General features: G+C 34.8%; 2 protein-coding genes across 3 annotated transcripts; both read left to right on the top strand.

The window, feature by feature from the left end:
* Window positions 1-28566: 28566 nt before the first annotated feature.
* On the top strand, window positions 28567-213999 carry LOC120351515. 2 transcript variants are annotated; one of them, XM_039429246.1, is made up of 7 exons: window positions 28567-28662; window positions 53861-54263; window positions 186044-186258; window positions 193333-193468; window positions 195958-196091; window positions 207032-207293; window positions 213092-213999. In XM_039429246.1, the coding sequence occupies exons 2-7, from the start codon at window positions 54215-54217 to the stop codon at window positions 213283-213285; spliced, it is 990 nt and encodes a 329-aa protein (XP_039285180.1). In that variant the 5' UTR covers window positions 28567-28662; window positions 53861-54214; the 3' UTR covers window positions 213286-213999. The 2 variants fall into 2 exon arrangements, with proteins under 2 accessions (XP_039285180.1, XP_039285181.1); XM_039429247.1 differs by having other exon boundaries at window positions 53808-54263.
* LOC120351516 lies at window positions 168245-170029 on the top strand. Its single transcript, XM_039429248.1, has 2 exons — window positions 168245-168710; window positions 169580-170029. The coding sequence occupies exons 1-2, from the start codon at window positions 168606-168608 to the stop codon at window positions 169778-169780; spliced, it is 306 nt and encodes a 101-aa protein (XP_039285182.1). The 5' UTR covers window positions 168245-168605; the 3' UTR covers window positions 169781-170029.
* Window positions 214000-215635: the final 1636 nt, after the last annotated feature.

Genomic DNA, 215635 nt, shown 5'->3' with positions numbered 1-215635 from the left:
AAAATAAACATTTTGTTAATAATTTTGGTGTAAACGCAGATTAAGTAGCCTAGATTATAATTATTTCTATTACAATTTTATTCATGTCATTCCAATAATGTGTCAACTATTTTTCAATTGAAGATAATACTTTTTTAATACCATTATTAGATATAAGAGTGTATTTTTGTATGGAGTTAATTTCTATCTAGGAAGTAAGTATAAAAGGGAAAGATATGATCACTAAACTATTATTTATGGAAAGTGTTAAATGTTACCACTGTAGTAAGTATAAAGGGGAAATATATGATCACAAAACTATTATTTATGGAAAGTTTTAAATGTTACCACTACTCTGATGATTCTAATTATGTTGTGTATCTCATTAGTACAGAGGGATTGTTTTAATTGGTGATGAATTGATAAAGCCTCTAAGCTGAAATGAACAACATGTATCATTCCATTCATTGATGTCTGAAGATTAAGTAGTAGAGTGGACATCACTGTCCAAACTTCGCCACGTCATTAAATAAAAAAGTCATTCCATTCATTAAAAGCTCTTTTCTTTTTTTTTAAAAATTGTTTTGTTAAAACTTATAGCACATCTTATGAAAGCACAATAATATCCAATACTGAAGTGAACAACAACAAGACTTAACCTATTTCGGACTATGTGTAACCTTATCTAAATTTGGGAGAGGAATAGCACAAGGTTACCTTATTTTTTCACTCCCTATCATTTTGATGATCTACTTATTGTATTAATCAATATCCAAACTCTATCATAATTAATGTCTTACATAGTTCTTCATTCAAATAATTAAAACTCGTTCTTAATTTTGATCAAATAATAAATTAAATTCTTCAAATTTCATGATTATTGTGAAATTACAGCTCTTGAAAATGAGATAAGCATTTTGATACTTCAATTTTCTTCAGTTTTCAGATTCATGACATTCTTCAAATTTTAAATTAAATAAAAAGACTAAGAAATTGTCAAAAACCACAGATTTTATTGAAAGTTATAGAAAGGCCGGTTTTGGTTGTTAAAACATTGTCAATCTCTGATAAATTTTTCTTCAAATTTTATGATTATAATGAAATAACAGCTCTTAAAAATTGTATAGGTTTTACATCAAACTTTCACAGGTTTTCAGGTGACTTATATTGATATCCTTCCAAACAAATATTTCAAAAATCAAACATTTTTCATGATATTACGTAATTTTCTTTCTGATGTATTTCTAGTCATAATGTGAGTAAAGTAAGCAAAATTTTTTTCTCTCAGTGCTGAGATCCAGTCGTTCTCCTATTATAAATTATCTTTTCTTTGGAATAAAGTCAAAATTCCTGCTACAAGAAACTACTGAAATGCAATAGTTCCTGAACTCGATGTTATGTTGAAATTATCATTATTATTGATCAATCATAATCAATTATTTATTATAATTATTAAAAGATATAGATTTTGCTGTCTCAGCATTCACTATTCACTATACCATTCCATTAGGCTATTATTGTAAAAGTTACCAATACTTTATGATAGAAGTAGGCCGTATTATGCTTTCAGCCTGTTGTCAGTTAATGCTTTCATCCAATTACATGGTTTTTTAGGTTGTGAGTGTTGTTTTTATTGGAATTCAAACCTCCTACCCAATATTTTGATCATAGTTATGATTTATAACAGAACTATGGTTTATGGTTGACAGATTGAAACTGTATAATATGAAAATGCTTGAGATGTTGGGAAAATGCTTGGTAATGGTGTTCAATGTGTCACCTGGTCATATGGGACATACAGTATATATAAATCATATATTTATCTAATCACTTTTTGCTTTTTGAAAAAACGACTAGCAGTCAGATATTTTACAATAAATGAATAAATCACTCACTGGACAACGAGATCTTTCGGCAGTTCCGCCATCTTCTTGGTTGTACTCATAGGTACTCATAGGCTATCATAGGTACTCATAGAAGATATGAGTACAACCAAGAAGATGGCGGAACTGCCGAAAGATCCCGTTGTCCAGTGAGTGATTTATTCATTTATTGTAAAATATCTGACTGCTAGTCGTTTTTTCAAAAAGCAAAAAGTGATTTAATAATAAGCAGTTCGTGATGGAAAACAACATTGAAGAATTTATCTAATATTGATCAGGATTTTAGAGTTTTTAAATTAAAAGTTCAATGAACAGTATTCTGTCTTGGAACTATCATTTTGTCATCGACAGAAAGATTGTTTATTTTTTTTGTTGTCAATATTAACGTTAGCTTCTCTCTGTTTCTAATAAAAAAACGTGCCGTTTGTGCGACAGATAAAAATATGTACTTGAAATGGCTTTCATGTTCGGCATTGACTGAGTTTATATTAATACCCAAAATTTAGCTTTTGGGGCAGAGCTCATTCGTTAGGACTGTGAGTAAAGTCCGGCTGATCCAGTGGAAAAGGCTAGACTTCGTTTCGTTTTATATTACAGTTATTCTGTTGGATGAAAAAGACTAAGAAATTGTCAAGAAATTACAGTTATTTTGTCACATCGGGCAGTTTAAAAATACTTGTATTCTTAAGGGAGACGGGTTCTGAGCCTATTCATTAGTTCAGTTAATTTGTTTTTTTTTTAATGCTAACTGTAAAGTCACGATTAAACCAGTGAATGCCAAAGGGGGAAGCCATCTTCAAAGGTAGGTGATTACTGGGTAAGATCATTGTTCTCAATTTTCATAGCCACAAAGATTGAATTATCATTAGCAGCAGCGAGTAGTTTCCTCATTAATTTCATATCAATATTGTTTTTTATAATAAAATTAATTAATTTGTTTTGTTTAAATGTAAAATATGTTAAAGACTCATAATATTATATATAGTAGTTATTTTCCCACCATCACATATTTGGTGAAGGCATTAGCTTACATAGTTGTTGATTCGTCTCATCTTGCTTATACAAATGTATTAAAGATGATAATCTTCAATGAGTTTTACGCAGGAATATTATTTGATTACCGAAAACACATTTAACATTCCACTTATGATTATTTTAAGGGAAAAATCTTCTTCTTCTTCATGTACCGTCTCCATGGCGGAGGTTGGCTATCATGATGGCGATTTTAATTTTATTTACAGCTGCTCTGAATAGGTCATTGAATGTACACTGGAACCAATCCCTTAAGTTGCGCAACCAAGATATTCGTCTTCTGCCCACTGATCTCTTGCCTGTTATTTTTCCTTGCATAAAAATCATTAACTGGATATAATCCTACCCAAAATGCAATATTTTTAAGTCCTTGAAGGTTTTTTTAAATTAATTTTTATAAAAAAGAAATTTATGCCAGGTGTCACTAAGCCCGGTCAAGACATTTGAGCATGGTCGAGACGGGTACGATTTATAAGTGTGAATTATTATCAAGTCTATTTCTATTCGCAAGGGTCTATTTCAAAACTTGACAAACTGAAAACTTGACGTAGTGAAATCTTGAAGAATTGAAAATAGGCGTATAACCATCATCTGTTAATTAAGAATCTATATGCATAATTTCAAGTTAATCAGTTGAGTAGTTCAGACGTGATGATGCGTCAAACATAATTTTGCTATCCGCCCGTATGTGCATCACTACCTCCGTAAACAAAGCCGTTAAAAATTGACAAATTTCGTTACACAAAAATGATATATTATAGATCATTGAATACAATACTGTTTGCTTAAGAAAAATATTGTCTGAATTTATTAAATTCTTATTAATCCTAAATCGATTTTAAATTAATTCCTTTACTCTAATGAAAATCTTATGAAAATTAATGAATGATTGATTATTCAGTAAGTTCAGTAGCCTATCTCATAACGAGAAATATAATAGAAATACACCTCACACCAGAGAAAATGAATTATTCAGTAGCCTACTCGACAAAAATAACACTACACGATATCTGTACAGAATCCATTACTCACAAACATGACCATTAGCTTTTATTTAGCTAGCTCTCGATTGTCTCCAATGCTGGCGCGGAACAGAGTTTACAAACAGAAAACAACCAAGTCAAAAAAGGCGGCCACTTTTTCAATTTCCGGACGCCTCTTGGGTCTGCTATGTCTGTCTTTTTCCTATATATCTGTTTTCCTCTCTTTTTCCTCTATATCTGGGAATCTACCGATTGCGCTCAGCCGTCAGAATGTGTTTGGCCACTCACACATTGAACGTAACAAAGTGAACGTCCGTGACGTCATCACGAGTGACGTCTTTCGCTTTCACTAGCAGTAAGGAACTATAAAGACTTTTATCTATATATATAAAAGCAAATGGCACTCACTGATTGACTGACTGACTGACTCACATTATGGAGAGTATTGTTAGCGCCCTTTTATCGTGACATCGTATCTTGATTCCATTGTAGAAGAATAATTAATTCACTGTAATTCTGTCTTCTAATAAGTATTATTAATCATTTGAAATAGTTTATCTATATAAAAAGTATAAAAAGCGAAATGGCACTCACTCACTGACTGACTGACTGACAGACTCACTCACTCACTCACTCACTCGCATAACTAAAAATCTACCGGACCAAAAACGTTCAAATTTGGTAGGTATGTTCAGTTGGCTCTTTAGAGGCGCACTAAGAAATCTTTTGGCAATATTTTAACTCTAAGGGTTGTTTTTAAGGGTTTAAAGTTCGTCTTTTAGCATGTAAATTCTTCTTCTCCCAATCTCTTAATTATAATTGAAATTTCCATATCTTATGTTACTATAGAACTATAACTATAATCTAGATAGAGTACCTCTTCGAAACAGTTGTTAACTGGCAACTAAATTAATAATTTAGTCAGGTTGGCATTAAGTTGAGTTGACTTTGTTAGGTTGGCACCAAGTTGAAGATTTAAATGCATTTATCGCGGAAAAATTGATTGGGCACTGCTACTTCAATCCTGGGAATATTATATTACTAGCCGTCAGGCTCGCTTCGCTCGCCATTTCCGTTTAGCCAGACGTTTAGTCTGGACCCCCGACTGGATTGTCCTAACATGATAAAAATGCAGGCGAGCGAAGCGAGCCTGCTAATCTCATTCTTGGACGATCCAGTCGGGGGTCCAGGGGGCGGAGCCCCCTGGCTAGACGGATATGGCGAGCGAAGCGAGCCTGACGGCTAGTAGACTATAAAGGTATTTATAGTTCCCTAACTAGCAGCATAGCCACCTCTAATATAAGGCCCCGGCCTACGATATTGCAACGTCGCAGCTGAAAAGATCAGCTGGTATTTTTTTAATCTTTTTCACCAATCATGTATTACATTCTAGGCCTACACTGCGACATTGCAATATCGTAGGCCGGGGCCTTGTATTAGAGGTGGCTATGCTAGCAGCCGACATTACCAGAGACAAGAAATATAGGAGGAGCTTATGCTCCTTTATCTATGACATTACGTTCCCCAACTGAAGGAGCGAAATTCAAATTCACTCAAGTATCCTAAGGCACCTTCAAGCAAAACACTACTGTATTATGACAACATATTACCCAAGTTAATGAGATACAGATTTCTAGATATTTTTTCTCAGACTGAAAGAGTCAATATGTGCAAATTATCGAAACGTTTAGGGGCTGGTGTGGTTTTGACAAACCGGGTGATTTACCGGTTCAACATAATAAGTCAGAGCTAGAAATTTCATGTATTCATGATTTCAAAATTCGTCACAAGTCGAGATAATTCAAACACTTTTAGAGTATAGGAAGGAATGGCCGTTATAAAGCAGATGGCTATCGGAAAGTACATAAATGTAGAGATGAAAAAATATAAATATAAATACCGTTATCTCTTCGACAGAGAGCCGAACAGAATAATGTGACTAGCAGTGATGACGTCACTACGTAAACAGTGTACGAGTGTATGAGAGCCTTGTATCACTCCCATTTGACCACTGGGCGCAATCGGTGTATGTCCGTATATCTATGTGTGTGCTGTAGCAGTCTCAATTTCCTGAAGACGTTGGTGGGGGTAGGTGTGTAAGGGTTGTTAAGGGGAGGGGTGGATTCTTGCCGCAGTAGTTATTTAATAGTTGGCTCATACCTTTGGTGAACGGGAACGGTTACCTACTTGCTTGAATCTTCGATCTTCACTTCCTGGAACGGTTATTGGCATACAGAACGGATTCTGGCCTTGGGGTAGGTGGTGTATCCTTCATCCTTTTCCCCTTTCCTTATAAACTCTTCTATCCTCTTCTCTCTCTAATTCCTTCGTCGTTTTTCCTCTTATTCCCTCCTTTATCCATTCCTGTTTTGTATTCACACTTTTCACTGTTGTCACTCTACTTAACATTTATCACTTAGTGCCGGTTAAATTTAAATCGTTATTAATTTCACGAGAGCCAATCAGAGAAGCCGTCTTATGAAGATCTCTCTGATTGGTTCTCGTGAAATTAATCACGGTTAAAATTTAACCGGCTGTTCCTGACTCTTATTTTTTCCTCTCATCCCTTCTTTCATCCCTTCTTTTTTTCATTTACACTTTGACTCTCATCAGCTCTCCTTTACATTTATCATTTTTTCTTTATTCTTTAACATTCTTCCAATTTCCTTCTTCCGCTCCCTATAATACATGTCTCATTCTCCATTAAGCCTGGTTTTCACTAGTAGAGTTACTGGGGTCGAGTAACTGGCATACTAACTCTACCGAGCTTACTTTACTCCACTTACTTGGTCGAGTAACTGTTTTCATTACAATTGAGAATAGTAGGTAAAGTGTGTTGTCCAGAGAACAGAACTAACCTTAAAATGTCATGTACTCTACTCTACTCTAGAATGACTCCAATCTACTAGTTCGAGACTGTTTTCATTAGCATAGTAGTGGTCGAGTAGAGTGAGAAGCGGTGGTGGGGGAAGGCAAGTGGTAGAGTACTATCCCACGGTGCTATCCCACTCTACTCTACTGAAAACTAGTACTCTACCATGACTCTTATCATGAACAGTTTCATTGGGAGAGTTCACACGATAGTTAGTACTTGCCCAGGGAGCTCTACCACTAACTCTACTAATGAAAACCAGACTTTAATCCTATTCTCTCTCACTCTTTTTTCTCTTTCTAGTCGTGTGTTGATGAGAAGGATATTATTGTTTTACATCCTTTTCAGAGAGTCGAAAATTATTTGTTAAAACACCGCCGATCTACGTGGTAGGTCCAGAAAGTAAGTTCCGTTTGGTAATAAAATTAAATTGTGTACAGATACAGAAAAGTTATTTATTGCACAAAATTCTACAATTCTTAAACTACTTTTCCACATAACTACCGAAATTTTGCAGACATTTGTCATAGCGTTGCACAAGTTGTTGTATGCCTTCTTCATAGAAATTTGCCGCCTGTGTCTTCAACCAGTTGGGAACAGTTTCTTCCAGCTTGTCGAAATTTCAGTTTTCCGGTAACAATTTCATGCATTTGTGATCGTGAAATTTGGGGAAATTCCATAGCGAGAGCACTAATTGTAAACCTTCGGTTTTCATGGATCTTGTCATCAATCGCGTGAACCAGTTCTTCTGTAACCAAAGATGGACGCCCACTTCGTTCTTCATCAAGCACATCACTACGTCCGTCATTGAACTGATGGACCCATCTTCTCACCATTGAATCACTCATCGCACTTTGTCCATAAACATCGCAAATTTGCCGATAAATTTCACTGGGGTTCACTTTCCTTGCATCCAGAAAACGAATCACAGACCTGATTTCACAAGCGGCGGGATTTTCAATCAACACCGACATTGTAAACAAGCACAACTAAACGTACGTGGCTGACAGCGATCTCCAAATGGCGCACGTTTCTTCTCCTTGATACAGAGCGTCTACCGCACATGTGCGGAACTGCGATCGCAGCGCTGTAGCGGATATAAATTGAAACGGAACTTACTTTCTGGACGTGCTATCGTATGTAGTCACACTACAATATTATATATTATTGATATTCAAATTACATTCATTCTTCATCCTGATCAATAATTTTTCATACTTTGTAAAATTTGTTGGGTAATAAGCTATTAATTTATTGTAATTTAGTGTCTTAGCCAGACTCTATGGTAGCTTACATGAACTAAGAACTATAATCTAATCTCATTGTAGAACTTTGTGAACATATTTAAGGACTGAAAATTTTGTTAAGTGAACAACTACAAGACTTAAACTATTTCGGACTAAGTGTAACCCTATCTAAATTTGGAAGAGAAATAGCACAAGTTTAGCTTATATTTTCTCTCCCTATCATTTTGATGATGTACTTATTGTATGAATCAATAAAGAATAAAGAATAGAATAGAAATAAAAATCTCAGTACCCTCTTTGAATTATTTTATCAAAACATGTTTCAAAATTGATGCCATTTTCAAGTGATATAAAGTAGATAAATATTTATATTACAAGTAGCCCTATAAAGAAAAGAGATAAAGAATAAATAATGTTTAAACCCTTCCCCTCGCTCATCAACTTTCAGTCATACTTTTCCCGGTTTCTCAATATCACTTTCTCTATCACTTATCTTCTTCCCTATCAATCCCTCTTTTTTCTATTCCCTTCTTCAGCTTTTTTCTTCTCTCTCATTCCATCCTTGATCTGTTCCAGCTCTTTATCACACCTTTCAATATGTTATCCTCTTCCTTGTAATCCTTCCCTCCCCAAAATAACCTTTAATCACAATGGATTCTTTAATCACAATGGAACCTTTAATCACAATTGAACCTTCAATCCTAAGAAACCTTTTTTATCAAACCTTTCTAATTCCTTATCCTCTGTCCTTTCATTCCCTTCTTTATCATCCATTCTTCAGCTCTTATTTCATCGTCTCCCTTCTCATTTCCTTTTTATCCTCTCCTGTTCTTCATAGTTCTTTCTTCATCCATTATTCTCTTTCACATCACCCCTCCTCAACCTCTTATCGTCTCTCTTCTCATTCCATTTTCATCCTCTCTCCTCCTCAACATCATTACCTTATCGCTTTCTTCTCTTACCTCTTCGATTTCTCCCCATCATTCGATCAACAGGCTGCTCTCTCACTTTTCTCTTTCTCTAATCTTATCCAATCACACTCTCTCTCACACTCCATCTCTTCTTTTTTCCTCCTGACACGCACACACTCACTCTTTCACTTTCTCACAGCCTCTCTTTCCCTCTCCAACCAACACTTTTCTCCCTCTCTCTCTCTCGCCAGCTCATCTCCTTCCGCTTCCGTTGTGCGACCCTCTTGTAAAATACAGCCGCCTATTACAATGTTGCCTATATTCTGTAATATCGCAGCACCTTACCTGCGGCATATAATATACTCTCTCGGCTACAAGATTTATTATACTCAAAAACTGGATGCTTTCGTAGGCATGTGTTATTATAGAAAACGCATTTCGCGATAGCCTTTTACTTGAATTTATTGCAATAAATAACTGTACTCATGATCCGGGTGAAGTTGTTTTACTTTCTAAATTTCGAATACGTTCAAAAACTTAATCGATTCAATTAAAAATAGAAATGAAATATTATGTAACACTAGCAGGTAACCCGTGCTTCGCAAGGGTCTATTTTAAAACTTGACGTAATGAAATCCAGAAGAATTGAAAATAGGCCTATAAGAATCCTCGGTTGATTAAGAATTTATAAGCTGCATTTCAAGTAAATCAGTCCAGTAGTTCAGACGTGATGATGCGTCAAACATAATTTCCCTATCCTCTACACGTGTAGCCAGTATTTTCCTCTATTATAGTATAGATGATGATAGATAGATGGATATATCATCCATTTATCTATCATCTTTTATACTATAATAAAGGAAATGAATGAGAATAAATTTTGAAAGGTTTGAGATATCAATGTGCGGTTTTCACCATACCTTTTCTCTGGAAATCCTATCATATGACCACCTTTCAATTAAAAAAAGAAGTTGAATTCAAAGTGGTGGTTCCAAAATGGCGAAAAAAATTTGGGTGTGACGGAAAACCTGTTTTTATCATTCGAAAAGGATCCCTAATCTTACCTATCTTCTAATTACCCTTTTAAGAGAACTGTTCTGAACTGAAAACTCGATGCAATCAAATATTGAAGAATTTAAAATAGGTTAATCTATATATTCAAAATTTCAAGTTAATCAGTCCAGTAGTTCAGACGTGATGATGCGTCAAACATAATTTCCCTATACTACTTTACACCTGTGTACCTGTATAATAATATTTTTCAATTCCACCATATGATTTGGTGATTTTTTATAAAATTGTATGTATTATTAATGAATTTTGAACATTAATTATGAAAAATCTAGAAGGAAAATTAAAATTTGGGCTTCCAGGTGCACGAGATTGATATTTTTAGAATCTATGTTCAAAATTTGGAGATCTAAATCATTCCCGTTTTTCCAGTATGCAATCCACAAGTTGACATGTTTTGATGCGAACAAACGAACAAACGAACACACGAACAAACACAACCCTACTCTCTCTTATTATATAGATTTATGTAGACTTTGTTGAAGTCTAGACACTATATTCCCATATGAATATTGAAAATCATCTACTTTTCGATGAGAAGTGAGGAATGAATTTCTCTTTTTGTGTAGTTGAGAAGTTGATATTGTGGTAATTATTCATATTGAATGAAAACGACTAAGAAATTGTCGAAAACCACTGATTTATTGATAATAAAAAGGCCGGTTTCGGTTATTACACCATTGTCAATCTCTCATAACTGATATCTGATAAACTGATATTGATTGATTGACAATATCTGATAAACTGATCAGAGATTGACAATGTAATAACCGAAACCGGTCTTTCTAATTATCAATAAATCAGTGGTTTTTTGACAATTTCTTAGTCTTTTTCAGAATGAATTTCTCATCAGAAAGTAAGCGGAGGATTTAAGTAAAAAGAGGTCAATTTTCGATCTCTAGCTCCAGATTGGTAATTTATAGTCAGGACTCAATAGTAAATTTGTGATATATTAGCGAAAAATAGCGAAATTGAGTGCTTCCTGGGGAGAGAAGACATCGTCCGATTTATTAAAGCTGGCAGGATTAGATGGATGGGGCACTTGGTGAGAATGGGTGATGAAAGGATTGCCAAATGTATATGGAGGGAAAGAATATACAATAAAACAAGAAGAGGAAGGCCAAGGAACAGATGGACGGATGATGTACAGCATGATTTGAGAACGCTTGGAGTTCAAAACTGGAAAAGGCAGGCAGTCGACCGGGAGAGACGGAGAGGCTTTGTGAGGGAGGCCAAGGGTTGTAGTGACCTGTAGAGCTGAGGAGTAAGTAAGTTGTAATATGCATTTGATATGTATGCCTGAGGGAACTGGATTGCTCAATTTGGCACAATATATTTCATGAAATTTATAAGTAAATTTAGAGAAGTAGCCAGTATGAATGCAAAACAATGCATGCCTCCGAACATTAATATTTTTCGAATAATGGAATATTTCTCCCAGATATGAATTTGTATGAAGTTATATAGTCCCAGCATTTCACATGAATATCAACATGAATTTTTCTCAAATAATCGAATATTTCTTTCTGATATGAAATTATACAGTTTCAGATTTTCACATCAATATAAACATGATTTTTTCTCATTCTATCAAATATTTCTTTCTGATATGAAGTTACACAGTTTCTGAATTTCACATGAATTTTTCTCAAATAATCCAATATTTCTTTTCGATATAAAGTTATACAGTTTCTGGATTACACATGAATTTTTCCCAAATGATCGAATATTTCTTTCTGATATGAAGTTATACAGTTTCTGAATTTTACATGAATATCAACATGAATTTTTTCAAAAAATCGAATATTTCTTTTCGATATAAAGTTATATAGTGTCTGGATTTCACATGAATATCAACATGAATTTTTCCCAAATGATCGAATATTTCTTTTTGATATTAAGTTATACAGTTTCAGAATTTCACATCAATATTTCTTTCTGATATGAAGTTATACAGTTTCTGAATTTCACATGAATATCAACATGATTTTATCTCGAATATTTCTTTTTGATATTAAGTTATACAGTTTCTGAATTTAACATCAATATAAACATGATTTTTCCTCATACTATCAAATATTTCTTTCTGATATGAAGTTATACAGTTTCCGAATTTCACTTCAATATAAAAATGATTTTTTCTCATACTATCGAATATTTCTTTCTTATATGAAGTAATACAGTTTCTGAATTCCACATTAATATCAACATGATTTTTTCTCAAATTATCAAATATTTCTTCAACCTCATTTAACCTCATCCTGATTTCAGAATGAAGTTATACAGTCTCTGAATATTAAATGAATATCAACATTAATTATTTTTCTCAAACTATCAAATATTTCTTTCTGATATGAAGTTATACAGTTTCTGAATTTCACATGAATATCAACATGAATTTTTCCCAAATGATCGAATATTTCTTTCTGATATGAAGTTATACAGTTTCTGAATTTTACATGAATATCAACATTAATTTTCCCCAAATGATCAAATATTTCTTTCTGATATGAAGTTATACAGTTTCAGAATTTCACATCAATATAAACATGATTTTTTCTCAAACTATCAAATATTTCTATCTTATATGAAGTTATACAGTTTCTGGATTTCTCATGAATATCAACATGAATTTTTCTCAAATAATCGAATATTTCTTTTCGATATACGGTTATACAGTTTCTGAATTTTACATGAACTTTTCTTAAATAATCGAATATTTCTTTCTGATATGAAGCTATACAGTTTCAGAATTTCACATCAATATAAATATGATTTTTTTCTCAAACTATCAAATATTTCTTTCTGATATAAAGTTATACAGTTTCTGAATTTTACATGAATATCAACATTAATTTTTCTCAAACTATCAAATATTTCTTTCTTATATGAAGTTATACAGTTTCTGAATTCCACATTAATATAAACATTAATTTTCCTCAAATTATCAAATATTTCTCTAACCTCATTCTGATTTCAGAATGAAGTTATACAGTCTCTGAATATTGAATGAATATCAACACGAATTTTTCTCAAATGATGAAATATTTCTTTCTGATATGCAGTTATACAGTTTATGAATTTTACATGAATATCAACATGCATTTTTCTCAAATGACCGAATATTTCTTTCAGATATGAGACTTTTCATCCAATAATATTTTCATTGATGACGTGAGAGCAATTGTCTCAGCAGATTGATCAAATTATCCGGGTTTTGCAGCAGGTCAAACGGTAGAAACTGAAAAAGTAACTATACTGTCTGATTTCCCCAAGGATATGGATGCTTGATAACCACTGCCGTGTAGAGCCTACGCATTTTCAATCACGCGTTTTCCGAATCAAGCTATAGCTGGAAAAGCTGAGTTCACGACGACAAACATTGAAAAGCATTGTTCACACTATGAATTATTCAACTTCCATCAAGACCTACCCACTTTTCTTTATCTCATGCCGTGGAAAACGCTGTGAATAAAATTGTTTTTGGATATTCCTGATATCTCTAGGAATATATAAGTTATAAACACAAATTTGAAATTTTCAACCACTTTTTACAGTGGTAAAAATCTGGTGTGGTACACTCACACAACTTTCCTTGCTCATTGAACTGTAAGCCCCGTTCTTAAACGAGAATAATTTAGGGGAATAACATAATGATGATTGGCGGCAACATATTTGAAACTACGATCAGAATTCTGTATAGAAGAAGAAAAAAAAAAATGCTTTATTGAACAATATTTTCATACAATGCAATGAAATTTGTAACACACATTTACGGCTTGATACTTTTTGATCGTCAGCCGGAAAGTCGGTAAAATGTTGAAACTAGTGACAATAACAATGAAAATAAATCAATATCAAGCAATAGAGATGACTATAACTTGTAATAATCGAAAACACAACAAAAATCTGAGAAAAAAAGCATAAAATACCTCGAGAAATAAAACAATAAGAAAAATAATAAATTTCAAATAATGCTAGCACTGAACTTATTCTAACAAATAAAATCTAACTTTTTCTTTATTTTGTTAAACTAACTTCAACAGTTTGTTTGCTCTCAAATAAAACCTCTGGAAGGTAGAGGACTCATGAATTTGACCTATTGTAGATAAATATTTTTCCCCAGAGCATGACAAAAATACCCTACCAGTTGAAATCCTGGACTAGTTCTCGCCTATATCTCCAAGCGTCCCTACAATAAGAAGCTAATCTCTTCCAATCTAGGCCATTCATATAAGACATAAATACTTCTCTAGAGAGTACCGCCGCCCCTAACCATTTAATTCTCCATTCCTTCAAACATGGGCATCGCCCAACAAAGTGGAAAACGTTCTCAATTTCTTTTAAATTACACATTGAACAAGTATAGTTCCTATCTGACACCCATGGCTTATAGTTCAAATCGATCAGCTCGCCTCTCGCTTTAAACACCCATCTCATCACCCACAAATCACAATTATTCCTCTTTATGTAATTGTTCTCACCCAGTTGTAGGTTCAATGATCTATACAATGAATGGAAATGGCCTGCTTGTGCGTCCTGTAAGAATTTATCCCTGTGAATTATGCCCAAGCCTGAGAGAATTTTCTTAAATTTATTACTCCAATTAATATTGTCATTATAACTTATCCCTATATCATTACACAATTTTCTCCAATCTTTAAACCAGAAGACTCTCTTTTTTATTACTTCTTCCACTAGAAATCTTGGAAGTCGACCTTCTTTCATTTCCATAACTTTTGTAATATAGTTGTAATGCAACCTGAGACAGTACTCAAAAGAGGTGACAGTTCTGTCTCAATAAACAACATGTAGTTTGGGGTGTTTATAGGAAGCGAGAACACTTTCTTAATGAAAAATCTCTGAAATTTTTCTACAGTATCATACTGTCTATAGCCCCATACTTGAGCTCCGTAACACAGAACTGCCCTTGCGCAAGCTTTGAACCATTTACATTTAGCTGTGAAATATATATTATCACTATTTAAAAGACCTCTCCAAGCCAAATTCACCGCAAGTTTAGCCTTATCTGATTTTTCTTTCAAATGAGCTTCAAAATTCAATGTTGGTGTAAGAACTACCCCCAAATATTTGTATCTATTTACACATTCAATCTGCTCATTTTTAGATGTCCATTTCTCACACCCAGCTAGTTTTCCTCCATTCCTAAAGACCATTATTTTTGACTTATCTAGATTTACTTTTAAATTCCACATTTCACAGTACCTTCCTAAATTATTTATCATGTACTGAAGCCCTACTGGAGAGTCAGAAATCAAAGCTATGTCATCAGCGTACAATAGGACCCGAATCCTCTTACCATTTATCAATAGTCCTCCACCCAGTTCATCATTTAATTCATCATTTAGTTCATCATTTTGATTGGCGGCAACATATTTGAAACTACGATCAGACTTCTGAATAATATGTGTATATATAATTGTTTTCAGAGAACTTTTTCCTTTGTGTAAATTGTGAAATTCATGATTTTTTAAAAGTAGTCAAAACAGTTTTTCTACAGATGAAATATCTTGACTATGACTGTGTTCTTTTTATAAACTGTTTTACCTACCTACCTCATGCACGAGAAGGAGGTTACAAAGTCCATTTCTCAAGGATGGGGTGGACCCCCCATTAGTTTCCCAGGAAGAAGACTCATGCCAGTTGATGGAGCTGATAAATAACTATACAGGGTATGAATTTGAAAAAAATCGGTCGAGTCATTTTTGAGAAAATCGTGAAAAACATGGTTTTTTAGTAACTATCCGCCATTTTTCTCAAGAATATTACGGAGCTCCTGCAATTTTCCCAGAAATGAGACTCATGTCAGTTGATAGGGCTTTTGAATAGCTATCCATGGTATACATTTGAAGGAAATCTTTAGAGCCGTTTCCGAGAAAACCGTGAAAAACATGGTTTTTTAGTCATTATCTGCCATTTTTCTCAAGAATATTACGGAGCTCCTGAAATTTTCCCAGAAATAAGACTTATGCCAGTTGATAGGGCTTATAAATAGCTATCCATGGTATAAATTTGAAGAAAATCGTTAGAGCCGTTTTCGAGAAAAACGTGAAAAACATGGTTTTTTAGTAATTATCCGCCACTTTTTCCGCCATCTTGAATTGAATTTTATTGAATTTCTTATTGTCGGATCCTCATGGTATAAGGACCTTAAGTTTAAAATTTCAAGTCAATCGGTTAATTAGGAATGGAGTTATCGTGTTCACAGACATACACACATACACACACACACACACACACACACACACACACACACACACACACACACACACACACACACACACACACACACACACACACACACACACACACACACACACACACACACACACACACACACACACACGACCAACACCCAAAAATCATGTTTTTGAACTCGGGGGACCTTGAAACGTATAGAAAACTTGAAATCTGGGTACCTTAATTTTTTTTGGAAAGCAATACTTTCCTTACCTATGGTAATAGGGCAAGGAAAGTAAAAACTAGAAAATTGAACACAACATAAAATAAAGAGAAAATAGTGTAAAGTTTCAGCTATTTTGAATTATTTAGGAATTTTTAATTTCGTCATGGAAAAACGTATCCAATAATAGAAATGAGAAATTAAAAACTGCGACTACGCCCCGTTTTCGAAAGCCAATTTCTGACTCCAGCTGTTCGAAGTCTAGTACTTAGCTAAATACCGAGCTGGGAAACGGGCCCTAAGTTACATTATGGAGAGTATTGTTAGCGCCCTTTTATCGTGACATCGTATCTTGATTCCATTGTAGAAGAATAATTAATTCACTGTAATTCTGTCTTCTAATAAGTATTATTAATCATTTGAAATAGTTTATCTATATAAAAAGTATAAAAAGCGAAATGGCACTCACTCACTGACTGACTGACTGACAGACTCACTCACTCACTCACTCACTCGCAGAACTAAAAATCTGCCGGACCAAAAACGTTCAAATTTGGTAGGTATGTTCAGTTGGCCCTTTAGAGGCGCACTAAGAAATCTTTTGGCGATATTTTAACTCTAATGGTAATTTTTAAGGGTTTGAATTTCGTCTTTTAGCATGTATATTCTTCTTATTCCAAACTCCTTATTATAATTGAAATATCCATACCATATGATAATATAGAACTATAATCTAGAGAGAGTACCTCTTCGAAACAGTTGTTAACTGGTAACTAAATTAATATTAAGGGTTGGCATTAAGTTGAGTTGACTCTGTTAGGTTGGCACCAAGTTGAAGATTGAAATGCATTTATCGCGGAAAAATTGATTGGGCACTGCTACTTCAATCAGAGCTATTCCTTGGAATATTATATTACTAGCCGTCAGGCTCGCTTCGCTCGCCATATCCGTTTAGCCAAACGTTTAGTCTGGACCCCCGACTGGATCGTCCTAACATATGATAAAAATGCTCAAATGAGAAATGCAGGCGAGCGAAGCGAGCCTGCTGATCTCATTTTTGGACGATTCAGTCGGGGGTCCAGGGGGTGGAGCCCCCTGGCCAGACGGATACGGCGAGCGAAGCGAGCCTGACGGCTAGTAATACATAGTTATAGAGCCTATTAAATTTGGAGTGTACAACTACATACATCATTTGCAATATAGTTAACGTTACTGCGATGTGTCAGTTTTATAAATAGAATTCCACGGGAAGAAGTGATAGTGAATATACTATTTACTAACAATTATACTACTACTGTAATTACATATTTGAAGGAAGGGTTTGGCTAATTTCATAGCCATAAATCACCAGAAGTTGATTATTATTGATTGATCTTATATTCTAAATCTTATAAATCTTAAAAGAAATTTGTTGAATAAAAAGTAGTATAATATAATAAAAATAATATCTAATGATTTGTCACCTAGATGGCTCAAGACTGGTGTCAAAGATTTCAGGTCGCACATGATCAATTTCAGGGCCTCAGATATTATGACTCAACTACTGTTATCAGCAGCAGGGATCGACGGCATGAAAAACCAAAAAACCTCTGACAATAACCTGCTGTTTACTACACATTAGCTATCTTCTGCTTATAAATTTTAATTTAACAACTGATTTTACTAACACTTCTTTGTACAACTCAGCCCTCATCAAGAAAATCTGGTGTGACGCACTCACACAACTTTCCTTGCCGTTATGAAAATTGATCACCTGACGCTAGTGTTCACGCGCATCGCAATTCTACTATTCAAAGATCAAAGCCAGCTGGTGACAGGACAATAACGCTGGAGACACTCGAAGTCTGCTATCTCTTCATAGTGAAAGATTCAATAGAATCAACAGTTGCCAACAGTTTGCAATTGAAATAATAATACTTTCTCGAATTCCGAGCTTATTTTAAACTTTGGGTGAAAATGTTACTGAACATTAATTGTAGAGATTTTCATGCTCAAACTTTTCCACTTTGTTTTTGTGGATTATTGTATCTAAAACCTGATAATTGAGAATCTAAATTCAAACTTTGCATAGATGGGGCGGAGCTCCTGGAATTTTCACAGATATGGGACTCGTGGCAGTTGATAGAACTTGATGACTATTTCAGGTATAAATTCGATTAAAATCGTTGGAGGAGTTATCGATTTTCGAGAAAATCGTGAAAAACCCTGATTTGACAGCATTTTCGCCATTTCATTCGTCATCTTGAATTGCATTTGATCGAAATTGTTCGTGTCGGATCCTTATATTTTAAGGACCTTAAGTTCCAAATTTCAAGTCATTCCGTTAATTGGGAGATGAGATATCGTGTACACAGACGCACATACACTCATAAGGTGCGTACAGATTTACTCGCCGCGAACATGCGTATATCTGTACGCACCTACACACACACACACAACACACACACACACACACACACACCACACACACACACACACCACACACACCACACACACACACACACACAACACACACACACACACACACATACAGACCAATACCCAAGAACCACTATTTTGGACTCAGGGGACCTTGAGACCTTGAAACGTATAGAAATTTAGAAATTGGGGTAACTAAATTTTTTTCGGAAAGCAATACTTCCCTTACCTATGGTAATAGGGCAAGGGAAGTAATATTGCACTTGGGTAGAGTAGATCTATTGAATTTTATACATAGTAGTGGTAATGGTGAATACAACGAAATTGAATATTTATTCCTACTCTATTCAAGATTCATGACATAGAACTGGAAGACAGAGAAGAAAGACAGAAAATGCACGATAAAATTGGTCGGCAAGTAGTAAACCTAGATATATTGACAGTGAACTTGAAAGTTGAATCACGGAAGAATGAGGAACCACCCTTGAGTGAGTGGCCCAACCTCAAAGGTGAGCCTCGGAAGCACCAAAGCACCATACGTGCTTTGAGGTCAATGAAAAATTGATGCCTAGAGGTTCCCCAGAGTTGACATTCACGGGAATTCTGTCCACAGAATGTGCGAACATTGTCGAACCGGATACGATTCTGCAGGGATTTCAGAGTCATAGTCTCTTCTCAAGCTCTGGGCTACTCCATACCTCCCAGTCTAATCATCTATGCTGTTTTGATTTCTCTGTTAGATTGTCATCAGAAATATGCAAATATCCATACTATCAGGAATAGAAAATAGTCACAAGCATAGATAAAAGATAGCATAGGAAGATATCCCATGATGTAGGGCGTTTATTTTCCAAATTTTACTGTTAAATCAAGCAGATAGTCCAAGTAACCTTCTTCTCCTCCTCCTCCTCCTCCTCCTCCTCCTCCTTCTTCTTCTTCTTCTTCTTCTTCTTCTTTTTATTGCTCTCCTCCTCCTCCTCCTTCTTCTTCTTCTTCTTCTCCTCCTCCTCCTCCTTCTTCTTCTTCTTCTTCTTCTTCGTCTTCTTCTTTTTCTTCTTCTTCTTTTTCTTCTTCTTCCTCTTCTCTTAGTTTTCTTGAATGCTATTAACCTATTAGTAGTTCTTTTTAGTGAAGCTATGTGACGCTGGTTGTCTCTAATACTGTGCCGTTCTTACACTTCCACCCGGCCAAAACAGTAATAATAGACAACAGTCGACTGCGATCGGCTTGAGTTAACAAAATATCGACTTTGGAACATAAACTCAAACTCAAACTCAATTTACACAATCTGTAGAAATAGCATGTAACAATGTCAGTGTATCGCCATAACGTTATCATCACTCAAAAATGAAACAAGAATAAAGACTATCAGAAAAATACTTGTCTAAACTACAATGTTTTAACAACCTATACCATGGGTATCTTTTTATGCTATCTTTTCTCGTTTATGAGAAATAGCATACTATGACAAGGATTTTAATTTTCTTTCTACAATGAGAAGGAATTATTTATTCCTCACATGTTTATTTTAGGGTGGATATACTAATCAAATCAAATCAGTTTTATTTTGACATTCTATTATATTAAGCGAGCAATTTCTGTATTTATATATCTGGTTATTCATGTTTAAGGGATCTCGAAAACGCTCTAACGATTTTCACGAAATTTGGAACATAGAAGGTTTATGATATAAAGATTCGATTGCACCAGGTCTCATCCTTGGGAAAACTCGCTGAACGACATTAAAAGGATAATTCATCCTTGGCTGAAACAACTGTGGATAGTAAAAAAGTGAGTATGTGGAAAATCAAATTATCGAATCCCCGAAATTCATAAGATGACGTATAGCCAGCTGTGAAATAATATAAACAGGATCATTTTAGAGAATTGTGTTATGTTTAACAATAAATAAAAATAACAAGCGAAGCTCGGTGCCCCGATATTCATCTCAAATGACACTTCACATTATAAAATTTTTTTGTAGATAATAAACTTATCCAAATAGGATTTAAGATATATAGAATGAATTTTGTTACAATTATACAAAATAATTATAAATCACTAATTGTATACTAACTTGTAAAACGCTTATTTATTTCTCTACATCGTGAATGTTTTAATTATAGACGATTCATGTCGTTGATGAACCAGAGAATAATATGAAGGCTTTAACGAGAGTGGAACTTGAGGCTTGAGGTCAAAGCCTGGAGAATTTAGAATATTCCCATAACCATTCTTAGTGAAATCAGAACTTATATGCAAAATTTCAAGTTAATCAGTTGAATAGTTCATATGGCAGTGGCTATGCTGATGTAAGCCACGCCTCAAAGTCAACGAGCAGTCTCATTGGGCAATGATTCTCGTGCAGCTTGCTTCCTATTGGTTGTGAGCTGTGAAGGTGAAATGGCGACTGATCAACTCATTGCCCAATTGAATAGCTCCTTGGTATTGGAGAACTAATTTAAACTACTAAACCTGATGTGGTGCTAGATTCAAGTTGAAATATAACGTAATACGAGTATCTCTATATTATTGTTATTTGTAATATTATAAATGTTATTGTAGGCTGGCAGGTAACCCGTGCTTCGCAAGGGATTAGTAAAAATTGAAAAACTGAAGACTTGACCTACTGTAGTGACTGACCAAGTCTTGGAGAATTTAGAATATGCCTACAACCGTATATTTTTATTCTATCACTAGCAGGTAACCCGTCTCCATAAGGGTCTAGTTGAAAACTTGACAAACTGAAATCTTGTAGAATTTGAAATAGCCCTATAACCATCCTCGGTGAATTCAGAATCTATATGTAAAATTTCAAGTTTATCAGTTGAGTAGTTCAGACGTGATGATGAGTCATTCTTGAATTTCCTATCCCTACGGCTTTAAGCCGGAAAGGAAAGGCTCTTCCTCTATTATTATACTAGTAGTTCTTGAACAGTAGACCTTGTCACGTGGTAAATTAATACCACCAAATATTTTAAAATGAACCAATGAAATGTAATAGAACTATAAAATTGGAAAGAAGGTTAGACCTACCCAAAGGATAAATCAACTCAAATCAAGTATTATTAGCGATTAGGAGTAATAGCATTATCAACAATGATAAGAAAACATGTATAATTGTGATTTAATAATTATGAGAACCCATTGGTAAGATCAAAAAATTATAAAGCGGCTTACTTATTATTGGCGGATTATAAAAAATAAAATGCATGAACATTGAGGTTGGAGTTATTTGTTTACATTTTGAAAAGAATTAGTCGATCTTGGATAAATCGATAATTATTAGAATCAATACTGAGCGAACCAGCTGATTATTCAATCAACCCATATGACAGGTTGAATTATATAAAATTTACTCATAAAGGATATATTATGTATACTAAAGGAAGTCGATGTGTAGAATACGAACACCCATTATTTCTGTATAAATATTTATTATAATCTAAAAAAGCATGATAAATCAAGAGTATACAAAACTCATATAAAAGAAAAACTAAATGTACTAAAACCGCATGTTATGGTTTATTTATGAAATCAATTTAAGATAAACACTCCATACATTTGTATAAAAATTCTTTTTTATTTAATTTTTTCTATTATAAAGCCGAGGAAGCCCTGATGCCCAAGGCAGCCAATTGTATTGAGTCTATTAAATTGAAGGCCAATCAGAGAGTAGCTTACAGAATTATTCGTAGAAGAGACAAATTTTTCTAAAAACCTCCTTCTTCTGGCTTAAGATCTCGACCCGAGAGGATGCACATGAAGTTTAGGGTTCTTTCTTCCTCCTTTTAAAATCTTAAAATTATTAAGCCAAACCCTTTTTTAATGTAAAGTATTTGTATTAATTGTTCAATTATCTGTGAACTCAGTGCTGTCAAAGAGTTCGTAATTTGTAACTATTCCCCATAAATATATCTTTAATTTGGAAAGGAACTTATAAGAATCTGGATCACGCGTTAGCCCAGCAGTGACGAAAAGGAGCCTACCTAATTAATTATTGGAAATAATTAATTCAATCCACGAGACCATCAAGAACTTCAGTTCAGTGAGTGATAAGTCAAACGAGCTCGTTTTTTCTACGTTCAGTGGGGTAATTAATAAAAAAAGCGCTATTCCAATTAACTTGAATTAAATAAAAAGTCACCACGTGTTGAATAATATCACATAGTTCATAAGAACATTTATAAATTTATTTAATATATGTAGGAAGCTTACTTCCATGCACAGCCCGAATTCAGTAAATCCCTGAGATCTCATGTTTGAATAATAATTTATTAAATATTAATTTTGTTTATTGAACAAAGTATACCATATGAAACTTATAGACCGAACAGGTTTTTATTGGCAGAATTTTGTATTGACTGGAAGTCTAAATATCAGTATTAAATATAATATATTTATGAATTTGAAACACACTATTGTGAATATTAGCGAAACCTGTGATAATTACTCAGATTCTAGAAAACATTTATTTAAGTAAATTATAGATATATCGAATATTTTATGCACATCTTTTTTATGGGAATATATTTTGTGTTTTATGTCAGCATACAAACTCATAGAATTTTCTATTATATCCTAACTCATCTCGTGATATACAGTTTGAGCTGTTTTAATACCAACAAATCCTCAGCAGCACTTAAAATTGTTGAATCAAATAACATTAATCTTGTTCAGAGCACTCAATATTTATCATCCTTTGATGATATTCATTTTATCTGCCAGAACAAGTATATTCAAAAATTATATTAATAAGGTTCCAGTTATATCATATAAGGATCCAGAGAGCTTCAAGAACTGGCGTTGTAAGTTCTAAAGAAATTTGAAAGGGTATATTGGTGAATACTTGTATTCACGACGAGCGTTTTAAGAATCAACTAGAAACAACTATAGTTGGTCCCTATCATTCTCTAGTGGTACATGGTTACTGATAATCAGTCATCAAATATTCTTTTAATTTCCTCACTGGTATTCTTCAAGAACTTCACAGAAGCAGCGGTAAGAACTATTAATCACAGGTCATTGAACCTTATGGTGGTTACTTATATTTGTAAAATTCATGTATCTACCACTGAGCTAGAGCTGAGGTTTGAACCCAGTAATTTTGCGAGCCGGACGGCCTTAATTTTTTGTGAATTTATTCGCAAAAGAGGGAATTTAGCGATTGCTCTTATAAATATCAGAAACATCGTATCATCTGTGAAGGATTTACAATTAACAACTTCACAACCTCAAGCAGTTTTCTAATCCACAAGTATCTGATGTCACCTGTTTTAAATGTTAACAAACTCAGTTCACGTTTGAATTTGTATTTATATTATAATTGTTTCCATATGATAATTTATCCAGTTCTGTGATAATCTTTCCATCTGATGAAAATATTTCTCAAATATTTGAAAATTAATTTTTTCAGTCAAAAATATTATAATTTCTCCAGCATTATCTAGTTCATTTAACTATTTTCAATCACCTATTATTTTTTTTCTCAAATGTGACAATATTGATACTGATGGGTACGCATAATAATTATCATGACTGCAAAACAACATATTTAAACCATATAGAAATACACACGGTTACTCCAGACATCTGTGTAATGCATGCAATTAATAATCCACTTGTCAGCTGATCGATTATGAATAATTCTATAGTCTGATCAATTCTATCTTCAGAGTAGATGATATATATTGCGATATCGGAGTATGGAGGAATTCTTTTTTTTATTATTATCATCCATAAAATGCAAAATTTCAAAAAACCTTGTGTTTACATCGACGCGCAGTTGAAAAAGGAATATTCCTGCCAAATCTCATAGAACTCTATCAACGCGTTTGGCCGTAAATGCATTACATACATACAATACAGATATAAGAAAATCCGAGTTAGAACATAGACCTCACTACGTGCGGTCAATTATAGATTAACCGTCAAATTAGAGCAGGATTGAAAAATTATTAAAGCAGTACATGATTCATATCGCGCTATGTAATATATAAAGGTGCGTACAGATTTACGCGCCGCGAACATGAGCAATTCACTTTTAATCAGCTGATGCCAAGCTTTTTATATCTGTATCATACCGTTTCTGTAAAAATACAGATATAATCAGCTGATTAAAAGTGAATTGCTCATGTTCGCGGCGCGTATATCTGTACGCACCATTAAATATACATGAACTCTATGCTATATGATAAGCTCAACTGAAAGCACTGTCCTTCATGCTTCAGATAGAGTGACATGCTCAACAATATGCATAGTAACTGACACATTATCAGCTTGTGAATATGTAAATGGCAATATAGTATCAAAGTTTACCATCGTGAAAATGTCAAATATATTATGTTCCATAGCAATGGAGCATGTTTGGCCATGAACTTTGATAAGTTGGGGATTGCAACTGAGGTAAGAGATCATCATCGCAATGAATTTACCAACTCTAAACACTGAACAAGTAACATCAAACCATCCAAAATAATATTGAGTTTTGAATTAGAGCTTAGAAGAATATGGTATTTTTATGATTGGAGGTATTATTATTATCATCAGCGTATGACATATGTAGGCGCATACAAATACATAGGTAGTCAAAGAAAAATCTGGTCATGAGAACGTTGTCAGGTTAAGAAATACTGTTATAGTATCTTACGTCACAAGGACGGGAAGGGGACGTTTGCAGTCCAGAATGATGTTTCTAGTCGAGGCGTTAGCCGAGACTAGAATTATTTGTTTAGGTTAAAATTATTATTTGTCAGGTTAGGATATACTGTTATAGAATCTTATGTCGCAAGGACGGGAAGGGGCCGTTTGCAGTCGAGAATGATCTTTTTAGTCGAGACTAGAATTTCATTCGAGCACTGCAAAATACATTCACGTCCAAGTAGCGTACACTATTTTTTTGTCATAACAATCTAAAGAAGAATAATTGAAAAATGGAAAACATTACCTGCTTGTGCTGAAGTTACTACATGCGTTCTATAAACTTAACCTAGTTACAAATTCCGAATCAGGAATTTTGCAGAAGTTGACAAAACTTCCACGTGGAGCGCTGAAGGTGGTTTTTTCTAGCAGTTTTTCTGTTCCTATTTCTGAACTGGGCAACATACTCGACTGTAAAGAAAACCTATGGTTTCATTACAGTAGAGTATGCTGTAATGAGAGTCATATATGTCTATTTGTTTTGCAAACAACTGTTTACCGGCTTGATTTCATGCATGGAAAACAGCTGAGATTGAATGACTATGACAAAAATATATCAAATTTTGATGTCGAGGTTGTCAATGTAGTGTAGTGATTGTGGAGGAGCGGAGATAAAATCATTTAATTCGCCTTGGTAGGCAGGTATATTGCAATTTCTGATGATGTGCTTCATCGTCTGTTTAGCCTCTCCACCATCACAAGCAGGGGAGGGTAAACTGCTCCAGTCATTGTATTAGGAGGTATTATTGGAAAGATGCTAGTAGACGATTTTATGAGATTGATTATTCATAATTATAGTGTCTCATGAGAGTTGTGATAAAATAGGAAGGAAGAATCTCTAAAAGTGAAGGAAAATGTTGTTCCGAATCTATTGACGATGGCGTCGAATTTTCGACTCATGTTTTGGCCGCTACTTTACATCATAATTTGAATATCAATTTTATCAGATCGAAAAGAACATTTTCAACTGCATTAAACCCGTTATTAAAATGTGATATCCAGTAATCCTTGAGGTTCTAGATTATAGAACAACAATAATGACAACTTCTCTTAGGGTATCAAATAAGAGGTAACTCTTTTCTTCTGGAATGTTAGCATTCATAGTGATTTGTAATTGGATGTAATTACGTTTGACCAAAAATGCATCACATAAATTTGATAAATGGAAAAGTATGAACTGGAGATTTACAAGAGATGAAACTAGGGATGTCAATCCCGGGACTGATTTCCAATCTCGGTATTTCGGGATTATCCAATATCAATCCCGGGATCCCGGGACTGATCCCGGGATTGGCAAAAATCAGTTTCATACATTTTTAACCAATTGTTCCTCCTCAATTACATGTTCAGTAATAGTTGAGTTAACTGTTGAGATAAAAAAAGGCTCATTATAGAGGGAGAGGATATTATTGAAATGGAAAAATACTTGTGAAAAATATTAAAATTAGCAATCTATTTCTATAAATGTTTTCAAGATTAGGAGTAAATGTTGAGATAAAAAAGGGCTCATTATAGAGGGAGAGGATATTATTGAAATGGAAAAATACTAAAATTAGCAATCTATTTCTATAAATGTTTTCAAGATTAGGAGTAACTTTTTCAAAAGCTGAGCCACTACAAAATGAAATTTCGTAGAGCAAACTATATTTACTCCAACTAGATATTCTACTTATGATAGAGGAATACCTAATTAGACAGAGAGTGAATAGATGGTGCTTATTTATTTCTGATCTCTGAAGTCTTTTCAAAGTTCTGAGTGCATTTCAGGAGAATTGACATCAGCACTATTGCATATATTGTGCCATCTAGACCAGTGAGTATAGAATATTACATTCTATTCTCACTGGTCTAGACTGGTAATTGTGGTGCTGTGTAAACAGTATAGACATAACAACCGATTAACAACCATTCTGCGAGTGATGCGAACCGTTAATGCAGATTCTATTCAGCCAATACAAAGTACAGTATATTATGACTTGTATAATATGCAACTGTAGGCTGTGCCTGTAGAATAAATTAGTCAAACACTTAGAACAATAAATTAGTCATTCAAAAATCATATTCATCACCGTAAATGAATTCTATAATGAATTGTTTTTGGAAAAATTCTATTCACAATTTCAAGTTTTCTAACTCCAAAAATCCCGGGATTGACGCTGATAAATCCCGGAATTGTTGAGTATCAAAAATGGACCGGGATCCCGGGATTGACATCCCTAGATGAAACACAATTTAAAATAATATACGGTAGTATAAATTTTTTTTGTAACTAAATCAATAAGAGCAATCTGCACAGATAATGGCCAAGCCACACGAGGCGTGTTTCAGTCGGCACGACAGGACAGGAAGCTTTCCGATTGGCTGATTGGGTTGACGTCAGGGGGGCCCAGGGGGCCCAGGCCCCCCCCGAAATAATGGATATAAACGAAAAACCGGTACAGTAATTACAGAAAAAAGTACAGTAATCTGAATTTTTGACGGTAGCCTAAAGGTATTTTTGACGAGTAAAGTAAAAAGGGCGTTCAGCGTAAATTACCCTCTGAATATTAAGTATCATGGGATGTTTACCTTGAAATCACTTTTAACCTTGGCCTCCCTCCCAAAATATATTCTATATTCGCCACTCGTTGGAATATCGAGAGAGTTTGCTGTTCAGCCAATCGGATATCTTCCTGTCATTCCGACTGATGAAACGCCTCGTGTGGCTTGGCCCTAACTGTCCATTGTTGAGGAAGGATACTCGAAATATTCCTCTCATTAACAGCACATTATCAGTTGCAAGATTCACAAAATAAGATTCAATTAGTACTTTATTGAAATTCCCGTCAAATTATCAGAATCACTGTCTGCTCGGCTGCTCGATCTGAGATGAAGTTACTTTTGAGGAGACTGCCTCAATTCACTGCCTAGTGGAGAAGGCAGAGAGAGAAAAGAAAGAGAGTGTGAGAGAGTGTGAGTGAGAAAGAAGGAGATGCGCAGAGAGACATGCGCTTCACACCAATCGTCGCTGATCCACTGTATAGAAACGTCAGTTGGCTCATAGCGTCCATTCAGTTCGCGTAGCCGCATTTAAAGCCTCATGTTCTGACGCTTTCAAGTAACGCGCGAAGTTTTCAAAGTGCACTATAACAATTTATGACTAGGTAATCATAAGTATTCAAGTTTAATCTAAAGTTATCTATAGTGGTAATTGATATAAATGATATCTGATTTACATTCAATAGAATGAACTGTTAGCAGTCCCAAAGAATTACTATATTAGCATATGAGAAAAATTTCAATACACAATGTTTGAAATGGGAGAAAAATCTTCTGTTAATAGGAATTAGGTAAAAATTTATATAATTTTCGTAATTGTGGTTAGGTGGAACCTGTATTGTATATAAGAAATTTCAAAGCGCAATAATTAATTTGTGAAAAAGATATTCTGTTCATGGAAATTAGGTACGAACTTCTATAGTTTTCGTAATTGTGGGTAGGTGAAACCTGTATTTTATATGCGTTTGAGAGGAATTTCAATGCACAATGTTTGAAATGAGAGAATAATCTTCTGTTAATAGGAATTGGGTAAGAAAATCTCATAATTTTCGTAACTCTGAGTAGGTGAAACCTGTATTTTATTATGCGTTTGAGAGAAATTTCAATACACAATAATTGATTTGTGAAAAGATATTCTGTTCATAAAAATTGGGTATGAAAATCTTATAATTTTCGTAATTGTGGGTAGGAGAAACCTGTATTTTATATGCGTTTGAGAGAAATTTCAATGCGCGATGATTGATTTGTGAGAAAGATCTCCTGTTAATAGGAATTGAGTAAGAAAACTCTATAATTTTCGTAATTTTGGGTAGGTGATACCAGTATTTTATATTCATTCGAGGAAAATAATTTCAAAGTGCAAATCGATTTGTTAGAAAGATATTCTGTTCGTGAGAATTATGAATGAAAATCTTATAATTTTCGTAACTCTGAGTAGGAGAAACCTGTATTCTGTAGGCGTTTGAGAGAAATTTCAATGCACAATGTTTGAAATGAGAAAAAATCTTAGGAATTAGGTAAGAAAATTTTATAATTTTCTTAACTCTGAGTAGGCAAGACTATTTATTTTGTATGGGTGATGGGCGACTTTACAATAATATAACTCCGTAGTGTGTGGTTTATTCCTCAATTTATTCATTTATTTAAATAAAAATACATTCCTGGTAAATATTAACAGGCATTTGCCCAAAACTGCTTTAAACCTTAATATGGAATATTTATGAAATCGATAATAAATATGATCATAACCTACTATAGATAGCTCTAAGTAAGCAATGATATGATTGAGAAATTCCATTTTCAACTTATTTATTTTCGCTTGATCGATTGATAGAGACCTTCACATTGCAATTCTATTCCAATTTTCCCTGAGAACAAAATTTTCAATGGATGAAGATGAGATAATGAAAATCTTGACTATAATGTGGAGTTTACTGTCACTCTTCAACTCAATAATAATAAAAATACTGTAGGCTATTATCAAAGAGAAACAATAGCGTAAGTAGATATCCCATGGTATAGGGAATTTATGTCGCAACTTTTACTGTTATCTCAAGCCGATTACTGTCGATTATTGTCAATTTTTACTGTTTTGTTGGGGTGAGAGTGTATGAACGGCACAATTCGAGAGACTACCAGCGTCACACAGCTGCATGGGAAATAGATCTCCCATGGTATAGGGAATTTATGTCGCAACTTTTAATGTTATCTCAAGCCGATTACTGTCGATTATTGTCAATTTTTACTGTTTTTTTTTGGGGTGGGAGATGGTATGAACGGCACAATTCGAGAGACTACCAGCGTCACACAGCTGCATAGGAAAGAACTATGTGAACTATCGGCTTGGGATAACAGTATAAGTTGCGACATAAACGCCCTATACCATGGGATATCTACTTATGCTATCGTTTCTCTATGCTATTATTATCAATTCCATAACATAGTAATGATTGTCTTTTTTTCTTCAGGACTACTCTTGAATATAAATGAAAATTAGAAACCCAAGTACCCTTTTAAAATTGTTCAAAGTTCAATCACGACATGTTTCGTCTATATAATGCTATTATCAATCATAGCAATGATTTATTCATTGGAATATTGTAAAGTTTATGGAGGATTAGATTAGTGAGATTGATTCAAATTTGAAACGTTTATCGAGAATTTGAAACTTCCCCTTCCGAATGAAATTCAAATTATTACAGAATGATACTAATACATAAGATTTGCATAGAAATAGCATTGCATGTCGGTCCGTGCTAGTAAATGGATTCTATATTGTCAAACAATATTCAAAGGTTTCTATACTTTATAGATTGTGGAATACGGTAGGTGGTGAACTTTTGAAGCATATCTTCTAAAAACAGAATTGAAACCCAGTTATCCAGATGTACGCCAGTCATTGATTGTAAGGTTCTCCATTATAATCCAGGTCTGAAATAAGCTGATTATTCAGTCTACTGGATTTAATCTCATTCATAAAAACTCACATATGGCAACAACGAAATTTGGATGATATTTTACACGCTCATCACTCAATTAAGCCAATGGGTGTGAAAAGTCCTTGATAATTGAAGTTGATCTCTGTTCCCATTATTTTCTGACCTTTGATTCTGAAAATAGAGATTCCATCTCTGATTTAGTTTTTTTTCCGATTCATTTCTGTCATTGATGATTCAAAACGATGTTTGGCTTAGTTATTGTATTGGATTGTCATATATCCGACATTCTATTTCTATGAATCTATAGTCTATCGAAGAATAGACTAGTCTCTATATCCGAGTTTATTTTCAATTGTCATATTATCCGACATTCTATTTCTATGAATCTATAGTCTATCGAAGAATAGACTAGTCTCTATATCCGAGTTTATTTTCAATTGTCATATTATCCGACATTCTATTTCTATGAATCTATAGTCTATCGAAGAATAGACTAGTCTCTATATCCGAGTTTATTTTCAATTCCATTAAACAACTGAACTTTCAATTCGACTCTATTCTTTCACAGCATTCTTGTACCTGAAAGTACATCTGAATTTAACCGGTTTACAGTTCAAAATACAGTTTACTGAATTCTTCATACCTAAAATCTATATTCAACCACTGCAGATTGTGAATGTGTCACGATTGAGTTGGGAAGATGTCTGCGTGACAATTTAGCCAATTGGAGAATTGTGTCAGGAAGTGTGAAGTGGTGACAGAAAATAAAAGAGAAAATTGTGCGGTTATCGGTTGAGTTGACTGTGCAGATGTTACTTTTCTACGTATCAGGAGCCTAACAGGGTGAAAAGTCCAGTTGAGTGGAAAACTTCTAGACGACACCAAGACTAACACCGACGCTAACACCAAGACTAACAACGACACTAACACCAAGGCAAGACTGAACTGAAACACAACTGTTATATACTGAACGTGGCAACAAGGGTTAGTGGTCTTTTTTATGAGGCAGATAGAGGTCGTCACGTTATCGGAACTTTTTGGTTGAACGAGAATCGAAGTGTCTACTACATTGAAACGACTTTCGATACGATTTTCGAGATTTGAAAAATAAGATCGATATATTTGTATCGTACGAACTGAGATTTGGGACCAATATCGGGGACCGAGCTTCGCTCTGGAGTACAAAAGCATGAAAAAATTATTACGAAAGAAGGAATTATAATAACATTCATAACATTAATTCCCAGAGGAATGCAAAAATCTCCCTCACAAAGGCCCGGTTGCACAAAAGCCTTTTAATCCTGATTAATTTTAATCCTGATTAATTTTAATCCTGATTAATTTCACGTGAACCAAATCAGAGAAGACCATTTCAAAAAGATGGATCTACTGGAATTAATCAGGATTGAAAATAGCCCGGATTTTTTGCAACCGGCACTAAGTACCTAATTGAATGATTACAAAAGTTCAACAGCTGAGTCATAATTTTTGACACAGTCCCATACACATGAAATCGCTCACTCACTTCCATCACCAACAGACGACGAGATAATTATTATCAGATGTCTTTCCAAGGATGAATAATAATTATCCTTTTAATGTCCTTCAGCGAGTTTTCCCAGGGATGAGACCTAGTGCAATCGAATTTTTGTATTATAAACCTACTATGTTTTGAATTTCGTGAGAATTGTTAGAGCCGTTTTCGAGATCCGGTGAAATACAAACATCTAAATTTTTTTTTCTATTGGTCAATACTATAGCCATCTAGTCTAAAGACTAATGAACTAATTTTTTTATCCTAAATTACTACTTGAAAAATTGAACAGTGAATTTCTCATTAGGAACTCTTACTGCTATTGTTTAATTAATATGTACACTTATTGACTGCACTATAGAAGCTAGATCCACTCAATCACTGCTCTGCTCTTTCACTGGACACTACTTGAACAAGCACTACACTAGTTCCAACGGTTTCCTCCTTTTGAGCCTCCGCACCAACCCTCCATTGTCTAGCAGCTGGATCGCCTCGACGTTGTCATGTTGGTGCAGTCGCCCCTCGTGCCTCTCCGCATGCCTCTGGATCTCGGTGGACACCAGATCGACGTGCAGGTCTCTAAGAAGATCGCTGTTCCTGACATACCAAGGAGCATCCACAATGTTCCTTAGCACTTTCTTTTGAAAACGTTGTATGACATTGATGTTGCTGTCTTTGGTACACCCCCAAAGTTGTATACCATACGTCCATACTGGCTTTAATATCTGTTTGTACAGAAGTACTTTGTTTCGGATTGAAAGGATGGAGTTTCTTCCGATCAGCCAATACAGCTTCTTATATTTGATTCCAAGCTCTTCTCTCTTCTTCTTGACATGGGCCTTCCAGCGAAGCGTTGCGTCCAAGGTCATACCTAGATACTTGGCATCATTAGCATATAGTACAACTTCGTTGTTGATCGTTATTGGTATGGGCAGGTCCTTCTTATTGGTAAAATTGATGTGAATCGACTTTGTTTCATTCAATTTCATTCTCCACTTTCTAGTCCAATCTTGTATTTTGTTGATGGATCTCTGTAGTTTCTCTTAAACATCTAAATATAAACATAAATTGCTCATTTAATAGTATAGGATAAATGAATAAGTCAAATTTGAGAACTTGATTTTAAAAACGATACCAAAGTAGGATATGAATTTCATACATAGATATAATTACTGCAACTTAACCCAATTCATGTATTGTTACAGTAGTTCAACATAGTACAGTATGTCTGTTATGATGAGAATCGCCACTCGAGTTTTTCATGGAAATACATTATGAATGCTGCTTTTTGACCGCAACATAGAGTATTGTTATTGGCAATTACCTCAAACCAGTAGAGTACAAAAGCATTCATTTATTCATCCACTCATGAATAAATTGTACATGTGAGAAGGGAGTACGTTTCAAACAAACTGTAATAAAATACTACGCTATAAAAAGCATTTTATCATCAGCCCCACCCCTGTGCTATCTCGCACACACACACCCGAGATTCTGAAATTAATTGAGAGATTGCAGTTGGTTCTAAATCAATTCTAGCTCCGTAGTCAGGTTTAATTAAATTTCAATTGAGTTGCTTAATCAAATCTGTGCAGATCTGAGAATAGGGATGACAAATACGCTACTAATTTCCATTCGGTGATTCGTTCATCATATATTACACATTCTGTTTGTAGAATACATGTGCTTGGAGATTGCTCACTTTCGATTAGTTCCCAAATGTAACAATAGAGGTCGCGGTCATTACGGTTCAGATTTCACCTAGTTAACACATGAGTGGAAGTGCCAAGATTGTAATTCAAATCTAGATGAATGAGCCATCAAATACTTTTGGATAAATACTGAATATCTATACTATAATAAAGGAAAGAACTTGCTTATACACGAACGGGATACGACAATTATGTTTGACGCATCATCACGTCTGAACTACTGGACTGATTAACTTGATATTTTGCATATCTTAATTAACCGAGGATGTCAGTATATTAATTTTCTCATTTTTCCGGGAGAAATAGAATCGTTATCAACTCTGCCTTCTTATGCTCCTTGATGCAAGGATTTCAAATCTGCAAACGGATTAGGAAAATGGATAAATGAATTTATTTCCTCCTCAAAATACAAAATACATAAGTATAAATTAAATAGTATCTTGGAAATAATGCTGATCACGTATCCAGTAGTGGGATCAAATAATCGAAGTTTAAATTAACAAGATTAAAAATTCCCCCCCGTTCAGTAGATATGACCACTTAGGCCTATTTTCAATTCTCCAAGATTTCATTAAGTCTAGTTTTTAGTTTATCAAGTTTAAAAATAGATCCTTTCGGAGCACGGGTTACCTACCATTATTAAATAAATAATGGAGACACTATATGAAGGATAAATACACCAGTGAGCCCTTCGAGCTGAAGAGCTCGCTTAAAATTCCGCTGATATTTTTCTCAGCTGTGCTATTGAAATCTACAGTTGAAATCGGTCTACAATATTCCACATGACTGACTATCTACCCACCTTAATCCAATACGACTTCCATACAATTCTATGATCTTCCATTTGTGATTATTGATTCTATCTTCTATAGCATACATGATAAAATGACAGTAGTGATATCAAGCACATATCCTTCCAAGTGCCGGTTGCACAAAAGTCTGTTAAATTTCAACAGTGATTAATTCCACAAGAACCAATCAGAGAAAATATTTCATCTTAATTATGAAATAATTGAAAAACATGATTACTCGTTTAATGAAATATAATTGATTATTTTAAACGAGAATGAACAGTTAATATTACATCAATGAACCTGTATCAACTATCGTCTATAGAAGGCATTGACAAGACAGAGGATCAGCAACGTTGCTCTGCTATCTTTCTCCACTGCCATTATAACGTGGACCCCACTATTTGATTATATTTCTCCCAATCCAATCTATGAACACCCTATACTTCTCCCACTATTTTGTAGATGAATTAATGTATATCTATACTCCACTTCCCCCCTACAATTTTCTAATAGAATGACAGCATTACGCAATCCATACGCCATCAATATCTAGTCAACAGCGATCATCGAACGACTGTTGACTCAGAACTTTGCTATAATTAATAAATATGATGGGATTGTTGTGTGCCGGGCGTAGCGGGTGATGCTGATTAATTTTGTATCCACTGGAGGCGCACAGCTCAGCTCAGCAAATAAGTTTCGACGACGCAATCGATTCAGAGGTCGCTTCTCTGGAGAATTCGATTAATCGAAACACGACTGGAAATATCGCTTCTTCACCACTCAATAATGATATTACGCACGAGATGGATTCAATTCAAAATTTCACCATTTCTAATAAATGTGACAATACTTCTCACTCAAAATGATGCTGACAGTTTAGGGTTTCAATTCGAATTTTTAGCATTCCTTATATATATCTACACTCTAAGATACTAATAAATAATACAAAAACGAAATGAATTAGTTAACTGAGAATCTACAAATTATCTAAACTATTGAGTTTTAGATGTTGGTTTCTCGATCCATTCCGGTCTGCGATGTTGCGAGCAATTTCTGTATACATTTCAATTCAATTCAATTCAATTCAATTCAATTCAATTCAATTCAATTCCTTTTATTTGCCATCAATACAATTTACAATATATTATTCAAGAAATTCATAGAAATAAAGATAAAACATAGCTTACAATCAAAACAAAAATTATAAATTAAATATATTTAAATCAAAATCTATTCATTAAGGCAACAACCCAGCAAGGAAAATCCTGTCCGCTGGGCGTGAGCATCAGTTCAATATTATTATATCAAATATTATTCTATTAATATATAAAAATAAATATGGCAAAATTTTAGAATCACGTAAGTAAACAAAAAAAATAAGATTGAAAAAAAATGTATATTATAAAATATTATCGAGAGTAAAGAAAAATGTCTCAATTATCCATTTATTTATCTGTGCCCCATGTCTATCCTCAGTTAAAAATTGCATACCATTTGGGATTAAATTAATTAATTTTGTGCTTAAATAATTTAATTGTCGACGTAATAGTGTTAGGTTAGTGTGATTTATGTTGAATAAATTATGAAAATTTAACCTGAAATTATATGTGGCTAGATTATTCCTTATTGTAAATTTATCTTTATTTTTTCTTATGTAGTAGAGAATTTTTTTAATATATAGTTGGCGTATGGTCATTACCTTGAATTCATCAAATGTGTCCCTGCTTGGATGAATTCTTGGTCTATTCAGAATAGTCTTTATTATCATTTTTTGAATGACAAAAATCCTATTTATTATGTGATCATAAGTTCCCCCCCATACTCCTAACGCATATTGCAGAATTGACTGAACGTATCCATGATAAATTAGTTTTAACTCCTGTATATTTAATAATTTACGGATTTTGTAAAATATATAAGATATAAATTTTAGCCTTTTACAAATGAATTCTATATGCATGTCCCACTTGAGATGACTGTCTACCATAATCCCCAAATACTTGACCACTTTTTCCTGTTTTAGTTTCGGGCAAGCACATTCTCCCCACGTCTCCGATTCACAATTCGTGTGTATTTTAAGTACAATTTCCTCTGGTGGTTGTCCAATCACAGTGGGAGAAAAAGCAACATATTTAGTCTTAGTAGTATTCATACTCAATGTATTCAGATCAAGCCACTTTTTAATATTTGACATAACTTTTTCTGCTTTTAAAGACGTTTGGGTCCATGACTTATCTTTAATTATTAAGGCTGTGTCATCAGCAAAGGAAATTATTCTTGAATCTTCAATTTTTACTTTAAATATATCGTTCATATAGAGTGGGAATAGAATCGGTGATAAGACAGTACCTTGCGGCAATCCGAAATCATTCAGCTCTACAATATCTGATGTATAATGGTCATTCTCAGAAATCAGTTGTGATCGATCATTTAGGTAACTTTTGATTATTTTAAACGAGAATGAACAGTTAATATTACATCAATGAACCTGTATCAACTATCGTCTATAGAAGGCATTGACAAGACAGAGGATCGGCAACGTTGCTCTGCTATCTTTCTCCACTGCCATTATAACGTGGACCCCACTATTTGATTATATTTCTCCCAATCCAATCTATGAACACCCTATACTTCTCCCACTATTTTGTAGATGAATTAATGTATATCTATACTCCACTTCCCCCCTACAATTTTCTAATAGAATGACAGCATTACGCAATCCATACGCCATCAATATCTAGTCAACAGCGATCATCGAACGACTGTTGACTCAGAACTTTGCTATAATTAATAAATATGATGGGATTGTTGTGTGCCGGGCGTAGCGGGTGATGCTGATTAATTTTGTATCCACTGGAGGCGCACAGCTCAGCTCAGCAAATAAGTTTCGACGACGCAATCGATTCAGAGGTCGCTTCTCTGGAGAATTCGATTAATCGAAACACGACTGGAAATATCGCTTCTTCACCACTCAATAATGATATTACGCACGAGATGGATTCAATTCAAAATTTCACCATTTCTAATAAATGTGACAATACTTCTCACTCAAAATGATGCTAACAGTTTGGGGTTTCAATTCAAATCTTTAGCATTCCTTATATATATCTACACTCTAAGATACTAATAAATAATACAAAAACGAAATGAATTAGTTAACTGAGAATCTACAAATTATCTAAACTATTGAGTTTTAGATGTTGGTTTCTCGATCCATTCCGGTCTGCGATGTTGCGAGCAATTTCTGTATACATTTCAATTCAATTCAATTCAATTCAATTCAATTCAATTCAATTCAATTCCTTTTATTTGCCATCAATACAATTTACAATATATTATTCAAGAAATTCATAGAAATAAAGATAAAACATAGCTTACAATCAAAACAAAAATTATAAATTAAATATATTTAAATCAAAATCTATTCATTAAGGCAACAACCCAGCAAGGAAAATCCTGTCCGCTGGGCGTGAGCATCAGTTCAATATTATTATATCAAATATTATTCTATTAATATATAAAAATAAATATGGCAAAATTTTAGAATCACGTAAGTAAACAAAAAAAATAAGATTGAAAAAAAATGTATATTATAAAATATTATCGAGAGTAAAGAAAAATGTCTCAATTATCCATTTATTTATCTGTGCCCCATGTCTATCCTCAGTTAAAAATTGCATACCATTTGGGATTAAATTAATTAATTTTGTGCTTAAATAATTTAATTGTCGACGTAATAGTGTTAGGTTAGTGTGATTTATGTTGAATAAATTATGAAAATTTAACCTGAAATTATATGTGGCTAGATTATTCCTTATTGTAAATTTATCTTTATTTTTTCTTATGTAGTAGAGAATTTTTTTAATATATAGTTGGCGTATGGTCATTACCTTGAATTCATCAAATGTGTCCCTGCTTGGATGAATTCTTGGTCTATTCAGAATAGTCTTTATTATCATTTTTTGAATGACAAAAATCCTATTTATTATGTGATCATAAGTTCCCCCCCATACTCCTAACGCATATTGCAGAATTGACTGAACGTATCCATGATAAATTAGTTTTAACTCCTGTATATTTAATAATTTACGGATTTTGTAAAATATATAAGATATAAATTTTAGCCTTTTACAAATGAATTCTATATGCATGTCCCACTTGAGATGACTGTCTACCATAATCCCCAAATACTTGACCACTTTTTCCTGTTTTAGTTTCGGGCAAGCACATTCTCCCCACGTCTCCGATTCACAATTCGTGTGTATTTTAAGTACAATTTCCTCTGGTGGTTGTCCAATCACAGTGGGAGAAAAAGCAACATATTTAGTCTTAGTAGTATTCATACTCAATGTATTCAGATCAAGCCACTTTTTAATATTTGACATAACTTTTTCTGCTTTTAAAGACGTTTGGGTCCATGACTTATCTTTAATTATTAAGGCTGTGTCATCAGCAAAGGAAATTATTCTTGAATCTTCAATTTTTACTTTAAATATATCGTTCATATAGAGTGGGAATAGAATCGGTGATAAGACAGTACCTTGCGGCAATCCGAAATCATTCAGCTCTACAATATCTGATGTATAATGGTCATTCTCAGAAATCAGTTGTGATCGATCATTTAGGTAACTTTTGATTAATTCAAATGAGAGACCTCTAATCCATTATATGGTTACTCAATTTATATGGTTACTAGCCGTCAGGCTCGCTTCGCTCGCCGTATCCGTCTAGCCAGGGGGCTCCGCCCCCTGGACCCCCGACTGGATCGTCCAAGAATGAGATCAGCAGGCTCGCTTCGCTCGCCTGCATTTTTCGTTTGAGCATTTTTATCATATTAGGACGATCCAGTCGGGGGTCCAGACTAAACGTCTGGCTAAACGGATATGGCGAGCCAAGCGAGCCTGACGGCTAGTAATATAATATTCCCAGGAATAGCTCTGATTGAAGTAGCAGTGCCCAATCAATTTTTCCGTGATAAATGCATTTCAATATTCAACTTGGTGCCAACCTAACAAAGTCAACTCAACTTGATGCCAACCTGACAAAATTATTAATTTAGTTACCAGTTAACAACTGTTTCGAAGAGGTACGGTACTCTCTCTAGATTATAGTTCTATATGGGCATAGTTCTGGTATGGGCATTTTTCAATTATAATTAAGAGAATAAGAAGAATATACATGCTAAAAGACGAACTTTAAACCCTTAAAAACCACCCTTAGAGTTAGAATATTGCCAAAAGATTTCTTAGTGCGCCTCTAAAGGGCCAACTGAACATACCTACCAAATTTGAACGTTTTTGATCCGGTAGATTTTTAGTTCTGCGAGTGAGTGAGTGAGTGAGTCAGTCAGTTAGTGAGTGGGTGCCATTTCGCTTTTATATATATAGATTCACACTATAAGATACTAATAAATCATAAAAAAACGGAATGAATTAGTTAATTGTAAATCTACAAATTATCTAAACTATTGAGTTTTAGATAATGGTTTCTTGATCCATTCCGGTCTGCAATGTTGCGAGCAATTTCTCTTTATATTTATATGGTTATATCATAGAGAAACAATAGCATAAGTAGATATCCCATGGTATAGGGCGTTTATGTCGCAACTTTTACTGTTGCGACAATATCAAGCCCATAGACAACGTAGTTCTTTCCCGTGATGCTGGTAGTCTCTCATATTGTGCTGTTCATACACTCTCACCCCGCCAAAACATTAAAAATCGACAGTAATCGGCTTGAGATAACAGTAAAAGTTGTGACATAAACGCCCTAAACCATGGGATATCTACTTACGCTATTGTTTCTCTATGGTTATATTTATATTTATGTCAATGGATCTCGAAAACGGCTCTAACGATTATCACGAAATTTGGAGCATAGTAGGTTCATGATATAAAAATTCGATTGCACTAGGTCTCATCCCTGGGAAAACTCGCTGAAAGACATGAAAAGGATAATAGTTATTCATCCTTGGAAAAACAGATGATAATTTCGTCGTCTGTCGATAACAGAAGATGCGTGTGTGGGAGAGAAACAGAACTATTTTCAGCTGTTGAATTAATCAGATTATCTCACTAGAAATATTATTTAGAAATTTTAATCGACTTGATCAAAATAATCTGATTTGTTGACATGACATGGTATATCATTCTTTAATTAAAGTATATCATAATTCTAAAAGTTGATCATTATTTTACAGTTTTCAGTGATTAGTGAGTGTTATTTTGTTATTAAATTTGTTTAGTAAACAATCTAAATTTGATTTTTTTTTGTTTTGAAATGTTTGGAGTGAAAATTGGACCTGAATTCAAGAGTATGCAACATAACCTACTTTTTGGACTATTTATTTATTACATTTATTTATTCATTTTATTACATTGTGTACAAATACTTAACATGAGGAAAGGCACAACAGACTCAAGCCCAAAACTGTCCCATTTTCAATTAATACTACTGTATAGGGTATAAACCAAAATACGGGAGGAACCAGTTTTGGGATGTGCCTGTTACTCCTTTCCCATTCATTAAAGAATTGTATTCTTTTAACAAATAAATAACGAGCGAAGCTGTTACGGGTATACCGCTATTCTCGGGCTGACAAATAATTTTTGAATATTAGCGCTCATGGAATTTCCATCTAGCTGTTTACCCTGTTGTCAATATTTGCCGTAGCAGAAGTCTTCGGGGTGAATTACAGCATTTAAATTTGGATTCTCGTTTAATAATAATATAAATTCATAATTGACCGAGGGTAGTTATAGGCCTATTTTCGATTCTCCAAGATTTCACTACGTCCAGTTTTTAGTTTGTCAATATACCCTTGCGTAGCACCGGTTACCTGCAAGTTGAATAAGTTAAACTTTCAGCGTACCTTATGAATAAAACCAATTCTCCCCATTCCAAAGATGCTGACAGATAGCAGAGAACCACACTCTAGAACATTATTAGATTCAGTTATGAAGGCAGAGAAGCAGAGGCATTTCATTGACAGCCGCTACATTTCTTTGTGCCTTCATTTATCACACGGATCCAATCAAATTGAATCATTCTCTCTGGGGAAAAAATAATAAAGAATCGATTCTTTCAAGGTGGAGCACGAGGTACACGAGATATTGACAGAATGCAAAATGGTTGCGGTGATGAAATTCGGAAAGCATTGCTCCGATGAGCATCGCCCAAGGCTATAGTGCGGTCCACGTTATAATGGCAGTGGAGAAAGATAGGGGAACAGCGTTGCCAATTCTCTGCCTTCTATAGAGAATGGCTGATACCGGTATATCTAATGGAATATCAACTGTTTATTCTTGTTTCAAATTATCAATTATATATTTCTCAATAATTAAATAATACATCTCCATAATTATTGAGATTGAATATTCCCTAACTATAACTTTACATCGTTAGAAAACGATCTGGCATGTTGCAGATGTAGAAAAGGATAGCGCTACCTGTTTTGTCGAATGATAGACAAGGATAGCAACACCAATGTTAACAAATACTGCCACTATATCGTGGACCTCACTGAAGAGTAGCTTGTTCCCTTCATTACTGCGCCAGACCTGCTCTGCATTGTTATAGATTTCGGTAACAAGATTTTCGATGAAGTAATAATTGGAAGAATAGCTCAGCATCTACTCTGTGGCTGTATTATTTTCCCATTCCAATTTTCCGGAGAAGAGTTGTCGTTTATTCTGGTTCTGCGAAAACGGTTGCTGATACAGAATAGAAGAGATATTTCTGATGTAGTTTGAGTGAATAAAGAAATTGCAGGATGATTGTTTCAAATGTATCAGTATATCGCAGATTGCTGAGTAATTGAACAGAGATGAGATGGTTCAACGAACTTGTAATAATATAAACAAAACAATCAAATGCATTCCAAAAATCAAATACAATATTGTTTCCTGATTTCAATAATGATTGAATAGAATCATACCTCGGATAATATATTCTGCCTTATTGAATTTGTGTAGATAGACTCAAGATAATAAATGGATGAATAATAGATGGAGGTGGATCAACGAACTTGAAAATATGTGATGTGATAAATTCATACCACAAATACTGTATTCAGTTATTTTTTTTTTTCATTTTTCATTTTCATTTCATTTATTGTGTAAAGCACTATACCGTACTCATAATAATATATTATAGGATATATAATTTATTATGACATTGGAGGAAAAACTAGGCTGAGCCTGTACTATTTCTCTCCAAAAATTTTGATACAATGTTGTCTAAAAGTTAAGGTTATGTAATCACACACTGCTTCTCACTTGATTTGTGGTCCAGAAATAATTATTTGGAAATTTTGAATTTTGAAGGTTGGCGTAGTACTCAAGATAAATAAATCACAATAAATTGGAAACTTAAGAAATATTGCACTTATTTAAAAAATTTGAATACAAAATCACAAACCAACTCACTATTAATAATTCACATTGAAGATAATACTTACAATGGAGGTCTATTATTCGAACAAACTTGTAATATATGTGGTGGAATAAAATCATACTTCGAATAGTTTATTCAGACATATTTGTGGAAATATACTCAATAATATATTGATATACTCAAACCTTATTCAAGCTTTTTACAATATGACTTGAGATAGATCGATATAGGTCATAATAGTCCTAGCACAGCAAATAAGAATGGACAACGGACATTTAAGAATAGTAGAAGAAATAAAATAATATTGTCAAATTAAAAATAATCAATACTGTTGTAATATTACAATCATCAATTAATCATATATTAATAAGTAAATCATCAAAATGATAGGGAGAGAAAAAATAAGGTAACCTTGTGCTTTTCCTCTCCCAAATTTAGATAGGGTTACACATAGTCCGAAATAGGTTGAGTGTTGTAGTTGTTCACATCACAAATTTTTCAGTCCTTAAATATGTTCACAAAGTAGATTTTCAAATTTGGATGCTTCAAAACTAAAAATAGAACAGTAATTTTACATTATTATCACTCAAATATAAAATATTCACATATTAGAGAAATAATTTTGTAAAGGGAACAAGAAAAAAAACTTAATTGACAATTATTCAAAATGTGAAGAAATCCAAAATACAAAATGATGAATGAGTAATTAGACTAATATTACACAATCCAACCATCATCAATATTTTCTATTTATTTATAATTCTTACAAAGTAGCACTGATTGGGAGAGAAAAACTAAGGATACTCCTTGTACTATTTCTCTCCTAAATTTAGATAACATTTTAAAAGTCCAAAATAGGGTTATGGTTTCACTTTTTTGAAATTTAAAATTTAAAATATAAACTGAGACTGAGTTTAATCAACAATCATCATTGATATGAACTGATTCAATATTATATAATTGATAAATTATCGATTGAGCTGATTTAAATATACACATGATTTTTCGTAAAAATTAGAATCGGAAACCTTTAAAGGCTCAAGCCTGTAGTACTTTCCTGGAAGCTGTGAATGATTGAATCAATGAGCTTAATAAACGTGGTTCTGTTTAATTTATAAATGAATGTATCCTACCGCCATCTCAACATTGTGCGCTACACCTAACTATCAACACAAATAGTTTCGAAATTCTATCAACAATATTCGACCACTGCCAGCGTTTTTCACTCAGATTTGCCATCTCATTAGGCTATTGTTTCGGAGTGGATTGGACCGTTAGTAGGGCTCCAATCGTCTCAAATCGCAACTGTGTAATAGAGAGAGAGAGAGAGAGTGAGAGAGAGAGAGAGAGTGAGGGAGAGAGAGAGGGTGAGGGAGAGAGAGAGTGAGAAAGTGTGAGTGGGTGGCAAGGCGTGATTGCTTCCTCCACACTGAGGTGATCGAATTATATCAGTGGCCATGTCAAGTCAACTGGAACAATGGCCAAGTCTGTGCATACTCCGTAGGGTCTGGCTGTCCAGTTGCTGCAGTGTGGGGTGTCAATGGTGGTTGTTCACGGGTCATTTACTTGATTCATTGTGGCCTATTTTGAACACCTCCAAGCTGCCACTTCACGCGTTCATGTCAAGAAGCTCATTCGCTGTACATTGGAGTCATTTTCAAAGATTACTCGAGTCGTCTATTTGCAAAACCAGATACATTACGAAATGAAGATTCTTCAGGAAACGTGAAAAACAATTAAATAGTATATTTCGTACTAAAGCAGAAAATGAGATATTTCCGGCTCGAAATCGGTTTTCAAGTCCGAGGCCGTAGGCCGAGGACTAGAAAAGATTGAGAGCAGGAAAAACATTTTTGCCCGTGATGCAAACGATATTTTTCGCCACAGTACAGGTATTGCTGACAAAATAAATGAAGAATACAAAATAAAGAATACTTCTTAAGTTATCGTACCTATCTCTTGATTTCAGATTCAGGATTTCAGGATTTCAGATTCTTTTAAAATCTCACTTGGAATATCACGGGCTTCGTCATCTTCAAGCATTTTTGAAAATTCGGAATGGGCTAATCAACAATAAATAATTGGATAAAAATGGTTGCGAAGCGAATGCTGAATTAGTTTGATTCGAAATTCGAACTGAAATAATTGCAACTTCAGATGAAGAAAGTTGTCACTCGCCCGATCTAGCGGATGACTTATTAACTACGGACTTCCATGATAGCGGCTGGAAAGAGTACGTTTTCCGGCCTAGGCCGGAAAGGAACCCGTTTCTGACGTCAGACGAGAGTCGTCTGCAAACAAGGTCTTTCAGATCTACGTAGGGACTGGAAAACAGCTGCTTTCTGTGCAGTGTGGCGAAAAAACGCATTTCTGCGATATCATTAATTATTGAATCATTTCAATCTCTGCTATCATTAAATCTATTTTACCTATTACCTAATTTACTCTACCAACTAATTTTCCGAGTCATAACATTCAAATTGAAGAAGTTTTGGCCAATAGCTTATTTTTTCTTCTCCGACTAATGTATTGTTTACTCTATCCAATAAAAAACATAAATAAAATGTTGACACATTAATTTTCAATCATTAACCTTTTCATTTCTAGCTGATTAATCAAATGTCTGATACTCAACCAGTATTCTTAATGATCGAAAAACTCTCATGAATGATGGAAGATGCAGCTCCATATTCAACGACGCGACGTCGTGTGATTTCTTGATTCCAGTAGATTGCAGCAGTTCCTTTACAGGCTTCAATAAATCATAGTACAGTGAATCCAAATTCTATTAAAATTCATTTGAACCTGATCATTTTCTAGTACAAACCTGTTCATTCAGTAGGTTAATTTGATTTATAAAATATATGTCACTTACTTCTATGAATTATGTAAGACTTCGTACTCAGGGCAGATGAAACTCTGCTAAAATCTAGAACGCTTCAATGAATCATACATATTACAAAAATTTGGAATTCTATCCAAAAATTCATTGGAACCTGCTCATTTTCAAGTACTAACCTGTTCATTCACGAAGTAGATCTCATAAAATATCTGACACTTACTTGTATCAATGATGTAGATTCTTTATACTTAGCGTCTCCTCATTAGGCCAGATGGGATCCTGCCAGAAATCTCTATCCAATCTATTGGGAAACAGAAATATGAAATGTTAATCCAATCTATGAAAGATCTGACATTTACTTGTATCAATGATGTAATCCTTTATACTTAGCGTCTCCCCATTAGGCCAAATGAGATCCTGCCAGAAATCTCTCTCCAATCTATTGGGAAACAGAATTATAAAATATTAATCTAATTTATAAAAGATATGATACTTACTTATATCAATGATGTAAATTATTCATACTCAGCTTCTCCTCATTGGGCCAGATGAGATCCTGCCACAAATCTCCCTCCAATCTATTGGGAAATAGAATTATGAAATATTAATCTGATTTATAAAAGATATGACACTTATCAATGATGTAAATACTTCATACTCAGCGTCTCCTCATTAGGCCAAATGAGATCCTGCCAGAAATCTCGCTTCAATCTATTGGGAAATAGAATTACGAAATGTTAATCTAATCTATCAAAGATATAACACTTACTTATATCAATGATGTAAATTCTTCATACTCAGTCTCCTCATTAGGCCAAATGAGATCCTGCCAGAAATCTCCCTCCAATCTATTGGGAACCAGAATTATGAAATGTTAATCTGATTTATAAAAGATATGACACTTACTTGTATCAGTTATGTAAATAACTCAGCGTCTCCTCATTAGGCCAGATAAAACTCTGCTAGGAATCTAGAACGCTTCAATAAATCATACATATTGAAATAATATAGAATTCTATAAAAAAATACACCGGAACCTGATCATTTTCAAGTAGTACTAACCTGTTCTTTCACGAAGTAAATCTCATAAAATATCTGACACTCACTTGTATCAATAATGTAAATACTTCATACTCAGCGTCTCCTCATTAGGCCAGATGAGATCCTGCCAGAAATCTCCCTCCATCCATTGGGAAACAGAATTACGGAATAGCAATCACATAATCCTCATGAATTATTACGTTTAATACTAGTGTTGGATTGGCGGCCACTTATGCAGTGGAACTAGGTGCAGAATGATGCTGAATCTAGATCTTCCACCTTCCTGACCTCTGATGAAACTTTCATGACCCAAGAACGATCCTTTTTCCACCTTCTTGCCGTTCATATCCTTTTGCTTCGCCGTGAGTTATTAAACTTTGTGCGGTTTCCTTTCATTCAATATTCAAACAAAACCGAGTTCATTACTCACTGCGTCTGTTGCTTATGTTTGGCTGGATGCGTCTATTTTACGCCACCAACACAGCGCAGACTGAATAAGCAAACAGCGGCGCCCATCTTCCTCCGCATTCTTTCATTGCACTTTAATTAGCCAGCTTACGCATGAATTTTTGCTTTAATTATGCCGTAAAACACACCTCTCATGAAATCAGACTCGTGGGCGAAATACCGGGAGCGAAAAGTGGTAATATTTTGGAACATGTATCATTCCATTCAATTTATTTACACAAACCCAACGTGGAATGAATTATTGGGAGAGAATCAACAGGGAATACTGAATTATAAGCTAGTATTTGTTACTTCTGAAATGCGATACTGTATTTAAAAACTCGGAACAGAGAATGTTTTATGTCTTGCACTGCCGGCGCACATGTTGTTCTTTGCCGGTAGTGCCATTTTGTGAGTTAGAATATTTATTTTATCAATCTGTAACATCTTATGGCAAAATAAATGTATTTGAATTTGAGTTTGAATTATTCGAAATGATTATTCACAGGGGAACAGTGAATTGAACCAAATTTTCTCTCATGAAAGAAGTTGTAACGTGAATGTCGAGATGAAAGAATCTACATCTCTATCATTTTATGGCAAAATAAATGGATTTTAATTTGAGTTTGAATTATTCGAAAGGATTATGTTGTGATAGAGAAGGGGAATAGTGAATTGAACCAAATTTTCTCTCATGAAAGAAGTTGTAAAGTAAATGAAAGACATAGAAAAACTATGAGTGTGAGAGATGATTCTTCTTTGATGATTCATTCTTATGAATTGTGTATCATTGAATAATAATAAAAAATTGATGAATGAAGACACAATCACATTGACAAGTGATCAAATGGAATGTTTACACCCGGTTTCACAAAAATCGGTTAACGTTTAATCCCTAATATCGGGGACCGTGCTTCGCTCTGGAGTACAAAAGCATAAAAAATTATTACTAAAGAAGAAATTATGATAACATCCACACAGAAATGTTCTATCTAATTACAGTAAATTGAGATTAATTCCCAGAGGAATGCAAAAATTTCCCTCACAAAAGCCGGTTTAATTTTAATCCTGATTAACTTCACGTGAACCAAATCAGAGAAGACCATTTAAAAAAGATGGATCTATTGGAATTAATCAGGATTGATAATAGCCCGGCTTTTTTTGCAACCGGCACTAAGTACCTGATTGAATGATTATAAAAGTTCAACAGCTGAGTCATAATTTTGACACAGTCCCACACACATGAACTCGCTCACTCACTTCCATCACCAACAGACGACGAAATAATTATTATCAGCTGTTTTTCCAAGGACAAATAATAATTATCCTTTCAATGTCCTTCAGCGAGTTTTCCCAGGGATGAGACCTAGTGCAATCGAATATTTTATATTATAAACCTATTATATTCTGAATTTCGTGAGAATCGTTGGAGCCGTTTTCGAGTTTCGATGAATACAAACATATGAACATCTGAAAATCCAAACATCTAAACATATAAACAGAAGTTACTCGTTTAATAATATAGGATTAAATATGCCACGAGAACCAAGGAGAGAAGCCTTCATCTCAGAAAACCCTTCTCTGATTGGTTCTCATAGAATTTAATCATTAATGACAGGCTTTTGTGCAACCGGACCTCACAGTGGTAAACGCTAAGAATATGAAGGTCATTCAAGCTTGTTTGAAATGTTCAATGGTTTAGGGTAGGCGCACACTAGTTAGTCAAGAAAAGACAAGACATGATCAGTCACAATACTTCACATAGTTGCTTATGAAGAAATGTCTAATTGCAATGACTAATCAGTGTTAGTTGCGTCATAAGCCACAATGTGTGGTTCTTTTCCTCGTCTTCGCTATGATAAATTAATAATAATTTGTTGAAAAATTTTTTAAATACTTCACATAGTTGCTTATGAAGAAATAAGCAAGAATGTGTGGTTCTTATCCTTGTCTTCGTCATGATAAATTAATAATAATTTGTTGATTTTTTTTTAAATACTTCACATAGTTGCTTATGAAGACATGTCTAATTGCAATGACTAATCAGCGTGAGTTGCGTCATAAACAACAATATGAACTATTGTGACTAAACGTGTCTTGTCTTGTCTTGACTAACTGGTGTCTAGCTTTAGACTTTAGAATTTTTCGAGTAAGTTGAGAAAGCTGTCCAGTAATTGAAGATATGAAAAAACGGAAACAATGAAATTGGTAAGTGACTCGGCGTGAAGGGTGACAAAAGCAGATATGTTGGGTGCTGGTAGCCTAAGAGGAGAGGACATGATCGTCTGAATATTTCAGAGCGACCCTTGGGCTGTCACGTTCTTGACAGGCGAGTCACGCGCATGCGTGACGTCAAACACTGGCTTATTTACATGAATCACTTATGCCACTACTCAAAATTCCTGGCAGGCCCACTGTGTCACTTACAGAGAGGAAAATATCTTGTCGAAATAACAAGATGAAAGAATAGACAGGGGAGATCTCGTTATATACGAAGTAGGCAATTGAATTTTATGTCAAAGATCTCAAGATGTAGTGGGCCACAATAACATGGATGGAAGGAGCTTATTGTTTTGTGAGGATATTGTGTTTCAGTTGAAATAGCAGTTAAATTATTTGGAGAAATCGAGTGAAAAGAAAAACCATAATGCTGCATCACTCAGATATTTATTTATTTATTTATTAGAATAGTCACAAACACGATATTTGGAAAGAGAAACAGGCAATTGCCCAAAACTTCTTCAATTCTTTGATTTTGGCACATAAATAGTCCAAAGTGAGGTTAAGTTTAAAATTTCTGTTTTCACCAAAGATTAACACTCAGAGAATACGTATTCGAGATATGACTGATGAATTTTGAATTTCGAAGGGTTGATATTTGTAATAGATCCGTCAACAAAAGACCCTGATAAGGAGATCAAAAGAAAACATGGACATTTCCCTGATTCTTGGACTGTGTTGAAGACACCGGAAGTGATTAAGAGAATATCATATTATTATAGTTGGAAATAATAATGATGTGTATTATTAATAATTTCTTATCAATAATACTAAATAAAAGCATAGAGAAACAATAGCATAAGTAGATATCCTATGTTATAGGGCGATAATGTCGCAACTTTTACTGTTATCTCAAGCCGATAGTTCATGTACTTCTTTCCCGTGAAGCTGTGTGACACTGGTAGTATTTCATATTGTGCCGTTCATACACTCTCACCCCAACAAAACAGTAAAATTCGACAATAATCAACAGTAATCGGCTTGAGATAACAGTAAACGTTGCGACATAAACGCCCTATACTATGGTATATCTACTTACGCTATTGTTTCTCTATGATAAAAGTCACCAGTAAAGAAACATGATTCGTTTATTTTACATCTAACTTATCGCATGCTGAGAGACCTAATATAGGACACAGCGGCTGTTTCACTATAATAAATTGATTCGGAATTGATGTACTGACTTTGGTGCCAGTTCTGTTTTTCACATCACAGTCTAAGTTGGATCGAGAAGACCACATATTACATTAAGCCATTGAGTTCTTGAAGTTCAAGAAGTGGTAATGAATATGGAACTGGAATGATGTTTTCTATCTCGATAAAAAAATACTGTGATGAGAAACAGTGGGAACGAATCATGATCTATCGTTCAAGATCAAACGTTACGATAAAAGAAAAGCAAGCTTTTTTACGAAATAGCCATTTCAAATTGCAAGAGTTAAATACCGGAATCAATGTCATATCATATACATGAAGCAACTCAAACCAATCACTTGCAGAGCTTTAAGATAGTGGTGAAGCATAATTTTGATTCAATGAATTAAACTTTTCTCTCAAGTGAACCCCTTTCAGTAAGAAATATGAATGAACTGCATTTTGTTGGATGAGGAATTCTCATTTTTTCATTGTCATAAGTTTCTTGGAACAAGAAATATTTGACCCATATGATAAAAAACTTGAGATCACGAGTTCAATTTTATTCTCTCGTATGAGGAAATCTCATTTTTATTGACATGAGTATCCAGATCTTGGGACCAGTCATATCAAACTCTTAACATAGCACAAGCTTCTGAATTCGAAACTGATTGAGTACTTTATCTATGTAGACTACAATATATACTGGCCTATACACTTATATATAATAGCTTACAATACAGAAAATTATAAATGAATTCACATAATATAGACTGAGAAAATAATTATTGAACTGTATATGATATGAAAAAAGGAATTTGTAATAACTATAGATAAAATAATGACTATAGATAATATTGTTATGCATGTACATAAATTGGCGTAGCTTTGGACTTATCAAGGTCCATTCTTCGGAAAGAATATTAATATCCTTTCCACTATAAAAATATCCTTCCTACTAACTCTCTACCAAAATCCTCTCTACTGAGGCAAACTCAGTAATGAGTTGAGATCCACCAATCATATTATTCACTTGACGATTCTAAAATGATAATTATTTTAGATTCCAAGTATCATGTAAGAGATAATTGATTACTATGGACATCCTGTATTTGTTTTGAGGTCAAAATTCCAGTGTATCTAGGAGGATATTGAATAGTAGACATCCCGTTATTCGTATTTGTTAATAATGACAAAATCCCAGTTGAATTTTTATGTGAAATCTGCCCCCATGAAATATGAATGTAAGCATAGATTTGACAGCACCATGTTTCAATATAGTATGATCCCCATTGAATAGAGAATTGTGGGCATTGTTCGGAAGCCAGCTCGGTTGCACAGCATTTGCAAATGGTTTATGAGAAATTCAACGATGGGAATAATATAGGCAACAGTTCTGTTTGATGGACTCAGGAGAACTTGCCTTTGTACTTGCTCATTGACGATTCAAAGTTGAATAGGTAATTGGCGACTTTCAACGCGGCTGACTGCAAGTTTGTCCGATCATTGTAAGTGTCCCCCCCTCATCACAGTCAAGTTCCCCTCATTTCAACATTTCCCCCACTCCTAGAAGATACCAAATAATGCATACTCATCACAATTGTAGACAGTGATGGCGAAGTTTGTGTTCGGATATCTGAGCCGTTCTCATTGCACAAGTTCTGAAAGAACTTTTCAACGCGACAAATAAATGATGATCGTGGTAAGCGAAGAGCTAGAAAATGTGTTAATTAGTTGATGGCGGGAATACAATATTCAAAATTTGTGGTCGATATCTAATACTCTTTGAATCATTCAATTCATTCATTTATATTCTTCTGTTTTTGAGTATTCTAAAGGTGCGTACAGATATACGCGCTGATTAACTTGACTGAATCGTCAAAAATTTCTCTTAACAAAAGATAATAACTCGTGTTTTTGACAGAAAATTCCTTGTTATTAACAAGATCTTGATATCAATATAATTGACTTCCATATGAATTCATTTAATGAGAGTATTCATATGATATAACAGCCGGAATAGAAAGCAAAAAATTGCCTTCAAAATAATTTAGATTGAAACAGGTGTGATCATTAACATAATGATCTTCATCTGATCCAATGTAAACAAATTATAGTGCGTTTACACCAGAGTTGATAACAAAAGTTCTCAACATAATGTTAATAACATTTTCTTTTGGCTGCTAGCTCTGTTATCAACAAAAGTTAATAACTTTGTCACGTGTTTCGTCTGCAGCTGTAGTTATTAGGGAACAGCTGTAGTTGTAGGGTAGGGATGCTTGGCGAAGGGGTTGCGGGGAAGATAGGAACCTGTTATAAAAGAGGCTATTCTTATCAACATAGCACATTTCCTTTGATTTTTACCGACTCTCAATTTATGGATAGCATAAATCTTGTTGATAACAAGGAATTTTCTGTTAAAAACACGAGTTATTAACTTCTGTTAAGAGAAATTTTTGTCGATTCAGTCAAGTTGATAACTTTTGTTAATAACTCGTGTTATTAACTCCGGTGTAAATGCAGCTTTAGGATTTAAATTTCTGATTGAAATGAACCTATCACAAATCAATCTCACATTATGCATTGAAATTTCTCTACTCATGTTTCATTGTATCACATTATATTGCTAGTAAGATGTGAATATTAGAAATTCCCATACAAAATTGACCCAAACTACTTTCAGATTATATTGTTTAGTTGGATGTATATCGATGAATGTTAGAAACTCTCTTAACAAACTGTGTAGTCTCTATTGACTAGGACTGTTTGCCCAATGTAAAGAACCGGTGACCTGAATAATTTATTGTGAACTTTATTTTCTAGTGCTTTTAAAATAATCGAATAACTCAACACAAACAAAAAAAAAAACAATTTGGTCATGAGTATCGATCTATGTACATAGATGATCGACGTGTTTTATATCGAAACTTGTTGGAGTTTTAGCTATTTTGTGAGTGCAGTAAAGAGGAACGATGGAAGACATTATTGAGATGTCGGTTTTTGCGAGAAACTTCAAGTGAAGCCACCTGTCAATGTAATGGAGCTCCTTCGTTTTCTGACCTACTACTTCCTACTTTTGGTGGCAGGTAAGTCACTCCAACAGAATCAATTTTCGTGAAGCATGAATTTTTCATGATCAGTTACAGTTTTTTGTGTTACGCCAGTTACACACACATCAATTTTTGTCCGTAAGATATTTTTCGCCCCACCTGGATGTAATGACCTGGTTTTCGTGCGTCATATGGAGGCCGAAAATGATTGTTTTCTAACCAGGCCGGTAAAAGTTTTACGGCCCTAGGGCTGTAAAATAACCTTGAATTCAGCTGATTCTGATTTGACGTGAACGTGTTTACAAAATGGTTCATGAAACGGAATCAGTTTATGCTTTTAGAATTGAAAAAGTATTCTGCAATAAGATACTATCATTTTATTTGGATGAATAAAATGCTGATAAGATATATATTACAAACTATTCAAATTCGATTTTCAGAGTAGGATAGAACTTCTAACCTAAACTTCCGAAGTCAACGACAACAAGCATTGTTGACGTTGACATTCAGATTGGCCAAATTCCAAGTGTGCTAAAACAGCTGATCAAAAACTTTTCATTAATTGAGTTTATTATTCAAGAATCAAAACATTTATAATAATATCATCTTATTGTCATTTGGGAGAATAAAAAGTATAAACTCAACCTCTTACATAATTGAACATAATATGTAAGGTTATTTAGACAAATCAGAATAAAAAATAGAAATACTTGGACAATTTCCGGATATTCAGATTACCTCAGATTTGCTAGAGCTATGACCTTCCTGTTTTGCTTTCGGAAGTGCCTAATAAACAATTATTCTCATATATATATTGTTTATTTTTCTGTGTGGCAAAAATTACGTTCTCACCATGGGCAAAAATGTTTTTCCGGCTCTCAATCTTTTCTGGTCCTCGGCCTACGGCCTCGGACTTGAAAACCGATTTCGAGCCGGAAAAGTCTCATTTTCGGCCCTAGGTGCGACATGTACTATTTCCGTCCTTATCCTATTATATTAAGCGAGCAATTTCTGTATTTCTGTATTACAACCCCTGTAATGAATTAACATAAGAACGATTAAATATTTTGTTTATTGATTATTAATTCCACATTGTTGGAGGACGATCTGACAACAGAGCAAAGCGAGAAAGAGATAGCGCTATCCACGCTAAATGATAGACTAGGATAGCAATACCATTGCCAATCAAACATTGCCATTATAACGTGGACCTCACTATTGTATTTATTTATCATATGAGTAATTGATTATATCGATTCGAATCAGTTATGACGTTCAACGGAAACGAGGATTGATTGCAGGAAGTGAAAAGGCACGAATGAAAATAGACAAAGCTGTGTTCCGTTTAGTGACGCATTCTACCTGGCATAAGCATTTGACAGACAGACAATACAAGCGGAGCTATAGCAGGCACAAGACAGACAATCTCAGTCTGTGAAGGTTTGTTTTCTACCCTTGCTATACGATAAAACCTTAATCCCTTGACTGGAAAAAGACAGTTCACATAACCTTCCTAAATCATCCACACGTCTGTCTCACTGTGACTTTCTCGTTCTCTCTCCAACTCAGTCTGTAATTTATTCCCCTTTTCTGTCCTACACAATATGATTTCCCCTTCCCTTTTTTACACTCATGGTCTCCCTCTTTTTTTATCTCACTTTCCTCTCCTCCAATACTGTCCTACACTCTCTCCCTCTTTCTCCCTCTCTCTTTTGTCTTCAATTCTCTTTCAACTCAGTCTATATTTCTCCATTTCTCTCTTATACAATCTGACTTTTCCTTCCCTTTCTTACACCTGCGATCACCCCTCTCATTCTCTCTTACCCTCTCCCTTTCACTACTGTATATTTCTCTCTCTCTTACTCACTTTCTCTCTCTCTCTCTATCTTATATCCTCTTTCAACTAAGTTTATTTTTCTCCTTTTTTCCTCACACAATCTGACTTTTCCTTCACATTCTTACATCTATCTCCCTATTATTTTCTATGACTTTACTACTTTCCAATATTGTCTTACTCTCTTACTCTCTCATCCACTCTCCCTCTCTCTCTGTTTTCTATCTTCTTTCTACTCAGTCTGTATTTCTCCATCCCTCTCACACAATCTGACTTTTCATCCCCTTTCTTACAACCATGATCTCCCATTTAATATTTCTTATTTCTTACACTCCTCTCTTCATCTATTGTCTGACTCCCTCCCTCTCTCTCTTATAAAATCGATATTCAAATTGCATTATATATTTATTCTTATTGATTAATCATTTATACTTTGTGAAATTCGTTGAATAACTATAACTATTTCACTTATTCCCCGGTCGTGTGTTAATGGGAAGGATATTTTGTATCCATTTGGAGAATCGACAATTATTTGTTGAAACACCGCCGATTTATGAAGTTACATCACATTATTATATTATCGTTATTTCAATTGCATTCAATCTTTATTCTCATTGATTGATTATTTATACTTTGTAAAATTCTTTGAATAACTAGCATTATCGTCATTTAAGGGGACCCCGTAAGGCCTATGTTCGCAATGTTAAATTGATCTACTTCAGGAACACATAACTCATCAACTAATAGTAAATTAGTGTATAAGCCAGTAACTATTGTAACATACATAAATAAAGAAATCTCATATAATCTCTTAGAGGGCCGACTGTGCCCTAGCTTCGCTCTCCTAAGTTTTTAATAAAGGCAGCTAATCAATTAATCAATCTCCTTCTCTTTCTCACTCTCTTTGTCTTCTATACTCTTTCAACTTAGTCAGTCTTTCTCCTTCTCTCTCTCTCACAATCTGACTTTTCCTTCCCTTTCTTACTTACACCCATGATCTCCCTTTATTCACTCTCACTCTCCTATCTTTCACTACCATTTTACTCACACTCTCTCTCTATTCTATTCTCTTCCAACTCAGTCTGTCTTTCTCTTTTCTTCTCTCACACAATCTGACTTTCCCTCCCCTTTCTTACACCCATGATCTCCCTTTTATTTACTCTCACTCTCCTATCTTTCACTACTATTTTACTCTCACTCCCTCTCTTCCTCTTACTCTCTCTCACTCTTTATCTCTCTCTCTCTACCTCCAATTCTCTTCTAACTGAGTCAGTCTTTCTCTTTTCCTTTCTTACAAATCTGACTTCTCGTCCCCTTTCTTCCACCCACGATCTCCCTCCTCTCCAACTCTTCTCTCTTCCACTACTGTTTCTTCCCCTCTCTCTCACTCACTTCCTTCCTCTCATTCTCTCTCTCACTCTCCCCTCTCAGTCTGCTGTCTCTAGTAGGGAGCTGACACGCAACTCAATATGCAGTCGCTGCTCTTCAGGTCATTTACTTCATTTTTGTCTTCTGTCATCTTATCCGTTGGATCTGCACGATTTCCGAAAAGTATATTCGATGGAATTGAAGCTCCATCATATTCCGCGATGCCAGATAGGTTTTCGATATTGTTCTTCGTCCTGCAGCGAATGGACGGACAATAAACTTGAAATAAGATCGGGATCATTGTCGAGGGGACAAGATAGGGCGGAATTGTATGAGAAAATGTGATTTTTGATACAATACTATACTGTATTTCATATGGAGCTCCATGGAATAATCTTCATCCATCATGATTAATGAAAAGGAAGTATCTAAGTTCATCAGGAAAAAGAATTGAGATAATATTTTATTGCGTTTAAGTAACCTATTTTTTCCAAGTGAATTTATTCATTAAAATCAACAGAACAAAACACTAAATCAAAACAACACGATAAAAATACAAGTTAAAAAAATTCAAAAAATAGGCTTCATGGTGGTGTGCTGAGAACGAAGAGAGGAGGAAAATAGAAAACATAAACCAAAAATAGAACTGAAGAAATCTAATTTATAGATTGAGCAGAAATTTCAAGCCTCATAAGTCAATATGGAAGAAAACGTTACTCTAGGTCCAGTTTTTTACTTTCCTTTCCCTATTGCCATATATAAGGAAAGTATTGCTTTCCGAAAAAAATCAAGGAACCCCAATTTCTGAAATTCTATACGTTTCAAGGTCCAAAATAGTGGTTTTTAGGTATTAGTCTGTATGTGTGTGTGTGTGTGTGTGTGTGTGTGTGTGTGTGTGTGTGTATGAGTGTATGTGTGTACACGATATCTCATCTCCCAATTAACGGAGTGACTTGAAATTTGGAACTTAAGGTCCTTTCACTATAAGGATCCGACACGAACAATTTCGATCCGATGCAATTCAAAATGGCGGCTAAAATGCCGAAAATGTTGTCAAAAACAGGGTTTTTTGCAATTTTCTCGAAAACGGCTCCAACGATTTTGATCAAATTCATACCTAAAATAGTCATCGATAAGCTCTATCAACTGCCACAAGTCCCATATCTGTAAAAATTTCAGGAGCTTCGCCCCATCAATGCAGATAGATTCCCAATTATCAGGCTTCAGATACAATTGAAACGAAAAAAATCAAGTGGAGTTGATTGAGCATGAAAATCTCTACAATTAATGTTCAGTAACATTCCCACCTAAAATTGAAAATAAGCTTTAAATTCGAGAAAATGTGATTATTCAATTGCAAATTATTGTTGATTCTATTAAATCATTCACTATGAAGAGATAGCAGACCTCATGTGTGTCTCCAGCGTTATTGCCCTGTCACCAGCTGGCTCAAATCTTTGAATAGTAGACTTGAGATGTGCGGGAACACTAGCGTCAAGTGATCAATTTTCATAACGGCAAGGAAAATTGTGTGAGTGCGCCACTCCAGATTTTTCCAAGTTAATTTATTTAATTTTCATTTCAAAATGATCGCGAGACTGTCGAACGTACTACAGTGAGTGAGTAGAAGAATCTGATTATCTCAAAATCAAATTTATTTGCCATTTCAAATATAATACAAAACAATGATAAATGTCAAAACAAAGTTAAGCAAGATAGACAATCAAAGTATTCATATAAATAAAAACTTTGTTACACAAAATAACACAATAGGCGCTGCCTGCAAAACCAAGGTTTTGAGTGCTGGCAGCGAGTACCATCTACTTAAATATTTGACTGTATGTCGTGTGAAATACATTGTGACGTTATTTTTGGCGTCGCATGTGCCCTGCTGGCAGCAGTCGGTAGAGCAAAAGACTTTTGAATGTCACTATTATTTTTACGCCTCCTGAAAGAGAAATACAAATTTGTCAACAGCTCTTCAAGGTGCTCTAATAATTCTCTGCTTTCAATGGCTGCAAACGGTGGCTGCTTTAACAATTTACAGTCTGGTCGACTCCACAATAAATAGATGAGGAAGATGTAGATAGATATGAGGGTTCTCATTTTCGTACTAGACAATATCGTATCGATACCAATGCCACACTCGCCACCATCTGACAAAGGGGTCAGCAGTGTGAGATGATACCGAGCGGAATCAAAGGCGACACTCTAACAGAATACCTTATAAATTCTATTAATTTATAATGCTGCTGCAGCTTAATATTATGACCCTTGGTTTCTTCCAAAAATTATTGTTATAGCATAGGAAAAAGTGTAAAAATAAAACAATCAATAATTTCATCAAAATCAACAGAACAAACACAAAAGAAACCCAAATCAAAACAACACGATAAAAATACAAATTAAAAAAAAATACAAATTAAAAAAAAATACAAAAAATAGGCTTTATGGTGGTGTGCTGAGTACGAAGAGAGGAGGAAAATAGAAAACATGAACCAAAAATAGAACTGAAGAAATGTAATTCATAGATTGAGCAGAAATTTCGAGCCTCATAAGCCAATATGGAAGAAAACGTTACTCTAGGGGCAGTTTTTTCTATATCTGGATTGGCTTTTCTATCAATCTAGAGTCCGTGAGAAAGTGACCCGGAATAAGGTGTATTATTCTAGTACTTGTATAGATCAACTGTTTCCTTGAACATTCAATATTGTTGTGATATTCTTTATTCTTTATTGATTGATACAATGAGTACATCATCAAAATGATAGGGAGAGAAAAGAATGAGGTAACCTTGTGCTAAATTAAGATAGGGTTACACATAGTCCGAAATTGGTTAAGCCTTGTTGTTGTTCACTTCACAAAATTTCTAATCCAATATATGTATTTTCAGTGAGCCTTGAATGATATTTATTGAAAATTGAGTTAAAAGTGCCAGGGAAATGGGATTTATTCTTTATCTAGCATTATTTTACGGTTTTTATCTTTAAAATTTGTGTATTGTTATTATCTCGAAGTTCGAAAAATTATAACCATATTGTGCTCTTCAATGATGTGCTCTATTATTGTATAACAATATAGTTATTATTAAACGAAAATCACAATCAAATGCTTCATTTTGTATTACATATTCCATATTGTACTACATATATTGCTACATATTCCGTCTATATTGTTCTCTATATATACGTCTACAATGCAAATCAATCAAATCAAATGCATTCCAAAAAGCAAAAACAATATTTTTTCCTAATTTCTAATATGTGTTCCCTATAGGCTACCCTGTGTGGGGACACTTGAATATATATAATAAAATATTTATATACAAATTTAAATATTATATCATGAAGAACATAATAATTGAATATGGTATTATATTGGAATAAATCAATATGTAAATTTATAATCATTCTTGCACACATTCACACAATGATTTTCAGATTGTGGTAAACAGTGCCGTTCGCAGTAGGGGGGGGGGAGGAGTCCACTGGAGGCACGTATTCCCCACTCCAAAGAATTCTGTCACTGATAAAATACTGTTTGTTCATTAAGTATCACTTTTTTTTAGGTTGGGAGTCCTCAGGGAGAAACTTTAATTCCTGAGATCCTCAGGGTAATATTATTCTCTGGCAAGTCAGCAGTTTCACGGGGCATGCTATGCAACCCGCCTAACAGAGATGATTAACACTTAGGCTCAACTCACACCTACGCGACTCGGGTCGAGAAGAGACTGGACTCTAGTCGAGAGCATGTGTTTTCAAATGGTGACACTCAGACCAGTCGATTCTAGTCCCGCGAATGTCACCATTTGAAAACACATGCTCTCCAGATGTTAAATCTTCTCGCGTTCCCCGGTCGAACCACTGTTGCTCGCCGGTCGATCATCAATCGCTCTGCTGGAGTGACGTTCGGTTGCGGAGCAGAGCGACAGTCTGTACGCACCTTTAGAGATAGTGAGGTGTGTGTTATAATGGCAGTATTTGATTAAAATATTGATGTTGCTAACCTTGTCTATGATTCGACAAATCAAATGACGCTATCATTTGCTAGCTCCGTGACGTTGCCAGATCGTTTTTAACAATGTATAAATATGATTGATTAACAGAATATTTTAACTCAATTATGAAAATTTATTTTCATTATCATTGAAACCTTTTTTGCGATTAAAATGAAATTATTCTAAACAAGAATGAACAGTTAATCTATACTATGATAAAGAAAAGAACTAGTTTATAGACTTACGGGATAGGAGAATTATGTTTGACGCATCATAACTTCTTTCACTTTCTTATATTCACTGTTAAATCTATTCAACAATGTTTTTCGCATTCACAGTTCGATATTCAACAATTACTCATTCGAATATTTATTTTTTATGTTTTTTTAATGATATGGATGAGTATCATCATACCTAATACTTGTTATGCATGCTGGAGTGGACGAAGAAGACTTTGAACAAGCCGACACTGACAATGTTCACTCTGTGAGAGTCTGTAAGAAGTACTTAGAGATCTTATGGAGTTTGATTCAAATAAAATGTTAGATAATTTCTGTGAGTCATGAATTATGCTATCAAAATCTTATAACTTTTTGAGAAATCAGAAAGTGAGAGATTAATGAAGCTCCAGATTCTCATGAATAATTTAGAAATTAAAATTAAAACTTCTCAACATTATTTGATGATGATGTGCACATGAAAAATATTCAAGTATCACAATAATTGAGATTGGAAAATTCACATTTTTCTCCATTACTTGATGATAAAGTGCGCATGGGAGACATTTGAGTATCACAAAAGCTCCAACTTGAGGAAGGAATTATTCATTTCAATTATTGTTATCGACGTTAAGCATTCAACATAAATAGCACTCTAGCTTTTTATTCAGAAATGCGTGCTGTTCGCTGGTTTGGCGCTAGAATATTACCAAGTCAAAGGTGGCATAGTTGAACGGCGATACTCTGTTTTCAGACAGAGATAAAAATGCGGCGATACTCAGTTGGCAGACAGAGATAAAAATGCGGCCATGAATAAAATAGTAGCTGCTGCATATTGGTGTGGGATTCGAGCCCTATCGCCGGCATGAAAGATGTTTACCCGATGGTTCACACCGGGTACAAATAGTATAGAGAGGCTGCATGATGGTTTACGTAGAGAAGGGAGAGTATAGAGGTGCCCATAGTTTACGTAAAGTAGATAGAGTATAGAGAAACAAATGAATCACATTGAGAAGAAATAGTATAGAGAGACCAAGGGTTCACATCGAGTAGAGAGAGTATAGAGAGACTAGGGGTTTACGTAGAGAAGAGAGAGTATGTAGAGAGAACAATGAATCACATCGAGTAAAAATAGTATAGAGAGAACAAGGGTCAAGTAGAGTAGATAGAGTATCAAGAGACCAAGGGTTTATGTAGAGTATGGAGAGTATAGAGAGACCAATGAATCACATCGAGTAGAAATAGTATAGAGAGACCAAGGGTTTATGTAGAGTAGAAATAGTATAGAGAGAACAATGAATCACATTGAGTAGAAATAGTATAGAGGGACTAAGGGTTTACGTAGAGTAGGGAGAGTATAGAGATGCCGATGGTCCAAGCAGAGTTGGGAGAGTATATAGAAGGACCAATGAATCACATCAAGTAGAAATAGTATAGAGAGACCAAGGGTTCACATCGAGTAGAAATAGTATAGAGAGACCAAAGAATCACATCGAGTAGAAATAGTATAGAGAGACCAAGGGTTCACATCGAGTAGAAATAGTAATTTATAGAGAAACCAATAAATCACATGAAAATAGTATAGAGAGACCAAGGGTTTACGTAGATTAGAGAGAGTATAGATTAGATTAGATTTCTTCATTTATGTATGTTACAATATTTACTGGCTTATACACTAATTTACATTAAATGACGGTAATGCTAATAATTATTCAACGAATCTTACAAAGTATAAACAATTAATCAATGAGTAAAAGAATAAATGCAATTAGAATAACGATAATATAAGAATGTGATGTAACTTCATAAATCGGCGGTGTTTTAACAAATAATTGTCGATTCTTTAAGAATGATATGAAATATCCTCCCCATTAACACACGACCGGGTTGTGATGGATTAGAGCTGTTGGGAATTATAACTCGAAGTAATGTTCAAATAAGAAACTGTACTTGGTAATTTAAAAACTAGTTGATTTGAATCTTAGAATTATGGGATGAATGAATGAAATTAGAATGAGTAATAGTGAGTAATGAGCAGGCCTGGCCCCAGGGGTGGGCAGACCGGGCGGCCGCACAGGGCGGCAGGTTTTGGGGGCGGCAAATTTAAAGGAACGGAAAATTTTAAAATACAAATAAATAATAAATTCATAATTTCAAATGTGAATGGTAAAATTATATAAGAAATTTTTCAACCTCGAGCTAATGAAGACTTTTCTAAGATCAACAATGTCCCAGGAACGTCTGAGTGGTCTAGCGAACATAAAATAGTTCAGTCCCCAGATCTTGAAGAATTGGTGAAGGAATTGCAAAGGTCAGGCGAGTTCTACTTAATTAAACAGGTGTGTTAAACAAACTTGTAGAAATTGTAGTTCTAATTACTTAGCAAGTTAAGTAGGCCTAATACTATGTTGCAGTGTACGTCTTAAGGCTGTGCAAAGGCTAAAAATAAACTTTCTTGTACTGGTGATATTTTTCAAAGTTTTTCGATTTGTACCGGTATATATCAAAATGAAAAAGTTTTCTTAGGGAAACATTCTCTTCCAATCATTACTTTTTGAGATATGAACACCTAAAGTTTAACTTTTTGGGACAGGACATTTCAAATTCGGTAAGAGATAAATTCTTCATGGTATTGTTGATTGAATAAAACAAGAAAATTTTGAAACATTTTCTGAAAATATCAATTTTTGAAAAAGTTATTCAATTTACAAAAAAAACTCAACACTATTTTTGATCATTTTTAGTAAATTGAAAAACTTTCTCAAAAATTGATATTTTCAGAAAATTTTTGTTTTATTAAATCAAAAATACCATGAAGAATTTATCCTTTGAATTTTATGGATTCATCTCGTACCGAATTTGAAATGTTCTGTCCCAAAATTTTAAACTTTAGGCGCTCATGTCTCAGAAAGTAATGATTAGAAAAGAAAACTTTTTCATTTTGATAGCTTGATCCTTAAGCGATCCTTGATTGTGTCCTCGCGCGCCTCTCCACTAGGAAATACTGAAATGAAGTGCAACTAACGGTTGATTCTCATAGAACATGATCTCATGAGCTTATATCATTGTGCGAAATATCACTGTGAGGACAATATAGATGGTGATGATGGTTGAAGCTAAAAATGCCCAGAGGGATTTTGAATTTTACATCTAGATTGTAATCGGGATATATTGTTGATCAAATACTAAATATGATCAAAATTGATTTTTTTCCTTAAAATATCACTCATATTTGAAAAATCATAGCTCAGTACTCATTGGAGATAGAGAGTAACGAATGATCTCATTTCATTCAGAATTTTATGATCTTAAAAAAGGCAAGAGCAAATTTTTCTGTCCGATCACTGATTTTGCCGGAAATAGCTGAAAACTGGAAAATGAACCTAAAATACGAACTTTTTGGGCCACTCTGTATTAGCACAAGGGAATTTTACATGAAGAATTTGGTTCTGAACCTCTCTCATGTATCCAAATAAAATATTAAAAAATCAGAACTACGATATAAATTGCAAGCAAACCCCCATTTTTATGTCTATATTGACTGGACTTTACTGTTCCCCAATATTTATAATTGTCAAATATTTGTTTAAATGTCAATAACTAGTGTTAAACATAATTTTTTAGAGTTTACTGAGACTCTGTGGTGTCACATCACAGCGGAGACACAATAGTAACGCTGGTTACACACTGGGCGGTTTCTACCGCGGCGGCGAAACTGCCGTCGCAGACTCGAAAAAAGTCAAAAGTCAAGCTTACACATTCAGTGGAAAAAATACCGCCAATCATCGAGCGGCAAAATATGATCAGTATGATCGTATGATCGTATGATCAGTAGCCAAAATAATCGTTGTAGTTCTTCATCGCAAATGTGTTATGACTTCACTGTTTCATGAGTGTTCAGTTAATTGTATTTTGCACATTTTCCAAAAGTATATATTATTAAGTGTTTAACTTAAGATGGAAAGGCAACAACTTTCACCACGTTTGTTGTGCCGTCAAAGGAAAAGAAGACAGCAGAGAAATCGCCTTGCTTGGATTCATTGAAATGAACGTTTTTATTAAATCGACAGCGATATACAACATATTACAGTTTTTTTCTTGTCATCCAGAGTTTCAAAATCCCCCCTAATCTCCATACACACTTCCTTCCACGCATTCCTTGTTGCATCTCGATCCTTAAATATGTCGAGGGTTTTGTCCCACAAAACTGGTCTCTGTTCTACAAATGATATTAACAACTCATTGTCTATTAACTTACTCATTTTCTCACACTCGTCAACCACAAACACTTAAAACAATAAATAAATGTTATAAACAACTTACAAACTTTACAACAAGACACAAATTAAAAGGCTGATTTTCAAAGACCTCTGACTTGGAGCAACTGGGAAAGACGACTGATCAGCAGCGACGGTAGACAACCGCCAAATGTGTTAACGCCCATTTGGTCACGTACGCCACTGCGTAGACAAGAGCAGCAAAACACCGCCAGCCGCAGTGGCAGTGGACGGCTGCACAGCTGCCGCCAACGGCAATATAGCCGCGCGGCGTTTCTGCCGCCCAGTGTGTAAGCTTCCATTCAAGTTCATAGACTACTGCTCGAACGGCGGCGACGGCGAAATTACCGCCCCGGCAGAAACCGCCCAATGTGTAAACGGCGTTAGGCGATCGCTCAAGGAGGGGTGGAACCCGGGATTAACAATTAAAGACGGGATACTTGCGGGGGGGCGGCAGTTGCCGATCTCGCCCAGGGCGGCAAAGTCCCTAGGGCCGTGCCTGGTAATGAGTATAGAGAGACTAATGAATCACATCGAATAGAAATTGTATAGAGAGACCAAGGGTTTACGTAGAGTAGGGAGAGTATAGAGATGCCGATGGTCTAAGCAGAGTTGGGAGAGTATATAGAGAGACCAATGGTTTACAACGAATATATAGTCTAGGCAATTAATGAAGTGGAAAAGTTTGAATGACTATTTTTGTCTTCTGTTCAAGGTAGTAAGGAGGTAATAATATTAAAAGCCCTACACCCTGTGCTAAGGAGGTGGGGGCCTTTAAAAGGTACAATTTTTGGTTTATCTCATATGAAGAAGTCCTATTGAATTCCTTTGTCAATTGTTCTATTGTTGCAAAGCTTGAGATTTCACACTCAACAGTGAAGCTGCTGCAACAGTCGTGGGGAAATACGTTAACTTGTGAAATTATACATCAAATTGAAGAAAATTTGCTCATGATCAGCATGTATTTTTCCATCGATTCTTGAAAATTTATAAGAGTAAAAATCGGAAAATTGATGGCAAACGTGTTTTTTTTTCAAAAATGTCACACCTTCAAGAGCGGATATCTCGAAAATGTTGTGTAGGAAATGTAATAGTATATTTCGCACCTAGGGCCGAAAATGAGACTTTTCTGGCTCGAAATCGGTTTTCAAGTCCGAGGCCGTAGGCCGAGGACTAGAAAAGATTGAGAGCCGGAAAACCATTTTTGCCCATGGTGAGAACGTTATTTTTCGCCACACAGAAAAATAAACAATATATATATGAAATAGTATAATTCGCACCTAGGGCCGAAAATGAGATATTTCCGGCTCGAAATCGGTTTTTAAGTCCGAGGCCGTAGGCCGAGGACTAGAAAAGATTGAGAGCCGGAAATACATTTTTGCCCATGGTGCGAACGCTATTTTTCGCCACACCAAAAAAAAACTTCCCAATATATAAGAAATTAAAAAATAAATAAAATTCAAACAGCCTATTTTGATAGTTTGAATCTTGGTTATGACAACTTTCACTGTCAATTAATTTCAATATTACTAATTAATGATTTACAATAGTGACAATATTTTTATACTATTAATATTTCGAATAATTGTTTGAATTTTTATAGCTCACACTTTGCGCCTGGTGCAATATCTCATGGATAGATGGATGAATAGAATTTTCATTACTATTGTGAAATAATGTGATTAAAAAATTAATATAATTGCATATTTCACAGTTTTGTCTCAAAATATATCTAAAAAATTGATTGAAATTTAAATTACGGTAACTAATATAAAAAATAGCTAATAAAAGTCGAAATTCATCGACAAAAAAAAATGTCACTGACCGAGGTTCGAACCTAGATCATGTTTGTATTTCACTGAACTTAGAGCTTTTGAGTACACGCCTTTACACTCTCGGCCATTGCTCCTTTTGATCGAACTGGCCTGTAAGTCATGTAACGTATGTAGGCTACTATAATATAGTGTAGCCTATAGCGGCAAACTTTAAGCCGGTTTGCCGGCATTTTCACAACAAAATATTGCTCTGAAAATAGTTAAATCATAGAGAAAACATTCGAAGATTCAATCTTGAGTGGGCCTAATGTTTTCTCTATATGGTTTGATATTGAAGAAAAATTATCTAAAAGTTTTAATAATGAATTACGGAAAAATTACTAGGAATTTTTTAGTCAAGGCTGAGTTTCACCAGTAGGCTTACCTTAAACTTTAGATCTCTGCTGTATTTTCCTATTATTATTGTTGATTGTATTGCATTAAGAAGTGGAATTCGATAATAAAAAAGAAACAATTATTACTCTACCTCACTTTTAAATATCGATACAATTATTGTACTTTGATTTCAAATTCGATTCTTCACTTTTAAAGACTTGCGATATGTACCTTTCTGACAATGGACAATGTAGCCAACATTATATAGTTGAGGCTATGGATATATCATCGTATTCTATTGTTTGATATCAAAAACACAATAATAAATATTAAATTATGAAACAGTAATTTATAAAATATATTATTATAGACATAATACCGCGATTCACGATACATAATTATATAGATTATTACAGTCATTATGAGATTATCTCTCCATGATTTTTGTGAGATCGGACACGATCAGCTGTTATTCAAGGTCATTTTACAGCCCTAGGGCTGTAAAGTTTTACCGGCCTGGTCGGAAAACAAACACTTTCGGCCTCCATATGACGCACGTAAACCAGCTCATTACATCCAAGTGTGGCGAAAAAGTTTTTTCGCCCCACTTGGATGTAATGAGCTGGTTTACATGCGTCATATGGAGGCTGAAAGTGATTGTTTTCTGACCAGGCCGGTAAAATTTTTACGGCCCTAGGGCTGTAAAATAACCTTGAAGTCAGCTGATTCTGATTTGATGTGAACGTGTTTACAAAATAGTTTATGAAACGGAATCAGTTTATGCTTCTAGAATTGAATAAAGTTTTTGCAATAAGATACTATCATTTTATTTGGATGAATGAAATACAAATAATGAGATATTATAAACTATTCAAATTCAATTTTCAGAGTATAATAGAATCTAACCTCAAACCTCCTAGTACAGCGTTTATCATGGAACATGGTGGATAACGGAATCATTTTATGCTTTTAGAATTCAATAAAGTATTCTGTAATAATATGCTATCATTTTATTTGGATGAATAAAATATAGATAAGATATATATTATAAACTATTCAAATAATTCTATTTTCAGAGTAGGATAGAACTTCTAACCTAAACTTCCGTTGACATTCAGATTGGCCAAATTTCAAGTGTGCTAAAACAGCTGATCAAAAACTTTTCATTCTTTGTGTTTATCATTCAATAATCAAAACATTTATAATAATATCATCTTATTGTCATTTGGAAGAATAAAAAGTATCAACTCAATCTCTTACATAATTGAAAATCATCTTTTAGGTTATTTAGACAAATCAGAATAAAAAATAAAAATACTTGGACAATTTCTTGATATTCAGATTACCTCAGATTTGCTAGAGCTATGACCTTCCACTTTTGCTTCCGGAAGTGCTTATAATAGACAATTATTCTCATATATATATATATTGTTTATTTTCCTGTGTGGCGAAAAATAACGTTCTCACCATGGGCAAAAATGTTTTTCCGGCTCTCAATCTTTTCTAGTCCTCGGCCTACGGCCTCGGACTTGAAAACCGATTTCGAGCCAGAAAAGCCCCATTTTCGGCCCTAGGTGCGAAATATACTATACCGGCCTGGTCAGAAAACAATCACTTTCGGCCTCCATCTGACGCACGTAAACCAGCTCATTACATCCAAGTGGGGCGAAAATAATTTTTCGAAGTGTTATGATTCTTAGATAATAAACATTGATAGATAAAAGCTATTGGATCAGCTGTTTCAGCTCATTTGAAATTTGGACAATATGAATGTCTTCAGACAACAATGCCTGTCGTCGTCGACTGCGGAAGTATATACACAAACGAAAACCCACCTTAAACCATAATAGATCTCTGAAATAAAATCTCTAAAATAATATCTATTAGTCCAGTCAAGGAAGGGTTATAGAGGAAAACAGAGGGAAGGGTTATGAAGCGTTTGAAGGATGATTTTTGAACCCGCGTTTTTTCTGTTTTGAGTAGTAAGAAGGTAATCATATCAAAGGTCCCCACCCCTACCATCTGTGCTAAGGGGGAGAGGGTGGTTCAAAGGTAACATGTTTCGGTTTATCGCATATAACTAGAAAACTATACATCGTACGGACATGACTGTTATTATCCGAATTGAATCTTATATTATTCCGTAAAATTATATATCATCAAATTGTCATTTAAAAAAAAAACTTACGGTGGATTGCAAAAACGTTATTTGACCATTGGCTAGGTGGACGATGTCTAGACATGACTAGCCAATGTCTAAACCTATCACCAGCTGTGCTGTTCAAGCAATTTGTGTCTACGGGGACAATGTTTAGCCGATGATCACAGAGACAACGTCTTTGCAATCCACCATTAATCTTCTCCATTAAAACATAATCTTTTAGGTTATTTAGACAAATTGAAATCCATCCAATCTAAGATCGCGGTCATGGTCGACGTAGGTATTTATGCCCAAACGAAAACGCACTTTTACATCGAGTAGAGAGAGTATAGAGAGATCAACGGTTCACATCGAGCAGAGAGAGTATAGAGATGCCCTGAGTGAATGACGTCAGGGCACGTTCACATTGATAAGGCTTATTGCGGGTTTCCTGTGATCTGAAAGCACCTTTAGAAACTGGCCTGCAAGTGTGTTCGTGATTGAAATATAGAGGCTAGAAGGCGCGCAATCGCAAACTAACTTCCTAATAGAATTCGCGCCAATTTCCCTGAACACGTGACACAATTGCAAACTAGCCGAACTTTGCCGAAAGTTGCAAGCTACGTCATCTGGACCACATGATCTTGTTTTGCCGGATGTTGTAACACCATCAGATACACATTTGCCGCATGGGTCAAGTTTTGGGGAGCAGGTGCTACTAACTCCGAAATCACTGCTTCGGTTTGCACTATCACCTGCAAAGTTTGTAGCTGACTCGGCTAGCTTTCAATAAACTATCAGCAAATCGCCTGCGCTGAAGTTGGCCCAGTAGATGCTGTGAAGATTAGGCATTCAATAATGCTTAGGGGTAGTGACATTTACAATCATCTATCAAGTCAAAACATTACAATATTGGGAAAAAGAACATGCACTATAGTAAGGTTCAGTAGTATTTCATTAATCAAACTATCATCTATAATCTAATCATCTATCATTCGACAAACCAGATAGCGCTATGATTTATATCGGTATTGGTACTATCTCTGTCTATCATTTGACAAACCAGATAGCGCTATCCTTTTCTATACTGTTTGTTCACTTTTTGTTTCTGATGGGAGTTCTCAGGGAGGAACTTTAATTCCTGAAATCCTCAGGGTAATATTCTAAAGCAAGTCAGCAGGTTCACGAGGCTGGTTATGCAACCCGCCTAACTGATGAACGCTGGAATGTCTACGTTATAATGGCAGTATTTGTTTATCATTGGTGTTGCTATCGTTGTCTATCATTCGTCAAATCAGATAACGCTATCCTTTTCTACCTCTGCAACGTTGTGGGATCGGCTTTGAATGATGTATAATATAATTAACTAACAAAATATTCTATACCAATCATGGAAATTCATCAGTTGATGTTTGAAAAATATATTTACTTAAAAAAAAAACTATGGTTGATCATTTTTAACAAGAATGAACCGTTAATATCAGGGTACGTTTATGTCGGAGCTGCGATTAGTGATAAAAGCTGCGATTCTAGCAACGCGTAGATAATACCAACGTGCTTTCTAATAGGCCTGTTTATGTCGGAGCTGCGATGAAAATCGATCTTGGGTCCTGACCATCGATAAGAGCATCGATAATGGCTTCTTCCATTTTCGAAGCTAGTATCGAGGCTAGTATCGAGTTGGATACTGTCTTTTGGATGCTGTCTTAAATCTTTATACAAATGATGATACTCCCCAAATACATTCCTCTCCACATTGATAGGATGTGCATAATATTCACGTTATCCACAACCTAGTTAATGCTTTACTGTATTCGATGCAAAAATAAAATCTTCATCAGAATCACTCATTATAGCATACACAAATTGGTTTTTCAATACATGAACTCACGAATCAAGCTTTAAGCACGACTGTCGGCATGAACAGTCCTTAGAAGCTGAGCGCTACTCCCTACTAGCATCGCTTCTCTCATCGTTGCTAGGATCGTTTATCACAGCTCCGACATAAACGTACCCTTACATCATATACGGATGATAAAGACTTTGGGAAAATAATTTAGGACTGAAAATTTTGTAAAGTGAAGACTTAAGACTACAAGACTTAACCTATTTCGAACTATGTGTAACCTCATCTAAATTTGGGAGAGGAATAGCACAAGGTTACCTTATTTTTTCTCTCCCTATCATTTCGTCGATGTAGTTACTGTATGAATGAATACAGAATAGAGATATACTGGTATCAGATATACTCCATAGAAGGCAGTGGCAAGGCAGAGTGAATCGGTAACACTGTTCTCCTATCTCTCTCCACTGCCATTATAGTCTTAGCACAAAACTTCTCTTCTCCCTATATTTATATGTAGGGTTTATGGTCTCTATAAATCAAATTTTGTTAAAATAACCAAAATAGGGGTTTGTTCATCACATTAATAATAATCATGGTGTAATTCGATGAAGCTATCAGAAAAAAATCATTTCCTACCAGCGGTATACTTCCATGATGGTATTCTTCCTTAATGAACGAATGACAATAATTGAATCCCTAGAATAACTTAATCTATAGTGAGGTCCTCGTTATAATGACAGTATTTGATCAACTTTGGTTTTGCTATCCTTGTCTATCATTCGACAAAGCTGGTGGTACTATAATTTTTTAGGTCCACAACGATGCCAATTATGTTTTTGACAGTGTAGAAATATAATTAATTAATGCAGAGAATCGGCATCGCTATTCTTCTATCTTTATCCACTGCCATTATAACGTGGACCTCACTATGGATGATTATTTTTTAAAGTATTTTTAGTTGAATTCCAAATGTATTTCATTCCTTTTTGTGAACAATCATTTTCTTGATCAAACAGTATTTTTAAAGTTTATTCTATCCTTATTTTTAGTAGGGTTCTGAATGTATTTCACTCCTATTTGCAAACAAGAATTTTCTCAATATTATTAAATGAAGAGACTAAGAAATTGTCAAAAACTACAGATTTTATTGAAAGCTAAAAATACTGGCTATTGTAGTGAATGTATTTCACTCCTGTTTGCAGAATTTTCTCAAGAATAAAATGAATAGACTGAGGGCCGGTTCCCGAGCTCGAGATCTAGCTAAGTCCTAGAATTTAAACAGCTGGAGTCAGAATTTTGGCTTTCCAAAACGGGGCGTAGTCGCAGTTTTTATAACAGTAGTCGCAGTTTTTATTTTCTCATTTCTATAATTGGAAACGTTTATCTTTGACGAAATGAAACATTCCTAAATAATTCAAAATAGCTGAGACTTTATACTATTTTATTTTGTGACCAATTTTCTAGTTTATCAAAATTTAATTCAAAGATGACTATAACAATGACTACGACTACGCCCCGTTTCGGAAAGCCAATTTTATGACTCCAGCTGTTTTAAGTCTAGAACTTAGCTAAATCCTGAGCTCGGAAACCTGCCCCAAGTCTTTCTATTCTATATGGATAATTACCACAATATCAACTTCTCAACTACACAAAAAGGTGAAAAAAATCTCTCAATATTTCTATTGTATTCAATGACCTGTAATATCAACTGTGTAATGAAATTTGTTATGGTTATTGTTGAAAATCCACATGCAACAAATTGTTCAAAGCTCATTCATTCGGGAAATCATAGTACTCCAATCAACTGTGTGATTCACAATTATTCGTAAACGAATCGCCGCTCTGTAAACCCACTTTGATAGAAACCGATTGAAGTGGACTGTAAACCGATGCATTCGGAAGTCACGGACCAATGGTCATATTTTATCCGACAATGTTTGGCGAGCTGATGCTATGTGTGCACATACAGAGCAATGCATCAGGATCTCATGTGCGCAATCGCGTTCTAAATTGTGGAAGACTGCGCACTATGATATTATTATGATGGCGGGGGCGCTACGATAAACTACATCGCCAGAGCCCAGACCACAGCAAAGATGCAATCTATGCAGAACAGAGCCGAACTGAATAGCGTACCATCGTCATGAATTATTCTCCAAAGCAGCAGCCGAGATTGCAATAGACTCTGATTGCAGTTGCCTACAACGGTTCTAGTGTGATTAGTGTGACGTGTTCCACAGTAATTAACTAATTGTTTCTGATAAAGTTTAAATAGAATACAAAGGCTTTGAGTTTGTTGGATCTCAACATATATAGACTCATCTATAACAATAGTAAAGGAAAGAACTGGCTCATACATGTACGGGATAGTAAATTCACGAATTACGCGTCATCACCTCTGAACTACTGAACTGGTTAACTTGAAATTTTGCATATAGATCATCAATTTACCGAGGATGGTTATAGGCTTATTTTCAATGCTTCAATATTCCAGTGAGTCTAGGTTGAGAAATTCACGAATGACGCATCATCACCACTGAACTATTAGACTGGTTAACTTGGAATTTTGCATATAGATTATCAATTTACCGAGGATGGTTATAGGCTTATTTTCGATGCTTCAATATTCCAGTAGGTCTAGTTTAAAGTTTGTCAAGATTGTAATTGGATCCTTGCGGAGCACAGGTTACCTGCTAGTCATTTATATAAAACTGATAGCTTTATTTGATGATTTTTGTTGAATCCCAATCATGTTCATCAAATTGTAATGACTCATATTACCGAAATGAATATATTCGTGGACATAAACGATCTCGACAATAACTGTATGACAATGACTCTATGACAATAACTGTATGACAATGACTCTATGACAATGATTCCATGACAATGACTCTATTACTATGATTCCACAATGATTCCATTACAATGACATAAAATGACAATGACAATGGCTTTACAACATCGACAGTTATTCAGTCGAATTTTTAAAAACGATCTGAATCACAAATAATTCTAATAATATTTATGACTAGAATAATAATTGATGGTTCTGAATTCAAAGAGAACATTGTACAAGGAGAATGATTACATTTTTGCTTAGCATTTATAAAATTATAACTTATTTGAAGCCATGTAATCTCCAGTAAACATCTTATTATATTCTATGTCTGGTGAAGGGCATGTTATGGTGGATATCCATATTGAGTAAAAACGACTAGGTATTTTCAAAATCACTGGTATTGTTCACTGGAATATTTATAGTTTATTCAAACAATTTGAGATGTTATGTTGAATTGTGGTATTGACTAAACGTTTGTGTAATCTGATATCTAGTAATCTATATAACTTTATTTATAATCTATTCGACTGTATAATCTATATATGGGTGTTATGACTGTAATATATTATCTAGGTATCTAATATCCATATGGCAGTGTTTGTTTTGTAAATTCACTCTTATGTACCTGACGATGTCCATGTATTTGTGTAAAATGCTCATGACAATAAAGAATGAATTGAGTTGAAGATAGTTCGAAAAGTTTGAGATAGTTTGATTATTTGATAGATATTTTTTTTAGTTTCGGTTGTTACACCGTTATCAATTCCCAGTAGACTGAAAGCTTGATCATTGAATATGAAACATAGTGTGGGTGAAGCTCTACGATTGGCCATTAGCTGTCGACCAATAGAGACTGAGCTCTACTGCCATTGGCCGAGACACGGCACGCCCGATTGGTTGTTGTCTAACAATTTACATGATAGTCAATCGACCAATGACAGTGAAGCTCTATTGGTTGATAGCTGTTGGTCGAAAGTGATGGGAAGTTCGGATCACTCCACTGATCCGGGTCAATCGGTCTCGTTCACTGCCGCGATCCGTTCAAAAAGACCCGTTCAATTGACTGTTTCCTATAAACAAGCAAAAAAATTAAAGAAGATTCACTCCAGTTGATGGGTGAAAATACAAAAAAAAAACGTGAAATGAACGGGCCTTTTCAATAAGTGTGATCCGGATCACTCGTTCACCTTACTGTTCCGTTCCATTTGAACGGTTCATGACCGAACGACACATATCGAAGGACTTCAACCCACTATAGTATATTATTCAGCTGTTCAATGTTTAAAAGCTTTCAATTTAAGAGAATGATAATTGTGTAACAATCGAACAAATATCTCAAATTGTTATAATGAATTAGTGGTTTTGAAAATATTAAGTTGTTTCCATTCAATGCCATATAGATTATTCAAAGACTTCGAGTTCTTTATTGACCGAGCGAAGTGAGGTCTAAGATTCAAGTCTACGGTTTGGCATTTCTCTTAATGTTTAAATGTTTGAATGTTTATATGTTGCGCATTTACGGCGAAACGTGGTAATAGATTTCCATGAAATTTAACAGGTATATTCCTTTTTTAATTGTGCGTCGACGAATATACAAGGATTTGGAAATTTTGCATTTCAAGGATAATATAAAAGGAAAAATCTGGTGTGGCGCACACAAAACTTTCCTTGCCGTTATGAAAATTGATCACCTGACACTAGTGTTCCCGCGCATCTCAAGTCTACTATTCAAAGATTTGAGCCAGCTGGTGACAGGGCAATAACGCTGGAGACACACATGAGGTCTGCTATCTCTTGATAGTGAATGATTTGATAGAATCAACAATAATTTGCAATTGAATAATCACATTTTCTCGAATTTAAAGCTTATTTTCAATTTAAGGTGAAAATGTTACTGAACATTAATTGTAGAGATTTCCATGCTCAATCTACTCCACTTGATTTTGTTCTGTTTCAATTGTATCTGAAGCCTGATAATTGGGAATCTATCTGCATTGATGGGGCGGAGCTCCTGAAATTTTTACAGATATGGGACTTGTGGCAGTTGATAGAGCTTATCGATGACTATTTTAGGTATGAATTTGATCAAAATTGTTGGAGCCGTTTCCGAGAAAATCACGAAGAACCATGTTTTTGACAACATTTTCGCCATTCTAGCCGCCATCTTGAATTGCATTTGATCGAAATCGTTCGTGTCGGATCCTTATAGTGAAAGGACCTTAAGTTCCAAATTTCAAGTCATTCCGTTAATTGGGAGATGAGATATCGTGTACACAGACGCACATACACTCATACACACACACACACACACATACAGACCAATACCCAAAAACTAGTTTTTTTGGACTCAGGGGACCTTGAAACGTATAGAAATATAGAAATTGGGGTACCTTAATTTTTTTCGGAAAGCAATACTTTCCTTACCTATGGTAATAGGGCAAGGAAAGTAAAAAGGAGCCTTCTTCATACGCCAATATTAGAGTAAAAATCAGACTATGGAATTATTCATCATAAATCAGCTGACAAGTGATTACACAGAAGTGTGGAGAAGCCAGTCTATTGCTGTATTTCCATAAGGTCTATATAGTAGTTTCAGGTACTTCTACTGAATTTCTACTCAATCAGGTACTTGTGGATGAGAATTCTGCGTGAGGTCTACTGTTTACAGAACTACTAGTAAATAATGGAGCAAATGTACATAAAATATACTTCAACCCACTATAGTATATTATTCAGCTGTTCAATGTATAAAAGCTTTCAGTTTACTAGAGAATGATAATATTGTGTAGCAACCGAAACAAATATCTCAAATTGTTATAATGAATATTAGTGGCTTTGACAATATTAAGTTGTTTTTATTCAATACCATATATAGATTATTGAAAGACTTCAAATTCCTATGTAAATAATAGAGCAAATATATGGCATACCAGTGCACATGACGAATAAATTGTTTTTACAATATCAAGTTGTTTCCATTCAATACTTTATAGATTATGTAAGCAAGATGTGCCTTCACCGAATATGTAAGGGTGGGAAAATAAAAAACAAGAAAAGATCGTACAGGTTTTTGATATTTAAAACAAAACAATAAATTATTTATTACAAAATTGGAATTATAATTAGAAATTACGAAATAATAATAAACAGATGAATATTTCAAGGGCTACTCGCTTTGCTGCTAGTGAGGATTCAATTGTTGTGGTTATGAAAAATTTAAGAACAATGACTCAGTAGTCACCTACCTTTATGAAAATGGCTTCCCACTTTGGCACCACTGGTATTTCGCGGCGTTAATTATTAATTAAAAATCAAAATAACTGATCTAATGAAGTGGGTTCAGATCCCCTCCTATTTAATAATACAATTCTCTTTAAACTGCCCGAACTGTGACAGGAAAACTGTATTATAAAACAAGAACAAAATCTATCCCCTTCACCAGAACAGCCGGACTTTACTCACAGTCCTATCGAACGAGCTCACTACCCAAAAGTAAAATTTCGGGTATTAAATATAACTCAGTCAATGCCAAACATGAAGCCATTTCAAATACATATTTTTATCAGTCGCACAAGCGGCACGTTTGTTATTGAAAACAAAAAGAGAAGCTACAATAATTTTGACAACAAATGAAATAAACAATCTTTCTGTCGATGACAAAAATTGTTCAAAGACAAATAACTGTTCATTAAACTTTTCTAAATTAAAACTCTAAAATCCTGATCAATATGAGATAAATATATGATTCATACATATGTCCCATATGACCAGGTGACAATTATTCGAAGACTTCGAATTTTTAGATGAATAATAGAGATAATGCACATGATGACTGAATGAATAGGATAATTAGTGAAAAGATTTGATAAAGATTTTTTTTGTGTGAACAGGCCTTAAACATTTCTAAATCTTGTCTACTTAAGAATGATATATGACGTCATGCCTCAAAGTTGTAAAATAATAATGACCACCAGTTTTATAGAATATTGATTGAAAATTAGACCCAATCTATCTCAAAGATCACAACGTCACTCTTCTTCTTATAAGCTCCTTGAAAGAAACTCGTAAAATTCTCCACTGCTTCAATTCAGTGCATCCAAACTATGCACTAACACGTATCGGCCCTGTCTCCCAGCATCTAATGATCATTCCGACTGGCAAGGACCTGTCTCATTTGCTATTATCTCAAAGTTACGATAACACTTTCCAGCAAACTGTGCGCTCTAGATACAGCGGTCCCGTCTCTGTGGATAGCACTGTTTATCTTGCAGCGAAAATATAGATGGGAACTGCATCCTACTCGAATGTAGTAAAACACAGAATCTTCTGTCTTTTATCATCCCAAACAATACACCAGGGACGAGCATCTCGCTTCCATTGGTATTCGATTGGTCTCATCGTTTACTCCTGGAAATTTAATGATTGATTTCTTATACTGATTGTGATATCTGTATGAGGTGAGTCATGTGAAATTGTTGATTTTTTTCTCTAATAAATTTTTACGAGGTGGAATTTTTAATTTTCTACTCTAATCAACTCGTTCATTTTTTACACTCTTGAATTTCACTACTAATAGTTCTGTGAACAGTAGACCTCGCGCAGTTATAACGACGTCCCAAACCATAAGCACATGCACACTGATACACTAACTATTTATTTGATCAGATCATGCTTACACAAGATTCAATTAACATATAACGCTTTCCAGAATTTAGCGCGAGAAAATCAGAAGACATCTAGGCGCCCAGACGAGCTGTTATAAGTTCTTTGCATCCTATTTAATAGTGCATAAAAATTGCATTCAATGAGGCATGCAATTTATAGTCTACACAGGTGCTAATTTTTTACCAAGTTACAATGAGATATTGAATTGCATGCGTCATGACATGCAATTATTGTCAACTCGACAGCTGATTTATGATGAATAATTAATTCTATAGTCTGATTCTTACTGTAATATTGACGTATGAAGGAGGCTCCTTTTCCTTATTGTCAACTCGACAGCTGATTTATGATGAATAATTAATTCTATAGTCTGATTCTTACTGTAATATTGACGTATGAAGGAGGCTCCTTTTCCTTTTATATTATCCTTGAAATGCAAAATTTCCAAAAACCTTGTATATATATATTTCGACGCGCAATTTAAAAAGGAACATACCTGTCAAATTTCATGAAAACCTATCACCGCGTTTCGCCGTAAATGCGCAACATATAAACATTTAAACAAAAAATGCCAAACTGTCGACTTGAATCTTAGACCTCACTTCGCTCGGTCAATAATGAGGTCCACGTTATAATGGCAGAGAAGAAAGAGAGGAGAACAACGTTGCCGATCCTCTGTCTTGTCAATGCCTTCTACAGACACTTTTTGTGTAGTTGAGAAGTTTATATTGTGGTAATTATTCATATTCAATGATAAAGACTTTGTCTTTTTCAAAAATAAAAATTTCTTTGGAAAAGGAAATTGTCAAAAAACCACAGATTTATTGATACTTAGAAAGACCGGTTTCTCTTATTACACCATTGTAAAAATACAAGAGCAGCAGAATTTATACTAGTAGGCGAGTACTGCTATTGGTCAAGGGCATGAACGCCTGCCATTGGCCCAGCTAGACAGTCTCCTCCCACTCAACGGTGTCACAAAATGGCGGCTTAAGCAACAGACTTGCCATGATAACAAAATTTACTTCCAGTACAGAATAAGCACCAAGAAAACAAGTGAAAGATAATAAAACAAATATGTACCGTTGATGGAAAAACTATTGACTAATGTATGCTTACAATGTTATGATAGAACTAGGTTTGTAGTGTTGTATTGGCTGAAATGAATCTGTTCATTAAAAGTATACTGGAAATTTTCCCAATTATACTTGTTATTTCTAAAGCTTCTGGAATATTCAAAGATCTGCCTTTATTATTAACATGCAGAAACTCAACATTCTCCTCAACTGTGAACTTGTGATTATTTGTTATCAAATGTTCTGCAAAGTTAGATTCTCCATTAGATTGCCCTTCTATAGACGGTAGCTGATACTGGTTTATTGATGTAATATGACCTGTTCATTCTCGTTTAAAAAAATTAATTGTAATTTATTGAGAAGAAATAATATTTCTCAATAATTTCATAATGAATTTTCATAATTAAGATGAAATATTTTGTTAATTAGTTATTAATTCTACATTGTTAAAAGACTATCTGGCAACAGAGCAAAGCGAGAAAGAGATGGCGCTATCCACTTCGTTGAATGATAGACAAGGATAGCAATACCATTGCTAATCGAACACTACCATTATAACGTGGACCTCACTATAGTCTGTCTAATATCTATCTGTAATATCTATCTAGTTGTCTATTGTGAAAATTATAATAATAAATAAAATAGATAAATATCTCGCGTTGCTTCTCAGTAACTTTTACTTGGTTCTTGATTATTATCATTAACCTCAAAAGATATTTGTAATTTTCTACATCCACTGTAATGACAAGGATCTATAGAGAGGGTCTCAGTTCCTCACGATTTCATTTCGTCACGATATTACCTGAAAGAATCTGTGAAATTGTGTTTCTAAGGTAGGTGAGATGATTTGGAATTTGTTTCTAAATGTCAATATGCTGGTATTGTACGAAATAGTATATTTCGCACCTAGGGCCGAAAATGAGACTTTTCTGGCTCGAAATCGGTTTTTAAGTCCGAGGCCGTAGGCCGAGGACTAGAAAAGATCGAGAGCCGGAAAAACATTTTTGCCCATGGTGAGAACGTAATTTTTCGCCACACAGAAAAATAAACAATATATATATGAGAATAATAATTATTCTCATTGTCTATTATAAGCACTTCCGAAAGCAAAAGTGGAAGGTCATAGCTCTAGCAAATCTGAATATCAAGAAATTGTCCAAGTATTTTTATTTTTTATTCTGATTTGTCTAAATAACCTAAAAGATTATGTTCAATTATGTAAGAGGTTGAGTTTATACTTTTTATTCTTCCAAATGACAATAAGATGATATTATTATAAATGTTTTAATTATTGAATGATAAACACAAATAATAATGAAAAGTTTTTGATCAGCTGGTTTATCACACTTGAAAAAGTTTTTGATCAGCTGGTTTATCACACTTGAAAAAGTTTTTGATCAGCTGTTTTAGCACACTTGAAATTCGGCCAATCTGATGTGATCTGAATGTCAATGGAAGTTTAGGTTAGAAGTTCTATCCTTCTATGAAAATCGAATTATTTGAATAGTTTATAATATATATCTTATCTGTATTTTATTCATTTAAATAAAATGATAGTATATTATTACAGAATACTTTATTGAATTCTAGAAGCATAAAATGATTCCGTTTATCCACCATGTTCCGTGATAAACGCTTTACTAGGAGGTTTGAGGTTAGATTCTATTATACTCTGAAAATTGAATTTGAATAGTTTATAATATCTCATTTGTATTTCATTCATCCAAATAAAATGATAGTATCTTATTGCAAAAACTTTATTCAATTCTAGAAGCATAAACTGATTCCGTTTCATAAACTATTTTGTAAACACGTTCACATCAAATCAGAATCAGCTGACTTCAAGGTTATTTTACAGCCCTAGGGCCGTAAAAATTTTACCGGCCTGGTCAGAAAACAATCACTTTCGGCCTCCATATGACGCACGTAAACCAGCTCATTACATCCAAGTGGGGCGAAAAATATTATAAATATCATTCGTGATGGACTGGATAATATATATATTGTGATCAACTGGTATCCGTGATGAAGTTAATGTCATCCAACCTATCCACTGTAATATTTGACAGTTATCCTCTCATATTGAATTCAACTTGGAAGGATTACTTACAAGCAGTGTTTTATTTATAAATGAAATTTATTCATTAAAATTCACTCAAAAATACCGAACTGAATATCTTCTTCTTCTTCTTCATGTACCGTCTCCATGGCGGAGGTTGGCTATCATGATGGTGATTTTAATTTTATTTACAGCTGCTCTGAATAGGTCATTGGATGTACACTGGAACCAATCCCTTAAGTTGCGCAACCAAGATATTCGTCTTCTGCCCACTGATCTCTTGCCTGTTATTTTTCCTTGCATAATAAGGTGCAATATTTCATATTTCTTTCCCCTCATTATGTGACCTAGATACTGAATATAATATGCATTAATTAGTTCGTCAATGAACACATTGCAGCATAACTACTATTTTTGTACTGATTTGATCTGCTTTTATTCATGGAAGATGCTCTATTGAAAATAATAAGATTGCAAATATCAAATTATATCGTATCGTTATTCAATTTTAGATTGAGTCATTGAATAATCAGAAATAATATTCAGATAGTATTCTATACAAATTAAAAAAGGAACAAGAAAGAACGGATTCATCTGAGCTTGCAAAGGATTGTACTAAAGAAGTGTTTCGAAAAACAGAATATATTTGAATTCTATTCTCTCATTAGGTGTGGTTTATTATCTGTTTCACTCCTTAACTACAAGTGAAAAGTGACAATTCGGTTCCTACGCTAATATTTTCTCCTCAACTATAAGTCAAAAATGATAATTCTGCTGCTAAATACCCTTCCCACGCTAATTGACCGAGCAAAGTGAGGTCTAAGATTCAAGTCTACGGTTTGACATTTCTCTTAATGTTTAAATGTTTATATGTTGCGCATTTACGGCAAAACGCGGTAATAGATTTTCATGGAATTTGACAGGTATGTTCCTTTTTTAATTGCGCATCGACGTATATACAAGGTTTTTGGAAATTTCGCATTTCAAGGATAATATGAAAGGTAAAAGGAGCCTCCTTCATACGCCAATATTAATCATAAAATTTATGATGAATAATTCTATAGTCTGATTTTCACTCTAATACTCCTGTGAAACCTGTTCTCCTGAGAAACCACTTAAGTCAGGCTTGTAATCTAACCCATATCGAAAAGCCTGACTCATGTGGTTTCTCAGGAGAACTTTGTATTTACCTTCAAAGAATAAGATTCTGCATTAAACCAATTTTGATCAAAAAATGACTTATGTTGTTTCTAAAATGACCCGTTCATTAATCAGCTGACAAGTGATTACACAGATGTGTGGAGAAGCCAGTCTATTACTGTATTTCCGTAAGGTCTATAGTTTCAATCAGGTACTTGTGAATGAGAATACTGCGTGATGTCTACTGTTCACAGAACTACTAGTATTCTATACAAATTAAAAGATCAACAAGAAAGAAAGAATCATCTGAGCTTGCAAAGGATTGTACTAAAGAAGTGTTTCGAAAAACAGAATATATTTGAATTCTATTCTCTCATTAGGTGTGGATTATTATTTGTTTCACTCCTTAACTACAAGTGAAAAGTGATAATTCTGTTGTGAAATACCCTTCCCACGTTAATATTTTCACCTCAACTATAAGTCAAAAATGATAATTCTGTTGCTAAATACCCTTCCCACGCTTATATAAAATATGATGAAAATGCAAACCCAGAAGTATCTTAGATGATAATGTTTTGAAACACTCTAGCATCTTATTTTGAACAAGAATAGTGCTGACAAGAGAATATTCAGTTTTGATTTTGACATCACACTATGAATCACGAAAGATCGGAGGTTAGATCCCACTTTGTATATACTGTAAACATGCAAATTGATCCTAATAAGATGAGAATAGAAAGCACCAGCACCTAATGTTGGATGGGAAAATTTACTTTGTTGGGTTAACAAATAAAGTAGTGCGCAAATATGCATCTCCACTCTGAAATAACCGACCTTCCAGCTCTATTCCAGGTTTTCCCCGTTGGACTAATAGAATATTCATGAAAATAATCTCCTGAAGGTCGATATAGTGTGGAGTTATAACCATAAAGTTTCTCTGCAATACCTTCGTACATATTTTACACGCGCCACAATATCCCCACTTGTTCGCAAACAACAATACAAACCACTATTTTGATGAAAATATCCGCAGCAACAACGCCAGAATTTGAAGTGCCAAGTCTCCCCAGCATCATACTGGGAAATTTGATGTCGTCGGCTGAAAAAAGTTGGTAAAATACTTCCAAATAGGGTAATAATGTAGAGGAAATTCAGCAACTAAGTAGGTAGGCCTACCTGGATCATGCAGCTTATCTATTATTCATGGATGTTGCGAAACATCTTCATGGTTGAGAAGATCTCATCAAGGGAGCCATATTGAGAATCAATATCATAATATTCTTTTTTGTCATATTCAATGCTTAAAATTTGAAATATTAAATGACTAATGTCATAGCCACCTCTAATACAAGGCCGCGGCCTACGATATTGCAACGTCGCAATGAAGGCCTAGAATCTAATACATGATTGGTGGAAAGGATCAGCCGGTATTTTTTTAAATCTTCTTCACCAATCATGTATTAGATTCTAGGCCTACACTGTGACGTTGCAATATCGTAGGCCACTGCCTTGTATTGATCAAATGTTGATCAGGCAAAGATTTGAAATGGTATGTAGATTGACGACATTTTCATCAGCCTAAAGCACTAAAGCCTCTTATTTATCTATTGATGTATTATTGAAGTTCTACTAACAGTATAGCATTACAGTATATTAAAATAGCACAACTCTTAAAAATTCGTAATTTCAATATTTATTTATTTATAATTTTTACAAAGAAGCACTGTTCGGGAGAGAAAAACTAAGGATACTCCTTGTACTTTTTCTCTCCAAAATTTAGATAACATTTTAAAAGTCCGAAATAGGGTTATAATTCCACTCTACTAAAATTTAGTCCATTTTCACTCAAAAACAATGAAAACTGAAAATTTAATTTTGACGGCTAAAAAACAGAATAAAAAGAAAGATATTGAACGCAAATTACCATTAATTGAAAATTTAGAACCAGAAAAATACAACTAACTCACTTTTCATTCTTTAATTCGAATTGTAACTTATAATTTGAATAGTTCTACTAGTAGTTTTGTGAACAGTATTCTCACGCAGTATTCTCATCCACAAGTACCTGATTGAAACTATAGACCTTATACAGCAATAGACTGGCTCCTCCACACATCTGTTTAATCACTTGTCAATTGATTCATGATGAATAATTATATAGTCTGATATATACTATAATATTATTATACTATAATTATTCTATACTCTTATATTAGAGTATGAAATAGGCTCCTTTTTCCTTTTATATTATCCTTGAAATGCAAAATTTCCAAAAACCTTGTATATAGGTCGTAATCAAAAAAGGAACATACTTGTCAAATAGCGCAAACATATAAACATTTAAACATTCAAACATTCAAACATTCAAACATTCAAACATTCAAGCATTTAAACATTGAAACATCTAAACTCACTTCACTCGGTCAATAATTCGAATTGTAACTAATATTTGTTAGGGATATTTGAGACTGATGGAGTTCCTCATTAGAAGTGGTGAGATGCATTCCTCAAGTCTCGACAAAGAGTGAGTGTTTTCTTCAATATTTACTTAGAAACACAGAGTCCAAACTACAACAGAGTTATGAAGTGTTTCGTCATGGAGAACAATATCAATTGATAAATAATTATTTACCAAGACCCGGCTTACGTAAATTTAACAACTAATTTATCAAATTAATAAAAAACAATAAAAAAATCTTGTAGTGCCCTTTTTTCCAAAACTTTAAAATAGTTCAACAAGTAGTTTCGAACTTTTTGTGTTAATGAGTAGCCCATGTGAGTTGAAGTGTTTTCTAGTTTATCAAATACTAGCCGTCAGGCTCGCTTCCCTAGCCATATCCGTCTAGCCAGGGGCTCCGCCCCCTGGATCCCCGACTGGATCGTTCAAAAATGAGATCGGCGGGCTCGCTTCGCTCGCCTGCATGTAGACCTCAGCGTAACCTCTGTACCGAATTCTGGACCCCCGACTGGATTGTCCAAAAATTAGATCAGCGGGCACGCTTCGCTCGCCTGCATGTAGACCTCAGCGGAACTTGAACGTATTATGTCAATTTGATCTCGAAAAACACCTGTTACTATATCGGCGTATCTTCGGCGAACAAAATTCTTCCACCTCAGCTAAACCTGTGTACTAATTTTTTTTTTATATATTTCCATCAATTATTGAAAAAGGTGAGGAAACGCAGAAAAGCTGAGAAAACGCTAATTTTGGCTAATTGGATAAATTGGTATTTAGGAGGTCCTGGATAAATGCATTTCAATCTTCAACTTGGTGCCAACCTAACAAAGTCAACTCAACTTAATGCCAACCTGACAAAATTTTTAATTTAGTTACCGGAACAACTGTTTCGAAGAGGCACTCTCTCTAGATTTTAGTTCTATATTAACATATGGTAAGGACATTAATTTCAATTATAATTTTAAGATATTGGAATAAGAAGAATATTAGGGGGTTAAAAGAACTTCAAACCCTTAAAAACCACCCTTAGAGTTAAAATATCGCCGAAAGATTTCTTAGTGCGCCTCTAAAGGGCCAACTGAACATGCCTACCAAATTTGAACGTTTTTGGTCCGGTAGATGTTTAGTTCTGCGAGTGAGTGAGTGAGTGAGTGAGTGAGTCAGTCAGTCAGTGAGTGAGTGCCATTTCGCTTTTATATAGATTAAATGTCTGAGAGTTGAATGATATTCTTGTAAAGCGCTAGAAACCTTTGTTCTTGAATTCTATTTGTAACTTAATTGGAAGAAATTGTAGAGTTATTTACGATTATGAGTGGGACTGATAGACAGTATTCATATTGAAATAATGCGCTTCGAGACATAAATTCAGAGCTTCATTCTTTCATTCCAAAAAGCCTATAAAACTGTTAAGAATTTCAATATAAGCCTCAGCTTTAACACCGTGAACGACGCAATCAGATAATCTGTATCACAAAATTGAATTCTAAATCTGCGCTGGGGACTCAGAAAGTGATATCTGATTGTGGAGGGAATTTTTAATTGAAATTCTTCAGATTTACGCTTTCTAATTTCATCGCAGTGAGTTCTTTGTTACGCTCACCAGATGGCGGCAGTTTTTTTTGCGTTCGATTCGTGCTGAATACAAGCTTGCCTCGATGTTTCAATTTTAAGATTATTCCAAGAGAAGGAGAATTCAAGAGACTTTCGTATCTACCAGTCATTACAACCACAAATTTGATTCATGTTGCTTCGTAGCTATGGATATTCTGTTTTCCTTGTGTTGGAGTGGACTCTTTGAGTGTTTCTGTCAAGAAAAAGTACCTCTTGAGTAGAGTAACTTGGTTGTTGTTGGTAACAACATGTTTACATAACCTGGAAATCGATTTTGAATTATTGTCGTCAGGAAATTGCGTGTGTGAAAGCACAGGGGCAAGAATCACAATAGACAAAATTTAAGTTTTTTTCTGATTTAGCTGTTTGATACCATACTAACTCCTAACTTCGCCTAATAAAGAATCATTTCATTTCATTCCATTTCATACCTTTCATAAATTGCTCCATCCATGTGTATTATCGTTATTAAAACGTCAGTTTTTGCTTCTTCATTTGTCACTATTGGGAGAATGATAGGAACTAACTTATGTTGAAATTTTGTTAGTACTCTACATTCATCCTTGATACGGTACATTATTGACCGAGCGAAGTGAGGTCTAAGATTCAAGTCAACGGTTTTGCATTACTCTTTATGTTTATATGTTTATATTTATGTTCTTATGGTCCGCATTTACAGCGAAACTTTTTCATGGAATTTGACAGGTATGTTCCTTCTTGAATTTCGCGTCGACGTATATGTACGGTTTTTTGAAATTTAGCATTTTAAGGATAATACAAAAGGAAAAGGAGTCTCCTCCGAACGCCAATATTACCGTAAAAATCAGACTTTAGAATTATTCATCATGAATAAGCTGTCTAGTGGACTATAATACTACCCGTTCAAAAACATCGAACATCTTGAAAATGTATCTTTCCATCAACGTTGTAGACAGTTGCAGCCAGACCTGATAACAGCGCTCACACTCACATTCTGGGACGACACATCACGGTACGATAGGACAGAAAGCTCTATGTTTATTTAGGATTTTTTCTAGACATTTTAAATTGATTAAATATTCATTGATTTTCGAGAAAACATAACAACAGGTCAATGTAACTTACTGAGCGCGAGGTCTACTGTTCACAGAGCTACGAGTTAGAAAATTGATTGATTCTTTATTGATTCATAGATATTCAATAAGTACATCATCAAAATGATAGGGAGGGGATAAATAACGTAAACAAACTATATTCAAGTAGTAGTTATACCAGTTCAACAGTTTAAGCAGTTATACCTATGATTTTTCGACTCCCATTTATAACTACTGTATAGAATGATGAGGAACTAGATGTTTAGTCGATATAAATGTAATCAGTTCATTCTGATGAATTCTGGTGAAATTTCATCTCACTCTTTCATGAAAGGGGAAAAAAATGAACGAACAAGGATTGGAGATTCAATAAGCATTCGAGTGACTTTGATATTGCATTTTTCAGTGTTCATTATCATGCTCTTCTGAATATTTTCCAAAACATTGGAGAGGAAAACTCTTGCTGGATCATCTCGGTCTCGGAAAGAAAAATATCAGAGTGACCTTGTTGTTTTTGATGGAATATGAAAGATGAATGAAGTAGATTCATTGAATGCTATTAAGATTAAGATGTCCGGAAGAGTGGAAATTTCATTTCTCAAATAACTCAAAGTCGATCTCAGATAATATTTTCCTTGAAAACATTTTTTTTTCTGAGGCTCAACTCTCCATGAGATGAAAAATAATTTTCAGTTTTACTTCCTCGTCAAATTGATGAGATGCTTTCTCAGGCAACAATTTGATAGAGCTTATCGTACTTGGAGTACATAATTCAGTTCCAGATTGTAATTCTGTTTTGTTTCTTTGCAAGAAAAAAGGAGACTGAACATGTTTGTCCACAAGAGTGCTGTTTTCATTGTAGGCATTTCATACTTTTTTCAAATCTTCAATATTCAAAGATGTGTTCACAATCTTTGAATACTGTAATTTAATTGGTAGAGGCAGGTCAATGATGAACGGTTCAGATCAGTCATTTCCCAACCAGAATCAAGCTTAGAACATATTTCGGAACAAGATACTGCACTTAATACTGGAACTAAGATACTGGACTTTGTAATATAGACTGGATTGGTTGATTTTCCAATATTTAATAATAATAATATTCATTCATGCTTGTACATTTTTCATTCAATGTTTCGCATTTTTCAGTTAAAATAGAAATCATACAATTTGTCAGGTCATCAAATGTCCGTAAATATTTGAAGTCCAAAATAAAGATTACATCATCTTATTATTCTAATTTTACTTGGTTCATTTCAAAGTTTTCTCATACTGTAAATGAAAAAAAAACCCATCAAACTATAAAAACATTTCTCGTGTAGCCAATTCTTCAGTGGTCTCTTGAATGTTCTGCTATTATTTTTAAGTGTCGAGAATATTGAGATTATTTAAGTGTCGAGATATTTGGAATGGAACATTGACATCAATTGATTAGAATAAGAACATAACTCAATGAAAATGCGTTTTTTGAATAATACAATACAAATGATATATGAATGAATGAATATTAATAATATATTCTACTTAATAATATAACTCCTAGATCCAGCAATTCGACGCCCATAGGTCCAATTTTTTCCACGCCGATTCCAGTTAGAGTTTCACAAAACATATTTTTGAAATCTTTAAAAGGCCTGTTATGTTAGTTAATTGAAACACGGAAATTATCACAGCTCATTTTCAAAATCATTGTGATTTTTTCAAGAATAATAGTAGTTTATTCACTTCAAGAATATTATAGAGAAGTAAGCAGAGTGAGCCAGAACTAACTCAAGAAATTGAAAAATTTGGGAGTAACTAAGTTAATGTTTGCCACGCCTTAAATCATAGCCACCTCTAATACAAGGTCCCGGCCTACGATATTGCAACGTCGCAGTGTAGGCCTAGAATCTAATACATGATTGATGAAAATGATCAGCTAGTAGCCTATTTTTAAAAACCTTTTTCACCAATCATGTATTAGATTCTAGGTCTACACTGCGACGTTGCAATATCGTAGGCCCGGGCCTTGTATTAGAGGTGGCTAAGCTTGAATTCAAAGAGCAGACTCATAGGCCAATGACTAGCATGTCAGATTCTCAAGCTGCTTGTTTCTTATTGGTAGTGAGCTGTGAATGTAAAATGGCGGCTAGTCAACCCATTGACCAATCAGAGAGCTCCTCGGTTTTTGAGGCGTAGACTATGCTAATTCAGTCACTCTAAAATTAGTTTCTTGTTATTGCCTTAAAAAGTGTAATCGACGTTTAGTATGCAATGGAAGAGTGATTTCATGGTATTGTCCTGAGAAGTGTATCCAACGATTAGTAGGCATTGAAAGGGTTATTTATCTTGAAAAACTGAGACACAGATGTTATCAATAACACTTCAATTTTGTTTTTGTTTCTTGTAAAACAAAAAAATCTGGTGTGGTGCACTCACACAACTTTCCTTGCCGTTATGAAAATTTATCAACTGACGCTAGTGTTCCCGCGCATCTCTCAAGTTACTTTTCTAAGATCTGAGCCAGCTGGTGACAGGACAATAACGCTAGTTATACACGAGATCTGCTATCTCTTCATAGTGAATGATTTAATAGAATCAACAGTTGCCAACAGATTGCAATTGAATAATCTTATTTTATCAAATTTCGAGCTTATTTTCAATTTTAGGTGAAAATGTTTCTTGACATGATTTGTAGAGATTTTTTAGCTCAATCTTTTCCACTCGAATTGTTTGTTGTTTTGTTAATTTGTTTAAATTGTATCTGAAGTCTGATAATTGGGAATCTAAAACCAAACTTTGCATAGATGGTGCAGTGCTCCTGAAATTTTTACAGATTGAGACTTGTGGCAGTTGATAGAGCTTATCAATGACTTTTCTAGGTATGAATTTGATCAAAATCGTTGAAGCCGTTTTCGAGAAAATCGCGAAAAACCCTGTTTTTGACAACATTCTCGCCATTTTAGCCGCCATCTTGAATTGCATTTAATCGAAAATGTTCGTGTCGGATCCTTATAGTTTAAGGACCTTAAGTTCCAAATTTCAAGTCATTCCGTTAATTGGGAGATGAGATATCGTGTACACAGACACACATACAGACCAATACCCAAAAACCACTTTTTCGGACTCAGGGGACCTTGAAACGTATAGAAATTTAGAAATTGGGGTACCTTAATTTTTTCGGAAAGCAATACTTTCCTTACCTATGGTAATAGGGCAAGGAAAGTAATGAAACGTATAGAAAACATGAAATTAGGGTGCCTTAAATTTTTTGGAAAGCAATACTTTCCTTACCTATGGTAATAGGACAAGGAAAGTAATTAAAGTGGTATTGACAACATCTGTGTCTCATTTTTTCATTATGGAGAAATACCACAATATCTCTTACCATACAATCAAGGTTATTTATCTATTGGGGATGACTGAAGTAGAAAAGTTCAAATTCGATTCACATGTTTACTAGTAGTTCTGTGAACAGTAGACCTCGCGAACCTATAATTAAACTCTCCTCTAGTACTGTCCATCAGAGTAAATTCTGTCCTGTCGTGTCGGCGACATATCGGTGTATAAACGACTAAAGGCTGGTTGGGTTGTTGCATCGACAATGCTAATAATTTTTTATGTAAACAGCTAAGCTATCATCAAAAGCTTAGCGAGTTGAAAGCAGAGAAAAGTTGGGAGAAAATACTATGCTACTTCAAGTTATCAATAATTGCATGCCTCACTGCATGCAATTAATAATCCACTCGCCGTGCTCAAAAATACAATATATTGTTCTCATTCCAATAAAAAGTTATTATTGACCGAGCGAAGTCAAGGTCTAAGGTCTAAGACTCAAATCGACGGTTTTTGCATTTCTCTTTATTTGACCGAGCGAAGTGAGAGGTCTAAGATTCAAGTCGACGGTTTTTGCATTTCTCTTAATGTTTATATGTTTTAATGTATACAAGATTTTGGAAATTTTGCATTTCAAGGATAATATAAAAGGAAAAAGGAGCCTCCTTCATAAGCCAATATTAGAGTGAAAATCAGACTATAGAATTATTCATCATAAATCAGCTGTCGAGTGAATTATAAATTGCATGCAATTCAATATCTCAATGTAACTTAGTGAAAAAACAGCTGTTGTGTGGACTATTCACACACCACACACACACACACACACACACACACACCACAACACACACACACACACACCACACACACACACACACCACACACACACACACCACACACACACACAACACACACACACACACCACACCACACACACACACACACCACACACACCACACACACACACACACACACACACACACACACCACAACACACACACACACACACACACACACACACACACACACACACACCACACACACACACACACCACACACACACACCACACACACACACACACACACACCACAACACACACACACACCACACACACACACACCACACACACACACATATATATATATATATATATACAGACCAATACCCAAAAACCACTTTTTCGGACTCAGGGGACCTTGAAACGTATAGAAATTTAGAAATTGGGGTACCTTAATTTTTTTCGGAAAGCAATACTTTCCTTACCTATGGTAGGTAATAGGGCAAGGAAAGTAAAAAGTGAGACACAGATGTTGTCACTACACCACTTCAATTTTGTTTTTGTTTCTGAAAAACAAAATTAAAGTGGTATTGACAATATCTGTATCTCATTTTTTCATTATAGAGAAATACCACAATATCTCTTCAAAAACAATCAAGGTTATTCATCTATTGGGGATGACTGAAGTAGAAAAGTTCGAATTCGATTTACATGTTGTGACATCTTAAAATTATTGCCAAGGAGCTTTACAATGTTCATTAGCTGAAAAACTGAGCTGAATTTAGAGAGTTTCTTTTCACAATTATTCTTCTTTGCGTTTCTGATTCTATCAGATTTTTCAAGAGAACATGGGAAAAAAGGTCTGGGAGCTTCTGCCCAAAGGCCCGGGCCTATCGTGAAATCCACCCCTGCCTGAAGCTAGTTGAAAGAAATGTTCATTTATTGTTGGATCTATAATATCGTAATTCAATATTATTGAACGGTCTTGAATATTTAAGGGTCTTCAAGAATGTGATTATCTAGGATCTTCAAGTTCAGCGGCGGGATAGCGGGAATCCTCATCATATTTTTCATCTTCATATTGGTCAATAAGTTATCGAGCCTCATGAAAATGTTACTCTCTAGATAAAAAAAAGTACAATATATTGTTCTCATTCTAATGAAAAGTTATTATTGACCGAGTGAAGTGAGGTCTAAGATTCAAGTCGACGGTTTCTGCATTTCTCTTTATGTTTATATGTTTAAATGATTATATTTTCCGCATTTACGGCGAAACGCGGTAATAGATTCTCATGAAATTTGACAGGTTTGACAGGTTCTTCTTAAGACTGTGCAAAGGCTAAAATTAAACTTTCTACTTGTGATATTTTGGAAAGTTTTTCGATTTGTATATCATCAAGCTATCAAAATGAAAAAGTTTTCCAAGGAAAACATATCTCTTTCGATCATTACTTTTTGAGATATGAACGCCTAAAGTTTAAATTTTTGGGACAGAACATTTCAATTTCGGTAAGAGGTAAATCCATGAGATTTGAAGGATAAATTCTTCATAGTATTGTTGATCTAGTAGAACAAAAATTTTCAAAAATATGAATTTTTGAGAAAGTTATTCAATTCATCCCGAATTTCTCAACTAGAAGTTATTTTTATTAAATTGCATAACTTTTTCGGAAACTGATATTTCCAGAAAATGTTTGTTTTACTAGATCAACAATACCATGAAGAAACTATCCTCTAAATCTCATGGATTTATCTCTTACCGAATTTGAAATGTTCTGTCCCAAAAATTTAAACCTTAGGCGCTCATATCTCAAAAAGTGATGATCGGAAAAATGCTTTCCTGAGAAAACTTTTAAATTTTGGTAGCTTGATGATATACAAATCGAAAAACTTCCAAAAATATCACCAGTAGAAAGTTTATTTTCAGCCTTTGCACAGCCTTAACAGGACTACTAGTTATTTTCCGGATAAACATAGAGTATTTTCAACAGAGATGAAATCACCTTGAAAGCTCAGCTTTAGCGCTCCATAATAAACACATTCCATGAGCTCTATATTTATGAATATTTTTCCGCATTAAAGTAGAACATAAAACCTGGATCCAATTCCAAAGCATACGATCGTTTCAACAATGAGTAAAATAATTGATAGTTAACATTCTTATTTATGAATATTGTTCCGCATTAAAGTAGAACATAAAACCTGGATCCGATTCCAAAGCATACGATCGTTTCAACAATGAGTAAAATAATTGATAGTTAACATTCTTGAACGATGTAAATTGTACCTTCGTAATCCTTCACCTTCTATCTATTTTTGATAGTGGACTTTGATATGCGTTCATAACTGTGCAACGGAATGAAAATCAGAATGGAGATAGCATTCCTACATGCTTGACTTGTCAGTGAAGCTTTATTCGTGCTCTTACGATATGAATTAGGAAAATAGCGCATGTCTGTCCTTCCTGGCTGTGAGAACAATACTGCGTTCAATTTCTGTTGAACATTATAAGTCATTCTGCATTCTCCAGCAATGCGTGAAGTGAAGCTTCATCTGTGGAAGTCAGTTATTCTCGTCTGACATTTACATGTTCAGGAACCTCTGTAATCTTGTTCAGTTTTCAATTCAATTCGAAATGTGGGCGAATCAGCTGTTATCAGTATTGTTCCAGCTGCTTTCTTAAGCTGCGTTTACACCGGAGTTAATAACAAAAGTCTTTAACATTCTTGTTATCAACTGATGTTAATTACAAAAGTCAATAACATCATGTTAAGTTGCGTTTACACCGGAGTTGATAACATGAGTTATAAAAAGTTGTCAACTTGACTGAATCGACAAAAAATTCTCTTGTAAAAGTTTAAAACTCGTGTTTTTAACAAAAAAGTCCTTGTTATTAACAAGATTTATGTTATCCATCGAGAGTCGGTAAAGATCAAAGGAAATGTGTTATGTTAATAAACAAAAGCCTCTTTTATCACATTAACTTTTGTTAATAACAGGTTATACTATCTTCCCCGCAACCCCCTCGCCCAGCAACCCTACCCTACAACTACAGCTGTTCCCTAATAACTACAGCTGCAGTCAAGTTATTAACTTTTGTCGATAACAAAACTAGCAGCCAAAAGAAAATGTTATTAACTTATGTTGAAAACTTTTGTTTTAAAGTCTTGTGTGAACGCATTATAATTCATCTACATCAGATCAGATGAAGATCATTATGTTAATGATCGATCATACACAAGTTTCAATTTAAAGTATTTTGAAGACAATTTTTCGCTTTTCATTCCGGCTGTTATATCATAATTATGAATACTTCCGTTAAATGAAATCATATGAAAGTCAATTATATTGATATCAAGATTTTGTTAATAACAAGGAATTTTCTTCAAGAAACATGAGTTATTAACTTTTGTCAAAAGAAATTTTTGACGATTCACTCTAGTTAATAACTTTTTGTTAATACCTCGTGTTATTAACTCCGGTGTGAACGCAGCTTTACGTAGTCGAAATGGTTGTTGTACTGGAGGATTTTCGATCAATTTATGCTAAATCCCAATTTAACATCTAATTACTGTAATGTTGAAACACCGAACAACTGAAGGAGTATGTGAGATGTGCCAACTACAGACCTCAGTAGAATGGCGCATAATAGAGAGACATAGAGAGTTGCTAACAACCAGCCCAACGTCTGTTAACAAAAGAGAGAGTGTTGTAAAAGTATAATTATTATAACTTCTACTCACTGATAGTTATGCTATTATTGTATCTATACTTCACCAATACTTACTTGAATTCTTGAAATAAAATAATCTAATCAAATAAAAAAGTTCAATTCAGGATTGAACATTTAGTTGAAATCCACTTCGAATGGTACATTCTCATTTTTCTTAATATATAACAGTGGGGAGGCCAATTAACAGCTTAATAGTTATTTGTATATCTAGAGTGAAAAGTGCTGTTTTTTCTCCCTGAGGGAAAAGTTTGAAGCCCGAGACGAAGCCGAGGGCAACAATTTTCCTGAGGGAGAAAAAACATTTTTCACTCGTGATGTACACAACATTTTTCCTCCACCTACATTTTTATAAAAACTGCAAATAAAATAATTTGTAAGAACGTATGTGACCAAACAATGTGTTACAACATAATCTAAAAAGTAAACAGAAACAGCTGGCTTGTAATCACAGTTCTCCTCCGACAGCACTATCTGTCGGCTAAAGTTGTAACAACAATGACATCTACAACTACAGATATGATGAAGTTCCAGTTTCAAATTTGATTAGTTAATAAGTAATATTCGTTGGCTGGTATTTTGAATAACATGGATTAGAAGAAAAATATATACATTTTTTCTAGTATAGTGATATGAAGTTTGTAATAATAATTTCAGCATACAAACATAAATTTTATATATTATCGATTAAATGTCTGGTTGAGGTATTGAATTTAGTTGGTTTAATGACTACTCTATATGCTTCCCCATCTGAGCTTAGACCTTCTGACCTATTTCAAATGTACGTTTTTAAAATAGAGATGCTTCCCATGTTATTTAAATGGAGTCACTTTTACTCCCTAGGGAGTTTTTCAGTTTTTTAGTACCGAGAGCAAAAAAGTGACACTTTAGTATCATGTTTCAGGGAGTAAAGTAAGTACTTTTGACAGTAGGTGGAGGAAAATGATATATATGCAGCTTTAATATAATATAGATTCAGGCGAGGTGAGGCCTTCTCGTAAGGGACCATAATATTTTACTTACTTTTTCCCCTAATTTGATGACCAACAATGAGGGCAAGACCATATTAGGCGTTTTTTCAGGCGTTTTCGGAGTCAGCAGGGCAGGAAACTCTACTTTTGGCAGATTGATTTGGCGCATGAAAAAACGCCCAATAGGGTCCTGCTTTAAACTCTCAATATTGAGAGACCCGTTGTTCTACAAGGGTCTAATCTTGAAGAATTTGAATTAGGCCTACAACCATCGTCGGCGAATGAAAAATCTATATGCAAGATTTCAAGTTAATCAGTCCAGTAGTTGAGACGTGATGATGCATCATTGTAAATTTTCTATAAGCTCGTATAAGCTTTCCCGTGCTTGTATAAGCCAACTCTTCTCTTGCAACTCTTTGCTAATCTATATGCAACATTTAAAGATAATCAGTCCAGTAGTTCAGACGTGATGATGCCACATTCGTGTGTTTTCTATCCCGTACGTGTAGGCTATAACCCAGTTCTTTCCTTTATTACATTATAGATTAATGTAGCTAGAGACCTGAGAAGTTGTAGGCATGAATCAGCTAAATTGCCAACATTTCATGAATAAATGATTGTCATCCATGTTCATAAAAATCAAATACCTATACATTTTTGTGATATTTCTATCCCAGTTACCAGATCTTTGTATAGAAAAACCCGCGTAAGCAATCTCTAATCCGAGGTAGTATTGAGTGTTCACTATCCCAAAGTACGCCACTTATATCTTCTGCAATTGAACAATATGAACGTCATCCATTGAAGCAAACAATACTAGCAGCGCGTTGAGAATGGCTTCTCAGGATGAAGCTAGATTATGGCTGTTTTCACAATACTTGAAACGGTTTCTTGATGCAAAACTGAGCGGTTATAGGGATCAGACGCCGGGCATAATAGTGTTTTCCGCTCCCGAAAGCCTCCACTTGTTTCAGTTGTGGGATTTTGGGAATTGTAGTTTGTATGCCACAGACAATGTATCTCTCCGACAAGCAAAACAATGCGTCTCACTTTCCCTACTCTAAACTTACTCGCACTGTCTCACTTCTTTAAACTCTACACTCCTCCACTCTAACCCACTCTAAACTGAAGCCTCTCTTCTTTAAACTCTTCCCTCCTTCACTCTAAACTGCAGCCTTCACTCTGTTGTCGCGATCTATCTTTTCACTTACATCCCGACCTTCCATTGATTGATCCATTAATCACCTGTAGGCCTACCCAGAACCTCTATCACGCACTGCTCATTATCCGAACAACTTTCCCCATATTTTGCCCACTGCCAGCCATTAAAATGACAATCATTGCTCTCACAAACAACTTTCTCTGTCAATGGGAACTCCATTCCTTGGTGTTCCAAGGAAACCACTCCAATGGTCATCTATCATTTCTTCTTGGGATGCAGCAGCTGAAATCAAAATTAAATTCTTTGTTTTAGTTTTATTTTGGTAAGTCGGAATCAATGTATGTTTGGTTGCATTTTATGTTAATTTATTGTATGTATGCAATCAAGGCAAGTTACAGGGTCTGTATAATAAGTAACCGGACTGACCTCAGGACATTTTTCATTAGATATCTTCAAAGTAGTCCCTATTGGAGTCGATAACACGCTGATACCGGATTTCCAAGTCCCTGAACGCTCCCTGGAAGTCGGCAACCTCTATGCTGTCTAGATCCCTCGTCGTAGCACGTTAAACGTTTTCCAGAGTCCCGAACCGCGTCCCCTTGAGTTGTCTCCTGATCTTGAGGAACAAAAAGAAGTTCGGTGGTGCTATATCCGGGCTGTAAGGTGGATGTGGCAACGTTGACCTCGACTGTTTGGCCAACTGCTCGGTGACGAGCAGGCAGGTGTGCGACGGAGCATTGTCGTGATGGAGGATCCACGAATCGGCAATCCCCGGACGGACTCGATGAACCCGAGCGGTTAGTCGACGGAGCACCTCTCTGTAGTACTGGTCGTTATTTCAGTAATTCGATTCGATTGCGATTTCGAGTGTGAGAATATTGTGTTATAGCCATGATTACACGTCATCATCTTCCTAAAGGATTAGGCTCTATTGACCTGTACCGGCTGCCATTTCTTTCTCTGTATTCCTATGCCTATTTTTCTCGCTTTCCTTCGGGTTTATACTCCCATGCTGAAATTGGTACCCTATTGGATAGCTTTCCGAGTAAATCAGTGGAGCAGTTTTCCCTATTTTTTCCTGTAATCACAGAAAATGTTGTATGATTTGTAATCATACAACTGAATACAGAATAAAAATGATAATATATTCATGAAAAACATGAAACAGTGCAGACATGATTAGATCCAATATCAAGTGAAATGAATAATTCTGATTCCGAATTAGAAAAGTATAAAAAAATAGCTCAAATGTACTTGAAAATATAAATGTTGTAAAATCTTGATTCAATGCAATTCAATATTGAAATCAAGAGAACACAAAATCGACTTGTTTTTAAAACAAAAGTTCTTGGATGGCTTAGAGGTCTTATGCCCGACTATCCAGATACCTTATTCAATTTGGTTTCATAGTTGAAATACTCTGATACTGGTGGTTATGCATTGGGAAAATGAGCTGGAATTGGAAAGTGAGCATGGTTAGTGTGAATGTGTGAGTGATAGGTAGCTAATTTTTCTTTCTTTCTTCTTTTTCTATCTTCCTACTTCTCTGTAAATTCATAAATTATCAGATATTCATTCCTGCTCGCAGACGTAGAGTTTTGTACTCTCAGCAAGCAGTATTTTTCTATCCAAATTCACAAATTAGTCCTGGTTTAGCATGTTCGAATTCTTGTCTGAAGTAATTGTTTAATAAGTTAGACTTCTATGTACTCCATAATTATAAACTTATTACTCTATCATTGTTAAGCTGTACGATTTTTTCTCATAATTTGTAAATATTGTGAATTGGATTGAATAAAATTTGAATTTGGATATAATATTTTCATCACAATTTCCCAATGAGATTTACTCCTCTCGACACTGAAGAGACATACACTTTTTGGGCTTGATGGGCTCCTATATTTATCCTATATAATTAAATAATTGTATTGTCATTTCAAGCTTTTTCATTTTAAAAGCGAATAGTCGTTTCTAAACTTGATTCTCATCCTTGAGTAGTCTAACCAATGATGGAGTCCGGAGGATAAAAATACGAGTATCTAGAAGAATTTAAATTCAAATTAAATTTATTTGCCATCGAACTACAATTTTTTCACATAAAATTTTGGCATTAAGATAACTGGATGATAGAACATTAGTTTTTGAAACTGAATGAAGGATGACAGGGGACATTAATTATTTATTTATTATTCTACAAAGGCAAAATGAAATACTTCATTTCTAGAAGTATTTAAAGCCTAGGTGATGATGATGGGATGAATCAATACAATGAAGGTAGAGTTATAAATGGATAAAAATTATAGGTTATGCTATCCACTTGAATTGATTTGAGTCCACTTTTCAGTCCAGAAATAAATAAACTAGAAATTTTGAATCTGATTTGATTAAAAACCGAATATAATATACTGATTACATTCAATCAACTCTCAGAACTTAAAAATATTGAGTTATTAAGAAACATTTTGAACCAGAAATAAAACACAAACTAATATTGTAGAATTCGAGAAAAGGGTTATATCACTTCTAAATTCTTAATTTCACAGTTAGGCAACATGATTAGAAGAGGATAAAAATCTTAGGAAAAGAAGTTTCACCTCAGGAATTCTATCCTTTGGGCGCTCTCCGTTATCTTGCCACCTAGATCGATTGGACTGGCATTTTTTCAAGCCAACTATCACAAGAATGCGATTAAGAGGTCGACTTTTCTATCCCGGGGAGGGAGAGAGAGAGTGGGCTCTCTCCACAGGGATTAGCCAGATTATCCAGATTTATGTGGAGCAGGATTAAGCCTCTCAACAAGCCCCTTCTTTACTCACTACCCTTTCTTTGTCGCCAAGAGCACAATTTACAAACCTTTTCTCTATTCTCTAGAAATTTTTCCCTCTGAAACAAAATCCCAATGAATAATCGATTGCAATTAATTAGACGCGTGGAAAATGTAATGCGTTACTTTCTCCTACCCAAGAGGTAGAATTTTGGTGGTAATTAAGGAGAAGTTTTGTTAAACAAAGTGAGAAAGAGGCCAGGGTAGGCCAGATGTAGGGTTACCCAAGATGAAGAAGGAGAAGGAAAAAGAAGAAGAAGAAAAAGAAGAAGAAAGTAATCAGGTGTTGCTATATAATAAATATTATATATTACACACTGTCCAGGTAGATATGGCTGCACATTAAAATAATATTGCATTGGTCACCTCGATAGTATATAAAATTCATGTACTGTATTGGATTGTTTATTGTTTATAGAGACTTTATCTACTAGTAGTTCTGTGAACAGTAGACCTCACGCAGTTTTTTCATCCACAAGTATCTGATGTCACCTGTTCCAATTGATTCAGTTGAATCACAATCAATTCACAGTTGAATCATAGTTTACTCTTGAAAAATGTTATTTGTTTTCCCTAAGATCAAAAACTCACTCATTCTATTAAACTCAGTTCACGTTTGAATTTGTATTCCATATGATGATTTATCCAGTTTTGTGATGATCTTTCCATCTGTTAGAAATATTTCTTAACTATTTTGAAATAAATTTTTTTCAATCAAGAAATAATTTCTTCGGTATTATTCAGTTCATTTAATCATTTTTTATTTCATTTTCAATCACCTAATAAATTTGTTCCTCAAATGTGAGAATATTGATACTGATGGGCACGCATTATAATAAATATTGAAACCCTACCTTTTTGGAATAGACACGGCCAGACATCTGTGTAATGCATGCAATGAATAATCCACTTGTCAGCTGATTGATTATGAATAATTCTATAGTCTGATTGATTCTATCTTCAAAGTAGATGATATTATATAGTGATATCAGAGTATGGAGGAATTCCTTCTCTTTTCATATTATCTTAAAAATGCAAAATTTCAAAAAACCTTGTGTATACATCAACGCGCAGTTGAGAAAGGATTATTCCTGCCAAATCTCATCGAATTCTTTCAACGCATTTGGCCGTATTCGCGTTACATAGAGACAGACAAATAAAGCAAATCGAGTTGAAACATAGACCTCACTACGTTCGGTCAATAAATTCTTTAAAGTATTGAGAAGTGAAAATCTATATACAGCTCATGTCAAAAGAATAGACATAATAATTGTTTCGAGGTCATAGTGTAAATGAGATGCAATGTAGACAGCAGTATTATTCTGTTTACTATGGTGAAGGGAGTCAGCCGCGTCGGCTGTTTCCCCTTCCACAGCGTCAACTTGAATCACAAATACATAACAATATACATCAATGGATTCACAATGAATGTGGCTACAATAATTATTCGTCACATTGTTCTTTAAAATTACTTGCTTCGAAGTTAATCGGAGAAAACAAAAAAATCAAATCGAAAAACCCCTATATTTTTACATTATATTATTTTATCAAGGAAACTGTTCGATTTATTGAGGGAATGAATCCGACTAATATTGTAGTCCCTAATTTAACGAATCGAATGACATATGATAGATTTTTTCCCGATTAATGGTTACAGAGATAATTGATTTCCAGTTTGCTGTTTACTATGGCTAAGAGAGTCAGCCGCGCCGTTCCGCGTCAACTGTTTCCCCTTCCACGGCGTCAAATCGAATCGCAAATACATAACAATATACATCAATGGATTTGCAATGAGAGTGGCTACATTAATTATTCGGCTCATTTCTCTTTAAAACTACTTGCTTTGAAGTTAATTGAAGAAAACAAAAAAATCAAATCGCAAACCCCCTAAATTTTTACATATATATTATTTTATCAAGAAAACTGTTGATTTTATAAAAAAAATGAATATAACTAGTATTGTAGTCCATAACGTAACGAATCGAATGGCATATGATACAACTGTTTCCGATCAATGGGTACAGAGATAATTGATTTTCCGTGATTACCTGCATTTTTCAACTTTGAGGGGGGCTAGGGGGGAAAGCTCCAAGGGGATTTCTTGGGACTTTTGGGAGAATGACCCTCTGGTAGGGTTCTATCGATGGTAGAAGATTCAGCTTTTATTTAATTTTCGGATCGAAAAAACCTTTATTGACTGGGCTAAATAGACTGGCTTCTGCACACATCTGTGTAATCACTTGTCAGCTGATTCATGATGAATAATTCTATAGTCTGATTTTTACTCTAATATTGGCGTATGAAGGAGGCTCCTTTTTCCTTTTATATTATCCTTGAAATGTAAAATTTCCAAAAACTTTGTATATACGTAGACGCGCAAATGAAAAAGGAACATACCTGTCAAATTTCATGAAAATCTATTACCGCGTTTCACCGTAAATACGCAACATATAAACATATAAACATTTGAACATTAAGAGAAATGCCAAACCGTCGACTTGAATCTAAAGCTGCGTACACATATTCGCGCTTCCAACCCGCACCGAGCACGCTCTTCCCTCTTACCGCCCTCGTACCGCCCTCGTACTACCATCGAACCACAGTCGCTACGCCCACGAACGTTACGATCTCAATCGCTCTGCTGGAGTGACGTTCGGTTGAGGAGCAGAGCGAGAGTCTGTACGCACCTTTAGACCTCACTTCGCTCGGTCAATAAAATTATTCAAGTTGATTCGAGAGAATCGTCCGATTTCTTCATCTATCTCCATCTTTATTCAAGTCTTTATCTCCATCTATGAATTTCTCTAGAAATAAAATACTGGAAAAATCAATTCTCAAGTTTATTGTGCTCTTTTCTACTAGTCAAATAGGGCGCTCTTCACCATGACTGATTTAAATTATGTGGGTTGATTATAATTTGTGAGAAACAGCAATTAATTAGGTGGAATATTATTAGCAAGCATTGTTCTAGCGTGCAGTGCTCGTATAGAGAGACGCTAATACCAAACTGATCCGTTGATAATGCCATGTGCATAATGAGTTGGAGTGATGAATTTACACTACACGGGATATTGCCTGGAGCTCACTACGCTCACCACTCTATTGGAATCTCACTGTTATGATCATGTCACCGCTGCTTCTGCGATCATCATCATTAATTGCCGTTAAAATAATATGCTTCACGTGTGATTAATTTGGTTTCAAACCGATGAACATGATTAATACCAATCTAAATCACTGGTTAAGTACCGCGGCTCAAATCAATTACTGGAAAGTCAAGTTTCAAAATATTGATATCACTAGCAGATAACCCATGCTCCGCCAGGGTCTGATTGAAAACTTGAAAAACTGAAAACTTGAATAATTTTAAATAGGCCTTCAACCATCCTCGGTAAATTAAGAATCTGTATGCGAAATATCGAGTCAAGTCCAGGAGTTCAGACGTGATGATGCGTCATTCGTGAATTTCCTATCCCTTACGTTTATAAGCACTACCTCCGTAAACAAAGCCATAGTGAATTCTGGTGACGTCAGCAAAGGTAGTGCTCCTACACTAATGAAAACACTCTGATATAGATCAGCTGGAATCAACAAATTTTCATTGGTGTTGGAGCCCTACCTGTGCTGACGTCACCAGAATTCACTATGGCTTTATTCACGGAGGTAGTGGTATATGCCAGTTCTTTTCTTCATTATATTATAGATTATCATGGTTTTGTACACTCTAAATCCTCTCAAGCAAGATTTTCGCATGAAACTAATCGAATGCATTGAACTACAGAAATGTTTACATACTTGAAGGGCAGAGACTTTCAAAAGTATGGCTAGTTATATACACATAGATTTTTGCTCTTACGATATTTTGTCGTCCTTATAAGTTCTATTCTATTGAACAGTTGCTGTTTTTCAAGTTATGTTCAATCTGATGGTTTCGTTAATAATAATTTCGAATAATAATAGTTAATGATAATTTCGTTCAATAATAATACATTTATAAGAGGAGACTGTGACCTGGACCATTTTACTCATTACATTTATAAGATAATGTAAGTTCACGGTTGAATCTAATTAACTATCGTGGAAGTTGGATAAAGAAATGTTATGAAGTGTACAGGAACAACCCAGTGGCTGGAGCCACCTACCGGTGGAACTGAGAACTACACCAGTGTAGGCGTTCCAATCCACCAATGAGAAAAGAGTATGGGCAGCTTGGAGGCTCGCTGTCATTGGTCCATTATTCTATTATTATTATCTTGGCATTCTCTACTCACTCACCTCCTACACACTCTCTCACTCTCTCTCTCTCTCTCTCTCTCTCTCTCTCTCTCTCTCTCTCTTCAAGTAGAGTGTTAAAGGTAAAGTAGAGTGGTAAAAGGATATTCTTGAGAATTATTTTTCCGAGAATGTATTAATTTATGCCCATTTTCCATAGAGAGTAACACATAAAGCATGGGACAATACTAAATACTTCAATAATTCTTATTGATTTGAACTGTACTGTAATATTCAACCACTTTACTAACTTGATAGATTATTGAGATTCTTCAACTCAACAGAGATTCTGTAAGTTTTGTCAGTTTATACTATGGAACTTTGATAAACAGTTCTCTTATAAATTTATTCTTTTAATCGGATATGATCAAACCTAGCTCACTCTGTAAAAATAATTATTCATTATGTAAGTAATCATTATTATAAATTCATGTTCCCCATAAATATAATCCTAACATTTACATAGCAACAATGTGCAGGAGCTCTTGGCTTTTGAAATTGCTATACGTCCAATTAGAATTTCTATATATTCAAAGAAGGTTGTATCATTATTTTTTGATACTGTGGATAAAACTTCAAATTGTACAAGTTGGATAGTTTTAAATCGGATCTCACAAGGCGTCAAATCGGCAACAGAATTGATACCCATTTTAGAGAGGAACTACTAAAAATTCTTGTCAGATTAAAATCATCATTTCTCGCAACTCAATCGAATTGTTAGAGTTTGAAAAATTTCAAAAGCGATATCTCAAAACACTCTTGTGGTCATAGAACCTGAACGGATTGCTATGAATGGCTTTTCTAGATGGAATAGAGACGATAAACTAGAAATCTATCGGGAATACTCCTATTAAACTTTGATTTATTTCGAAAAAGTAGTTTTGTTACTCTTGGGGGTGGCTGTAATATTGCTTATAACCTTGGGAATATGATAATATAAGGGACTCGAGCATTGGATATGGGGCAGTTTGTTATATATTGACACGTCGAGCTAGCCGTACTCGTTCAATAGTGCTATGTATCAATACTATGGCAGATTCGTGGACATCAAACCACATTCCTTACCGGGACTTATTATCTGACATTTCCCAGCTAAACTCATTTCCTTCGAGTTATTCCTATTTTTGTGATATGTGCAATATACTCTACCATGGAGTAAAGATAGATTGGATACTCTATGATTCTACTTTATATACGCATCACTTCAATAAAAAGGCCTACTTCAACATATTATTTCAAATAAAATTTTAAAATAAATAAATTAAATTTTTTGAGCTTAGAGAAGAAAATACGATCATCAATATCTTTTTTTGGAGTAGGCCAAAGCAAAGCGAGCAATGCTCGCTCATACATTGGAACACTAAGTGCCGGTTGCACAGTATCCGGTTAAATTTTAACCGTGATTAATTTCACGAGAACCAATCAGAGAAGGCGTTTTGAAAAGACGGCATCTCTGATTGGTTCTCGTGAAATTAATCACGGTTGAAATTTAATCGGCTGTTCTGCAACCGGCACTAGTCCATTAAACTTTTCTCATTCCCTAACACATTGAAATTATCTTTTGTTCTGATTAGCACAAGCATTATTCTCAATTGTTTAAATTATACAAATTTACCAGAACTCCATGGATTCCTTAACATTTTTTTTTGTATAGAGATTAAACTTTTAAATCAACGTTTAATCTCTTTCAAACCTAAGATAATACACTGAATTTGTAAAATGCATGAGCACAATATCTGTATTGTTATGTTTTTACTTCTGTATTGATTTCTTTTTCCTTTTTTTTCTTTTCCATTTCTAACACATTGTTATCGATTGTTTGAATTATATGAATTCACTAGAACTCCATGTATACCACGATATTTATATTTTGTACAGAGATGAAAACACTGAATTTGTAAAATGCATGAGCACAAAATCTGTATCGTTATGTTTTTACTTCTGTATTGATTTCTTTTTCCTTTTTTTTCTTTTCCATTTCTAACAAATTGTTCTCGATTGTTTGAATTATATGAATTCACTAGAACTCCATGGATACCATGATATTTATATTATGTAAAGAGATGAATACACTGAATTTGTAAAATGTACGAGCACAATACCTGTTATCGTTATGTTTTTACTTCTGTATTGATTTCTTTTTCCTTTTTTTTCTTTTCCATTTCTAACAAATTGTTCTCGATTGTTTGAATTATATGAATTCACTAGAACTCCATGGATACCATGATATTTATATTATGTATAGAGATTGATATACTGAATTGTAAAATGTACGAGCACAATACCTGTTATCGTTATGTTTTTACTTCTGTATTGATTTCTTTTTCCTTTTTTTTCTTTTCCATTTCTAACACATTGTTCTTGATTGTTTGAATTATATGAATCCACTGGAACTCCATGGATAGCAAGATATTTATTTTTTGTATAGAGATTAATACACTGAATTTGTAAAATGCATCAGAACAATATCTATATCGTTTTTTTCTGTATTGTTTTCTTCTTAACAAATTTCATCTCCTGGTTGTGCTTCTGAAGGGTGTTGAAAAGTGGCGTACCCATTAGGTCTCTCCACCAGCCACTTTTGAACCATCAATCATATTGTTCATTTTCTTCAAGAACGGGCACCAAGGGACGATGAGAGAAAACGTAGTAACGTTAAAGCCGGCGAATTGTCATGGGTACGTGAGTGGTTACTGTGAGGTCCACGTTATAATGGCAGTGGAGAAAGATAGTGGAAGAGCTTTGCCGATTCTCTGCCTTGCCCCTGCCTTCTATAGAGGGTAGCTGATACCGGTATGCTACCGGTAGATGTAATATCAACTCTGTTCATTCTCATAAATGAAAAAATAAATCTCAGTACCCTTTTAAATTATATTAAAACTGGACTTGAAAATGGCGTTAGTGTCCGAAACATGTTTGACCAAATAATTTTAAAGTTTATTGAGATTTATATTTTTATTTATATTAAAAGTAGCCCTAGAGAAAAATATTATAAAACTGTTTATTCTTGTTTGAAATAATCAATTATGTTTTATTCGTCAATAAAATATATTTTTTCAATGATTGGATGATGAATTTTCATGGTTGAGATTGGATATTCTGTTAATCAATTATTTTTCTACATTGTTAGAAGATGTGGCGGACGTAGAAAAGGATAGCACTGTCTGATTTGTCGAATGATAGACAAGGATAACAACACAAATTTTGACCACATTCTGCCTTCATAAACTGATTTAATATCAAATGTTCATTCTTGTTTAGAATAATCAATTATGTTTTATTCGTCGTGAAAATATATTTTTCAATCATTATGGGCCGGTTTCCGAGCTCGTATTTAGCTAAGTCTTTAGACTTTAAACAGCTGGAATAAGAAAACTGGCTTTCTGGAACGGGGCGTAGTCACAGTTTTTATGATAATCTTTAATATCGGGGCACCGAGCTTCGCTCGCTATTTTTATTTATTGATAAACAGAACACAATTCTCTAAAATGTAGTGTTTATATTTTACAGCTGGCTATACGTCAGCTTATGAATTTCGGGGATGCGATATTTTGATTTTCCACAAAATCACTCGCTCACTTTTTATTATCCACAGATGACGAAGGTCTCAGCTGTCTCAGCCAAGGTTGAATTATCCTTTTAATGTCGTTCACCGAGTTTTCCCAAGGATGAGTCCTAGTGCAATCGGATTTTTATATCATAAACCCACTATGTTCCAAATTTTGTGAAAATCGTTAGAGCCGTTTTTGAGATCCGCTGAACATAGATAACCAGTTATAAATATACAGAAATTGCTCGCTTAATACAATAGGATTTTCTTATTTCTGTAATTGGAGAAGTTTTTCCTTGACGAAATGAAACATTCCTTGATAACTCAAAATAGCTGTACACAATTCTCTCGTTATTTTATTTTGTGTTCAATTTTCTAGTTTTTCGAAATTTAATTTAAACATGGACTGCGACTACGCCCCGTTTCGGAAAGCCAATTTTCTGACTCCAGCTGTTTAAGGCTGTGCAAAGGCTAAAAATAAACTTTCTACTCGTGATATTTTTCAAAGTTTTTCGATTTGTATATCATCAAGCTATCAAAGTGAAAAAGTGTTCTCAGGAAAAGAAAATTTTTCTGATCATTACTTTTTGAGATATCAGCGTCTAAAGATTAAATTTTTGGGACAGAACATTTTAAATTCATCTTAAATTTGGGAATGGAATAGATTTGGGCCAAGCCTGTTGTTCCTTCCTAATCATATTCATATGATTTGTGATTCTGTCCACAAATTAATAAATAAATAATTTCGGTAAGAGATAAATCTATGAGATTAAGAGGATAGATTCTTCATGGTATTGTTGATCTAGAAGAACAAAAATTTTCTGAAAATATCAATTTTTAAGATAGTTATTCAATTTACTAAAAATAACTTTCAGTTGGGTTGCACAGCCTTGAAGTCTAGAAATTAGCTAAATCCCGAGCTCGGAAACCGGCCCTAATAAATTTACCTAGTTGAGATCAGAATATTTTGTTATACTTTGCTGAAACACGGTCTGGCAACCTACCGGAGGTGGAAAAGGATAGCGCTATCTGCTTTGTGGAATGAGAGACAAGGATAGCAACACCAATGTTGATCACACACTGCCATTATAACGTGGACCTCACTGCAGAATGAAGTGATGCCGGCAAGAAAGATTGGAGAACAGTTGACCGGGTCTTCAGTGTACCATTACTCACGCTGGACTCTAGTGAGATGTCGGAACCAACTTACTCACTCTTATCTCAACATCTTTTCTTCACTGTTCGACTCTCATAGATTAATGATGCAACCGATTCTCCCGTTGGTCGCTTGTATCTCCCATTTCACAATCAGAAATCCGAGCTTTTTTGGCCTCCATTCCCGTTGTGGCTCAATGCTATAGCGAGGTCCACGTTTTTTATTAATATTTGTGTTGCCATCATTGTCTATCATTCGACAAAGCAGATGGCGTTATCCTTTACTAGCATCGCAACGTTTCTAGATCTCTTTTCAATAATGTAGAAATATACTGTAACAAGACATAATTCAATCTATATACTATGTAAATTTGTTATTAAAAATTTAGAAATACACCATGATTCAAAAAGAATACCACAACTTTGAAAATTGATAACTCCGCAAAGAATAAACGGAGAGTAAAGCACTATCTGTCATCGATTTGAGGAAGCTCTTTCGAAGTTTTTTTAGTTCCTTATTTAGTCCCATCGGCACTCATCAGTCCGTGTCTATTTGAATGGAAACTATCCCAGGCAATGGATCGGCTGCTAAGCAGCTCGAGACAGAGCACTTCATTACTGGCCTCCAAGAAGCCCTGACCTCACCCCCTGAGATTTTTTTTCTATGGGGATACGTTAAAGATAAGGTGTATCGACCGCCTCTACCAGCTAACATTGAGGAGCTCAAACCAGATAATATATGCTACCGATATGCTACTGACGGTGTGCAACGAGTTCGAGTATCGTATTGATATCACTTGATTGTCTGGAGGAGGTCACATTGAACATTTGTGAACTTGTTTTCTAGTGGGGAAAAACCTATTTTAATACTCTTCATTTTGATTTACAACCCGAGTTTCTATTATGTTTCCTTGATTAAATACAGATTTTCAAAGTTGTGGTATTCTTTTTGAATCACCCAGTATATCCTCTTGACGAATGAAATATGATTGATTATTCTAAACAATATGAGCAATGGATATTATAGGAATCATTATAGGCCTTATAGGAATTCCTACTAAGGGAAAATCACTAATCAGCTGTTAGAGAGCGTCTCAGTTTATCGAAATCTCACTTCGTCCAGTTCCCTTTTAAAATAGCATTGCCAGCCACCACTTACGGCTGCCATTTTTTTCGTGGCCTCGGGTCCGGTATATAGGAGGTCCTGTTGTAGCCTGTGTACAATATGGGTGGATGTGGCTGAGACGATGAAAATCAAGTTGACAGCAAATGCCTACTGAATGAATATCTGTGTATCAGAACACTGTGACAAAGTGGGATGCTACAAAAGTGTACCGACAAAGTGTAGCATTGTAATACAGCAGTAGTTTTAATTTCTAAGAAGATGATGCAGTCATGTGTCGTGGTCTTGGTGCACTCAAATCTTGGTTAGATTGATACCTTCCATTTTGTGTGTATTCTTTGGCTGAGCGGTTGCTCATGAGTCATGACTGACAGATGTTTCCCCTGTTGATCATATTTTGTAAACAAACTAGAACTTAACCTATTTCATTGTAATCAATTAAAATGGAAAACCATCAGGTGATTGGAGTAGTTTTAAATGCTTTGTAAAATATTTTAAATGTTATTGAATTCATGTAATCATGCATTTCTCTGCTCCCAAATACATTATAATGGAGTCCATTTTGTAAACAACCTCATATTCAGCCATGTCTGTTCACGTTCAGCTACTCTATTTACGTTCTTTTCCATCGGTGGAAAAGTACGATTGACTGATCAGTGAACGAACCGGATATGACGTATCTTTTTTCTTATCAGTTAGACTAAAGACCTTCAAGAGGAATAACGCACAATACCTATGCCTTCCCAATGGTAGCTCTTACTTGAAATAAAAGGTTCCAGTGAGGTATTTTAGCGCGAGATATTATATAATATATATTTTTTGTAATATTATAGATCACAAAAATCTTCAAGATCCTTAGTATATAATATTCTCCCAGGCTGTCCCCTTAATGGCCGATTTCAATTCCAAATAATCTAGCGCTGCATGTGAGTCTATGCATCGTTCAACGACAAAACAGTACTTCGTTCAGAGCCACGTTCACTCACCGATGTCATCGTTCACTCACCGATCAGTGGCTTTGAACTCAACCATTCTGTACTGAACTGTTTACGAACTTCTGTTGTTGACTTTGTGTTCATTGGAATAATAGACAAGTTATAAAAAAATTATTGTCTGTTAATTTTCTAACTGTATACCTCTCAAATAGCTAAATAGCTAGAGAGGTGATTATATATTACTTGATGAAATGTAATGTTGTGAAAATTGGAATAAATAAATTGAAAAAATTGAAATTACATCAGATTTATCAGTACCATCTATCCTCTATAGAAGACAGAGACAAGGCAGAGAAGGCTTTTCTCCCATCTTTCTACACTACCATTATAACGTTGACCTCAGATAGGTATCCATGGTTGTGACCCACCTCAATCAGGGCTGACATTCTCGACTGAACAGGACAAGTGATTTTTTTCACAGCAATCGATTACAGCGCCTGGTCAACCTCACGTCACTCCACGCCACCTGGCTTATCAACACTCGACTGGCTTTCATTCTCTGAATGTTGTATTTCACGCTCTTGCCAGCTGCGCTCTTTGAATGGACCTTATCACCCCAACATTCTGATTGGAAATGGTCAATGTCAATCGAGTTTAATCCCCTTGAAAGTCTAGGAATTTTCTATTGAATACGCATCTCAAATGATGGACTAGAAAAAACTATAACATTATCAACTATTGAACTTTGAAAACTATAAACTCTATGCTTCATCCTTTTCTTGCTGATGATGCGCAGCAAATTTCATTCGAATCATCTTATCTTCAACAGAGAAAAATAGTTGATAGATATGGTCATGTCTAAGTCATATTTGCCAAGTCACAGAACCCAGCGGAATTGCACTCGGAAATGCTCCTTGTATTTTAGACCCAAATCTATTGATGAAACAAAGAATGTAGGCGAAAGTGAGAAAGGCTCCCGTTTATAGTAGTGATGGCAAATTAAAAGTCTGATGAGATTCCCGAAAATTGGCAACAGGCACGCGACACGCCTCACGCCACACGCCTCACGCGACACGCCTCACGTGACACGCCTCACGCGACACGCCTCACGCGACACGCCTCACGCGTCACGCGACAATGTCGGCGACTGCATTCACAAATTGTTCTCAGCTGTTCGGCCCAGATAGCTTAATGCACAAATTAATATTCGCTCGAAAACTTTATTTACTACTATTTGAATATTTCTAGGTATAAGCTGGAAGTGAAAATGATCTCTGACCTAGAAGTATCTGTCTCCGTCAAAAAATATTTCTCCTCCTTTTTTTCTATTTATCTATGAAAGTTGAATTTTTTCTAAAAAGTTAATTTTGAAGAATTAATTCCCTTTCCAGTGTGAATTGCCGGAACTGTCACTTATTATCAGCACAATTAGATTCAAATTCAATTTCTTCATTTTCTGCATAAATACAATAACAATAAATGTCTGTATATCGCAGTCGTCATAAGTACAAATATATACACATGGGTAACATGTTTTTAGAATTATATCAACATAATAAAACGTCAGAAAAAGTCAGCCAGAAAAAACTCATTCAACGAGTTAAACTCTCCTTCTACCACAAACTTTTAAAGGTTTTTTTTGAATTAAGCATCGTTATTAATCGATTTCAAACTATCTTAGATAGGAATATCTTGTGATTTATTATACATTTTTTAACCAGTGACATTCATATCCCCTTCAGACAAGGCAAGACGATGTTGGGGAAGTAGCAAATTGGTACCATGTCTTGTAGAATAATGGTGACTAGCTTAACATACTATATTACCATATTTATATAGTAACTGTAGTAAATCTCTATATAGAAACTGTAGTAGAATTAGTAATCTTTGTAAAGTAACTTCTATCTACTATCAATGTAAAAGGAGAATAAATTTCATTCACATTTTTCATGATGTAAAATAATTACTTCCACACAACCGTATCCATACAAAAACAACACAGGCCAAAACTATTGCTGTATTTTCTGTAATTCTACGGTATTCAAATGATAAACCACATCTTCAAGCGATAAGCGTTGCAAGAGGTTGTAATTTATAAGCAAGGGAAAGGGTTCCCATTCAGTTTGAAAAAAGCTTCGTGCAGGGAAGAAGTCTTTCGAACTTGGATTGAATGAACCGATGAATAAAAAGCTATAGAAACTCTCGAAGACTTCATAATGCAGTTGTAAAGGGCATATACCTCTAGAAGTCAATTTTTGAGAGCTAATGCATCAAGTAGCCTGGTAAGAAACGCATTCATCATGCAATGAACTGGTCGAAATTAGTTGAAGCCTTTTCCCGATAAGTTTGTGCTCTTTCTTACCACATTAACAACTCAGGTTTCATTGATCACCAAATTTTGACGAACAAAAACTTTTGTTTGAATTTTAATTCTCTCAATCGAATTTGAAAGTGCGCACAGACTCATGCGACACGAACACGCTCATTACACTTTTCATCAGCTGATGCTATGCTTAAAAGAAAATATTGAGTTTTTTTAGACTGCTCCTCTAATAAATTGTCTTCAAGATTAACTTCTATCTCGTCTAAGGGTGAGTCCCTTGTATTTGGAAGCCTCTCCCTTCTCCATAGCTACAATGACTGTGGTCTGGAGTCAGAGTTTTCAGATCGCACCTGATCAATTTCAGGTCCTCAACGACAGCTTCTAGGCAGCCGGGACCGCCCGTGAACGAGTCCATCCGAAACACTAGTTTCACATGCTTATTATCTGTATCTGTTCAAATACATACGGGTAACATAGATGATATAAGTCTGCTTGAGTATGCATCCGAGATATGGAATCCATACCATGTGGATAGAATAAGTAGTCTGGAACGGTTACAGAATAAATTTTTACGATTCATGTACTTCAAAAAATACAATAATTTTTATCTATTTGACTTCCCAACAAAGTAATTGAGAAGTTTATTCCATTTGACATCCTTGAAAGTAAGGGGTGATGTTAGAGCACTTATTTTCCTCTTTGGAATCTTAATGAAATCGATTCACCATATTTACTCTCCAAAATGAATATATATATTTCACCAGTGACTCGGCGCTCTAAGTTTTCGTTTTCGGTTCCTCGATCAAGAACACTTAGAAGTTACAACTCCCCTCTTAATAGGATGCAAAGAACTTATAACAGTTTGTCTGGGCGCCTAAATGTCTTCTGGTTTTCTCGCGCTAAATTCCGGAAAGCGTTATATGATAATCTTGTGTAAGCATGATCTGATCAATTGAATAGTTGATGTGTCAGTGTGGATGTGGTTTGGGACGTTGTTCAGTTATAAATGTTATTTATTCTATTGATAAAATTTTTGTTCATTATTTGTTATTATATTCTTCAATTTTTAAAACTAGAATGTTTGATTCTTAATTTGTTTTATTTTTACTTTTTTCATAAGTATTTGAAATCTGTATTTTTTAATTTTTGACTTATGTGGTATTTTTGTGAAAAGTGAAATGCGCGTATACATGACTAGCCGTCAGGCTCGCTTCGCTCGCCATATCCGTCTAGCCAGGGGGCTCCGCCCCCTGGACCCCCGACTGGATCGTACAAGGATGAGATCAGCAGGCTCGCTTCGCTCGCCTGCATTTTTCATTTGAGCATTTTTATCATATGTTAGGACAATCCAGTCTGGCTAAACGGATATGGGGAGCGAAGCGAGCCAGACGGCTAGTAATATAATATTCCCAGGATTGAAGTAGCAGTGCCCAATCAATTTTTCCGCGATAAATGCATTTGAATCTTCAACTTGTTGCCAACCTAACAAAGTCAACTCAACTTAATGCCAACCTGACAAAATTATTAACATAGTTGCCAGTTAACAACTGTTTCGAAGAGGTACTCTTATCTAGATTATAGTTCTATAGTAACATATGATATGGAAATTTCAATTATAATTAAGAGATTGGGAGAAGGAGAATATACATGCTAAAAGACAAGCTTTAAACCCTTAAATACAACCCTTAGAGTTAAAATATTGCCAAAAGATTTCTTAGTGCGCCTCTAAAGGGCCAACTGAACATACCTACCAAATTTGAACGTTTTTGGTCCGGTAGATTTTTAGTTATGCGAGTGAGTGAGTGAGTGAGTGAGTGAGTGAGTCAGTCAGTCAGTGCCATTTCGCTTTTATATAATATACTAGCCGTCAGGCTCGCTTCGCTCGCCATATCCGTCTAGCCAGGGGGCTCCGCCCCGTGGACCCCCGACTGGATCGTCCAAGAATGAAATCAGCAGGCTCGCTTCGCTCGCCTGCATTTTCCATTTGAGCATTTTTATCATATGTTAGGACAATCCAGTCGGGGGTCCAGACTAAACGTCTGGCTAAACGGACATGGCGAGCGAAGTGAGCCTGACGGCTAGTAATATAATATTCCCAGGATTGAAGTAGCAGTGCCCAATCAATTTTACCGCGATAAATGCATTTAAATCTTCAACTTGGTGCCAACCTAACAAAGTCAACCCAATTTAATGCCAAACTGACAAAATTATTAATTTAGTTGCCAGTTAACAACTGTTTCGAAGAGGTACTCTATCTAGATTATAGTTCTATAGTAACATATGATATGGAGATTTAGATTATAATTAATAGATTGGGAGAAGAAGAATATAAACCAAAATACAAACAAACTAAAAATACAAACTTTAAACCCTTTAAAACAGCCCTTAGAGTTAAAATATTGCCAAAAGATTTCTTAGTGCGCCTCTAAAGGGCCAACTGAACATACCTACCAAATTTGAACGTTTTTGGTCCGGTAGATTTTTAGTTATGCGAGTGAGTGAGTGAGTGAGTGAGTGAGTGAGTCAGTCAGTCAGTGCCATTTCGCTTTTATATAATATACTAGCCGTCAGGCTCGCTTCCCTCGTCATATCCGTCTAGCCAGGGGGATCCGCCCCCTGGACCCCCGACTGGATCGTACAAGAATGAGATCAGCAGGCTCGCTTCGCTCGCCTGCATTTTTCATTTGAGCATTTTTATCATATGTTAGGACAATCCAGTCTGGCTAAACGGATATGGCGAGCGAAGCGAGCCAGACGGCTAGTAATATAATATTCCCAGGATTGAAGTAGCAGTGCCCAATCAATTTTTCCGCGATGTATGCATTTGAATCTTCAACTTGGTGCCAACCGAACAAAGTCAACTCAACTTAACCAACATGACAAAATTATTAATTCAGTTGCCAGTTAACAACTGTTTCGAAGAGGTACTCTATATAGATTATAGTTCTATAGTAACTTATGATATGGAAATTTCAATTATAATTGAGAGATTGGGAGAAGGAGAATATACATGCTAAAAGACGAACTTTAAACCCTTAAAAACAACCCTTAGTTTTAAAATATTGCCAAAAGATTTCTTAGTGCGCCTCTAAAGGGCCAACTAAACATACCTACCAAATTTGAACATTTTTGGTCCGGTAGATTTTTAGTTATGCGAGTGAGTGAGTGAGTGAGTGAGTGAGTCAGTCAGTCAGTCAGTGAGTGAGTGCCATTTCGCTTTTATATATATAGAAGATGCATGAGTCTATACACTTCTTCATATTCCAAAAACACAAAGTTCAGGGAAATTCGGTATTTTTTTCTAACTACTCCAATCAAGATGATATTCCATACTGGCTGATTCAATTATAAAATATTGTGTCATTTCCACCAATTTGATAGATTGAAATGGTTTTCAATCATATCTCGCTGAAACTGTATATGGGGGATGATATCAATAGGCTATTAGTGAACTCCAAATAAAGACTTGAAATGAAGGGACAAATAGGACACACGAGAGACATGTGAGATCATGTTGCAATAATTGGAGACTGGAAACCGAATGGTGTTGTGTGAAGTGTGTAGGCAGACAGCATGTCGTTGATTATACGGTTTCAATGAACACTGAAAGTAAGTGCAAATACTGCTCTCGGCACGTCGCTTGATTCGTTTGACGTGTATGCATGCTGAAGCTTGATGTCCAGGGCTCGGTGTGTTGATTTGTCACACGATTCAACAACTCATTGCTTTGTTCGAGCGAGGATTGATCTGATAAGTCCTGAATGAAGGAACGATTGTTTGAATTGCGAGCTGAAGTATATAGTGTTTTAGTAGTATTTTATGGATAATATGAAAGGAAATGAATTTCCTGCATAGTCCAATATTGCTGTAAAAATCAGAAGACATTTTCTTAAAGTATGAATATTATTAAGTTGAATGAAGAATACTAAGAAATTGTCAAAAAACCACTGATTTATTGATAATTAGAAAGACCGGTTTCGGTTATTACACCATTGTCAATCTCTGATAAACGTTATTTATACAGTTTATCAGAGATTGACAATGGTGTAATAACCGAAACCGGTCTTTCTAATTATCAATAAATCAGTGGTTTTTTGACAATTTCTTAGTATTTTTCATTCAATATGAATAATTACCACAATATCAACTTCTCAACTACACAAAAAGTGATATTATTAAGTGTTTGACTCAGAATGGAAAGTCAACAACTTTTAGCACTTTTGTTTTACCGTCGAAGTAAAAGAAGACAGCAGAGAAATAATTTTTTTCCTTGTCAACCAGCAGAGTTTCAAAATCACCCCTAATCTCCATACACACTTCCTCCCACGCATTCCTTGTTGCATCTCGATCCTTGAATATGTCAAGGGTTTTGTCCCACAAAACTGGTCTCTGTTCTTCAAATGATATTAACAGCTCATTGTCTATTAACTCACTCATTTTCTCACACTCGTCAACCACAAACACTTAAATAAGTGTTATAAACAACTCACAAACTTTACAACAAGACACAAATTAAAAGGCTGATTTTCAAAGACCTCTGACTTGGAACAACTGGGAAAGACGACTGATCAGCGGCGACGGTAGACAACTATAGAAGAAAATATGATTAAACAATGAATTTCCATAATAATTGAGATTGAATATCGAATACGATCTGGTGACGTCGCGGAGCTAGAAAATGATAGCGTCATCTGCTTTGTCGAATGATGGACAAGGATAGCAACACCAATGTTCAATCATATACTGTCATCATAACATGGACCTCAATATAGCCTGGTTTTCATTAGTAGAGTTGGTGGTAGAGTTCCATGGGCAAGTACTAACTATCTTGTAAACTCTCCCAATGATAACGTTCATGGTAGAAGAGAGTCATGGTAGAGTATTAGCATAGATAAACAATAGCGTAGGTAGATATCCCATGGTATTGGGCGTTTATGTTGCAACTTTTACTGTTATCTCAAGCCCATTTCTGTCGACTATTGTCGATTTTTACTGTTTTGACCGGGTAAGAGTGTATGAACGGCACAATATGAGAGACTACCAGCGTCATAAAGCTTCACGTCACGGGAAAGACTACGTGGACTATCGGCTCGAGATAACAGTAAAAGTTGCGACATAAACGCCCTATACCAGGGCTCTCCAACCTACGGCACGCGGGCCACATCCGGGCCGCGGATGGATTTTGTCCGGCCCGCCGAGAGTTATTGCAACAGATTTTTAAAAATATATATTTATACACATTTTTGACAACAACTGTGAGTTCAGTACTCTTCTCTTACTAGCCACTCCATTTCTTAATAAGTGTAAAATTAGCTGTAAACAAGCAGCGATCAACCATTGTGAGATATTAGCGAATGGTCTGCACGGACTGTACATGTCCCTGTTTGAACGCTAGAAAGAAGGTAACCTACTTCCATTTTACAGTTCTCTCCAAGAAAAAGACTTTAAAAATATAAAAACCATGCTATAGCTATGTTTCTCTTTTTGGATCTACCTACAAGTGTGAGCAGACATTTTCAAAAATGAAGTTTGTTAAGTCCAAATACTTTCTTGTCAGATGAACATTTGGAATCAATTTTAATGATCGGAACCACAAAGTTTGATCCTAAATGGGCGGACAATTCAAGTGGAAAACAAATTCTCACTAGAAATGAGTATTCTCTTTCAGCATGGTAGCTTTTTATAAATTGTCAAGTTTTCTCATTAGCTTTTCACACTTAATAAATTGGACTTTGTATTAGAATTAAATTAATTGGTTTGTTTCTTCCTACTTAAACATACTTAAAACTCCTCATATTATAAAATAATTGTACACCCCCCAAATCCCCCGTCGTGTGTGTCCCACAAGTCAAATTCCACGTACATCCTTGTTATTGGCCCTCCAAGCCTCCCAAGAATTAACAATGTGGCCCTTGGATAAAAAAGGTTGGAGACCCCTGGATACCATGGGATAACTACTTATGCTATTGTTTCTCTATGGTTTTAGTTTTCAGTAGAGTAGAGTGGGATTGTACTCTACCACTTGCCTTTCCCCCACCGCTTCTCACTCTACTCTATCACAAATGAAAACAGTTACGAGATAGTAGAATAGAGTCGTTCTGTAGGCTATCAAGTTTAAACGTTAGTTATAGTTGAAAAATGAAGTGTTCTGAGGGAGAAACCGCATCAATGCGGTTACTCAATGCTTTTTGAGCGGTTATCAATGCTTTTTGTAAAACTCTTGTGGCTGAACGGCGATAATGAATGCTCCGTATTGACATTTTAAGGTTAGTTCTGTTCACTAGACAACACACTTTACCTACTATTCTCAATTGTACTCGACCAAGTAAGTAGAGTAGAGTTAGCTCGGTAGAGTTAGTATGTCAGTTACTCGACCACTAGCTCTACTAGTGAAAACCAGACTTATAGGAGAGTAGCAACACAAGTATTGATGAAATACTGTCATTTTAACGTGGACCCCACTATAGCAGAGTAGTTTTTCACTTGGGTGACGAGTAAATTTCTCGAGTGACGAGATTCCAAAGTGCAGTAACGAGAGAGTTTCTGTGTTCGTCCCGAATAAAATAGGAATCAATCACTTAATTCTTCACCGCAATCCTCCGCTCGAGCGAGTTCTGTCTTTTCATCTGGAATTCCGAGCTCCACTCTTCTTTGGCGACAAGACTATTGTTTCGCTCTTTGTGACTGTCCTCTTTCAAAAGACGAAAAAAGAATGTAACGCAATTTCGCGCGCGCTCTCTCGTAATCAATTTTGAATCTTTTCTCTCGTCAGTTCCATTCCGCGCAGGTTTTCATTCTTTCTCGGCGAAATTTCCGAATCAGAGATGAGTCTCAAGGGCATGTCATCTTGACAAATTGAACGTCTAGGTATCTCCGATTCTAATTGGAGTTGAGTATTGATTGAACTCGTCCGCAGCAAAAAAGGTTTCCTCGTTCTTTTGCTGTCTTTCTTCATCATAACGTATTCAGAGATTCATTTCGAAGGAAACTTGTTTACTCAGTGATTGTTAGTCAATTTACGCCCTGAATACTTGAAATCGCACTGATTGTTAGTCGATATTGGTACTGTATACACATTTCATCCAGGATTTGAACTCATCCTCAATTTGTGTTTTCCTGGTCGTGACAGCTAATTATTTAACTGTCGATAGACAATTTTGAATTCTGAGCTTCATTTCGATTGATGAAAAGGATATCCATACATACATGATATAACTTTAAAATTTAGAGTTCATTCTATAAAATCTAAAGTTCTACTCATAAGAACATCTTATAGTGTCTTTTGAGAACCTAAATTCTCAGACAACTATAATTAAGTTTGGAAATCATGCGAGACCCCGATGGTGGAGGGGTTAGTGAAATTTCTAGTGCTATTCTAGTGGTGAGGAATCCGAAATAAAAATCATTTGATGATTGATTGCCTCTATATTAAATATTTAAATTCAAACATCATTTTACAATAAATACTTTCTTCAATTGAAGATTATCTTTGTCTTAAGAGACCAAGTTTAACTATATTTACGTCTTTAAGAGACCAAAATTTAAGGGACACATTGAATTCTGATGGGGAAAGATCAAGTACTCATCTTGTAGTTGTCGTCGCGATGTCCGGAGTCCCTGGCGGAGATGGATGAAGGGTGAAGATGATTGGTCGTCCTCCAGGAATGTTCAGGCGTCGCGGCGACAGATCCAAAAGGGAGCTAGTCTTGTTCTCTCCTCATCAGCGTTCAATGACGTACGATTCCATCCATGGTTGGAAGAAGTCGCCGGCCCTTTTACAATGGAAATTCTCAGCCCGATACAGAAACCTGATGACAAATTTACAACAGAATTAGAAACATAATAATTACCAATATCTAATAGGATTGTATTCAATTGATGATATAGGTAGATCATCAAATAAAATACAATTCACCGTTTCCTATGAGGAAATAATATTATTAACATACATAAATCGAACACTTTTAAATGATAAATTATATTCAATGACAATAATAAAAATACTCACCCAAGAGGGGTATTGAAGATCAGAAGTATAGAGGGAATCAATCGTCATCCTAATTCAAGCTATCCCATTATTACTGTATTCTCAAAAGGGGGACTTTACTTCTAAATATTACTCTTAGCCTACATTTAAAGTAGCTTCAAAAGATGTCCGATTTACTTGGACAATCAATTATTAAATTCTCCTGGAGAGAATGAGAATGTACCCCCAAACGAAAACATTACTGGAAATTGAAAGAAAATCTCAAGAAACAGTTAACACTATGACAGCTGGGATTAGAATGATCGCTCTCCTAGTTTTCAAAGGCTTCCAGACTGATCAGTTCTACCATAAAACTTTAAAATATTTACCCGATCGCCTGTGAATTTCTCTTCGCCCACTCTCTTTCTCCTCAGTAAATAAGGAAGGTTATACGTTCAAGCAAGAAGGAAACAAGGAGAGAAAAGTTATTTCCCTTTTGCAAGTTTAGAATTATGGGATTGATTCAGCATACTTCTGGCGTCTAAATCTGTCGTGAGAATAGATAATTCCAAGTGGGATCGTGGGAACCAAGGACTTTAATAAGATTCTGATCATAATTATAATGATTTTAGAAATGCTGGCTAAGTTGCCAATGAACAAGAATAAATTTACTATCTTCATGGGAACTGAAAATTACTAACTTAAGATAGAATAAATTCCATTTAATAACTCAAAATTTTGGTACAATCTTAAATGCTATGAGAAGGGGCATGAAATATTGTTTGTTATGATCTATATTTCAAAATGATCCAGCTTTCATTTTGACATAATATTGTTTGTTATAAGTTCTATATTACCATAGAGAAACAATTGCTCATGTTCGCGGCGCGTAAATCTGTACGCAGCTTTAGTTTAACGCTAATCTACGATTAGGTCTACATGAAGGCATGGTCGCAATTAATGTAACGTTTTTCAATCCTGGTTTAAACCAACATCTGATCTATCTCCGTTCAAACCAAGATGGTGCATATGGGCCTCAGATGAGCCTTTTCAGTCACCGGTTGCACAAAAGCCGGTTAAATTTTGATCGTAATTCATTTCACGAGAACAAATCAGAGACGCCTTAATTTTGGATAAGCCATCTCTTAATGGAGATTAAAATTCAACTGGCTCATGTGCAACCGGGCCCAAATACTAGGCTTTCAATATCACGATTGAAGCTGAGTTTTGTTTGTGCATAAATACCGTCGTCAACCACGACAAGTAGAGAATCTCAGATTGGGTGGATTTCAATTTGTCTACATAACCTAGAATATTATGCTCAATTATGTTTTAATGAAGCAGTTGAGCTTATACTTTCTATACTTTTAAAAGGTAATATGTTGATATTATAATTAATATTTGATTCTTGAATAATAAAGAAAAGTTATTTGATCAGCTGTTTTAGCACACTTGAAATTTGGACATTATGAATGTCAACAATGCTTGCCGACGTCGACTGCGGAAATTCACGCACAAACGAAAACGCACCTTTAAATTAAACTTTTCAATTACCTACCAACTATCAATACTATCATAGAGAAACCATAGCGTAAGTAGATATCCCATGGTATAGGGCGTTTATGTCGCAACTTTTACTGTTATCTCAAGCCGATTACTGTCGATTTTCACTGTTTTGACCGGGTAAGAGAGTATGAACGGCACAATATTGATTGATTGAGTACTTTATTTATGTAGATTACAATATATACTGGCTTATACACTTATATTCAATAGCTTACAATACAGCAAAATTATAGATGAATTTACATAATATAGACTAAGAGACAATACACAAGACAATAGACACAATATGAGAGACTACCAGCGTCACACAGCTTCACAGGAAAGAACTACGTGGACTATCAGCTTGAGATAACATTAAAAGTTGCGTCCTAAACGCCCTATACCATGGGATATCCACTTATGCTATTGTTTCTCTATGATACTACCTAACAATATAGTCTAACTAGCCGTCAGGCTCGCTTCGCTCGCCATATCCGTCTAGCAAGGGGGCTCCGCCCCCTGGACCCCCCGACAGGATCGTTCAAAAATGAGATCAGCGGGTTCGCTTCGCTCGCCTGCATGTAGACCTCAGTGAAACCTCTGTACCGAATTTGAACGTATTATGTCAATTTGATCTCGAAAAACACCTGTTACTATATCGGCGTATCTTTGGCGAACAAAATTCTTCCACCTCAGCTAAACCTGTGTACTGATTTTTTTTAATATATTCCCATCAATTATTGAAAAAGGTGAGGAAACTCAGAAAAGCTGAGAAAACGCTAATTTTGGCTAATTGGATAAATTGGTATTTAGGAGGTCCTCGATAATTATTGCATTTCAATCTTCAACTTGGTGCCAACCTAACAATGTCAACTCAACTTAATGCCAACCTGACAAAATTTTTAATTTAGTTACCAGAACAACTGTTTCGAAGAGGTACTCTCCCTAGATCATAGTTCTCTATTAACATATGGTATAGACATTTCAAGATATTGGAATAAGAAGAATATACATGCTAAAAGAACTTTAAACCCTAAAAACCACCCTTACAGTTGAAATATCGCCAAAAGATTTCTTAGTGCGCCTCTAAAGGGCCAACTGAACATACCTACCAAATTTGAACGTTTTGGTCCGGTAGATTTTTAGTTCTGCGAGTGAGTCAGTGAGTCAGTCAGTCAGCCAGTCAGTCAGTCAGTGAGTAAGTGCCATTTCGCTTTTATATATATATATATATATATATATAGATAAAATATAGGTATGGAAAATATTATAAAGCTATTCCATGCTGGCGATGGAGCTGATGGAGCTTGTTATAACTTTATGTAACTTGCTACGAAGTTATAAGAAAGACTTGAATAATGAAAGAGATGACTTTCATTTACTTCTTATACTGTATCAGACTTCTTCTGAACTCAATTCTTTATCGAATTGAGGAGCAGCTTCATCCTGAAGTTTACAAATCCTGAATAATTTAGTGATTGATAATGGCTGAGAGTTTGGAATTCGCTAGTGACTGGTATTGCAAAGCACAAAAGTCAATGCTGAACAACTTTATCGACTGTCTTGTGTTTACAAATGCCTGCATCTTCTCTCCTCATCCTCGGTTCACATTCTAGGTCAAGGGAAATGGAGAAATCCCATGAATAAACTGTTGAACCGCATTCATTCTTAACACGACATGAAATGCATTCGCTACTTATTTACAGATACTGTGTAAATACTTTAAATATAAAGAGTAGCTTGGAAAGACTATCGCTTTTTTACTTTCCTTGCCCTATTACCATAGGTAAGGCAAGTATCGCCTTCCGAAAAAAATTAAGGTACCCTATTTCTAAGTTTCTATACGTTTCAAGGTCCCCTGAGTCCAAAAAAGTGGTTTTTGGGTATTGGTCTGTATGTGTATGTGTGTGTGTGTGTGTGTGTGTGTGTGTGGTGTGTGTGTGGTGTGTGTGTGGTGTGTGTGTGTGTGTATGAGTGTATGTGCGTCTGTGTACACGATATCTCGCCTCCCAATCAACGGAATGACTTGAAATTTGGAACTTAAGGTCCTTACACTATTAAACAATTTCAATCTTATGCAATTCAAGATGGCGGCTAAAATGGCGAAAATGTTGTCAAGAACAGGGTTTTTCGCGATTTTCTCGAAAACGGCTCCAACGATTTTGATCAAATTTGTACTCAAAATAGTCATTGATAAGCTCTATTAACTGCCACAAGTCTCATATCTGTAAAAATTTCAGGAGCTTCACCCCATCTATGCAAAGTTTAAATTTGGATTCCCAATTATCAGGCTTCAGATAAAATGTAAACAACAAATTTCGAGTGGAAAAGATTGAGCATGAAAATCTCTACAATTAATGTTCAGTAACATCTCCACCTTAAATTGAAAATAAGCTTGAAATTCGAAGAAAATGTGATTATTCAATTGCAAACTGTTGGCAATTGTTGATTCTATTAAATCATTCACTATGAAGAGATAGCAGACCTCGTGTGTCTCCAGCGTTATAGTACTGTCACCAGCTGGCTCAGATCTTAGAATAGTAGACTTGAGATGCGCGTGAACACTAGCGTCAGGTGATCGATTTTCATAACGGCAAGGAAAGTTGTGTAAGTGCACCACATCTGATTTTTCAACTCGTCTAGGCAGGTGGAATAGAGTCAAGTAAAGTAATGTTTGAAAGTTGTAATGTTTATTCAATTCTATAGAAATATCATATATAGGCCAACGTCTGTTTCGCCTCTCCTTTACTGAGTTATTAATGTAAATCATGAAAAAAATGAATATGAATTCACTGAGAGGTAACAAATAACATGCATATGTTAATCTCATTCATATCGCGACTGAGACTTCTGGATTCTGGTCTGAAGGTTCATCCAAAAGTGAAACTTTTGATTATTCAGTCGCAAATTGTGCCTTGGTGCGTACCTTAGAAACTTTGCGAGATTGCCTTTATTATAAGGAAGGGACAAATATTCAGGACTCAGGTCTAGAGTAGATTTTTCCCAGGATTAACATACAAGAATTTCTAAGTTATGAATATGTGTCATTACTGAATAATACTGAAAATTGGAAGTTTCCATCTTTCCATGATGATTAGTATATGCAATTATGGATACATTTTTTTTGTGAGAGAGGGCTTAAAAATTAGGGTTGATGCAAATGAAATCATAGTGTGCTGGCCTTTATGAAGATGATAAAATAATTTGGAAGAAAAACTTTACAATTTCAGAATAGGCCGATACATTTAGAAAATAGAGAGAGAAGATAGATTTCTTCTAACTCATCTATAATGCCTACTCACTACATGTAATATTGATTTAGTAGGGGTATTCACAATGTTGGCTAAGTCGAGCTATTCGCTAAGTCTGTGTTATCTCAATGCTATAGTGGTACGTTGGAAATAATAAACGTACGTTATAAATTAACAGACGAGATAGCAGATAGCGGAGGTTTAAGTCAGCTATCTATGTTAAAACAGCAGCCATATATGTTTATAATCTTACTTTTTCAAACTAACTTTAAGTTACACAAATTATCCGCTTGGATCGCTACTGCAGTTAGGTAATAGCAGATGGTTCTAGATATAGACAGATGGGGCGTTCACAATCCACAGTTATCAAATAGCACTCCAGCTGGCTAAAACAACATTGTGAATACCCCTATTGTAATATTTAGCCAAAGAGCTTGAAGTGTTTGAATATAAAATATTGTGTTCGGCACACTAGTCCACCCACTCCTTGATGAATAGAAGTAAAATTCAAATAAATATATTGTAATCTCTAGCAACGAAAAGTCAATTTCAGCCCATTTTCACAATGAATATTATAGATGATCACGTAGAGAATCAACAGGATAAACCCAAAACTCTTCCTCTCCCTAATTTTGATAAAAATAGTTCAAATGAGGTTATGAAAACACTTTTATAAAGATCACAAAAATTTACAGTCCAAATATACATTATACTAAAAATTTGTATCTCGGTTGATCAGAAAGATGAAACAAATTATTATTACACTTGAAAATGCATTAATAAATTGAAAAATATTAAAAAACTAAATAAGATACATTTAGTGGGATGCTACACGGTAGTTTGAGGAAAATAATCCAAGAATGTAAAGGACTTTTTTCAATATTGAAATTTTTTCATGCTTAATAAATACTTCTGACATGGGTTGTATGACAGAGTAAAAATAAATTATAAATACTAGTGTTGATCGATCTGTTAGCATTTCAAAAGTATCGTCAGTTGAAGAACGAACACAGAGTAACGAGGTCATCGACTTATCAAAATATTCAGGGTTGCTGTCCCTCCGAATATGAATAAAAATGACGGTTAGAGCGCTGCAGGCTGTAGACTGTGGATATTTTATGCTACAGTAATATTCGAATCAGACATTATGTAGAGAGAGAATTCGAATGCTACGAACTTTATTACAGCTATTTTTCGGTAGGATTCTTCATACTCAGTGGAGGAACTGTTACCGTGAATAAGTGCTCCCCCGACGGCGATTCCATCTGAAAAGGGAGCCGAATAGCCTACTTGAGCTCGAATCAGATACGAGAATATTCTCATCTCTCCATGCTCCTTCTGGTTTGATTTGTCAGGGCGTTTGTATTCATCTGATTCGGGTTTCATTCGCCAACGAACAGCCTGGTGTAGGATGTTTGAGACAATAGTTTTCTTTTCATCACTTGAAGTTTGTTTCTATTTCTTATTGAGAATTTTTCTATCGAGAATGGATGCAGAAAACATCAACTGGTTTTCCAACATTATCAATATACTATTATATTAAGCGAACAATTTCTGTATATATCTGGTTTTTTTATATCTGGTTATTTATGTTCTACGGATCTCGAAAACGGCTCTAACGATTTTCACGAAGTTTGGAACATAGTAGGTTTATGATATAAAGATTCGATTGCACTAGGTCTCATTCTTTGGAAAACTCGCTGAACGACATTAAAAGACGACATGATAATTTCGTCGCCTCTCGATAACAGAATATGCGTGTGCCTGTGTGGGAGAGAGACAGAATTATTTCCAGCTGTGTAATCATAATCAATAAGCGAGAAATTTTATCTAGCTAGACAATTTAATCAACATAATCTGATTTGTTGACATGACATTTATGATAATCCTTCTAAACTAGAGTATATCATAATTTTCAAAGTTGATCATTATTTGACAATTTCAAGTGATTGGTGAGTGTTATTTTGTTATTTAATTTGGTTTGTATATAATCTAAACTATATTTTTTTGTTTTCAAATGTTTGAACAGAAAATTGAACCTGAATTCAAGTGTATGGCACATAACCTACTTTCTGGACTATTTATAGTGTATAAATCAAAATTCGGGAAAGAAACAGTTTTGGGCTGTGCAGTTAGTACTTCCCCAATTATTTCAAAGAATTTTGTTTGGTTTATCAAAAGTCAATAAATAAATAACGAGCGAAGCTCGGTGCCCCGATATTCTATAATATGAAGGGAAGAATAATTATTGACTTATACACGTACGGGATAGGAAGTTCACGAATGACGCATCATTACGTCTGAACTACTCAACTGAATAACTTGAAGTTTTGTATGAAGATTCTCAATTCACCTAGGGTGGCATATTCTAGATTCTTCAAGATTCCATTTAGTCAAGTTTTCAATTCATCATTCTCCCAGTTACTGTACTCTACTAGCTTTGCTTGAGTGGTCACAGATAAAATAGTGAATTCGACGGTTTTATTTTCTGTCTTCTCATTCTCCTTCTACCTATATATCCTATTTTTCATATCTACTCTTAACAGAACGTTGTATGAAGAATTGGTGAAAATTATGATAACAGCTGAATATTCATCTCAAAAGGCAAATTTAACAATAGGTCCAATTGGGGATCCTTTTCGATTAAAAATAACTACTTATCTGTTGCATCCATGTGGCGAAATCTCAATTGAGGATGATTGCAGTAGGAAGTAACACATTCTATTGTTTGATCTTGTGTCAAAATGATTACTATCAATCTAAAGAAGTATGTAAGATTCATTCACAGAATTTCAATTGTGCTACTTTAAAGTGTAATTTTACAGGGTACTAGTAATTATATGAGTATTTTTTTAGATTCTAGTATTATTTTATATAGGGTATAGTAAGTTCTTACTGGTGGTTAGCCTTGAGTCGTTTTCTGTGAGTTTCTTCAACGATTACTTACATCACTGATCTTCCAATTTTCAACACGTGTTTTGTAGCAATTATTCAGATCAAGTTTGTTGGCCAACGAAATTCACTCACTCTTCGTCGTTGTAAGGATATATTGAAAGTGTATAGGAGAATAATTTGTAGTGATAAAGTTGATTTGTGATTTATCACAGTCCCTGCAGACAGTCCATGCCCTTAATGCGGATATAACAGGATAATATTGAAAGTGCATAGAAAAATAATTCGTGATGATTCAATTGACCGCTGATTTGAGTTATCACAAAGGGATTGTCTGCCCTTTATATGCGCCATGACGTGATTTCAGCGGTCTGTCTTTCATTTTGATTCTGACTGATTCATCAATATGGAGTTATAGAGTTAAACTATAAAGTTTCATCACATCATATTCATTTTTATAATAAATTTTATTTGAATCATGACAACGGATTGCTAGAATTATTTTAATTTTTTTCTGGAACTGGACTAAATCTTCTCCATGAATTGACTTCCAAGGATATGTGTGTAGTATTCTGTTCAGTGTGTTTTGGACTTCCATATCGAGCTTTCAAATTTGAAATTAAAAATGTATGTAGTGTTTTGTTTCAATGTGGAAATTAGTAAAGAGTTGAAAAGTCTCACATAACCTTTATGTGGACAATTTATTTTATGAAATTGGGAAGAATTGGGAATTGGGAAATTGGGATTTTATGAAAAGAAGTTTATAGTCTGTTTCTTTGTCCTTGAGTTGATTGTGAATGATAATTAAATAAGTAATATACTCACAAGTTGTGGATATCAATATGTGTCCATTTCATGATTTGTTCATGGGCTAGTTATCCAGGTCAGGGGGCTTACTAGTTTAATCACGGTCAAGTTTAATAAACCAGTAGCTGGTGCCGTCTACCGGCAGAACTAAGAACTACATCAGTAGGCGTTCCAATCGACCAATTGGAAGAAAGTTTGAGGAGCTGGGAGGTGTGGCTTGCTGCCATTGGTCCGATATTCTCAGGCCATGTTTAAATGATCTATCATTCCCTTCCTCTCCTACACATTTTCTATTCTATGAAGTGAATTGAGGACTTATAGAAACACGTTTATCAAGGGGTACTTCAATTTCAAGATTGATTAATTTCTCCCATGGATTATATTATGTTTATTTTCCCGATTCTTTATTCTATATTGATTGATACAATAAGTACATCATTAAAATGATAGGAGAAAAAGTAAGGTAACCTTGTGCTATTCCTCTCCCAAATTTAGATAAGGTTACAAATAGTCCGAAATAGGTCAAGTCTTGTAGTTTTTCACTTCACAAAACTCTTATAAATAACTCATTTGTCTGTTCATGACTAATTTAACCTCAGATTCTTTTCGCAACGGGATGTTAAACTGGTTATTATCATAACATATCGATACATTCATTATAAAGTTTCTTGTACCAGAGGTGGAGTTGACAGAAGAAAATATATATCCCTTTTTGTGACGTCATTTTATGTCGTTGTATTCTGAAAAACAACTATAGTTCGGTCCACGTTATAATTACAGTGTAGAAAGATGGGAGAAAAACGTTGCCGATCCTCTTTCTTGTCAATGCCTTCTATAGACGGTAGCTGATACAAGTTTATTGATGAAAATATTTACTGTAAATTCTCGTTTAGAATAATCAATTATATTTTATTAGGCAAGAAATTATATTTTTCAATAATTTCATAATGAATTTTCATGATCAAGATGAAGTATTTTGTTAATTATTTATCGATTCTACATTGTTAAAAGACGATCTGGCTACAGAGCAAAGTGAGAATGAGAAAGCGCTATCTGTATTGTTGAATGATAGGCAAGGATAGCAATACCATTGCCAATCAAACACTGCCATTATAACGTGGACCTCACTATAGTTTCTCAAGCAAGTCAAAATCCACCATACTAGTAGCTCTGTGGACAGTGAACCTCACGCAGTATTCTCATCCACAAAAGTACCTGATTGAAACTATAGACCTTATGGAAATACAGCAATAGACTGGCTTCTCTACACATCTGTGTAATCACTTGTCAGCTGATTTATGATGAATAATCCTATAGTCTGATTTTCACTCTAATATTGTCGTATGAAGGAGGCTCCTTTTCCGTTTTATATTATCCTTGAAATGCAAAATTTCCAAAAACTTTGTATATACGTCGACGCGCAATTAAAAAAGGAACATACCTGTCAAATTTCATGAAAATCTATTACCGCGTTTTGCCGTAAATGCACAACATATAAACATTTAAACATTAAGAGAAATGCCAAACCGTCGACTTGAATCTTAGACCTCACTTCTTTCGGTCAATTATGAGCTTCTCTAGAAATTTGCAGGTCGAGGGACCTGAATAAAAATTCAGTTTATCCCTCAACCCTTCATCTTACGAGTCTTTGATCACACGGTCCAAGACGAAGTTGAGAGTAGTTCAACCTCCTCAAAGATCTAATTTATATGAATATGTAGGAGAAAAACTGAACAAACTGTAAGGGAGGGATTGAGAGTGTAAGCTTGTGGCTTATATATAGAGGGGAATAGAACATAACAGAGGTTTTTCAACACAACCTTCTTTCAGGTTGCCTCACTTTTAATTCCTGTTTTCTTCTTTTTTAATAATTTCTGTGGTAATAAAACGAGAAATGTCGTTCCAGAATATTCCGCTACAGTGACCGCAAGTCACATGAGTCATGTCAGCTCACTCTCTCTCTCTCACACTATCCTTCTCCTCATTCATCTTTCAATTCAACCATATCTCTCTCTTTATTTCCATTCACCTTCCACTTTATCTTTCTCATCTTTGCTCGTTTTTCGCTCAGTTCTCTCGTTATAAACACTGATCTCCTCTTCGTAATGCTAAGGGTTTATTCGGCTTCTGAACGTTCCTTCTAAAAAGAGCATTATTCAATAGCCATCGTCGGCTGGTTTCATGAATCCGTGAAGCATCAAAGACTCCCCTTAAAACAGGATCAGGGCATCATGTATTTACCGTTCTTTGCATACTAAACTCGATGTAATGAGTTCGTTAACAAGTGAGCAACAGGCAGCCAATTGCCTTGATGGGATTGGGCTAGTTGTGATTCATAAGCCTTTTTGACATGACGAGTCACATACATAATTATCTTCCTCAATTTAATAATATATGAGTTGGAGATGTTTTGGAGAATACTGGTAACTGCGACGTTCTTATCAACAGATGTTGTGATTCTCCCCCATTTTGAGAATATTTGCTTCTTGGCAAACCGTTTCTTTCTTAGTCGTTTCTATAGTGAGGTCTACGTTATTTCTTCAGGGGAGAAGAAGAAGTGGTAGAAGAAAAAGAAGATTGATTGATTGATTGAGTACTTTATTTATGTAGATTACAATATATACTGGTTTATACACTTATATACAATAACTTACAATACAGCAAAATTATAGATGAATTTACATAATATAGACTAAGAAAATAATTATTGAACTGTATATGATATGAAAAAGCAATTTGTAATATAATAACTATAGATAATAATTATATTGTTATGCATCTACATAAATTGGCGGAGCTTTGGACATATCAATGTCCATTCTTCGGAAAGAATATTAAAAATATCCTCCCCACTAACTCTCTACCAAAACGTTAATTTCATTATTGAAACTAAGTATTTATTTATCAATTGAAATATTGTAAAAGTTTTAATCAATATGAATATTTAAGAGAAAAAAACAGAAAATTGATGAAGTAAAATAATTATATAGGTAGATAAGATCAAATAATTGATTAATAAAATGAAGTAGGCTGAAAGTAGATCAGGGTTATCAAGGGTTATCAAGGGTTATCAAAATGAAGAAGGAAGAAGAAGAAGAAGGAAGAAGAAGAAGAAGAAGAAGAAGAAGAAGAAGAAGAAGAAGAAGAAGAAGAAGAGAAGAAGAAGAAGAAGAAGAAGAAGAAGACAGGAATAGGTGAAGAAGAAGAAGAAGAAGAAGAAGAAGAAGAAGAAGAAGAAGAAGAAGAAGAAGAAGAAGAAGAAGAAGAAGAAGAAGAAGAAGAACAACAACAACAACAACAACAACAACAAGATGAAGAAGATGATGATGATGTCGGACATGAGTAGGAACGGAACACAGCATGACAGGTGTGGCCCTTACATCCCGGTACTTCTATTTGAGTATAATTTATGTTGCATTTGTATGAATCAATCTTTTACTATTAGTAGGCTTTATTATGCATTATTCGTTTTTATTTGATGGACTGTGTTTCTGTTTAAAAGTAGTACTCAGTTCACTTTAAGTAGTATTGGATGTTTACTTTCATCGATAAATTCAATGAACGAAGCAATCTTTCAATTTATTGAAAACTAACAGGCAGCCTGGCTCCGTAAGGGACTATTTTAAACTTGGAAAACTGGAAACTTGATCGAGTGGAGTCTTGAAGAGTTTAAAGTAGGCCTGGAACAATCCTTGGTTGATTAAGAATCTATATGCAAAATTTCAAGTTAGGAAGTTAGGAAATTTTATTTACAATCAGCCAACATAAAAAAAATGAGAATTGGACAAAGTATAACAGAGATACAATGGAATGTGTGTTACGAGGCAGCAAAACATCAATTCGTTGTAAATAGCAAGGAAGCCTACCAGTCTGTATTAACAACAAATTATGATTTTCTTATTGTGATTGTGAAGAAAATTTCCTAAAAAAGTATTGTTCATGGTAAATTTCTCTATCTATCACCATTTTCCCGCAATTTTGGATTGAAAGTTTAAAATGGCCACCATATTTTCGAATTGGACAAAGTTGAATATTTTTTCTAAAGTCCATCTCTCTTATTTGAACATACCTATCGATTTTTATAGCGATCGGTTGGATAACTACGAAAGATGAAAATTATTCTGTAAAAAATACAATATGGCGAAAATCTCGTAAACGAAGCGTTTTAGGAAAATAAATTATTCCACTTTTTTTTTCTCTTTGTTTTGACCCACAGAACCTATTCCCGAAGTTTGACATTTTACTTTTGGGACTCTCTTTATAGAAGAATAATCAATTACAATGTAGTCTGATCAAATCATTCCAACTGTTTATTAACACAATATACAGAGGATCTGAGTTGTATTCAGAAAGTAAGCTTTCTAATCTGCATAACGAGATTTGATTGGAGAGTAAATTAGACTCACACATAAGTATGCTTGGAGTGAACTACACAATTTTAATTGCCAATCTCCATCAGGAAATGTACCTTATACTGTTTGTATACCTATTATAATACTGAATTTGTATACCATAATACTATACCGTTTGTGTGTTATGAATATGAACAAGAAGACATCGCCTGCAGCACTGTTGGTGGGATTCAGATACAGCACTGGGTTGTGCGGAAGTGAGTCGACTACAGGTACAGCGCTGGGTTGTACGGAAGTGAGTCGACTGCCAGCTGCACCAGTGTGAACCGTGCTTTGTTTCCGTGGGCGAAAGGCGTAACTAGCTTTTTGGCTGCAGCCGCCTCGTTACATGCAAATAACGGCAAACGCCACTTCCTGGCTGCAAACGCAATTGTTGTGCAGCGACTGAGGAGGAGGAGGAAGATTAGAAGGAGGAGGAAGAGAAGGAGGAGGATTAGCAGAATGAGGAGGATGTGGATGAGGAGGAGGGGAAGGAAATTTAAATCAATTTGTAGAAAAGAAGAAGATAAAAACAATTTCAATTTCAAGGAGGAAGAAAAGGAGGAGTAGGATTAGCAGGGAGAGGAGTAAGAGGAGGAGAAAGAAAAGGTGGAAGAGGAGGAGGAGGTGGAGGAGAAAGAAAAGGTGGAAGAGGAGGAGGAGGTGGAGGAGAAAGAAAAGGTGGAAGAGGAGGAGGAGGATGGGAATGAGAAGGAGGAGGAGGAGCAGGATTAGCAGCAGGAAGATGAGTTGGAGGAGCAGGAGGAGGAGGAGGTGGAGGAGAAATAGGGGGTAGAAGAGGTGGGGGAGGATGAGGAGGAAGAGGAGAAGGAGGAGGAGAAAGATTAGCAGGAGGAGGAGGAGGAGGAGAAGAAAGAGGTGGAGGAGGGTGTGGAGACAGAGGAGGATAAGGTGGAGGAGGAGGAGAAACAGGAGAAGGAGAAGAACGAAGACAAAGAGGAGCTGGAGAATGACGAGAAGGAGAAGAATGGAGACAAGGAGGAGTTGGAGAAGGAGAATGATTCAGAGATTAGAGATAAGGAGAGCATTCAAAGAGGAGGAGGAGGTGGTGGTTATAGAGGAGGTGGAGGAGGTAGAGGAGGAGGGAAGGAGGAAGAAAAGGAGGACGAGTAGGTATAGGAGGAGAAGAAGCAGGAGAAGAAGAAGAACGGATACGAGGAGGAGTTGGAGAAGAAGCACGATTCAGACTATAAGAAGAGGAGAAGGTGGTTGTAGAGGAGGTGGTAGAGGTGAACAAGCATAAGTGAGGAGAAGAAAAAGGTGTAGGGATAAGAGGAAAAGGAGGTGATAGGGGAGGAGGAGGTGGAGGAAGAAGACGAGGAGATGATGTAGAAGGAGAAGAATTCAGAGTAGGAGAAGGAGAATACGATTAGAAGTGGATGTAGTTGTGGAGGTGGTAAGAATGAATTAGGTTAAGTAAGTAGAATCATAGAGTGAAGCTACTGTTTAATTGTATAAATTATACTTGTATCTATCATTGGGAATCCGCAATTTGCGGCCAGCGGTCAGAATGTGTTTGGGCACTCACAGATTGAACGTAACAAAGTGAACGTCCGTGACGTCATCACGAGTGATGCCATTCCGCTCTCACTAGCAGCCGACATTACGTTCCCCGACTGAAGGAGCGAAATTCAAACTCACTACATTATCCTAAGGAAGCTTCAAGCAAAACACTACTGTATTATGACAACATATTAGCCAAGTTAATGAGATACATATCTCTATCCTATAATTACATTCCAATTGATATTGAAAGATTGGGCTAGAACCATTATTGTACGAACAATCATTCATTAAGATACAGTCATCTTGAATGAATAATCTCTGTCAAATTGGTTCTAGCAAACACATCATCTCAATTATTCATTCTAATGTTTTGACTTTTCATTTCTGAATTTTGGTTTAATAGAGATATCTTTTGACAAAGACAATGTGGGTGATAAAGATATATTTGAATACTTATAGCTTCAAATACTAATAGCTTTGAACCTCCGTCACTCAGCCTAGCAAACATATCAACACTGTTCATTTTCTCACTCATGGTGACAGCCTGAAAGAGTCAATATGTGCTAATTATCGAAAAGTTGATGGGGTGGTGTGGTTTTGACAAACCGGGGAATTCCCGGTCGTTAACCTTTTCAACATGTAGCCTATGTGTATGTCCGTATCATTTGTCTCTGGTAGAATGGAAATGGTGGAAATACTATAGCAGTAGGAGGGGAAAAAAGAGTAGATAGATTTGAAAGAGAAAGAATGGCAGGCAGAATACGAAGGAAAAAAGTAGATTGTATGATTTGACAAGGAATTGGAAATTAGAAACTTAACAATAAATTGGAGAGGAGAGAAAAAAAATTGAAGAAAAGGTTAAAGATGATTCAGAAAAGTTGATAAACAGTGGATGGAAAAACAGTCAAATGATGGAGGAAGGGGAGACATTATATAGGAAGTGAAAAAAGATGAAAACTGGATAGAGAGAGAGAGAGAGAAAATCGAAAAGACAGTGCTTAATATAGGAGAACAATATTGGTCACTATTAATAATGATTTACTCTTGAGCTCAAGATAAATACTGTTCCATGTTGCAGATGGAACAGAGTTACAGCGTTACAGCGAACAGCGTTGAAAGGTGAGAGAGAATATAGAACTGTTGAGAAAGAAGAAATATAGAATAATTATTATTAAACTTGAATTCCAATTAAATGCTGTAAATCACCCCGAAGACTTCTGCTACTGCAAATATTGAAAACAAAGTAAACAGCTTGATGGAAATTCGATGAGCGCTACTATTCTATACTATACCCTGTTGTCAATATTTGCAGTAGCAGAAGTCTTCGGGGTGATTTACAGCATTTAATTGGGATTCCCGTTTGATAATAGTTATCCATTAATAAGCATTTCAACAAATTCAACTTCCAAGAAATATAGAATGAAGAGAGGAATATAGAAGAGGGAGAGAGGAAAAACTGGAAAAAGGTAGAAAAAAGAAGAAAGTGTAGGCATAAATGAAGAAAAAAACGAGAAAGATAATTGTTCAGAAAACAAAAAATTGAGAAAAAACAGAATGGTCAGAGAGGGATAATAAAGTAACACAGGAAAGAGAGAGGAGAAGAGTGAGTGAGAGAGAGTTTCGGTGAAGGTGACAGAGTGAGTAATGATGAAGTTTGAGAGATGAAAGCCATGGGATGATAGTTGATCGCTTCTGAATAGACTTTACAGGCTGTAGGTCGTACGTAGCAGAATTGCATGGAGGTACAATTTTTACGAAAATGCATGTGATAGAGAAAGATAAATGCGCTGATAGAGAGAAGGGAATATGACGAGAATGTGGAGGGGAGGTAGTATTCAGTATTCCAGATAGTATCACAGATTCGGAAAGGCTGGAGCCCCCTGCGCACACGTTATAGAGTGAGCTGGCACGAAAACCAATTCACAATATCCATACCATATTAGATATCTGGATTACTATCAATAAATTGCGTCGGTGAATGATAACGATATTACAGTAGTCGACAGTGACAATAATTGAACTGAGAAATCCATGTGTGGAGTATTCTCCTTAGAAATCATAATCCCAAACATCAGATCTGCTCATTTTGCTTCAATTTTGTCAGGAGTAAATTTGTTTTTTGGTTCGTGTTTAAAAATGTCTCTAATAAGTGAATATTCTCTATTTTTAAAATAACTGAGTGTTACAAATTATTACTAGTAGTTCTGCGAATAGTAGACCTCGCTCATGAATAGCCTACAACTTTCAAACTAATGAGAAGGGCCAGTAAGAAAGTATTGTGGAGATTTATCCATGACATCTATTATTTTCTCCTTTGAAATGGCTAAATACATTGTTTCCAGGGACACCGGGCTTATAAATGTCTCTCAATGAGATACCTTCATATCGTCCCCATATTTACAATATTCTAAATTTTCTAACAATTAATTATAAGAATCGGTCAAGTGACAGAAAAATGGAATATGCAGTAGGCAATTTAGACATATCGTCTCACAGACGATAGTGAGACGGAAATGATTCTAAATAGCATGGGTATGTTGGTGACAATGACAGGAGGTTGCTAATAATGTTTTTCATGAAAAGTGGATTCGATATTATGGCGGCTTGTTATGTCTATGCAGAATGTTTATGCTCAAAAGTCGGTTTCCAATCTCATACTAAAGCGAAAACAAGAGCTAACTAACTATGCTGTGATGTCTCCGGCCGGTTCGGTAGGTCTAGAAACTATTCATCTATGAAACAGGGGAATATCGTATTAAAAAGGGAAGAAATGGTTCAATCAAGTAAGAAGTTTTCTACAATTAATATATACAGTATGATTTGGAGCGGCTCAGACGTTCAAGGTTCACCGCTGACAACTCTTGACCTCTATCGATAGCATTCCAACGATACCATTCATTTAATACAGCACATTTTAGAGCGGCACAATTAATATTCAATTTATATTAAAACCAAAGGTCTTATCAAAAATCGTTACACATACGTTTCTGCGCCTTGTTTCAAAGAGCTTGCATACCAAATTTCATCCAAATCGGACAATAACTGCGACTGTAACTGCGGTACAAATAAACAAACAGACAAAAGCCGATCGAGTCGAAACTAAGACCTCAGCTTCGCTTCATTCAATTATTTTGGTATTTGGAACCGAATTCAAAAGAAGGTTTGTATAGAATATTTTTGGACTAAAAATTCTGTGGAAATCTAGATGACATAACCTCATTTCGGAATTTTTAATGTTACCTAAATTTGAAGAGAATGAATAAACTAAGTGTTTCATTGTAAAAAAGAATGAATAAATTCTTAAACTGGACAAGGAAGTTCCTTGAATCTACAAACCGTTCTCGATCTATCTTTCGCCTAGTAAAATTCATATTTTTTTGGTATTAAATAAAATTTTCTTCACAACCATGTGTATACTATACGTATACCATGGACCATTCTTTATAAATAAAATCTGAGTACCCTTTTTTAAAATTATTCAACTGGTAGTTCTGTGAACCGTAGACCTCACGCAGTATTCTCATCCACAAGTACCTGATTGGAATAATAGACCTTATGGAAATACAGCAATAGACTGGCTTCTCCACACATCTGTGTAATCACTTGTCAGCTGATATATGATGAATAATTCTATAGTCCGATTTTTACTCTAATATTGGCGTATGAAGGAGGCTCTTTTTTCCTTTTATATTATCCTTGAAATGCAAAATTTCCAAAAACCTTGTATATACGTCGACGCGCAATTAAAAAAGGAACATACCTGTCAAATTTCATGAAAATCTATTACCGCGTTTCGCTGTAAATGCGCAACATATAAACATATAAACATTTAAACATTAGGAGAAATGCCAAACTGTCGACTTGAATCTTAGACCTCACTTCGGTCGGTCAATTATAAGTGTTTAATAATTTTAAAAAAGATTTCAGATTTCTATTTTCAGTACTTAGTACTCAAAGTACTATTTTAGTACTCAGATTTCTATTTTTATTTATATTCTTTATATACTTTAATGGGGAAATTGATTTTTCCCTGACAGGAAAGAAAACTTTTTATCAATTTCTTTTGATTTGATTCATTAATTTATTTAGTCTACTAATACATTAATTCAATTTTTTCTATCATAAAAAACTCTCCAGCACAACCATGTACCATTCTCTCTAGATTCCATTGCTACCATGTATCTGGAACTTCAATGGTGGAAATTGATATTGTCCTGACAGTAAAGAAAATTTTTCATCAATTTCTATATAAAATTCAATTAATTTATTCTATGAATGAGTGATAATAATGTGAAATATCTGTTCTATTTTTGGTTTTGAAGCACCTAAATTTGAAAATCTACTTTGTGAACATATTAAAGGACTGAAAATTTTATGAAGTGAAGAACTACAATATGTAACTTATTTGGGACTATGTGTAACCCTATCCTAATCCAGGAGAGAAATAGCACAAGGTTATCTTATTTTTTCCCTCCCTATCATTTTGATGATGTACTTATTGTAAGAATGAATAAAGAATGAATGATGATGGCTATGATCAGGAGAAAAACGATGTGTTAAAAAGCTGTAGTTGGATCACTGTCAGAATTCAGAATTTAGCTACATAGTAATTGTTAAATGGAGAAAGGAGACATGTCCTTACTGGTATTTTTTCAGTGACGTTCATTAATGACAGTTGTTAAAAGCAATAGAAGAGAATTATTGATAGCTTGATAACATGTGGTTTTGGACTCCATAGTGGGATGCTACTAGATAGTTTTAGGAAATTAATCCAAGTATGTGAAGGACTTTTTCCATATTGTAAATGTTTTTCCCTCATGTTTAATAAATACCTCTGACATGGGTTACATGACAGAGAAAAAATAAATTTAATAAAATGAGGTGATTCATGAATGAATGTATCGAAGAACGGTAAAGGAGTGATGATAATAAAGAAGAATATTTAGATATTTTACTTTCGTATCTCCTCTCATCCACAACACACATTAACGCGAAGTTGTGGAGAGAGAGTTCGCATAAAATGTATTGTTTAACAGTCGTGAAACTAATGAAAATGGATAAACCACGAGCACAAAAGATACAGTGCGACGTGCGAAACAGAGATAACACCACGAATAAAAGATGCTCGTGGAAACGGGTACTTTTAAAGATGAGAGAAACCTTCCCCTTGAGAGGAAGAGAACGTCTCTCACGTTTTAATATTTTCGCTGCTCAAAACCATTCCATATTCCCTCATTCACCGCAAGTTGAACCTTTTTATTCTGCATTGAAATGCGTTCCCTTGTGGCTCTAAGCTATAGGGCTCTAAGCTATATGGTATATGGCTCTAAATTCCTTCTCCGTCTACGTGCTTTAAAACGTTCTGAAATCTATAGCTTTTCTGTTTTTGTTTCATTCTCCCCGTCGCTTTAAGGATGCATGACGCAAGCGTGGAGGAAGAGCGATTGGAAGCAGGGTTGCCAATCTAATATCAACAAGAATTGCTATCCTCTGCATTTGTGCTAGTCACTGTTGAATCAGTGCTGATATGGTTCAATTCTGAATGAATATCCACGCTCTCTTGAAGAGATGATTGGATTTTCAAAGGGCTAAGCACATATCATACATTCTTCAATAATGTAGGGCCTATATCAACTCATATTGAAGGTAACGTTTAGGACTGTTGAATAGCGTAGTACTAGATTTAATCCATGGATACTCTCCAAGAGAAAATAATTTCATCATTTCTGAACAAAGATCCTATCTGTAGAGAAAACATATATTATTTATAACTTATTTATATATTATTATCATCATCATCATCGTCATGGATTAGGCTTTTCAAGCCTGTTCCGGCGTCCATCTCTTCCTCGGTCTACCAATACTTCTTCTGCCTATTGGCTTGTGGGTATAATTTATATTACAAGCGAATTTTGCTAGTGAATAGAATAGAACAGGAAGGATCTTGAGGTGCGTACAGACTTGAGCACCACGAGCACGCGAATTTCTCTTTTCATTAGCTGATGCTATAGTGACGTCCACGTTATAATGGCAGTGGAGAAAGATAGGAGAAAAACGTTGCCAAACCTCTGTTTCGTCAATGCCTTCTATAGACGGTAGCAAATACAGGTTTATCAATGTAATATTAATTTATTGTTCATCCTCGTTTAAAATAATCAATTATATTTAATTAAGCAAGAAATTATATTTTTCAATAATTTCATAATGAATTATCATAATAAATTAAGATGAAATATTTTGTGAATAAATGATTAATTCTACAATGTTAAAAGCCGATCTGGCAACAGAGCAAAGCGAGAGAGAGATAGAGCTATCGGCTTTGTTGAATGACAGACAAGGATAACAATACCATTGTTAATCAAACACTGCCATTATAACGTGGACCTCACTATAGGAATATCTGGAGACCGAGGTTCGATCTGGAGTACAATTTGATAGAAAATTTATAACGAAATTGGAAATTATAATATTTTTATAGTTCAAATAATATAATCGTTAAATTTTGAACTTGAATTTAGTGATAAAGAGTGGAGGATAAAATGTAAGTAAGTGGGCTACCGACCAGATCGTCTCTTTAAAGAATAGTCATTGATTTTTAAGGAATTTTGAAGCAAAAAATGTTTCAAGAATACAAGGATTTTGTAAGAAATTCCTAAGCAAAAACTTATGTTTCATAAATGTTGACATGTTGATAATACAACATTATATGGATTGTACAACATCAATACAACATTTAATTATAAATATTTAATTAAATATTAAATCAACAACATTAAATTAATTAATTATCAACATTAAATTATAAATTATTAATACAACATTATATTATATGGATTGTATTCATAAGTTTGTGATGATAATTATCGTCCGATCCAAAAAGGTCTTCTAATCTTCTTAGGTCTATGATTTTGGTAGAGAGTTAGTGGGGAGGATATTTTTAATATTCTTTCCGAAGAATGGACATTGATATGTCCAAAGCTCCGCCAATTTATGTAGATGCATAACAATATGATTATTATCTATAGTTATTATATTACAAACTGCTTTTTCATATCATATACAGTTCAATAATTATTTTCTTAGTCTATATTATGTAAATTCATCTATAATTTTGCTGTATTGTAAGCTATTGTATATAAGTGTATAAGCCAGTATATATTGTAATCTACATAAATAAAGTACTTAAACAATCAATCAATCAATCAATCTCTAAGGTCTTCTAATCTAATCTAATCTAATCTGAAACCGCGAAAAGACTTCCTGCTGGTTTTCTCCGAACCAGCCAATTTTTCACAATGTTCGCGGCGAACATGTCTGACGCGATATTTTGTCTTTTCAACGGCGGACGAGTGTAATTATTGCTCCCGAGTGTCCTCAGTTACCATGGCAACGCTACCGAATCATATATAAAGAGGATCTGCAAGCTACCTTCGTGCTCTCTCATGTTACTAATCTTATTTGTCGGTTAGAGCGTCCACCTTACGTATATCATCACCTCTTTTTGCTCAAAAATGAGCCCATGTCTGTCCCAGATCTGAAACAAAATAACAGTAGTTCAAAGGTGGAACCTTTCTCAATCTATATTATAATAAGATTAACGTTGGATAAATGTGTTAACAGCCTTACACCATTCTTCCAATTTCAGAGGATAACGAAGAACTTAATCCTGTAGTGTAGTGCACGTTATAAACTCAGTGTTTGATTAGCAATGGTTTCTCTATCCTTGTCTATCATTCAACAAAGCAGAGGGCACTATCTCTTTCTCGCTTTGCTCTGTTGCCAGATTGTCTTTCAACAATGTCGAATCAATAATCAATTTCAAAAATATTTCATACTAATTAGGAAAATTGATTATGAAATTATTGAAAAATAACTTCTTGCTTGATAAAATATAATTGATTATTTTAAAACGAGGATGAACATATCTATATATCTATATATAGTTCTTTTTGTGTAGTTGAGAAGTTGATTTTGTGGTAATTATTCATATTGAATGAAAAGGACTAAGAAATTGTCAAAAAACCACTGATTTATTGATAATTAGAAAGACCGGTTTCGGTTATTACACCATTGTCAATCTCTGATAGATATCAGAGAGTTTATCAGAGATTGACAATGGTGTAATATCAGATATTAAGAAATTGTCAAAAAACCACTGATTTATTGATAATTAGAGAGACCGGTTTCGGTTATTACACCATTGTCAATCTCTGATAAACTCTATCAGAGAGTTTATGAGTTTATTAGTTACTCTCTATTAGAGAGTATTAGTTTAAACTCTCTATCAGAGAGTTTATCAGAGATTGACAATGGTGTAATAACCGAAACCGGTCTCTCTAATTATCAATAAATCAGTGGTTTTTGACAAATTCTTAGTCTTTTTCATTCAATATGAACATATAATATTACATCAATAAACATGTATCAGTTATCTTCGATAGAAGGCATTTACAAGAGAGAGGATCGGCACCGTTGTTCTCCTATCTTTCTCAACCACCATTATAACGTGGACCTCACTATAGTTGCACGTACTTCGATTAAATTTAACTGTGACTCAGTGATGTCATCTCACAAATACCAATTTCACGAGAAGAAATGAACTGAGAGAATGACAATTTTCAATTATTTTTCTTTCTCTCATTGAAATACAACCACTAATCAATATTATGATGTTATATAAGCGTTCAATCGAGACTAACTCTTTGTAATTTATCAGCTGATCAGAGTTTCTAGCATTCTCAACTATAATGGTTGAAGCTGATGTTGTAGCTTCCAACATAATGTTGAACGTTTTCAACAAGTTGATAATAATAATAATACTAATAATATCGAGTGACCTGGCTGGCTCAGGTCTGGTGTCAGAGTTTTCAGGTCGCAACTGATCAATTTCAGGGCCTCTGACATGACCTAACGACTACTTTTTAGGCAGCCGGGACCGACGGCTTAACGTGTCCATCCGAAACACGGGAGTGGCCCGAGAAAAATATCTTGCCCGGGCCGGGATTTGAACCCGGGCCTCTGAATCACAAAGCCAGCATCTGATCCACTCGGCTACGGCCACTCCTAACAAGTTGATGTTTGGTACTCATTTCTAACAGGACTCACGCTTACCTTCTCAGAGAAAGATCAAGTTCAACAGATCTGATATTATGAGAAGAAATAGACTGGAACAAACTACTTAGTTAACAGAGTAGTGAGAATAATAACACTAGAGACTTTATACTATGGGAGTAAAATATACCGGTTGCTAAGGAAAATATTGAGACTAGCCTGGTTTTCAATAGTGGAGTTGGTGGTCGACGAGTGTCTGGCATCTAACTCTACTGAGCTTACTCTACTCTAATTACTTGGCCGAGTAACTGATTCCACTACAATTGAGAATAGTAGGTAAAGTGTGTTGTCTAGTGAACAGAACTAACCTCAAAATGTCAATTTTAAACTCTACTAGCTCGAGACTATTTTCATTATCATAGTAGTGGTAGAGAAGAGTGTGAAGCGGTGGTGTGAGAAGGCAAGTGGTAGAATGACTGTTTTCATTACAATTAAGAATAGTGGATAGAGTGGGTTTTCTAGTGAACTAACCTCAAAATGTCAATACTTTTTAATAAATTAACACTACTTAAACACTTAATATTTTTAATTAATATTTATTTGTTTATTTATTAATAATCATTACATTACATCAATTTTGGGAATAATCCCATTTGACAGGTAATTTGTCAGTACTAATACTAATCCTAATACTATAATACATCAATCAAAATAATAAAACTTCAATCAATTAACACGTTTTAATAAATTAATACTTCTCAAACTAGATATTCTACGGCATGGCTCTACTCTACTAGCTCGAGACTGTTTTCATCATCATAATAGTGATAGAGTAGAGTGTGAAGCGGTGGTGGGGGAAGGCAAGTGGTAGAGTACCAACGTTAGTAGACAGAAGATTGATCACTCACTGGTCTAAGATTCGAAGTGGTGGGGGGAATGCCAGCGTGACGTCACATGTAGTAAAAAGTGATAGAGTAACCACACTGAGCATACAGTTTATTCACTGTATCTTCAAATACATCGTCGTTTAATCCCCTCAAGATTGACCTAGAACTTAGAAATTCTCCATACTTATAGCGAATTAATCACCGATTCTAATGATGTTGTTTAATATTTCAAGTTCATTTAACTTGTATGAATAGAATGAAGTTGAAAGTTTTTCAAGAATCTAAACACGTGACACGAAAAAGTTAATAAGCTGGATAAGCGTTGGTAGACAACGTTATACTATTATAATTTCAGATTAATCCATAAAAAATCTCGATGAACCAATGCATTGCAATAAAACAGTAAACCGATCCCGATAAATCCAATGAATTTCATCCATATAAATGCACTGAACACATGCTGGTATCGAGCACATGTTCTACGAGAATCAATATATCTCATCCCCGAAATTCACAAGCTGATGTATAGCCAAACTACAAACAAAATATAAGCACGACCTAGAAGATAAAGAAAACTTAAGGGAAGGTAAGGAGGTGGGTTTTTTGCTTTTATATTGCAAAATGCTTGTATTATTCAAATGCTTAGATAATTATTGTAAAGCAGAAACAGAAAGCTTGCATGTCAGAAAATGTTTGTGTTATATAATTTGACTATAGGTCACCGTATGATTTTCAAGAATGCGATATTCTGCCTACTCTGTACTACAGCCTACGTCACGGCTGCAGTTCCCCCACTCCAATTGCATTTCAACTAAAATACTATAGATGAGTGACCAACCTTCTGTCTACTAACTTTGGTAGAGTACTATCACGGTATTTAAATGATCTTCTATATACCGTGAGTACTATCACACGGTGCTATACCACTCTACTAAAAACTAGTACTCTATCATGAACGTTTTCATTGGGAGAGTTCACAAGATAGTGTTAGTACTTGCCCAGGGAACTCTACCACCAACTCTACTAATAAAAGCCAGGCTTAACTCTCAGGCTAAAGCGTATTTTCACTGTTGCATAGTAATTCTGTTCTGATGTGATTGGAGAAAAGATGAGAGCCCAAAATCTATTCTCAGGAATCGAACTTATACAGGGAACAATCACTGTGAAGGTACAATTCGTAAGCGCAGACTGTAGATGTCGTGTTAACTGTAGACTATTACTGTATAGTATTTAAGTCTTTATTATAGCCTACAATAATGTGCTGTAATAGCTGTAGCCGTGCGGCTAGAGTCGTCACTTAGGAACTGGTTAAGAAAAGTTATGAAGGTTTCTTCTCACCTTGATTTGCGGTTATAGATTTCAAAGCAAAGCACATTTCACCATTGAGAAATGAACTCGATTTGGGAAAAATTTGAGAAAGGAGCAGTTTCGGGCTTCAAGCCTGTTGTTCCTTTCCCAATCATTCATAGTTGAGAATAACATTAATGTATAAATAAATAACGCGGCTTCTATATTTCTTGTGAATTCAATTCAATTCAATTTTATTTCCACAAAAAAATCATAAACATATTAGTTATACAAAATAACCAATAACAATAATAGTTTTACAAAAACAAATCAAGGAAATATATTTCCCCACTTAGACTGTAAATCCCTGTGTGGGGAGAGAATTCCTATCTAGAGAAGCCTTAAGATAATCAAAATAATTTCTTGTACAACTTATAAATTTCACTTTTTTAAACATAAGAAATAATTTTTATTTCAACTTTAATTGAACAATAACTTCAAATGTACAATAAAACAAGTTAAATCTATTATCAATATAGGTTGGTGCTATAAGGTCGAAAGAGTTAATAGAGAGCTGCATCAAAAACAAGAAACTAAACACAAACAAGAGGATAGAGAAAAAAAAGAAAAAATAACGAAACACGGGAAAACTAATGGCTTATAAACAAGATTAAAAATGGGATATTTGTAGCCGAATATCTAATACGAAACCTAGGTGTAAGGCGCCTAATTCACAAGGGCCTCCGAAGCATCCCTGCCAATGTTGAATAGCCATTGGACTATCTTTCTTTTATAAACAGGTACACTCAGCCTCCCGGATTGATGTAGGCAAATTTCGGTAGAGAAGGTGAACAATGTGGAATGGGGTGTTATTTGCTGGGGCTAAAGTGGCTCTAGGAGTACCAAATCTGAAATTTAATCTATGTCTAGTTTGGTAATTATGTGTAGATTCAGTAAATATTTCTGCTTTGTAGGATTTGGCAAAGGTGAGGAGGGTTTCTATATATACTGTATTTCTTGTGTATTCTATATAATTCTATATATTTCTTGTAATTCTACAGTATATGAATTCAACTCTCGATCATTCTCCCAATAAATACGTTCTGGTAAAATATGTGGAGACTTTTCCACCCTTTACTTGGGCCTCCCATACACTTGCATGCTCAATTATTTCCCCAATAAATACGTTCTGGAAAAATATTTGTAGACTTTTTCAACCTCACTGGAGCCTCCCATACACTGGAGCAATGTGGAGGGAGACTTTGAGCTAGATTAAGCAGTTTTACTATTTATAGTTTCCGCGCCTGTCCTGTGGAAGGGGTTTCAGAATAACATTTTCCAATAATTCAAAAAGCGTTCTCGAGCCTCGAGAGGGATTAAGTTCGAGATATGTGATTTTCCTACGCAGAGTCGTATTATTATGTCATGAGTTAGGTAGCGGGTTGACGCCCTCAGCTGTAAAATTCTGAACTGTTGATTTATTTGCCTATAAATTGGTTCGGTGGCTCAATAAACTCACGTCTGATTATTCATGTCGTAAAATGTGAACTGAAAGTGCTACAGGTCACGCACTAAGAATGCGGGCCTCTTCCATATTGATTCTTCTACCAAATATTATTATAATTTAGTCAATTCAATTCATTAGCATAATTGTGTAATTCGATTAATATTCAAGGAGCTTGAAAACTGCATACTCACAAACTCCTGAATATTTAGTTCCAAGGACTCATCCGCTCTCCCATAATCATAATTTCATTTTTTTTTAATTTATTAGAACACACAAAACAAAATAACAAAGAATTAAAAAAAACAAATAAAATACAATAAAATGCTATAAATATAAAAAAACCATGTGCTTTGTGGTCGAGTGTGTTGGAGGAGAGGAAGAAAAAGAGAGGAAGATACTTAGCCAACTATGGTTTCCCATGTAATAGGCAGGCAAAGAAGAGAAGAGAGAAGTGATGAGGAAAAAAGGGAAGGGTGAATGGGAGGAAGGAAGAAAATAGAGGAATAGGTACGCAAAATGAAGGTAAGCGAGTCCACTGAAAAATGAAAAAAGAATGCTGCAGCAGAAATCTCGAGTCATATATCTAAATGGAAGAAGAAATTACTGTATGTCCAGTTTAATTTTCCGCTGATCTCATTGTCCATGAGAAAGTGATTTGGAATAATGTTTATTATTTCAGTACCTATGTAATAGGTTTAAATTAACTGCCTCCTTATATATTCAATATAAGTGTTATAGGTTACATATTTGTTAGCAGTGGCCCAATTTATTATCATTAATTAATTATTGTCATTGCTAATTTTTCAAATATTATTATAATTTAATCAATTCAATTAATTCATTAGCATGATTGTGTGATTTGATTAATATTCATTTATTGGATACAGTAGTCGGAAAAGAAAAAACAGGCTACTGCTCAAAACTTCTTCAATAATTTTCTAATTTTGTCTTAAATTGTCCAAATACTATGAATAGGCTATGTCCTTTTCAATTTATACACTGAATCATCAATTTGAATAATATACAAGTCAGAATAAAACAGACAATTCTAAATTTAGATAGATTAATAATAAAACTTCCGTAAAAACATAAAACAAACTTCAAACTCACAAAATAATTCTATAAAAACACATAAAATTTTAGCTCGAAAATATCACGTTCACCAAGACAACAGCTTTTGTTGTATCCAAGGAAACTTGAAAACTGCATACTCACAAACTCCTGAATATTGAGCTCCAAGGACTCATCTGCTCTCCCATAATCAGAATTTATTATTATCAATTAATTATTGTCATTGCTCATTTTTTGAATCATCTTAATAATGTAGTACTTGTGACACTATTCATAATTATGTATTTTCACATGTTTTATGAATAAAGATTTTTCCAATTCAATTCAAAACTTAATATCGGGGGACCGAGCTTTGCTCTGAAGTGTAAAAGCATAGACAATTTGTAACGAAAGATTGAGTTCATAGATCAAATTTATCTATCCATTTTCTCAGTCGTACAATTGTTTTTACAGTTATATGAGGAGGCACAACAGGCTTATGCCCAAAACTGTCCCTTTTCAAATTTATACTACAGTCCAAATCGAAGTCTAGGTTAAGCTACTATCACGCATTAAAATATCAATTTATTTATTTATTTATTTATTCGTTGATATAATTACAAATCATATGAATATGATCGGGATAGAACAACAGGCATAGCCCAAAACTATCAATTTATTCACACTTCAAAAACAATCAGTTGCGTCACAAGCAGCAATGTAAAGTATCGTGACTAAACGTGTCTGATCATGTCTTTTCTTGTTTTGACTGACCAGTATTCGCCTAGCCTAAGGCTGCTCTCACACCGATTAATGAAGACAAGACTAGTCACGTTTAGTCAAAATACATTGTTGCTTATGACGCAACTCTCACTGATTGGTCATTGCAATTAGACATGACTCCATAAGCAACTATGTGAAGTATTGTGACAAAACGTAACTAGTCTTGTCTAGTACTGAACTACTAACTAGTAGTTCTGTGAACAGTAGACCTCACGCAGTATTCTCATCCACAAGTACCTGATGTCACTTGTTTTAAATGTTAACAAACTCAGTTCACGTTTGAATTCGTATTCCATATGATATAATTCATCCAGTTCCGTGATAATCTTACTATCTGATGAAAATTAATTGTTTACAATCAAAAATATTATAATTTCTCCAGCGTTATTCAGTTAATTTGTTTATTTTTAATCACCTATTATTAGTTTTTTCGAATGTGAGAATATTGATACTAATGGGCACGCATAATAATACCATGACTGCGGAACAAAATATTGAATCCAAAAACCTTAGAGCTGCGATTGGACCAAAGTTATTAACAAAATTTTAATAACTCAATCCTTATAGGACTATTAGATTGAACATAACTTATCATGCACATGATGAACATATGTTTCAATTTCAATTTCAATTTCAATTTATTGGAAAAAAAAAGATACATTGTAGTGAATGTAGTTAATCAGTGTGGATGCGACAGGCACACTGCCCAAAACCGCACTCCACACAAAATAATAAAGAATAATAGAAAAAACAAAAACAACTTATACAGAAATTAAACAAACTCCAGAATTACATGCTAAATCTTAAAATAAAATACTAATTATTCATATCATTAAATGCTATTCGTATTGTACAATATAAATAATTTTAATTAAAATAAGAAAATAAGTTTAATTGAAATAAGAATAGAGAGAATAAGTTCAATATAAATGAAAAAAAAAGTCGACCATTTAAACTAAACAAAATTAAAAAGAAAAAAAAAGAAAACAGAGAAGAAGTAAGGTAAAGAAAGACATATATTTATATATAGATAGCAGAAGAAGAGAGGAGAGAGAGTGCTTGAAGTTAAACATTGACAAAAGAACTAATATTCAAGTATTATAGAGCATGATTTAATAAAGGCATTCAAAGACGGATTGAAGAGATCGATATCACGAGATACTGTGTTGAAGAGTCTCATGGATCGATTGATGGGTGAGTTATAATCCTGCAACGTTCGAGATCTTGGTATAAAAAACGAAAAATACCTCCCACGAGAAACAGTCGGCACATAGAAGCCCAATCTTTCCAGGTGAAAAGGATGCTGCGTAAGTATGTGTTTATCAAGTTCCGTTCAATCTAATATAATCTATGAGGATTAGGTTATTAACATTTTGTTAATAACTTTGGTGTAAACCCAGCTTAAAGATGCATACCTCTTTAAGGTCTTTGATTGAAACTATAGAACTTATACAAATACAGTAATAGACTGGCTTATAGACTGGCTTCTCCACACATCTGTGTAATCACTTGTCAGCTGATTTATGATGAATAACTCTATAGTCTGATTTTTACTCTAATATTGGCGTATGAAGGAGGCTCCTTTTTTCTTTTATATTATCCTTGAGATGAAAATTTCCAAAAATCTTGTATATACGTCGACGCGCAATTTAAAAAGGAACATATCTGTCAAATTTCATCATCTGTTACCGCGTTTCGCCGTAAATGCGTAACATATAAACATATAAACATTTAAACATCCAAACATTTAAACATAAGGAGAAATGCCAAACCGTCGACTTGAATCCTAGACCTCACTTCGCTCGGTCAATCAGTGTGTGACCAGCCTTAGATCCAACTGTCGAATCACTTTACTAATAATTCCGGAATAGTTTCAGACATTTATCTTCTATGTTTATTGGATTTAGAGAGAGGACGCTGAGGAATAGCCGCCTACAATGAATCTGGAAAAATCATACCTACTTTCCCTGTTGAAAACGTCAAGAGAGAGAGAGAGTGAGAGAGTGGATCTTATTTGATAACGGAAGTGTCGCATTGCAACCTTATTGCCGACAAATATCCCTCACAGTCAAGTCGCAAATGTTAATTTCCCACAATCACACGGTCTTGGCTGCACGTGCCTTTGCTAAACATCTTGACAAATGAGGGAGCTCAGTGAAGCGCGAGGTCTGCTACAAAGAGGCAGCCGCTGAGTTCCTCGTTCTGATGAACAACTAATATTTAAACAGACTTCCGATACTGGAAAATTGCAAAGTTGAGTAATAAGACGATGTAGACGACGTGGAAACTGACTTCCTCCTCCTCATCTCCTCATTCTCCTCCTCCTCCTCATATTCCTTTGTCTTGCCCCTCCTCAAACTCTAGTTAGTCGTCTCCTTGGAATAATTGAGTGTGTATACTAGTTATACTCTGTACAAGCGAGCATCTTGAATCTTTCAAACTCTGCACATTCCCCATTCATCGAAATCAGTCTGTCTCTCTTCCTCCACTTTGTACTCTCAGCCTGGTATCGAGTCAATAAATTATGAATGGAATTTGTTCATATTGTTTGAATATTCAAGTTACATGAATGAAATTCCACTGAAATCATACTACTCATCTACTATTTTGCAGTATCTGGTGGCAGTACTGAGTACTAGTTCTACGATAGTACTAAGACTACGTTCAACTATGATCAACCGCACGAAAATAGTCAGAAATCGAAACACGTGAGTGCAACGTTGCCAAATCGTGGAAAATTACTACTCTAGCACTACGGTACTACTAGTACAAAATACTTTCAATATTGTAAGATTTCTGAATAGAATATTTCGAGTTGCTGAAATTTCAAGTTTAGTACAAAAACTCCAATTATCCGATAATTTGAATTGCTTTTAGAAGAAAAATATCGGGACACCGAGCTTCGCTCGTTATCCTATTATATTAAGCGAGCAATTTCTGTATATCTGTTTATATTTTTATATCGGGTTATCTGGTTATTTATGTTCAACGGATCTCGAAAACGGCTCTAATGATTTTCACAAAATTTGGAACATAGTGGGTTTATGATATAAAAATTTAATCGCACTAGGTCTCATCCTTGGAAAAACTCGCTGAACGACAATAAAAGGATAATATTCATCCTTGGCTGGAACAGCTGAGACTTTCGTCGTCTGTGGATGGTAAAAAGTGAGCGAGTGATTCTGTGAAAAATCAAAATATCGCATCCCCGAAATTCATAAGCTGACGTATAGCCAGCTGTAAAATATAAACAGTAGTATAAACAATAGTATTTTTCTTACCTTTCCTTGCCCTATTACCATAGGTAAGGAAAGTATTGCTTTCCGAAAAAAATTAAGGTACCCCAATTTCTAAATTTCTATACATTTCAAGGTCCCCTGAGTCCAAAAAACTGGATTTAGATATTGGTCTGTATGTGTGTGTGTGTGTGTGTGTGTGTGTGTGTGTGTGTGTGTGTGTGTGTGTGTGTGTGTGTGTGTGTATAAGTGTATGTGCGTCTGTGTACACGATATCTCATCTCCCAATTAACGGAATGACATGAAATTTGGAACTTAAGGTCCTATCACTATAAGGATCCGAAACGAACAATTTCGATCAAATGCAATTCAAGATGGCGGCTGAAATGGCGAAAATGTTGTCAAAAACAGGGTTTTTCGTGAGTTTCTCGGAAACGGCTCCAACGATTTTGATCAAATTCATACCTAAAATAGTCATTGATAAGCTCTATCAACTGCCACAAGTCCCATATCTGTAAAAATTTCAGGAGCTCCGCCCCATTAATGCAGATAGATTCCCAATTATCAGGCTTCAGATACAATTGAAACAAAAAAAATCAAATGGAGTAGATTGAGCATGAAAATCTCTACAATTAATGTTCAGTAACATTTTCACCTAAAATTGAAAATAAGCTTTAAATTTGAGAAAATGTGATTATTCAATTGCAAATTATTGTTGATTCTATTAAATCATTCACTATGAAGAGATAGCAGACCTCATGTGTGTCTCCAGCGTTATTGCCCTGTCACCAGCTGGCTCAAATCTTTGAATAGTAGACTTGAGATGCGCGGGAACACTAGCGTCAAGTGATCAATTTTCATAACGGCAAGGAAAGTTGTGTGAGTGCGCCACACCAGATTTTTGAGAATTGAGTTATGTTATATAATCATAAACCTACTATGTTGCAAATTTCATGAGAATCATTTGAGCCGTTTTCGAGATCCGTTGAACATAAATAACCAGATATAAAAATATATACAGAAATTGCTCGCTTAATATAATAGGATTGGCGAAAATTCTGCGGAAAATTCCCGCAAATTTAAGATATTTTCAAGAAGTATTAACACTCTCTTAACAAATTTTAATGTGTACAGTAAAGTATTATAGTTCAACTGGTTATAATTGAAGTCAATAATATTTATTGGCTTTATTTTTACGAAATCTCCCGTTTTTTTTAGGAAAACTACAATTTATCTAAATTAACCAAATGGGGCTCGATCCCAATTAGTTCGGATAATTGGAGTTCTACTGCATTTTTGAATACAACCATAGAGAAACAAAATCGTAAGTAGATATCCCATGGTATAAGACGTTTTTGTCGCAACTTCTACTGTTATCTCAAGCCTATAGTCCACGTAGTTCTTTCCCGTGAAGCTGTGTGACGCTCGTAGTCTCTCTTACTGTGCCGTTCATACACTCTCACCCCAACAAAAAAGTGAAAATCGACAATAATCGGCTTCAGATAACAGTAAAAGTTGCAACATAAACGCCCTATACCATGGGATATTTACTTACACTATTGTTTCTCTATGATACAACCTAGTGAATAGGTCTATAGGTCTAGTGAATAATAAGGAGTAAGTTTCAAACGATAATTGTGACGAAACAAGTTTTCATTGACTCAATATTGGCACTTCAGAATATTGTTGAATAAAGCTTGAAGTATAATGTATGACACAGTATATTGTATGAATGAGACAGCTTGCTGGAGCTCGTGAGATTGTATCCCAGGTTTCGACTATTCAATTAAACAGTGTGTGGGATGCTCTAAAAGTCCATTAATGAAATTCTTGAGTAATGAGAAAATAGTCAGTTTCCGCAATTTGCACTGCTCGCACCTGCTCTCTATCTCACAACTGTTTCCCCTGTTGACAAAAATAACACTGACGAAAATGGCTAGCAAAATATAAACTCAAGTTGAATTATAAATAATGAAAGTAATACAATTATTATCCATAGCATATTTTCACACAGTTTGATATTAAATGGAGTCCTCTTCTCTCTCTCTCTCTCTCCTAAGCCTGGTTTTCACTAGTAGAGTTGATGGTCGAGTAACTGGCATATTAACTCTACCAAGCTAACTCTACTCTACTCACTTGGTCGAGTAGCTGTTTACACTACAATAATATTGAGAATAGCAGGTTGAAGAACTTGAGAACATGGTTTGCAGTGTAGAAGAAGAAGAAGAAGAAGAAGAAGAAGAAGAAGAAGAAGAAGAAGAAGAAGAAGAAGAAGAAGAAGAAGAAGAAGAAGAAGAAGAAGAAGAAGAAGAAGAGAAGAAGAAGAAGAGAAGAAGAAGAAGAAGAAGAAGAAGAAGAAGAAGAAGAAGAAGAAGAAGAAGAAGAAGAAGAAGAAGAAGAAGAAGAAGATAGACTAAAGTGTGTTGTCTAGTGAACAGAACTAACCTTGAAATGTCAATTTTAGACTCTACTCTACTAGCTGTTTTCATTAGCATAGTAGTGGTAGAGTAGAGTGTGAAGCGGTGGTGGTAGGGGAAGGCAAGTTGTAGAGTACTATCACACGGTGCTATTCCACTCTACTCTACTACTAGTAGTTCCATGAACAGTAGACCTGGCGCATTTATAAACCACAGTCTCCTCTAATACTGTCCATCAGAGTAAATTCTGTCCTGTCCTGTCGTGTCCGCGAGATATCGGTGTATAAACGACTAATGACTGTTTGGGACAATGCTAATTGCTATTGATTTGATGTAGACAGCTATGCTACTATCATCAAAAGCTTACCGAGTTGAAAGCAGAGAAAAGTCGGGAGAAAATACTATGCTACTTCAAGCTATCATTGCATGCCTCACTGCATGCAATTAATAGTCCACACAACATTTTTTCACCAAGTTACATTGAGATATTGAATTGCATGCGTCATTGCATGTTATTTATAATCCACTCGAGAGCTGACTTATGATGTATGATTCTAAAGTCTGATTTTTACGGTAATATTGGCGTAAAGGATATCTGTCAAATTTCATAAAAATCTATTGCTGCGTTTCGCTGTAAATGCGGAACATAAATATAAACATAAACATGAAGAGAAATGCAAAACCGTGGACTTGAATCTTAGACCTCACTTCGCTCGGTCAGTAAATAGTAAGAAGATTTGCCACCTGCCATCATTTCTGCTAACCATTCTTCTACCATGACTCTACTTTACCATGAACGTTTTCATTCATAGAGTTCACAAGATAGTTAGTTCTTGCCCAGGGAACTCTACCACTAAATCTACTAATGAAAACCAGACTTTACTCAGAAAAATTTCTCTCAGTCAATCCAGAATTCTCAATTATTGAACATGGTTAGCGTGAATTAGTGTGTGCAGTTTGCGGTTAATATCAGTATATGCAATATTTGCGGTTCTATCTCACCCGGACAGTTCAATTTATTCTCAATCCACATCGTTGTCTACTACAAGGGTTGGTGAAAATGAACCGACATACCCAACCCAGAAACAGGCCGACCCATGACAGAATATAATTTATTGGAATATTCAGGTGTCAATAATATTGTTGTGACTGTCAGTAGGGAGGTAAGGACTGTATACTGTGCTCGAGCGTTCAAAGTCGAACATTCATCAAATGAATGAAATATTTATTGCTGTTAGGATATTGTGACCGCGAATCAGACTATTGAAGTTGACAATATAATATTTGAGCAATCAAATGGTCAAATTTCACAATCACTCAAATTTCACAGTACTTCACAATCACACGTGTGTATTCTTCACATGCTATTTGACAAGTCAATGTCACTGTTAGAATTTCGGCTCGCATATATTGTACATTTTTATCGCAGTATATTACTGGTCGTTCTGTGAACAGTAGACCTCACACAGTATTCTCATCCACAAGTACCTGATTGAAACTGTAGACCTTAAGGAAAGACAGCAATAGACTGGCTTCTCCACACATCTGTGTAATCACTTGTCGGCTGCTTTATGTTGAATAGTTCTATCAAAGACCTTAAAGATGCATAGACTCACATGCAGCGCTAGTGTCGTACTTGGAATTGAAATCCGCCATTGAGGGGGCAACCCATTAGATTATTACATAATATATAATATTGCAAACATATAGATATAATATCTTGTGCTAAAATACCCCAATGGCGGCCTTCAATTTCAAGTAAGAGCTATCTATCATTGGGAAGGCATAGGCATTGTGGGTCTATATTTCTTTAAGGTCTTTGAATTCGATAGTCTGATTTTTACTTTAATATTGGCGTATGAAGGAGGCTCCTTTTTCCTTTTATATTATCTTTGAAATGCAAAAACCTTGTATATACGTCGACGCGCAATCGAAAAAGGAAAATACCTGCAAATTTCATGAAAATCTATTACCGCGTTTCGCCGTAAATACGCAACATATAAACATTTCATTAAGAGAAATGTCAAACCGTCGACTTGAATCTTAGACCTCACATCGCTCGGTCAATAATATAGCATATTAGTAGTTGATATTATAAGAGTTGTACCCCATTTAGGAGTCTATGTGCCGGCTGCACAAGAGTCGGTTAAATTTTGATAGTGATCTCCACGAGAACCAATCAGAGAGGCCATCTTATCAAAAACGCCTTTACTGATTGGATCTTGTGAAATCAATCACGGTTAAAATTTAATTGGCTTTTGTGCAATCGGGCCTATGATAACGTTAAAAACGTACAACAACGTTCATTCAAAAAAAAGTTCAATACAATTTTGTAGATATCTAGAGACTCATAAAATGGAGTAGAACTATCATAATATTATCTATTTACATTGCATTATATTGTATTGCACTGTTTATTTATTTATTTATACATTGATAGTTACAGTATAATTCTCAACAATGAATGATTGGGGAAGGAACAACAGGCTTGAAACCAAAACTGTTCCTTTCCTAAAATTGATCAAAAATAGGTTATGTTTATCACTTCATAGGCTAAGTTTTGTCCAATTTTGAGTCCAAAATATATATAAACTAGGAATTTAGATAGGTTGAAAACCAAATTGAATAAATTATTTTACTTAATCATCACTGATAACTGGAAAATACTGTATTAATTATTGAAATTTTTTAAACATGAAAAGAAACTCAGACCTACTTTTTGCTGTTGGGATGAATACCCGGGACTTAAAATACGTGTCTAAAATATGTAAGGGTGCTATTATGATTCTTTGTATTTGAACTTTCAAGTAGCCTTGTCCAAATAGAACGATATTAAAAGTAGCACGATAATAAGTATCTTCAATCATCACCTGAATCATTTGCAATGATCCATTACTTTAAAGCTGGGTTTTCGTTTGTGCGAAAATGCTGTCGTCGACCACGACGGGGTGAGGATCTCAGATTGGGTAGATTTCAATTTGTCTTAATAACCTAGAAGATTATGTTCAATTATCTTTCAATAGGGGAGGTTAAGATTATACATTTTTATTCTTTTAAATGGCAATATGTTGTTATTATTACAAATGTTTTGGTTCTTGAATAATAAACACATATAATGAAAACTCATTTGATCAGCACTTTTAGCTCACTTGATATTTGGACAATATGAATGTCAACAATGCTTGTCGTCGTCGACTGATGAAGGAGCTACAAAAATGTTTGCTGTGTAATGTCATGCTACACGTGCCAGTCGCATCTCAATCTTCGACAAGCCCATAATGTCAAATTTACTTACAAATTACGATTTCCTTACGAGTGAAAAATTCTCTCAAGCTTTTTGACTCCCTCGCTCCTGGCCACAACCTTCCTCATTTTCATTAATTTCTCTATCCAGCTCCTCTCCATCCAACCACAAAATTCTTCGCGCAATACGATTGGTTGTTCGAGTAAGCCTAGCTCACAACTAGCCACACCCTCGACCAATCACACGCGATCAATGTAAAACAAGCCAGCCTGTTAGTTTTTTAATCTGCTGCTAGAGGGCGATAGTTGCAGACTGGTATTTCGTGAGATGATATTGAAGCTGGAACCAAGTATGAGTGCTGGTTGCACAACAGCCGGTTAAATTTTAACCGTGGTTAATTCCACGAGAACAAATCAGAGAAGCCGTCTTTTCAAAAACGCCTTCTCTGATTGGTTCTCGTGAAATTAATCACGTTTAAAATTTAACCGGCTGTTGTGCAACCAGGCCTAAATGTTCAATGATATCAGGCTGTCAAAATGTGAAGAACCTTCTTTGAGTTTTGTATATTTAAATTGTATATTTTTGTACTCTCTAAAAAGAAGAATGAAGATAATTTCAATTTCATTGATTGAAAAAATTCATCAAACTGGTTATCATTCCAATAACACTCAGATATAACTGTGCGAGCTGAACATGAAGTTCTATTAAAAACATTATTTCCAAAATCAGTTATTTTTTCTCAAATTTCCACTTTCCGAGAATTGGCTGCTCTTCTACTTTTAAGTAATGAATATTTCGAATAAGAACTTTTCTTATAAAAATTGAAAGTTTTAAGCGTTCATTCAGAGTTTTTCAAACGAATTATTAACATCACGCAGAGCCACGACAAGAATCACTTAATATTATCATCTTAATCATGCACTTGCCGGGTTGCAGGGTTGCGAAAATCTTTATTTTTGTCAGAAAAATATTCAGTTATTTCTCAATAAGAGACTTGGTTTTGATATCATGACAATCATAATTTTTCATTGTTTATCAGCTGTTCTGAATAGTGAGTTGTTTTTTCTGGCTCTAAATTTTGTAAAATTATTCAAAATTTTTCCCAATCAATGGTGATTTGAGTGTGATATTTTTGTTTTTTAGTTTGTTTTCAACCGTCAAAATTTGAAAATTTTAGTTTTCTTCGTTTTTGAGTGAAAATGGACTAAATTGTAGTAAAGTGAAATCATAACCCTATTTTGGACTTTTAAAATGTTATCTAAATTTGGGATAGAAATAGTACAAGGATTATCCTTAGTTTTTCTCTCCCAATCAGTGCTTCTTTGTGAAAAATAAAAATAAATTGTATTTCAGTCTAAAGTCTAAAAGTTCTTTGCAATTAGAAACAGGAATAATATGGTGAACTTCCAAACATAGGATATTTGAATAAAATATTATCATACATAACAAATCGTAAATAGCAGCTGAATATGAGTCGGAACAGGCTATAGCCTAATCCTTGATTGTGAGAAGAAGAAGGAACTTCCAAGCCAAACCATTAATTTCTAACCCTATCAAGTATGAATTTTCTCGAAAAGTGTAGAAAGATGCTACAAAAACTCAATAAAAAGATACCTTCTGAAAAACACTGGGGAATGCTTGGAATACGCTGTAAAAGCGCCTATATTGGGCGTAATTATGGAGTTCTCTCAAGACAAAATTTCTAGACCCTAGTTGAATTTTTGTACCAAATTTGAACATTTCTTGTCAATTAATTCTTAAAATAGCTGAGAAAACCGCAGATTTTGGGGGTATTTTTGGAATTTTTCTCAAATCCGTTCTTAGTGCGCCTCTAGATGGCCAACTGAACATACTTGCCAAATTTGAACGTATTTGGTCCAGTACATTTTTAGTTCTGATGATTATGAATGAATGAGTGAGTGAATTAATCATTGCCATCCCACTTTTATATAATTACTAGCCGTGAGCTCGCTTCGCTCGCCACATCCGTCTAGCCAGGGGGCTCCACCCCCTGAACCCCCGACTTGATCGTGCAAAAATGAGATCAGCGGGCTCGCTTCGCTCGCCTGCATTTTTCATTTGAGCATGCTTCATTCCATCAGAAAGTCAAAGTACTTCCTCGCTTGATTCAAAGCGCTGGAAAAACGCAGATTTTGGGCGTATCTTTGGAAATTTTTCCAAATCCGTTCTTAGTGCACCTCTAAAGGGCCAACTGAACATACCTACCAAATTTGAACGTTTTTGGTCCGGTAGATTTTTAGTTCTGCGAGTGAGTGAGTGAGTGAGTGCCATTTCGCTTTTTATATATATATATTATATATATATATATATATATATATATATATATATATATATATATAGACTGTAAATGGTATAGTCATCACATGATATTTTCAATAAACAAATAAAAAATGATCCTGATCTAGAATATCATGATCTTGGAAAGTTATAAGAAGCAATAATTTTTGAATGAATGACAGTGTATAATTAATCAGCATTCAAAAGCGCTTACAAAACTTTTCAATTTTCTGTATTGACAAGGTAGTCCCAGTGAACAAATATTGCGTCAAGTCCCAAATCCGTATCGGGATAGGTAACGAAGACCAGGTATTGATAATTCTTACCGCTGCTTCTATGAAGTTCTTGAAGAATACCAGTAAGGAAATTAAAAGAATATTTGATGACTGATTATCAGTAACCATGTACCACTAGAGAATAATCAGGACCAACTATAGTTGTTTCTAGTTGATTCTTAAAACGCTCGTCGTGAATACAAGTATTCACCAATATACCCTTTCAAAATTCCTTAGAACTTACAACGCCAGTTCTTGAAGCTCTCTGGATCCTTATATGATATAACTGGAACCTTATTAATATAATTTCTTAATATACTTGTTCTGGCTGATAAAATGAATATCATCAAAGGATGATAAATATTGAGTGCTTTGAATAAGGTTAATATTATTTGATTCTATGATTTTAAGTGCTGCTAAATATTTGTTGGTACCAAAACAGCTCAAACTATATAACACGAGATGAATTGGGATATAATAAAAAATTCTATAAGTTTGTATGCTGACATAAAACACAAAATATATTCCCATAAAACAGATATGCATAAAATATTCAATAAATCTGTAATTCACTTAAATAATCTACTTTTAAAATCTGAATAATTATCACAGGCTTTGCTAATATTCACAATAATGAGTTTCAAATTCATAAATATATTATATTTAATACTGGTACTTAGACTTCCAATCAATACAAAATTCTACCAATAAAAACCTGTTCGGTCTATAAGTTTGATATGATATGCTTGGTTCAATTACAAAATTAATATTTAATAAATTAATATTCAAACATGAGATCTCAGGGCTTTTAATATGAATTCGGGCAGTGCATGGAAGTAAGCTTCCTACATATAATAAATAAATTTATAAAATGTTCTTGTGAACTAAGTGATATTGTTCAACACGTGGTGACCCTTAATTTTAATTCAAATTAATTGGAATAGCGCTTTTTTATTAATTATTACCCCACTGAACGTAGAAAAATGAGCTCATTTGGTTTGACTTATCACTCACTGACTGAAGTTCTGGATGTTCTCGTGGATTGAATTAATTATTTCCAATAATTAATTAGGTAGGCTCCTTTTCGTCACTGCTGGGCTAACGCGTGATCCAGATCTTTATAAGTTTCTTTCGAATTAAAGCTATTTTTATGGGAATCTTTACAATTACGAACTCCTTGACAGCACTGAGTTCACAAACAATTAACATTCAACAAACATACATTACATTTAAAAAAGGGTTTGGCTTAATAATTCATTAAAAAATTTTTAAAAGGAATAAGAAAAGACCCTAAACTCCATGTGCATCCTCTCGGGTTGGGATCTTAAGCCAGAAGAAGGAGGTTTTTAGAAAAATTTTGCTTCTTCCTAGAATAATTCTGTAAGCTACTCTCTGATTGGCCTTCAATTTAATAGACTCAATACAATTGGTTGCCTTGGAAATCAGGGCTTCCTCGGCTTTATAATAGAAAAAATTAAATAAAAGAAGTTTTCATACAAATATATGGAGTGTTTATCTTAAATTGAATTCATAAATAAATCGTAACATACGATTTTAATAGATAATACATTTAGTTTTTATATGAGTTTTGTATACTCTTGATTTATCATGCTTTTTTAGATTATAATAAATATTTATACAGAAATAATAGTTATTTGTATTTCTACACATCGACTTCCTTTAGTATACATAATATATCCTTTATGAGTGAATTTTATATGATTCAACCGGTCATATGGGTTGATCGAATAATCAGCTGATTCGTTCAGTATTGGTTCTAATAATTATCGATTTATCCAAGATCGACTAATTCTTTTCAAAACGTAAACAAGTAACTCTAACCTCAATGTTCATGCATTTTATTTTATTTTTTTGTAATCCGCCAATAATAATTATGCCGCTTTATAATTTTTTGATCTTACCAATGGGTTCTCATAATTATTAAATCACAATAATACATGTTTTCTTATCGTTGTTGATAATGCTATTACTCCTAATCGCTAATAATACTTGATTTGAGTTGATTTACTCTTTGGATAGGTCTAACCTTCTTTCCAATTTTATAGTTCTATTACATTTTATTGGCTCATTTAAAAATATTTGGTGGTTTCAAATTACCACGTGACACAAAACGCCCTCTGATTTCTGATTTAAAACGACAATTCGAGAATATAATATAAATTTTATGATCTAGTTGGTTTTGGATCAGAAATCATACATGTTACAAAGTCTGCTAATAACTCTACTGAGAATCTTACCTCCTAACAATTCAACAACATATACAACAATAAATAAATTCAATTCAAATACATATGCCTTACATCGGCCAATCTCCTTCTACACACAATACACAATATAAACTATCTCCTCCTCCATATATAATATAAATCTTTTTTCTAATCCACGCTCTGCCCTCAGGCCAGAAGCACATTTGAATGTTGGTGCAAAATCATTGCCAACCTAACAAACTGATAATTCTCCGACTTGCAGAGTATAACATATTTTCTCCCTCAACATAGAACAGTGACTTGTACATTTTCATTTCATTCTCTTGCAGAAATTGGGCTTTGTTTTCATATAATGGATATTTTTAAGGATAATCTTTGGTAGGTTTTATCAACAAGAACTTCTTATTCCTCTAATACATTGAGACTTGGGATTAATGCTTTTGGTGGTAACTATGCGGTTTGATCATTTGGCGGATAATTTTAGTGATTTTCTTAATAGCTTATACATAAATAATAATAATATAATATCTTTATAATATCTCTACATGCAATTCACATTTATATGACACTTGATCTTCTTATTTAGGGTATCAACTTTGATGATTTAATAGGCATTGACTACTCTGGTTTTCGTAGTGTACAGCTGGTTTACGTTGGCTTCGGTTTGTCACTTGTCGCCATCTTGATGTTTCTTCCTGCTACATGAAGGTAAGTTGGCTTTTAAATTAGAAGTTATTTATTCACCTGTTTCATTAGTAAGAATGGTGTTAAAAATGGTTTCTAAATTTGTTCTTTCTTTATTTTCAGGTATACTGGTCGAAATGAATACTCGTCTGCGAAATAAGTGTGTTGTCTGGTGTTTGTTTGGTACATATTTGTTGACAGGTAGGTCCATGAATCCAAATATTATTGTTTACTTTCTTATCGCTTATTGTCTCGATAATACGGCTTGAGATTAGAGGCATGGGCTTTGATTCTGTAAATAATCTGGCGGTTTTGACGACTGGTTCTCCATCAGCTCTCTTATCCTGGCTAGCCTAGAGTATTTACTTGGTGTATTTTGAATTGTTCTGAGTTTCAGATTAGCTTTGAAAATTTTAGAACTGATTCTCTCAACATAAGACACGCCCTCATTCATCAGTACTTTAATGATATTTTCCTTAATTGATATCGCAGCCATAAATATAATAATACTCACAAAATAAATCAATGCATTTACCGTGTTTCTCACAACATAACCTTTCCACTCATCAATAGTAGTTTCATTTAGTAATAATAATATAATATTTTTCATCCTATCCACAACACAGTCTTTTATCCATATCACAGTCATAACAAATAGTATACAATATATCAGAACATTTATCATTTCTTTAACAATATAATCTCTCAACATATAATAGTCAGGTACTTTCATTTTATTAATATAACTCCTTATTTCTCTCACTCTTCTTAAACACTTTCCAGTCTTCATTAGTTCCCACAAGTAATCTAATTTATTGTTATCATCCATGCATGTTTCCATATTTGTTTCGTAAGCAGCTCCATTTTTAATCCATTTATTAGGTCCGTTTTTATCACATTTCTTTAGCCCATTCTTCCGGTCACATCGCCGATCTTCTGCTTTAAAGCGAATGTGCCGCGGATGCATGCTGTCGATCTCCGGTCCTCCATCCTGGTTTTGGTCCGGAATCCTCCTCGGGCGTTTGAAACGTGCATGCGGCCGGTATGCGCGCGCGCGGTACTTCTTTTTCTTCCGCCTGACTTTCCGCCTCCGGGCCTTGCGGTGCATGCCTCTTTTCTCCTGTAGTCGGTCATGCAGTCGGTCGTCCGGTGTCTGCCTCGGGCGTTTCTGTCTCCGGGCCTTACGGTGTATGCTTCTTGTATCCCGAATGTTGTCCTCCCGGTACTCCCTGGTGTCATCCTTTTGTTCCTCCATCCTGGGTTCCTCGGGGTGCATAAGTCCTGTGCGCGGATGCCTGGTGGTGGTCCCTTGATGCGCGGGTGTGGCATTCAAAACGGGTTGATCGCATGTTTGCTCCATATTGCATAACTCCTTTACTATAACCTGGTGTTCCTCGGTGGCGGGTTGCTCTTCCTGCGGTGATGGTTCTCCAGTGGGAAATATAAGGCTCAAAAGGGATTGATGTTTACAGGGCGTTTTAAGTGCATGGCGTGTGGCGGTTTTTGGTGTTGGTTTCTGTGTGTCTGGTGGTGGGTTATTTGCATGTTGATTTTGGGTTGTCTTTGTTGTATGTGCTACTGTGAAAGATGTGTCTACTCTATTATTATTTTGTTTATTTTCGTCCTGTTTTGTGAAATTTACATCCTGTTTATTATTTCCATTCCAATGATGTCTGTTATCATAATATGTTCCTTTGTGATACCGTTTACTGTTTCGGTATTGAAATCTGTTTCTGTAATTATTTTCAGTGTACTTTGCACTTTGCGCATTTACTCTAGCATTTGCTATATGATTTTCATTATTACTGTTTTGTTTGAAATTACTATTCTGCTGATTAAAATTTCTTGCTTGTTTATTTATATGATTTGGTTCAGAAGTAGCTGATTGGATAGAATGTAAATGTTCTATCAGTTCTTCACAACTGGAAATCGAAGATACTGCCAGTGTCATGCGAACATTGTAAGGAAGCTTTTTTGATAAGATGTGGACCAGTGATGAATCAGCTAGAGATTCGTCTAACTGATAGTTTCTATACATTAAATCTGTTATAAAATCAGTGTAGGATTGTCCACTTCTGCTATCGTAAGTGCATAAAATAATTTCTGACAATGCGTCCATCTGCTTACGTTTACTCCAATACTGCTGCAGGAATTGGGAGATGAAGTCCTCCAGGCTGTTGATATCTCGCATCCGGCTCTGGAAAAACATCAGCGGCTCGCCAAGTAGTAGACTGGACAGTTGGAAGCGCCATACTAACCAAGAGGTGGGTATCAATTCCTGAATAGCTTTTATTTGATCTATGAATGGTCTGGGTTGCATATGACGGTAGGAATTATCGAATTTTCCAAGACTTTGAAAAAGTTGAGTGCCGTTTACTACTTCATTCGGTGTATACTGCACTCGACTGACTGGGATATTTTCCATGCGTGTTTCTATTCTGGAGACTCGTTCTTCATTTGCGATCCATTTATCATTCATAATTTTCTTATGTGTATTCACTTCATCATACAATCCGGTTAGCTTCAACTGCTGTCCGCCTATAGTATTCTCCAATATGCTGTATCTCTCACCTGATTTTGCCCCCTCCTCCGCTAAATTTGCCATACATGCCTGCACGTTACTTTGTTCCTTGACTATCTCTATTATTTTCTTATTATTTTCCTCCACTTTCGACTCTATCTCGCCCTTATTTTCTAACACCTTTCCCATGACAGTTCCCATGATAGCGGTGCCCAGCTCCTTACCCAATACGTCCACCTGTTTTTCAACTTCCTTTGGTACGTTATCTAACCGTTCATTTATTTGACAGGTGACGTCATCTATACGAATTTCTAACTTTTTGATAACTGCAGATTGAGTATCTATTTTTGTATCTATTATATTTCTCACTTCCTCCCTGAAGCTAGAAAATTTTTCATCCATAGTTTTGATACCTTCCTGTAAGATTTTAGTATTTTCCTCCGCTTTATCCTGGATGGCTTTAGTGTTTTCATTGATATCTTCTTGTATTTTTTTAGTCACTCCCTCCAAGGCTTGGCTGAGCAAGAGTTTAAATTCATTTATAGAATCGTTTGCTATGAAGTTTGTAGTATATCCGACTGAAGAATTTAATGTGGTGTTGCCTTTTCCTAGATTGGTGGTTGCGGATGGCGGTTGACTGGCGATATCGGATGGCGATTGGGTGGCGGCACTCTCTGTTCCTTCGGCGGCGCTTGGGGCGATCTGCGAAGACGCCGGTACCGGGTTGGACGCCCTCACTCCCTCATCCGGACTCTCATCGGAATTAATTGCATCGACGACGTTATCAATCTTCGTAGAAGACAATTGGGCTAAGTTTTGTGGGTCGAAACTGATGGAGCATATGCTGCCTCCCTCTCTCTCTCGTGGGGTCTCCGCTGCATCGTCCTGGGGCTGTTGATTTGCCGGTGTCGTGGCTACATAGTTTTGGGGATGTTCGCTGAAGTAGGAAATTTGCGAGTTAGCCGGCGACTGGTTCATGGTGACGTTATTATGGAATACTTCGAGTAAATAGCCAAGTGTGTTGCCAAGTCTCAGGAATATTAAAATGGATTCAGTGATAGTGCCTATTCTGGATAAAATTGTGTTGTGTTGAAGTTTCAAGTGTCATGTACATATATTACAAAAAGACCTTCGAGTGCTACAGGTACGCTTATCAACATAGACAGATATGGCTTACAAATTACACTAATATAGTTCTTAAAATTTTAATTAGGGTCTTATCCTCCTGAATAACGATAGTATTATAATGCCTCAAATAACCTATAACCCTGGTCAGCATACAATGTCTAGATTCAAAGATCAAAATCAAATTTTTACTATAACTTTTATGGAAATTTCCATCCAATTTTCTCTATTATGAGAATTATGTTATCAAACTCGTGTGATACAGTTTGTCTGTATTTATGCAGCTTGAAGAATTTTAATTTGAAGAGCAACTCAATTATTTTAGCCAGAACTTACAATAGATCATCAGATATATCTTGTCGAAACAACTTCAGATTATGTTTCTTGCAGCTTTCAGTTTTATCAATAATTTCATTAATCATTGATAGTAAGATTGAGTAGGTAAGCTTTTCATCATGCTCCACTGGTTGGGTGCCATTGTGTGAAGTTGTGCTCCTGGGGGGGTTATCTCTTATGATAGAGTCCCACGTTATGAAGCTATTGTGAGAAGTTGTGGATTGCAATTCCTTCACAGATAATACGATGTTTCTGGTATTTATAAGAGCAGTCTCTAAATTCCCTCTTTTGCGAATAAATTCACAAAAAATTAAGGCCTTCCGGCTCGCAAAATTACTGGGTTCAAACCTCAGCTCTAGCTCAGTGGTAGAAACATGAATTTTATAAGTACAAATAATCACCATAAGGTTCAAAGACCAGGTATTGATAATTCTTACCGCTGCTTCTATGAAGTTCTTGAAGAATACCAGTAAGGAAATTAAAAGAATATTTGATGACTGATTATCAGTAACCATGTACCACTAGAGAATAATCAGGACCAACTATAGTTGTTTCTAGTTGATTCTTAAAACGCTCGTCGTGAATACAAGTATTCACCAATATACCCTTTCAAAATTCCTTAGAACTTACAACGCCAGTTCTTGAAGCTCTCTGGATCCTTATATGATATAACTGGAACCTTATTAATATAATTTCTTAATATACTTGTTCTGGCTGATAAAATGAATATCATCAAAGGATGATAAATATTGAGTGCTTTGAATAAGGTTAATATTATTTGATTCTATGATTTTAAGTGCTGCTAAATATTTGTTGGTACCAAAACAGCTCAAACTATATAACACGAGATGAATTGGGATATAATAAAAAATTCTATAAGTTTGTATGCTGACATAAAACACAAAATATATTCCCATAAAACAGATATGCATAAAATATTCAATAAATCTGTAATTCACTTAAATAATCTACTTTTAAAATCTGAATAATTATCACAGGCTTTGCTAATATTCACAATAATGAGTTTCAAATTCATAAATATATTATATTTAATACTGGTACTTAGACTTCCAATCAATACAAAATTCTACCAATAAAAACCTGTTCGGTCTATAAGTTTGATATGATATGCTTGGTTCAATTACAAAATTAATATTTAATAAATTAATATTCAAACATGAGATCTCAGGGCTTTTAATATGAATTCGGGCAGTGCATGGAAGTAAGCTTCCTACATATAATAAATAAATTTATAAAATGTTCTTGTGAACTATGTGATATTGTTCAACACGTGGTGACCCTTAATTTTAATTCAAATTAATTGGAATAGCGCTTTTTTATTAATTATTACCCCACTGAACGTAGAAAAATGAGCTCATTTGGTTTGACTTATCACTCACTGACTGAAGTTCTGGATGTTCTCGTGGATTGAATTAATTATTTCCAATAATTAATTAGGTAGGCTCCTTTTCGTCACTGCTGGGCTAACGCGTGATCCAGATTTTTATAAGTTTCTTTCGAATTAAAGCTATTTTTATGGGAATCTTTACAATTACGAACTCCTTGACAGCACTGAGTTCACAAACAATTAACATTCAACAAACATACATTACATTTAAAAAAGGGTTTGGCTTAATAATTCATTAAAAATTTTTAAAAGGAATAAGAAAAGACCCTAAACTCCATGTGCATCCTCTCGGGTTGGGATCTTAAGCCAGAAGAAAGAGGTTTTTAGAAAAATTTGCTTCTTCCTAGAATAATTCTGTAAGCTACTCTCTGATTGGCCTTCAATTTAATAGACTCAATACAATTGGTTGCCTTGGAAATCAGGGCTTCCTCGGCTTTACAATAGAAAAAATTAAATAAAAGAAGTTTTCATACAAATATATGGAGTGTTTATCTTAAATTGAATTCATAAATAAATCGTAACATACGATTTTAATAGATAATACATTTAGTTTTTATATGAGTTTTGTATACTCTTGATTTATCATGCTTTTTTAGATTATAATAAATATTTATACAGAAATAATAGTTATTTGTATTTCTACACATCGACTTCCTTTAGTATACATAATATATCCTTTATGAGTGAATTTTATATGATTCAACCGGTCATATGGGTTGATCGAATAATCAGCTGATTCGTTCAGTATTGGTTCTATTAATTATCGATTTATCCAAGATCGACTAATTCTTTTCAAAACGTAAACAAGTAACTCTAACCTCAATGTTCATGCATTTTATTTTATTTTTTTGTAATCCGCCAATAATAATTATGCCGCTTTATAATTTTTTGATCTTACCAATGGGTTCTCATAATTATTAAATCACAATAATACATGTTTTCTTATCGTTGTTGATAATGCTATTACTCCTAATCGCTAATAATACTTGATTTGAGTTGATTTACTCTTTGGATAGGTCTAACCTTCTTTCCAATTTTATAGTTCTATTACATTTTATTGGCTCATTTAAAAATATTTGGTGGTTTCAAATTACCACGTGACAAAAGCTAAACATGGACCTGCCCGTTCTATTCGCAACCTAAAGTTTTTAGAGCTACATGATCATGAAGTTTGATTGATGAACTTCCTATCATTTCTGAGCTGGCTATGAAATCACACTTCTGTTGATATTTATACAAAATGAAACCTGTATAGTAAGGTTCACGTTACTAGTAGCTCTGTGAACAGTAGACCTCACTCAGTATTCTCATCCACAAGTACCTGATTGAAACTATTAGACCTTATAGAAATACAGCAATAGACTGGCTTCTCCACACATCTGTGTAATCACTTGTCAGCTGATTTCTGATGAATAATTCTATAGTCTGATTTTTACTCTAATATTGGCGTATGAAGGAGGCTCCTTTTTCCTTCTATATTATCCTTGAAATGCAAAATTTCCAAAAACCTTGTATATACGTCGACGCGCAATTAAAAAAGGAACATACCTGTCAAATTTCATGAAAATCTATTACCGGGTCTTGCCGTAAGTGCGCAACATATAAACATTTAAACATTAAGATAAATGCCAAACCGTCGACTTAAATCTTAGACCTCACTCCGCTCGGTCAATAATGGCAGTGGAGGAAGATAGGAGAACAACGTTGACGAACCTCTGTCTTGTCAATGCCTTCTATAGACGGTAGCAGATACAGGTTTATCGATGTAATATTAACTGTTCATTCTCGTTTAAAAAAATCAATTATATTTTATCAAGCAAGAAATTATATTTTTGAATGGTTTCATAATGAATTCTCATAATCAAGATTGAATATTTTGTTATATAATCATATTTTCTACATTGCTAAAAAGACGATCTGGCAACAGAGCAAAGCGAGAAAGAGATAGCGCTATCCGCTTTGTTGAATGATAGACAAGGGTGGCAATACCATTGCCAATCAAACACAGCCGTTATGACGTGGACCTCACTATACTTTTGTTGCTATTTTTATGAAATTAAACCTTTAGCCTACTACTGTAGCAGAAACTGTAGCAATTAACCTATAGTATAACATTAAACCTGTGGAATAAACCCTTGCATATTCGGAACGAAATTTGCTGAAGAAATAGTATCTCAAGTAGACTATTATGCGAGGGAAAAAAGGAAAAAATGGGAAAAATGAGTGACTTTTGTCACAATTAAAAGTTTTACCGTCTTGATGCTGGCCATGTAAGTGAAACTAAGTAGTCGTCTTTTGAGCAGCAGCCTGCCAGCTTGCCTGTAGCTGTTTTCTTGCCAACTAACGTTCGTTTGGGGATGATGGTGCGGTGTGGTGGGTAAGGTCAGAGTCCAGAGTTGTAAGATAATAGATGTTGTACCACCCCACACCCCTTTCAACCCCTGAGAGAGGAGTCAAAGAGGGAATGCTGTACCTTTCTCTTCATTTATTCATGCCCCGGAGTGGAACAAAATGATAGAAGATATTGTGGAGCGAGATTTTGATGAAGCCCAAAAGGAAACTCGTATTGCTCCGCATGATTCAAATTGGAAACACATGATTCAAATCAGGAAAATCAGGAACATATGCTTCAAATTGTCAACACATGATTCAAATTGGCAGCAGATGATTCAAATTGATATAACATGATTCAAATTGGCAACACATGATTCAAGTTCGCAACACATGATTCAAGTTGGCAACACATGATTCAAATCAGCAACATATGATTCAAATTGATATAACATGATTCAAATTGGCAACACATGATTCAAATCAGCAACACATGATTCAAATTGGCAACACATGATTCAAGTTGGCAACACATGATTCAAATCAGCAACACATGATTCAAATTGGCAACACATGATTCAATCTGGCAACACATGATTCAAATAAGCAACATATGATTCAAATTGGCAACACATGATCCAAATTGGCAAAACATGATTCAAGCTTACAATAGATCAGAAGACATATAGGATATACGTCATTGGAGACCGGGAATGAGATAAAACAAAAATGTGCGAAGATGTCGAGGGTTATGACATTCATCAAGATTATAAGCTACAGGAATTTTACTTTATCTCAATGTGATCTTGAGTGAATGAATCTTTTTCCTGTATCATTTAGTAGTATAATATTTTTTTAGTATATGCAAATTTTATTTGTAGATTGCAAAATCATAGGATTCGTCTCATCATGGTCATTCTTACTTAAAAAAGTACAACCCATATCTAATGTACACTTTTCCTTTGAGATAATGAAGGTTATGAAAAATATAGCAGTGTAGAATCCATCATTATCATTTTTTTTTAGTTGCTGTTGAAGGATCGTCCCTTCATGGACTGGAAGAATAACCATTCTATGAAAAATAACCAATAGAATTACCAGACCTGCAGATCCTAAATCTTCAGTAAGGTCCACGTAATAATGGCAGTGAAGAAAGATGGGAGAACAAAGTTGCCGATATTCTGTCTTTTCAATGCCTTCTATAGACAGTAGCTGATACAGGTTTATCGATGTCATATTATCGGTTCATTCTCGTTTAAAATAATCAATTATATTTATTCAAGCAAGAAATTATATTTTTCAATAATTTGATAATGCTTCTTCATAATTAATATGAAATATTTGGTTAATTCTACATTGTTGAAAGACAATCTAGCAACAGAGCAAAGCGAGAAGAGATAGCGCTATCGGCTTTGTTGAATGATAGACAAGGATAGCAATACCACTGCTAATCAAACACTGCCATTATAACGTGAACCTCACCATACCTCCCTCTGAATGATCAGAAGTAAACATGGAAAGTTCACTTAGTCCAAAGTTCTATGTTATTTTTGGTGCAATTATCAGTTTGTTTAGTGTAATTTAACAGCAAACTAGCTTTACAGCAAGGAAAGTTGGGAGAGATGAGATCACCGCCCACACTTAAGTCAACTTATGTACCTAACACCCCCACAGTAATACGGTTTGTTACGGATCTCATGGAAGATATGATGGAGAAATAGGAAATCATTGAATGTTCAAACATTTTGACTTCGTGGAAGAACATCATTCCTAAGTATATAGACTCAAGACTTTTCCCCGTTAAATTATTACTAGGAAGCTATAGTCCGTACAAATCCACTTCAGACCTGGAGGAATATTTATTTATTTATTTATTTTCATACAAAAATATGTGGAGGCAAACAGGTAAAACCCAAAACTTGCCTTCTTAACACAACTTACATCATGCAAATGTTATAAAGATATATAAACTTAGAATAAAAACTTATACATTAAAAAAAATCAAAATCATAATTGACCGAAGCGAAGCTGAGATCTTAGTTTCGACTCGATCGGCTTTTGTCTGTTTGTTTGTACCGCAGTTACAGTCGCAGTTATTGTCCGATTTGGATGAAATTTGGTATACAAGTACTTTGAAACAAGGCGCAGAAACGTATGTGTAACGATTCTTGATAAGACCTCCGGTTTTAATATAAATTGAATATTAATTGTGCCGCTCTAAAATGTGCCGTATTGAATGAATGGTATCGTTGGAATGCTATCGATAGACGACAAGAGTTGTCAGCGGTGAACCTTGAAACGTCTCAGCCGCTCCAAATCATACTTTATTTAATTAATTGAAGAAAACTTCTCACTTGATTGCACCATTTCTTCCCTTCTCAACACGATATTTCCCTGTTTCATAGATAGTTTCTAGACCTACCGAACCGGCCGGAGACATCACAGCTTAGCTAGTTAGCTCTTGTTTTCGTTTTAGTATGTGTATGAGATCGGAAACCGACTTGTGAGCACAAAACATTCTGCATAGGCATAACAAGCCGCCATAACATTGAATCCACCTTTCATGAAAAACATCTTTAGCAACCTCCTGTCATTGTCACCAACAAACCCATCTTATTTAGAATCATTTTCCGTCTCACTATCGTCTATGAGACGATTCATAGTCTAAATTGCCTACTGCATATTCCATTTTTCTGTCAGTTGACCGATTTCTTATAATTAATTTATTGTTAGAAAAGTTGTAATATTGTAAATATGGGGATGATATGAAGGTACCTCCTTGAGAGACATTTATAAGTCCGTTGTCCCTGGAAACAATGTCTTTAGCACTTTCAATGGAGAAAATAATAGATGACATGAATAAATCTTTACAATATACTGTATTTTCTTAATGGCCCTTCTCATTAGTTTGAAAGTTGTAGGCTATTCATGAGCGAGGTTTACTGTTCGCAGAACTACTAGTGATAAACTAATTATTATAAACATATATACAGTATAAATCTTTAAATAAAAAAGAATACAATGAAATGAATGAAAATAAAAATTCCTTGGAAAAATTAATTAAGATGAAATTAATAATAAATTGATAATCAGTACAGGGAAAATAATCTTTGAATAAAAAGAATATAATGAAATGAATGAAAATAATAATTCATTGGGAAAAAATAATGAGTATGAAATTAATAATAAATTCATAATCAGTACAGGAAAAAAAATAAAATGAGATGATGAATTAACTATTACAAACTAGGAACTCGATTGAATCTGATAAACGAAATTGAAAAAAAGAAGATACTAGAGAGAAAAAACGGTATTTTTCAAGCAGTTTTCAAGATGAAATGACTAATTTAAACTCATTGGATTGCACTGAGTGCTTTCCTCTTAAAGGTGTTCAGACTATCCGCAAACACAGTCATCTATTCCATATACGAGACTATTCATCAATCCAGGGATTCTATTTAGAGGGGAGAAATACCTATGAACTGTTTTTGACCTGGGAATGAAGAACAAAGAGTGACATCTATGGCTTAATTGAATGAAAAAGACTAAGAAATTGTCAAAAACCACAGATTTATTGATACTTAGAAAGACCGGTTTCAGTTATCACACCATTGTCAATCTCTGATAAACAATGGTTCATGATTTTATCAGAGATTGACGATGGTGTGATAACCGAAACTGGTCTTTCTAACTATCAATGAATCTGTGGTTTTTTGACAATTTCTTAGTCTTTTTCATTCAATATGGATAATAATTACCACAATATCAACTTCTCAACTACACAAAAAGTCTATGGCTTAAGACTGGAATGGGAAAAAATACTTTAGAAGTGAGATACTGTGAATCAATTCTGTTGTGAAGGATGTTGTAAAAGACAAGAATAAAGAATAAATCTCTCCTGCTTTTCAAGGAAGGCATCAAGAAGGTTCTTCGCAATTCATCTGATGGCAAATCAATGGCACAAGACTGTCCATATCTCTTGAAAAAAGTGGAATTTATTTTATGCAGCGCAGAGAAATGGAGGGAGATCAGCCAATTACAGTGATTAATAGAGTCATAGATAGAAGCGCAGTTGCCAATTAGTCAGTCGTCTGACTGCTTTCAGACAGGAAACTTCGCATGTGTAGAATGAACAGAGTCACTAGAAGTTGGAGAACACTGGTCGCTTCAAAACGGCAACATCGCGCCTTTGTATCCCTCCCGAAGTGTGCTTTCTCTACTTATTCTATTGGATCTTGTCATTTATATGGACATTAATGAATCAGCCAGTCCTTGGTCCTCCTTTTACTTTCCTTGCCCTATTACCATAGGTAAGGACAATATTGCTTCCCGAAAAAAATTAAGGTGCCAAAATTTCTAAATTTCTATACGTTTCAAGGTCCCCTGAGTCCGAAAAAGTGGTTTTTGGGTATTGGTCTGTGTGTGTGTGTGTGTGGGTGTGTGTGTGTGTGTGTGTGTATGTGTGTGTGTGTGTGTGTGAGTGTATGTGCGTCTGTGTACACGATATCTCATCTCCCAATTAACGAAATGACTTGAAATTTGGAACTTAAGATCCTTACAATATCAGGATCCGACACGAACAATTTCGATAAAATGCGATTCAAGATGGCGGCTAAAATGTTGTCAAAATCAGGGTTTTTCACGATTTTCTCGAAAACGGCTCAAACGATTTTGATCAAATTCATACTTGTAATAGTCATTAATAAGTTCTATCAACTGCCACAAGTCCCATATATGTTAAAATTCCAGGAGCTCCGCCCCATCTATGCAAAGTTTGATTTTAGATACCCAATTATCAGACTTTAGGTACAATTTAAACAAAAAATTCTAATTGGAAAAGATTGAACATGAGAATCTCTACAATTAATGTTCAGTAACATTTTCACCTAAAATTCAAAATAAGCTTGAAATCCGAGAAAATGTTATTATTTCAATTGCACACTGTTGGCAACTGTTGGTTCTATTAAATGATTCACTATGAAGAGATAGCAAACTTCGTGTGTCTCCAGCGTTACTGTCCTGTCACCAGCTGGCTTGGATCTTTGAATAGTAGACTTGAGATGCGCGGGAACACTAGCGTCAGGTGGTAGATTTTCATAACGGCAAGGAAAGTTGTGTGAGTGCGCCACACCAGATTTTGATTATGCCAAGTGACTGTGCTTTCTTTAACTGGGCTGGCAATGGATTGAAAACCTTCCTACGTATGTGCTCAGTACTCAGCTTGTAAAATCTTGTTCAACTCTTCAAAAATTCCTTGACCTAGTAAAATCCTATACTCTGATTAGGTCCTCTATTAAATCCTATACTCTATACTTTCGAGCAATTTCTGTTTAGATGTTTATATGTTTGTATTTCACCGGATCTCGAAAACGGCTCTAACGATTCTCCTGACATTCAGAACATAGTAGGTTTATAATATAAAAATTCGATTGAACTAGGTCTCATACCTGGGAAAACTCGCTGAATGACATTAAAAGGATAATTATTATTCACCCTTGAAAAAACAGCTGATAATAATTATTTCGTCGTCTGTTGATGATGGAAGTGACTGAGCGAGTTCATGTGTGTGGGAATGTGTCAAAATTATGACTCAGCTGTTAAACTTTTGTAATCATTCAATCAGGTACTTTGTGCCGGTTGCAAAACAGCCGGGTTATTTTCAATCCTGATAAATTCCATTACATCCATTTTTTTGAAATGGTCTTCTCTGATTTCGTTCACGTCAAATTAATCAGGATTAAAATTTAACCGGCTTTTGTGCAACCGGACCTTTGTGAGGGAAATTTTTGGATTCCTCTGGGAATTAATCTCAATGTACTGCGATTAGATAGAAGATTTCTGCATGAACTATGCATGTTATTGTAATTTCTTCTTTTGTAATAACTTTTTTATTGTTTTGTACTCCAGAGCGAAGCTCGGTCCCCGATATTGATTGTGAATGTGGGAGCCTGTGGTCCAACTGTCATGTCTCTGCTCCGCATATCCTTCGGAAGATCTTTTAATTCAACTATTTTTTTATATGACTTTTTGTATTGAAAGAAATCTGTGATCTGTGTTTCAGAGATGATGCCAGTGGAAGGACTGAGACATGTGCGTCTTCGTGTCCCGGAGGCAGTGCCGATAGGAGAGAGGGCCGTGCTCCAGTGCCTGTTTGATCTACAGGGAGACGCCCTCTACTCCGTCAAGTGGTACAAGGGCCGACGCGAGTTCTACCGGTTCACGCCGCGCGAAGCGCCCTCTGTCAAGGTCTTCCCAATTCCTGATCTCAAAATGAGGTCAGTAACTATAATTCATACTCTATTGTATCTCAAATCATTGGTAGTATTAATTGGAGAGACTTGAGAAATTGTAAAAAAAAAACTATATTTTGGTAGCGTTCACATTTTGATGTTTGAATTAATTACTGAATAGAGTGGAGTTAATGAATAGAGTTGAGTCTGGTTTTCATTACTAGAGTCAGGGCCGTTTGCACAGTAACAGTTTAAACTAAATTTCATTTCAAACTAGATTAAATCCGTATCAAGTCTCGTTTGTTATAATGTGTTACATTTTGAGTTTAAGCCACCAGCTGATTAAATTCAGTTTAAACTTTGACTGTGCAAACGGCGCTTGTGAACTCTTTCAATGAAAACGTTAATGGTAGAGTTCTAGTTTTTAGTAGAGTAGAGTTGGATAGCACAGTGGGATAGTACGCTACCACTTGCCTTCTCCCACCGCCCCTTCACACTCTACTCTACCGCTACTATTTAAATGAAAGCAGTCTCGAGCTAGTAGAGTAGAGTCATGTAGAGTCGTGCCGTAGGCTATCAAGGTTAAGAAGTACTGTTATTTATTAAAAAGTATCAATTTATTAAAGTGTTAATAAGTGTTCAAGTGTCAATTTATAGAAAAATATTAACATTTTAAGGTTAGTTCTGTTCACTGTAAATTTTTGTGATCTTTATGAAAGTGTTTTCATAACCACATTTGGACTATTTTTATCAAAATTAGGGAGAGGAACAGTTTTGGGTTTATCCTGTTGATTCTCTCCCAATCATTAATTTGATGTTGTGATTAAGGAATGTAATAAATGAAACACACTTTACCTACTATTCTCAATTGAAGTGAAAACAGTTACTCGACCAAGTAAGTAGAGGAGAGTTAGTTCGGTGGAGTTAATAGAAACAATATGAAACTTGTTGTACCCTTTTTATTAAAAGCATTTTAAAACTTTTAAACAATTCAACGACTAGTTTCGACCTACTTTGGCCATTTTCAAGTAAAATGCAAAAAATCTATTTAACTAAATTTAATTAGTTAAAATCTAAAAATATCTCGGTAGAGTATGCCAGTTACTCGACCACTAACTCTACTAGTGAAAACCAGGCTTTAGTGATGGAGTAGTAACCTACCTACTCTACTCACCTACTTGATTTATATAGTGAAATTCACAATGCTAAGTCAGTGGAAATTATAGTAACCCATTGTTGTCACTTTCCCGTTTTCATCACCTTCTTAGTATATTACTGCAATTCAAGTGAAAGCAATATAAAAACTTCTAGTACCCTTTTATTGAAAAACTTTAAAATATTTTAACGATTAGTTTCGACCATAGGTCATTTTCAAGTTAAGTAGTCGGAACTATAAGTCGTTGAAATATTATAAAGTTTTTCAATATAAGGGTACTAAAAGATTTTACATTGTTTTTATTTGAATCAAGTAGCCCACATAAATTAAGTGATTTCTGTAATTCAAGTTATCACGGTTTATATATGACCAATATTGATTGTTGATTTTTGTTAATAATGACCAATTTTATCTCAAATATATTTTATTCATCGAGGAAATATATATTTTCATCGAATAAATAGATATGATACCGAGTCACATTCAGTCACCATTCAATTGAGAAATCTATTCAACTTAATTCATTTAATTAAAATTTACTTTCGGATTTCATTCTTCTTCCGTGAGACTGCATCGATATAATTGATAGCTCATAATTGAAATTATTGCAGTGCCGATAGGAGAGAGGGCCGTGCTCCAGTGCCTGTTTGATCTACAGGGAGACGCCCTCTACTCCGTCAAGTGGTACAAAGGCCGACGCGAGTTCTACCGGTTCACGCCGCGCGAAGCGCCCTCTGTCAAGGTCTTCCCAATTCCTGATCTCAAAATTGAGGTCAGTAACTGAAACAAATACTTTATTGTATCTCAAATCATTGGTAGTATTAATTGGAGAGACTTGAGAAATTGTAAAAAAAAAACTATATTTTGGTAGCGTTCACATTTTGATGTTTGAATTAATTACTGAATAGAGTGGAGTTAATGAATAGAGTTGAGTCTGGTTTTCATTACTAGAGTCAGGGCCGTTTGCACAGTAACAGTTTAAACTGAATTTCATTTCAAACTAGATTAAATCCGTATCAAGTCTCGTTTGTTATAATGTGTTACATTTTGAGTTTAAGCCACCAGCTGATTAAATTCAGTTTAAACTTTGACTGTGCAAACGGCGCTTGTGAACTCTTTCAATGAAAACGTTAATGGTAGAGTTCTAGTTTTTAGTAGAGTAGAGTTGGATAGCACAGTGGGATAGTACGCTACCACTTGCCTTCTCCCACCGCCCCTTCACACTCTACTCTACCGCTACTATTTAAATGAAAGCAGTCTCGAGCTAGAAGAGTAGAGTCATGTAGAGTCATGCCGTAGGCTATCAAGGTTAAGAAGTACTGTCATTTATTAAAAAGTATCAATTTATTAAAGAGTTAATAAGTGTTCAAGTGTTAATTTATAGAAAAATATTAACATTTTAAGGTTAGTTCTGTTCACTGTAAATTTTTGTGATCTTTATGAAAGTGTTTTCATAACCACATTTGGACTATTTTTATCAAAATTAGGGAGAGGAACAGTTTTGGGTTTATCCTGTTGATTCTCTCCCAATCATTAATTTGATGTTGTGATTAAGGAATGTAATAAATGAAACACACTTTACCTACTATTCTCAATTGAAGTGAAAACAGTTACTCGACCAAGTAAGTAGAGGAGAGTTAGCTCGGTGGAGTTAATAGAAACAATATGAAACTTGTTGTACCCTTTTTATTAAAAGCATTTTAAAACTTTTAAACAATTCAACAACTAGTTTCGACCTACTTTGGCCATTTTCAAGTAAAATGCAAAAAATCTATTTAACTAAATTTAATTAGTTAAAATCTAAAAATATCTCGGTAGAGTATGCCAGTTACTCGACCACTAACTCTACTAGTGAAAACCAGGCTTTAGTGATGGAGTAGTAACCTAACTACTCTACTCACCTACTTGATTTATATAGTGAATTTCACAATGTTAAGTCAGTGGAAATTATAGTAACCCATTGTTGTCACTTTCCCGTTTTCATCACCTTCTTAGTATATTACTGCAATTCAAGTGAAAGCAATATAAAAACTTCTAGTACCCTTTTATTGAAAAACTTTAAAATATTTTAACGATTAGTTTCGACCATAGGTCATTTTCAAGTTAAGTAGTCGGAACTATAAGTCGTTGAAATATTATAAAGTTTTTCAATATAAGGGTACTAAAAGATTTTACATTGTTTTTATTTGAATCAAGTAGCCCACATAAATTAAGTGATTTCTGTAATTCAAGTTATCACGGTTTATATATGACCAATATTGATTGTTGATTTTTGTTAATAATGACCAATTTTATCTCAAATATATTTTATTCATCGAGGAAATATATATTTTCATCGAATAAATTGATATGATACCGAGTCACATTCAGTCACCATTCAATTGAGAAATCTATTCAACTTAATTCATTTAATTAAAATTTACTTTCGGATTTCATTCTTCTTCCGTGAGACTGCATCGATATAATTGATAGCTCATAATTGAAATTATTGAATCCATATTCTTCAATAATTGTTCTCAAAAAATACTTCTGTGGTAACAGATTAGTTAGTATTATCCAACCGAGAGATTCAATTCATTCGCAACAGAAATAACGTGAATAATGATGAGCGAAATTACAGTCGGGAGTGGTTAGCCAAAAAAGGAGTTGCTCGGAGATTGTGCAAATGCTTTCCCGTTTTAGGGACTGGAACAAATGGTTTAATTCTGAAAGAATGCCTTTGGAGAACACAAAAGCGCCTGTTCGGCATTTGGTCTGTCTAATGGAGCATAATCGGCAGAGGGCGTAGAACTGTGAAAAAGAGAATGTAATAAGAAGAAGGTGAACTGAATAGAATTGCAATTTTTGATCACAAGTATTTTGTCAGTCCCTGAATACAACAGTTCCTTATTTAATGGTTCCGTCAGATATCAGAGAGATCAAGAGATTGATTGATTAGCTGCCTTTATTTGAAACCAGCGAGGATGAAGTTAGGGTGCAGCTGGCTCTCTCTTACACTTGTAAGAGAAGTTAAACTAAAGTAAAGTTAAACTAAAACACTGTACAAGAGAGATGATAAGATTAAGGAACCAAGTGGAATCTATTTAGAAAAACTAAAAAATGATTACCTATTTATACGAATCATATACTCCAACATGAATCCATTTCAAATTGTATTTTATTGATTAACTAGTCCTTCTTATAAAGCTGGTTGAGGTTCAATTTCTGAACTTGCTCAGAGAAAACTGAATTAAATTTTCTCCCATACATTCATTCGATGAAGGATAGCGTTTAAAAATGAGTTTACATTATCCAATATTCATTCCATTTCCTATAAGAAATCTACATTGATTAAGTTTGTAGCGTGAATATTGATTATGTGTAATTCTTCCATAATTGAAGAGACTTGAAATGTTGTCAAAAATCCCTTTATTTTAATGAAAATTATTTTGATGATGTGTGAGAACACACGAAAGCAGGTTCTTGTGAAATAATTATTTTTATTAAAATAAAGTGGAATTATTGACAACATTTCAAGTCCCTTCAATTCTACATTGATGAGGAGTTCCTATAGGTAAAGGTTCCTATGGAAAAATTCCTATAGGATTGAGAAAACAAGAGAAAGCTAATCAGAAAAACTAAAAAATGAGTACCTTTATTTATACGAATAATCTACTCCAAGATGACCCCATTTCAAATTGTATTTTATTGATGAACTAGTCCTAGTCATTCAGCTTGTCGAGGTTCAATTTATCAGAACTCAAAATTAAATCCGAATTTAAAGAACGAGAATCATTAAATTACAAGTAAAGAGATTAATAGAGCAAATAGGTTATAAAATAATTCACATCACTCTCCAATTCGTAAGTTATTATAATAGTTTTACTTGAAATTTAATAATTCTCGCTCTTAATATTCGGATTTGATTTTGAGTTCTGATAAATTGAACGTCGACCAGCTTGATAACTAGGACTAGTTCATCAATAAAATTCTATTTGGAATGGGGTCTTCTTGGAGTAGATTATTCGTATAAATATAGGTACCATACTCATTTTTTAGTTTTTCTAAATAGTATTCACTTGTTGTCTTGATCCTATAGGAACCCTTACCTATAGGAACTCATCATCAATGGATGCAGAAATCAATTTAGAATTGAAAGGACTTGAAATTTTGTCAAAAAATCCACTATATTTTAATAAAAATTATTATCTCACAAGAGCATGCTTTCGTGTGTGCTCACACATCATCATAATAATTTTTATTAAAATATAGTGGATTTTTTGACAACATTTCAAGTCTCTCCAATTATGAAAAGGTTCCACATTAAAATTCACGCTACATACTTAATCACTGTAGATTTCATATAGGGTGGATGAAATGAATATTAAATAAAGTAAACTAATTTTTAAACGTCATGTCTCTGCTCCGCATATCCTTCGAAAGCTCTTTTAATTCAACTATTTTTTGATATGACTTTTTATATTGAAAGAAATCTGCGATCTGTGTTGCAGAGATGATGCCAGTGGAAGGCCTGAGACATGTGCGTCTTCGTGTCCCGGAGGCAGTGCCGATAGGAGAGAGAGCCGTGCTCCAGTGCCTGTTTGATCTACAGGGAGACGCCCTCTACTCCGTCAAGTGGTACAAGGGCCGACGCGAGTTCTACCGGTTCACGCCGCGCGAAGCGCCCTCTGTCAAGGTCTTCCCAATTCCTGATCTCAAAATTGAGGTCAGTAACTATAATTCATACTCTATTGTATCTCAAATCATTGGTAGTATTAATTGGAGAGACTTGAGATATTGTAAAAAAAAAACTATATTTTGGTAGCGTTCACATTTTGATGTTTGAATTAATTACTGAATAGAGTGGAGTTAATGAATAGAGTTGAGTCTGGTTTTCATTACTAGAGTCAGGGCCGTTTGCACAGTAACAGTTTAAACTAAATTTCATTTCAAACTAGATTAAATCCGTATCAAGTCTCGTTTGTTATAATGTGTTACATTTTGAGTTTAAGCCACCAGCTGATTAAATTCAGTTTAAACTTTGACTGTGCAAACGGCGCTTGTGAACTCTTTCAATGAAAACGTTAATGGTAGAGTTCTAGTTTTTAGTAGAGTAGAGTTGGATAGCACAGTGGGATAGTACGCTACCACTTGCCTTCTCCCACCGCCCCTTCACACTCTACTCTACCGCTACTATTTAAATGAAAGCAGTCTCGAGCTAGTAGAGTAGAGTCATGTAGAGTCGTGCCATTGGCTATCAAGTTTAAGAAGTATTGTTATTTATAAAAAGTATCAATTTATTAAAGTGTTAATAAGTGTTCAAGTGTCAATTTATAGAAAAATATTAACATTTTAAGGTTAGTTCTGTTCACTGTAAATTTTTGTGATCTTTATGAAAGTGTTTTCATAACCACATTTGGACTATTTTTATCAAAATTAGGGAGAGGAACAGTTTTGGGTTTATCCTGTTGATTCTCTCCCAATCATTAATTTGATGTTGTGATTAAGGAATGTAATAAATGAAACACACTTTACCTACTATTCTCAATTGAAGTGAAAACAGTTACTCGACCAAGTAAGTAGAGGAGAGTTAGCTCGGTGGAGTTAATAGAAACAATATGAAACTTGTTGTACCCTTTTTATTAAAAGCATTTTAAAACTTTTAAACAATTCAACAACTAGTTTCGACCTACTTTGGCCATTTTCAAGTAAAATGCAAAAAATCTATTTAACTAAATTTAATTAGTTAAAATCTAAAAATATCTCGGTAGAGTATGCCAGTTACTCGACCACTAACTCTACTAGTGAAAACCAGGCTTTAGTGATGGAGTAGTAATCTAACTACTCTACTCACCTACTTGATTATATAGTGAATTCACAATGTTAAGTCAGTGGAAATTATAGTAACCCATTGTTGTCACTTTCCCGTTTTCATCACCTTCTTAGTATATTACTGCAATTCAAGTGGAAGCAATATAAAAACTTCTAGTACCCTTTTATTGAAAAACTTTAAAATATTTTAACGATTAGTTTCGACCATAGGTCATTTTCAAGTTAAGTAGTCGGAACTAGTCGTTGAAATATTATAAAGTTTTTCAATAAAAGGGTACTAAAAGATTTTACATTGTTTTTATTTGAATCAAGTAGCCCACATAAATTAAGTGATTTCTGTAATTCAAGTTATCACGGTTTATATATGACCAATATTGATTGTTGATTTTTGTTAATAATGACCAATTTTATCTCAAATATATTTTATTCATCGAGGAAATATATATTTTCATCGAATAAATTGATATGATACCGAGTCACATTCAGTCACCATTCAATTGAGAAATCTATTCAACTTAATTCATTTAATTAAAATTTACTTTCGGATTTCATTCTTCTTCCGTGAGACTGCATCGATATAATTGATAGCTCATAATTGAAATTATTGAATCCATATTCTTCAATAATTGTTCTCAAAAAATACTTCTGTGGTAACAGATTAGTTAGTATTATCCAACCGAGAGATTCAATTCATTCGCAACAGAAATAACGTGAATAATGATGAGCGAAATTACAGTCGGGAGTGGTTAGCCAAAAAAGGAGTTGCTCGGAGATTGTGCAAATGCTTTCCCGTTTTAGGGACTGGAACAAATGGTTTAATTCTGAAAGAATGCCTTTGGAGAACACAAAAGCGCCTGTTCGGCATTTGGTCTGTCTAATGGAGCATAATCGGCAGAGGGCGTAGAACTGTGAAAAAGAGAATGTAATAAGAAGAAGGTGAACTGAATAGAATTGCAATTTTTGATCACAAGTATTTTGTCAGTCCCTGAATACAACAGTTCCTTATTTAATGGTTCCGTCAGATATCAGAGAGATCAAGAGATTGATTGATTAGCTGCCTTTATTTGAAACCAGCGAGGATGAAGTTAGGGTGCAGCTGGCTCTCTCTTACACTTGTAAGAGAAGTTAAACTAAAGTAAAGTTAAACTAAAACACTGTACAAGAGAGATGATAAGATTAAGGAACCAAGTGGAATCTATTTAGAAAAACTAAAAAATGATTACCTATTTATACGAATCATATACTCCAACATGAATCCATTTCAAATTGTATTTTATTGATTAACTAGTCCTTCTTATAAAGCTGGTTGAGGTTCAATTTCTGAACTTGCTCAGAGAAAACTGAATTAAATTTTCTCCCATACATTCATTCGATGAAGGATAGCGTTTAAAAATGAGTTTACATTATCCAATATTCATTCCATTTCCTATAAGAAATCTACATTGATTAAGTTTGTAGCGTGAATATTGATGATGTGTAATTCTTCCATAATTGAAGAGACTTGAAATGTTGTCAAAAATCCCTTTATTTTAATGAAAATTATTTTGATGATGTGTGAGAACACACGAAAGCAGGTTCTTGTGAAATAATTATTTTTATTAAAATAAAGTGGAATTATTGACAACATTTCAAGTCCCTTCAATTCTACATTGATTTCGGCACCAATTGATGAGGAGTTCCTATAGGTAAAGGTTCCTATGGAAAAATTCCTATAGGATTAAGAAAACAAGTGAAAGCTATTCAGAAAAACTAAAAAATGAGTACCTTTATTTATACGAATAATCTACTCCAAGATGACCCCATTTCAAATTGTATTTTATTGATGAACTAGTCCTAGTCATTCAGCTTGTCGAGGTTCAATTTATCAGAACTCAAAATTAAATCCGAATTTAAAGAACGAGAATCATTAAATTACAAGTAAAGAGATTAATAGAGCAAATAGGTTATAAAATAATTCACATCACTCTCCAATTCGTAAGTTATTATAATAGTTTTACTTGAAATTTAATAATTCTCGCTCTTAATATTCGGATTTGATTTTGAGTTCTGATAAATTGAACGTCGACCAGCTTGATAACTAGGACTAGTTCATCAATAAAATTCTATTGGAATGGGGTCTTCTTGGAGTAGATTATTCGTATAAATATAGGTACCATACTCATTTTTTAGTTTCTAAATAGTATTCACTTGTTGTCTTGATCCTATAGGAACCCTTACCTATAGGAACTCATCATCAATGGATGCAGAAATCAATTTAGAATTGAAAGGACTTGAAATTTTGTCAAAAAATCCACTATATATTAATAAAAATTATTATCTCACAAGAGCATGTTTTCTTGTGTGCTCACACATCATCATAATAATTTTAACATTTCAAGTCTCTTCAATTATGAAAAGGTTCCACATTAAAATTCACGCTACATACTTAATCACTGTAGATTTCATATAGGGTGGATGAAATGAATATTAAATAAAGTAAACTAATTTTTAAACGCTATCCTCCATCGAATGAAAGTATGGGAAAAATAATTAAGTTTAGTTTTCTCTGAGCAATTTTAGATTACTGCCGTCTCTCGCAATCTGCTATTTTTTCTATCACTCCACCTCCTTCATTCAGGATTCTGACTATCATAATATCAGAATATACCGGGTTGGTCCATAATTCGGGTGGTCTACTTCTTTTTCTCCGACCAGGTGGGTTCCAATTCTGTTTCTAGTTTAGTCCTCAACCAATATAGAACGCCGAACCAATGTGTCATATCTTCACAAACAATAATCATATTAATGTCAAAATGGAATATGGTAACAAATAAATTTGAACAAATGGACTTGAATGATTAAATCTGAAAATATAATAATTATTTTGAAATTTATAGGTATATCCCCAGAAAAAACTACATCGAAATATAATAATTTGAATATCACTGACTATGAAGTCCTGTATCCAGAATAGCTTGTTAGTCTCTATAACTAGGTGCTATGATAATGATAAAAAAATAATAATGTATACATCGAAGAACTGATTTGAATCTTATTCAAACTGAAACAGTTCTAATAAATTATTATTTAACGAAAATCCTAAATAAATGCTCGAAGACTTCGGGGTGATTTACAGCATTTATTTAGGATTTTCGTTAAATAATAATTCATTATATATTAATTAGCATTTGAATAAATGCATTCTCTATTTAATTCCATCTGAAACAGTTCTGTGTGAAGATAATAATAACAGTCCGACTGTAGTCTACATGATGTAATGGTATGACTAGATGAGATCTTTTATTGATTTGTTTAAATTTATATGGAATCAACAATTAATGGATGATAGACTCTATAGTATTGAAAGACTGCTCTAGTTCTAAAAGTTAAGCATGATTGATAGAAACAAATTTGTATTGAATCATTCACGATTTATTGGTTTAGTACAGATTAGTCAACTCACTCGTCAATTTCAGTACCGTGCTGGTTTGGTCAAAACCTGCAGGCTATAAAAAATACTGTACTGTTTTTTAATAGGATTGAAAAATGTGATGGAAATCTATCAGAGCTCTCTCAAATACCATTAAAACCGCTGAACAAAAATGGGCTCCGAACAAGTTATTCAACTTAACGGATAGGGGCCAGAATGAAGAGCAAAATGCTTTTAATGCATTTAGCGTTTTATGCGAAGCGTTCACTGCTCTTCCAGATTGATTGTATAAAATTCCAGTAATGGAATGTCCATACATTTTTGTTCTTCATACGTCACTTAGTGGTGAGAGCTGAGTATTGTTTTCAAGATAAATGTGTGAGAGTTGGGCTGGTATGTGTGAGAATAAATTTGTGTGGAGTTCATTGTCACCTCTGGAGTCCCCCAACCAATGGAAAGCGTTGTTTTGCCCCAATAACGAGTAACGCAACTGTCACAAGTTTGGCAGTTTTTGGTGAGAGTACCGTGCCCTGGACATTCCGCAAATTCCAAGCCGAAACCGAAAGGCCCTCTAATGAAAACTGTGTCCAGCCTACGCTAATGAAGTACAACCGTGGCAAAATCCCTACGAAGTATACAATAAACGAATCCGTCGATAAATCATCATGTGAAAGCGGATTAAATAAATGTCGATCGGTAATCCGATGCCAATTTGTCCAGGTGTTTTTTAAATTCTTTGAAGTGAGCCGCTGAGTGCTATTTCACAGTGAATCTGTACATTCATGAAGTGTACTGGACCTGATAGAAATGCGATTGGAGGTTTCCGAATAAAATTCACCTACTTGCTAATCCTGTATCAATTGCGCTGGTGATGTCTCTGAAAAACTGAAATTTTGTTACTCATTCGATTTTTGAAACTAATCGACTTATGAGAGCGTCAAAATAGTTGACCGAACGTAGTGATGTCAATTTTTAATGTAGGATTTTCTTTTGTCTTTATGTATGTATGTAAGGCATTTACGGCCAAACGCGTTCATAGAATTATATGATATTTTGCAGGAATATTCCTTTTTCAACCGCGCGTTGAAGTATATACAAGGTTTTTTGAAATTTTGCATTTAAATATAATATATATAAATAATAAATATATATAATATATTAAAATATAAAAATAATATAATATTTTAAATATGAAAAGGAAAGGAATTCTTACTCCGATATCACTATTTATATCACCTACTCTGAAGATAGGATTAATCAGACAATAGAATTACTCATAAGCTGACAAGTTGATCATTCATTGCATGCATTACACAGATGTCTAGTGAAGCCATGACTATTTCTATTATGGTTTCAATATTTTGTTTTGCAGTCATGGTATTATTATGCGTGCCCATCAGTATCAATATTCTCACATTGTTTGAAAAAACATATTTAAGAGGTAATTAAAAATAATTAAATGAACTAAATACTGCTAGAGAAATTATGATATTTTTGACAGAATAAAATAATTTTCAAATATTTGAGGAATATTCTCATCAGATGGAGAGATTATCACGGAAATGGATGAATACGAATAGAAATTCAAACGTGAACTGAGTTTGTCAACATTTCAAACAGGTGACATTATAAAACTGTGTGAGATCTACTGTTCACAGAGCTACTAGTTATTTATTGTTGTTAATGCTGAGATTCACATACGGTATTTAATAATAATAATTTTTATTTGTTCAATAGAGTACAGTCATTATGAATCACAACTATACAATTGAACATTGTCATGTACAAAGAAAATCTCTTCAATATTTAACAAAAAAATATATTTAACATAATAAAAATATATATATATATAGCCTATATGATATTACACATAATTGTCACATAAAACTTCATTCACATTATAAAAACTTTTTTCAACAAGGAACTTATGAAGATCTTTTTTGAAAGTCAGTAAATTTGACATTCATCCACAATATAATAAAGAAGAGAATTAGTTCATACACGTATGGGATAGGAAATTCACGAATGATGCATCATCACGTCTGAACTACTGAACTAATTAACTTGAAATTTCGCCTATACATTCTTAATTTACCGAGGATGGTCATAGGCCTTTTTTAAATTCTTCAAGATTAATTTTCAATTATGCAGTCGTATTCTATTCTTGATTGTGTTTGATAACCCACAGTGGAGACATTAATAAGAGGCATAAAGTGTGAAATCGTGCTCTCTCATGAACTGACATTTTACAGTATTTCATTTCTATTGAATGTTAATGTTGATATTATAGAATAATTATATTGTGCATGCATCCATATTCAACTGTATCGTTATGGCTTGTCTGTGAACAAATGTAATTATTTTTTATTCATTTTAATTCTTCAAGATTTTAGTAGGTCAAGCTTTAAGTTTGTCAAGTTATCAATTAGACCATTGCGGAGCACGGGCCACCTGCTAGTTATCAATAAAGATCAGATAATGTATTATTTTACATGACGTCATCAGAGTAATTTTTTTTTAATTACTTTAACAATACTTTTTCTTTTATTATGTTGGCAGAAAAGGAATTCAAACGCGACGCAGGTCTCATTGATTGCCATTGGCACGACTCTGTCCGGCAGATACAGCTGCGAAGTATCAGCTGATGCCCCGTCCTTCCACACCGCCCTGGTGTCAGCTGATATGGTTGTCGCCGGTAAGAGTATTCTACATTACTTTCCTTCAATTTCAAATACATTGATCATTCTAACAATTCAATTTGACACTCTACAGTTGTTGCTCGACAATTTGATGAATCAGTCAAGTAGATTCAACAAAACAGAATGATGTTGAGTTACGTTTATTTGAAAAATTAATAGAAACGTTGAAAAATAAGGGTATGATCACATTGGATGCGTATATGTGCGACTGCATCCTATTATATTAAGCGAGCAATTTCTGTATGTCTGTTTATATTTTTATACCTGGTTATTTATGTTCAAGGGATCTCGAAAACGGATCAAACGATTTTCACGAAATTTGGAACATAGTAGGTTTATGATATCAAAATTCGATCGCACTAGGTCTCATCCTTGGGAAAACTCGCTGAGCGACATTAGAAGGATAGGATAACTCATTCTTGGCTGAAACAGCTGAGACTTTCGTCGTCTGTGGATAGTAAAAAGTGAGCGAGTGATTCTGTGGAAAATCAAAATATCGCATCCCCGAAATTCATAAACTGACGTATAGCCAGCTGTAAAATGTGAACACAATCATTTTAGAGAATTGTGTTCTGTTTATCAATAAATTTAATAAAAATAACGAGCGAAGATCGGTGCCCCCATATTCATACATGAGCCGAGAAACAAAGTCTGGAAAGAGCCATTGAAACACGTTGTGACTTATCTGTAGCTGCTCACTTTGAAAGCAACCATCAAGTTCACGCGTTCAGTGTGAGTGTTCATATTGCTCTTTCTAGATTTTGGTTATATCATCTGTGCGTTTGGTCATGCTTCATCACACGTTGACTTGCACATATAGATATCCATAAGGTTGTGTGGCAGAGAGGACCAGGAGTCCTAACTCCGCCCCAATCAAGGCAATCAATCTTATCATATTCATTTACCTGAAATCAGTACCATAGAGAAACAATAGCATAAGTAGATATCCCATGGTATAGGGCGTTTACGTCGCAATTTTTACTGTTATCTCAAGCTGATAGTCCACGTAATTCTTTCCTGTGAAGCTTTATGACGCTGGTAGTCTCTCATATTGTGCCGTTCATACACTCTTACCCGGTCAAAACAGTAAAATTCGACAATAATCGACAGTAATCGGCTTGAGATAACAGTATCAATTGCTACATAAACGCCCTATACCATGGGATATCTACTTACGCTATTGTTTCTCTATGTCAGTAGGCATCCAATAAAACAAATCATTCATCTGAAATCAGTAGCCTATAACGACTCACATAACAATAGACGGAAGATTAAAAATCAAATGTCTGCATGCAGACGGAGCTGCTTAGAATGAAATTGGTCTAAGTTCAAAATGTACCCTACTAGGTTCTTTATTGGAATGGGTTCATTTTTAGCTCCTCTAGTGTGATAGTGGTCCAATTCAATAGTTCAATACAATGAAACTGTTTCAAGATTATCACTTTGTTTTTCTAAAGCTCCCCCATACACGTTCCGGCCAGCCTGTCAGTTTTTCCTGACCAGTCCGCCTGTGACAGGCGGCCGTAGCGTGTGTATGGTCCGGCTGGACTGTCAGTTAAGACTGAACAGGCGGCCGGTGAATAAAAACTCATCAGTTCAACCGGCTTGCCGGATGCTGTTTCAGTCAAAGCTGAACATGACTGTATGTGAAGCGGCGTCAGGCCACCGGCCGAACTTCATTTGTATCTTCGAGCTGTTGCTAGTAGTATCGAGTTGTTTCAAGTAGTTGTGAATTGTTGCTGTGATTATTTGTGAGTTGTTGTTTTTTGATTGTAAAATGTCAAAATCAGAATTGATTTTTTTCTTCAAATTTTACTCATTTTAGAAAAATAATAACTCAGTACTCATTGGAGATAGAGAGTTCCGAATGATTTCATATTATTCAGAATTTTATAATCTAAAAAAAGGCTAGAGCCAATTTTTCTGTCCGATTACGAGATTTGGCAGAAATAGCTGAAAACTGAAAAATGAGCCGAAAATACAAGGTTTTTGGGCCACTCTGTATCTAGCACAAGGAAATTTTGCATGAAGAAATTGGTTCTGGACTCCTCTTATGTACCCAAATAATATATTGAAAAATCAGAACTACAATATAAATTGCATGCACCAATGTATATAGTGACTGGACTAATAGAAGGCATTGACAAGACAGAGGATCGGCAACGTTGTTCTCCTATCTTTCTCCACTGACATTATAACGTGGACCTCACTATAGTGTCAAGGCCTTCACTCTGCATCACAAGGTATCTAAACCATTCAAGAGACAAACCAGTGTCTGTTAATTCAATAACTGTAGTATTGTTTTGTGATATTTTTCGTTATGTACCTGTCACCATGACCATGTATTTGTTTAAATACTCATGACAATGAAAAATGATGATTGAACCTCTGATACCAATTATTGATAATTATAATAATTATCATTATTATTATTACTAATTATTGATAGTTGATTCTTTTTTCAATTTTCTTTTAATTTCTACAGTTGTGCCACAGACCCTTCCGGAGCTGAGCGGGGTGAGACCCAGGTACAGAGTGGGAGAAAAACTTCAAGGAGTCTGTACTTCAAGGAGATCAAAGCCTGCTGCTAATCTCACGTGGGGCTTGAACGGGCAGCCGGTAAGTTGACATTTATTCGTTGACTTTAAACTCTAAAATCTGATCCACGGTCTGTTTTAAAAATTCAAAATAGCTCCTTTAGTTGAGTCTTGTTTTCGTTCCGAATATTGGCGATCAGCCTGACTATGGATATCTTATTTACAGCCATCCTGAAAAGTTCTGTTGTAGTTTTGGAGAACCAGGTACGCCTGGTTCTTGTTTTAATAGTTGGTAATTTATATTTCATATAAGGCCAAATTTTCCAATTTTTCCAAGTAGACGCAAGCTCCAAGGGGGTGCAGAGCAAATAGAGAAATAATTGAAATTGAAAATAAATAGCCATACCTTTGCATGATTCATTGAAGAATCAGGCTAGTGAAGAATTCATATGTATTCTAGTAAAGAAGCTCATGAAACAAATAACTGTTGAACTATTGGTGAATTAACTTGAAAAGAAAATTGAGGTAATGTGATTGTTCGAGATTCGGAATCAAATCATATATTGAGGTTTTGAAGTATTGAACTCAATAAATTGGAAATAATCTATTTATATAAAAGCGAAATGGCACTCACTCACTGACTGACTCACTCACTCGCAGAACTAAAAATCTATCGGACCAAAAACATTCAAATTTTGTAGGTATGTTCTGTTGGCCCTTTAGAGGCGCACTAAGAACGTATTTGAAAAAATTTCCAAAGATACGCCCAAAATCTGCGAATCTGCGTTTTTCCAGCGTTTTTTACCGTTTTCTCAGCTTTATCGAGAACAAATGAACAGAAATTGTTCAAATTTAGTACAGAAGCTAAGCTAGGGTGTAATAATGTTGTGTTAGAAGGAGTTTGAAACAACGCCAAAGATACACACAAAATCTGCGTTTTTCAGCGTTTTTTGCGCTTTCTCAGCTTTGTCGAGAACAAAAATTAACAGAGAATGTTCAAATTTACTACACAAGCTCAGCTGGGGTGTAATAATGTTGTGCTAGAAGGAGTTTGAAAAAACATCAAAGATACGCCCAAAATCAGCGTTTTTCTAAGCTTTTCAGCGTTTTCTTAGTAGTTTGACTCTCTGATGAAATGAAGCATGCTCAAATGAAAAATGCAGGCGAGCGAAGCGAGCCCGCTGATCTCATTTTTGAACGATCCAGTCGGGTGTCCAGGGGGCGGAGCCCCCTGGCTAGACGGATACGGCGAGCGAAGCGAGCCTGACGGCTAGTATAATATGAAACCGTTATTTGCTACTGAATATAATAAGTATACTAATTCAATAAACTGAGACAAATCAGTTACTACTACTACTACTACTTCTACTAGTACCATACCTTTGACCTTTATACTATGAATACTCTGACCTTTGGTATTCAAAAATAGTCACAATAATTTGAGTTGATTTGATTTTTCCTTCTAAAAAAAAAATAATGTTCTTCTTGACAAATTGTAAAACCGCAATAAACTATTGTTGACTTCCATGAACCATTATAATGTTAATATCTCCACTTTTAAAATGTCCATCTTTTTCTTGACTATCATTCTGGAATCGAAATTCTATCAAGATCTCCCTGTTTGGAATAAATTTATTCTCCCTGTTTATTCTCTCTAGCTGAATCATTTCATGCATAATAATATTGAATTTGTGAACGTAGAACTGGATGTAACTTAGAAACCAAGTCTGTTGGAAATATTCCACCTAAAATTTCATGCCGTGGGTAACTAATTAGCAAAACATTTCTATTATAGAATCTGCTAATATTATTCCACGAACTGAGACGGCTCGAAAACTGTCATCTCTCTTGCATCCAATGACGCACACGTCTAATAACAAAGAGGTATCGTATATTGATTGGGGAATAATGAAACGTTAATATTATCGCTGGAAAATTACTACTGTATTATGAAACACCTTCTCCTCTGAAAGGGCGATGTAAAATCAGTGGTGATCTTGCAGCGATGTCATCGCACATCAAATGTCACCCGCTCAACGGTGACGGCCGTGACCTTAGCTTAGACCAGAAGCTATTGGCAATCGATGACCAAATATGACAATATGCATTGTTTCTTCAGGGTACCAGTAGTTGGTGACGATGTCATGAATTGAAATTCTCAAAATCTATATCCTCCGAATCAGTTCTGTTATCGTTATGGTTCCAGCTTTTCATTCTAGTTCATTGTGAACTTCTATCGGAAATGATATTGTTAATCACAATCGATAGCTAATAATCGATTGTTAATCACAATCGATAACTAATAATCGATTGCATTTTAAATCGATAACTCTTTTCTTTCATGGGAGTCCGATGGTAACAAGCATTCAAAAGGCACACAAACTCAAGTTATTCTCTTTCATTTTCTCTTTCTAGTTCATCAAGAACCATACTAGAAGATTTTTACGATACTATAATAACAGTTGTGGTACAAACCAATGTACCCAGAGTACAAGCATAGAGAAACAATAGCATAAGTAGATATCCCATGGTATAGGACGTTTATGTCGCAACTTTTACTGTTATCTCAAGCTGATAGTCCAAGTAGTTCTTTCCTGTGAAGCTTTATGACACTGGTAGTCTCTCATATTGTGCCATTCATACACTCTTACCCGGTCAAAACATTAAAAATCGACAGTAATCGGATTGAGATAACAGTAAAAAGTGCGACATAAACGCAACATACCATGAGATATCTACTTACGCTATTGTTTCTCTATGGTTCAAGTATGTATGATATCTTGGAGCAGGTTTCTTTAAAAATTCATGAAGTTTTCGCTACCAATTCGGAATTGGATCTCCCCCAATATTCCAATATCAAAGCTCACATCTCGAAAAAATGAAAATAATAAAAAAAGTGTTTTTGTCATGCCTTCCATGTATGAAATCAATCCGGTAAGCAGCTGTTTGCAGAACAAATAAACATATGATTCTCATTACAGCATACTCTACTGTAATGGAATCATATGTTTTCTTTACAGTCAAGTATGTTTCCTAGTTCCAAAATAGGAACAGCAAAACTGCTACAAAAAAACCACCTTTAGCGCTCCAGGTGGAAGTTTTGTCAACTTCCACAAAACTCCTGATTCGGATTTTGAAAACTAGGTTATGTTTATAGAATACATGCAGTAACGTCAGCGCAGGTAATGTTTTCTATTTCTCAATTATTCTTCTTTGGATTATTATGACAAAAATAGTGTACGATACTTGGACGTGAATGTCTTTTGCAGTGCTCGTATGAAATTCTATTCGAGGCGTTAGCCGAGTGAAACATCATGCAAAAGGCCCCTTCCCATCCTTGTTACGTAAAATATTTCTCAGAAATTTGTTTCATTTTGGTTTTTGATATAAAGTTCTAAATCGAATACAATTTATCATACTGTGGCAGTTGAGACAGTTCACAAGCGGGTTTGGCAAAACGAAGGCTTGAGGTTCTTCATGTAGAGGTTTTATTTTCATAATTATTGGGAAGATAGGCTGATTGGATGAGTCGAAAATAGACTTTGAACACACGTAACGCTATCTTTTGACATTTTGACACAATTCGGTCTGAAGTACATTACTGTATACAGTACCCACTATAGTGTTATATGAAACGGTCAATTTGAGTTAAATCAGCACTTTGCTTTAGTCAAGTAACTCTCTCTCTCACTCTCTCTTTCCTTCCCCTCTCTCTTTCTCAATCACTCTCTCCTCGTTGCTCTCTCTACTTCATTCTCTCTGAATCTCTATACTGTTTTCAAACTTCTCTATCTAGACAAAGGAGTGACTTAGAGATTGCTGTTGGATCAAGTGACCAGAAATCCAGAGAACGATAAGATTGAGCGATAAAAAAGATGAATAACATGGTTTATGTCTCGTTTAGATCCCGAGGATTGTTGTCCCATCTCTCATAATTACACATAGAGTCAGACAAACTTTCTTTTGAAAGGGTCGATAAGAACAATAGTAGTAGTTCAAATACTGTCCTATTGTCTCTTCAGAGGAAAATATTATATATTCACATTCACATTGTGTACAAATACTTAACATGAGGAAAGGCACAACAGGCTCATGCCCAAAACTGTCCCATTTCCAATTTATAGGTACTATACTGTTCAAATCAAAATGTTGGTTATGTCACTTTCATTTTTCAAAATACAATTAACACTCTTCAATACTCAGATAAACGAGCAAATTTTGAAACAAATAGATACTATGAGAAATACTATACTTATAATTATTATTTATTATTATACCCAAGTTCTTTCCATAAATAGCCTTGAACATAACTATAATTAAATTACCTCCCTTCAATATTAATGACTCCTTCCACACCTCTACTCATACAACAGACAGCTTGGTAGTTTTTCCAAATACTCAAGTTCGTCTGATGCACTCTATAGATTTCACGTTGATTTTATCTCCATTAGGGCTACTCTTGAATTTAAATAAAAATAGAAATTCAAGTACCCTTTTTAAAATTATTTACTCACAAAATGTTTCGGCGATCATGATGCCGTTATCAAGTCTTGATGAGATGCCACCGAAACATTTTTTGAGTAAAGAAGGTTACTCAGATTTCTATTTCACGTTGAGTATCTCTATCTTCTATCTATCTATCTTCTATCTATATATATATAAAAGCGAATATATATAGAAGCGAAATGGCACTCACTCACTGACTGACTCACTCACTCACTCACTCACTCACTCACTCACTCGCATAACTAAAAATCTACCGGACCAAAAACGTTCAAATTTGGTAGGTATGTTCAGTTGGCCCTTTAGAGGCGCACTAAGAAATCTTTTGGCAATATTTTAACTCTAAGGGTTGTTTTTAAGGGTTTAAAGTTCGTCTTTTAGCATGTATATACTTCTTCTCCCAATCTCTTAATTATAATTGAAATTTCCATATCATATGTTACTATAGAACTATAATCTAGATAGAGTACCTCTTCGAAACAGTTGTTAACTGGCAACTAAATTAATAATTTTGTCAGGTTGGCATTAAGTTGAGTTGACTTAGTTTGGTTGGCGCCAAGTTGAAGATTTAAATGCATTTATCGCGGAAAAATTGATTGGGCACTGCTACTTCAATCCTGGAAATATTATTATTACTAGCCGTCAGGCTCGCTTCGCTCGCCATACGTTTAGTCTGGACCCCCGACTGGATTGTCCTAACATATGATAAAAATTCTCAAATGGAAAATGCAGGCGAGCGAAGCGAGCCTGCTGATCTCATTCTTGGACGATCCAGTCGGGGGTCCAGGCGGCGGAGCCCCCCTGGCTAGACGGATATGGCGAGCGAAGCGAGCCTGACGGCTAGTGTTGTATAATGCCATAGATGAAACATAGCCTAATGCTATATTACGTCTATGATAATACTGATTCTAGATATATTGATTAGAATGAACATTGGTTGAACATGAAGGTTTCAGAACGAAAATATGATGAATAATTCTATAGTCTGATTTTCACTCTAATATTGGCGTATGAAGTTGGCTCCTTTTTCCTTTTATATTATCCTTGAAATGCAAAATTTTCAAAAACCCTTGTATATATATACGTCAACACGCAATTTAAAAAGGAACATACCTGTCAAATTTCATGAAAATTTATTACCGCGTTTCGTTGTGAATGCGCAACATAATTATAAACATTAAGGGAAATGCCGAACCGTCGACTTGAATCTTAGACCTCACTTCGCTCAGTCAATGAACATTGGTTGAACATAAAGGTGTATATTATATATAGCGAGTTATTGCAACAACATAAAGGTTCCAGAATAAATATATACTCTCTGGTCTGACTGAAGTCAGTACTAATTTTGAAGAATGATATCGAAGGAATTATTAAAGAAGATGAGTGAATATAGTTTATAGTTCCACAAAATATGACTGCAGTTCTCTTATCATCCGTTTTATTTATTTTCTGTTGAATACACTCACTGTTACTGCTCGTTCACTTTTTGTTTACTGCTCGTTTTATTTATGTATTTATTTATTCATTTCTTGACAAAATACTACAATCATGATAGAATTATGACATTGAAGGGAAAACTAGGCTCAGCCTGTTCTATTTCTCTCCATATATGTTGATAAAAAGTTTATATTGTCCAAAGGTTGAAGATATCACACACTGCTTCGTCACTTGATTTTTAGTCCAGGAATAATGATTTGAAGATTTTTAATTTTGAAAGTTGATATAATACTTCGAATGAATCACTCAGTCGATTAACATTTCCACTAGATTACTCTGTTAAAGATATTAATTTTTTGAAGTATGAAATCCTATACTATTAAACAAGCAACTTCTGTTTATATGTTTGGATGTTTAGATGTTTAAATGTTTGTATTCCACCAGATCTCGAAAACGACTTTAACGATTCTCACGAAATTCAGAGCATAGTATAATATTAAGATTCGATTGCACTAGGTCTCATCCCTGGAAAACCCCGCTGAGGGACATTAAAAGGATATTTATTATTCATCCATGGAAAAACAGGTGATAATAATTATTTCGTCGGCTGTAGGTGATGGAAGTGAGTGAGCGAGTTCCTGTGTGGGACTGTGTCGGAATTATGACTCAGATGTTGAACTTTTGTAATCATTCAATCAGGTACTTAGTGCCGGTTGCAAAAAAAGCCGGGCTATTTTCAATCCTGATCAATTCCAGTAGATCCATCCTCTTGAAATGGTCTTCTCTGATTTGGTTCAGGTGAAGTTAATCAGGATTAAAATTTAACTGGCTTTTGTGCAACTGGGCCTTTGGAGGGAAATTTTTGCATTCCTCAGGAAATTAATCTCAATTTACTGTGATTAGATAGAACATTATGAATGCTATTATAATTTCATCTTTCGTGATAAATTTTTCATGCTTTTGTACTCCAGAGCGGAGCTCGGTCCCCGATATTAATATCTATTCGATAAATACACCAAGCGCATTCAAATGTATATATCATCTTTGTGGATGCATTTTATGTATTCCGGTGAATAATTTTGAATTAGAAAAAAGTCTTCAATTCATTTTTTTTGGAATTCATTACCATCTTGCAGAAATTATGCGTTTCCCTGATCCTTAGTGTCGAAAATGGGAGAAAAAGTTTTCCAAACTGAGCTCCACTTTCTTGAGACTAGAATTTTCTGAATATTCATAGTCTGCACAGCGAGACAACGAACTGAGAAACTAAAAAACTTGTTACAACGAAAATTTCAAGTAGAAACTAGTTCGCCCAACTACTGCAGAACTGGAGAGGCTTAGAGTTAAAATTCGTTGAAAGTTCTAAAGTTTTAAGTTTGAAAGCTTTTATTCGTAGTTTCAAAGCTTCTTAGTAAAATTCATTGAAAGTTGGAGTTTTAGGTGTATATTTTCAGATGAATTCTATTCGAATTCCCTCAGAATATTCCCCATTATTCCCACAATAATTCCCTATTACATACTCTACAGTGAGTTCCAGGTTATAATGACAGTGTTAGATTGGCAATGGTACTGCTGCTATCCTTGTCTATCATTCAACAAAGCAGGTAGCGTTATCTCTTCCTTGCTTTGCTCTGTTGCCAGATCTTTTAACAATGTAGAATAAATCATTAATCAACGAAATAATTCATCTTAATCATCAAAATTCATTATGAAATATTATTGAAAAAAATAATATCTTGCTTAATTAAGTGTAAGTGATTATTTTAAACGAGAATGAACAGTTAATATTACATCAATAAACCTATATCAGCTACCGTCTGTAGAAGGCATTGACAAGACAGAGGGTTGGCAACGTTGTTGTGCTATCTTTCTCCACTGCCATTATAACGTGGACCCCACTAACATGGGAGGACTCTTTTCCCGTTCCTACAATAAGAGCTCTATTTAATATCATTATTATTCCATACACAAATGCACACTGTCTAGACAGACTTTATATAGAACAGAGAAGGACTTTACCCGTTCCTTCAATTAAGTTACTCCTTCTAATACTACGGTATTACTATTCTATTTGAACCGTGTTTTCATTGTATCAACTTTTTCAGTATAATGAAAATCAATATACTCCAATTCCAGTTAAGATTTGATCATTTTTCATACTTATACATTCAATATAGTTCAGAACTTTGAACTTTAACTTTCCTCAGTAAGAACATAACTTATTTTTTCGGACATTTTATTATTTATCAAAATTGGGAACAGAATAGTTTTGGGCTATGCCTGTTGTTCTATCCCGATTATATTCATATGATTTGTAATTGTATCAAAAATAAATAAATAAATATCAATTTCATCTTCATCATTCTGATTGTTGAGGTACGTTATGTTCTTGTTTATAGTAAGAACTGTAAGAATCACATTATGAAGTCAATATCATGTTCACTATATCGATTATCATTGTTTGGATTTATTCTGTCCTACAAAATGGCAGCTGTTGGCGTCTATGTGACTCCTTACTTATGTGAACGACCAATGACAGTGTAGAGGCGTTTACTACGAAGGTGTTAGTCGCTTGTGATTGGTCAAAGAATTGGAGGAGGGATTTGTTTGACGTAGTACCGCACTCGTTCGATAGAATGCAGCAGTCTATGTGACAATATTTTAGTCTGAGCTGAAATTAAATTGAAGGGGCTTTTAACAATTTGTCAAAACAAACCTGAACTAACGATCCATATCAATGACAGATCAACTTCACAGAAGTAGTGACGTAGTTTTGGTTGTTACACAATCATCAATCCCTAGTACCGTACTAAATTGTGGAATAGCCAGTGATTTTGACACTATCAAGTAGTTTTCATAATTGAGTACCGGTCACATAGTTGCCGCATGAATTTTAACCGGGATTAATCACACGAGAGCCAATTAGAGAAGCCATCTTTTCAAACACGCCTTCTCTGATTAGTTCTCGTGAAATTAATCACGGTTAAAGTTTAACCGGCTGTTGCGCAACCGGGCCTTATTCTTGTTTCGATATCAATTCGTTTTGAAATCCGCAGCTTGTAGGCTCTTCTGAGAGATTTTGATAAACCTTGTAACTATTTTTTGAAGAAGCTTTACTACCTACTGGAAAGTATGATCTACCAAATCCTATACTATTAAACGAGCAATTTCTGTTTTTATGTTTAGATGTTAGTATGTTTGTATTTCACCGGATCTCCAAAACGGCTCTAACGATTCTCACGAAATTCAGAACATAGTAGGTTTATAATATAAAGACTCGATTGAACTAGGTCTTATCCCTTGGAAAACTCGCTGAAGGACATTAAAAGGATAATTATCAATCATTCTTGGAAAAACAGCTGATAATAATATTCCGTCGTCTGTTGGTTGCGGAAGTGAGTGAGCGAGTTCATGTCTGGTGGACTGTGTCAAAATTATGACTCAGCTGTTGAACTTTTGTAATTATTCAATCAGGCAAAAAAGTCGGGTTATTTTCAACCGGGATCAATTCCTTGAGAACCAATTGGAGTCTTATGTCGTCCGTTTTCCTATTTTTGTGCTCACAAGCTCAGTTCGTCATCAACTTCTGCCATATATCCGGTAGATGATTAATAATTATATCGTATTTTTTCGCTGATTCAACTGGATAATGCTATATTTAACAACATAATGACAAAAATATTACTGTGAGTCGCTAAATGGCTTTGTTCACAATTGATTGTAAATGGATTGAAATTTTGTAAATAGTATTCTTATCAACAATATAGTACATCTTGATATATCATGATAGTAAATAATAATATCACAATCGAATTCTGAGAGTATCACTAGAATAAAGAAAAAAAGGGTTACATGACGTTAGGCCTATATAAAATCGATGAAAAGACTTGCTTTCCAATTACTCGCGAGGCATTTTATTAATTTGAGGGCGCTGAATCCGAATCTGAAATCACAATAAAAATAATATTTCTCTATCTCCATTTTTACGCGATTTAGGTTTTGGTGGATAGGCAAAAGACGGACGGTTTGATGGAAAAAGATTCCCGGCCAATACATTTTAAGTTTGACGAATTAAGCAGGGAACCCACTATGCCGTCACCGTCAGACGCCGTCCGGCACCGACCGTTCTGTGAGCGATGAGTACGGACGAAATGTTGATAGAAGCTATTGGGGAGTATCCCTTCCTGAATAATACTAGTGATAATAGTTATCATGGCAACAGGAACAAAGATAATGCTTGGCAGGAAATCTCAGAAAAGTTTGATACCATGTCAGGTAAGTTATTTACAAATATTATTCTGTAAGCGAAATTATGAAATCAAAGCTTTGGCCGTTTGACAAATCACACCGATGATGTTCAAGGGCTCAAATTGAAGGTCTTGATCCCAGGGACTCAGGAAAAGTTAGCAGTTGTCTTAAAAGTTATCAGCAACCGAGGAATAGCGTAAATTTGTTCCTGTGTTTCAGTCAACGATACTGTGTTTCACTGGGAATTTCAGTAACTCGAGCAATTCGTAGAACTTCTTTGGAGTCATGCAGAAATATAAAAAGAACTTAGCATCGTCTTTTTTCAAGTCGTCAAACAAATGATGAAATTCACCATAACTTATTCGTTTCTTCTTTTGAAGATTTCGTGCACCCAGTACCTATGCTTCCTCCGTTTCTGTATCTCTTCTTCTTCAGCACATGCTGCGGCTATTACTAGCAATTCCTCGTCTGATGAACTCTCCATCGCAACTGATGCATTTCTTCTGGTTAGCTCCGGTTTCTGACGGTGCTAACCAGACGGGCAAGTGGGTTATCGCCGGAAAAATGACGGTGAAGGCGGTGACTGACGGTGACGGTCGGTGCTGGACGGTGCCTGACGGTGACGGCATAGTGGGTTCCCTGCTTTAAGCTTGAAGACCCATCCGTTTTACCATCCAGACGCAACGACTTACATTCTCAGACTTTTGCTTGAGCAAATGACTGAAGCTAAACTTGAGGGTCTGGACCGGGCTTCAGTCTTTTCTCAACCATTTTGTGATTATGATTTCATTGAAAATAGATAAATAATGAATATCAATTTTTATATTGGTTCAGGTTGACGCCATCAGCCACAAGACAGTCTACCGGATTATCCCAGAGCCAGGCGGCGACCTAGAGACAGCCGAGTCGCGCCTGGAGCTGCGCCTGGAACGCCGCCATTTTGGGGACACGGGTCGGCTGAAAGTGCGCTGCACGGCTAGCATTCACTCTGTGTACTGGCGGACCACGGAAAACAGCGCAGAGGAGGAGAGGCCCAAGGCGGCCGTGATGGCTACCTCCAATGACATCGACTCACGTCACTACTTTCACGACATCGGTCTGTACTTTCAACTCTGTGGTTATTATTATTATTGTTATTTCATCGTATAAATAATTCCGTTTATCTATATATAACAAACCTACGTATGAGTTTCCGTTCATCTACATCAACAAATTGAAATTGAAATTATATTTTATCCTCTCCTGAGTAAGTTCAACAATACACAATATACATGTACAAAACTTGAAGAAGGTTCCTCACATGGGCAAAGCCTGTGTGCGAGGAGCGAGTTCTCTACAATTCCATATACTTAAATAATATACAATGATAGATATGACAATGATACAATACAATTGAAAAACAAAACAATTTCAACCAATAATAAGCACTAAACCATAACATAAATATCGTTCCCCAGGAATTGCTTGCAAATTCTCCGCCAAGTAAATTGAAGAAAGATACCATCTTATGGATCAAAACATCCATTAGCTTTGTTGGTTGAACTTCTATCACTGTTTCTCCACTGATATAAAGCCTATAAATCATTCATAATTTTTTCTTCTTTTTTTGTAATACTGTATGTATTATATATTTTTGACAATCCTATACTCTGATTAGAGTCTCTGGGAAGCTTTAAAAAAACAAACAACGAAGCATTACACGCGAATTACATACAAAATTTTTCTACAACTGCCCAAACCGGTTAAATTACTTATATCGGCGGAGATACAATACCGACTTTCTAGGTTGAGATCTGACCTTTTGGCGAGCTGCTTACCATCAGCTGATCAGCGAGCGTAAAGAAACTCTTCTGCACATGCGCGAATGATAACCGAGCATAAAGAAAATCTACTACGCCTACGCGGATGGTTAGTGAGCGAAAAAGTAGATTCTCCTCAGAAATAAGCTGTTTTACGAGGAGAATTGAGTATGTAAATTCTTTTTTACGCGCAGTTGTAGAAAAATAATATTACCGTATTAATTACAAGATATATTACTTACAGAAGAGAAATGATAATTAATGGTATAAGGATACTACAGGTAATTAAACCTAAAAGATATATCCAGAATATACTCGAAATTCCTCAACACACCGTTCACATTAAATTTCGTATAAATTCATTTTTGAAATTCCCTATCTATGTTTTATTTTCATTTTTATTCATATTCTATATTCAGTTTTAATATTATTGTATAGTTGCGATACTATCACACTACTCGACCACTATAGATTCAAGACTCGCATTAAAAATCACTATGGTTTTCCCAGATAATAATAAAATAAGCCATATAATAATAATCACTTATAATAATAAAATAAGCCATTTCAAGCAAATAGTCAAAAAATGGATACTAAAGTTAGGCGCACACAGATCGTCATCGGACGGACGGCACGCATCGGACGATTAGACTTGATGCATTGTTTTCAATTGGAGTGCTCATACCTATACGGATGCGGATAGGTATTCGCACTCCAATTGAAAACAATGCATCAAGTCTAATCGTCCGATGCGTGCCGTCCGTCCGATGACGATCTGTGTGCGCCTAACTTTAGTATCCATTTTTTGACTATTTGCTTGAAATGGCTTATTTATTATTATAAGTGATTATTATTATATGGCTTATTTTATTATTATCTGGGAAAACCATAGTGATTTTATAATGCGAGCATGTCGTTGTGAATGTTTTAAGCAGTCTAGGAGTGATGGATGATACCTGTGTTCAGAGCAGTTCTTGTTTGGTTATTGTGGCGGATATTAGTGAATAAAGAAAACTTGCGCTTAAAAATACACAAAATTAGGGTTTTGACATACAGTTGAGTTAAGAACTTCAAATTCGATACTAAATTAAATACTTATTTATTTTTGAAAAAAAACTAAAAATACATGGATGTTGTGAAACATCTCAATATTAGAAAAACACAGTTTTATTCTTGTCAAATCCACATTTATAGATATGGATATAATGTGGATTCGACAAAAATGATACACAGTTTATTTCATATGAAAAAAGTGTTCATTTCATTTATATTCAGAACAATAAAGTTCAATTACATGCATGGGCCGCTGCCTGTTAGTATGAAAGAGTTGCATAAATAATAATTATATGAATGAAAGAATGAATATGTGATTCCCACAGGAGCTCCAGGCTTGTATGTAGGTAATGAGACGGATGATGATGAAAGATGAATTGACCTATAGCTTTAAGTGGGTTCCGAATTCCTAACGACCTATTATCACAGAAACCGAACAACTCACTCACGAGTTGCTCTTATTGCGTACGAACTTTGTGCATTTCGATTTGAAAATAGACTGAACCACATACAGCAATCTGTGACTGAACTCAATGGACCATGTTTCTAGATTGGTGTGATTTGGATTAGTTGAAAGCGTTGCGTGGGAAGGGTCTCAATTCGTCTGGATTTCAGTTCATCCTGCCTATAAAGTTACATGAACATGGCCTAGAAGGTTCTGTTTAACCTCACAGTTGTGTTGTGAGTGATGTTGTGGTACTTTTCCATAATGAAAACACAAACTAAACTTGTCAACCACTTTTTTACTTTCCTTGCCCTATTACCATAGGTAAGGAAAGTATTGCTTTCCGAAAAAAATTAAGGTACCCCAATTTCTAAATTTCTATACGTTTCAAGGTCCCCTGAGTCCAAAACATGATTTTTGGGTATTGGTCTGTGTGTGTGTGAGTGTGTGTGTGTGTGTGTTGTGTGTGTGTGTGTGTGTGTGTGTGTGTGTGTGTGTATGAGTGTAGTGCGTCTGTGTACACGATATCTCATCTCCCAATTAACGGAATGACTTGAAATTTGGAACTTAAGGTCCTTCCACTATAAGGATCCGACACGAACAATTTCGAACAAATGCAGTTCAAGATGGCGGCTGAAATGGCGAAAATGTTGTCAAAAACAGGGTTTTTCGTGATTTTCTCGAAACGGCTCCAACGATTTTGATCAATTCATACCTAAAATAGTCATTGATAAGCTCTATCAACTGCCACAAGTCCCATATCTGTAAAAATTTCAGGAGCTCCGCCCCATCAATGCAGATAGATTCCCAATTATCAGGCTTCAGATACAATTGAAACAAAGAAAATCAGTGGAGTAGATTGAGCATGAAAATCTCTACAATTAATGTTCAGTAACATTTTCACCTAAAATTGAAAATAAGCTTAAATTCGAGAAAATGTGATATTCAATTGCAAATTATGTTGATTCTATTAAATCATTCACTATGAAGATATAGCAGACCTCATGTGTGTCTCCAGCGTTTCTGTCTCCAGCTGGCTCAAATATTTGAATAGTAGACTTGAGATGCGCGGGAACACTAGCGTCAGTGATCAATTTTCATAACGGCAAGGAAAGTTGTGTGAGTGCGCCACACCAGATTTTATTATTATAGAATATTATAATATACACAGAATCTGGTTCGTGGCTTTACCAGCCACATCTTTAGCTGTTTGTTTACAAGTACTGTCTACCCAAGAGAAAATGGCGGGGAAGGAAGTGAATAGATGATCTCATCTATCCGCCATTTTCTCTTGTTAGACAGTACTTGTAAACAAACAGCTAAAGATGTGGCTGGTAAAGCTACGAAACCAGGCTCTGTGTATATTATAATATTCTATAATAATAAAAAGTAGTTGACAATTTTAGTTTGTGCTTTCGGGTCTGTTTAATTATGCCTTGAAGGTAAAGGAGTAGATTTTAGCTTTTAAATGTCAATATGTTTGTATTTTTCATAATATTTCGATAATTTTGGATGATAAACACAGATAACGAAAACATTGAATACTGGATGAACTGAAATACAGGATGAAATGAACGTCACCCGTTGCGTGGGAGATAGCGGGAAGGCACTCCACTACAATTAGTAAATTCAATCGGGATTAATTGGAATGACTGTTCAATGATGGTTGCTCTGCATTTTCGCATCTATCACTAGAGAGATAGAGCTTAATAATAGATTGAGCCTACACGACTATTTCATTCCAACCCAGTTTGCATTGAATGTCATTTTTGTAACAGTAGAATAAGGCAAACAAAAAGGTCACTGACTTATTAAATGAATTAACCTTCCGGTAGTCGCGCCCTTCTCAATCACACGAGCAGTCGCGTGTTGTATTATGTACAACATCCAATTTTCCAAGTGTTATGTACTCTGTTCACTGTCAAAACATATTAATTAATTGTATAATTACTTATTCCATCTCTTGGATTATTTTACGGTTATGAACATTTGAATGATTACCATTTCATAGCCCAATAAGGTACATCAAGCAAAGCCATCAATTCTGTGTTATTGGCTCGTTACAGTCCCCGTATACAGTCTTTCCCTATCTTATGCACTGTGGCGACTTATGCACTGTCGCAACTAAATGGCACCTAAAGAATGATCATTGCTCGGTTGATACTGGTTGAACTCAGTGGGGTGATGGGGAAAAGTTTTGAAATGCATAGGTGACTCATTCACTAGCACCGCCCCATTCAATAGTTTTGTGCAGCAAAAAACTAACACTGTTGTACTTTTTACAACATCGCGACTGCCGGAAGGTTAACAATATTTTTATGGGTATGCAATGTTCACATTCGAATGGAGAGTAGAGGTCTCTTTGTAGGAGACTGGATAAACAAGGAAAGATGGCGATTGGAGTGCGAGAAGCGACATAACCGAAGTTGCAAAAACTCGCTAAATATAATATTTTTATACCTCTGGTTCACTTTGAATTTTCTGCACATAGTAGATTATTATAACTCATATTTATCATGGACTAGTAAGTAGTTAACCCGTGCTCCGCAAGGGTCTAATTGGAAACTTGACGTGCTGAAATCTTAGAAAAATTAAATAGGCCTTTAATCATCCTCGGTAAATTGAGAAAATATATGCAAACTTTCAAGTTAATCAGTCCAGTAGTCAGACGTGATGATGCGTCATTCGTGAATTTCCTACCCCGTACGTGTAGTCTATAAGCCAGTTCTTCTCTTCACTAGTAGTTCTGTGAACAGTAGACCTCACGCAGTATTCTCATCCACAAGTACCTGATTGAAACTATAGACCTTATGGAAATACAGCAATAGACTGGCTTCTCCACACATCTGTGTAATCACTTGTCAGCTGATTATGATGATAATTCTATAGTCTGATTTTTACTCTAATATTGGCGTATGAAGGAGGCTCCTTTTTCCTTTTATATTATCCTTGAAATGCAAATTTCCAAAACCTTGTATATACGTCGATGAGCAATTAAAAAGGAACATACCTGTCAAATTTCATGAAAATCTATTACCGCATTTCGCCGTAAATGCGCAACATATAAACATTTAAACATTCAAACATTTTAACATTAAGAGAAATGCCAAACCGTCGACTTGAATCTTAGACCTCACTTGGTTCGGTCAATTATTTTATAAACTATAACCCATTATTTTTAGTATTATTTCACTCAATGTACGAAATAAACACCCAATGGAGTAAATCTGGAATCCCACATATCAGTATCTGTTAACGTGACTGGTACAGTGAGAATTTTATTCCTATAAGTTACAACGGGACTATTCATACACGCTTGGCCGGGCTGAGTGAGAACTGTCCCATTAAAACTCATGAGAATTATATTTTCACTGTGCCGGTCACTGCTACTTATATGTGGGAATCCAGCTTCATTCTACCCCAATCTGTAACTGAGTTGAAAGCTTTGCCGTCAATTTATTCAAGATTCATATCCACTTTATCGGCCATAACAATTTAATTACACATAAAAAACAGAGTAACCTCGTTCAACCAGCTTTGTTTAATGATACAGAGATTTTACAATCCTCGATAATTAATTTTTATGTGATTTTTCAGAGCCAGCTCTACCGATCTCGAACAGGGCTCAAGAGAAGAATAAATTCTGGCAGAAAAATTCTGCTGCAACAAAACCAGCAGAGACAAGTTCGACGACAAGAAATATTCCTGATTTTATTCATTGGTTATTTCTACTCTACTCATTATCAAGAACTTTATGTATCTGTCTTAACAGTTTCTTCAATATAGTTTAAACACAATTATATTAACTCTAAAATGAAAGTACATTAGAAGAGTACAATTTACTCTGGTGAACGTTTAATAATTTTTCTCACTTGGAAGGTTGTGAGGAGTTTCAAGACTGAATTGGATATGTTAAATCTATTGAATATATTTATGGATGTGTTACTGTACATTTTAACATTCATGTTTATGCTACGTTTTTAGGTGTGTAAGTCAATTAATAACTATTGTCGATTGATAAAAAATTGATAGGGAACGAAGTTTGATTGGATTATAATAATACTACAAAAATAAGAATGTATCGATTCAATTCAAAAACTCATTTCATTTCAATTTCACAAGTTGTAGTTTTGAATTTTCATCACTCAAAGGAATGAATACGATCTATGATATTGAAGGTCTTCCCGAATGGGGAGAATTTAGCGAAAAGCTTTGAATATCATGAAGTAAACGGAGGACTAATTATTGATTAATTAATGTTATCATAATATACATTAATTGAATTCATAATATTTTACATTCCAGGATCCTATATTGAACTGAGATGTTCAGATTTACTTGAAATAGTTTACGCACTTGCAGTCTTCATTTTAACTGTGTAATTTAAGAAATTTTCACTCAAAGGAATGAAAACGATCTATATCTATGATACAAAAGTTATTGACGAAAAATTATCATAGGATTCATGAATTGAATTCATAATATTATACATTTTTTATATTATCTGCGAAAGCTGGATTTCCAAGACTTGGATTAAATTAATCCTAATTTTAAATTATCTGACAAAAATGATGCCATTCTAACAGTGTGTTGAAATGGAAGGGGACTTAACAATGAGTATACTTAGTATACTCAATATACTAAGGCCCGGTTGAACAACGGTTAAATTTTAACCGTGATTAATTCCACGAGAACCAATCAAAGAAGGCGTTTTTGAAAAGACGGCTTCTCTGGTTGGTTCACGTGTAATTAATCACGGTTAAAATTTAACCGGCTGTTGTGCAACTGGCACTTAGTATACTAATTATTTGACAAATTAATGGCATCATTTTTGTCAAATAATTTAAAATTAGACAGATTAGTGTTTTTATACGAGTTTCACTTGAAGTTCAAAGCAGTTTATTCTCGTAGACTATTATTTATTTCATATGCAATCCTTCTTATCAAGTAAGAGATTTTCTATCCCCCATTCCTAATCACTCTTCATTGATTTATCTGTATAAATTATTATTTAAATTCATGATTTTATTGTTGTCTTGTAGAAAGAAAAATACATCGAGTTCAGACTTTAATGTATTATTGCCGTCAAAGTGTTAACATAATTTGTAAATATGTAAATATTTCATAACTGTTGAATGAATGTAAGAGAAAAATAATAATAATAAATGCTATAAACTCTTGGAGTATTGGAATTTATTGATCTACCCAATATTGTTCCTTCCATATCTTAAGGTCACTGGAAATAGACGCAAATTTGATATTCTACACCATTCCATATAGACACGATAAAATTGATCATTTTATTATTTATTTATTTATTAGATAGAGCGAACAATACAATAGTCGGAAAAGAAAAAACAGGCTATTGCCCAAAACTTCTTCAACTTCCTCATTTTGTCACAAATCGTCCAAATATTATGTAGGTTATCAATTTCAACACCAAATCTTCAATCTGAAACTATGAATCAGAATAAAACAAAGAATTTCAAATTTAGATAAATTGATAATGAAACTTCCGTTAAAACAAAAACCAAACTTCAAATATTCACAAAATATAGAATAAAATCACTTAAATTTTGAGCTGGAAAATATCCAATTAAATTGATAATGGAAGAATACTTTTTAAAAACGTATTACATTTATAATTATATATCAGAACTCAATTGAGAATTGGATTAGATGGACTTCAAATATGTCTTCTAAAAGCCATTGGAAGTGAGTGAAGTGTGAAGTATAAAATTGACAATTTGATGATTATAATATATATTCAAGTTGGATTCTTCTCGTTAAATTCATTTCATTTCAATCTGGTATTGACAAATCTAACTATTACCATAGAGAAACAATAGCATAAGTAGATATCCCATGGTATAGGGAATTTATGTCGCAACTTTTACTGTTATCTCAAGCTGATAGACCACATAGTTCTTTCCTGTGAAGCTTTATGACAATGGTAGTCTCTCATATTGTGCAGTTTAAACACTCTCACCCCAACAAAACAGTAAAAATTGACAATAATCGACAGTAATCGGCTTGAGATAACAGTAAAAGTTGCGACATAAATTCCCTATACCATGGGATATCTACTTACGCTATTGTTTCTCTATGCTATTACTACTATGTTATCAAGTTACAATTCTT

The sequence above is a fragment of the Nilaparvata lugens genome, chromosome 5 (assembly GCF_014356525.2).
Source record: "Nilaparvata lugens isolate BPH chromosome 5, ASM1435652v1, whole genome shotgun sequence".
In the NCBI taxonomy this organism is placed as follows: domain Eukaryota; kingdom Metazoa; phylum Arthropoda; class Insecta; order Hemiptera; family Delphacidae; genus Nilaparvata; species Nilaparvata lugens.
Note: the sequence above shows the minus strand (reverse complement) of the source record. Positions and strands in the feature narration are given on the sequence as shown.

What these genes read in the sequence shown, in the direction of transcription:
- LOC120351515 (XM_039429246.1), top strand. Translation starts at nt 54,215, where the DNA reads ATGGAGCTCCTTCGTTTTCTGACCTACTACTTCCTACTTTTGGTGGCA. An exon ending in CTTCCTACTTTTGGTGGCAG is followed by an intron (nt 54,264 to 186,043) that starts GTAAGTCACTCC and finishes TCTGTGTTGCAG; the next exon opens with AGATGATGCCAGTGGAAGGC. An exon ending in AGCTGATATGGTTGTCGCCG is followed by an intron (nt 193,469 to 195,957) that starts GTAAGAGTATTC and finishes TAATTTCTACAG; the next exon opens with TTGTGCCACAGACCCTTCCG.
- LOC120351516 (XM_039429248.1), top strand. Translation starts at nt 168,606, where the DNA reads ATGAAGTCCTCCAGGCTGTTGATATCTCGCATCCGGCTCTGGAAAAAC. An exon ending in AGCGCCATACTAACCAAGAG is followed by an intron (nt 168,711 to 169,579) that starts GTGGGTATCAAT and finishes GCCTTTTCCTAG; the next exon opens with ATTGGTGGTTGCGGATGGCG.